General features: G+C 43.6%; 1 protein-coding gene and 1 long non-coding RNA gene across 2 annotated transcripts; both read left to right on the top strand.

The window, feature by feature from the left end:
• The first annotated feature begins 27,656 nt into the window (after window positions 1-27,656).
• On the top strand, window positions 27,657-42,747 carry LOC121284495. Its single transcript, XR_005944483.1, has 3 exons — window positions 27,657-27,827; window positions 31,225-31,311; window positions 42,609-42,747. It is a non-coding gene; the product is annotated as an uncharacterized LOC121284495 (long non-coding RNA).
• Window positions 42,748-43,054: 307 nt separating this feature from the next.
• On the top strand, window positions 43,055-211,994 carry LOC121283925 (zinc finger protein DZIP1-like). The gene is made up of 11 exons (XM_041198727.1): window positions 43,055-43,594; window positions 59,953-60,037; window positions 72,215-72,339; window positions 90,473-90,634; window positions 99,085-99,228; window positions 128,902-128,964; window positions 154,898-155,038; window positions 164,390-164,438; window positions 167,188-167,229; window positions 206,935-206,994; window positions 211,728-211,994. Exons 1-11 carry the CDS (start codon window positions 43,055-43,057, stop codon window positions 211,763-211,765), a joined length of 1,449 nt encoding a protein of 482 aa, XP_041054661.1. The 3' UTR covers window positions 211,766-211,994.
• Window positions 211,995-288,358: the final 76,364 nt, after the last annotated feature.

Raw genomic sequence — 288,358 nt, forward strand, 5'->3', positions numbered from 1 at the left:
GACAAATAAGATTAGGGAAATTAATGCATGGCTCAAAGACTGGTGTGGGAGAAGTGGGTTCCGGATCGTGGGGCACCGGCACCAGAATTGCGGAAAGTGAGTTCTGTACCATTGGGCCCGTCTACACCTGAACCATGCTGGGGCTGTTGTGCCCCACGAATTGCATAACTAGGGAAGTAGAGAGGGTTTTAACCTGAATCGTAGGGGCAAGGGATCAAATTTTGGAAGGTGTGGTAAACCAAAGGGTAGAGACAATGTGAGGGAGAAAGGCATTAATATGGGAAATAATAAACAGATTGTGACAGGAAGGGACGGAGAGTACAAATCTAACATTAAATCAGCAGATAATGCCAAATGACACAATACAATAAACGGACAAAATTAAAAGCCATGTATCTAAACGCATGTATCATTTGAAACAAAACAGATGAACAGATAGTGCAAATAGAAATAACTAAGTACTATCTGATGGCTGTTACAGACATATGACGACAAGATAACATCAATTGGGACCTGAATATTGAAGGGTATGTGACATTTAGGAAGGACAGGAAATTAGGAAAAGATGGAGGAGTGGCTCTGCTAATTAATAATGGTATTGGCACATAAGAGAGGGATGACCTAAACTCAGGAAACCACGATGTAGAAGCAGGGTGGGCCCAACAAATCCAGGGAACCCTCGATGTCGAGGGATATACAGGATTGGATAAAGAGAAAAAGGGAGGCTTATGGCAGATACTGAGAGCTCAAAACAGTGGAAGCCCTAGAGGAGTATAGAATGTATAGGGGGGAACTTAAAAAGGAAATTAGGAGAGCAAAAAGGGGGCATGAGAAAACATTGGCAGGTAAAATAAAGGAAAATCCAAAGTTATTTTACAAGTACATTAAGAGTAAAAGGATAACTAGGGAAAGAGTAGGGCCTATTAAGGACCATAGTGGTAATTTGTGTGTGGAGCTGGAAGGCGTAGGTAAGGTTTTAAATTAATACTTTGTGTTGGTGTTCGTAAGTGACAGGGATGATGTGGGTACGGAAATGAGGCAGGAGGACTTTGATATAATTAAAGAAATTAGCATAGAAAGGGAGGAGGTTCCAAGTGATCTGGCAGGCTTAAAGGTAGATAAATCTCCAGGCCTGGATGAAATGTATCCTAGGCTGTTGAATGAGGCAGGGGAGGAGATAGCAGGGGCGCTGACAATAATTTTCAATACCTCTCTGGCCACAGGAAAGCTGCCAGAGGACTGGAGGACAGCCAATGTGGTACCGTTATTCAATAAGGGAGCAAAGGATAAACCAAGGAACTACAGGCCAGTCATTCTAACCGCAGAAGTGGGGAAATTATTGGAAGCAATGCTGAGGGACAGAATTAATCTACACTTGGAGAGGCAGAGGTTAATCAAGGACAGTCAGCATGGTTTTGTTAAGCGGAGGTCATGTCTGACCAATTTGATAGAATTTTTCAAAGAGGTGACCAGGTGTGTAGATGAGGGTAATGCATTTGACGTAGTCTGCATGGACTTCAGCAAGGCTTTTGATAAGGTCCCGCATGGGAGACTGCTAACGAAACTGAGCACATGGGATCCAAGGCAATTTGGCAGATTGGATCCAGAATTGGCTGAGTGGCAGGAAGCAGAGTGGCCGAGGGGCATTTTTGTGACTGGATGCCTGTTTCCAGTGGGGTTCCACAGAGATCGGTGTTGGGTCCCTTGCTGTTTGTGGTATATATAAACGATTTAGACTTGAATGTAGGAGGGTTGATCAGTAAGTTCGCAGATGACACGCAAATTGGCGGGGTGGTAAATAGTGAAGAGGATAGCCCTAGATTTCAGGAGGATAAACGTGGGCTGTTCAGATGGGCTGATCAGTGGCAAATGGAATTTAATCCAGATAAGTGTGAGGTGATGCACTTGGGCAGGACAAACAAGGCACGATGAATGGAAGGACCCTGGGAAGTACCGAGGATCAGAGGGTCCTTGGTGTATATGTCCACTGGTCCCTTAAGGTAGCGGAACAGGCAGATAAAGTGGTTAAGAAGGAATATGGGATACTTGCCTTTATTAGCCGAGGCATAGAATTTAAAAGCAGGGAGGTTATGCTGGAATTGTATAAAACACTGTTTAGGCCACAGCTAGAGTATTGCTAGCAGTTCTGGAATCCGCATTATTGGAAGGATGTGATTGCACTGGAGAGTGTTCAGAGGAGATTTACCAGGATGTTGCCTGGGCTGGAGAGTTTTAGTTATGATGAGAGATTGGATAGACTGGGGTTATTTTCCCTGGAGCAGAGGAGATTGAGGGGGGACATGATTGAGGTGTATAAAATTATGAGGGGCATAGATAGGGTAGACAGGAAGGAACTTTTCCCTTTGATGGAGGGATCAATAACCAGGGGGCATAGATTTAAGGTAAGGGGCAGAAGACTTAGAGAGGAGGTAAGGAAGAATTTTTTCACCCAGAGGGTGGTGGGAATCTGGAACTCACTACCTGAAAGGGTGGTAGAGGCAGAAACCCTCGTAACATTTAAGAAGTATTTGAATGTGCACTTGTGGTGCCATGGCATACAAGGCTATGGGTCTAGTGCTGGAAAATGGGATTAGAATAGTTAGATACTTGTTTGACTGGCGCAGACTCAATGGGCCGAAGGGCCTTTTTATGTGCTGTATGACAGTATGACTCTATGACAGTTTGGGTTGAGATGAGGAATGATAAAGGTAAAAGTCACTTGTGGGAATGGTGTACAGGCCCCCTAATTGTAACTACACAGTAGGACAGAGCATAAAAGAAGAGATAATGGGAGCTTGCCAGAAAGGTACGGCAATAATCATGGGGCACTTTTATCTACATATAGACTGGAAAAAAATCAGATGGGCCAAGGTAATATAGGTGAGGAGTTCAAAGAATGCTTTTGAGATAGTTTCTTGGAACAGCACAGAGCAGGCTATACTAGACATAGTATTGGGCAATGAGCTGGGGTTAATTGATAGTCTTATAGTGAAGGTACCCCTAGATAACAATGGTCATAGTATGATTGAATTTTACATTCATTTTGAGGGCGAGATGAGTGTGCCCAAGACTAGTATTTTAAACTTAAATAAGGGCAATTATGAGGGCATGAAAATAGAGCTAGCTAAAGTGAACATGCATATGAGGTTAAGGAGTAGGTCAATAGAGGTTTATTGGCAGACATTTAGAGGGATATTTCAGATTATATAGATACATTCCAATGAGAAAGAAAAATTCCAATGAGAAGGCCCACCATCCATGGTTAACTTAAAAAGTTAAAGACAGTATCAAACTTAAAAAAGGCATATAATTGAGCAAAGGTCAGAAGATTGGAAAGAATAGAAAGAACAGCAAAAAAATGACAAAAAGATTAATAAGGAGGGGAAAATTACAGTATGAGAGGAAGCTAGCTAGTAATATAATGATGAATAGTAAGAGTTTCTATTGTTATTTAAATAAGAAAATAGTTAACAAAGTGAGTGTGGGGAATTGATAATGGAAAGTAGGAAGATGGCAGATGAATTAAAAAGGTATTTTGCTTCAGTCTTCACTATAGAGGACACAAGTAAATAGCAGTAAATCAGGAAATGGAAGGGAGGGAGGAACTCAGGAAAATTACAATCACCCGGAAGCGGTATTGAGCAAATTATTGGGGCTGGAGGCTGACAAATCCTCAGGTCCAGATGGATTTCACCCTAAGGTCTTGAAAGAAGTGGCAAGTGAGATTGTTGATGCATTTGTTTGAATTTTCCAAATTCCCTAGATTCAGGGAAGATTCCATCAGAGTGGAAAATAGCCAATATAACTCCTTTCTTCAAAAAGGGAGGAAGACAGAAAAAAGGAAACTAACTGCATGCTAGTTAGTATAACATCTGTCATAGGGAAAATGTTAGAAGCTATTATTAAAGATGTTATAGCAGGGTACTTAGAAAAATTCAAGGCAATCAGGCAAAGTCAATATAGTTTTGTGAAAGGGAAATCATATTTAACTAACTTATTGGAATTCTTTGAAGAAATCATGTGCTGTGGATAAAGGAGAACCAGTGGATGAACTGTACTTAGATTTCCAGAAGGCATTTGATAAAGCGCCACATTAAAGGTTATTGTAGAAAATAAAACCTTGTGGCGTAAGGGATAACATATTGGCAAGGATAGAAGCTAACAGGAAGCAGAGAGTTGGCATAAATGGGTCTTTTTCTGGATGGCAGGATGTGACAAGTGGTGTGAAGCAGGGATCAGTGCTGGGGCCTCAACCTTTTACAATTTATATAAATGACTTGCATGAATGGACCAAAGGTATGGTTGCTAAATTTGCTGACAACACAAAGATAGGTAGGAAAGTAAATTGTTAAGAGGACATAAGGAGGCTACAAAGAGACATAGATAGGTTAAGTGAATGGGTAAAGATCTGGCAAATGGAGTATAACATGGGCAAATGTGAAATTGTCCATTTTGGCAGGAGGAATAAAAATTAAGTATATTTTCTAAATAGTGAGAGATTGCAGAGCTCTGAGGTTCAGAGGGATTTGGGTGACCTAGTGCATGAATCACAAAAGGCTAGTATCCAAGTACAGCAAGTAATTAGGAAAGCTAATAGAATGTTATCATTTATTGTGAAGGGAATTGATTACAAAAATAGGGAGGTTATGCCTAAGTTGTATAGAGTGAGACCACATTTGGAGTGCTGTTTAGAAAACTGGTCTCCTTATTTAAAGAAAGAGGTAAATGTGTTAGAAGCAGTTCAGAGAAGGTTTACCATACTAATACCTGGAATGGGCATGTTGTTTTATGAGGAAAGGTTGAACAGATTAGGCTTATATCGACTGGAGTTTAGAAGAGTAAGGGGTGACTTAATTGAAACCTTTAAGATCCTGAGGGTTCTTGACAGGGTGGATGTGGAGATAATCTTGTGGGAGAATCTAGAACTAGGTGTCACTGTTTAAAAATAAGGGGTCGCTCATTTTGGACAGAGATGAGGAGATTTTCTCCGTCAGAGGGTCATGAGTCTTTGGAACTCTTCTTCTAAAGGTGATGGAGGCAGAGTCTTTGAATATTTTTAAGGCAGTGCTAGATTGATTCTTGATTAACAAGGGGGCAAAAGGTTATCGGGGATAGGTAGGAATACAGGGTTGAGGTTACCATCGTATCAACCATGATCTTATTGAATGGTGGAGCAGTCTCAAGGGGCTGAGTGGCCTACTCCTGCTCCAAATTCAAATTCTATCTGCCATGTTTTTGCCCATTCAATTAGCCTGTCCAAATCCCCTTCAGGCCTCCTTGCATCCTTCTCACAACTTACACTCCCATCTAGTTTTGTGTCAGCAGCAAATTTGGATGTAGTACATTTGGTCTCCACATACAAATCGTTCATATAGATCCTGAACATCTGTGGCCCCAGCACTTGTGGTACTACACTAATAACAACCTGCCACCCTGAGGATGACCTGTTTATTCCTACTCTGTTTTCTATCTGTTAACGAATTCTCAATCCATACCAGTATGTTACCCCCAATCTCATATGTTCTAATTTTGTTTAAAATCTTTTAATGTATTTTCCCAATTCATCATAACCAACGTGGCCTCCATACCTTCATAGTTTCCTTTGTTCAGATTTAAGACCCTAGTTTCCAAATGAACTATAAAACTTTCAAACTTAAATGTAAAATTCTTTCATGTTATGGTCACTATTTCCTAAAGACTCCTTCACAGCGAGGCTATTAATTAGCCCTTCTTCATCACATAATTCTAATTCCAAAATAGCCCGCTACCTAGTTGCTTCTTCAATGTACTGCTCTAGAAACCCATCTTGTTCACAGTCAAGGAATTCATCCTCCACGACATTAGTGCTAGTTAGATTTACCCAATATATGGGAAAAAATTTCCACCCATTGGGGGGGTTGTGCGGGGACGGGCGGAGGCGGGCTCGAACAAGATCAGGGATGCACCGCCATTATACGTTGACCCGCCCATCGTGACATGCACCCAGAAGCACTGAGCACTCCCTGTGCGGGTGTGGGGGGGGGGATTCCCTAAGTCGGGGCTTGCGCTCTTTCGTGCACGCGCATGATCCGTTTGATGTGCGTAAATTTAAATAAAGGAAGGAAAAACCTTTTGAAACATGTCACTTGAGCTGGGACATGTCAAAGAATTAATGTAAACATTTTTATTACATTTTAAAACGCTTCATGAAACCTCATCCCGCCTGTGGATGAGGTTTCATGAAAAATGCAAAGGTTGTCTGGACTCTTCGCCTGCCCGTCAACCTTAAGGTTGGACTGGCAGCTCATTTAATTGTGTTAATGACTATTTAAATTGCCTTAATAGGCCTTTGACAGGTCGGTGGGTGCACAGCCAACCCGGCTGCACGCCCGTCGCACTGACAATCTAAATGACGTGCAATGACGTTAGGACGCATATGCCTGATGTCACTATGTGTCATTTTACGCATCGGCGAGCAGGCCTTGCCCCAGCTTGCCGACCGGAGAGTTCTGCCCTATATGTAAATTTAAGGTCTCCATTATTATTGTATTGCCTATGTTACATGCAGTTCCATTTTCCTGATTTATACCATGTCCATAATTGCCTGTAAGTTTGGTGGTCTAAAAACAACTCCCACCAATGTTTGCTTCTCCTTGCTGTTTATTAGCTCCACCCAACTGATTCTGCATCTCGATCTATCAACCTAAGATCCTTTCTCACGAATGTATTGACCTTGTTCCTTATAATGGCATGACCTCATCTCCTTTTTCTTTTTTTTAAAATTCATTCATGGGATGTGGGCATTGCTGGCTAGGCCAGCATTTATTGCCCATCCCTAATTTCCCTTGAGAAGGTGGTGGTGAGCTGCCTTCTTGAACCACTGTAGTCCATGTGGTGTTGGTGCACCCATAGAGGAAACATACTTTCAACATCTACCTTGTCAATGCCATTCACTATCTTGTATACTTCAATCAAATCACCCCTCACACTTCTAAACTCCAGTGGAAATAAGTCCAGTCTGTCTAACCTTTCCTCCTAAGACAACCCACTCAATCCAAGTATCAATCTAGTAAACCCCTTTTGAACTGCCTCCAACATCCTTTCTTAAATAAGGAGGCCAAAACTGCGCACAGTATTTGAGGTGCAGTCTCACCAATGCCCTGTATAACTGAAGCATAACATCCTTATATTTATGTTCAGTCCCTCTTGTTTTGACCCAGCAACAGTGAAGGAACAGCGATATATTTCCCAGTCAGGATGATGTGTGTCTTGGGGGGGAACTTCCAGGTGGTGGTGTTCTCATGTGTCTGTTGCCTTGTCCTTCTAGATGGCAGCGGTTGTGGGTTTGGAAGCTGCTGTCAAAGGAGCTTAGTGAGTTTCTGCAGTGTATCTTGTAGGTGATACATACTGCAGCCATTATGGGTCTGTAGATAGGATGTTTGTGGATGGGGTGCCAATCAAGCAGGCTGCTTTGTCCTGGATGATGTTGAGCTTCTTGAGTGTTTTTGGAGCTGCTGCATTCATCCAGGCAAGTGGAGAGTATTCCATCACACTCCTGACTTGTGTCTTCCGGATGGTGGAGAGGTTTGGGAGTCAGGAAGTAAGTTACTCACCGCAGGATTCCTAGCCTCTGACCTGCTCTTGTAGCCACAGTATTTATATGGTTAGTCTAGTTCAGTTTCTGGTCAATGGTAAGCCCCAGGATGTTGATAATGTCATGATTCACTGGAGAGAGTGCACTGTTATATCTAGCTCCACTGTTCCCCAAGCCATGGCAAATGTGAAAAGTGTGTCCAAACCACCAGACTGTCCCAATTCTACCGAACTGTTTAATTTAGGATAACAGAAAACAAGCACCAGGTTTGTAAATTTAATAAGTAAATAGCTGTTTATTGAACAAACTGTCATTAGCCAGCGGCAAAAGAAAGAAATATGAACTGCTAATTTGTAATTCTATAACCTAAACTCCACCCCTTCTTAATCCTTGTACACACATATACAAGAAACATGCGACACACAAAAACATGGATTTTAAGGGTGGGATAAAACAGCTCAATAGCACCAATTCCGGAGTACAGGATTCGAGGGGTTGACTTTGATCGATGTCTTCCAAATTCCGTTCAGTTCTTGTTGATGACATGAGGTGGTCTTCTAGCACTTTCAGTATTTAGTTCACTGGTTGAGCACGTGCCTTTCAATATATCTAACAGTGATTTTCCCCTTTTGCTTCTTAACAGGGATTTTCAGAGAGAGAGCAGGTTATAGAGATATGAAGAAAAAAAGCCAGCTAGCTATTATTATGGAATTACTGGAATCTTCACACACAAGAGCAAATGGTTTTAGGTCTTTTTCCTTTCAAAAGGAAAGGAAAAGCTATTCTGCTGCACTGCTCTCAACAAAACCTGGTCACCTGATCAGGAGCCAATTAAAAGGTTGTTGCCAGGCAGTTCCCCATTAGACCAGACTCCTCCTCAGCACCATCCTGTCTTTCACTGTTCCAGGACAGCAATATTATATACATCCCTCACACTGTTCCAGTGGACATGTCCTTCAAACTGTAGCCATTGTAATTTTAATCAACAGAAAATAAAAAGATATGTTTTTTTAAACAGTCCAATAGAAATAAAAAGATGTGTTCCTCACAATAGTAGGGGATTCAGTAATGGTAATGCCATTGAATGTCAAGTGGTGATGGCTAGATTCTTTCTTGATGGAGATGATCATTGACTAGCACTTGTATGGCACGAATGTTACTTGCCGCTTGTCAGCCCTGGATATTGCTGCATTTGGACATGGACTGCTTCAGTATCTGAGGAGTCGCGAATGGTGCTGAATATTGTGCAATCGTCAGTGAACGTCCCCACTTCTGACCTTACGATGGAAGGAAGGTAATTTATATAGCAACTGAAGATGGTTGGGCCTCAGACATTACCCTGAGGAACTCCTGCAGTTATGTGTTGGAACTGAGATGATCATCCTCCAACAATCACAATCATCCTCCTTTGTGCTCGGTATGACTCCAACCAGCTGACAGTTTTCCCCCTGATTCCCATTGACTCCAGTTTTGCTTGGGCTCCTTGATGCCATTCTTGGTCAAATGCTGCCTTGGTGTCAAGGGTAGTTCACTCTGACCTGACCTCTGGAGTTCAGCCCTTTTGTCCATGTTTGAACCAAGGCTGTAATGAGGTCAGGAGTCAAGTAAACCTGGTGGAACCCAGACTGGGTGTCAGCAAGCAGGTTATTGTTAAGTAAATGCTGCTTGATAGCACTGTTGATGACATCTTCTATCACTTTACTGATGATTGAGAGTAGACTGATGGGTTGGTAATTGGTGGTTGGATTTGTTCTGATTTTGTGTACAGAACATACCTGGGCAATTTTCCACATTGTCAGGTAGATGCCAGTGTTATAGCTGTACTAGAACGGCTTGGCTAGGAGCACAGCAAGTTCCAGAGCACAAGTCTTCAGTACTATTGTCAGGGCCCGTAGCCTTTGTAGTATCCAGTGCCTTTAGCTATTTCTTGATATCACGTGGAGTGAATTGAATTGGCTGAAGACTGGCATGATGCTGGGGACCTCTGGAGGAGGCCAAGATGGATCATCCACTTGGCACTTCTGGCTGAAGATTGTTACAAATGCTTCAGCCTTATCTTTTGTACTGATGTGCTGGGCTTCCACATCATTGACAATGGGGATATTTGTGGAGCCTCCCTCTTGAGGGAACTTGTTTAATTGTCCACCACCATTCACGACTGGATGTGGCAGGACTGCAGAGCTTAGATCTGATCTGTGGGTTGTGGGATCACTTAAGTCTATTCCATGCTGTTTATATTGTTTGGCATGCAAGTAGTCCTCTGTTGTAGCTTCATCAGGTTTACATCTCATTTTTATGTTTGCCTGGTGCTGCTCTTGGCATGCCCTCCTACACTTCATTGAACCAGGGTTGATCCCCTGGCTTGGTGGTAATGATAGAGTGCAGGATATGCCAGGCCATGAGGTTACAGATTGTGGTTGAATACAATCCTGCCGCTGCTGATGGCCCACAGCGCCTCATGAATGCCCAGTCTTGAGTTGCTAGATCTGTTTGAAATCTCTCCCATTTAGCACAGTGGTAGTGCCACACAACACGATGGAGGATATCCTCAATGTGAAGATGGGACTTTGTCTCCACAAGGACTGTGCAGTGGTCACTCCTACCGACACTGTCATGGATATGCATTTGGGGCAGGCAGATTGGGGAAGATGATGTCAAACATGTTTTTCCCTCTTGTTGGTTCCCTCACCAACTGCCACAGACCCCAGTCTAGCAGCTATGTTCTTTAGGACTTGACCATCTCAGTCTGTAGTGGTGCTATTGAGCTACTTATGGTGATGGACATTGAAGTTCCTCATCCAGAGTGTCTTCTGCTCCCTTGCCAATCCTCGTTGCTTCCTCCAAGTGATGTTCAACATGGAGGAGTACGGATTCATCAGCTGAGAGGGGGCAGTACCTGGTAATCAGCAAGAAGTTTCCTTGCCCATATTTCACCTGATGCCATGAGATTTCATGGGGTCCAGAGTCGACAGTGAGGAGTTCCGGGGCAACTCTCTCCCAACTGTATACTACTGTGCCGTCACCTCTGCTGGGTTTGTCCTGCCTGTGGGACAGGGCATATCCAGGAATGGTGATGATGGTGTCTGGGACATATATCTGTAAGTTATGATTCTGTGAATATGACTATGTCAGGCTGTTGCTATTTTGCATGTTTGCCTATCCTTCATAAATGTTGAATATCCTTGCATATTTAGTTCCCAGTCTTGGTCACCCTATAAGCATATCTCCATAATGGCAATTAAATCATCCCCATTTACCTCTATTTTTGCCATCAAATTATCTACCTTGTTTTGAATACTGTGTGCATTCAGATAGAGTGCCTTTAACTTCGTTTTTTTAAAAACATTGTTCAGCATTCTGATCTAATTTAGTGCTTGCCCTTTGCTTCATCTGCCTTCTAATTTCTTTTCAACTTCCTGTTTTTAGTTTTGCTTCCCTCCAATCTGAGCTCCCTTTCAGGTTCCCATCCTGCTACCATTCTAGTTTAAACCCTCCTAAAACAGCATTAGTAAATCTCTCTGGGAGGAGGTTAGTCCCGATCCTGCTCCATTGCAACCTTTTCATCTTGTACAGGTCTGAACTGCCCCAGAACCAGTCTCAATGCCTCAGAAATCTGAAGCCATCCCTCCTACACCAATTCTCCAGCCATGTGTTCAAATCGGTCAATGCTCCTCTTCCTATGCTCACTAGCACCTGGCACTGGGAGTAATCCTGAGATTACTGCTTTTCATGTCCTGATTTTCATTACTACTTTCATTACTTTTCATTGCTTTTCTTTACTGTTTTTCATGTCCTTCTTTCCTAACTCCCCAAAATCTGCTTCCAGGACCTCAGCCCTCTTCCTACTAATGTTGTTGATACCAATGTGAACCATGACTTCTGGCTGTTTACCCTCTCCCAGAAAAATGTCCTGCAGCCACTCTGTGACTTCCTTGACTCTGGCACCTGAGAGACAACATACCATCCTGGAGTCACATCTATGGTCACAGAAATGCCTATCTGTTCCCCTAAATAAGAAATCCCCTATGACTATTGCTTTTCCACTCTTCTTTCTCCCCTGCAATGCAGCTGAGCCACCCATGGTGCCACGAACTTGGCTTTTGTCGTACTCCTCTGAGGAACCATCACCCTCACCAGTATCCAAAATGGAAAACCGGTAGCGAGTGAGATTGGTTCAGGGGTCTCCTGCATTACCTCCCTGGTTCTCTTAGACTGCCTGGTGGTCAGCCATTCCCTCACTGCCTGCATGCTCCTAACCTGCAGTGTGACCACCTCCCTATCCACATAGTTCACTGCCTGCGGATGTACCACAGTGACTCCAGCCGCCGCTAGAGTTCCAAAATCCAAAGCTCAAGCTTCTGCAGCCAGTGAACCTTCATGCAGATGGTGCATTCATGACTTCCAACATTCCACAGTCAGTCAAGTTGCCCTGCCATACCTTTACTTTTATAAACTAATTTATTATAAACTATTTATTATAAGTAGAATAACTTACTGATTACTCACCAATCAGCTGCTCTCCCTGTGCTGAAGTTAGAACCAAATAATAGAGGCTGAAAAAGGTAGAAAAAGTAGCACCTCCTTCCCCTCTTCACTGAACTCCCTCACTCACCAAGCTCTCAGCTTCTCACTCTGTCAAGCCACTCTCCATGCTAGTAAAGTTATGTTAATAATGTTTACCAGGACTACAAAAAACTTACAATACTAATAAATTACCTGAGTTTTGCAAGATAAATGAGCAGAATCTTAGAATGCTTGTGGGAGATTCCAAAGAAGTTTAGAATGTTTAGCAACCCTATTATCTGTATCAGCCTCGGCACTGCCTAGCTCTGGAGAGTTAATAATCATATCATTTTACTTTGTAAGATATTTTCAGATTACAACAAAATGCCCCAACTATCCAGCCAATTTGTCCCATTTATAGCAGGACGGGTTCCCATGTTCTTGTTATTTTCCTTATTTAATCTGCAAAACCATTAGGTTGTTCCTAGAGGTTATGCAAATAAGGCTCCTTCAATAGATATGGAAAAAATTATACTTTGTTTGATCTACAGACAATAGTTGCAACTCTCCTGGATGGATTCTCCATTATTTTAGTAGCATACAACATAGGCAGAGAAACCACCAAAAATGTGGTGGCTATGAGCACAGAGGTGAGGGTTTAGGTCCTGTCAATTGAATTTTTTTTCTAAATCCCTGGCCAAAAGTACAATTCTTATAATATTATATCCAGGGTATTTTTCTACCACTTTTTCTCCACTTTGTCCTCACTGGTCTTACCTTGAATTACATTCGGGCAGGGAAAGACAGACCTGCAGGTGATACACAGCCAGGAGTGGATAAGTAAAGACTGGAGGTGTGAGACCTACATTTAGCTACATGGGCAGAGGTCCAGGAATGCCCAGAGTTTGAAAAAAAAAAGTGAACATTGGCTTTTATTTTTGGAAAAATATACTTTATTCATAAAATATCTGAAAGAACATTACGAAGCATTTCTAAATGGCCATCACAAAAAGTGCAGTCATATTCAACTTTTCCACATAGATCATGAGGTGCTTCAATACAATCAATGAACATTTTAGACATTTCAATATGGTCGTTACAGTCAGACAGTGCAATGGTATTGCATTGACATCACAGGAAAGTCAAAAGATGATTGACTGGTCAGTATTGCTGCTTAGGGACTGATTCTAAACATCTAGAGGCTTAAAACACATTAAAAATATTAACAATTAATAACAAGTAGCATGTGAGTAGCTGATGAGTCCTGAGTAAGGTTTATTACCACTACTAAGGTGTGTTAAGTATTAATAAGGCTTATCAGTTTATTAATCATAGTAGGGTTTATTAATATCGGTAAAGCTTTATTCGTATTGGTAAGGTTTTCTATCAGTAGATGTGAGGTGAGAATGTCTGCCCTTGCGTCCAGGCCACATTTGACCGAGTGAGGCATCAAGAAGCCCTAGCAAAACTGAAGTCAATGGGTATCAGTGGGGGATCAGGCTATTTTGGATCTGTAAATGTACAATAAGGCAGATTTAATAAATGATCTCAGAGTAAAAGATCCCTTAGCAAACAATGACTATAACATGGTAGAACTTAGCATTCAGTTTGAGAGTGAGAAACTTAGTTCGGAAACAGCTGTGCAAAATTTAAATAAGCCTAATTACAAAGTATTGAGGGCAGAGTTGGCTGGAGTGGACTGGGAAAGGAGTTTAGCAGAAAAGACGGTTGATGAACAATGGCAGACATTTAATAGTTCATGGCTCGCAACAAAGATATATCCCAGTGAAGAAGGAGGATTGTAGAAAAGGGATTAACCACTGTTGGTAAAGATAATATTAAATTGAAAGAAAAAACATATAATGTAGCAAAAATTAGTGGTAGGCCAGAGGATTAGTAAAGTTTTAAAAACCAACAGATGATCACCAAATAAATAATAAAGAGGGAGAAAATAAGCTTCGAGGGTAAACTAGCAAGTAATATAAAACTGGACAATAAGAGCTTCTTTAAATATATAAAAAGGAAGAGAGAGGCCAAAGTTAATACAGGCCCCTGAGAGAATGAGGCTGGGGAAACAATAATGGGGAACCAGGAAATGGCAGAGGAGTTGAATAAATACTTTGCATCAGTCTTCACAATAGAAGACATTAATTGCATACCAAGAATACTAAATAATCATAGGGCAAAAGTGGGGGAGGAAATAAATACAATAACTATCACTAGAGAAAAGGCACTAGGGAAACTAATGGGGCTAAAGGCTGATAAGTCCCCTGGACCTGATGGGTTGTATCCTAAGATATTAAAGGAAAAAGCTGCAGAGATAGTAGATGCATTGGCAGTAGTCTTCCAAGAATCCTTAGATTCTGGAAAAGTCCCAGAGGATTGGAAAACTGCCAATGTAATACCCTTATTCAAAAAGGGAGGGAGAGAAAAAACAGGTAACTATAGGCCAGTTAGCTTAACTTCTTTCATTGGGAAAATGTTAGTCTATTATAAAGAATGTAATAGCAGAGTATTTAGAAATGCATAATATAATCGAGCAGAATCAGCATGGCTTCATGAAGAGGAAATCATGCCTGACAAATGTGTTAGAATTCTTTGAGGAGGTAACAAGCAGGATCGATAAAGGGCGACCAGTAGATGTAATATATTTGGATTTCCAAAAGGCATTCGATAAGGTACCACACATAAGGGCTAATAAGATACGAGCCCATGGTGTTGGGGTAGTATATTAGCATGGTTAGAGGACTGGCTAACTAATAGAAGACAGAGAGTTGGGAGTTGGCAACCTGTAACAAATGGAGTGCCACAGGGGTCAGTGCTGGGGCCACAATTATTTACAATATATGTTAATGACTTGGATGTGGGAAATGAATGTACTATTGCTAAGTTTGCAGATGACACAAAAAATAAATGGGAAGGCAAGTGGTGAGGATGACACAAAGAGCCTACAGAGGGAAATAGACAGGTTAAGTGAGTGGGCAAAAATGTGGCAGATGGGAAAATATGAGGTTATGCACTTTGGCAGGAAGAATAGAGAAGCTGAATATTACTTAAATGGAGGAAGACTGAAGAAAGCTGCAGCACAGGGGCATTTGGGGATCCGCGTGAAGGAATCACAAAAAACTAGCATACAAGTTCAGCAGGTAATACATAAGACAAATGGAATGTTGGCCTTTATTTCAAAGGGAATGGAGTATAATAATAGGGAAGTCTTGCTAAAAGTATACAACGCACTAGTTAGACCACACCTAGAATACTGTGAACAGCTTTGGTCCCCTTATCTAAGGAAAGATATACTGGCACTGGAGACAGTCCAGAGAAGGCTCACTAAGTTGATCATGGGGATGGAGGGATTTTATGAGGAGAGGTTGAGTAGGTTGGGCCAATACTCATTGGAGTTTAGAAGAATGGGAGGCGGCCTTATTGAAACATATAAGATTCTGAGGGGGCTTAACAGGGTAGATGCTGAGAGGTTGTTTCCCCTTGTGGGAGAGTCTAGGACCAGAAGGCATAATCTCAGAGTAAGAGGATGCTCATTTAAAACAGAGATGAGGAGGAATTTCTTCTCCCAGAGGGTAGTCAATCTGTAGAATTCTTTACTGCAGAGGGTTGTAGAGGCTGGGTCATTAAGTATATTCAAGGCTGAGATAGACAGATTTCTAATCAGTAAGAGAATCAAGGGTTATGGGAAAAAGGCAGGAAAGTGGAGTTGAGGATTATCAGATCAGCCGCCAGACAGTCAAAAAGGAACAGGTAGGTAGTACAGGAATCTCCTGCGTGTATCACACTCTCCAACCAGAATGAATACTGATCAGTGAAATGGTTCACCTGGGGTGCATAGCAAATCCATAGCACCAGAGGTGGCTCAGCTGTATGCGGGGCGGGGGTGGGGGGAGTTGCATACAAGGGACACTGGAAGAGCAATGGTGGTAGGTGATTTGACAGTTAGGGGCAGGCATTTCTACAGCCACAGACACGAATCCTGGACGGTGTCTTTCCTTCCTGGTGCTATGGTCAAGGGTGTCACTGAGCAGCTGCAGAGCATCCTGAAGGGGGAGGGTGAACAGCCAACAGCCATGGTCCACATTGGCACAAATGACATAGGCAGGAAGGGGGGATATGATACTGCAGTCAGATTTAGGGAGCTAAGTAAGAAATTAGCGAGCAGGATCTCAAAAGTAGTAATCTCCAGATTACTCCCAGTACCATGTGATAGTGAATATAGAAATAGGAGGATAAAGCAGATGAATGCATAGCTGGAAAGATGGTGCAGGAAGGAGGTCTTTATATTCTTAGGACATTGGGACCAGCTCTGGGGGAGATGGGACCTTTACAGGCTGGACAGGTTACATCTAAATGGGGCCAGGATGGTGTTCCTTGCTGGTGCTATTGAGGAAGCTTTAAATTAACTTAGCAGGGGTGTGGGAACCAGAAATAATCAGAGTGGAATAAGATAGCACTAGAAAAGTGAATAGTAAGTTAATAGATGGGGTCAGAGTAAGGTAGAAAATAATAAAGTCTAAATTAAGATTACAGTGCATGCACGGATTGTGGTTAATAAGATTAGTGAGTTACAGGTATAGATTGACATGTGGAAATGTGATGTTGTGGCTACAACAGAGACCTGGCCCAAAGAAGGGTAGGACTGGGTATTAAATATTCCTGGATACAAGGTGTTCAGGAAAGATGGGAAAGAAAGAAATGGTAGAGGGGTGATGGAATTGATTAAGAAGAGTATTACAGTGCTGGAGGAAAAGGATGGTTTAGATGGTTGTGGTTGTTGGAGGTTAGTCATCTCAGCTCCAGGACATCACTGCAGGAGCTCCTCAAGGTAGTGTCCTCGGCCCAACCATCTTCAGCTGCTTCATCAATGACCTTCCTTCCATCATAAGGTCAGAAGTGTGGTCGTTTGCACAATGTTCAGCACCATTCGTGACTCCATGTTCAAATGCAGCAAGACCTGGACAATATTCAGGCTTGGGTTGACAAGTGGCAAATAACATTCACAGCACACAAGTGTCAGGCAATGACCATCACCAACAAAAGAGAATCCAGCCATTGCTCTTGATGTTCAATGGCACTACCATCACTATCAACATCCTGGGGGGTTACCATTGACCAGAAACTGAACTGCACTAGCCATATAAATACTGTGGCTACAAGAGCAGGTCAGAGCTAGGAATCCTGTGATGAGTAACTCACCTCCTGAGTTCCCAAAACCTGCCCATCATCTGCAAAGCACAAGTCAAGAATGTGATGGAATGCTCCCCACTTGCTTGGATGAGCGCAGCTCCCACAACACTCAAGAAGCTTGATACCATCCAGGACAAATCAGCCGCTTGATTGGCATATCCACAAACATTTACTCCCTCCACCACTGATGCACAGTAGCAGCAGTGTGTACTGTCTACAAGATGCACTGCAGGAATTCATCAAGGCTCCTTCAACAGCACCTTCCAAACCCTTGACCACTAGTATCTAGAAGGACAAGGGCAGCAGATAGATGGGTACACCACCACCTGTAAGTTCCCCTCCGAGTCACTCACCATCCTGACTTGGAAGTATATTGCCATTCTTTCATTGTCGCTGGGTCAAAATCCTGGAACTGTCTTCCTAATAGCATTGTGGGTGTACCTACACCACAGGGCCTGCAGCAGTTCAAGAAGGCCTCTCACCACCACCTTCTCAAGGGCAACTAGGGATGGGTAATAAATGCTGGCCCAGTCTGCAAAGCTCATATCCCATGAATTAAAAAAAAATGTCCTAGAGGAGTCAAGGACAGAATCTATTTCACTACAGCTAAGGAGCAAAATAAGTGTGATTACATTTCTCAGTGTAGTCTATAGGCCACCAACTGGTGGGAAGGAATCAGAGGAACAAAGAGATAAAAACAAAAAAACTGCGGATGCTGGAAATCCAAAACAAAAACAGAATTACCTGGAAAAACTCAGCAGGTCTGGCAGCATCGGCGGAGAAGAAAAGAGTTGACGTTTCGAGTCCTCATGACCCTTCGACAGAACTTGAGTGAATCCAAGAAAGGGGTGAAATATAAGCTGGTTTAAGGTGCGTGTGTGTGTGTGTGTGTGGGGGGGGGGGGGGGGGGGGGGGTTTGGGTGGGGGGAGAGAAGTGGAGGGGGTTGGTGTGGTTGTAGGGACAAACAAGCAGTGATAGTTAGAAGCAGATCATCAAAAGATGTCACAAACAACAGAACAAAAGAACACATAGGTGTTAAAGTTGGTGATATTATCTAAACGAATGTGCTAATTAAGAATGGATGGTAGGGCACTCAAGGTATAGCTCTAGTGGGGGTGGGGGGAGCATAAAAGATTTAAAAATATTTCAATGAAGGTGAGCAAGGCAAAAGAGAGATACGGAAATCTTGTCGCAGAGACGAACAGAACTTCTTCAAGGAGGTAGGCATTTCTTGAAGAGCAGTGGCAGTCATAAACAATCGCAATTAAGATTTGATGTCCAGTTTGCATGAGTTTTCAGAGTCATAACTCTCTTGCAAATGAAAGTTTACTTTAATACTGGCAGCTTCAATCTCCATCACTCATCGCAGAAAATCTCCTTTCTCATTTTGCATAGACTTTATAGCTCTATTTTGGACTGTTGCCTTGGAGGAGATGTGTAGCTGGAGTCAGGTTAATTAGGAATTTTGGGATTTGTTTTAGTATTAAGTAACTGTAATCTTATGTATGTGCTTGAAATCTTTTCTTTTGTTAATAACTGTTTTAATTTAGTTTTAAAAAATCTCTAAAGGCATTATGGACTCATTTCTTCTGAATTCAGTGCACAAATCTTGTCATAATAAATACAAATTACAAAACCATTGTGATAGCATTGCTAAGTTGCCCTTGTGGATTTGGTCCACCTGGCACACATTACCTGCCATGTCATAACACTAATCTAATTGAATTTGATGAAGGGAATACAGTGGATGGTGTCTACATAAGAAATAGGAGCAGGAGTAGAACATAAGTCCCATTCAATACAATCATGGCAGATCTTCGGTCTCAACTCCACTTCTCTGCCCACTCCCCATATCCCTTCTTTCCTTGAGACCAAAAATCTGTCTCTCTCAGCCTTAAGTACATCACTGTAACTCCTTCTGTTGACCAGAAAGCATTCAGGAATGGTTACACATGTGCACTCAGACTGCACTGTGACCGCCAGTGCATGTGCAACTGATCCCGATGTCTTTCCATTCAGTCACAGGAGGAGGCTTTTGTGCAGCTATAGAGCATCAAATCCCACTTCAGATTTTTGCTTTATTTTCAGGAGAAACTTGTTGAATTTGCAATGTATCACAGATATACAAAATGGAAATAGTGATTGCAGGCTTAAGTAATAGTCTTCTGAGCAAGCTGGAAAGACTTTGTGGAAACAATGCCTGACTTGCTCAGTTGGTAGTTAATGGGGCCAAAGTCATGATCTCAGACTCCTCATAGGCTGATGATTTTTTTACTTAACATTGTTTATTGTTTATTTACCAAAGAATACCGTAATTTGTACAAAATAGAATAAATATTTTTGATAGCATCTGCAAAAGATCCTATTAAAAATGCAATATCCTGATGTATTTCTGACGAGAATTTTAATAACAATGACTGACAAATGAATAGAACATTTTGGGGAACAGTCAATTTTAACTTATTCCCTAATACCAGGTTTCATTTTGCATCTCAAAACTTAATTAAGGCTGTTGTCTCATTGCAAATGAAAAGGTCACATTTGTTGTGCCTGACACTGTATCTGCGCATGTGCAGGAAGTGCTTCCCCTAGTGTTGCGGCACAAATAAATGCAGCCTAAATATATTCAATAGCGGAGCAGTAGATAATTTCAAAGATTCACAACCCTTTTTGAGTGAACACATTTCTCCTCATCTCAGTCCTAAACGATTGTCTCCTTATCTTGAGACTGTGCCCCCATGTTCTAGATTCCTAGCTAGGGGCAACAACCTCTCAGTCAAGCCCCTTCACAACATTGTATTTTACAATGAGATCACCTCTCATTCTTCTAAACTCCAGAGAGCATAGAGCCAGTTTACCCAGACTCTTCATCATAGGACAGCCCTCTCATCCCGGAGACCGATTGAGTGAACCTTTGTTGCTGAAATGCCTCCCGTGCAAATATATCCATGCTTAAAGTTGGAGACCAAAACTGCATTCAGTATTCCAGGTGTGGTCTCTCCAAAGCACTGAACAATTGAAACAAATCTTCTTTATTCCTGTATCCAACTCTTTTTTTGGCCAGCATGCCAATTGCTTTCCTAATTGTTTGCTGTGCCTGCAAGCTAACTTTCTGTGCTCATTGCATGAGTACCCCCAAGTCCCTGTGAACATTTGCAAGATTCACACCTTTTAAAAATATTCTGCTTTTCTATCTTTATGACCAGTATGAATAACCTTACACTTCCCCATGTTATGCTCCATCTGTCAACTTGTTGCCCATTTAACCTGCCTATATCTCTTTGCAGCATTCCCACCTAGCTTTGTATCATCAGCAAACTTACATACATTACTCGCTGCCTTTGTCAAAGTCACTAATATAGGTTGTCACTAGCTGGGGCCCAGCACTGATCTATCTGGCAATCCACTTGTCATAGACTGCCAACTTAAAAATGTCCAATTTATCTCTACTCTTTGCTTCTTACCTATTAACCAATCCTCTATCCATGCAAATGTATTACCCCCAACTTCAGGAGCTCTTAGCTCACATACTAACCTTTTGTGTGGCATTTTATCGAACTTTCTTTGGAATTTCAAAAATACTATATCTCCTTTATCTAGCCGATTAGTTATATCCTCAAAAAACTTTAATAAATTTGTCAAACACTATTTCCCTTCTATAAAACCATGGTGACTTTGTATGATTTCCTAAGTGCATTTTTAAGACATTCTTAATAACAGATCCCAGCACTTTCCCAATGACTGATGTCAAGCTCACTGACTTGTGGTTCCCTGGTTTCTCTCTCTCCTTTCTTGAATAGCGCTTTTACACTTGCTAACTTCCAATCTGCTGGAACTATTCCAAAATCTAGGGAATTTTTGAAAAATCACAATCAGCACATCCACTGCCCAGGATTTTCCAGTCCCAACTGTTGTGGGACAGGCAATTCCTGCCTGAAGTAAATGGACTCTTGGTTGGTCCATCAAATTTTCTGTCCCGCCCACGATGATTCCCACAGCAGGCGGGACCGGAAAATCCCGGCCACTATCTCTGTAGCTGTCTCTTTTAGAACCCTAGGAAGAAGGCCATCAAGTCCTAGGCTTTTGTTGGATTTTAGTCCCTTAACTTTCTCCAGTGCTCTTTCTCTACTGATAACATTTACCTTAATTCCTCATTGGACGAGTACCTGGATGAATGCATTCCTGCTCGGATGAGTGCAGCTCCCACAGCACTCAAGAAGCTTGACACTGTCCAGGACAAAGCAGTCCACTTGATTGGCACCACATCCTCAAACATTCACTTCCTCCAACACTGACGCACAGTAGCAGCAGTGTGTACCATCTACAAGATGCACTGCAGGAATTCACCAAGGCTCCTTCAACAGCACCTTCCAAACCCACGACCACTACCATCTAGAAGGACAAGGGCAGTAGATAGATGGGAACACCACCACCTGTAAGTTCCCCTCCAAGTCATTCACCATCCTAACTTGGAAATATATCGCAGTTCCTTCACTGTCACTGGGTCAAAATCCTGGAACTCCCTTCCTAACAGCACTGTGGGTGTATCTACACCACAAGGAACGCAGCCGTTCAAGAAGGCATCTCACCACCACCTTCTCAAGGGATGGGCAATAAATGCTGGCCCAGCCACTGAAGCCTATATCCCCTAAATGAATTAAAAAAAACTTTTATTTGCCCTTAGTTTAATCTCTATTACTGGCATGTGCTATGTGTCTTCTACTGTGAACAAAGACAAAATATTTGTTCAATGTCTCTGCTATTTCCTCATTCCCATGATAATTTCTCTTGTATCTGCTTCCAAGGGATCATTATTTAAATTAGCTACTCTGTTTCTTTTTATATACTTTTGAAAGCTCTTACAATTTGCTTTTATATTCATGGCTAGATTTTAAGAAATAATTTGACGAAGCACCACATAAAAGGCTGGTTAACCAAACTGAGGCTTAGAGTAGGAGGCTCAGTATCAGCTTCAATTTAAAAAACGAATTAATGTCAGAAAACAGTAAATAGTGGAAAATGTTTGTTTTTCAGAATGCAGGATGGTAGAGAATGTTGTTCTCCATGTCTCAGTGCTAGGAACACTGCTTTTTTGAAAGGAAAGAAAAAAAAGTTGCATTTATATAGCTCTTTTCATAACTACTAGACATCTCAAAGCACTTTACAGCCATTAAGTACTTTGTTTACGTGTAGTCATTATTGTATAGTAGGAAACATGGCAGTCAGTATGCACTCAACAAATTCCCACAAACAGCAATATGATAATGACCAGATAATCTTTGTTTTGTGATGTTGTTTGAGGGATAAATATTGGCCAGGACATGTGCTATTCTTCAAAAAGTTGCAAGAAGGCAGATGTGGCCTCAGCTTAACATCTCATTCAAAAGGCAGCATCTCTGATTGTGCAGTGCTCCCTCAGTATGGCATGGAACTGTCAGTCTTGATTTGTATGCTCAAGTGCTGGAGTAAGATCTGAACCTGAAATCTTACAATTGAGAGGCTAAAATGCTACCAACTGACTTGGTCATTGAAATATAGAGTAAAATTTCAAAAGTTGCCAGTGATAAAAACAGGGAGTTGTGGCAATATGACATTGCTTCATGACGAAGCTATTAATGTATATAATATTATTGGAAAATATTTTTCTTTTAAAATATTAAAACCAGCTGGTCTGGGTGCTTTGATGTGTACTAGTTTTGAGATGTAAGAGAGTTAGAGTACATTTACATTTTTTGAATAGAGCATTCAAAAAGTGCAGAGAAATCTGGCACCTACTGAGCGGAGACCAAGCAATAAGTTTATATTACTCATAAAATTGGTACTATGAAAAGGGTTTTATTGTTAGAAGAGGTGGAGTTCAAAGGGGCTGGTGATACAATGAGAATTTACATTCAATGAGCTGTGCTAGGTATAACAGATAGCCGTTTTATGTGTGCAGTGCAGAGGCATGTGACATCAAAGCCTGTGAGCCTACCACTGTGTCCGCAAGGAACCAAAGTGAACGGAACCTTATTTTGAGTTTGTAACGTGAAAATGCTTTGCCTGGTATCTGCTTAAAAATCAATGGGTTGCTGTTGCCTTAGTGGAGATTAGTCTGGGAATTTGTTAAAAGTTATGACAGTAGTAATTTGTAGCCTTGCTTTTGTGTTTAATGTATTGTAACTTAATAAAATGTTTCATTTAGTTCAATATAAAAAGCACTCGAGAACTGGTGTTCTGATTCCTGATTTTAGAGTTGCATCTCAAACATACCATTTAAAACTAAACGTTATGACAGTTTTGTTTTAAGTTTCCTTCTGGGATTTTTAAATAACTCAACTTTACCAACAGCTGAGTCATAACAGGCATGCAGTGAGAATGATACCAATCGACTTCAACAGGACATAGCTAGGCTGGCAGAGTGGGCAGACAAGTGGCAGACAGAATTTAATACATAGAAGTATGAGGTGATGTATTTTGGCAGACGGGATAGGGAGAGGCAATACTGATCTGATGACATAGTTCTAAAGTGTTTGCAGGGTCATAGGGATCAGGGGTGCATGTGTATAGATCTTTTAAGGTGGTGAGACATATTGAGAGAGTAGTTAGCAAAGCAAGGCCTTGGTTTCACAAGTTGTGGTATAAAGGCAGGGTAACTATGCTAAGACCTTTATAAAGCTCTGGTTAGGCCACAACTAGAGTATTGTGTATAGTCTGGTCATCACACTTCAGAAAAGATGTCAAGATCCTCGAGAGGCTGCAGAGTTTTACCAGAATTGTTTTGGGGGGGGTGAGGGATTTCAGCAATAAGGTTAAGTTGGAGAAGCTCTGGTTTTTCTCCATGAAGCAAAGGAGATCAAGGAGAGATTTTTGAGAGGTGTACAAGGTTATGACAGGTTTAGATAAGGCAGGCAAAGAGAAGCTGTTTCCATTAGCTGATGGTACAAGGACCAGGGACACAGATTTAAAGTTTTGGGCAAGAGTTGCAGTGGAGATGCAAGGAAGGGCATTTTTACACAGCGAGTGGTAATGACATGTAACCTGCTACCTATGAGGGTGTTGGGACTGAATAGCTTGTTCTATAGACAGCTACACAGACACAATGAGTCGAATAGCTTCCTTCTGTGTTGCAATAAATCTGATATGTATAAGTCTGTATACAGGGATTATCAATGTATCTACAAGTTCTAGTTTGAAGATGGGCCTCATCTCAGTTGAGCATTTTTCAGTAAGGAGATAACACACAAATTGTTATTTTCAGTAGCTGGTGTATGGAGCAAGGATTCTGATCCAGGCCCCAGGTCATGCTACCATTTAACTATTCGGCAACAGGACTTGCACTGCTGAATATAAGGTTGATTTATGGAAGTGACTGATAACATTGAGCCTGAATGAAAATCTGTTGCAAAAATCCCAAACTTTTGTCAACCAAATAGTAATTAAATTAGAATAACACTTAAATTCAGGTCTTTTATGTAGAACATGTCCCTTCAAACTTGAATAATGATACAGTCCTGCCAGAATTCCTTGCATTAATATTAATATTTTCACTTTTGTTTTTTCCACAAATATCTGGATCAAACACAAAGGATATATTTCAAATTAAACATTAAACAATTGAAAAATTTGAAGTTCATAGTTTCACATGCTTTACATAGTTTAGTTAAACCACTCCTAGTATCACTCCCATATGTTCGAGATCTTGCCTATCTCAATTTATTTTATTTATTTACCTCCATGGTAAAATAATTATTCAGCCAATAATAATCCACCAAGAAAAGTCTAATCTCACCCGACTCATGTCATGCTTACTTATTAGGCCAATAAGGAAAATGTTTCTCAACATTATAAGATAGTTCCATGAAAAATGTATATGTTATTCACATTTAATTATTTTGGTACTCAATTCTCAATATTTTCCTCATTAAAGGTACACATTTAACCTCAAAGCTCCCTCCATTACTTTGCTAACAGATTTCAGTTTGCCTGGCACAGAACATCCACTGTTTCATTGACCTAAATTTCAAAATTGTAAGATTTATTGGCATTTATTTCCTTTGGTAAGGCCATCTGCTATTTATTGGTATTGCCTTACCTCTGGTGGGATGGAGAAGCAGTACTTGTAGTTGTTCTTGTGGCACTGGCTCTGTGCAAAACAGGATCTATAATCCTCCTTCCACCTCGCCTTCAGGTTTGTCTCTTATCTGATGCACTTGAAGATTTCTGTTTCTCATATAATTTAATTCATTTGAATCTTTCCAGATTTCATTCCAATTATTGCAAGGCATAGAATGTTATGCTTCTGACGAGAGATCACAGACCTGAAACATTAACTCTGTTTTCTCTCTCCACAGATGCTGCCTGACCTGCTGAGTATTTCCAACATTTTCTGTTTTTATTTAGATGTTCAGCAATATTTTTCTTTTGTATAGAATGTTATGGCACTGAAATAGGTCATTAAGTCCATCAAGTCTGTGCCAAAGTTTTTTTTTCCATAACAACAACCTAGTAAGTTCTTGGTAATTTGCTTGATTAATATTTATTTTTAAAATAAGTTATGGAAATCAACCACAACATAACATTGCATTTATGTTGCACCTTTAATGTAGTAAAACTTCCCAAGGTGTTTTACAAGAGTGTTACAAAACAAAATTTGACTCTGAGCTACACAAGGATATTTTAGGGCGGAGGACCAAAAGCTCAAAGTTGGTTTTGGGGTGTGGTTTGAAGGAGGAAAGTGAAGTAGAGGAACAGAGAGGTGTAGAGAAGGAAATCTCAGAGCTTCAGATCTTAGCAGCAAAAGAAATGCATGTCAATGATAGGATGGTTAAAATCAGGGATGTCCAAGAGGTCAGAATTGGAACTGCACAGATATCTCAGAGGATTTTAGGGTTGGAGGAGGTTACAGAGATGGGGAAGGGTGAGGCCATGAGGACCTGAAAACAAAGATAATTTTAAAATTAAGGCATTGCTTAACTAGGACACAAAGTACATCAGCAAGCACAGGGGTGATGAGTGAAAGGGACTTGCTGCAAGTTGGGGTATGAGCAACAGAGTTTTGGATGACCTAAAATTTATCCAGGGTAGAGGATGGGAGGCCAGCTAGAAGTGTGTTGGGAAAATGAAGTTTAGAGGTAATAACGGCATCTAGATCCTTGGGGGACATCAGAGGTAACACTGTATAAGTAGGAAGAGACTGATATAGAGAACTGCACACTCTGTCTACTCTCCCTCACCTCTGCCTTAATTCTTCTTGTTATTAAATTGTACTCTTATTATCGTCTCCCTGATCAGAGGAAACTACCTATCACGACTAACCTTATCGTAATCCTTCATGTTTACAAATTCTTAGACTCTTAAGTGAAAAAGTCGCTAATGTCCAAAGTCTCTCGTCATAACTCTAAATCTTCTATCCCTAATAACATTCCAGTGAATTAACCTTTTTCATTGTTTTATATCGTTCCTGTATCAGGGCATCTGAAATTGAATATAATTGTTCAACAGCAGCCTAAGGTTTTGTACAAATTCAACATTACTTCCTGTTTTTTGTGTTCTAAAATTCAGACCAAAAGATCAAGGATTCTGCTGGCCTTTTTATGGCATTATCTATTTGTTCTGCTAACTTCTTTGCTCTACGTGTACCAGCACAATAAATTCGACCACTTATGATGTACTTCCCTCCGGTACTATAACCTCTTAAACATTATTTTCTCATTTCTTTTCGTTTTCTACATATCTGCCAAGCTCGCGCTTTTATCTCTGTCCCGTGACAGTCCTGCTTCCAATGTGCCCAAGCCTCACAAACTGATTGCAAATTCTGATTCTGTCCTGTTACCATATACCAATGCACCCGGAGAGGACAGAACACTACATCATTCGTTTTGTCCAGTCGCCAAGGCCAAACTTCAATTTCAATTATAAGCTTGTTTATGCTTGCGAAGAAAACATTGTTTTAGCTGTAATAGTAAATGATCAATGCAAACATAGGCGGAATATCTAATACTTATTCCCTGTCCCATTTCGCGAAATATTACCGAAGACCTAAGAGGCATATGATGAGAATGGAAAGACCTTTACTGTATGAGTCCCTGTGCAGGGCCTGAACTCACTTCCTCGCCCACAGTGAATGGGTGGCCGCTTTCTCCCTGGCCGGTGAAAGCCTGGACATTATGATTCAATTCGATAAATGTGCTTTGCTTTCATTTTTATCCGCTGGATATTGTTTAACAAGGGGCACGAAAGCAAGTCTGATCCTGACTGGCGGAAGCGGGGTCGCTACAATCGGACAACCAGAGAAGAGAATCAGCTCCGTTGCTAAGCAATGGAATAAATCCGGAAGTGACGTGAGTCAAAGGGCGGTTGGTGAACAGAAAGAGTTAACTGGTTAGAGTAGGGGAGGGAGAGAGAGAGAATTAACTAGGTTGACTGAGTTAACCAGTTAGAATGGGGGAGAGGAGAGAGAGAGAGCGATTAACGGGTTTAATCAGTTTTGACTGAGTTAACCAGTTAGAGTGGGGGACATAGCTGGAATTGACTGATTTAATCAGCCACAATGTGAAGTTGTGGAGCTATACAGTAAGTTCCATTCTAGCTGTGTTTACATATTGCCATGTACGCTAAATGTTGAAGGAGTGGATTCTGGAAATCTGAAATAAAAACAGAAAATGCCGGGAATACTAAACATGATGTAAGGTCACAACCAGAAACGTTAACTCTGTTTCTCTTTTCTCAGATGCCGCCAGACCCGCTGAGTGTTTCCACTCAGCATTTTCTGCTTTTATTGCATTAAGTGGTAGCTGGTTTCAGGATTCAACTTTTTTTTATGATTTCTATGGCAGCTGCAGCTCCTGGAGTGATGAGAATCTGCTGAATACGGCGGATCGGCTTTTGCAAGAGGATAAAAGATGGGGCAGATAGTAAACATGGTGTAATAAACACTGTTTCTTTCAGTGGACAGATTATCAATTGCTCTTCTATTTGAGTTGTTAACACCTGTCCCAATGTAAAAGTAAATTTTAACCAAAAAATGTCTTCCAGCATATTTTTTGTAAGCTCCATTAAAAGTATAAAATCAGAATATCACCTGAATTCAGGGCATTTTCCATTGCCTAATAATATTTGTCATACTGTGTGGAATTGCCTTCAAGATATAATTTCAATTTTGGCTGAACTTAATTTGTAATAAATATATGGTGTTGCTGTTCACTTGTAATCAGCGATTATATTTGTTTTTGACAGTCAATAATTAATAAAATCCTTGCTATGCAAGTAATGTAAATTATCGGCTGTCCTTTCAAACCAAAATTGATGGAGTGGCACAAGGAGCATTAAAATCCAGAGGGGAAAAATCATTATTCTATCAAAACATGCAGAGTCTGTGTCGTCATCTTCGGCAGTCCCTTGGGTTCGAGGCTGACTTGCTTCCACTCTGGTTCTATGGCTTCTGAGATGGCTGATAAATCCAATACATGATCTGCAGGTTCTTCCACATGCTGGGCAGATGGTTCTTGTAGGATCTGATAGATGAGGAGTAGTTTGGAGGTTTGTGTGCTCTCCCTGATGCCTTGACTTTGCCTCTGAAGTTTCTTGATGTGCTCAGTGCCTTCCCGAATGAACTTTCGCTATTTTGGTCAGTCACAAGGCAGGGACTCCCATCTGTTGGTGGGGATGTTTGACCTCTTCTTTGAAGACATCACTAAAGTGTTTTTGCTGACCTCCTGCGACTATTTTGCCGTGACCGAGTTCCGTGTAGAGCCGTTGCTTCCAGGAGTCTGGTGTCAGGCATATGAATGACATGTTCCACCTAGTGAAGCTGATTTTGAGAATGAGTTGGATGCTAGATGTATTGGCTTGGGAGAGGCTGCTGCTGTTGGACTGCTTTACTGTTTACAGATTTGGAGGATCTTGTGAAGGCAGTGCTGGTGGTACTTCTCCAGTGCTTTGAGATGCCTGCTGTTGGTTGTCCAAGTCTCCAAAGCACATAGGAATGCAGGGATCACTGCTGCCCAGTAAACTATGATCGCAGCCATAGTTTACTGGGTATCAGTGGGGTTTGAGATCCTGTTCCTCAATATTTGTTTCCTCAATCGGCTGTGGGGACAATCATGTTTTGTCATCTATGTTTACCTTTGTTGAGAGGAGTCTTCCATCATATGAAAAATCGTTCACGTTTTCCAGGACCTTACTGTTGATCTGAATCGATGTGGGGAGGTGTTGTGGTGTGGGAGCTGGTTGGAAGAGGATCTTAGTTTTCAGGGTGTTTAGGGAAAGGCCTATTTTTTCATATGCTTTGGAGACTGAGTTGACTATCATCTGGAGCTAAGTTTTTGAGTGAGCGCACACACAAGTGTTATCTGCACCCCGGAGCCCAATGACTGAAGTTGGAGTGATTTTGGTTTTGGATTGAAGGAGATGAGGGTTCAACAGTTTCCTGTCTGTTCTGTAAATTATCTCTCCACACCTGTGGGTAATATTTTGGAGATGACGTGCAGTATAGTGGCAAGGAAGGAGATTGGTGCAATGACATAGCCATGTTTGACTCCAGTCTTTGAGGCAGGGTCTGTGGTGGTTCTGTTGTGAGGATCACAGTTTGCATGTTAACGTGGAGGAGGAGGAGGATGGTGACAAATTTACAGTTTGTACAGATCATAATTGAAAATTATATTTATCCTGATTATATCCTAACACTGCTAGTGATATAAAAGGATTTTAATGTTTTCAGGGTTGAGTTATTAGTGCCAGCCCATTTTTTGTACCTGCTGGTTTGGAGGGGTGGTGGATGGCGCTGGAGAAAGGTGGGAACAGCCACCCACTCTCAAGTGTTGTGTTGTCAATTAGGCATACTTAAGGATATATTAGGGCCACTGTCCTGATGCCAACTCGAGTTTTCCATTTGGCTTGCAGGACCCCCATGAAGGTGAAACCAAGCTGAGGATCTCCAGGTGGCAGATCAGGAAACCAGTGTTCCACTTTAAAAATAAGACCTCCATCTGCACCACCCCCCCCACCCCCTCCCAACAGCCTCAATAACCACAGGCTCATGGCTGGGGTCACAGGCCACCCTGTCATTATAGAGTTATGGGTCCTCCATCTACAAGGTCAGCCTGGCAGCCAAGGCCCTTTTTGTTTTTAAATTTTATAAAAGTTTTTAGAAGGCATATCCATCTTAAGATGCCTTCTTTCACCTACCTACATCTGCAACTCCCACCTCTGATGGTGGGCCTTCTTTCAGTGCTAGTGGCCCTCCAGCCTTGGGATCCTACCCACCAATTGGTTTTCTCCTTGAAAAACACATCCAGGGTTCCACAGTTGGCAGTTCTAGTTCCCAGCACTGAATGGGGGCCCTGGAACAAAAATTCAACCCTATGTATTTGAAGCAAATTCAATTGTTTATTTCTCTTTTTCAGTTTTTTTTAACTTAATGTTCCACAGCTGTTACAATTGAGATCAACTAGGCAGGTCAATTTAATAATGGTTATTGAGTTTCTGCAATTATCTGCCCTTGGAACGTTTTATCCTGTAGGTCATATCATCATTTCTGTAGTAAGAGCATGATTTATATTATACCATTTAAAAAAAATGCTTTCAAATGCATCATTTGAAGTTTAGTAGTTAAGTATTATAAAATTTTACCCCATTGATTTTACTGCTATAAGTGTCTGTAAAAGTTTACGACTTTAAGTATCTATAATGGAAAAATATGACACACAGTGTTTTATAAATTTAGTATAATGTAATACTGCAGAATACAAGTGTTATTTTTTTCTTTTTTTTGTCTTACAAGAAAAGCTGTGGGGTCTTAAACCTGAACTCAATGGTTTAAATTGTGACTGAAAGGCAGAGCTTGGACTCAGTATAAATCAACAGATTTGAAAGTTGGTTAATTTGCCCTAATAATTGACTAGATTGATAGATTTTCATCATATGTCATCCAAGCAAACATGACAATACATATATTAATATTTCCTTGCAGGAAAACATCCCAAAGTACTTCATAGGATTTACATTGACACCGAACCAAATAAACCAGTTATTAGGAACAGTGATGAAAAGCTTCGAGGTAAGTTTTAAGCAAGTCTTGGAAGGAGAGAGATGAAGAAGTTTAGAGTGAAATTCAGAACTTAGGTGTCAGTGGCAAAAGAGTGGAATTTATGACCTGGAAGGATGGTAATGCTTTTGATCTTTTCAATATTTAGTTGGGGGAAAAACGTTTCATCCAAAACTGAAGAATGTCAGACAAGTATTCTGACAATTTAGAGACAGTGTAGGAGTCTAGAGAGGTGGTAAAGTAGATCATGTGAAAACTGACGGTATTTTCGGATGGTGTTGCCCAGGAGCAGTACGTAAATAGGAAATAGGAGGGGGGGTAAATTTAGATCCTTGGGAGATACCTGAGATATCTGAGCAAGGAACAGGATCAGTAACCCATTGCATGTGATTCTCTGGTTACAATTAGGTAAGTAAGTAAGAATGGACACGTTCCTTGCCCGAAAAGCTGGATGAATGAGGAAAAATGTTGGTGAAGAATGGTGGGGTCAATTGTGCCAAAGGCTTTAAGCAGGTAGAGAAGGATGAGGGATAGTTTATGTTTGTTGATCACATGGATGTGATTTATGATTTTGGTAAGATCCATTTTAGTATGGTGGCAGGAGCCAAAACCTGATTTTGATACTAGGTGTAAAAGGTTGTGGAACAAATAGTTCTTTAATCCTTATCCCGTGCTCACTGGTCACCCTGTACAAAAAATCATTCTCAATTATATAGTAAGGCTTAACCCTGACTTTACCTTCTACAAGGTGTTCATTAACCATGCCACTTCAGATTTCACGTTCAGAAAGGTTGTTAACCTTTCATCAACCTTCTTCCTCAGTATTTGACAGAGGAGCTCTACTAGTGGAACAGTGGGGATCTTTTCTCTTGCTCCTCAAGTCTCATCCTGCTTCAGCTCTCCTGTAGATTTTTTCTGCCTTCCCAACCTCTTCAGTCCACAAAGGAAAGATTTGAGCAAACTCCTCATTTGTCCAAAACAAAAACAGAATTACCTGGAAAAACTCAGCAGGTCTGGCAGCATTGGCGGAGAAGAAAAGAGTTGACGTTTCGAGTCCTCATGACCCTTCAACAGACCCTTCAGAACTCTTTTATTCTCTGCCGATGCTGCCAGACCTGCTGAGTTTTTCCAGATAATTCTGTTTTTGTTTTGGATTTCCAGCATCCGCAGTTTTTTGTTTTTATCCTCATTTGTCCATTTCTGACATGTGCCTATTTTGGTAATTGATAGGATGATATAGTAGGGATTAAATAATAGCTTCAGTAATTGCCTGACTTTTCCCACCATGCTGTTTGAAGTCACTGGAGATGTGGAGTAATACCTTACATTCTGCTGCATACCCTGTGTACCGCCTTGGACCGCTGAAGTAACTGGACTGTCAGACTAGATTGGCAGCTACAAAGGTCACAGTTTCACCACAGCAGTCAGCACAGTGGCCTCCTTACTAATTAACTTCATGGGTTTCAAAAGAAAATAATGGATGGCTCCACATAGCTCATGGTTTTTACAAGGTCAATCAAATAAAAGGTAAGGACCTAGAGGCTGGGTTCTGGTTTCTCAGTCTAGAGTCCATACAAAGAACAAAGAAAAGTACAGCAGGAACAGGCCCTTCGGCCCTCCAAGCCTGCGCCGATCATATTGCCCGTCAACTAAAACATTTTGCACTTCCGGGGTCCGTATCCTCTATTCCCATCCTTTTCATGTATTTGTCAAGCTGCCTCTTAAACACCACTATCGTACCTGCTTCCACCACCTCCTCTGGCAGTGAATTCCAGACACTCACTACCCTCTGCGTAAAAAAACTTGCCCCCGCATATCTCCTCTATAGTTTTCTCCTCTCACCTTAAATCTATGTCTCCTAGTAATTGACACTTCCATTCTGGGAAAAAGCTTCTGACTATCTACTCTGTCCATGCCACTCATAATTTTGTAAACTTCTATCAAGTTGCCCCTCAATCTCCGTCGCTCTAGTGAGAACAATCTGAGTTTCTCCAACCTCTCCTCATAGCTAATAATCTCCAGACCAGGTAGCATCCTGTAAACCTCCTCTGCACCCTCTCCAATGCCTCCATATCCTTCTGGTAACGTGGTGACCAGAATTGCACGCAATATTCCAAGTGTGCCCTAACCAAGGTTCTAAATAGCTGCATCATGACTTCTAAGCTTTTATACTCAATACCCCTGCCAATGAAGGCAAGCATGCCATATGCCTTCCTGACTACCTTATCCACCTGCGTTGCCACTTTCAGTAACCTGTAGACCTGTTCACCCAGATCCCTCTGCCCGTCAATGCACTTAAGGGTTCTGCCATTTACTGTATAATTCCTGCCTGTATTAGACCTTCCAAAATGCATTACCTCGCATTTGTCTGGATGAAACGCCATCTGCCATTTCTCCGCCCAAGTCTCCAACCAATCTATATCCCGTTGTATCTTTTGACGATCCTCTTCACTATCTGCAACTCCTCCAACCTTAGTGTCATCTGCAAACTTACTAATTAGCCCAGTTACATTTTCCTCCAAATCATTTATGTATACTACAAATAGCAAAGGTCCCAGCACTGATCCCTGCGGAACTCCACTAGTCACAGCTCTCCATTCAGAAAAGCAACCTTCCACTGTTACCCTTTGTCTTCCATGACCAAGCTAATTCTGTATCCATCTGAGATAAAAACAAAAAACTGCGGATGCTGGAAATCCAAAACAAAAACAGAATTACCTGGAAAAACTCAGCAGGTCTGGCGGCATCGGCAGAGAAGAAAAGAGTTGACGTTTCGAGTCCTCATGACCCTTCACCAGAACTGATCTTTCTTTACAAGGAGAGGGAAGTATAAGCTGGTTTGGGGGGGTGGGGTGGAGAAGAAGTGGAGGGGGTGGTGTTAGGATAGGAGCAGATCATCAAAAGATGTCACAGACTAAAGAACAAAAGAACACAGAGGTGTTGAAGTTGGTGATATTATCTAAACGAATGTGCTAATTAAGAATGGATGGTAGGGCACTCAAGGTATACCTCTAGTGGGGGTGGGGGAGCATAAAAGATTTAAAAATAATGGAAATAGGTGGGAAAAGAAAAATCTATATAAATTATTGGAAAAAAAAACAAAAGGAAGGGGGAAGAAACAGAAAGGGGGTGGGGATGCAGGAGGGAGCTCAAGACCTAAAGTTGTTGAATTCAATATTCAGTCCAGAAGGCTATAAAGTGCCTAGTCGGAAGATGAGGTGCTGTTCCTCCAGTTTGCGTTGGGCTCCACTGGAACAATACAGCAGGCCAAGGATAGACATGTGGGCAAGAGAGCAGGGTGGAGTGTTAAAATGGCAAGCGACAGGGAGGTTTGAGTCGTTCTTGCGGACAGACCGCAGGTGTTCTGCAAAGCGGTCGCCCAGTTTACGTTTGTTCTCTCCAATGTAGAGGAGACCACATTGGGAGCAACGAATATAGTAGACTAAGTTGGGGGAAATGCAAGTGAAATGCTGCTTCACTTGAAAGGAGTGTTTGGGGCCTTGGACGGTAAGGAGAGAGGAAGTGAAGGGGCAGGTGTTACATCTTTTGTGTGGGCATGGGGAGGTGCCATAGGTGGGGGTTGAGGAGTAGGGGGTGATGGAGGAGTGGACCAGGGTGGTCTCCTCTATATTGGAGAGACCAAACGTAAACTGGGCGACCGCTTTGCAGAACACCTGCGGTCTGTCCGCAAGAATGACCCAAACCTCCCTGGCGCTTGCCATTTTAACACTCCACCCTGCTCTCTTGCCCACATGTCTGTCCTTGGCCTGCTGCATTGTTCCAGTGAAGCCCAACGCAAACTGGAGGAACAGCACCTCATCTTCCGACTAGGCACTTTACAGCCTTCCGGTCTGAATATTGAATTCAACAATTTTAGGTCTTGAGCTCCCTCCTCCATCCCCACCCCCTTTCTGTTTCTTCCCCCTTCCTTTTGTTTTTTTTTCCAATAATTTATATAGATTTTTCTTTTCCCACCTATTTCCATTATTTTTAAATCTTTTATGCTCCCCCACCCCCACTAGAGGTATACCTTGAGTGCCCTACCATCCATTCTTAATTAGCACATTCGTTTAGATAATATCACCAACTTCAACACCTCTGTGTTCTTTTTTTCTTTAGTCTGTGACATCTTTTGATGATCTGCTCCTATCCTAACACCCCCCCCCCTCCACTTCTCCCCCCCCTCCCCTTAAACCAGCTTATATTTCCCTCTCCTTGTAAAGAAAGATCAGTTCTGTTGAAGGGTCATGAGGACTCGAAATGTCAACTCTTTTCTTCTCTGCCGATGCTGCCAGACCTGCTGAGTTTTTCCAGGTAATTCTGTTTTTGTTCTGTATCCATCTTGCCAGCTCACCTCTGATCCCGTGCGACTTTACCTTCTTTACCAGTCTGCCATGAGGGAGCTTGTCAAAGGCCTTACTGAAATCCATGTATATAACATCCACTGCCCTTCCATCATTGATCATACATTATACAATGTTTCCTAACATCAGGCAATCTCCTAACAATCAGCAGTAGATGTAGTACACTTGGATCTCCAAAAGGCATTCAATAAGGTGCCACACAAAAGATTAGTATGCAAGATAAGGGCTCATTCATTTGGGGTGATACATTAGCATGGATGGAGGAGTGGTAACAGAGGCATGGATAAGAGCTTCAGTCACCAAAGAACTGAAGCAGAGGCAGTGTCGGACAATACTCCAGAGGAGGAAATGGGCGATCTTAGTTAAGGTGCAAATTTTTCATTGAAAATTCAATCTTGAGTTCAAATACAACATCAGGTTGTGAACAGTCTGATTTCAGGCACAAGTATAAAAAAGCAACAAATAGGAGTAGGCCATGTGGCCTCTCAAGCCTGCTCTGCCATTACAATAGTATTATGGCTGATAATCTATCTCAACTCCGTTTTCTTGCACAATCGCAATATTGCTCTAATTCTTTTGGGCCAGGATTTTACGGCCCTTCTTGCCCGGTGCCATATTACAGTCCTATCAATCTGAATGGAGAGTCAAATGGCTCGCCAAGTCCACTGCGGGGGGAGACACACTGCGGCGGGGCTATAAAATCCTGGCCTTGAAGTCCAAAAATCTGTTGTTCAACCTTGAAGATATTCAACAATTGAGCATCCACAGCCCCCTGGAGTAGTGAATTCCAAAGACTCACATTCCTCTGAGTGAAGAAATTTCTCCTCATGTTAGTTCAAAATGACCGAGCATTTATCCTGAGACTATACCCCCTTGTCCTAGACTCTTCAGCCAGAGGAAGTAGTCTTTCAGCATCTACTCTGTCATACTCTCTCAGAATCTTATATTTTAATGAGATCACCTCCCATTCTTACTCCAAGAGTATGGGCACGTTCTACTTGATTTCTCCTCGTAGGGCAGCCCTCGTCTCAGGAATCAGTCTACTGAATCTTTGCACCCCCTCAAGGTAAGTCGACCCTTCCTTAGGCACAGACCTCAAAACTGTACATACTACTTGAGGTGTGACCTGGCTCTCGTCCTTCCCAATGGTAGCAAGATTTCCTTACTCACAAACTGAAACCATTGGACTTTATAAATAGGTTGGTACAACAAGTAATTGTGTTTCATCTACGACGAAATGCAAATTCCCTTGAACCACTGGCATTTAAAAAATAGTGGCTCAGATCTCCCGATCCAGGGGCTTGTACGTGGGAGGTACTCTAGAAGATATGCTAGCAAACTGCGCCACCCCCCCACCACCCTCCCCACTGACCCGTGCAAGGACAATTGCCAATGGCAATTACCCTGCACAAGGAACCATCCAGTACTCTGATTTAAATCACAGATTCAGATGATTCTCTTATCAGGATGGTTGTCCAGTAAAGGTCAGAAGAATTAAAACCACTTCTAACTCCTGAGCAACTATAGTACTGACCGTCCCCCAACCACCACAGGATTCCATGGCCAACACCTACCCCCTACCCGAAACCCCCCCGAGACTAATCTCAACTGCCCCCTATCCCCACTGGATCCCTCTGACCCCTAGACTACTCCTCCCACACCACGCACACCCCCCCCACCACCCTGACTGACCACCTGACCCCTCCCACCCCATTGACCACCCAACCCTCCCCGATGCATCCTGCCTCCCGCCCTCAGTGACCACCCAATCCCCCAACCCAGTAGCCTTGCACACTTAGCTTTTCCTTGGCTTCTCAAAGTGTCTAGTACCTTTAAACTTAATTGCTTTGTAACACAAAGTGCTTCCTTTCTTACTGTTCTGCTGCCCTGCACTGAGGGCCTCTGGAACCTGCTGAACTGCACTTTTCTCACCCAGCATGAGTCAGAAGGTCAGGTGAGGAAGGTGCAGCTCCCGACTTATGTAGGAAAAAAGGAGTGGAGTGACTATCCGGCTGTGATTACCACTCCTCAGAAGTTTTGGCCCATTATGTATTTATATTCTTTCTACCAAAGTGATTAACCTTACATTTCCCAAAATTATACTCCCAACCATCTTCATCTGCTTCATCAATGACCTTCCATCATAAGGTCAAAAGTGGAGATGTTCACTGATGATTGCACAATGTTCAGCACCATTTGCTCAGATACTGAAGCAGTCCATGTCCAAATGCAGCTGGACAATATCCAGGCTTGGGCTGACAAGTGGCAAGTAACATTCGCAGCACACAAGTGCCAGGCAATGACCATCTTCAAGATAGAATCTAGTCATCGCCCTTTGACACTCAATGGCATTACCATCACTGAAACCCCTACTGTCAACAATCTGGAGGTTACCATTGACCAGAAACCGAACTGGACTAGCCATATTAATACTGTGGCTACAAGACCAGGTCAGAGGCTAGGAATCCTGTGGCGAGTAACACACCTCCTGACTCTTCAAAGCCTGTCCACCATCTACAAAGCTCAAGTCAGGAATGTGATGGAATGGATGAGTGCAGCTCCAAGAAAACTCAAGAAGCTTGACATCATGCAGGACCAAGCCGCCCAATTGAATGGCACCCCATCCACAAACATTCACTCCCTCCACCGCCGACACACAATGGCAGCGGTGTGCAGCATCTACAAGATGCACTGCAAGAAACTTGCCAAGCCTCTTTAGATAGCACCTTCCAAACCCACAGCTGCTACCATCTAGAAGGATAAGGGCAGCACACACATGGGAACACCACTACCTGGAAATTCCACTCCAAGCCACTCACCATCCTGCCTTGGAAGTATATTGCCGTTACTTCACTGTCGCTGGGTCAAAATCCTGGACCGCCCTCTCTAACAGCTCTGTGGGTGTACCTATACCACATGGTCTGCAGCAGTTCAAGAAGGTAGCTCACCACCATCTTCTCAAGGATAATTAGTGGTGGGCAAAAAATGCTGGCCTAGCCAGCAACTCCGCACCCCATGAACCAATAAAAAACACTTCATGTGACCCCTCCCTGTCCACTCATTTTTATCTATACATCGCCCCTTTGCAGACTCTGTCTTCTTTACAGCTTGCTTTCCACCGAGCTATATATTAGCCAGCTTGAATACATTATAGTTGGTCCCTTCATCTAAGTCATTTATATAGATTGTCAATAGCTGAAACTTGAGCAGGGATCCTTGTCTCACCCCACTATTAACAGGTTGCCAATTTAAAAATGTCCTGTTTCTTCCTACTCTCTATCCTTTAACCAAGCCTCCATCCATGCTAATCCCATGAGCCCTTATCTTGTGTAAAAGCCTTTTGTATGTCATTTTTTGAAATACTTTTTGAAAGCCAAGTTATACGACATCTACTGGTTCCCCTTTATCTACCTTTTAGTCACATCCTTAAAAAACTTGATACAGTTGCTAACCCAATTTCCCTTTCATAAAACTGTGTTGATTGACTATACCTCATCATACTATGGGCAGGATTTTTACCTTGCCAATTAATGGCCAGCCAGCGTGAAACGTGCGCTGGGAGCCTCACCGTTGCTGCGGTGGGGGTGGGAGGAGCACGAGCACTGAAATGTATGCATGGCAGGGGTGCACGCAGTGAAAGTTCCCTGAAGGCAGAGTTGCCTCAGGGAGCTGAAGATTTTTAACATCAAAAATAAAGAATTAAAAAATAAGGAAAACATGTCCCCTCATGTGACTCTGTCACAGGAGCAGGGACATATTAAAAATGAGTTTTAAAAGTTTTTTTTTAAATCACTGGTTGAAACCTCATCCCACCCATTGGTGAGGTTTCACAAAAAATGCAAGGGCCGCTTGGTCTATTCACACGCCCGCCAACTGAACGGCTGGATGGGCAGCGAAAAATTCGATTTAATTAATTGAGCACATTAATAGACCTCTTAATTGTTGAAGGGCACACTGCTGCCTCTCGCGCTCACCTGCTGAGTGAAATATCGCAATGATGTTGGGATGCTTGCCTGACGTCATCATGCACTATTTTACTCTCATTTAGGTTGGGCACGCACCCGCCCGATGAGGGAAAAATTCTGCCCTATGATTTGCTCGATTATCATGTTGTCACTTCCTTTAACATGGGTTCCAGCATTTTCCCTGTGACCATAAGAAGGGGATTGGAACTCGAGCTGTTTACAATGTCTAGGAATTACTTGGAAGTGGGGACAGAAGCAAAATTAAATTTGAGGATGACAAAAAATTGGGAATTGGAGCAATTGGAAACAGTCTGATCAAATACAGAAGGAACTAAATAGATTGGGAAGCTGGGCTCATGTGTATCTGTTAATGTGGACAAATGTAAATTAACGAGAAAGGTGGGGGGAAAAAAAGCAATCATACAAGGCATGATAGAGGAAAGGGATTTGGGGATTCTGTTGGATAGATTGATAAAGTCAGCAGCACAATGGGGAGAGAGAGAGCAAGTGTGATCTTTGGCTGTATGGAACTTGAATGGAGCTCAAATCTTAGGAAGCGATTGTGAATTTGTACATAATGCTTGTCTGACCCCACCTGGAATACTGTGTTGTAGACATTAAGCTTTGAAAGTTGTTTTAAAACTTTTCAAAGTGAAATCAGTAGCCAGATTCACATTAAATAGTTAATAACTGTGGATTCATGTAAGAGAACTTATGTAAGATTTTTCAGTGAGCCAAATCCAGATATCATTCACTCATTCCTAGGCATAGTCTGGATGTTAAACCTCAGGGAGTTCCTTAACAAGAAGTTGAAATATGCCTTGATAAACAATTGTCAGGTACCTATCCTAGTGTTCTGAGGGGGCATGGTTATGGTCCTCCATATTATGCAAAAGACATAGAGGGAAGATGCAGGGATGGACGGCAAAATTAACAGCTCTGGTAGGCATCTGATCAATGAAGGGAGGCTGCAAAATCTGGAAACCTTTACACCAAAGAGAAATTTCTCTGATCATCTTATTCAAATATTCAAGATCCTAAAGAGTTCAGACACAATAATTGTCAATAGAATCACATCTCTGCTGCCTTATTGCCTCCAAGTTTGTGGAGCCTACCCAAGGAATTGAGTTGGACCTGGGCTTGTATTTGGAGCTGGGCCAGCTTTTGTAATAGATGCAGGCATGCTACTCTGCTACAAAAGGAAACAGAGATTGTTGCTTGTCTTACTGTACAATTTCATGTTCCTATTCCCATGTGGCACCCAGATGCAGTGCTTCCACCAAGTTGACATTAAGGCTTGTCCTGATATCCTCCTCAGTGCTAAGCTGATATTAACAATGTGTATTTATTCAACTCCAGGACTGTTTCCACCTTTGCATTGAATATACAGCACAGATAGAGGCCATTTGAATGAACCAGCCAATGCCAGCTGGCATTAATACTCCACTCGAACCACCTCCCACCTCATCTAAATCCATCATCTTAACCCTCTTTTCCTTTCTCCCTCTTTTGCTTGTCTAGCTTCCCCATATATGCATCTATACTATTTATTTCAGCCACTCCTTATAGTAATGAGTTTCACATTCTCACCAGTGTTTGGATAAATAAGTTTCTTCTGAATTCCCTATTGGATTTCTTGGTGACTACCGCACATTGATGGCCTCTAGTTATGATTTCCTCCACAAGAGGAAACATTCTCTCTGTATCCACTCTATCAAAACCATTCATAATTTAAATTTTTAGGTCACCCCTCAGCCCTAGTTGTAAAGTTTAGGGAAAGAGTCAAATTAGTCAAGTTTGCAACATAGATCTAAGGTATAAGAAATATCAATCAAATCTTCTCTCCAAGTTTATCCCATTATAATCAGGAATGATTGATCATGCAAGAAGCAGAAAACATTGCAAGGAGAGAGAAGGCTGAATTAACATAGGAGAAGATCAATTTTGAGCCACTGGTCTAACCGTTCCTTGAAGACAGAAATTATATGCCATAGTCTTAAATGAAGTGCACGTATTTTTCTATCAGTTGTTTGGTTATTTTTAAGGACCTTTAAGGTCTATTTCTATTGCTTTTTCAGAAACCCAAGCTTTTCCAACTTTGAATCTTTCAGTTTTTGATACTAAATTTACTGAAAAATTAGAGCTCAAAAAACAGGCTAAACTGAACAAAGTCTGTTTTCTATTTTGAGCGTTACTAGAATGCAGTAAAAGAGTAAAAATATTGCCATATAATGTCACTTTCCACAACTATTTTAGCAGCAAAGTACATTTAAAGTACATGATTGAAATGTGCATACTAAAATGTATGTTTAAATAGCACATATCATTATAAGTATTGTGAAGCACAAATATTTTAAAAGCCTGACTGAAGTATGAAAGTTGATCCAAAAAATTTATTTCGCAGTATGTGCAATGAACACTGCATAATGATCACTATATGTGATGTATCCATTTTGTTAAGCAAGCTTTTCTCAAAAGGTCAAGGCTCAGCAGATATACTTTTTACACATTTCGCTTTACAGTACAAAAAACTCTTACACCCCTATATACTCTATTATTTCTTAATTGAGTTTCTTATAAGTTAGCAGCCTCCATTGTGTTTTGAATCCAAATTATATTGGATCCCATGCATATTTTGTAAGTGACCAAAATATAACATTATATTGCAGACTATGCTATTCCTTGCAGAAATTTTACAATTATTACAGGGCTGTTATTACTTTAGCAGGATCCTGATTTCATTTTGTGCTATTCGATGGTTCTGCCTTTGTTGAGCTCATTTTGATTCCACCTGTATTGGGATCATAGCGCACAAATTCTAATGTAGTTGAATTTAGTGTTCCTTCTTCATAGGGGTGATTAATATTGGATGCTTATTTTCTTCCTTGCAGTGCTTAGTTGTTTAAATTTCTGTTGCTCTGTTCTGTGTCGGACTGTAATTTTGTTGTATTTAATTGGTCCTGTTCCTTTACTGTTGTAGTGGTTTGTCGCTGATCGTGTCCTTCTTGGTTACCATGACAATAGGAGGGACATCCTGTCAGATTGACGAACAGCACAAAGGAGGAGAGGGATGTCAGATTGAGATACCTGCTGCAGCAAAAGATATTTGTACCCTTGGCAGTCTCATCAGGTAATCGCTACGAAAGAGGATTTTCATAACAACATGGGAAGGAAATTCAGATATGTAAAACACCAGGAAGTGTGCCGTTAACCCGGTTGCATATAAATGAGTGATGATTAGCATATTTCAGCTGCAAATTATGCCTGTAATGTTTTGGGTTTTATTTTTAGCAATACTTGAATGAATTTATATTTATTGCAAGGTCAAAATGTAAAGGCCCAAAGCAATGCTTTTAAAAAACAATGAATCGAACAATAACTTAACCATTCATTTTCTCTGATCCTTTTCTTATTTCAAGCTCTAGGATGTGGTTGAATGGGATATCGGCAGTACATTTTTCTCATAATCCGCTTGCAGACAGCACCCCGTTGCCGTCAGCATTAACAGCAGGTGTGCGCGGAGGTCAACTTCCTCTCTTCAAATTCAAAAATCGTCATGAAACTGTCAACTGGAGACGAATTAATGCCATTGATGTGGACAGAGTGGCCAACGAATTGGATTTTGTCACTTTGCAGGAAAATATAATGAATATCACCTTTTGCAACATGGATGCTGAAAAATGCCCTTATTGCCAAAACCAGCTAGATCCCACCCTACTGAAAATATTCAGATTAGCACAGTTTACCATCGAGTATCTTCTTCATTCTCAGGACTACCTTACATCTAATTTGCAGATGTTTGAAGAAAAATTGCAAGCATCAGAATTTGGAAAAGAGCAAATTAAAAAGGAGCTTAGCAAATTGGCTGATGAGATGAAGTCTCAGAAAGACGAATGTAAACGCAGGAAGCAGATAATTTCTACTCAACAGATGATGATCCAGTCCGGTGCTAATAATTATTATAAGGTATGAAGTGTGTAAGAAACTGAATTCAGTTAATTTAAAATCATAAAGGTTTTCATTGTTAGAAGCTAGAAACACAAACTTCTGTTAATGAGGTTTTGAAATTTTAGCGGTGATACACAAAAATAACGTAAATGCAAAGGTTAAGCCTTAAATTTGAAACATAATCATCTTTTAATATAGCACAGCATTATTATACTAGCACCATTTGTGCGAGGAGAGGTTGACCAGATGGTTTCTGGATAATTCCTTTCCCCTTTTAAATGATAAAAGCAATGACCAGCATTTAGTCTGTAATCCTTTCTGTCTGTTTTCTTTATATACTAATAATTAAGCTATCTTGTTCTTCTTGCTTGTAGATATACTCAGACTTTAGCATTTTTATATTGGTATATATGTATTTGATTACTGAAATTGGCTATATTACATTGTATGCACACACACATTCTTTTCGCTTAAAAGATGATTTTGCTTTACCATTCACAAAAAGAAATATGTGAGTTGAGGGGCGGACACTTCTATTACCTATCGGATTCAGACAAAGCTAAAGAAATGTCCAATCTTCTAAATGGTGCAGGTCCACAAAAGATAACCTTTCAAAAATGATCCCTTACTCACAGGCACAATAAGTTTGCTGATATAGAATTAGAAATGCCAAAAAGGTATCTTCTGGTATTGGCATTATGGCACATAATGGCACATAGGACACAAACAGTCAGAGAGAAATAGAAGAGCAGATATGTAGGCAAATTTCAGAGAAGTGTAAAAATAATAGGATAGTAATAGTGTGGGATTTCAACTTGCCCAACATTAACTGGGTCAAAGCAAAAAGATAAAATCAAAATACTGCGGATGCTGGAAATCTGAAACAAAAACAAAAAAGCTGGAAAAACTCAGCAGGTCTGACAGCATCTGCGGAGAGGAATGCAGTTTAATGTTTCTGGGTTAACTGGGTTAGTCATAGTCTGATGGGTTTAGAGGGAGTGGATTTCTTAAAATACATCGAGGAGAGCTTTTTAACCCAGTATGTAGAAGGCCCTACAAGACAGGGGGCAGTCCTGGATTTAATTTTAGGGAATGAAGCCGGGCAAATGGTAGGCGTATCAGTGGGTTGTTATGGAAAAGGACAAGGATGGGCCAGAAATCAGAGTTCTAAATTGGGGGAAGGCTGATTTTAATAAGATTAGATATGATTTGGCCAGGGTGAACTGGGAGCAGCTATTAGGTAAATCTGCAACAGAGCAGTGGGACTCGTTCAAGAAGGAAATAGGGAGAGCACAAGGCCAACATATTCCAGGAAAGACAAAGGGTGGGACCAACAAATCCAGGGAACCCTGGGTATCGAGGGATATGCAGGATTGGATGAAGAGAAAAAGGGAGGCTTATGGCAGATACCGAGGGCTTAAAACAACGGAAGCCCTAGAGGAGTATAAAAATGTGTAGGGTGGAACTTAAAAAGGAAATTAGGAGAGCAAAAAGAGGGCATGAAAAAACATTGGCAGGTACAATAAAGGAAAATCCAAAGTTATTTTACAAGTACAATAAGAGTAAGAGGATAACTAAGGAAAGAGTGGGCCTATTAAGGATCATAGTGGTAATTTGTGTGTGGAGTCAGAAGACATAGGTAGGGTTCTAAATGAATACTTTGTGTCAGTGTTCATAAGTGAGAGAGATGATGTGGGTATGGAAATCAGGCAGAAGGACTGTGACATAATTAAAGAAATTACCATAGAAAGGGAGGAGGTTCTAAGTGGTCTGGCAGGCTTAAAATTAGATAAATCTGCAGGCCTGGATGAAATGGTACCACAAGCTGTTGAGTGAGGCAGGGGAGGAGATAGCAGGAGTGCTGCTAATAATTTTCAATACCTCTCTGGCCACAGGAAAGCTGCCAGAGGACTGGAGGACAGCCAATGTGGTACCGTTATTCAAGAAGGGATAAACCAGGGAACTACAGGCCAGTCAGTCTAACCTCAGTGGTGGAGAAACTATTGGAAGCAATTCTGAGGGACACAATTAATCTACACTTGGAGAGGCGGGGATTAATCAAGGACAGTCAGCATGGTTTTGTTAAAGGGAGGTCATATCTGACCAATTTGATTGAATTTTTTGAAGAGATGACCGGGTGTTTAGATGAGGTCAATGCATTTGACATAGTGTACTTGGACTTCAGCAAAGCTTTTGATAAGTTCCCACGTAGGAGACTGATAACAAAGGTAAGAGCCCAAGGGATCCAAGGCAATTTGTCAGATTGGATCCAGAATTGGCTGAGTGGCAGGAAGCAGAGGGTGATGTCAAGGGGTGTTTTTTTGACTGGATGCCTGTGTCCAGTGGGGTTCCACAGGGATTGGTGTTGGATCCCTTGCTGTTTATGGTATATATAAACAATTTAGACTAGAATGTAAGAGGGTTGATCAGTAAATTGGCGGATGACACGAAAATTGGTGGTGTGGTAAATGGTGAGGAGGATAGTCTTAGATTACAGGAGGATATAGGTGGGCTGGTCAGATGGGCTGATCAGTGACAAATGGAATTTAATCTGGATAAGTGTGAGGTGATGCACTGGGGCAGGACAAACAAGGCAGGGAAATACACGATGAATTGTAGGACCCTGGGAAGTACTGAGGATCAGAGGGACCCTGATGTGTAAGACCACCGGTCCTTAAGGTAGCAGAACAGGTAGATAAGGTGGTTAAGAAGGCATATGGGATACTTGCCTTTATTAGCCGAGGCATAGAACATAAGAGCAGGAAGGTTATGCTTGAACTGTATAAACTGCTGGTTAGGCTGCAGCTAGACTATTGCGTGCAGTTCTGGAATCTGCATTTTTGGAAGGATGTGATTGCACTAGAGAGAGTGCAGAGGAGATTTACCAGGATGTTGCCTGTGCTGGAAAGTTTTCATTATGAGTAGAGATTGGGTTATTTTCCCTGGAGCAGAGGAGATTGAGGGGGGACATGATTGAGGTGTATAAAATTAAGAGGGGAATAGATAGGGTAGACAGGAAGGAACTTTTCCCCTTGTTGGAGGGATCAATAACCAGAGGGCATAGATTTAAGGTAAGGGGCAGAAGGCTTAGGGAGGATGTGAGGAATAATATTTTCACCCGGAGGCTGGTGGGAATCTGGAACTCTCTGCCTGAAAGGGCAGTAGAGGCAGAAACTCTCATAACATTTAAGAAATATATGGATGTGCACTTGCGATGCCATGGCATACAAGGCTATGGGCCTAATGCTGGAAAATGGGATTAGAATAGTTAGATACTTGTTTGACTGGCGCAGACTTGATGAGCGAAGGGCCTTTTTCTGTGGTGTAGACCTCTATGACTCTGTTACACATTGGTAGTGCCGAATTGAAGAAGCTTGCATCATCTACGATAACCTGCAATGTGCGGGTAATTCTCGAATCAGGATTGAAAGCCAGGATTTAATTGATCAGCCTCAATTTCCAATGGAAGAGTGAACAGCAGACCTGAGAAAAGAATTATCAGAAGGACTCCAGGACTATTTTATCTAAAATGAATTCATCCCACATCCTGATTGGATGAGACTTTGCTATTTAGGTAGAGCTGATCCTGAAAAACAACTTGTACTTACATTTGCCTTTAACAGAATGGAACATTTCAGGGCACTTCAGTGTATGAAATAAAAAAAAAATCCCCATAGACCTTTGTTAATCTCCCCAAGTATAGCAATACAACAAAGAATATGCTAAAGAATTGGTACTTTGAAATCTGAATTGAACAATTGGTAGCAGATGAGGGTTCTTGAGTAATTCATTAATTCTCGCAAACCTCTCATCAAGGAAAATGAATCAAAAAATATTGCATGCTAAAAGAACTGTTACAGATTCAGAGTTTCTATTGTTTTAAAAAGCTATATTAGTCTAAGTGAAATGAAATACTGTAACCTAACAAAAATTTATAGGGTTTTATCTTGCTTCTGTTGACCTTAATTAATTTGATTCGTGGCTTTAGTCTGAGATATCTGATAGTCCAGGAAGATAATGAGGGTATGAGATCCATACAGTTTGCAAAAGTGAAAAGTATTCACTGTTTGCTCTCCAGTCTGCTATTGTGGATTACTTTATGTATAAAGTCACAGTTTTGTGGGCTTGCATATGAATTGAAGAATGCCTCTGCAATAGCCAAAGACTGTCAATGCAAATCAGATTCACAGATTTACAATTGGAAGCCAAGAATTATCGAGACAGCAATTAAACCACTTTTCAGGATGTACCCAAAGAACCTTCGGGACAATTGCAAAAGCTGTGAAAAATGTACACACAGTTCATAACATATGATTAAACATTAAGTACTTCTAATTTATAGTTATTTGGTAATACAAAACTTGAGTATTGCTGAAAAAAGAGACCGATTATCAAAGCTTTTCATTTTGCACTCATCAGGACAGCTACGCAAGATAAACCAACAGTCAAGGGAAACAACAATTTATACTACATGAGAAGAGATTGCTGATTGGTTGACAAGTGGAATCTGATTGGCAGAGGCATTGCATTGAGAATGCAGCAGAGAGCAGTTAACTGTTAACTGCCATGCTTTTGTTTCAAATTCAAACCAAACAGATCAACTCAAACTGGTCAAGGCATTGCCATAGGGAATGAACCAGGGAATGTTTTTGAACCAGCTTTTGTTTAATTGGAAAAGGCATAATTCATGGACATGCTTCTGTCCTCATGGATAGGACAGTGAGTGTGAGCTAGGATAAAAAATGGCTTCTCCCCATAATCTTGCACATTCTTCCTTTTTAGAAAACTGTTTAATTCCCTTTTGAATGCTTCAGTTGAACCTGCCTCCACCACACTCTCAGGCAGTGCATTCCAGTTTAACCAATTGTTGCATGAAAAAATTGTTTCTTATATCGCTGTTGCTTCTTTTACTAATTACTTGTTATGATTTGGCAGATGATTTATGACAAGTGGACCAAATGCATGAGGGAAACTTGGTCGCGCTATCACAACGGTTTTACAATTTGTATTTATGAGATGTGTGCACCGAATTCAGAAGTAATAAGCCCACCAAGACCTTTAGTGATTTAAAAAATTAAATTAAAACATTTATTAACAAAATATAAAAGATTTCAAGCACCTACGTAAGACTATAAATTACTTACTACTATAGTAACTCCTAAAATTCCTAATTAACTGGACACTCAGTTACACTCCCTCTAAGGCAATGATCCAAAAATAGATTTTAGATTTAAAACAAGCTTGGCAAGTTAACACAATACCTTGGACAGTGGAGTCCCAAATGGCTTTTCCCCAACTTCAGTTTTGTTGCATAGCAGACTCATGAACAAATGCTGGAGGCTTCTTTAAATGATTTCATACACTCCTGTTAGATCTTACATGGCCTTCTGACACACATTTTCATTCTCATTTATATATGTTTCTCTCTTTTTAATATGTAAATTCTACTGTTGCATATGTCTTTGAAAAATTGTCTTCCTCATAAAAGAAAAATGTTCATTTTGCCACTATAGATTGTCAGTAATCTTTGGGAAAAATAAACACATTCCTTTGCCCTGCTTATCTGGCTAGTTGTAAACAGACTAAGATCCCTTTGAAATCCAAATATCCCTCCACTTATCTAAAAATGCAAATTCCCTTCACACCTTACATGCTAAGCCAGCATCCATGGAATACAGGGTAATTTGATAAGCTGGATTCAAAATTGACTTAGTTGTAGGAGACAGAGCGTGATGACAGAAGGATGCTTTAGTGACTGGAAGCCAGTGTCCGGTGGCGTACCCCATAGGGATCTGTGCTGGGTCCCCTATTATTCGTCATTTATATAAACGGCATAGATGACTATGTGGGGTTAGGATTAGTAAGCCTGCGGATGACACAAAGATTGGCCGGGTGGTTAACAGTGAGGTTGAGTGTCTTGGGCTACAGGAAGATATAGATGGGATGGTCAAATGGGCAGATAAATGGCAGATGGAATTTAACCCTGAAAAGTGTGAGGTGATGCACTTTGGAAGGAGTAATTTGACAAGGAAATATTCAATGAACGACATGACACTGGGAAGTTCTGAGGAACAAAGGGACCTTGGTGTGTGTGTCCATAGATATCTCAAGGCAGAGGGGCACGTTAGTGGGGTGTTGAAAAAGGCATATGGGACACTTGCCTTTATCAATCAAGGCATAGATTACAAAAGCAGGGAGATCATGTTGGAGTTTTATAGAACCTTGGTGAGGCCACAGCTGGAGTACTGTGTGCAGTTCTGGTCGCCTCATTATAGGAAGGATGTGATTGCACTGGAGTGGGTGCAGAGGAGATTCACCAGGATGTTGCCTTGGATGAAACATTTAAGTTATGAAGAAAGATTGGATAGACTTGGGTTGTTTTCGTTGGAGCAGAGAAGACTGAAGGGCGACCTGATCGAGGTGTTCAAGATGATGAGGGGCATGGACAGGGTGGATAGGGAGCAGCTGTTCCCCTTAGTTGAAGGGTCAGTCACGAGAGGACACAAGTTCAAGGTGAGAGGCAGGAGGTTTAGGGGGGATGTGAGGAAAAACCTTTTTGCCCAGAGGGTGGTGACGGTCTGGAATGCTCTGCTTGGGAGGGTGGTGGAGGCGGGTTGCCTCGCATCCTTGAAAAAGTACCTGGATGAGCACTTGGCACGTTATAATGTTCAAGGCTATAGGCCAAGTGCTGGTAAATGGGATTAGGTAGGTAGGCCAGGTGTTTCTCACGTGTCGGTGCACACTCGATGGGCCGAAGGGCCTCTTCTGCACTGTGAATCTGTGATTCTGTCTGTGTGTGTGTGTAAGAAAGAGAATGTGTGTGTGAAAGAGAGAGAATGTGTGTGTGTGTGTGAAAGAAAGAGAATGTGTGTGAAAGAGAGAGAATGTGTGTGTGTGTGCGTGAAAGAAAGAGAATGTGTGTGAAAGAGAGAGAATGTGTGTGAGTGTGTGCGTGTAGAAGAGACAGTATGTGTGTGTCTGTGAGAGAGTGAGTGAATGTGAGCGGGTGTGAGAAAGAGTGAGTGAGTGGGTGTGAGAAAAAGTGAGTGAGTGTGAGTGAGTGGGTGTGAGTGTGTGTGAGAAAGAGTGTGTGTGTGTAGGGGAGAGAGAGTGTGTGTGTATGTCTGTGAGTGTGTGTGGAGGAGAGAGATTGTGGGTGTGCGTGTGTGAGGGCGAGAGAGAGTGTGTGTGTGTATGTCTGTGAGTGTGTGACAGAGAGAGGGAGAGAGATGGTGTGTGGGTGTGTTTGTGTGCGAGGGAGAGAGAGAGTGGGTGTGCATGTGCAAGGGAGAGAGAGAGTGGGTGTGCGTGTGCAAGGGAGAGAGAGAGAGTGGGTGTATGTATGCGACAGAGAGAAAGAGAGTGGGTGTGCGTGTGCGAGCTTGACTATGGGAGAGAGAGTCGGTGTGCGTGTGCCAGAGGGAGAGTGAGTGTACGAGAGAGAGTGGGTGTGTGTGTACGAGTTTGACTATGAGAGAGAATGGGTGTGTGTGTGTGTGTGAGGAAGAGAGAAAGTGTGCCTGTGTGTATGCGGGTTTGACTGTGAGAGAGAGTGAGGGTGTGTGTGCTCGAGGGAGAGAGAGAGAGTGGGTATGTGTGTGCGAGGGAGAGAGAGAGAGTGGGTGTGTGTGTAAGAGTTTGACTATGAGAGAGAGAGTGAGGGTGAGTGTGCGCGAGGGGGAGAGAGAGGGTGTGTGTGAGGGAAAGAGAGTGGGCATGTGTGTGCGAGGGAGAGAGTGTGTGGGTGTTTTTGCACGTGGGTCAGAGTGAGGGTGTGTGTGTGCGAGGGAGAGAGTGTGAGGGTGTGTGTGTGCGAGGGAGAGAGTGAGGGTGTGTGTGTGCAAGGGAGAGAGTGAGGGTTTGTGTGTGCGAGGGAGAGAGAGTGAGGCTGTGTGTGTGCGAGGGAGAGAGTGAGGGTGTGTGTGTGCAAGGGAGAGAGTGAGGATGTGTATGTGCGAGGGAGAGAGTGAGGGTATGTGTGTGCAAGGGAGAGAGTGAGGGTGTGTGTGTGTGCGAGGGAGAGAGATTGAGGGTGTGTGTGTGCGAGGGAGAGAGTGAGGGTGTGCGAGGGAGAGAGAGTGAGGGTGTGCATGTGCGAGGGAGAGAGAGTGAAGGTGTACGTGTGCAAGAGAGAGTGTGAGGGTGTGCGTGTGCGAGGGAGAGAGTGAGGGTGTGCATGTGCGAGGGAGAGCGAGTGAGGGTGTGCGTGTGTGAGGGAGAGAGAGTGAGGGTGTGCATGTGCAAGGGAGAGAGAGTGAGGGTGTGCATGTGCGAGGGAGAGTGAGGATGTGTTTGTGCGAGGGAGAGAGAGTGAGGGTGTGTGTGCGAGGGAGAGAGATTGAGGGTGTGTGTGCGAGGGAGAGAGAGTGAGGGTGTGCATGTGTGAGGGAGAGTGAGGGTGTGCGAGGGAGAGAGAGTGAGGGTGTGCTTGTGCGAGGGAGAGAGAGTGAGGGTGTGTGTATGTCTGTGAGTGTGTGACAGAGAGAGGGAGAGAGATGGTGTGTGGGTGTGTGTGTGCGAGGGAGAGAGTGAAGGTGTGCGTGTGCAAGGGAGAGAGAATGGGTGTGCGTGTGCGAGGGAGAGGGAGTGGGTATGCATCTGCAAGAGAGAGAGTGGGAGTACGAGAGAGAGAGTGGGTGTGTGTGTGCGAGTTTGACTATGAGAGAGAGTGGGTGTATGTGTGTGAGGGAGAGAGAGGGTGTGCCTGTTTGTGTGCGGGTTTGACTATGAGAGAGAATGAGGGTGTGTGTGCGCAAGGAAGAGAGAGAGAGAGAGAGAGTGAGGGTGTGTGTGTGTGAGGGAGAGAGAGAGAGAGTGGGTGTGTGTGTGCGAGGGAGAGAGAGAGGGGGTGGGATTGCGAGGGAGAGAGAGAGTGGGTGTGCATGGGAGAGAAAGAGAGTGGGTGTGCGTGTGCGAGAGAGAGAGTGGGTGTGTTTGTGCGAGTTTGACAGAGAGAGAGAGTGGGTGTGTGTGTGTGAGTTTGACAGAGAGAGAGAGGGTGTGTGTGCGAGTTTGACTGAGAGACAGAGAGTGGGTGTGTGTGCGAGTTTGACTATGAGAGAGAGCGAGTGGGTGTGTGTGTGCGAGTTTTACTATGAGAGAGAGAGTGGGTGTGTGTGTGAGTTTGACTATGAGAGAGAGAGGGGGGTGTGTATGTACGAGTTTGATTAAGAGAGAGAGAGTGGGTGTGTGTGCGAGTTTTACTAAGAGAGAGAATGGGTGTGTGCATATGAGTTTGATTATGAGAGAGAGTGTGTCTGTGTGTGCGAGTTTGACTAAGAGAGAGAGAGGGTGTCTGTGAGTTTGACTATGAGAGAGTGTGCCTGTGTGTGTGCGAGATTGACTATGAGAGAGAGTGTGCCTGTGTGAGAGACAGAGTTTTTTTGTGTGTGTGAGTGAGACTGTGTGAGAGTTAGAGAGTGTGATATGGAGGAAGCTCTTAAGTATATAACATTTTGGAAAATATTTTTCTTTTAAAATAGTGGTTTAGTCTGCGGGTGTTTCTTATATGCATTAAAATCAGCTAGTCTGGGTGCTTTGATATGTACCAGTTTGAGATGTAAACAGAGAGGTACAGTGTATTTGCATTTTTTGACTCGAGCATTCAGGAAGTGGTGTAAAAACCTGACACCTTTTTAGTAGCTACCAAGCAATATATTTATATTACTAATAAAATTAGTGCTGTGAAATGGGTTTCATTCTTAAAAGGTGAGGTTCAAATAGACAATGAGAATTTGAATTCAATGGTGCTGGTAGGTATAACTTCAGCGGTTTTTGGGTCTGTAGAGCAGAGGCAATGTAAGATAAAATGGATAATGAGGGGGTGCTTGAAAATTTAAATGAAATATAGAGTTACCTTCCAAGCAAGAAAAACCAATATAAATTATTGGAAAAAAAGGGGGGGAATCGGAAAGGGAGTGGGGATGGAAAAGAGAGTTCATGATCTAAAATTGGTGAACTCAATATTCAGTCCGGAGTTCAACAATTTTAGATCATGAACTCTCTCCTCCACCCCCATTCCCTTTCCGATCTCCCCCCCCCTACTTTTCTTTCCAATAATTTATATAGGTTTTTCTTTTCCCACCTACTTCCATTATTTTTAAATGTACTTCTATCCATTATTTTATCTCTCCCTTTTAGCCTTTTTCGATTCCTTCACCCCACCCCCACTAGGGCTATCTGTACCTTGCTTGTCCTGTTTTCTACCCTTAATTAGCACATTCTTTAGATAATATCACCACCTTCAACACCTCTTTGTCCTTTTGTCTGTGACATCTTTTGGTTATCTCCACCTATCATTGGCTCTCTATCCAGCTCTACTTGTCCCACGCTGCCCTTAAATCAGCTTATATTTCACTACTCTTCTATTTTTACTTAGTACTGTTGAAGGGTCATTTGGACTTGAAACGTTAACTGTGTTCCTCTCCGCAGATGCTGCCAGACCTGCTGAGTTTTTCCAGGTATTTTTGTTTTTGTTTTGGATTTCCAGCATCCACAGTTTTTTGCTTTTATCTTAGTGGAACTCCAATTAGCTGGCACTGTATTTGATAACATCTTTCAGGAGGAAAGAATGCAGGGCAATTCACCTGAAGTGTTTAACTCAATGAGGTTAGTGGAGTTACAGAAAAATGATTTGTAATTAAAACAGTTATATCAGTAGGACCCCTCCCTAAGACTAAAAGTGGAAATCAGTATTTATTAACAATAATGGCTGTGTCTATTGGTTTCCTGAAGCGATACCTTTAAGAAATATTACAACTAAGAAACTGTTATATAACAGAAACCAAAGCAAAATGTATTCCAGTCTGTTATTATCTTCAAGGGAATATATTAGTAAGAAAGTGGCGGCCAGATCACATCTTGGCAGATGGAAGCTGGAGGGAGGTGCATCAGATTGTTATCCCATTAGGTTATAGAAATGAGATTCTGAGCATTGCTCATGAAATTCCAATGGGGGGACATTTAGGAATTAGGAAAACACAGGAAAAGATACAGAGGTATTTTTTTGGCCAAGATTGCATAGGAGCGTAGTCAAATGTTGTCATTTATGTCAAGTAACAGGAAAATCACAAGCAGTGATTAAGGCAGTGCCTTTAATCCCAACACCAGCATTTGAAGAACCTTTTTACCAGGGTCATGATTGATTGTGGAGGACCCCTCCCTAAGACTAAAAGTGGAAATCAGTATTTATTAGCAATAATGGCTGTGTCTACTGGTTTCCTGAAGCAATACCTTTAAGAAATATTACAATTAAGAAGATAGTGGAGGAGCCAATTAAATTTCTCACACGATATGGCTTCCCTGAAGAAATACAATCAGATCAGGGGTCAAATTTCATGTCACAACTGTTGAAGGAAGTAATGAACAGTTTGGGGATAAAACAGTTTAAGTCAACAGCTTATCATCTGGAGCCACAAGGAACCTTGGAAAGTTGGCATCAAACTTTAAAAACTGTGATAAAATCATACTGTCAGAATTACGCACAGGATTGGGATACAGGAATTCCATTTTTGTTACTTGTTGTTAGAGATGCTGCTAATGCATTAACTGGTTTTAGCCCTTTTTAACTAGTTTATGGTCATGAGGTAAGGGGACCAATGAAATTGATTCATGAGAAATTGGTGTGTAAAAATTCAGAAATGAATGTCGTGGATTACATATCAAATTTAAGGGAAAGATTGAACAGAGCATGTGAGTTGTCTAGGGAAGATTTAAAGATCTCACAGCAAGTAATGAAAGCAGGTAAGAAGGCTAAAATTCACAGTTTTCTTTCTGGAGAGGAAGTACTAGCTTTTGTTACCAGTACTAAGTGATTCATTAACTACAAGATTTAATGGCTCTTACAGGATTGAAAAGAAATTGAGTGAAGTAAATTATTTAATAAATACTCCAAATAGAAGAGGGTGTGTCATGTAAATATGTTTAAAAACTACTTTGACAAGGAAGAGGAACAAAAAGAGGTTTTAGTGATGGAGGATGATGAGAAGAGCTAGAAGTGCAGGACTCTAAAATTGATTTTCCTCTAATCTAATTGAATAATGAGGGGGTGCTTGAAAATTTATATGAAATATTGAGTTACCTTTTAAGCAAGTATTAAAGTGATTTGGAAAAGCTATTGCAGTCACACAAACCTAATTGTGGAAATAAGTTGGGGAAGACACATTTAGCTTTACATGATGTAGGAATAGAAATAACATCTTCAACGAGGCAACAATCTTATAGATTAAATCTGGCAAAGTTATCACAAGTACAATATGAAATTGATTTTATGCTTCAAAATGATATTGTTAAGTCTAGTTGCAGGAACTGGAGTTCGTCTGTTGTACTGGTACCGAAACTGGATGGAACACCAAGACTGTTCGTGGACTATTGAAAGGTGAATGCGGTGACAAAAGTAGATCCATATCTCATACCACGATTGGAGGATTGCATTGAGAAAGTAGGACAGTTGAAAGTTATCACAAAGATTGACTTACTAAAAGGATATTGGCAGGTAGCATTGTCAGAGAGAGCTTTCGTTACGCCAAGTGGACTATATCAGTTTAAAGTTATGCCATTTGGGATAAAGAATACACCTGCGACATTTCAAAGGCTGACAAACAAAGTAATTGCAGGCCTAAGCAGTTATGCAGTTTATATTGATGATCTAATTGTTTTCAGTCAGGCATAGGAGGAGCATTTACAGCATCTGGAAGGATTATTTACTTGACTACAAGAAGCTAACTTGGTGATGAACTTAGCTAAAAGTGAATTTTCAGAAGCGCAAGTTACATATCTAGGCCATACCATTGGACATGGTAAGGTGGCTCCGAGAGATGCGAAAGTCAAGGCTATTGTCGATTTCCCAACGCCCACAACAAAACGAGAGGTTTTGAGATCCCTGGGCATGAGTGGGTTTTACTGGAAATTTGTACCAAATTTTGGCCAAGTGGTTGCTCCACTGACTGAACTATTAAAAAAGAACAAGAAGTTTCAATGGACATTGGAGTGTCAGAAGGCATTTGATAGTTTGAAGCTTATATTAACCACGACACCAACATTGTCAGTATCCAATTATGCCAAGCAATTCAAGTTGGCTGTTGATGCAAGTGATATAGGCATTGGGGCTGTACTGTTCCAAGAAGATGACACTAGAATTGAAAAACCAATAGGACGTGGAAGCTGAATGAACAACAGAGAAGATATTCAACCATTGAAAAAGAGACTGAGTTTGTTGTTAGCATTGCAGCATTTTGAAATTTATGTTGTAAACAATCCATCAGAAACAATTGTTTACACTGACCATAATCCTTTGAAGTTTTTGGTCAAATTTCCTGACGAATGTGCAAGGCTTTTCAGATGGAGTCTATTATTACAATAATTTAATCCACATATTATACATATTGCTGGAAGAGAAAATCTGTTCGCAGATGCACTATCAAGCGTTTGAAGCTTGAAGGAAATTGGGACATTTAAAAAAACCTGGACAGTGAACTGGAGTGATTTCTGTTGATACCAAGGACTTGTGTGTATATATTGTTATATTAATGCATGCATCTGGTAATGTAATATTGTAGTGAGTATAGGAGACAATGTGAGATGCGTTATTAATAAGAAGCTGTCCTTTAGAATTATGAGGGTTCATTTTCTCTTAAGGAGGGGGCTGTTATGAAGCTATTAATGTATATAATATTTTGGAAAATATTTTTCTTTTAAAAATAGAAGTTTAGTCTGTGGGTGTGTCTTATTTGGATTAAAGTCAGCTAGCCTGGGTGCGTTGATATGTACTAATTTGAAATGTAAACAGAGAGGTAGAGTATATTTGCATTTTTTTGAATGGAGCATTCAAGAAGTGGGGTGAATGTGTGTTTGTACCTATGTGTGTATGAGAGACAGTGTGTGTTGTCATGAAGCTATTAATGTACATAATATTTTGGAAATATTTTTCTTTTAAAATAGAGTTTTAGTCTGTAGTTGTGTATTGATTGGATTAAAGTCAGCTAGTCTGGGTGCTTTGATGTGTACTAGTTTTGATATGTAAAAGAGAGAGGATGCATTTGCATTTTTTAAATAGAGCATTCAAGAAGTAGAGTAAAAACTGACGCCTATCTAGCAGCTACCAAGCAATATGTTTATATTACTAATAACATTGGTACTATGTAAGGGGTTTCATTGTTAAAATGTGAAGTTCAAAGAGGCTGTTGAGACAATGAGAATTTGAATTCAATCAGTGCTGGTAGGTATAACTTCAGCAGTTTTTGGGTGTGCAGAGAAGAGGCAATATGAGATCAAAAGGCAGATATAAGCTTCCAATTGTCTCCACAGCAACCAAAGTGAAAAAAACCTCATTTTGAATTCATAAGGTGAAAATGCTTTGCCTGGTGTTTTGGTTAAGTCTATGATTTGCTGTTGCTTTAACAGAGATTAGTTTGGGAATTTATTATAAGTCATGATAGCAGTAGTTTGTAGCCATGTGTTTTTAACCTGTGTAAATTAATAAAATGTTTCATTTAGTTTAATGTGAAACTTCGAGAACTGATGGTCCCATTCCTGAATTTAGAGTCACATAACACTTAAAATGATAGGTTATGACAGTTGTTTAAAGTTTCCCTAACTCCGCTTTACCAACTGCATCGGTCATAACTGTGTGTGTGAGAGAGAGAGGGCGAGAGATTGTGTGTGAGAGAGAGAGAGTATGTTTTTGTGTGTGTCAATGAGAGACAGTATGTATGTGTGAGTGCGTGAGAGAGAATGAGTTTGTGTGTGTATGTGCCTGTGTTAGTGTATGTGTGTTTGTCTGTGTTAGTGTGTGTATATGTGAGAGAGAAAGTGTGTGCGCGAAAGTGAGAGAGAGTGTGTGTGCGAGAGAGACAGAGAGAGAGAGCATGTGTGTGAAAGAGAGTGGTATCTGCAAATCTGTGTTTGCATGTGTGAGCGAGAGAATCTGGGTCTTTGTTTCCCAGAACCCATATCCGATGAGACTCAGCAACTTACAGTCCCCAAATGCATACACAAAAATGCATAGAAATTATAACGTCGAAACATGCCAGTTAACCCTGATGCCTCTATTACCCTCTTCAGATGCTGGGATGAATGTGTCAAAATATACACACACTTTTTTTCGAGTGAAGGTCTTTATTCCTTTGGAGTTCAGAATTGATCTGACATATGTGGAGGCCAGGCATCTCACACAAACACAATCAACTATTTTAATCTTTACTGTGTATCTGAACCTGTTAAATCCAGTAACCAATTACTAATTTAGAATCAAAAGCCTATAGGTACCAAGTACACAGTGCTCAAATTGCTTAGTATGGCTTTTGCATCATTTGGTTTTGGTCACTGGGCCTCCCTTATCAGCACAGCTCTGTCTTTCTAGTTCCTGAGAGGTGTCACAATCCTGTCTCCCAGGATTAATCCAGACCTTACTTCATGTATTTGCCATATTCCGAACAAGGGGTTTAACCTTGGCTAGGTACAACTAATGCTCTCCTGCTTCTGCCTTCATATGCATCTAGTATTCATCCTTAGGTTGCTGTCAGGTTAATCCTTTCCTAGCTTAAATGTCAAATACTACCTATTTACCCTTACAGCCCTAGCTTATTCATCTACATATTCCAACAAATTCAGTCTGCGTAAGGATTTTACAAACTCCATTTTCCACCCTGTTCCCGTATCAGTTTATCCAATTTTCCTTCATCTACCTTTGCAATCTTATCTTGAATGTTGATTAGCCACCACTAACTGCAGGCGAATTCCGCAGCCTCATAAGTGCGACAGTTAAAACTTGCAATTTATAGCTTTCCATTATTTAATCTTTATATTTTAAAATGCATTCTCATATTGGCTGCAGCTTTTCTGTGTTTATGTTTGACTTGCTTGGTGAATTCTCACAATCAAGAAAACAGTTTAACATAAGCAGCAGAAATTCTAGGCAGATTGTGCCATTAATCAAATTTGTAAGGTGTTTCATAATAAGAGTGCCTTATTTAAATGGATTTATTTAAGCAGGCCCATTTAGTGGCACAACAACATGAGTTATTCCAGAGATATTTGGTTGTTAATTTACATTTCTTTGATAAGTTTTTATTTTTCTTTGTCCTCACCATAAAGAATTTGTACTATAAATAGATTGACTGTAAAGGCAGTGCTGATCTCCATGTTACATGCAGAGGTGTAGTTATGAGAGGGATACTAATTTATTAATCTACCTACAATGGATAAGAAAAACACTTATTTATTTATCCATCTATCCCAGGAAGCAATAAGAAAACTACTTACTGCACTAAGTCTGAGGATATACTCACAAAATTCTTTGCAAATTTTATAGCTGATAATTCACTTCATTTTGACCTCTTTGTTATTGGATGTAAATTTATCTTTTCTTTTATTTCCAGTGCCAATATTGTGACAAAAGTTTTATGAACAGTTTTTTTATGCAAAGTCACATTCAGCGTCGGCACCCAAACCATACTAATGTTGGTGAGTAATGATTATCTTCAGTAATATAATCCAGTTTAACTAATTTTCCATCTTCAAATTTCATATGTCCATATCAGAAGCATATGTCCAGAGGTTAGCATCACACTCAAGGCTAGAGTTTATGGGGCTCGTAAAATGCACCCCCACCCTCTCCACTGCCAGTGTGCTTGAAGGCAGGGGAGGGGGGGTGGTGGGAGGGGTGCTTGTAAAATGCAGTGCATCACCTTTCTGCCTGCTCTGACCTGTCTCCCATTTTATGGTGGTGGGGGGAGGCTTCAGGCAGCCTCTCTGCCACTGGGACTATTGAGGTCCTTAAGTAGCCAATGAATGGCCACTTAAGTGCCTCATTCTGCCTCTGCTGCGATTTTACCCATTGGCAGGGGGAGGCCCACACCAGGTGGGTAGCCCAGCATCTTTTATTGCGAGCGCTGGTGTGGGGCAAGAGGGGTGAGGAACCTCCCCTGGGGATCCACTGTGCCCATTGGAGGCACCCTTCCTAGGTTATACAACCTCCCATTTTTGAACCCTTCCCCTCCTCCTCCCCAGCCTCTCAAACCCAGCCCCCCACCCTTCTTGCTGGGGTCTGCCAGCCAGGCCCTGCCAATACTCCGGACTTAATTTGAAGTCCTATTGTTTGGTGACTGCCTGTATTCCCAGCAGTGACCACAGCTCCAACGTAGTGCTACGGGGACTACAAAGCTGTCAGCTGATCATATTGGCTGGCAGCTCTCTAAAGCAGGGCCTCCTCCCCAGATGGGGGTAGAATTCTTGTCCATAGGCAATTAATGCTGTTTCCAGCATAAAATGGCTGGTGGGCTCTCTATCGACTTTTTAGTTGGAGAATACAGCGCACTGAAAAATGCACTCCTAAAAGTTTGAACTGTCTGCTAAGTGTCTAAGATAGAGATTTGGATAGACACATTTATACACCACTTTCAATCAAATTCAAAACAAGTAATAAAATTTATGTTTATGATGGCCTCCATTGGTAGATTGAGTTCTCAGTGACTCATTGGTTAAAGTGGATTTTGTTAAGGTGCTTCATAGTTTCAACCTCTTGCAGTCAACCTTTGATTCTATTGTAATCACTTTGTACAAATGTGATCCTTTTATTTCTGTTGTTCGTAGATTTTTCAATCTATTTTATAACTACATTAGAAACTAAAATATTTACTTCATATGGTTTAATAATTAGTATACAAGTGATTGTAAATAGTACCAATGGCACGGATTCATAGTGCAGTACTTAATGCATCTGATAAACTGTGGACAGTTTTGGGCTCCTTACCTCAGGAAATATATACTGTACTTGCCTTGGAGGTTGTGCAGTAAATGTTCGCTGGATTGATACTTGGGATAAGAGCATTGTGCTATGATAAGAGGTTGAATGGCCTATTGTTTCCGTCCATAGAGAACAATAACTTTTAAAAGTAAATTTGAACCAGTTAATGACTGAAAGGATCACAGAAGATTTCAAGTTTTAAGACTGTTCTGTAACAAACAAACCAAAATCAACATGACTGATCACTATTTCAGTAGGCAATTGATACTCGAAGCTACAGAAAAGATACCCTATTTAACTTTTACAACAACCAAAAATCCCCCTGCCATGGTCATATGTGGTCACACCTCTCTCTTAAGTGGATACTTCATTCTCTAGGAACCGATCCAAAGCTACTTTCAGCTCCTTTTTCCTTTCCAGCTCGATAACTTCTAGTCCCCAAACTGACTTTCATGGTAAAGGATGAATTGGAGATTTCTCCTTTTGCCAAAGCTAGGCTAATTTTCCAGCTTTCTTTGAACTCTCATGAATCCATCTCTTCAATCCAAGCATGAGCTCCTATCCGCATCATATGTGATGAACAATAGACTTACTATCTTCATCTGTCTGATCACTCTCTCTGTCTCTATGTTTTACTTGCAGACTGACCCTGTCTGTGAGATTCAAGTGATATTTAGGAATACCTATAATCTGATCCTACAGTGGCTTCACATGGACTGTTCCCATCTCAAAGCCCATCTCCAGGACAGCGTGAATCACAATAGGCCTTGTCCCTGGGTAGAAAGCTAAGTAGCTATTCTCTAGACCCCCAACTACATTCTATCTTGGGATTAAATAGTTTAAAATATAACCATTTATAAAACCTGATATTCCTAATACCTGTGAGGGAAGTGGAGAGTAGGGGCCGGATTTTTGCTACCAAAGCAGGTAGCTTAGGTCGGGAAATTTCTTGAATCAGCAGAACCGCCTCGGTAGCCAGATCTGATTTTTACTCTGGGGGTGGGTGGGTCTAGGGGTGGGATGGAGTCGATTCCACCACCCCTGTGGCAGATCAGAGGTGGATTAGCAGTTTGTAAAGGCTGAGAGAAACGTTAAACAACTGTCATAACCTATATTTTCAATTGGTATGTTTTGAGTTGCAACTCTAAATTTAGGAATAAGACCACCGGTTCTCGAGTGGTTTTTATATCAAATTAAATGAAACATTTATTAAGATACAACAAATTAAACACATACACATGGCTACAAATTACTACTATCATAACTTTTAACAAATTCCCAAATTAATCTCCACTAAAGCTACTTTAACCAACAGACTTAGACACCAGGCAAAGTATTTTACACCTTACAAATTCATAATAAGATTCCTTTCAATTTGGTTCCTTACAGCTGCTTAGATATTACATGCCTCTGACCTGCACACGTAGACTCCTTTCTGTTATACCCAGCCTTCCCCTTTGAATGTAAATTTTGATTACATCACCAGGCCTCCTTCACAGTACCAATTTTATTGGTAATATAAACATTGTTTGGTGTCTCCAAGCTAGGTGCAAGATTTCACTCCCACTCTTAAATGCTCTTTTCAACAAAGTGCAAACATCAAAGCACCCACACTAGCTGGCTCTAATCCAATGAACATACACAGACTAAACCTCTATTTAAAACAAATAATTTCCAATAACATTATTTACATTAATATCTCTTCCTGACATCCCCCTTCCTATCAAAAAATGAACTGTCATAATTCTAAAAGACGGCTTCATTTTTTAATAACCCATCTCACACTATCTCCTATAATTATTATGCTACTACATTTCCAGATGCTCACATTATATCAGTTCAGCATTCAGGTTTTTTAAAAAATGGCCAATTTTCCATTAAGCTTCAAACTCTTGATAACGCATCAGCTAACAGATTCTCTCTATCAGAAACATGTATAATCTGTAGATTAAATGATAGTAATAATAGATCCATCTGAACATAAATTTTAAAATGCTGCAATGCTAACACAAAACCCAAGGTCTCTTTTTCGATCATTGAATATCTTCTTTGTTAGACATTCAGCTTCCGTGAAAAATACCGTTTCGGTTTTTCAATTCCTATGTCATCTTCTTGTAACAGTACAGCCTCAATGCCTATATCGCTTGCATCAACAGCCAACTTGAATTGCTTGGCATAATTGGGTATTGCCAAAACTGGTGTTGTAGTTAATACAGTTTTCAAATTATTGAATGACTTCTGACACTCCAGTGTCCATTGAAACTTCTTGTTCCTTTTTAATAGTTCAATCAATGGAGCAATCACTTGGCTAAAATTTGGTACAAATTTCCGGTAAAACCCACTCATGCCTAGAAATCTCAAAACTTCTCGTTTTGTTGTAGGCATTGGGAAATCGACGATAGCCTTGACTTTCACATCTCTCAGAGCCACCTTACCATATCCAGTGGAATGGCTTAGATACATAACTTGCGCTTTTGCAAATTCACTTTTAGCCAAGTTTATCACCAAGTTAGCTTCTTGTAGTCAAGTAAATTATCCTTCCAGATGTTGTAAATGCTCCTCTCTCATTTGACTGAAAGCAATTAGATCATCAATATAAACAGCACAATTGCTTAGACCCTTATTTACTTTGTTTGTCAGCCTTTGAAATGTTGCATATGCATTCTTCATACCAAATGGCATAACTTTAAACTGATATAGTCTCCTTGGTGTTACAAAAGCTGATATCTTCTTTCTCTCTCCGACAAGGATACCTGCCAATATTCTTTTGGCAAGTCAATCTTTGTGATAAACTTCGATTATCCCACTTTCTCAATGCAATCTTCCAAACATGGTATAGGATAAGAATCCGCTTTTGTCACCGCATTCACTTTTTGATAGTCCACACACAGTCTTTGTGTTCCATCTGGTTTCAGTACCAGTACAATTCCAGTTACTGCAGCTAGACTCAATGACATCATTTTGAAGCAAAACATCAGTTTCTTTTTGTGCTTGTGATAACTTTGCTGGATTTAATCTATAAGGATGTTGCCTTGTGGAAGATAAAATTTGTACAGGGACATCATGTATAGCTAAATCTGTCTTCCCCAGCTTATTTCCGCAAATAGGTTTGTGTGACTGTAATAGCTTTTCCAAATCACTTTGACACTTATTTGGAAGGAAACTCAATATTTCATTTAAATTTTCAAGCACCCTCTCATTATCCAATTTGAAGAGAGGAAAATCAATTTCAGAGTCCTGCACTTCTAGCTCTTTCTCATTATCCACCATCACTAAAACCTTTTATTGTTCCTCTTTCCTGTCAAGGTAGTTTTTAAGCATTTTTACATGACACTCCCTCTGCTTCTTTCTTCTAACTTGAGTATTTATTAAATAATTTACTTCACTCAATTTCTTTTCAATCCTGTAAGGCCCACTAAATCTTGCAGTTAATGAATGTCCTAGTACTGGTAACAAAACTAGTACTTTCTCTCCAGAAACAAAACTGTAAGTTTTAGCTTTCTTATATGCCTTCACTTTCATCACTTGCTGTGATGTCTTTAAATGTTACCTAACCAGCTCACGTGCTCTGTTCAATCTTTTCCTTAAATTTGATACATAATCCAGAAGAATAGTTTCTGAATTTTTACATACCAATTTCTCATGAATCAATTTCTCATGAATCAATTTCATTACCTTACCTCATCACCATAAACTTGTTCAAAAGGGCTAAAACCAATAAGTGCATTAGAAACATCTCTAATAGCAAATAACAAAAATTGAACTCCTATATCCCAATCATGTGGATAATCCTGATCATGGTTTTTAAGTTTGATGCCATCTTTCCAAAGCTCCTTGTGACTCCAAATGATAAGCTGTTGACTTAAACTGTTTTATCCCCAAACTGTTCATTACTTCCTGAAACAGCTGTGACATGAAATTTCACCCCTGATCTGATTGTATTTCCTTAGGTAAACCATATCTTTTAAAACATTTAGTTAGCTCCTCCACAATCCTCTCAGTTATAATATTTCTTAAAGTTACTGCTTCAGCAAATCTGGTAGACACATCTATTATTGTCAGTAAATACTGATATCCACTTTAAATCTTGGGGAAGGATCCTACACAATCAATCATGACCCTGGTAAAAGGTTCTTCAAATGCTGGTATTGGGCTTAATCACTGCTTGTGGTTTTCTTGTTACTTGACATGTATGACAGGTTCTACAGAATTTGACTACGCTTCTATGCAATTCTGGCTGAAAAAGTACCTCTGTATCTTTTCCTGTGTTTCCCCTATTCCTAAATGTCCCCCCATTGGAATTTCATGAGCAATCCTCAGAATTTCCATACCCTAATGGGATAACAATCTGATGCACCTCCCTCCAGCTTTCATTTGCTGAGATGTGATCTGGCCGCCACTTTCTCATTAATATATTTCCCTGAAGATAATAACATACTGGAATGCATTTTGCTTCTGTCTCTGAATAAGCTTTTTGATGTTTTAATTGTAAATCATTTTTCTGTAACCCCACAACCTCCTTGACTTAAACACTTTAGCTGAATTGTCCTATATTCATTCCTCCTGAACAATGCTATCAAACACAGTGCCAGCTAATTGGATTTCGACACCGTCTTCTTGCCTTTGAACTGCCTGCCCTTCTTGTTTTTCTTGTTCTTCCCTATGAGCCATTGATCTCCTTACAACGCAATCAGGAAACAATCCAGGATGTTGCTTCTGCAGGCTGCTCACCTACCATAGGTATCACCCACATTTGCAATCCAGTTATATCATTACCCAGAATAAATTGAACCCCTGCAGTTTTTCCACCACTCCAATTGTAACTTCACCCATCCTCCATTTGCTCTTTAAATTTACCTTCCACAATGGAATAGATTTAGCATCTTCATGAACTCGGCTTATTGCTCTTGCAATACTCCCTTTGAACAACAAATATCACTATCCCACAGCATTAAGGATTGACTAGCCCCTGTGCCTCTTGAAGTTTTAACACCTTTACCTACTCCACCCTGTACACATGGAAAGACTTTCCTTTCATACACAAAATCTTTAAACATTTCTGCAACCTGCTTCTCAAAATTCCCTTAAATAAACTCTGAACATATTCCCACAGATTTACCTATCATTGATTCTTCCTGTTTCTCCTGTACACAAACCACTAGTTTCTCCTGTGTCTGAAACTCGAAACCCACAGTACTCTTATTTCCAGAGCTTTTCAGACCTCAACAATCCAACAGATTGTTTCCTGCAACCTCCAATACACTGACTTCATGTGCCCCGCTTTCTTACAATGAAAACACCTGAATTTTCAAATGTCGCCCTCTATCTTCAGCACCTTCCTTTTTATTCTGAGAAAAAACTCCCTGGGAACTTCCAGCTACTCTTTCTCTTCCCTGACTACCTACCTTCCTTTCACCTTCCCACTTTTTATCTTTTTCCAATTTGAAAGGGTGACAAAAAAAGGCTTAGCTCTATGAACTAACTCATAATCATCAGCTATCTCTGCTGCTTGTCTTATAGAATCAACCCTCTGTTCCTCCACATGAGTTCTCACCACTGAAGGGATTGAATCCTTAAATTCTTCCAAAAGAATTACTTCCCGAAGAGCTGCATTGGTTGTATCTATTTTTAACTCCTGTATCCACCGGTCAAAATTACTTAATTTTACTTTTTTCAAACTCAATATAAATTTGCCCTGACTGTTTTCTCATATTCCTAAATTTCTGCCTACATGCTTCAGGAACCAACTCATATACATTCAAATAGCCTTTTTCACCACATCATAATTCACCGACATTTCTACTGATAGCGAAGCATATACCTCATGCACTCTACCCAGCAACTTAGACTGTAATAATAAAGTCCAGGTTTCCTGTGGCCTTTTCATCTGTTTAGCCAGCTTCTCAAATGAAATAACGAACACTTCAATAGCTTTTTCATCAACTTTGGAAGAGCTTGTACAAATTTAAACATCTCCCCACTGGGTTTTGCTCTAGAGATAAATCCTTCCTCACCTACTTGTGTCTCTTTTTTTAACTGCCAACATTTCAGTTGGAATTCCCTCTCTCTCTTTTTCTCTTTCCTCCTTCTCCATCTTCATAATTTCTAATTCCATTTCCTGTTTTCTTTCCCTCTCCTGCCTTCCTACCTGTTCCCTTTTAAAAGCCTGTCCTTTGCTTCTAATTCAAGTTTTGTCAGTCCCTTTGCTTGTTCAAATTCAAGCATCTTCATTTGTAACTGAAGTCTGACTACCTCCAGCTTTGTGACTCACTATTGTCAGGTTTCACTTCCAACTACAGATGATGTGCTATACTTCTAATTATATCTGATTTCCTGGCCTCGCAGGTAACACCAATTTTAACTTATCTGCCAATTCTGTTAACTTACTCTTGGCTATTTTTCCCAACCCAATCAGAGTTATATATTCTATCCCAGATAAGTCTGAGCAATTACCAAAGCCATCTTGCAGTCTCACCACTTCTTAAAAAAAAACCTCACCAACTCCAAATTTAAAGTGTTGCTCATACTCATAATCTTAAGATTCACCATTTCCAAACCAATCAAGGAGTCATAAATACTATCCTGGATGAGCCCCAATTGTTATGACACGGCAGTTTGTAAAGGCTGAGTTATTTAAAACCCCAGAGGGAAATTTTAAACAACTGTCATAACCTATATTTTCATTTGGTATGTTTTGAGTTGCAGCTCTAAATTCAGGAATAAGACCACCAGTTCTTGATTGGTTTTTATATCAAACTAAGTGAAGCATTTATTAAGTTACAACAAATTAAATACATACACATGGCTACAAATTACTACTATTATAACTTTTAACAAATTCCCAAATTAATCTCCACTAAAGCCACTTTAACCAACAGACTTAGACACCAGGCAAAGTATTTTACACCTTACAAATTCAAAATAAGATTCCTTTCAATTTGGTTACTTTGCAGACAGTTGTAGGCTTACAGCTGCTTAGATATTACATGCCTTTGACCTGCACACACAAACTTCTTTCTATTATACCCAGCCTTCCCCTTTGAATGTAAATTTTGATTGTATCACCAGGCCCTTTGAATCCCCTTCATAGCACCAATTTTATTGGTAATATAAACATTGTTTGGTGTCTCCTAGCTAGGTGCAAGATTTCATCCCCATTCTTGGAATGCTCTATTCAACAAAATGCAAATGCACCCTTTACCTTATTATTTACATCTTAAAACAACTATACATCAAAGCACCCAGGCTAGCTGGCTTTAATTCAATTAACACACACACAAACTAAACCTCTATTTAAAAAAGAAAAATTAAAAACATTATACACATTAATATCTCTTCTGACAGGTGGCCAAGGGCAACTGAATGTACAGGCTGGCTGGACCCACCTTGGTTTTCTGGGAATTTGTCCCAGTTGCAATGTCAAATACATGGGCCTAATATCTGGCCTTCACCCTTCACCCCATCCACTCTCCATAACCCCAAACCAGCCCATTGCCAACTCATGCCCCCCACAATCCCATGGCACTTTATAGCTCCCATGCCAACTCAGTGCTACTTCATATTCCTCACACACTCTCATAGCCCTTTATAGAGCCCATGCCATCTCAGTGCCAATGTATGCCAGCCTACCCACCACCACGGTCCCTTATAGCCCCCGTGACAACTGGGCCGACCAATAGCAACCCCCCCACCTTTACACCTCTCTTGCCAACTCACCCACTTTATACCATGGGCAGACCTCAGGAGCCATGTTGAGATTAAATAAAATAAAGTTCTAAAAATGTAATTCAGCTTTCACAATGATTTACAGAAAGCTCCCATTCATGAAAGCCCATTAAATCTTTTTGCATCTCCCCAAGTGGTTAATCTCTTATAAAAACAAACGTCTATTGATAACCCCACATCAAAAATAGGAGGATAGGTAATCCTTTAATAGCCTCTTTGAGCTATCAATCAAACTTTGAACTTAAACCACCCCCTACTGATATAATTGTAGCTTTTGGAAATCAGCCAAACATTCATGATAGCCCTTAGGTCATTGTCAACAAACAGCTGTTGTAACTGCTAGAACAGAGTTTTCTTTTACCTCTCACTGACACCAGCAGCCTGTTTGTTTAAAATTTAAAGGGCTGGCGATTTAAATAACAATACCATGTCTCTTAACCAGCCTTCTAGAGCCTTTAGGTGTACTCCATAAATTTGTGACTCCTATGTTGCAGTTTAAGGCATTTGCAACAGCTAAAATTTGGTCTTTCCCCTTACCGGCAAATGTAGAGTCTGTTGGAACTGAGAGCAGGCCCTCCTATCTGGGTCCCACTCACGTTTTGGAAGCTTTGTGGAGTCTCCGCAGTTCCACGAAAATTGTCCCTAACAAACTACCTACAGACAACACAGCTGCTCTGGTCATTTTTTGTAGGTGTGAATATCTTGCACCATTTTCCCTGTAAAGCAACCTGACCACACCATCCACCCCCCTTTAACCTTTAATAACCAAGCCACTCAGGCTTCTTGTCAGCAGAATTCAGAGCAGGTCACAGGACCCTTTTCATTCCTCCATCTTAGTCTAAATTAAAGACGCAGTCCCAACACATAACATTGAAATATAGAAATTATAAGCAGGAGTAGGCCATTCGGCCCTTCAAGCCTGCTCCGCAATTCAGTTTGATCATGGCTGATCCTCTATATCTACGCCATATTCCCGCTTTCCATACCCTTTGATGCCCCTAATGTACAAAAAATTATCAGTTTCTTTCTTGAATATAATCAGTGACCTGGCCTCCACAGTCTTCGGTTGAGAATTCCACAGGTTGACCACCCTCTGAGTGAAGAAAGTTTTCCTCATCTCAGTCCAAAATGGCCTGCCCCATACCCTGAGACTGTGGCCCTTGGTTCTAGATTCCCCAACCAGGGGAAACACCCTCCTTACATCTAGTCTGCCTAGCCCTGTTAGAAATTTATACGTTTCAATTAGATCCCCTTTCATTCTTCTAAACTCTAGTGAATACAGGCCCAGTCGAACCAATCTTTCCTCATACAACAGCCATCCCCAGTATAAGCCTAGTGAACCTTCGCTGCACTCCCTCTATGGCAAGTATATCCTTTCTTGCGTAGGGAGACCAAAACTGCATGCAGTACTCCAGGTGTGGTCTCACCAAAGTCTTGTATAACTGCAGACATCCCTACTTCTGAACTCAACTCCTCTCAGAATGAAGGCAACATACCATTTGCCTTCCAATTGCTTGCTGCACCTGCCTGTTTACTTTCATTGACTGGTGTATAAGGACACCCAGAACCCTTTATGCATCCACATTTCCCAATATATCACCATTTAAATATTACTGTGCCTTTCTGTTTTTCACACCGAAGCATTAAACTTCACATTTATCCACATTATACTGCATCTGCCATGTGTTTGCCCACACACATAACTTGTCTAAATTGCCCTGAAGCCTCCTTGCATCCTCCTCACAACCCCGCCCAGTTTTGTGCCATCAGCAAAATATAGTGAATAGCTGGGGCCTAAGCACTGATCCTTGCGGTGCACCAGTAGTCACCACCTGCCACCCAGAAAAAGACCCATTTGTTCCCACTCGCTGCTTCCGGTCTGTCAACCAATTCTCAACCCATGCCAGTATATTACCCGCAATCCCATGAGCTTTAATTTTGCCCACTAGCATCTTATGTGGGACCTTATCAAAAGCCTTCTTGAAATCCAAATACACCACATCCACTGGTTCTCCCTTATCTATTCTAGTCCTCAAAAAAACTCCAATAGGTTAGTTAAGCATGATTTCCCTTTCATAAATCTATACTAACTTTGTCTAATCCCTTTAATGCTTTCTAAGTGTCCTGTTACCATGTTTTTTATAATAGACTTTAGTATTTTCCCCAATACTGGTGTTAGGCTAACTGGTCTGTAATACTCTATTTTTTCTCTCCCTCCTTTTTTAAATAGTGGTGCTACATTTGCCACCCTCCAATCTGTCGGAACTGCTCCAGAGTCTATAGAATTTTGGAAGATGACCACTAATGCCTCCAATATTTCTAGGGCCACTTTGATTAGTACTCTGGGATGTAAATTATTAGGCCCTGGGGATTTTTCAGCTTTTAACTCCATTAATTTCTCTAGCACCATTTTTTTTAACTCTAGCATTAACAATCTTAGAAACTTGATATTTCTAACTATACTCTCTGTAGTTTAGAAGAATGAGAGGAGATCTCATTCAAACATATCGGATTCTGAGGGGGCTTGAGAGAGTAGATGTTGAGAAGTTATTTCTCCTGATTTGAGAATATAACTGTAAGTTCAAGATGAGGCATTGATCATTTAAGACTAAGAGTGGTTAATCTTTGGAATTTTCTACCCCAGTGTTCGGTTGTTAAGTATATTCAAGGCTGAGATTGATTTTTGAACACCTAGGGAACTGAGGGATATGAGGATCAGATGGGAAAGTAGAGTTGAGGTCAAAGATCGGCCATAATCTTATTGAATGAAGAGTATGTTCACATTGCTGTATGACCTATTCCTGCTTTTATTTCTTTTATTCTTATGTTTTTAAACATGGTATGATTGATATAAGAATATATTCTTTGACCACAAAACTTTTAAATATATTGAAAACATTATTACATTTTCAAAGATGTATTCGTGGGATTGCAAAGAAAATAATATTTAGCTTCCACATTTGATAGAATTGTTTATAACCAATTTAATTGTACTTTGTCCTTTTCTACTGAACATATTCTTTTTATCTATCTATTTTTATATCTATTGCTCTTGTTGTTTTCTGATGCTTTCAGTTTTTTTCAGATATTCTTCAGATATTAAGATTCAGTACATATTCAAAAATCTTAAATTCTTTGTGGCTTAATTTATGTAATTGTTATGTTAATAGAAAAGCAGAAGAGGAATCAATCTGACAAAATCCAAGAAGAAATAGATCAACTGAAAAAACAATTGCAACATACTCAGTCCCAGCTGGAAGCTGAGAAACAGCTATACTTTAAAACACATTCTCAGGTATGGTTAATAAAATTGTACAAATCTGACTCATTTCTATTAAAAGTGAACATTTAGCTATTACAAAGCAAAAATATTTTGTTTATAATTACACACGTGGGGTGCAAATGTGATTTCCATAGCCTCATAGAAGGCTGCACCATATAGGCCGTGCACCTGGGGATGCGCATTGTGCCACCATCTGTTTTTGGCATGGCCTGTGTGGCGTGCCCTCTTGAGAGGGCTACCTGTGCAGGAACCCCCTGTTTGAGCCAGAACCAACTGATTTGGTGCTCTTCTCATGCCACACAGCCCTAGCAGCTGACATGATGTCAAACCTCTTAAGTTGGACCACACAAGTTCATTGAATGAATACACGTGCTACTCTACAAAGATCATGTATTGAATTGCAAAATGGGTCTTCCAGCAGAGTCATTTAAAGGACCAGGCATCCAACTTGCAAGAAAACTGATTTTGAGGAACTTGTACTATTGCAAAATGTCTGGACGTACTCTGGAGTGTTTCGGGGCATATTGTGGTGAGTACTTATATTGGCAAAGAGTGTTGCAGCATCCTCACAGGGATGGCAGAGGAGTAGGAGACCTTTCCACACAATTGATGCAACATATATGGCGGCTGCAGATGCAATGCCTCTGGACCTGCTGGATGTCAGGGATGTGGAATAATGTCTGCAAAGAGGGGAAGCTCTGCGTGATGTCACTTACTAACTTAGAACCAGGCTCCTCCATAACAAAAACAGAATTACCTGGAAAAACTCAGCAGGTTTGGCAGCATCGGCGGAGAAGAAAAGAGTTGACGTTTCAAGTCCTCATGACCCTTCAGCAGAACTGGGTGAATCCAAGGAGAAGGGTGAAATATAAGCTGGTTTAAGGTGGCGGGGGGGGGTGGTGGTTGGGTGGGGGGAAGAGAAGTGGAGGGGGTGGTGTCGTTGTAGGGACAAGTAAGCAGTGATAGGAGCAGATAATCAAAAGATGTCACAGATAAAAGAACTCAGAGGTGTTGAAGTTGGTGATATTATCTAAACAAATGTGCTAATTAAGTATGGATGGTAGGGCACTCAAGGTATAGCTCTAGTGGGGGTGGGGGAGCATAAAAGATTTAAAAAATAATGGAAATAGGTGGGAAAAGAAAAATCTATATAAATTATTGGATAAAACAAAAGGAAGGGGGAAGAAACGGAAAGGGGGTGGGGATGGAGAAGGGAGGTCAAGATCTAAAATTGTTGAATTCAGTATTCAGTCCGGAAGGCTGTAAAGTGCCTGGTCGGAAGATGAGGTGCTGTTCCTCCAGTTTGCGTTGGGCTTCACTGGAACAATGCAGCAAGCCAAGGACAGACATGTGGGCATGAGAGCAGGGTGGAGTGTTAAAATGGCAAGCGACAGGGAGGTTTGGGTCAGTCTTGCGGACAGACCGCAGGTGTCCTCCATGTTCATTGACAGTTCCAGAAAGCAGTTTGGTAGGCCAGCCAAAGCATCCAGTAACTTAATTAAAAACAGAAAACGCTGGAAAAATTCAGCAGGAGAGAGAAACAGAGTTAATGTTTTGAGTCCCTATGACTCTTCTTCAGAACTACTTCTTCACCCAGTAACTTGATGTGCATGCAGCATTTAAGCTACAAGAAGTGGTGTATCTGAGCTGGTGACCACAAGAGTCTGATCAAGGACAGTACTTCTGCAGTACTGTGGTATTGTTCTCTCTCCTCCTCTTTGGGCTACTTGGCTGGACATATGGTAGTTCTTGTGTGTCTAAAAGCAGAAAATCACAAGGGGGAAGACTTAGAGTAGGGAAGTAGGTTGGGTGGAAAGCAGGAGTTCACAGCAACTGCAGCTTGCTTATCATGCCAAATAGCAGGATGAGGATGAGCTCAGAGTTGAGGTTGGGAATAAGACAGGGAGACTGTCATCCTCAATGCTATCAGGAGGAATCTTTCCACTGTCAGTCTGATGTCGTATCGACATGCCAGAGCACCAAGGTCAACACTGGCAGGATGGTGACTGCCATTGAGACCTTGGTCCAGGACTTTGCGCCTGATCTGTGCCAGGCCTGCACTATTCCTCTAAGCATCGGTGGGATCCATCAGTTGCTAGGCGAGAGGGGATGGGGCACCTCGACCTCACTCCAGGTGCCCCTTCTCTTCAACAAGCCAGGCAGGGGCTGTAGGGTATCCACAGAGAGGAGGAACATCAACTGGATACCCCAGTGTCATCCAACCAGGTGACTCCAAGAGTGTCCAACCACTTCCAGTCCCCTCTCCCTAGGTACCCATCAGATCCATCTCCACTGGCCAAGGAGGGTGCATCTGCCCCACAGGAGGAGAGCCAATGCAGGCTGGGGCTCTCCAGGCCTTGGCTGTCCAGAGAGCCAAGAGAACGCCAGAGGCTCTGGGCAGAATTTTCTGCTCTGGAGACTAAGTGTGGTGGCGGATGAGAAAGGCGAAAGGTTGCCGTGCTGAATCGTCTGCTTTTTAGCTCGTTATGTATGCATAAACATGCAGTATGCTGTACCTCGTGGGCAGGGATTCATCCACTCTGCCATTACTTCATCAGCTCATATTTCCAGGCACCATATTTAAATGGCACCCGTGCACACATTCTTCACTCTCTGCAGCCCAGGACTTGTCCTGGCAAGCACCGGAATGACCTCGAGAAGAGAGAAGCACTGTGCACCCGAGTTTGGTGACAATGCGCTGGCGGCATTTCTCCAGGCAGTCAAGGACCAACAGGAGATCTTTTACCCCCGTGATGGAAGCCGGAGGTCCACCACGGCTTGGGAGTAGGTTACCAGGGCGCTCAGCACCAAAACGCCCCAGGAGAAGAAACCCATCCATTGCAGGAAGAGGATGAATGATCTAATTTGCTACACCAGGGTATGTCAACCTTCTTCTCACTCTCAACTCTCTCTCTCACAAGCCCATCAGTCATTTACAGGGTTACAGTCCACAGGGACCTCACACTACCACAACAAGGATCATCACCACTGAATCTCTCTCAGACTTTGACATCTTCATCCCTTCTCACATCCTGTACAAATTGCATCCTCACCTCTTACACAGGCCAACTCAACACACACACAAGGCTTATCATCAGCTTTGCCATCCGGCCTGCACACAGTCTGTCTATATGTCTTTATCCGGGACCAGATCACCCACAACACTAGGAAAAGATGCCAGACCGGAGGGGGGATGCCTGAGCTCAGACCCCTCACTCAATATGAAGAGCAGGCGGGAGAGTTGGCCGGTGAGGACCAAAGGGACTGTGCATGCACTGAGGGTGAAATCGGCATCTCCAAAGCCATTAAGGACCCATTACCAGCTCACCTGAAACTGTGAATGCTTTGCTATGTTGATGACTATGTAGCCACTCACTAATTATATCTTCTCTCTTTAACAGGCACCAGCAGCAAAAGGAAGAGGGCCACCGGTAGCCCGGCCATCAGCCCTAGCCCCAGAACACCTCAGATAAGGATCCTGAGGACCCACTGTATGTGGATCCATCACAGCATTCACCTGCACCCTCCACCAGATCAAAGAAATACACCTCGGTGACACCTAGTTCTAGAGCAGGCTTGGGATCACAATCTGGTGAGCATAGCACAGAATCGGGTCCACAGCAGAAGAGGCAGGGACATCTAAAGTCAATGGCACATGGACGACTGCTGAAGGCCAGACTCCTGCTGAGTCCGAGTCCAATGATGAGCTTCTGGATTCAGCCCTAACAGAGATTTTGGAGCTACAAAGACAGTCATGGGAATATCAGGAGGGTTGTTAGATGCCATCATCAGATTACAACAGACAATGGAGGAGTCCTTCCGTGTTCAGTCTGATGTAGTTGCGCAGACTTGCCAGCGCACCAAGGTCAACACTGGCAAGATGGCGACCTCCATTGAGACCTTGGCCAAGGACTTTGCACCTGATCTGTGCCAGGCCAGTACTCTGTTCCTTTAAGCATAGGTGGGATCCATCAGTTGCTAGGCAAGAAGGGAATGGGGCACCTCAACCTCACTCCAGGTGCCCTTCTCTTCAAGAGCCAGGCTGGGGCTGTTGGGTATCCACAGGGAGGAGGAACCTCAGCTGGACACCCCAGGATCATCCACCCAGGTGACTCCAAGAGTGTCCAGCCACTTCCAATCCCCCCTACCTATGACCCCATCAGCTCCAGCTCTACAGGCTGAATAGGGTGCACCTGCCCCACAGCAGGAGAACCAAAGCAAGCTGGGCCCTCTAGGCCTTGCTCCTCCGGAGGATGCCCCCCAAGGATATCTCAGACAACATGATGTTGTAGTCAGCAGCCAGCCGCCACCTCTCCTGTGGATGTCGGCGATGCACCAGGACGTAGCGGTAGGGTTAGAAGTATTAAGAAATACTAAGAACACGAAGGTAGCACGGGTGTTTGCAATCAGTATGTAAATAGCACAAACGTAAGTACAATTTGTTTCAGTCTCTTCATCTAGTGTCTGCCTCTTGTATCTGATGATATGCTCCGTGGTCAGTCAAGTGTCACAGGTGCAAGCCCCCCATCCCACCCCACCCACCCCGCTCCTCCCAGATTGTCTGCCACAGGTGTCTCGAAACGTCTCATTACAGTGCCTGACCATTCACTGCACAGTATCAACATGAGTAAAGCCTCTGGCTCGGTGGATGAGCAAGGTATCTCTGAGACCTGCTTCAGAGGTTAATATAATGTTGCTTCATGAGTTTAGAAGTTGGAGGTTGCTTTAGTCTCCTGATGCTTCTCCATTTAAGGGTGCTCAGTGTGGATCTTGGATGATTGAATGTCATTGTACATGGCACTGAATCTCAGTCAGTGCATCTTTCATTGGCCTCCATGTAATTGCCATCAGCCTTGAGTGTGCTTTACTTATGAACCAAAACTTGGGGCTCTTATGTGCTCCGGGCAGCATGCAGCGTTATCTCCTGAACATCTAAAGATCACCCCACTATTAGTCCACACCTCTATAGTGTAGAGCTATGGACCTCGCTGACAACATAAATCATACTAGCTGCTTAAAACTATGCAAAATAGGAGGTGTGTGTAAACACCCCAGGTGCGGTACTTTGAGATTAGAGGATGCTGCACTGGGCCAGAAGGTCTGGCTAGCATCTCATGACATTAACCATGTGCCAGCTGTCAAATGGTCAGTTGACATCGTTTTGTGCTAGTTACAATGGCATTGGTGTGACTGGTTTCCTTGTAGACACAGAAACACAGAAAATAGGAGCAAGAGTAGGTCATTTGGCCATTTGAGCCTGCTCCACCATTCAGTATGATCATGGCTGATCCTCTATCTTAACGCCATACTTCTCCTCTCTCCCCATACCTGTTGTCGCCTTTAGAGTCTAGAAATCTATCTATTTCCTTCTTAAATATATGCAGTGACTTGGCCTCCACAGCCTTCTGTGGTGGAGAATTCCACTGGCTTACTACTTCCTTCTCTTCATCTCAGTCTTAAATGGCATCCGTCTTAGGCATTGAAGATGACTTGCTTCCAAACTAAAAACGAGTTCTCATGTGACTGAAGAGTCCAATGCGCAACCTACAGTCTCTGTCACAGGCGGGGCAGACATTGGTAGGGGGAATGGGTGGGTGGGGTGCCTGGGTTGCCATGCGCTCCTTTTGCTGTCGACACTTGGCTTCAGCTAGCCCTTGGCGACGAGAATCGAGGTATTCAGCTCCTTCCTGGATGCTTTCCCTCTACTTTGGGTGGTCTTGTGCTAGGGATTCCCAGATGTTGGTGGGGATGTTGCATTTTTTCAAGGAGCCTTTGAGGGTGTCCTTGAAGTGTTTCCTCTGCCCTCCTGGAACTCACTTGCTGTGTTGAAGCTCTGAGCAGAGCACTTGTTTCGGGAGTCACATGTCAGTGTCAATGTGGCTTGCCCAGCGGAGCTGATCGAGCGTGGTCATTGCTTCGATGCTGGGGATGGTGGCCTGAGCAAGTACACTGACATTGGTGTGCCTATCCTGCCAACAGGTTTGCAGGATCTTGCGGAGGCAGCACTAGTGGACTTCTCCAGAGTTTTGAGGTGCCTGCTGTATATGTCTCTGAGCCATATAAGAGGGCGGGTATCACCACTGCTCTGTAGACCATGAGCTTGATGCCAAGTTTGAGATGCTGGTCTTCAAACACTCTCTTCCTCAGGCAGCCAAAGGCTGTGCTGGCACATTGAAGGCGTTGTTGAACCATGTTGTCTATTGTTGCCCTTGTTGACAGTAGGCTTCCAAGGTATGGAAAGTGGTCCACGTTGTCCAAGGCCTTGTTGTGGATTTTAATAATTGGTGGGGGGGAGGGTGGGGTGCAGGTTTGTCTTACGGATGTTTATTGTAAGGCCCATGCTCTTGTATGCCTTGGTGAAGGTGTTGACGATGGCTTGGAGCTCGGCCTCTGAGTGTGTGCAGACACAAGCATCGTCTGTGTACTGTAGTTCAGTGATGGAGGATGGGACAACGATGGGACAACCTTGGATCTGACCTGCAGGTGGTGGAGGTTGTTGGCAGGTTCCCGTTTGTTTTGTAGGCTTTTGAGAGGTCAAGGAAGGCCGTGTACAAGGGTTGATGCAGTTCCCTGCATTTTTCTTGCAGTTGTCGTGTGGTGAAGCTCATGTATGTTGCGTCCCTTTGTGGGCGGAATCCACACTGCGACTCTGGGAGTCATGGGGAGAAGGCGATTGAGGATTCTTGTGATACCTTGTGATGGCCAACAGCAGGGAGATTCCTCTGTAGCTACTGCTGTCAGACTTGTCACTTTCTTGACAATGGTCATGATTACAAATCTCTGAGATCTCCTGGCATGCTCTCCTCCTTCCAAATAAGGGAGATGAGGCCATGTATTTGCGACAATAGTGTCTCTCTGCCATGCTTTATTGCATCGGCGGAGATTCCATCTACTCCTGAGGCCTTGTTGCTCTTTAGCTGTTGAATGGCCTTTTCTACCCCGTGCCGGATTGGGGTTGTCTGAGATGATGGTAGATGGAGGGTTGAAGACAAGAGTCTCTGTTTAGAAGACCTTCCAGGTGCTCCTTCCAGTGGGCACTGACTGTGTCTCTGCCCATGATGAACACCTCTCCATTCTTGGCCAGCAGTGGAGCAGTCATAAATGGCCAGTATCTTGTGACTGTGACCCCTTGTCCTAGACTCCCCAGCCAGAGGAAACACCATCCCTGCATCCAGTCTGTCCAGCCTGTCAGAATTTTATACATTTCAATGAAATCCCTTCTCATTCTTCTAAACTCCAGTGAATATGGGCCTAGTTGACCCAGTCTCTCCTCATACGACAATCCTACCAGGAATCAGCCTGGTGGACCATCGTTGCACTCACTCTATGGCAAGTATATCCTTTCTTAGGTAAGGAGACCAAAACTGCACACTCTGTTCCAGGTGTGGTCTCATCAAGGCCCTGTTCAGCTGCAATATGACATCCTTGCTCCTGTCCTCAAATCCTCTTACAATGAAGGCCATGTCAGTCCAGTGGAATGAAAATGTGAAGGCTCAAATGGGATCAGACAAAGCTCCAATACATATGATGTGTGCTTTTTATTATCAGATATTAGAGTATTTAAAGCCTAGATGGAGTGTCAGCATTTTTGGAGTCACAGGTGCCAGGGTTCGGCTGTATGGTAACTTGAGAGATTCCAAGCGGAGCCATGGACATGAGTGCTTGACAGAGAGCAGACCATACTGCTGTAGCTGAAGCATGCACAGTCCACGGAAATCTAAGCTGAAGTGCAGGCTCACATCCATTACTGAGAGCTGCAGTTGACTGCTTCCTGAAGATCAGTTTCATGCAGGATATTCAGGGTGATGATGAAGCCTGAATCGTTGTCTTGCATGAACAATTGCCTGTGTGGGAATACCGCAATGCGGATTCAGATTAGACTTCAGCCATCAAGGCAAGAACCGTTGACTGAGCATTTTCCTCCTTGTGGCACCTTGCTACACTGCAGGCATGCTGCCACAAGTACACTGAAGATTGCTGTGCTGCTCCTGCCTCTTGAAGGCTGCAGCAGGCAATTATATGTTGGCGAGATGCTTGAAGAGGCTGCACCATCTCAACTCTGCTTGCTGTTGCATTAATCACCCCATAACAGAAAGACCACATGCTCCAGAGGCTGCCTTACCTTCCAAGGATGAGGATATTGTGATGCAAGAGTGTTCATTCAGAGATTGATGAGTGTTATGGCACAGCCGATGGTAAATGCTGAGTTTTTCAAATCCCAGAAGGGAAACTTGAGACAATTGTCACAACTATTTTTTGCAATTTGTATGTTTTCAGATGTAGGCTTTGAATTCAGTAGTAATAAGGCCCCAGAGCCTTATAGGTGTTACAAAACTAGACTAAACATTTATTAATAAGAGAAATGGTTGTGCATATGTCTACAACTTACTACTATAATAACCTCTAAATCCCCTAATTAATCTGACTCCCAGTTATACCTCTGTTAAGGCAATAGTAAGAGACACAAATTTTAAAAGACCCGGGCAAAGAAACATGATACCCTGAACAATCCAATAACAGTGAGTTCCCTTAACTTCAGTCCTTTGTAGACAGCAGCTTAAGGCGTAGATGCTGAAGGCCTTTCACACTTTTTAGATCTTTAAATGCCTGCCTTTACACACAGCCTTTATACATATTTTCCCCTTTGAATACAAATTCCCATTGTTTTACTATGTCTTTGGACTTTACCTCCTTGATCATAAAAATCTATCATAGTACCAATTTTATCAGTAATCTTTGGGAAAAATAAACGCTTTTTTTTAAACTTCTGCTGGTTAGGTATAATATTTCACTCCCTCTTTTGAATTCAAGCTAGTCTAGTTTATTTAAAAATGCCAATGTCCTTTTACACCTTGCATTCTAAACTTCCCCAATGTTTACCTACTTAACATTTCAAACCTAGCTCATCTTTTAATACATCAAAGCCTTCAGACCAGCTGCTTTAATTCAATTAAGACACACACACACACACACGCATACATAGACACAGATACCACTATTTTACAATAACATTATTATATCTTCCTGACATGTGTTTCATTGAGATGATGAGGATCGCAACAAAGGTGTTAAGTTGGACACAGCATGGAGTGCATTGGTCAAAGATGCTTGCATAAGCTATTCACCATCATCCTCCTGGAACCGGGTGGCTATAAGCATGTCATGTACACACCTGTCTCGTCTGGCCCATGCCATGGCCTCTTTCTCTGGAGCTTCAGCTTCCTCGCCCTCATCAAGCTCAGCTCTCTCAATGTCCTCTTAATGTGCAGCTCCTCTGTCCCTTGTCATTCCCCCCTTTGGAGCAGCAGGTTGTGTAGAGCTTAGCAAGCCGTAATGATGCAGGAGATCCTCTGGAGAGTTCCGTCTGACCTGTCCAGACATTGAAAATTCAACTTCAAAATGCTACTGGTCTGCTCAACCAATGAGCATGTTGCAAAATGAGCAGCTTTATACCTCTCCTCTGAGGCACTTTGAAGCCGTCGAACCATGTCATTTGTGGGTAGCCTTTGTCACTGATGAACCAACCCTGGATGCACTGATGGCCCTCGAAGATCTGTGGCACCTGCGAGTGACTCAAGATGTACGAGTCGTGGGAACTTCTGAGGTATCCTGCACGTACTGCATTATCTACTTCTAGGCATATTTTGAGATTGGAACCCTTTTGGTGAATTGTCATGGCTGCTACCAGGGAGATTAAAGCCAAATGAGTGCAGTCGATGGCACCCTGCACCTGTGGGAATCCGGAGATTGCTGCAAATCCCACTGCTCTCGCAGCCTGGCTGGCTTCATCTAGGGAGAATTGGATGTAATTGTGCACCTCATTAATAAGGGTGCCTGTAATCTCTCGAATGCATTTGTGAGCGGATGCTTGAGGAATCCCACAGCGGTCCCTAGTGGAGCTTTGGAAGAAGTTCAGAGCAACAGTCACTTTTACAGCCACTGGCAGTAGATGGCCTCCCAGCCCCTGTGGCGTCAAATCCTCCTGGAGATAGTGCTAGATGTGAGCCAACACATCCCTGGACGTGTGAAGACGTCTACAGCACTGTCTCTCGCACATCTCGAGGTATGAGTGGCGTCTTCTGTACTTTTGTGGTCTTGCCTGACGCCTCCGTTCAGTGGCTCCGTCAGCCTCAGCCTCTGGGTCTTGAGAGTACCTTGTTGGCCCTTGTTCTCAGGGTGAGGCTCTTCCCTTCGCCTAACCTAGCAGCAATGAATCCTTCTTCTCCTTAGCTGTCTGATTGCCAGCATGAACGCAATGTTGCCTGCTCCATCCATTAGGCTCTCGTGCTCATGTCTGCAGAAACATTGATTGGGAACATGAAACACCCCTCCAACCACCACTTCCCCCAAACGACACAGGTATGACAGGGCTTTGACACGGCATGGATCTGACTTGAGTTCTGCCAGGTGAGAGAAGCCTCAGTTAGGGCACTGTCAGACTTTGTCCTTTGGATTACACGACAGTCCCAAATTGCACTCCTGTTCTGAGAGTATTGTGAGTGGGGGGTGAGGGGGGCCTTCAAAACCTTAAACTGCCAGCTGCAAGGTTTGGAGGTCTTATGCCCATTGGCATTATGCGTTTTGACCCGTGGCCCTTTTTCAGTTGGTTCCTTCTGACACTCAGGCTTTTCCATGAGACGGACAAAGGGTCTTTGGAAGCCAAGCCTACAAAGGCCCCAAATCAGGTTTATAGTCTCGCAGGATTGCACAACATGAGTTAAGGTGCCATGTTCTCTAAATTGGCATTTGACAGTTCCGAACATGTCTCAGCTGTGCCTTTATCTCCATTTGGAAAAGTGGAAATGAGTAAGGTGTCCCTTCAATTGGCCCATAAGTGCAGTAGTTGACTCCTCCCACAAGCCCTGAGTGGCCTCCCCTGCAATTTTTTTCACAGCTTGTTCTTCAACTGCATTATTGGATCAGCTCCAAAAATGGTGGTGCTGAGATTTTACTACCAGACCAACTTCAAGTCCTCATGACTATTGAAGCCCCTCTCATCATGCTGGAGGAGCATCATCTGCAGGTTTTCCTCCCTCCAATCACTGTCCATCCTCCCCCTTTAATCCTTGACCCCATCGTCCTGTCGCTGATATCCCTGACCTCCCCCCTGAACTGTTTGGTGTTGATGTCCTGAGGCTCCATGTAGACCTGACCCCTCCCCATCTGGAGGCCCATTGTTCTGTGACTTACATAAAGCCCCTCATTACTCCCTGTCCTCCACCAATCAAGCCTTTGCCCTTCAGTATCTTCCAACCACAACCACCGCCCCCCCGTTCAAACCTTCTCGCTGGCCTCACATGGTAAGCCTTGGCTCTGACCCCTCCCTTGAGTTTCTGCTGGTCTTGCCTGTACATCCTTGGCACAGAATCAGAGCAGCCACAAGCACAGCGCAATGAAAAGTAGGCGTACGTACCTCAAGATCACGAGTGAAGTGGTGTTCACAAAGTGCATGTCACATATCTGGTCGTGAATGATGCCGGTCTAATTTGCTGCTGGCGTGGCCTTTTGATCTGGAGTGGGGGTGTGATTCTGGCGAGCTGCCTTTTTAATGAGTATTCATGCTATTCAAATCAATGCAATTGTGGTTCCTGACATGGCATGGCGGGCTACCTGACCCACCATGAAAGTCGGGAGCGTAAAATTGCAAACAATTTTCACGCCAGTGGGAGACCTACTTTCATCTCATTCTCTAAATTTTCCTGTCCCGCCCACCATGATGCCTGCTGCTGATGGGGCCAGAAAATCCCTCCCCCTATTGTGGGAAGCCATCTCCACCATAGGGTTCAGGAGATGCAGATGTCCTTTTCCTCTGTTTTCTGCTGCTCCTGTTGTACTTGCTTTTACTGTGTGTGATCTCTTCCTGGAAGAGAGAGCGAAGAGTACAGCCTGGCAGCATTGTTAGGTGTGAGGGCGAGCTAGAGTATCTGGATATTAGGCATGTTTCCTAAGTGCCAGGGAATACTGATAAATGAGTGATGGGGGTGTGGTGCATTGAAGGTGAGAGGGTGGAGTGCAGATGCCTTGACCTCGATCAGTCCAAAGCTGTGGTGGGCAAAATTGTTAAGGCTATTTTATAGGGATCCTGATCTAACCAGCAGAAGCTATGAAAAGTCAAGCCATACAGATCTCAAAATCTTTGAAAAATGAATTAAATATTGCTGAACAGAGAGACATGTTGCTGAAGATTTTTGTATTGCACTTATAAGGACAAATGCAAGAATGCCAAATTCAAGTAATCACAACAATTTATACTACAGGAGAAAAGGGTGATGATTGGTTGGCGAGTTGATTCTGATTGGCCGAGGTGTTGCCAGGGAGAAAGCAATGGGAAACTATTGGCTCCCTATGCTTCCGAGTAATTCAAAAAAGACTTGGACATTTTCCTTTTGTTTGCAGAGAATGGTCCCTGCAAATGAATGTATGTCATTCCGAGCAAGTATATACAAGCCATGTTATAAGCCTGATTGATTATCTTAAATTGGTTGTTAGTGTAGCAATAATTAAATCAGCAGTTGAATTCTATCAGGAGATTACTTAGATTTTCAGAACACAAGTTGAAGTTCCACCAGAGAGACTTTTAAAATATAAATGAGGATTTACTGGGAATAACTTTAACTTTTGGCGATTGTGCAAAACCGGTGTTGTCTGTTCTGTCGCTCATTATACACCTCTCTCAATGTTCATTTCTGTTGAAGTCAATCAAAATGAAAATCTGGAACAATGTATAATGGGTGGCTGATCCAATATTGCCCATTCAATGGTATTGTTCAAAGTTAACATTTTCCTTATTAACAGCCAATTGTTAGACAATGATCATCTCCAATAAGAAAGGTTAGAACCATCTCCCCTTTTAACATAAATATCATTGCTAGGTATCTAAGCATCAACATCCTCAGTGTCACCATTGACTAAAAACTGAACTGGACCATACGTGTAGTGCCAAGGCTAGTAGAGCAAGTCCGTGGCTGGGTATTCAGTGTTGTGCATTACTCTTCACAATCATGGATGAACAGAATTTCCCTAACTAAATATTGGGGAGACCAAGGCCATTGTCTTCAGTCTTTCCTAGCCACTGACTCTCCCTGGCAACTATCTGAGATTAAACCAGATTGTTCAGAACCTTGGAGTCGTATTTCACACTGAGATGAGCTTCCGACCTCAGATCCACTCCTCCATCAACACGATCAACTTCCATCTCCGTAAAATTGCATGCCTCTGCCTCTGCTTTAGCTTGTTTGCTGCTGAATTCCTCATCCATACCTTTTTGATATCTGGACTTGACTATTCCAGTGCCTTCTAAGCTGGCTTCCCATCATCCACGGTCTGTTAACTTGTGCTTATTTAGAATTCTGCTGCCTGTATCCTAACTCACACCAAGCCCCATTTGCCCATCAAAAAAATTAAGCACACCTATAAGTAAGGAGAACAATGTTTGTTCCTGAATAAATAGGCATGAGGCACAAAAAATATTGGGTTCTGTGCCTAATTATTATTGAGCCAGTGAAGTGCATACCCCTAATGGGAATTCCACAGTTCACTGAAGGAGAGGACTTGATGATTGGGATATTGTGACAATATTAGCGTCCCTCAGGGAAGTCCTTTAAAGAGAACTGGGAATGAAAATGACTGGAATGGGGGACAATCAGGAGAGGGAGAGATCAGGAGAGCCGCCAACTTAGAAGGGGGCTGCGATTAGTTGGAAAGTAGCAGTAATTAGGAAGGAGGGTAGTGGTGATGTTTGGGAATGTAGTTGTGGCTTGGATCAAGAAGAGTGGGTAGAGGTCAGTTGGGATTGGGATGGTAGCAGCTGGGAGGTGCAGTGGGTGCACTGGGCTGGGTCATGGTGCATTTGTGAACTGGACACGGGGATGATGCCTGCGCACGGGATCAGCTTGAAGTGCACCTGATATTGGGTCTTGGCCCTCAGGCAAGTTGCACACCCTTTCTTGGCATCTCCAGGCAGCCAACTGGCAAAGAGAATTTCAACTTCAGGTTGCTGCATCACCGACAAGACCCTCAAATAAGTTCTGGGAGGGTGGGTAAGAGGTCAGGAGATGGTGGGCAGGGGCAAGCAAGAGCTGGCAATGGCCTTCGGAGCTCCAGTTCCTCCCATCTCCACACCAAAATGTACATCATGTTTTCTGAATACAGTCATCCTGTATTTTCATATGCAAGGATTCTAGCATCTGTTTCAGGCGCAGTCCCGAGCTGCCTGTTTTGATACTTATACCAAGATGTCAGGCAATGCACTTCTGGTGCTGAATTTACACATACGTGCAGGTGGTATATTGGACCCTTTTGCTTTTATGCCCATTTTACACCTGCAAAATGGGTGTGGTGTCATTACAATTTCTAGGCCACTGTGACCAATGCCTCCTATAATTGGAAATAAAATTTAAAAATGCTGGAACTACTCAGATGGTCAGGCAGCATCTATGGAGAGAAACAATTAACGTTTCAGCTTGAGATGACCTTTCAGCAGTTCACCACCTTTACTTTATTTGAGATCTTATGGGAATTACCAAGAGAAACGGAATGCTTGGTCCTTTGTATCTTGTTAGGGGTCCCCTTTGGTCTAGAGGAGGACATGAGGCCTGACAGAGCAGGACCCACTGCTTCAGGAGAGCGAGAAAGGAAAGCAAGGTTGGCTTCTTTTCCCTACAACCCCCTCCACCCTGCCCATCCCCACTCTGGATTCAGGATCCCCTCCTCTTGACCCCCTCTTCTGGACCTTCAGTGTCCCCTCCAAGAACTGGTGCGCCCTTTCCCTTAGTCCCTAAGCTAGCCTGAAACATGCCATTGAGTGTCAGCTAACACACTTACCAGTTTACATGGAAGTAGGTATGTGGATACTCAGTTTAGCACTCCATGAAAATTGCTTCTAAATCAGTGCTTGAGTGCAAAACATGTAGGTGTTTTTTTCAGTGCCTCCACGAAAGTTCAAATCTGATAATCAGCAATTAGGTCATGCTAAAATCAAACTTTCAAACCGGCATATCTTATTAACAAAACACTATTTAGTGTATATTTCACCCTTTCAACAAAATAACTCCCACTGTGTCTCAGACATCAGGTTACACTTAACTTTTCAATAATAGAAAACTTACCAGAGGCATGAATTTGAAATTATAGTTCTTTAATAACTTCAGATCTACTGTGGAAATATTGTGGCTTTGTTATTAAAAGTTTAATTTAGTATCATTTAGCTAATATGCAGGAAGTTTTCCTGGGAGATGGAATGCAACAATAGGATTAAATAACCCAATTTCGAATTAAGCCTTTGGTTGTTATTAAAATTGTAAGTGTCATATGTTTTGCTTTTACTGTAATTCACCCTGTCAAGTTTGCTGCAGAGTGCTAGATATTTTGCTATAAAAAAGGATTTCACATATTTTAAAAATTTTCTCAATTTGGGGAGATTGTCCTTTAGTAAAATGTTGCATTAATTGCTTGATAATCAGAAACAAATGCAAAAACAATGAGTGTATTTTGTTCCCCTTTTTTAACTGGACCTGATGTATGCTGATCATATATCACAAAATACAGAAGCTAGGACATGAGGCTATTAATCTCTGTACTTGCTCCATACAATTGGATTCAGATAAATATTTAATTGTCTCATTGGTTATATCATAGAGTCATAGAAGTCTACAGTGCAGAAAAAAGCCCTTCGGCTCATCGAGTCTGAGCCGGTCAAACAAGTACCTAACTATTCTAATCCCATTTTCCAGTACTAGGCCCATGGCCTTGTATGCCATGGCATCGCAAGTGCACATCCAAATACTTCTTAAATGTTATGAAGGTTTATGCCTCTACCACCCTTTCAGGCAATGAATTCCAGATTCCCACTGCCCTGTGGGTGAAAAAGTTCTTCCTCACATCCCCTCTAAACCTCCTGCTCCTTACCTTGGATCTATGCCCCCTGGTTATTGATCCCTCCACCAAGGGGAAAAGTTCCTTCCTACCTACCCTATCTATGCCCCTCATATTTTATACATCTCAATCATGTCCCCCCTCAATCTCTTCTGCTCCAGGGAAAATGACCCCAGTCTATCCAATCTCTCCTCATCACTAGAACTCTCCAGCCCAGGCAACCTCCTGGTAAATCTCCTCTGCACTCTCTCTCGTGCAATCACATCTTTCCTATAATGCAGATTCCAGAACTGCACGCAATACTCTAGCTGTGGCCTAACCAGCATTTTATACAGTTCCAGCATAACCTCCCTGCTCTTATATTCTATGCCTCGGCTAATAAAGGAAAGTATCCCATATGCCTTCTTAACCACCTTATCTACCCGTCCCGCTACTTTAAGGGACTGGTGGACATGCACACCAAGGTCCCTCTGATCCTTGGTACTTCCCAAGGTCCTACCATTAATCGTGTATTTCCATGCCTTGTTTGTCCTGCCCAAATGCACCACCTCGCACATATCCGGATTAAATTCCATTTGCCACTGATCAGCCCATCTGACCAGCCTGTCTATATCCTCCTGTAATGTAAGGCTATCCTACTCACTATTTACCACCCCACCAATTTTCGTGTCATCCGCAAAGTTACTGATCAACCCTCCCAAATTCAAGTCTAAATCTTTATATATACCACAAACAGCAAGGGACCCAACACCGATCCCTGTGCAACCCCACCGGACACAGGCATCCCACTGGACACAAAACACTCCACGACCATCTCTCTCTGCTTCCTGCCTCTCAGCCAATTCTGGATGCAATTTGCCAAATTGCCTTGGGTCCCATGGGCTCTTACCTTCGTTATCAGTCTCCCATGTGGGACCTTATCAAAAGCCTTGCTGAACGTCAAGTAGACATATCACAGTGGTTAATATTGTCAAAATTCTTAATTTAAATGAACCTACTTGCGAAACTAGAAAAGCAGTAAAAGCTGATCAGCAACATAAATAAAATGACAAACTTAAATGAACTGTTAACTCAAATACTGCATAGAGGCTAACCTGTGAAAATATATATATATATATGTTTTACACATTCAAAACAATTCGGTACATTGCTGCCTTAGCACTACCTCCATAGCTGTTACACTTTTTATTTCTCTCCAGTGAGAGAGAATTTTGCTGTCCAGTTGTAGTAAGTACATGAAACAGCCCAGGTACTGTCCAGAGCCGGTATGAATTATTGATTCTCTTTGGGATGATTGACCTGATTTATTCCCTAGGTAATGGAGGGCTCTTTCTTTTGCTGTCATTTATTGACCTCTTTTCTGCTATTTCTCTCTCTCTACTGTTGCTCTAGCAGAATTTACTGAATTAGAAACATTAGATCAAGAGTAGGTCTTTCAGCCATGGAGCTTATTCCACGATTCAGTTGGCTGATAATTACCTCAATTTCATTTTTCTAATTTTGATCCATATCCTTAATGAAATCTGTTGATCTTAGTCTTGAAAATTTCAACTAACCCAGTATCCACAGCCCTATTGAACCAAAACTGTATTAAATAATGTAATCAATGAAGCAAAAAGTGAATTTTAGTGCCACAAAGGTGAGGAGGAGCATGTAACTACCACTCCAAATTTGAATTCTAGCCTCACTTTTCCCTTGCATATAGGCACAGACATTCAGTTATGTGCATTTTTCCTAATATCTTAACATGTCACAACAGGATTAAGCTCTTAATAAATAAATTTACTGTTTAAATAATTCTAGGCACAAATTTAGGCTGATATCAAGACTCAGTAGAAGAGGTAATCATGCACAAAAATTGTTAAATTTTCTATTGGTTTTTTGTGCTATTAACTCATATCTACACTTAGCATCAAGAAAAATATATCCCTGTAATGTTAAGGAGTATATACTTTTAAAACCTTAAATCAGCACCAAAGTATATGGGTAACAAAACACTAGGAAGGATGATTTTGAAATATTGCAGATGTTCAGATGCTTTTATTTTATTTCACTTCTGATATCTGATTTTACATTGATGTTTATTTGGACATGGCTAGAACAGAAGAATGCACATGCAAAGGTTCTGTAAATGCAGTGATCCTGTAATGTATTTGTTCCGAGAATTGTGCTTTTCCATGGGGAGTGGGGTTCTGCTATCTTTGAAGTAAAAAAAAACTTTGATACATTTATTTTGCACTTTACAAACATATCATCACCTGGTATATTTTAGGAAATTGAAAATAGAATAATGAAAGAAGAAGAAACAACAAAAAGCTTTGAAAGATGGAAGGAGGAAGAAAAAAAGAAGCTGAACTATGAGATGGAGAAAATGAAAGAAATGTTTGTTGAAGAGTTTAAAGAAATGACTGAAAAGAATGCTGCATTGGAAACAGTTAAGTACATTTGTCGGCCCCAAGGTACGATATATTTTGTGTGGGTACAGAGCACTCTTTTCCCAAGCGCAATTGCTCAGAGCTTTTTCTTTTCTCTCCTAAATGGATTGAGATACCAAACTGCAGTGTGATTCAAATTTGTTGGCTTCATTCTCCTTTAAGCAGTTATTGTTTTCATCCAGAGCTGCATGTTGACAGGAGAATCATTTTTGAGGGATTAGGTTTAATTTTTTTATACTGAAATAAAACCAGTAAACTTATAGATCTGAAATATTCCTGGATATTGGTAGAGTATGGTTGTTGGAGGTCACTCACCTCAGTTCTGAGACATCGCTGCAGGAGTTCCTCAGGGTGATGTCCTAGGCCCAAATATCTTCAGCTGCTTCATCAATGATTTTCCTTTTATCAGGAGTTAAGAAGTGGGCATGTTAACGAATGCACAGTGTTCAGTATCCGATTCCTCAGATAATGAAGCAGTCCATGCCTACGTGCATAAGGACCTGAACAACATTCAGGTTTAAGCTGATATTAAGCAATATTTGCCACAGACGATGGCCATCTCCAAAAAGAGAGAATCTCCCTTTCACATTCAATGGCATTGCCATTGCTGAATCCTCCACCATTATCATCCTCAGGAACCTACACCAGAAATTTAACTGGATCATCTATAAAGTGGCAATGAAGGTTGGGCATTCTGTGGCAGGTAACTCATCTATTGACTCCCAAAGCTTGTCCACTAGCTTGCGATGTGGGCATCACCAGCTCGGCCAGCATTTATCGCCCATCCCCTAATTGCCCTTAAGAACTGAATGGCTTGCGAGGCTATTTCAGAGGGCATTTAAGAGTCAACCACATTATTGTGGGTCTGAAGTCACATGTAGGCCAGACCAGGTAAGGATGGCTTCCTTCCCTAAAGGGACTTTAGTGAACCAGATGGGTTTTACTGTCGTCATTAGACTTTTAATTCCAGATTTTTTATTGAATTCAAATTTCATCTTCTGCCATGGTGGGTTTTGAATCCTGGTCCCCAGAGAATTACTCTGGGTATCTGGAGTACTAGTCCAGTAATAATACCACTATGCCACCGCCTCCCCTAAAGACACAAATCATGAGTGTGGAATGCTTTTCATTTGCTTGGATGAGTGACTCCAAAAGCACTGAAAGAGCAGACACCATTTAAGAGAAAGCATCCTGCATGATCAGCACCCTAACAACATTTTAAACACTCACCCTTTTTATCACTGCTGTGGCAGCAGTGTGTAGAATCTACAAGATGCACTGCAGCAACTTGTCAAGGCCCCTTCAACAGCATCTTCCAAAGACCCAAACTCTAATGTCTAGAAGAACAAGTGTAGCAGACACATGGGAACACCACCACCTGCAAGTTCCCCTCCAAGTCACACAACATCCTGACTTGGAACATTTTCACCATTGCTGGGTCAAAACACTGGAACTCCCCTTCCTAGAAGTACTGCAGGTGTACTGTAGCAGTTCAAGAAAGTGGCTCACCATCACCCTCTCAAGGGCAGTTAGGGGTGGGTAACAAATGCTGGCCTTGCCAACGATATTTACATCTCTTGAATGAATATAAAATAAAAGTATGATTCCTGTTCTTAATTTGCTTTATTTGCTTAATAACAAATTAATTAAGTTTGGCTATTATTTCTCCCTCCACTAACACTATCAAAAGCAGTTTAACTTATCATTAATCTCTTTCCTGCTCGGGGAATCTTAACTTGTGCCGAATGACTATCACACTTCCCTACGGAACAACCACTGCATTTCAAAATAAATTATTGGCTTTGAAGGTCGGTCCTTGCTGGCCTATTGGTCTGAACTTAGGGCAAGGAATGATATTTGCAGAAGAACAAATAAGCTTGCGCCACTTCCAATGATACACTTCAAACCTCATTTAAACGAATTAATAACAGAAAATGCTGGAAATATCAAGCAGGTCTGGAAGCATACGTGGAGAGAGAAACAGAGTTAATATTTCAGGTCGATGACTTTTCATAAAGCAAGGCAAGGATGGCACCAACTCTTTTTCTTTCATCAAATGAAGCAACTCTGATAACTTGCAATTGATGATGTTATTGAAAAGTAATGCCACTTGTTTGTTTTAAAGTATGTCAAGAAATACTTTCTCTTTCTTTCTCTACCTTCCCACCAACTGAGTTAGCCAGATCAACCCAGGGACGTTAGGAGCAATACTGAGGTATTGACCCAGAAGTCTAGGATAGGTAACAGGAATTGAATGAGACAGATTTCCTGCTTGTAGTTGTTATTCATTGACCCTTACTTGAAAATAAATAGAGGGTAGGATTTTCCTCAGTTGTGAGTGCCCCACCAATCAAATAAGCAGCAGCTGCTATCCAGGCTCATACAAGAAAAATGGTTACTTGGGAGAAGCACTGAGGTCATTTTGTGGTCAAGCATGCATAACCGAGCATTAGTCAGCAACATCGGTAGAGGAGGGTAGAAGCTTGGAAGGGACCAAGAAAAATATTATAAGCTCACTAAGTATATCTTCCAATTTTCCAAAGTAATTCCTTTAAAAATGAGCATACTAGGAAATATGGGGAATAGGTATGTATATAAACATTTTATTTTTGACAACTTTAAAGAGGATTTTAATTGTTTTCATACTCACATACTGAAAATGTTTTTATTTCTACAAGTATAAAATAATGGCAAGCAGGAAAAGACCACTGGTCCATCAAACATTCCCCATTCACCTAATGCCTGGAACATTAGGACTAGACATTTCCTCTCTTTCAACAGCCATCTGGGAGAGACAAAATAAATACAATAATTCTCAGGCATGTGTTAACTGTTGAACCAGTTATATTTTATACAGTGTGATGCACAAGACAGCATCAAATTCCAGAAGTTCTAAGAAGTGCTTAACATGCTCCTATTCTTGCAAAGTTTAAAATTGTGACCACTTTCCTCCTCAATCTTTCAAACTGAAATAATCATTATCTTGTGAAATTCCATTAGGTATCCTCAAAGTATACGTTGCTCTAAAGTAATTAGTAATGAGCAACCAAGGTTCTTTAAATTGGGAATCATCTTCTCAACCTTTTCAAAGGCCACTATTTCATCCAGCATGTGAGGGAACCAAATCTGGATGCAGTCTAACCGGGAGCCTTTATGAGGCCAAAATGGTGTCCTTTGATTATTATTGAATTGATTTTTTTAAATTAATTCTCTCATGAGATGTGGGTATTGCTGGCTAGGCCAGCATTAATTGTCCATCCCTAACTGCCCTTGTTCAGAGGGCATTTAAGAGTCAACCACATTGCTGAGGGCCTGGAGTCACATGTAGGCCAGACCAGGTAAGGGCAGCAGATTTCCTAAGGACATTAGTGAATCATCAACAATGGTTTCATGGGCAGATTTTTATTGGATTCAAATTTCACCATCTGCCATGATAGGATTTGAACCCAGGTCCCCTGGGTCTCTGGAATAGCAGGCCTGTAACTATGCCACTTCCTCCCCTTGGATTGCTTTAGTTACAATATCTTTGCATTGGCATGAACCTTAAGTGATCTGTGCACAAAAACAACTAGATCTCAACTGCTTTCAGTTTTGTTTCAGGTATATTGTTTTGATTTTATCTCTATGCAGCATATTCTTTCATCATACCGTGCCAACCGTTACAGCTAATTTTACAACTTACATAACATTTTATGTGCATTTCTATTTTAAATAAGTTAGAATCACCAAATCATACAGCACAGAAAGAGGCAAAATGGACCAAATAGCCTCTATCAATTCTTTGAAAGAGCTATCCGATTAGTCCCATTCCCCAAGTCTTTCTAAATAGCCCTGCAATTTTTTTCTGTTCAGTTATTTTCCAATTTTCTTTTGAAAGTCACTATTAAATCTCCTTTCACCACCCTTTCAGGCAGTGAATTCTAGATTGTTACAACTCTTTGCGTAAAAAGGAATTCTTCCCATTTCCTCTATGATCCTTTTACAAATTGCCATATATCTATGTCCTCTGGTTACTGACACTGCTGCCTATAGAATCAGATTCGCCTTATGTATTTTTATCAAAATCCCTCAAATTTTGAATACCTGTATTAAATTGCCACTTAAGCTTCTGTGCTCTAAGCAGCACAATCCCAGCTTCTCTAATTGTTCTAATGTAGCTGAAGTCCCTCATACCTGCTACCATTTTATTAACTCCCTTTTGCATCCTCTCCAAGGCCTTGATATCCATAAGTGTGCTGCCTGGAATGAGACATAATATGTGGAAATGCTTAAAAAAAATCCATACATGATTTTCTTAAAAACCTGCTGCTGCACCAACGCTATAAAGTATGAACCAGATGTTTAAAATATGAACAACAGAATCTATAAGCACTGGACAGCTCCTCAGGCAGAATTTTCCATGCCTGCTGGCGTCAGGCGTGTTTGGCGGCGTGAGAAGGCCAAAAATCGGTTTCACGATGTCGTGAAACCAATATGCAATTGTCCACTCCGCCGTTCAATGGCAGATCACGTTTCCCGCCATCGGATGTCAGGAATCTCATTGTAATACATCTGCAAATCTTTATAAGCCCAGCCCACCAAAATCATATCCCATACTGGTTCATCCGAGATTGCGTGCCTACATGTTTCACAACAGCATATATAAGGCGTGCACTTGGCGGGCTGCACTTTGAGGGGAACTTGGAGGTGAGTGCACAGTAAGGTTGCGCAGCAGTCGCCAAGATGGAGGTGAGTTGTAGTGGGGATGGGGTCAAGGCGTACACTGCAGTTGAGGCGAGTTTTGGGGGGGCAGCAAGGGCTGCACTGCGGTAGAGGTGAGTTTGGGGGTGTGGGTGCAAAGGCTGCACAGTGGTTGAGAAGAGTTGGGGAGTTCAATGGCTGCACTGCAGTTGAGGCTAGTTTCGGGGGGGGAGGTGGGGCAAGGGCTACACTGCGATTGAGGCTAGTTTGGGGGGGGGACAAGGGTTGCACTGTGGCCAAGGTGAGCCTGGGGGAGCAAGGGCTGCACTGCGGTTGAAGGTAGCGCACAAGCATCTGCGGGGTGTGGGGGAGGGAGGCGGCCACACGTTAGGGAAATCTTGTATAAAGTGACCATTCCTCCACAGCTGAGACAGCTCAGATGCAGCCACATTGACATGCTTGGAGTCAGGCCTCTAGCTTATTTGCCCACTCAAACAATGCAGAGGCATGAAAGAACCAACCCTGCAGCCTCTCTGGACCCTGGAAGATGTCAGGGATCTGAGACCTGCTAAGGATGTAGGAGTCATGGACACTCCCTGGGATCCGAGTGCACACCTGCAGGATGCGTTTGTGCTGGTCGCACAGCAGCTGAACATTCAGCGAGTGGAAGTCTTTGTGGTTGACATAGTCAACCACTTATTGCCATGGAGATCTGAGCATTATGTGAGTGCAGTTGATGGGACCCCGCACCTGTGGGAAACCCAAGGTTTGGGCAAATTCCAGCACTCTCGCATCCTGGCTTTCCTGGTCTCGGGCGAAATGCACAAAGTTGTGTTCCTTCCGGAAGATGGCATCCATGACCTCATGAATACATTTGTGGGTGGAGGCTTGCATTATCCCACACAGGTTACCAGTGGAGCCCTGAAAGGATCCACTGGCATAAAAATTGAGCGTTGCGGTCACTTTCACGGCCACTGACAGTGGGTGCCCTCCATGTTCCCATGGTGCCAAATTCTGCAGTGGCCGACAGATGTGACCAACCAGTTCCCTGGATATGCACAGTCTTTGGCGATACTGGTTCTTGGTTACCTGCAGGGATGAAAGGTGACGTCTATAGACCCTGGGCCTAGCTAGGTGCCTACCAATGACGACTCACTGTGGCTCTTCAGCGGCATGCCAAGCCTTCTTTCTGAGGGTGCTGCTCCTCCCTCTGCCCAGCCAGGTGCCTCCGTTGCTGTCTTCTCCTTCATCTCTACTCTGTACGCCACAAGGCATACAGCTCCATGCTGCTGTTGTACTCCTCTTGCAGGATAAAACAGAGGGTCATGGGTTATCTTGGGTGTACAAAGAACCTCTCTTGGAAGCTCCTTAACGCATGTCAGAAAGTGCTGGCCACCACTTGGATGGCCAGAGTTTAGTGTGCTGCATGGCTGCCCGACACCCCACTAACCTCTGCCCCACTCCACCTGACCGATTGGCGGCAGCTTCGCCCACTGGACTGCATGCTGTGCTCTCAGCTCAGGCATTCTCCTAACCCGTACTGCAAGGTTGCCTGCTAGCTTGAACCATGAGGGGAGACTGATCCAACCTGAATGATAACATTGCAAAGGGTTGTGGGTGCCCCCAACAGTGACTGCTTCATGGCCAGCTTTAGTGAGGAGAATGTACAATATGACGGTAGCTTAGAGCCCCGCTCCCCCTCAGGCACCGGGTCGCCTGGCGAGTCCAGAAAAAGCTCCGGACCTAGGGTATCGTCCTTGACCCACCTTGTACCCCGAGGTGCCATCTGGTCCACCGGGGGACTGTAGCAGTCCCTTCATGTCCTCGACAACTGGGTCATCGGGCCGCCTCCGTGCTAGATCCGGAGCTTTTTCTTGACTTGCTGGGCAACTCGGTGCCTGAGGGGGAGCGGGGATCTGAGCCGCTGCCACCCTTTGGCCCATGTCTCTAAGAAGAGACCAGAGAGGACCCCTCTGCCCTTGATCCTAGGGATGGGATCGAGGTGTAGGTGGAGCTGACTGGCAGCTTCGAACCAGCCCCCTTACTCAATACAGGGGGAGGGTTTGGAAGCTGGAGACAACGACCTGGAGGAGGATGGGGTGAGCACCGCGGATGGCTTAGAATCGTTGTCGGGCGAGGTGGTGGATCCCCCGGTGCCCCCTATCGATTCTCTCCTCATCCCTTTACGGGATGCCGAGACAGGGTCCAGTTGGCCCTGGACCGGTGGCGTTTTTTTCCCCTTGTCTTCTGGTCCACCCGTGAGGCTCTAAAACCCCTTGGGCTGGACTGGAATGCCAAGAGGAGGGTCCACACCTTTCTCGCTGGGCTCATGAAGAAGATTAAAATTGTCCTCTCATTCTTGCACTTTGCATTAGGTGATGGTAGCACATACTTCTGACAATGAAGATTATCATAGCAAGCCTCAACATCCACGGCAGCAGGGACACACAGTGCAGGTTCCAGAACTTCCCGGTCCTCAGGGACAGGAAGTATGCGGTGTACTTGCTCAGTTGGAGGCAAATTATGGCGTCAGTGATGGAGTTCGTCCCACGCAGCAGTGCAAGGGTGATGTCCTGGACCAAGGTCTCCATGGCAGTCGCCACCCTGCCAGTGTTGACCTCAGTGCATGCTGCAGCTATCACCTCAGCCTGAAGGCCAATGGACACCTCCATTATGCCTTGCAATCTGAGCAGTGCAACGCACATCCCTTCCTAATGTTACTGAGCTTGCCTTTGCAGATCTAGTAACAGGTATAACTCAGTCAAGAGGCTCATCATCTGACTCCGACTCAGTAGATTCCTGGCCTCCAGCAGTTCTCCAAGTGCCGGAAACCTGGGAAGTCCCTGCCGTTGCCTGCTGTGGATTAGACAGTGAGATGTGCTCACCAGATTGTGATCCCCAGGCTACTCTCAAATTTGGTCCCACCGAGGTGTGTATCTCTGCGCTGGTGGAGGGTGTGGGTAAGCGCTGTGACGGGGCTTCAATGAAGGTGCCTTCATATTCCTCTTCAGAGGCTTCTTTGGGGCTTGATTGGAAGCCCTGGGTCACAGACTCCATCAGCTATCTCCCAGATGTGCCTGTGAAAGCAAGGAGAGATGATTAGTATATGGCAGAGGACTGCAGAACAGGGGAAGTGACTCACAGCATCGTTGTCTGATGGATGTGGCACTGCTGGATCCTCACATGGTAGTGGCACCGCTGACCTCACTGTCAGCACAGGAACGGTCCAGATCTTTGCTGGCCAGCTGGATGGCTCTGTTTTCAAAGTCTGTGAGGACCTTGATTTCAGGCATTCCTCCACCAGTCTGCGACCTCTCCCTCTTGTGTGCCAGCTTGTCCTGCATGAATACAGATGGGGAGAGTGTAAGCAGGATGCCTGCTAGGCCAGATGATAAGTATTCCTGGTATGTGTGAGTGGTGAGTGGTCCCATGGACGGGATGAGGACAATAAAGGTGTGTGTGAAAGATTGAATGGTGATGTCCCTTCAATAGCTGTGAGTGAGATCCCCTGTGGATGTGTAATGGGTTTGTGAATGTGTGAGTTGGAAGTGATGAGTGACTTACCCTGGCAGAATGGAGGAGTTGATTTAGCCTCTTGCGGCACTGGATGGCTGTCCACTTTTGCAGGCCATTGCCACTGCTTTCCAAGCCGGATTGGTGATGTTGCTGCCCCTCCTGTGGCCAGAGCAGGGGTCGAGGACATCCAGGAAGTTAAGTATATTTATTGTTACTAAATGTTAATTTTATGTTTGTTATCTATCCTGTTAAGGAGCTTCTGCAGATAAAGAGTACAAGTTTGCAGCTTCAATCTAGCCTTGGAACTTTGAAAGATGAACATGAATATGGCATTCAGGAAGAAAGCCGGCGATACCAACAGGAAGTGAAGGATCTTAAGGCTATTTTAGAAAAACAGGTATAGTTATCTAATCTTGTGGATTGCATTATAATGAAAGCATTATAATATAAAATGCTTGCATAAATTAAGAAATTATTGTATCAAGGGCAGAATTTTTAGGTCAGTGGGCGCGATCGGCAGGTCCAGGATCGCCCGGGGAATGGACCACCGACTGCGATCAGCCCCTGACTGTGATTTCACACTGGCTGGCCAATTAACGGCCAGCCAGCATGAAGCACGTGCTGAAATGTGCAGCGCTGCTGGGGTGGGGGCAGGAGGAGGGTGGGCACTGACGTAAGTGTGGGCTTGGGCGAGTGTTGAATGAAAGCTCCCTGAAGGCAGAGAGCTACCTCAGGACCTGAAGGCTTCAAATCAATTATATAAAGGTTTTAAAATCACGAAAAAATGTCCAAGCATCACAATCAGTTAGCTTAACATACACAAGTTAAAAATTCCGTCCATAGATTTTTTTTTCCATTTAATAACGGAAATCTCATCCCGTCCTTGGATGAGGTTTCATCAGAAATGCAAAGTCCGCCTGGCAGATATGCCCATCCGCCAACCGTAACATTTGATGGACCACGAAAAGCTGGGGACAGTTGGAACTTTAACAATTTTAATTGTCTTCTTAATTATATATCGTGCGAGCACGGGATGATGTTGGGATGCCTGCCTGATGTCATCTCACGCAATTTCACAACTGAGGCCGCACGCCAACCTAAAAATTCTGTCACATGTTTCAGATTTTTTTTGGCCGATTTTCCACAAGAAGATTTTTTATTATTGTGTTTCAAAGCATAATGTATTCATACAAGTTTTAATAAAGGAGCACTGCCACAATGGTTGCTAATATACTATTAGAAGTTATTTTCCCCATGAACTGTAAACTAGAAAAATCTCATTAGTTTGTCTCAGTAATTGATTGAAACGCCTGACTCTGTAGTGTTGAGATGTCTCTAACGTTCAGCAGGGATTGTCTGGCAGACTATTTTTGGTCGTGAATAGAAGAGATAACAAGAAAGATACAAGCTCAAGCAGTAGAGGAGAGTTTTTGGTTGGCTGAGAAGGAGATTGCAGGAGTGTAGTTGGAAATTAGTTTGTTTACATCAAGTAATGCAACGCCACTGATGTGAGGAAAAATAGTGGCCAGGATATAGATGAAAATGTGTCTGTTTTTAGGTGCTATCTAGGTGGCTGAGCATCCAATATTGTGGGCAGAAAGCTATATATGAGCTGGAATTGTAACAATCACCATATTGATCAGGTAAGTTGCTGGATAGTAGTTTAAGGCTGCTGTGTATTTCTTTTGGTGGTTTTGAATACGTTTTGGCAATTTTTTGGAGACAAGAGGCAGTGGAGAGCTGACTTTTGACTGCAGCTGCATTGTCTTTCTTTTAATTCATGGGATGTGGGCTTCGCTGGCTGGGCCAGCATTTATTGCCCATTGCTAGTTGCCCTTGAGAAGGTGGAGGTGAGCTGCCTTCTTGAACTGCTGCAATCCATGTGGTGTAGGTACACCCACAGTGCTTTTGGGAAGGGTATTCCAGGATTTTGACCTAGTGACAGTGAAGGATTGGCGATATATTACCAAGTCAGGATGGTGAGTGGCTTGGAGGGGAACTTCGAGGTGGTGGTATTCCCATCTGTCTGCCGCCCTCGTCCTTCTAGGTGGTAGTGGTTGTCGGTTTGGAAAATGCTAAGGAGCCTTGGTGAATTCCTGCAGTGCATCTTGTAGACGGTACACACTGCTGCTACTGTGCATCTGTGGTGGAGGGAGTGAACATTTGTGGATCAAACGGACTGCTTTGTCCTGGATGGTGTCAAGCTTCTTGAGTGTTATGGAAGCTGCATTCATCCAGGCAAGTGGGGAGCATTCCGTCACACCCCCGACTTGTGCCTTGTACATAGTGGACAGGCTTTGAGGAGTCAGGTGGTGAGTTACTCGTCGCAGGATTCCTAACCTCTGACTCGCTCTTGTAGCCGTAATATTTATTTGGCTAGTCCAGTTCAATTTCTGGTCAGTGGTAAGCCCCAGAGTCTTGGTAGTGATGGTAATGCCATTGAACATCAAGGGGCGATGGTTAGATTGCCTGTTGTTGGAGATGGCCATTGGCCTAGGACACTACCCTGAGGAATTCCTCCAGAACGGAGCTGAGATGACAGACTTCCAACAATCACAAGCATCTTCCTTTTTTGCTAGGTATGACTCCAACCAGTGGAGAGTTTTCCCCCTGATTCCCATTGACTCCAGTTTTGCTAGGGCTCCTTGGTGGCACACTCAGTCAAATGGCCTTGATGTCAAGGGCAGCCTTGGGAATTCAGCTGTTTTGTCCATGTTTGAACCAAGGCTGTAATGATGTCAGAAACTGAGTGGCCCTGGTGCCAAAACTGGGTGTCAGTGTGCAGGTCATTGCTAAGTAAGTACTGCTTGATAGCACTGTTGATGACCCCCTTCGATTACTTTACTGATGAACGAGAGTAGACTGATGGGGTAGTAATCAGCCCGGTTGGATTTGTTCTGCCTTTTGTGTAAAGGGCATACCTGGGCAATTTTCCACATAGCCGGTGTTGTAGCTGTACTGGAACAGCATGGCTAGGGGCGTGGCAAGTTCTGGAGCACAATTAGCGTACTATTGCTGGAATAATGGCCTTCAGCCATTTCTTGATATCACGTGGAGTGAACCAAATTGGCTGGAGACTGGCATCTGTGATGCTGGGGACCTCCGGAGGAGGCCGAGAAGGATCATCCACTTGGCACTTCTGGCTCAAGATTGTAGCAAATGCTTCAGCCTTATCTTTTGCACTGATGTGCTGGGCTTTCCCGTCATTGAGGATGGGGATATTTGTGGAGCCTCCTCCGCCTGTGAGTTGTTTAATTGTCCACCACCATTCATGACTGGATGCAGCAGGACTGCAGGGCTCAGATCTGATCCTTTGGTTGTGGGATCACTTGGCTCTGTCTATCACTTGCTTCTTATGCTGTTTGGCATGCATGTGGTCCTGTGTTATAGCTTCACCAGGTTGACCCCTCATTTTTAGATATGCCTGGTGCTGTTCCTGGCATGCTCTCCTGCACTCTTCATTTAGCCAGGGTTGATCCCCTGGCTTGATGTTAAATGGTAGTGTGAGGAATATGTCGGGCCATGAAGTTATAGATTGTGTTCGAGTACAATTCTGCTGCTGCTGATGGCCCACAGCGCCTCATGGATGCCCAGTCTTGAGTTGTTAGATCTGTTTGAAATCTATCCATTTAGCGAGGTGGTAGTGCCACGTAACACGATGGAGGGCATCTTCAATGTGTAGGTGGGACCTTGTCTCCAGAATGACTGTGTGGTGGTCACTCCTACCGATACTGTCATGGACAGATGCATCTATGGCAGGCAGGTTGGTGAGGATGAGGTCAACTATGTTTTTCCCTCTTGTTGGTTCCCTCATCACTTGCCGCAAATCTAGTCCAGCAGCTATGTCCTTGAGGATTCGGCCAGCCCGGTCAGTAGTGGTGCTACTGTACCACTCTTGGCGATGGAGATTGAAGATCCCCACCCAGAGCACATTCTGTGCCCTTGCCACCCTCAGTGCTTCCTCCGTAGAAACATGGAAAACAGGAGCAGGAGTAGGCCATTTGCCTTTCGAGCCTGCTCTGCCATTCATTATGATTGTGGCTGATATAGACTCAATAGTCTACTCCCGCTTTCTCCCCATATCCTTTGATTTCTTTCACCCCAAGAGCTATATCTAACTCCCTCTTAAAACATACAATGTTTTGGCCTCTACTACTTTCTGTGGTAGCGAATTCCACAGGCTCACCACTCTCTGAGTGAAGAAATTTCTCCTCATCTCAGTCCTTAATGATCTATCCCGTATCCTCAGACTGTGACTCCTGGTTCTGGACTCCCCCACCATCGGGAACATCCTTCCTGCATCAACCCTGTCTAGTCCTGTTAGAATTTTATGGGTTTCTATGAGATCCCCCCTCATTCTTCTGAACTCCAGCAAATATAATCATAACTGACTCAATCTCTCCTCATATGTCAGTCCCGCCATCCCAAGAATCAGTTTGGTAAGCCTTCGTTGCACTCCCTCAATAGCAAGAACATCCTTCCTCAGTTAAGGAGACCAAAACAGGACACAATATTCCATTGTCTCACCAAGGCCCTGTATAATTGCAGCAACGCATCCCTGCTCCTGTACTCGAATCCTCTGGCTATGAAGGCCAACATACCATTTGCTATTTTTACCACTTGCTGCACTGCACCTGCATGCTTACCTTCAGTGAGTGGTGTACGGGGACACCCAGGTCTCGTTGAACATTCCCCTCTCTCAATTTATAGCCATTCACTCAGATAATAATCTGCCTTCCTGTTTTTGCTACCGAAGTGATAACCTCACATTTATCCACATTATATGGCATCTGCCATGCATTTGCCCACTCACTCAGCTTGTCCAAGTCATACTGAAGCATCTCTGCATCCTGCTCACAGCTCACCTTCCCACCCAGCATTGTCTGATCTGCAAATTTGGAGATATTACAATTAGTTCCCTCATCTAAATCAATAATATATATTGTGAATAGCTGGGGTCCCAGCACCGATCCCTGCGGTACCCCATTCATCACTGCTTGCCATTCGGAAAAAGACCCGTTTATTCCTACTCTTTGTTTCCTGTCTGCCAACCAGTTTTCTATCCATCTCAATACATTACCCCCAATCCCATGTGCCTTACGTTTACACGCTAATCTCTTTTGTGGGACTTTGTCGAAAGCCTTCTGAAAGTCCAAATAAACCACATCCACTGTCTCCCCCTCATCAAGTCCACTAGTTACATTCTCAAAAAATTCTAGTAGATTTCCCTTTCATAAATCCATGCTGACTCTGTCCAATTCTGCCACTGTTTTTCAAGTGCTCAGCTATTAAATCTTTTCTAATGGACTGTAGAATTTTTCCCCACTACCGACGTCAGGCTGACTGGTCTATAATTCCCTGTTTTCTCTCTACCTCCCTTTTAAAATAGTGGGGTTACATTAGCTACCCTCCAATCTGTAGAATCTGTTCCAGAGTCTATAGAATCTCGGAAGATGACCACAATGCATCCACCATTTCTAGGGCCACTTACTTAAGTACTCTGGGATGTAGATTATCAGGCCCTGGGGATTTATAGGTCTTCAATCCCATCAATTTCTCCAACACCATTTCCCTACCAATACTGATTTCTTTCAGTTCCTCCCTCTCACTAAACCCTGTGTTCCCCAACATTTCTGGTATGTTATTTGTGTCCCCCTTTGTAAAGATAGAACCGAAATATGTATTTAGTTGGTCAGCCATTTCCTTGTTCCCCATTATAAATTCCCGTTTTCCTGACTGTAAGGGACCTATATTTGTCTTCACCAATTTTTTCCTGTTCATATACCTATAGAAACTTCTACAGTCAGTTTTTATGTTCCCTGCAAGCTTACTCTCATGCTCTATTTTCCCCTTAATCAATCCCTTGGTCCTCCTTTGCTGAATTCTAAAGTGTTCCCAATCCTCAGGTCTGTTTTTTTTCTGGCCAATTTGTATGCCTCTTCCTTGGATCTAATACTATCTCTAATTTTCCTTGTAAGTCATGATTTGGCCACCTTTTCCATTTTACTTTTGTGCCAGATAGGAATAAACAATTGTTGCAGTTCACTCGTGCGCTCTTTGAACATTTGATCATTGCCTATCCACCTGCTGAAGTTCCCTCTTTGCCTGTCCTGCTGATGCTGCAAAGCAAGTGGCGTTACTGCCTCCATACTTATCAAAGGCTATGTAACTCTCTTAGCCCCCCTGTGGCCAGCAGAAACCTTCATGCATCTCCAGCAACTCAGTATAGTGCTTCCACCAACTTGGATTGAGTACAAGTCAAAAGTACCTCAGCAACAACTTGATGAATGGCCCTTTAAATTACCCCAGAACAGGGCCCATCATCTTGCTAAAGCTTGTTGGTTCAGGAATGAATAAGGAAGGAGTTAGCTGCACATTTGTTGGCCAATTTTTATATTTGTGTATTGCATCAACCTGAAAAAAATCTCACCATTTCAAGCTCTTCAGGCACATGCAGGGGACATCTCTGCTAGTTGCCTGATGTTGCACAGCCTGCAAGGCTCCACCTGTGTGCATCCACCACACCACCAACATGTCTACACAATGCTACGTAACTGATTTTTTCTTCCTGTATATCTGTTGGTCCTGGAAAATAATCTGTCACCTGCCTGATGTAGTTGTGAGTTTCCAACTGCAACATTCAAAATGAATTCTGTTGCAGCCTCAAATGTAACAGAAGTGAGGAAATTTAGGCCAGTGGTTATTTTCACTGTCACTGGGCATGGTATTGCCCTGGGTCCAGCTGGCAGAAGGACATCCTCTGGAAAGCTGCAGAGGTTGGCAACCAATTGTTGTGGCATCCATAGCTTCCTCAAGCAGCCCTCCTTGAAAAGACAAGGAAATTGAGCTTCTGCTTGTAGACCTTATAAGATATGACCTTCTGCAAGTACAGGCCTTATATTGCTGCCTTCTCTGCTGCATTGTAGCTCCCCACTTAGGTTACTTTTGCTGCTGACAGTTCACTTCCACCAACTTTACATCAGTTGAGATCATTGCAGCAGTGGCAGCACACATAATGGACTTCCCCCTTGCCAACTATTCAGTCTCAATATCATATCTGAAGCCAAGTACCATAGCTAAACAGTAGATTATAAAGAACTGAGGAGCACCTGCAAATGCAGAAGTTTTCACATGAGAACTCACATTTAACCACCTAAATAAGATGCCTGTCCCACCTTTGTTTCTCTGGTAACTTCACCAACATGTGGGAACCCTTTGATCTAGTAGTTAAATTAAATTGTGACCCATATTGCACCAAAGGATCCTATTTTAAATATGGTTCTCGAATAACAATTTATTACCTGTCGGAATGAGACTCAATAGTTTAAACTATTTTGTTTCTGGGTTGGGGAGGTTGGCATTGCAGGACATAAATCTCCTGATTAAAATGATACGTATCCTGTTAAAAACCACCCCTAACTTTCAATGGTGAGTTTCGTTGTCAATTAACATGGAAAAGCAGCAACTTTCTAAAACTTGCAGGAAGATTGAGGACGAGCTGCTTCTTTCAGAGGCTAATCATCCAGCAAATTAGTGTTTTGCAATTCATGGGGTATCTCTTCCATAGCATAATTTACATTAATAATGCCAAGCACTGTTAAACTCTCCATTATTTTAGCAGCAAATGCTAGGCTAATAAACATGCCAGATTTCACTCACTTTCCTAGCAAATTGTGTGCTGAATTCTATTTGAACATGATCTGTATATCCAATGATCGGTTTTCCAGTTCTAAATCTGAAGATTTAGTTACAGAAAAATGGGAACATATTAAATTGTCAAGTTAATTCCATAGCTTATCCATTTTTCTTGCTATATTTTGCTAGACTTAATGTCTAAAAACATTTTATCTTTAAGCTGGATTGAAGCATTTAACTAAAATTAAAGTACCATTAAAAAACAGTATTTACATGGTGCACATTTCCCTTTTCTATAGGGGATCATTTTGTATATTCATATTTCTAAGCAGGCAAATTAAAAACCTGAAAACATGTGTAATGACCAAACAAACATCAAATGGGTCACAATAACCTTTGATACCGAAGGAGAGACAGCAAGTTATAAATGTAACTTTCTCTGAAGCACTGAAGTAGTTTTCATTTAGTGGAAGCACCGTTCCAAGTAGGTAGCCACTTAAGTTCTTTCATTCAGATTTTTGGGACTCAGCTATTAGAAACCCACATAAATTGTATTATAACCTTGTAAATATATGTCTGGCCACATGCTGTAACTATTGTGGTTGATTTCCATGTTTATATGATTATTTTAACTACCTTTTTATTACATTCAGAAAGTAATTTCATTAGATTTGGTGACAGCTTGATAGAGTGCAACATTAACTCTGGTATTTTGAAAGACAAAAGTCAAAAAGAATTCTACCTGCAATTGAAAGATTTGTTTATGAAGCTGTTTCAGATTTTGCTAGATTAACTTCCATTGTAACAAGCCAAAATGTTTTTTTGCCCAATCCCTTGAGATCATATGATACAGATCAGCAACAGAGGCCTTCATTTTTTTTATTTTCTCATGGATTATGTGATGGAGAAATGGAAATTATAAATTGTCTGGATCTAAATGGTTATTTCCTCCACCACAATGTTACCAGTAGAGTGTGTACATTGCACTTAAACATATGGCCTGTCAATTGCAATTAATATAATTTACATTTAATATTGAACGACTACTTCCCTGAATATTTTTCTATTCTCTCGGTGCAAGCAGCACCATTGGCTGCTATCTTTGCAGTCTGCATGGATTTCTCTATTGAAAGTTTTGAAGAGCCCCACAAGGGCAGTGGCCCACTGCGAGGACTGCCCCTGGGAAACAAAGTAGTTTGCATGGCTAGAAATGGCACTACACAAATGAATTTCTCCCCCATAGATCTTAAAACTAGTGATTCGATTTCCCTCTTCCCTACAACTATGCCATTTTTAATATTAATTTGAGACATTTTTGGGGGCAGATAGAAAGGAAAGTTACGAATATTTGTATTGCTGTGTTATCTATGATAACTGCTGATAAAACTATTTTTAATTTTGCTAATATTAAATTATAGGATATTAACATTGAGTCAATGATTACAATAAGTCCAACAACTTGATTTAGAAAGTGGTATTTTCCTGATGGTAATCTCCACATGATAGTTGTTCCTACTGTCTATAAACTATTAAAGTAAATTTTCATACTTAAAATGTTTACAACTGTATTTTAAAAATCTGCGGACAAAGCTCAATAATGACTTGGAAGGCATTGTTTTTAACATAAAAACAGATAATGTGGAATACTCGGCAGGTCAGACAACACCTGTGGAGAGAAACAGAGTTAACATTTCAGGTTGTAATAACCCTTCATCAGAGCTAAGTAAAGATAGAAATATAATAGGTTTTGAACAATTGGAAGGGATTAGGTTGTGGAAGAATGAAAGGGATGATCCATCCTAGGGTGGAGGGGAGGAGAGATTAAATCACAAAAGATTTCATGGTACAAAATCCAAAGGGAGTGTAATGGGTAAATTAAAGAAACAAAAGATGTGTCCAGATGAGGTGTGAACGACAGCCATCCAAATGCCACGTGAAGGAATAAAGAAAGAAACACAACAAAACTGAATCAATAAAAAGAAACTAAATGGAAACAGAGGTTATCATCTAAAATTGTTGGACATAATGTTGAGTTCAGAGGCTATGGTGTGCTGAGTTGAAAGATGAAAATGAGGTTCCTGAAGCTTGTGCTGAGCTTTATTAGGAGACTTATAACATGCAAAGAACAGAAAGTTCAGAGTGGGAGCAAGTTACAGAATTGAACTGGCAGGTGACAGGGAGCTCAGGGTCATGTTTGTGGACTGAACAGAAGTGTTCCGCAAGGTGGTCACTCAGTCTGCATTTAGTTTCCCCAGTGCAGAGGAGGCCACATTGTGAGCAGTGAATACAGTATATTTAATTGAAGGACGTACAAATAAATCACTGTTTCACTTGGAAGGAGTGTTTGGGGCCTTGGATGGTGAGAAGGGAGGAGATAAAAAGACAGTGTTGCATTTCCTGCACTTGCATGGAAAGGTACCATTGGAAATGGAGATTATTGGTTGGGGAGGACTAACAAGCAGACCAGTCGCTTCAGAACACTGAAGGGGGAGGGCAGCGGAAATTGTGTTTGGTGGTGAGATCACGCTGGAGTTGGTGGAAATGGCGGAGGATGATCCTTTGAATGCGGAGGCTAGTGGGGTGGTAGGTAAGAACAAGACAATTTTATTGTGATTCTGTGAGGGAGGGGAAGGATTGAGAGCAGAAGTGAGTGAAATAGATTGTGCACAGTGGAGGGCCTGAACCATGCTGGGAGGGGTAACCCCGGTTGAGGAAGGAGGAAGGCATATCGGAACTGTTAGTATTGATGGTCACCTTGTTTGAACAGATGCGACAGAGATGGAGAAACTGGGAGAGTGGAATAGAGTCCTTGCAGCAACTGGATGTAAGGAAGTGTAGTCAAAATAGCTGTGTGTCTCCATGGGCTTGTAATGAATATTAGTTGCTAGCCTATTCCCAAAAATAGAGATAGGGAAGTCAAGGAAGGGAAGTGAAAAGTCTGAGATAAACGATGTGAAGGTGAGAGAAAGGTGGAAATTGGAAACAAAGTCAAACAAAATTTTCCAGTTCATGGTGAGAGCAGGAAATGGCGATACAGCCATCAATGTATAGGAAAAAGAGATGAGGGAGAGAGCCTGAGTAGAACTGGAACAAGGAATGTTCTCCATACCCCACAAAAAGATAGGCATAGTTAGACCCCATGTAGTTACCCATGCCAACACCCTTTAACTGGAGGAAGTGAATGGAGTTGAATGGGAAGTTGTTCAATTCAAAATAAGTTCAGCCAGGCAATGGAGGTGGTGGAGGATAGGGACTGGTTGGGCCTTTGTTCAGGGAAGAAGCGGAGAACTCCTAGATTCTCCTGTGGGAAATAGAGATATAGAGGAATTGGATGCCTGTGGTGAAGAGTTAGGGCCAGGAAAATGGAAACTGTTAAAATGATGTAGGTCATCAAAAGAGCCACAGATGTAGGTAGGAAGGTACTAGTTAAGTGAAGAAAAATAGTTGAGTTGGAAGAAATACAGTCAGTAGAGCAAGAACAGGCTGAAATGAGGGGTCGACCAGGTTTATGGATTCTGGGAAGAAGGTAGAAGTTGGCAGCTCAGGGTTGGGGACTATGAGTTTGGAGGCTGGAGAGAAGATCTCCAGAGGCGATAAGGTCCTGAAGTGACTGCCCTGGATGTAATGGCTTGATGTTCAGTAGTGCGCTCATGGTCCAAGTGGAGGTAGGAGGAAGTGTCAGAAAATTGACCTGAAGCCTTTGAAAGCTAAAGGATCAGATTTTCACCTGAGCAGACAACAAAGTCATATATTTTATCATATTTTTAACCTGGTCACATAGTGATACAGTCAAGACCTGAATACAATCTATACTAGATAGGTTGAACAGAAGGCAACAGTGAATTTTCCACTTGGGCCAACCAGTCATCCAGCTTCTCTCCAGCCTGTTCACATAACTGAAGTTCCTTATCCCTGTCACCATTTTCATATCTCTCTTCTGCATTCCCTCCAAAGTCTTGATACCCTTTCTTAAGTGTCTTTCCCAGAATTGAATTCAATACCCCCAACTGAAACCTAGCCTAGCTTAGCATAACTCTTTGCGTTTGTACTCTATTTCTCTATTACTGAAGCAAAGGATTCAATTATACTTTAGTAACAGCTTTCTCAATTTGCCTTGGGAGTCAATGTTGAGTACTTCCAAGCTAATTCCCTCCCAACTGTATACCACTTCACAGCTGCTTCTGGTGGGTCCGTTCTGCTGGTGGGACAGGGCATATCCAGGGATGGCGATGGAAGTGTATGGGATATTGGATGTAAGCTATGATTCAGTGAGTAGACCATGTCAGGCTGCTGCTTGACTAGTTTTGGAATAGCTCCCAATTTTGGTACCCGCCCCCAAATGTTGGTAAGGAATATTTTGCAGGATTGACTGAGCACGGGTACCATTGTCATTTCCGGTGCCTAGGTCAATGCCAGGTGGTCCATCCAGTTTTATTCTTTCGGATCTTAGATTTTAATGCAATCGCATCTCATTCTTTGAATCCCTAGACAGTGTCTTACAAATATACTCAACTTCTTACCAGAGGACATCTCAAAAATCAATTTAGTAAACTGTTGTTGCACTACCTCCAAGTCAGATAAGGAAATAGAATGTGCCGTACTCCGAGTGTGGTCTTATCAAAGCCCTGTATGAGTGTAGCAAGACTTCCTTACTCTTGTAATCCAGTCACCTTACAATAAATGGCAAACTGCTATTAACCTTCCTAATTGTTTCCTGTACCTGCATTCTAACGTTCTGTCTTCCTTAGATGAGGACATCCAAATTTCTCTGAACGTCAACATTTAAAAGTTTCTCACCGTTTAAAATAAAAATCTTCTGTTCTACTCTTTTTACTGAAATAAATAAGCTCACATTTACCCACATTATACTTCATCTGTGGCCTTAAGTGACATCTTATGTCCTGTGAAAGATTTCAGAGCGCAGAACCATTTCTGGGTCCCTCACTGGTCAGAGGTACCCCACTGTTCAAATTTTCTGGGAGATGGCCAATTGACAGATTATGCCTGTGTAATCAGATGGTGGATGGGTTCCCAAGGTGGGAGATCCAATCGGCAGCACTGGATAGTTGGCAGCCATACCAGGAGAGATGGGTGTTCCTGAAGTAGGAGGGGACCACGAGGATACCTCAAAATGTGGGCACTCTCTGAAGCGTAATGAAAATTTAAAAATAAAGAATGCTCACATTTGTAAAAGCCATCAGTGTGGATTGCTTGTGGCTGTGGCCTTCACTTTTCAGTGGCTTCATGATTGGGTGATTGAAGGAGAATTTGATAGCCCCAGCTGGCCATCTTTTTAAAATTCATTTACGGGATTTGGGCTTCACTGCCGAGGCCAGCTTTTATTGCCCATCCCTAATTGCCCTTGAGAAGGTGGTGGTGAGTTGCATTCTTGAACCGCTGCAGTCCCTGTGGTGTGGGTACTCACACAGTGCTGTTAGAGAGGGAGTTCCAGGATTTTGACCCAGTGACAGCGAAGGAACAGCGAAGGAACAGCGATATATTTCCAAGTCAGGATGATGAGTGGCTTGGAGGGGAACTTCCAGGTGGCGGTGTTTCCACGTATCTGCTGCCCTTGCTCTTCTGGATGGTAACGGTCGTGGGTTTGCTGCCTAAGGAGCCTTGGTGAATTCCTGCAGTACATCTTGTAGATGACACACACTGCTTCATTGGTGGTGGAGGGAGTGATTGTTTGTGGAAGGGGTGCCAATCAAGCGGGCTGTTTGTCCTGAATGGTGTCAAGCTTCTTGAGTATTGTTGGAGTTGCACTCATCCAGGCAAGTGAAGAGTATTCCATCACACTCCTGACTTGTACCTTGTAGATGGTGGACAGGTTTTGGGGAGTCAGGAGGTGCGTTACTTGCCACAGGATTCTTAGCCTCTGAGCTGCTCTTGTAGCCACAGTATTTATATGGCTAGTCCAGTTCATTTTCTATTCAATGGTAACCCCCCCTGTTAATAGTGGGGGATTCAGTGATGTTAATGCAATTGAATGCCAAAGGGCAATGGTTAGATTTTCTTTTATTGGAGTTGGCCATTGCCTGGCACTTGTGTGGCATGAATGTTATTTGCCACTTGTCAGCTCAAGCCTGGATATTGTCCAGGTCTTGCTGCATTTGGACATGGACTGCTTCAGTATCTGAGTCGCGAATGGTGGTGAACATTGTGCAATCATTTGCGAACATCCCCAGTTCTGACCTCATGATGGAAGGAAGTTCATTGATGAAGCAGCTGAAGATGGTTGGGCTGAGGTCACTACTCTGAGGAATTCCTGCAGTGATGCCCTGGAACTGACATGATGTGCTCCAACAACCACAACCATCTTCCTTTGTGCTAGATATGACTCCAGCCAGCAGAGAGATTTCCCCGATACTCATTGACTCCAGTTTTGCCAGGGCTCCTTGATGCCACACCCAGTCAAGCGCTGATTTGATGTCCAGGGCAGTCGCCCTCATCTCACCTGTGGTAGCTCCTGGGCTCCAGGATGTCATGAAATGCCAACAAGCTCTGGAACAGGTATCTAAGTGGGGCCTTAATTACTCTAATTGGCTGCTCGCCTCTGTGGAGCCGGGTGCCAGTTCCCACGGCAACCCACCTCCAGCAGGATTGAATTGAGACGAGAATGCGTTGGGTTGCCAACCTGTCGTGGACCATTCAAAAACTCTCCGTCACCCGTCACTAACCTCCAAAGTTGCTTTTGCTGGACTGATAAGATTCTGCCCCTTGGTGCCCACTCACTTTACCCGTTTATAGCTCTCTGTAGCTATTTTGTGTCCTCCCCACAACTATCCTGCCTAGTTTTGTATCATCTGTAAATTTGGATATGTTACTCTTGGTACTTTCAAATAAGTGATTAATAGATTGTAAATAGCTGCACTTTGCAGCACCTCACACCATTTATCCCTGCTCTTTGCTGTCTGTCCATTAACTAACCCACTAACCGTGCTAATTTGTTACTCCCAATCCCTTGAGCCTTTATCATGTGTAATAATGTTGTATGTGGCATCTAATCAAATGCCTTTTTGGAAATCCATGTACTCTGTCCCCTTCATCTAACCCTGTTAGTTACCTCCTCAAAAAGCTCTAATAAATGTCAAATTTGATTTTCCTTTCAAAAAAACCATGTTGACTCTGCCTAATAATATTATGAGCTTCTATGTGCCTTGTTAAGACCTCCTCAATAATAAATTCCAGCATTTTCCTGACTGGATGAATAGCGTCTTTCAATGCTGTAACCATTCATAATGTGGCACACTGAATTTTGCTGACCCTGTGGAGACGGGTTTAGAGGCAGACCTGCTGGTAAAATGCATTGTGATTGCTCCCTAATACCTTTCTGTCTCCGGGTGAATTTTCAAAGGGCAGGCTGGGAATCAAGTTGACTGTCTGCTCCATGGAGAAGTTAAAGCACTACTTTGGGACCCTTTTACAAACCCTCCATTCTAGAATCTAGGGAAATTTGGAAGATCACAAACACTATACATTATCTCTGTAGTCACCTCTTTTAGAACCCTAGAATGTAAGCCATCAAGCAAAGGGGATTTGTTGACTTTTAGTGCCTTTAGTTTCTCTGATACTTTTCCTCTGCTGATATTAATTCTCACTTCCTCACTCATTAGCTGCTTAGTTAACATCTGTCATTTCCTTATACCCTATTATACATTCTCCCATCTCAGCCTCTAATGGCTGAATGTTTACCTTTGCTACCCTTGTCATTTATGCATACTTGTTAGGAGTTCCAACAATCTATTTTCTTGGGTTGTCGGTACCCATGGTGTATACTGCTTAGACACCATTACGCAGCCTTGTAGAAGTCCCAAAGAATCTATTATTCACATTACTTAAATATGTACATTTTTACAGTAGAGGGTACAGGTATGGAGGAGACTCCATGGCATGTCCTTACATGTTGCTGACCTAAGCTGTAGGTAAGATGCCTTCGTCTATCATCAGAAGGCACTACTGTGCTCAGTCCCAGTTTAGCCCTTAACATACCGGATCCTTCTATTTCACCTCTCCTCCTGACAATAGTTACTTAGTTTGATTCAAGTCTTGTATTGTCATAAGGCTTGTGTACTTAACTTCAGTGTTGCAACTATAATCACTAGCTCTAAACTACCTCATGATTAACATTACAACATTAACTGCATGTATTAACAGAATTCATACTACCCCATTTCCCCCTTTTTTGAAATCAGGGTTTGAGGCAGGCTGGAGATCTTGTACCCCTACCACGTCTTATTTGCTGTCCAGTCGGGAGAATGATAGGACCAAGGGGCTCTTGATCTTGCTGGTGGATCACTGCCAGGAGCCGGGTTGGAGCAGGCATGGCTTCATGCACTTTTTCCATTGGTTGTGTTCGTTCTTCTTCTGCCTTTCCCGGCATCTGGAAGCCTTCTGAAGTTGAAGGATCCGTCCTTTGGATGGAAGAAGAGTGTAGCAGTGGCTCACCTTTGTTGAGTAGTGTTTGTGTCAGGATGCTACCTGGTTCCAGTGGACTCTGTAGTTTCATCACTCTGGCTGGTAGTTGCTGGGCTTGTGTGTAGGTTGTCATCTTAATGGACTGCATTGTGGTCGCTTGTGGAGGCAGAGGCTCTTCTGGAACTCATTCTGGCTCTGGCATCACCTCCACTGGTAGTGCTATGGTAACCTCCTGCGCTTTGAGTTGGTCTAGCCCTCAAAGAACCTTGGTTTGGTTCGGGGCCTGAAAAGGAGAACAGACCTGACCTGTGAACAGGGAAAAGAGTTCATAAAGAAAGTCAACAATGGGTTGTTACTTTGTAATTGAACTTGAGTGGGGAGGTTTCCAGCTGCTTGGTTATCTTCACATCTTCTGCCAGTTGAAAGCTATGCAGGCATCTCTACTGAGGAGTGAAAAGGGCTTATTTTGCACGATGTACATAACTTCTGTGATCTGTTTGTACCTTAATGGCTCTTGAATCATTCCAATAACCAGGAGTTGGACTCCCCCTGCACCGGAAAGTGGGGCACCCGTGGTTAGGCCCCAGCGGCCTTGGAACCATGGTTCTTCATCCGATAAGATGTTCACTCTGGCGCCGGAATCCAGCTTGAAATTGGTTAGATGGCTGTTTACTGTGGTGTCTGCATTCCAGAAAGAGGAGCCACATTGTCTGATGTCACCCAGGAAGAAGGACCGCGTGCCTTCTAGATCAGTGGCCTCAACTTTGTGAACGGCTTTCAGATTGTCTGCGTGGTGTGGAGGGCATGACTGGCATAGCTTCCTGAAGTGCCCTTGTTTGTGACAGTGGAAGTGTTTAGCAGTACTGGTTGGACATTGGTCCTTCCTGTGGGTGCACCTCATCCCGCAGCCCTGGCACAGTCGCTTGGCATGGTGGCTGGCTTACCCAGGCTTGAATGGTCTCTGCATTTGTGGCTGGATGTGGTGGACTTCTGCCCCATGAAGTACTCTCAGCTCTAAGTATGGTTCGATGTTGGTCTCACAGCTCGGACAGCCTGACTAGCTGGACAGCCTTGTCGAGTGAGGCCTTCCTTGACTTGGAAGAGGTCGGAGAGTGAATCATCCATGACACCTACCACAGTTCTTTCTCAGATGAGTTCTGATTTCAGATGCCTGTATTTGCATCCTTCTGCCATGCAATATAGGTCAATGATAAGGAATTGATAGGCTGCTGGACTTTCCTGTTCCAAGATTCTGTTAGATCACAGGTTGAAAAAGAGGTCAAAAGATTTTAAAATATCTTCAAACTTAGCAAGTGATTCATCTATGTTTGCCAGCCGATGATATAGTTTGCAACCAGCCCAATTGAATAAAGTAATGTGCTAACCTGTTCTGCCTCCAATTTTTTCTTTAATCCTGTAGCTGTGCTATATCTGAGGAACCTTTTTCCTCCAAGAACTACAATTGTGAGATTTGTCCAGGCCCTAGTAAGGCACATTGGGTATGGCAATGAAGAATTGTGATCCATGGTTGAAAAATTTTAAAGTTTGGATGCCCCTTTAAGAGATTGAATGATTTTAAAATAGCGCCGCTGGTATTGTGGAGGAGAAGATTTTCACGTGCTTTGGAATCTTGGCACGACTTAAAATAGCAGCAACAGGCCACGTGGAGGAAGGAGCTACAAAATGGCTGTGGGTTGGGTCAATCGAAAGGCGTCAGCCTGCTGCAGGTCAAGTCCGGGTGGGGAGGGCAGAAGTCTCGCTGGCTGGGAGGCTGAAAATTTTGAGGCGCTCAGGCCTACATTTAAACAGGCGTTTTGTTGCACTCTGGACTCAGTGGTCATTTTGAGAGGAAGCCAAATTGGAGGTTGGGCTAGTGACAAATGTTCCACTGAGTTTTCTGACTGACAGGACTGGCTTCCCTGGAACTTGAAAAGATTCTACTCACCCTGCAGGCTGTTGACTGCCAGCTGTTTTGTTGAAGCTGCTTCCACCCTTTAGCTTGAGCTTAACTTTTACCTTTTCAGGTGAGTCTTTTTTAGAGATGATGTAGATTTTGATCTCCCCTTGTCATCATGTTTTGTTGGGTAGCCACTATCCATGATGTATACTGCTTAAGCAGCCTTGTAGAAGTTAGTCTTTATTAGCATTACTGATGTACATATTTACAGTAGAGGGTACAGGTATGGAGGGGAGTCCATGGCATGTCCTTACATAGTGTTACCTAGCTGTATATTGCTGACCTAAGTTCTAGGTCAGGTGCCTTTCTATATCATCAATAGGTGGTACTGTACTCAGTACCAGGTTGACTCTTAATGTTAAGGATCCTTCTACTGTTTACTCTCATGGTCCAGTTTTTTCCAACCAGATACCGGGGCAGGAATTTTCCAGCCCCATCATGGCAGGTCCCCTCCGTGCCAGGGCTGGTGAGCCATTGAAATCTCCATGCACATTGGCAGGACCAGAAGATCCCACCGGCGTGAGGGGCTGAAAAATTCCAACCCAGCTTCTTCAACCTCTCCATGTAACTACAGTCCCTCATCTCTGGAACCATTCTCATAAATCTTTTCTGTAGTCTCTCTCAGGTCTTCGCATCCATTCTGAAGTGTGGTGCTTAGAATTGAACACATTACTCCAGTTGCAGCCAGAGCAGCATTTTATAAAGATTCATTGCAACTTCCTTGTTTTTGTACTTTATGCCTCCATTTTGAAGCGCTACTAATGTATATAATATTTTGGAAAATATTTTTCTTTTAAAATAGAGGTTTACTCTGCGGTTGTGTCTTTATTGGATTAAAGCCAGCTAGTCTGGGTGCTTTGATGGGCACTAGTTTTGATATGGAAGAGACACAACATGCATTTGCATTTTTTTTTGAATAGAGCATTCAAGAAGTGGGGTGAAAATTTGACACCTATCTAGCAGAAACCAAGCTATATTTTTATATTACTAATACATGTGTTACTATGAAAGGGATTTCATTGTAACAAGGTGAAGTTCAAAGAGGTTGTTGATACAATGAGAATTTGAATTCAATCAGTGGTGAGGTATGACTTCAGTAATTTTCAGGTGTGCAGGCAGAGGCAATAAAATATCAAAAGGCAGCTGCAAGCCTCCACATGGCTCCACAGTGAAAATAACCCAATTTTGAATTCATAAGGTGAAAATGCTTTGCCTGCTGTTGCCCTAATGGAGATTAGTTTGGGAATTTGTTAAAAATTATGATAGTAGTAATTTGTAGCCAGGTATATATATTTTAACCTGTGTAAATTAATAAAATGTTTCAATTAGTTTAATGTAAAGCCTCGAGAACTGATGGTCTGATTCCTGAATTTAAGATTGTATCTCAAACATCACATTTAAAATTATAAGTCATGACAGTAAAAGTTTCCCTCTGGGATTTTTAAATAATTCCGCTCTACCAACTGCATCAGTCATAACACCAGTATCCTGTATGCCTTTTGAACCACTTTTTCAATTTGCCCTTCCACCTTCAATGCTTTATGCACTTTTACCCCCGAAGAACAGTACCTTTTAGTTTATATTGCTTTTCTTCATTCTTTCACCTAAATGTATTGCTTTGCACTTCTTCTGCCATGTGTATGCCCATTCCACTAGCCTGTCCATGTCTCTTGAAGTCTATCAATATTCACTTCACAATTCTGTGTTTCCAACTTTTATATAATCTCCAAAGTTTGAAATTGTTCACTAAACACCCAAGTCTAGATCATTAACTTATATCAAGGAAAGTATTAATTCCAGTACTGACTTCTGGGTAATATTATTCTATACCTACTTCCAGTCTCCTGTTTCCTGTGTTACAATCCAGTTAGGGATGAGTAATTTTTTGTTCAAAGTAGACAAAGTTTGAAATCCCAAGCACTTACAATAAGAATAAAGGTACAAGATTCAATGATTTTAAACAAACAAAATAAACTTTACAAAACAAAATCTGAAAAGTAAAACAATTTACAATATCTAGCTTATACCCTAATATTCAGAATTAACAGGCAAACTGTGTCCGAGCACACCGCACTGCACAATAAATGGTAGATGCGACCAAGAGAGATCCTTTCCTGGTGTATAGCTGGGGTGTTACTTGTATCCTCTAATGAAAACGGATGCAAAATACCTGTTCAATTCATCTGCCATCTCCTTCTTTTCTATTATCAATTCTCCAGACTCACTTTCTGTAGGACCAATGCTCACTTTGTTAACTCTTTTCTTTTTAAAATATTTATAAAAACTCTTAGTATCTGTTTTTGTATTTCTGTCTAGCTTTCTCTCATACTCCATTTTTTTTCCTCCTCATTAGTCTTTTAGCCATTTTCTTCTGTTCTGTACATTCTGTTCAATCTTCTGACGTTGCACCTACCTTTGGACAGTCATATTATTTTTCTTTAAGTTTGATACTACCTTTAACCTTTCTAGTCAACCACGGATGGTCTGTCCACCCCTTGGATTTTTACCGACTTGATGGAATATATCTATTCTGTGCATTCTGAAATATCCCCTTAAATATTAGCCATTGACCTACCCCTTAACCTAATTTGCCAGTTCACCTTCACCAGCTCAGCTTTCATGCCCTCATAATTGCCCTCATTTAAGTTTAAAAACTTAGTCTCAGACCTACTCCTCTCACCCTCAAATTGAATGTAAAATTCAATCATATTATGGTTGCTGCTACCTAGGGGGGCCTTCACTATGTGATTATTAATTACTCCCACCTCATTGCAATATACCAGGTCGAATATAATCTGCTCTCTTGTTGGCTCCAAAACATGCTGTTCTAAGAAACTATCCCGAAAACATTCAACGTACACCTCATCTAGGCTATCTATGCGCATCTGACTTTTCCAGTCTATATGTAAATTAAAATCTCCCTAGATTAGTGCCGTGCCTTTCTGACAAGCTGCAATTATTTCTTCCTTTATCCTCAACCCTACCAAGTGGTTACTGTTAGGTGGTATGTACTCAACTCCCACAAGTGACTTCTTTCCTTTACCATTTCTCATCTCTACTCAAACGCTTCTACATCCTGGTTTCCTAAACTTAGGTCATCCCTCTCTATTGTGCTAATGCCATCATTAACTAACAGAGCCATCTCTCCACCTTTTCCTCACTTCCTGTCCTTCCGAAATATCCTGTACCCTTCAATATTCAGGTCCCAATCCATGTCCTTCTGTAGCCATGTCTCTGTAATGGCTATCAAATCGTAACTATTTATTTCTGTGTGTGCTCTTAGTTCATCTGTTTTGTTTTGAACGCTATGTGCGTTCAGATACAGAGCTTTTAGTTTTATCCTTTTTATACCCCTCTAGTTTCATCTGTTGATTTATACTGTCTATCCCATTGTACTCGGTACTCTTTACACTCTGATTTGTAATCTATATCCCTTCTTGTCAGTCTGTTTTTCATTTCCTGTGATAATACTTTTTTCTTTTGTCTAGTCTCTGCTCTTTGATTTACCACATCTTCCCAAGTTTGATCCCTTGCCCCAACTATTTAGTTTAAAAACCCTCTCTACTTACCTGGTTTTGCAAGAACACGGGTCCCAATGGTACAAAATCACACTCTCCCCAGTACTGGTGCCAGTGGCCCACAAACTGGAACCCACTTTTCTCTCACACCAGCTACACATTCATCTGCCTAATCTGATTTGTCCTATGCCAATTTGCACGTGAATCAGTTAATAATCCCGAAATTATTACTTTTTGCGGTTCTTCCTCTTAGTTTGGTGCCTAGGTCCTCATACTGACTATGCAGAACCTCCTCCTTTTGTTTTGCCTATGTAATTGGATCCTACATGGACCACAACGACTAGGTCATCCTCCTCCCACTGCAAGTTCCTCTCCAGCCCCAAGCATATGTTCTGCACCCTGTTACCGGGCAGGCAACACGCTCTTTGAACAGTGCCAATCCCTCTGACTATGACTATCCCTCCCACTACATTTCTTTTCATTCCCTCACTTGAATGGCTCACTTGAATGGTGCCATGGCCAGTCAGCTCGTCTGACCCTGCAGCCCCCACTCTCATCCAAACAAGCTGAAAAATCCTCAAACATGTTGGAAGTTGTAAAGGCTTACGCTCCTGCCTTCTGAGTCCCTTTAACTGATTACTCGCAGTCACACTCTCCTGTTCCTGACCTGTCTTCTGACCAAATCAGAAGATCCTGTCCTAAGAGGTGGGACTGCCTCCTGGTACAAACAATCCAGGTAACTTTCCCCTTCCCTGATGCGTCGCAGTGCCTGTTGTTCCCCTCCAGCTCAATCTCTTGAGCTGAAGCTGTTTAAACTTCAAACACTTACTGCAGATGTATTTGCCCTGGATCAAATTAGCATCCCTGTAACCTTGCACATTCTCTCTTTTCAGATAGCCAACCAATTCCTTTTTGAATACCTTGATCAGACCTGCCTCCACCACCCTCTCAGGGTGTTTGTTCCAGACTTCAACCACCCTCTGGGTGGAAATATTTTTCCTCATTAATTTTACTCCTTTTGTCAATTATTTTCAACCTATTTTCATCTTGTTCTTGATGCTCCCTTGAGTGGGAACAGTTTCACTATTTACCTCATGCATAAATCTCAGGATCTTGAATACCTCTATCAAGCTGCCTCTCAGCCTTCTTTTCTCCAAGGAAAACAGTCCCAACTTCTGAAAGCTATCCTCATAGCTACAGTTCTACATCCCTGCACTCATTCTTGTGAATCTCCTCTGTTCTCTGTCCAATGCCTTCACATCCTTCCTCAAGTATGGGGCCCAGAACTGGATACAATACTCCAGATGAGGCCTAACTAGTGTCTTATAAATGTTCAACATGGCCTCCTTTTGTTCTCAATGCCCCTATTAATACAGCCTAAGATCTATAATCTTTATTAAACTGCTCTCTCTACTTGCCCTTGTGTACATATACACCGAGGTTGCTCTGTTCCTGCACCTCCTTTAGAATTTTTCCCTTTATTTTACACTGTCTCTCCAAATTCTTCCTGCCAAAGTGAATCACCTCACACTTCTCGGCATTGAATTTCATCTGCCACTTGTCTGCCCATTCTACCGACATGGCTATGATCTTTTGAAGTTCAAGACTATCCTCATCACAGTTGACAACGTTTCCAATCTTCATAGCTTCTGCAAATTTTGGAATCATGCCCTGAACACTACAGTCTAGGTCATCACTATTTATCAGGAAGAACAAGGGTCCCAACACTGACCCCTGGGGAACTCCACTACAAGCCTTCCTCCAAGCTGAAAAACATCCATTAACCACTACTCTTTCTTTCCTGTCACTCAACCAATTTCTTATCAAAGTGTCTGCTCTCCCTTTTATTCCCTGAGCTAGAATTTTGATCACAAGTCTGTTGTGTGGCACTACATTTTTGAAAATACATATACACCACATCAACAGTGTTGCCCTTATCAACCTTCTCTGTTACCTCCTCAAAAGACTCCATCAAGTTAGTTAAACCTGATTTTCCCTTAATGAATCCATGCTACCTTTCCTTAATTATCCTGCACTTGTCTAAGTGACTATTGATTTTGTCCCGAACTACAGTTTCAGGAAGTTTCCCTACCACTGAAGTCAAACTGACTGGACTGTATTTTCTGGCATTATCCTTGCACCCGTTTTTTGAACAAAGTGTAACATTGGCAATTCTCCAGTCCTCTGGCACCACCCTTGTGTCTAAAAAAGACTGGAAGATTATCACTAGTGCCTCTGCAATTTCCATTCTCAGTTCCCTCAATCCATGGATGCATCTCATCCAGTCCTGGTACTTTATCTATTTTAAGTAAAGATAGCCTAACACCTCCACCTCATCAATTGTAAATTCTTCCAGTTATCTTATCTCTCTCTCTCATTCTCATTTAATACCTCCGCTATTTCTCCTGTCCCCATGAGCAAGTACCATTTTTTAAAAATCCCTAATCGGCCCTAGTCTTTCCTTGACCACCCTTTTATTATTTAGATGCTCATGCAAGACCTTAGGATTCCCTTTTGCATTAGCTACCTGTCTCTTTTCATGCTCCCTCCTTGCTTTTATTAGAATGAAACTGAATGGACCACTTGCCATTAACCTAGGCACTGGAGACAACAATGATAAACCCAGCCCTGTTGACCCTGCAAAGCCCTCCTTACTAACACCTGGGGCTTGTGCCTAAATTGGGTGAGTTGTCTCATAGACTAGTCCAGCAACAGCCTGGCATAGTCATACTCACAGAATCATACCCTACAGATTATGTCCCAGACACCACCATCACCATGCCTGGCTATGTTGTCCACCGGCAGGACAGACACAGCAGAGGTGGCGGCACAGTGGTATATAGTCGGGAGGGAGTTGCCCTGGAAATCCACAACATTGACTCTGGCCCCCATGAAGCCTCATGGCATCTGGTCAAACATGGGTAATCCTGCTGATTACCACATAGTGATACCCCCAGCTGAACTCATGTTGAACATCATTTGGAGGAAGCACTGAGGGTGGCAAAGGTGCAGAATGTCCTCTGGTTGGGGGACTTCAATGTCCATCACCAAGAGTGGCTCGATAGCACCACCACAGACTGAGCTGGCTGAGTCCTAAAGGACATATCTGCTAGACTGGGTCTGTGGCAGGTGGTGAGGAAACCAACAAGAGCGAAAAATATCCTTGACCTCATCCTAACCAACCTGTCTGCTGCAATGCATCTATCCATGACAGTATTTGTCGAGACAAAGTCCCATCTTCATACCGAGGATACCCTCCAGCATGTTGTGTGGCACTACCACCATGCTAAATGGGATAGACTTCAAACAGATCGAGCAACTCAAGACTCATGAGGTACTGTGGGCCATCAGCAGCAGCAGAATTGTACTCAACCACAATCTGGCCTGGCATATCTCCCACCCTCCCTTTACCACCAAGCCAGGGGATCAACCCTGGTTCAAAGAAGAGTGAAGGAGGGCATGCCAGGAGCAGCACCAGGCATACGTGACAATGAGGTGTCAACCTGGTGAAGCTGTAACACAACACCTCTTGCATGCCAAGCAGCAAGTGATGGGTGGAGCCAAGCAATTCCACAACCAACGTATCAGACCTAAGCTCTGCAGTCCTGCCACATACAGTTGTGAATGGTGGTGGACAATTAAACGACTCACTGAAGGAGGAGGCTTCATAAATATCCCCAACCTCAATGATCGAGGAGCCCAACACATCAGTGTGAAAGATAAGTCTTCAGCATTTGGCTCAATCTTCAGCCAGAAGTACTGAGTGGATGTTCCATCTCTGCTTCCTCCAGAGGTCCCCAGCATCACATATGCCAGTCTTCAGCCAATTTGACTCACTGCATGTGATATCAAGAAATGGCTGAAGGCACTGGATACTGCAAAGGCTATGAGGCCTGATAATATTCCGGCAATAGTACTGAAGACTTGTGCTCCAGAACTTGGTATGCCACTAACCAAGCTGTTCAAGTACAGCTACAACACTGGCATATACCTGGCAATGTGAAAAATTGTGCAGGTATGTCCTGAAACAAAAAGCAGGACAAATCTAGCCCAGCTAATAAGTCTACTCTCGATCATCAGTAAAGTGATGGAAGTGGTCATCAACAGTGCTATCAAGCAGCTCACTGATGCTCAGTTTAGGTTCTGCTAGGGTCACTCCGCTTCTGACCTCGTTACATCCTTGGTTCAAACATAGATAAAAAAGAGTGAAATTGAGTTCTGGTGAGAGTGACTGCCCTTGATATCAAGGCAGCATTTGACCAAGTACGGCATGAAGGAGCCGTAGCAAAACTGGCATCAATGGGAATCAGGAGGACAGCTCTACACTGGTTGGAGTCATACCTAGCACAAAGAAAGATGGATGCAATTGTTGGAGGTTAGTCATCTCAGTTCCAGGACATCACTGCAGGAGTTCCCCTGGGTAGGGTCCTAGGCCCAATGATCTTCAGCTGTTTTATCAATGACCTTTGTTCCATCATAAGGTCAGAAGTGGGAATGTTTGCTGATGATTGCATAATGTTCAGCATCATTCGTCACTCCTCAGATACTGAAGCAGTCCCTGTCCAATTGCAGCAAGACCTGGACAATGTCCAGGCTTCGGCTGACAAGTGGAAAGTAACATTTGTGCCACGCAAGTGATAGGCAATGATCAATTCCAACAAGAGAGAATCTAACCATTGCCTTTTGATATTCAATGGCATTACCATCACTGCATCCCCCACTATCAACATCCTTTGTGACGTATGGCCCAAATATCTAACACTGGTACTGAAATTCATATTCATTGCACCTGTTTCAGCAAAACAAAATAAGTGGTAGCCATTCACTGGTTCATTCCTCAGGGCAATGCCTTGACCAATCAGCCAAGCTGCCTGTTTAAATTTCAAACAATGCTTGGCAGTTAACTGTCAGTCACCATTCACTCCATGGTAGTGCCTCTATCAATCAGAGTCCACTTGTTAACTAATCAGCACTGTCTTCTCATACAGAATAAAGTTGTTGCTTCCTGACATTGGTATTCTTACCATTGTCCTGATGAGTGCAAGACAAAGCTTCAACAAAATGTCTTTTTACAGTGGTAATAAATTGTTTACTACAGTATGGTATAACATAAGAACTCATCAATCGTCTCCTCTGTGCTGAGTCCAAAAAGGCCTATACTTACAACCAATCAACTTATGGGATTCCTGTGACATCACATAGAGATTTTATCTGTAAACTCACAGTTCTCTCTGTTTTATGGGCTTTTTCTCTCTCCTAAACCCTGCTGTTTTATGGGCTCTCTAATGTTGTTTAACTTATTTTGATTACTTTCTTAATTAATCTAGAATAATTCCTATGTATACCACACCTCTTTCCCTTGTGCACAAAATTCCCATGTGAACCTTCACTATTCACTTGGCCTCCATCTCACGCCGGTGTAGTCTGTCTTCTCACATGCCCCTTACTGATCATGCATTTTGAAAAGCCTGTCTGTTTTATAGACCCTCTGATGATTCACTAGCTAGTTTAGCTTCCTGCTACAGTAATTAACACCAATTGAACCAACTGCTTTCAGTTGATTGACAGTTAACTGTCACAACCAGGAAGCTCTCTGTTTAACTAGCTAGTCTAATTTACTTGCAGGTTGTCAGTTCTGTCAGTGCTTGATTCTTAATCTATATTTAAACCTGAAAAAGGTGAACCTAATTAGTTACTCACTCTGTCCCCATCTCACTCCGGCATAGTCGCCTGTCTCATCGTGTGCCCCTACTGATCATCAGATCAGACTTGAGAGGTCAGATGAAAAACATCATCTTTGATATAACAGTACTTCATCAGTGTTGCTCTGATAGCCAAGGTTATGGGCTCAACTTCGTGAGTGGGCCCTAAACCCGTGACTAGGTGACTCAGAAGCAAAAGTCCTATCACTGAGCCAAAGCTGTTTTACTAACCTGTGTATTCTTAGATGATAGTTATTTTTTCTCACTATCCACAGCTGCCTCGTAAATAGGTCCCAAGCCATTTGCTCACTGTGCAAGCTTGATGCCGAAATAGGGCACATCAAAGCAATCCTGCGGGATAATGACTACCCTGATCAAATCATTGCTCACTGTATTTTACACAAACTCATGAACAGGGCTAAGGCCATCACTTTTGGTCCTAATGAGTGCCCAGTCTACTTTAAATTACACTGGAAGGGCAGGGTGCCTCAAAAATTTGAACAACAGGCAAAGCTAGCCGTTTCATGCTGTTACTATGCAGTAGCAACACAAGTGCAATTCTCCTCAAGCAGGATGCTGGCGTCAAGCCAAAAGACATTTTGCCTATCAGACAAATGAGTAATGTGGTGTATGAATTTCAGTGCTGATGTGATGCCAGTTATGTAGGCTGCATGTCCCAATGACTGGCAGATCATATAAAACAGCAGGTACCTTTGGCTGTTCGTGACAAGCAAAGCATTGATGGTACCCAACCAGCCCATACTTGCAAAACTCAAAACACAGTGTCCAGTATTGGATGTGATTCCGCGATTGGCCAACACTTGCTAAACAATACTGATTGTGCTAAGAATTAGACTGAAAACCAATTTAAGATTATCAGTTGGGCTCACAGTGTTGCTCACTTACCCGTGCTAGAAGTCACATATATCCACACACACAGCCCTGTTCTTGCAGACAGAAGGACTATATCCATACATTGTGTCTTGTTCAACTAAATAAAAGCTTGGCAGACAGCCATTCCCTGGTTCATTCCCCATGGCAATGCCTTGACCAATCAGAGTTGACCTGCCTGATTTGAATTTGAACAAAACCTTGCCAATGAACTGTTCCCTGCTGCAAGCTCCCTGGCATCGCCTCTACCAATCAGAGTCCATTTGTCAACCAGTCAGCACTCTCTTCTCATGTAGTATAAATTGTTGTTCTCTTTACTGTTTGTAATCTTGCAATCTATCCTGATGAATGCAAGATGAAAAGCTTAGACAGCATGTCTCTTTTTTCAGTGTCAGGAAGATATAATAATTCTCATAATGTTATTGGAATTCATTATTAAATAGAGTAATAATGGGGTTTGTGTCTATGGGTCCATGTCTGTGTGTGACTTAATTGAATTAAAGACAGCTGGTCTGAAGGCTTTGATGTGTCAGAAGATAAGGTAAGTTTGAAATGTTAAGTAGATAAACATGAGGCAAGTTTTAGAATGTAAGGTGTAAAGGGAATATTTGCATTTTAATTAAACTAGATTCAAAGAGAGGGACTGAAATATTATACCAAGCAAGGGGAAGTTAAGAAACAATGTGTTTATTTTTCCCAAATATTACTGGTGGACTTGATACTATGAGAGGTTTTTATTATTAGAAAGGTAAAATCCAAAGACAGAGTGAAACAATGGGAATTTGCATTCAAAGGGGAAAATATGTATAAAGGAGTGAAGGCTGTGTGTAAGGGGAGACATTCTAAGATCTAAACAAGTGTGAAAAGCTTTCAGCATCTAAGCCTAAAGCTACTGTCTGCAAAGAACTGAAGTTAAGCAAATTCACTTTGAATTGGATTGTTCAGCGTATCTTATTTCTTTGCCTGGGCCTTTTAAAATCTATGTGTCTTACTGTTGCCTTAATGAAAGTGTAACTGGGAGTTAGATTAACTAAGGGATTTAGAAGTTACATTGTAGTAATTTATAGATCTATATATGCATTTAAAATCATTGCTTCTGTTAATAAAGGTTAGATTTAGTTTTGTAGGAAACCTATAAGACTTGGTGGTCTTATTACTACTGAATTCAAAGCACACATCTCAAAATTAATACAAATTGCAAATTCATACAAGTTGTGGCAGTTGTTTCAAGTCCCCTCTGGGATTTGAGCAACTCAGCATTTACCATTGGCTGTGCCATAACATCAGCAATACTCAAGTTATGTACTACCAAAGTACTATAGTTATTTATTATTAAAATTCTTTCCTACTTGACTACTTTGTGTACAACTTCCTATTGTTTGGTGAGTTTAGGTGTTTTTATGTTGATATTGGTCATTGACCTTGCCTATGCAAATATTCATAATAGAGATTTCCAATATAATCTGTTCATTACAGTTATGCTGTACCTAAACAAATTGAACCTCACATACTCCTCATCTACAAGGTGATTATTATTTTACAAATAATTCCAGAAACTATTATGCATCCATATCATTGTGCAAGCCGCAGTCTTCCCTTTTTATATTAAGCTAAGTGAGGGTGTAGTGCTGGATGAAGTATTGGAGAACTTCCTGCAACATTTTGAATTGTATAATTCAATTTCAATATCGATTTGAAAAGGCAGGTATGACAGGGTTAGCATTTTGGATGGTAATGCGTTGTTCCCCTAGGACTGCAACGAATGTCAGATTAAATTATGCCCCAATGCTGGGCTCTGACCCAGAGGAGAAAATACTGCTAAATGAGCCAAACTAATGCACTGCATATTTTTTGTGATAATGTGCTTGCTGATAAAGAACAGTCAGAATATATCCATGCCACATAAATAACAGATATTTAACATGATTTATTTATACTTTCATTTAAAGGAACATAAGTGGACTTCAGAACTAAATAGTCTTTTCGAAAGACATGACCATGAGAAACATAAGGTAATTTTTATCATAATTTTTGGAGAATATTCATCTGAACACTGACGTATAAAAATTTATTTTTACAAGTATTAAAAGGGACAGATAGCCAGTCTGCATGCCATTATTAATATATAAATCATCCAGCAATTTGTGACAAGGAAGAGATACCCCATGCATTATAAATCATTGCACCTTGCTGGACAATTTGTGCTGCTCCACCATTAGCTTCACAAAAACGGGACAGCTCACCCTCGACCTCACTGTTAGTTTCACAAACTTGCTGCATTTGCATTTTAATTAGAAATTAAATTCCCTGCAGAAAGTTAAGTATGGTACTGAACAGCGTAACTATCTTTCCACTTGGAAGATACAAACTGTTGCTGAAAAAAGACATTTTGTCGAAGCTTTTCGTCTTTTACTCAACAGAACAATTGCAAAAATGTCAGGGGAAGCAGTAGCTTTATAGCATATGAGAAGAGAGTACTGATTGTTGACAAGTGGACTCTGATTGGTAGAGGCATTGCCATGGAGAATGCACCAGTTAATGATGACTGACAGTTAACTTCCAAGCATTGTTTGAAATTTAAACCAGACAGCTTGACTCTGGTCAAGGCATTGCCCTGAGGAATAAACCAGCGAATGGCTGTCACTTAATTTGTTTAACTGAAACAGGCACAATGTGTGTACATGTTTTTTCTGTCTGCAGAGAACAGGGCCTTGTGTATTAATATATGTAGCCTCCAATGCATACAAAAGTGCCTCACTGACGATTTTAAATTTGTTGTCAATGTAATGTTTAGCACATAGGATTATTTAGCAAATGTTGTCCAATTGTGAAATTACATCTAATGTTGGACCCTGTGTTTTGAGTTTTGCAAGCACTGGCTGGTTAAGTACAGTCTGTACCTTGCCCATTGTCAGTAGCAGAAGGGACATGCTCTTTGACACGATCCCCAGTCTTTGGGACATACATATTTGGCATCACACTGGCACTGAAATTCAAATACCACATTACTCATTCGCAAGTTAGGCAGAATGTCTTTGGCTTGAGGGCAGCATCTTGTTAGTGTGAATACCACTATTGGTGCTAATGCATAGTGGCAAAATGGTTTTGCTACTACTAGTAACAAAAAGGGTCAGGTATCTGAGATACCTTGCCCTTCCGGGGCAAACTGAGGTAGACTGGGCACTTTTCAGGGCTGAAAGTGATGGCCTCTGGCCTGTTCATGAGTTTGTGCAATATATAGCGCAAAATGATCTGATTAGGGTAGCCATTACCCTGCAAAATGTCATTGATGCGCCCTATTTTAGCATCAAGCTTACATGGTGAACAAATGCCTTGGGCCTCATTTATGTGGTTGCTGATAAGGCCAATCTTATAGCATGTGGAACTGTAAGAATCCCAACGCGTATATTGACCAGTGAAGGTAGGTTTGCAGTAGACTGTGGAAGAGGTATAGACCTGGCAGATTTGTCAACTAGTATGTCAAGGAAGGGGAGTTCATTTGATTGCTCCGTTTCACAGGTGAATTTGAGCGCAGGATAGAGCCCATTAAGACATGTAAGGAAATTATTACATGCAGCTGTGGATTTAAATATAGCAAATGTATCATCCACATATCGTAAATATTAAGTGGTAGGAGGTTAGTTGTCATTCTATGAAAGACACGTTTCTCATGGAACCCAACAAAGATGTTTGTGAGAGCTGGGCCTAGAGGGGTCCCATGGCAACACCTATTTGAGCATACGTGGTATCGTTAAAGCTGAAATCAACTGCGCAGGTTGCCGAGTTCAAAAGCTCATTGAATACTGATTCATGCAATGGTGGTGGGTCTAGATTGCCATGATGTAGTGCTGCAGCACAAATATCTATGGCTTCCTTAAGTGGCACATTGGTGAATAGGCTAGCAATGTCAAATTAGCACATGGACACAGCATTGCTATCAATATGCAAGCCCTGTTTGGTCTTCGCAAATCGTGAATCCTTCACCGTGTATCTGTAAAACTTGCTCAAAACTGTTTGTAACATTTCATCCAACCATTTGGCCAATTCATGCTATGCCGAACCAGTCATAGCTAAGATTAGGTGTAAAGGTTCATCAGTATTGCGTGTCTTGAGCAGCCCATATATACGCAGATGCAGCAAGCCGTGAGGACGAACCCTGTTATATGTATCATGCGGCAGCTCATCACTCTCTCAGAGGTTGAGCAAGCATTTTTTAGCTTACTTTCGAGCAAGGCTGTCTGGTCATGCTGAGCGGCAGGTCCAATGGATATTAATTTGGACCCGTCATTAAGAATAGTGTGGATATTGTTGATATAGTCATGGTAGTTAAGGATATCTATTCCTGTCCTTTTGTCAAGTTTACTGATGTCTATGTCTGGGTTCATCTTAAAGCCTCGCAACGCTGTAAGACATTCGTGTTGCATGTGAAAATCAGACAGGTCGTTTAGAGTACTGCAATTTGTGTGCGCTAGATCAGCTAGGCACACTTTCAAGGATTCAGTGGGTGCTGGTTTGTGGTGGCATAGTTGGGAGTAAAGGAGTTCGAACTCAGCTAATACCTCTTACCGTTTGATTTGGGATGAAGGCACACCAAAATTGAAACCAAAATTGAACAAACTCCTCAAACATGGTCAGAGATTTGTTACATGTTCAGTGGCATCGTTAATTGCATTGCCAAACCGCATTCGCTAAAGTGAGTTTGTAGTGCGGGCACGTTTCAAATGGGTACTGTTCTCCGGTACATCGATGATTATTTCGGTGCTGCTTCATGCTCTCGTCAGGACTTGGAAAAATTTATTAATTTTGCTTCCAATCTCCACCCCTCCATCATTTTCACGTGGTCCATCTCTGACACTTCCCTTCCCTTCCTTGACCTCTCTGTCTCAATCTCTGGTGATAGACTGTCCACCAATATCCATTACAAACCCACCGACACCCACAGCTATCTCGACTACAGCTCCTCACACCCCACTTCCTGTAAGGACTCCATCCCATTCTCTCAGTTCCTTCGCCTCCGTCGCATCTGTTCCGATGATGCTACATTCAAAAACAGTTCCTCTGACATGTCCTCCTTCTTCCTTAACCGAGGTTTTCCACCCACGGTCGTTGACAGGGCCCTCAACCGTGTCCGGCCCATCTCCCGCGCATCCGCCCTCACTCCTTCTCCTCCCTCCCAGAAACATGATAGGGTCCCCCTTGTCCTCACTTATCACCCCACCAGCCTCCGCATTCAAAGGATCATCCTCCGCCATTTCCGCCAACTCCAGCATGATGCCACTACCAAACACATCTTCCCTTCACCCCCCTTATCGGCATTCCGTAGGGATCGCTCCCTCCGGGACACCCTGGTCCACTCCTCCATCACCCCCTACTCCTCAACCCCCTCCTATGGCACAACCCCTTGCCCACGCAAAAGATGCAACACCTGCCCCTTCACTTCCTCTCTCCTCACCGTCCAAGGACCCAAACACTCCTTTCAAGTGAAGCAGCATTTCACTTGCATTTCCCCCAACTTAGTCTACTGCATTCGTTGCTCCCAATGTGGTCTCCTCTACATTGGAGAGACCAAACGTAAACTGGGCGACCGCTTTGCAGAACACCTGCGGTCTGTCCGCAAGAATGACCCAAACCTCCCTGTCGCTTGCCATTTTAACACTCCACCCTGCTCTCTTGCCCACATGTCTGTCCTTGGCTTGCTGCATTGTTCCAGTGAAGCCCAACGCAAACTGGAGGAACAACACCTCATCTTCCGACTAGGGACTTTACAGCCTTCCGGACTGAATATTGAATTCAACAACTTTAGGTCGTGAGTCCCCTCCCCCATCCTCACCCCCTTTCTGTTTCCCCCCTTCTCTTTTTTTTTTCCCAATAAATTATAAAGATTTTCCTTTTCCCACCTATTTCCATTATATAAAATAAAAAAAAAAACCCACTAGAGCTATACCTTGAGTGCCCTACCATCCATTCTTAATTAGCACATTCGTTTAGATAATATCACCAACTTTATCTTTAACACCTATGTGTTCTATTGTACTATTGTTGTTGACATCTTTTGATATTCTGCTTCTATCACTGCTTGTTTGTCGCTACAACCACACCAACCCCCTCCACCTCTCTGTCTCTCTATCTCTCCGCCCCCCACACACACACCTTAAACCAGCTTATATTTCAGCTCTTTCCTGGACTCGAACTCAAGTTCTGTCGAAGGGTCATGAGGACTCGAAACGTCAACTCTTTTCTTCTCCGCCGATGCTGCCAGACCTGCTGAGTTTTTCCAGGTAATTCTGTTTTTGTTTTGGATTTCCAGCATCCGCAGTTTTTTTGTTTTTATCACTGTTTATGGTGTGGTCTTCTATTGAAGCAATATCATGGCATAAACAGATCAAATCAAAAAATGAAATAAATTTTAGTACCTCAGACCAAAGAGCAGTGTCGGGCATGGCGTAAATGAGTAACTCTATTACTAATCTGTTCAATCTCATCTCGCATTAATGCTCACTCAATTGTGTGTCTTCCGATTGTCCTGATGAGTGCACTGTGTCTCACTTTAACATTATCAATACGATTGGAAGTGAAAACTGGCACAACCTTGGGTATAATACACTCTTGGAGAAATGTAGTGTATTTGGATTTCCAGAAGACATTCGCTAAGCTGCCACACAAAAGGTGATTGCACAAGATAAGAGCTCACGGCATTGGGATTAATGTATTAGCATGAATTAAGGATTGGTTAACACACAGAAGACAGAGAGTTGGGATTAATTTTTTTTTCAGGTTGGAAAGACATAACTAGTGGAATGTCACAAAGATCAGCCCTAGGGGCTCAATTATTTACTATCTATATTAATGATTTGAAGGAGGGGGCAGAGTGTAATGTAGCCAAATTTGCTGATGATACAAAAATAGGTGGGAAGTTGTGATGAGGATGTAAGGAATCTGCAAGGGAATAAAGACAGGCTGAGTGAGTGGGCAAAAACTTGGCAGATGGAGTTTAGTGTAGGAAAGTGTGAAGTCATGCACTTTGGTAGGAAGAATCATTTATTACTTAAATGGAGAGAGACTCAAAAAGGCCAGCACAGAAGGATCTGGATATTCTTGCGCATGAAACATAAAAAGTTAGCATGCAGGTGTAGCAAGTAATTAAGAAGGTTAATCAAATTTTGGCCTGTATTGCTAGGGGATTGGAGTTTAAAAATAGGGAAGTCTTATTACAACTGTACAGGGTGTTGGTGAGGCCACACCTGGAGTACTGTGTACAGTTTTGGTCCCCGTATTTAAGAAAGGATATACTGGCATTGGAGGCTGTTCAAAAGAGATTTACTAGGCTGATTCCTAGGATGAAGGTGTTGACTTATCAAGAACAGCTAAATAGATTAGGCCTTTAATCATTAGAGTTTAGAAGAATGAGGGGTGATCTTATTGAAACGTATAAGATTCTGAAGGTGCTTGACAGGGTAGATGTTGAGAAGATGTTTCCACCTGTGGGGGAATCTCGAACTAGGGGACATAGTTACAGAATAAGGGGATGCTTATTTAAAACTGAGATGCAAAGGAATTTTTTCTCTCAGAGTGTAGTGGATGTCTGGAATTCTCTACCCCAGAGAGTTGTGGAGGCTAGATCACTGAAAGTATTAAAGAAGAGGTAGATAGATTTTTGAAATATCAAGAAGTTGAGGGCTATGAGGAGCTGGCATGAAAGAGAAGTTGAGGCCTGGGGCAGATTAGCCATGATCTTATTGAATGACGGGGCAGGTTTGAGGGGCCAGTTGGCCTACTCCTGTTCCTATTTCTTATGTTCTTATGATAGATAGCTTACCTGCTTGTTGAACGATGCTGTCGATAGTCCAAATTTGTCCCTCGTTATACCTCTGTCTCAGGTATACAGATAGTCATTTGGAGTACAGAACTTGAGTATTGCTGAAAAAAGACATTTTGTCAAAGCTTTTTGTCTTGCACTCATCAGAACAATCAGAAGACACACAAAGTGATGTCCCTTTACCCCCGATCTTATCTATGACCAGTTCTACACAGCATGAATTGGCCAAATGGTTGAGCGAATTGCTACAACCAACTTTATCGAAAGCAGTGCTGTGTCCATGTGCTCATTTGACATTGCTAGCCTATTTACCAACACACCACTTAAGGAAGCCATTGATATTTGCACTGCAGCAGTATATCATGGTGATCTAGACCCATCACCATTGTGTGAATCAGTATTGATTGTACTTATGAGCTCAGCAGCTTGCGCAGCTGAGCTCAGCTATAACAACACCATGTATGCCCAAATAGATGGTGTTGTCATGGGATCCCCTCTGGTCCCAGCTCTTGCAAACATCTTCGTTGAGTTTCATGAGAAACATGTCTTCAATGGAATGACACCTAAACCCTTACCCCTTGCACATTTTCGATATGTGGATGATACATTTGCTATATTTAAATCTGTAGCAGCATGTAATAATTTCCTTGCATGTCTTAGTGGGCTCCATCCTGCACTCAAATTCACCTTTGAAATGGAGCAGTCAAATGAACTCCCCTTCCTTGATGTAGTTGAGATATCTGCCAGGACATTCTCTATCACGGCCTAACGCATGACCAGCCTTCACTGGTCAGTGCATGCATTTGGGATTCTTACAGTTCCATGTGCTATAAGATTGTCCTCATCGGTAACCTCATAAATAGGGCCCAAGCCTTTTGCTCACTATGCAAGCTTGATGCTGAAATCGGGCGCACCAAAGACATCCTGCAGGTTAATGGCAACCCTGATCAGATCATTTCATGCTGCATTTTTTAAATTATTAATTCACGGGGTGTGGGCTTCGCTGGCTGGGCCAGCATTTATAGTCCATCCCTAGTTGCCCTTGAGAAGGTGGTGGTGAGCTGCCTTCTTGAACCGCTGCAGTCCATATCATGTAGGTACACCCACAATGCTGTTAGAAAGGGAGTTCCAGGATTTTGACCCAGTGACAATGAAGGAACAGCGATATATTTCCAAGTCAGGATAGTGAGTGACTTGGAGGGGATCTTCCAGGTGATGGTGTTCCCATCTATCTGCTGCCCTTGTCCTTCTAGATGATAGTAGTCATGGGTTTGGAAGGTGCTGTCTAAGGAGTCTTGGTCAATTCCTGCAGTGCACCTTGTAGATGGTACACACTGCTGCTACTGTGCGTCAGTGGTGGATGTGGTGCCAATCAAGCGGGTCCCTTTCTCCTGGATGGCTTCAAGCTTCTTGTGTGTTGTGGGAGCTGCACTCATCCAGGCAAGTGGGGTATATTTTATCATACCCCTGACTTGTGCCTTGTAGGTGGTGGATAGTTTTGGGGAGTCAGGAGGTGAGTTACTCACTGCAGGATTCCTAGCCTCTGACCCGCTCTTGTGGCCACAGTATTTATATGGCTAGGCCAGTTCAGTCTCTGGTCAATGGTAACCCCCAGGATGTTAATAGTGGGGGATTCAGTGATTGCAATGCCATTGAAGGTCAAGGGGCGATGGTTAGATTCTCTCTTGTTGGAAATAGTCATTGCCTGGCACTTGTGTAGCGTGAGTGTTATTTGCTACTTGTCAGCCCAGGCCTGGATATTGTCCAGGTCTTGCTGCATTTGGACACAGACTGCTTCAGAATCTGAGGAGTCTTGAGTGTTGCTGAACATTGTGCAATCATCAGCGAACATCCCCACTTCTGACCTGATGATAGAAGGAACATCATTGATGAAGCAACTGAAGATGGCTGGGCCAAGGGCACCGCCCTGAGGAACTCCTGCAAAGATGTCCTGGAGTTGAGATGACTGACCTCCAACAACCACAACCATCTTTCTTTGTGCTAGGTATGAATGCAACCAGCGGAGTTTCCCCTAGATTCCCATTGACTCCAGTTTTGCTAGGGCTCCTTGACGGCACACTTGGTGAAATGCCACCTTGATGTCAAGGGCAGTCACTCTCACCTCACCTTGGGAGTTCATTTCTTTTGTTCATGTTTGAACCAAGGCTGTAATGATGCCAGGAGCTGAGTGGCCCTTGCGGAACCCATCTGGACGTCAGTGAGCAGGTTATTGCTAAGCAAGTGCTGCTTGATTAGCACTGTTGTTGACCCCTTTCCATTATTTTACTGATGATCTAGAGTCATAGAGGTCTGCAGCACAGAAAAAGGCCTTTCGGCCCATTGGGTCTGCGCCGGTCAAACAAGTACCTGATTATCCTAATCCAATTTTCCAGCCCTAGGCCCATAGCCTTGTATGCCATGGCATCGCAAGAGCACATCCAAATACTTCTTAAATGTTATGAGGGTTTCTGCCTCTACCACCCTTTCAGGCAGTGAGTTCCAGATTCCCACCACTCTCTGGGTGAAAAAAGTTTTCCTCACATCCCCTCTAAACCTCCTGACCCTTACCTTAAATCTATGTCCCCTGGTTATTGATCCCTCCACCAAGGGGAAAAGTTGCTTATTGTCTACCCTATCTATGCTCTTCATAATTGTATACACCTCAATCACGTCCCCCCTCAATCTCCTCTGCTCCAGGGAAAATGACCCCTGTCTATCCAATCTCCCCTCATAACTTAAACTCTCCAGCCCAGGCAACTTCCTGGTAAATTTCCTCTGCACTCTCTCTGGAGCAATCACATCCTTCCTATAACGTGGATTCCAGAACTGCACGCAATACTTAAGCTGTGGTCTAACCAGTGTTTTACACAGTTCCAGTCTAACCTCCCTGATCTTATATTCTGTGCCTCGGCTAATAAAGGCAAGTATACCGTATGCCTTCTTAACCACCTCATCTACCTGTCCTGCTACCTTAAGGGACCGGTGGACATACACACCAAGATGCCTCTGATCCTCGGTACTTCCCAGGGTCCTATCATTCATTGTGTATTCCCGTTCCTTGTTTGTCCTGCTCAAGTGCATCACCTCATACTTATCCAGATTAAATTGCATTTGCCACTGATCTGACCATCTGACCAGCCCATCTATATCCTCCTGTAATCTCAGGCTATCTTCCTCACTGTTTAACACCCCACCAGTTTTCATATCATCTGCGATCTTATTGATCAACCTTCCTACTTTCAAGTATAGATCGTTTATATATACCACAAACAGCAAGGAACCCAACACTGATCCTGTGGAACCCCACTGGACACAGGCATCCAATCACAAAAATACACCTCGACCATCACACTCTGCTTCCTGCCACTCAGCCAATTCTAGACCCAATTTGCCAAATTGCCTTGGATCCCATCTGCTCTTCCCATTGTTATCAGTCTCCCATGCGGGACCTTATCAAAAGCCATGCTGAAGTCCAAGTAGACTACGTCAAATGCATTGCCCTCACCTGGTCAACTCTTCGAAAAATTCAATCAAATTGATCAGACATGACCTCCCCTTAACAAAACCACGCTGACTGTCCTTGATTAACCCCTGCCTCTCCAAGCGTAGATTAATTCTGTCCCTCAGAATTGTTTCCAATAGTTTTTCCACCACTGAGTTAGACTGACTGGCCTGTAGTTCCCTGGTTATCCCATCCTCCCTTCTTGAATAACGGTCCCACATTAGCTGTCCTCCAGTTCTCTGGTGTCTCTCCTGTGGCCAGAGAGGTATTGAAAATTATTACCAGTGCCACTGCTATCTCCTCCCTTGCCTCACTCAACAGCCTGGGATGCATTTCATTCAGGCCTGGAGATTTATCTACTTTTAAGCCTGCCAGACTACTTAGAACTTCCTCCCTTTCTATGCTAATTTCTTTAATGATATCACAGTCCTTCTGCCTGATTTCCATGCTCACGTCATCCCCCTCACTTGTGAACACCAACACAAAGTATTCATTAAGAACCCTATCTACGTCTTCTGGATCCACACGCAAATTACCAGTATGGTCCTTAATGGGCCCTACTCTGTCCCTAGTTATCCTCTTACTCTTAAGGTACTTGTAAAGTAACTTTGGATTTTCCTTTATTTTACCTGCCAATGTTCTGTCATGCCCCCTTTTTGCCCTCCTAATTTCTTTTTTAAATTCCCACCTAACCATTCTATACTCATATAGGGCTTCCACATTTTCTGTTTTTATTTGAAACTCCCCAACAGGTTGGATCAGTTGCAAGTGACCAATAGTGTGAAAGAAATTATTCAGTGACCGCAGCTGATATTTAGTCATGTGGACAAAAGCAGCACAAATCAGCAGGAGCCAGTTCTCCACGGAGAAGGGGGAACAGAGAGGAAAGTCAATATATTCAGAACGTAAAACAAAAATATTACATATGGTAGAAATTTGATACAAAACAGAAAAGCTTGGGGAGACCCAAAAAATCAAACAGCATCTATCAAGTGAATATAAGTCAGTTGATGTTTTAGCTGTAAACCACTGTTTTGAGCCTTCAGTCTCTGCCATAAGCCTCCCTTTTTCTCTTTATCCAATCTTGTATATCCCTCGACATGTAGGGTTCCCTGGATTTGCTGGTTCTACCCTTTGTCTTTCCTGGAATATGTCGGCCTTGTACTCTCCCTATTTCCTTCTTGAATGAGTCCCACTGCTCTGAAAGCTATTTTTTACCTAAAAATAGCTGCTCCCAGTCCACTCTGGCAAAATCATACCTGGTCTTATTAAAATCGGCCTTCCCCCAATTTAGAACCCTAATTTCTGATGCACCTTTGTCCTTTTCCATAACAACCTTGAATCTAACGGTGTTATGATCACTATCAGCAAAATGCTCCCCCACTGATACCTCACTTGGCTGCCTTCATTCCCTAAAATTAAGTCCAGGACCACCCCTTCTCTTGTAGGGCCTTCTACATACTGGCTTAAAAAGCTCTCCTGGATGCTTTTTAGCAATCCCGCTCCCTCTAAACCTATCACACCTTGACTAACCCAGTTAATGTGGGGAAGTTGAAATCCCACACTATTACTACCCTATTATTTTTACCCTTCTCTGAAATTTGCCTACATAGCTGCTCTTCTATTTCTCTCTGACTGTTTGGGGGCCTATAGCACACTCCCAGCAATGTGATTGCTCCTTTTTTGTTTTTCAGTTCTACCTATATGGCTTCATTTAAGGAGCCTTCTAAGATGTCATCCCTCCTTACTGCTGTAATTGATTCCTTGATCAATATTGCGATACCCCCTCCTCTTTTACCTTCTTCCCCCTCTCATCTGAAGACACTATATCCTCTAATATTGAGTTGCCAGTCTTGCCCCTCTCTCAACCATGTCTCTGTGACAGCAATGACATCATACTTCCATGTGGTAATTGTGCCCTCAACTCATCTGCCTTATTCGTCAGACTCCTTGCATTAAAATAAATATCATCCAACCTTGCCAAATTCTCTTGTGCCTTAACTGGCCTATAATTTCTATGCTTTCCAGACTCACTTGCTCTCTCTTCTAATTTTAGTTGTGCCTCTTCCCCTGCTGAACCTCCTGTCAGGATCCCATCCCCTTGCCAAGTTAGTTTAAACCCTCTGCAACATCACTAGCAAACCGCCCTGCAAGGATGTTGATCCCATTCCGGTTCAGGTGCAACCTGTCTGTCTTGTACAAGTCCCACCACCCCCAGAAATGGTCCAATGTCCCAGAAACCTAAAGCCCTCCCTCCTGCACCATCTCTCCAGCCATGCACTCATCTTATTTCTATACTCACTAGCGCGTGGCACCGGAAGTAATCCAGAGATTACTATCTTTTGATCCTGTTTTTTAATCTGTTTCCTAGCTCCCTAAATTCTGCATGCAGGACCTCATCTCTCTTTCTACCTATGTCATTGGTACCAATATGTACCACAATCTCTGTCTCTTTGCCCTCCCCTTTAAAATGCCCTGTAACCATTCAGTGACATCCTTGACCCTGGCACCAGGGAGGCAACATACCATCCTGGAGTCACATCTGTGGCTGCAGAAACGCCTACCTGTTCCCGTACTATCGAGTCTCCTACCACTATTGTTCTTCCCCTCTTTTTCCTGCACCCCTGTGCAGCTGAGCCATTTACAGTGCCATGAGTTCTCTAGAGGAACCATCACTGTCACCATTTTCCAACACAGAAAAATGGTTCTCAAGCTAGATGCACCCTGGGGATTTCCTGACTACCTGCTTGACACCTTTCTTCTGACTGATGGCCATCCATTCCCTCTCTGTCTGCACTTCCGTAAGCTGTGGTGCGATCACGTCTAAAAACATGCTATCCATGAAACTCTCGTGGATGCACCTCAGTGCCTCCAGCTGCCGCTCAAGCTCCGAAACCTGGAGTTCAAGTAGCTGCAGCTGGTGGCACTTCCTGCACACATGGTCGGTCAGAGCGCAAAGAGCATCTAGGACTTCCCACATGTTGCAGGCGGTACATAACACAGGACTGAGCTGCCCTGCCATGCCTCTACCCTTACTTTAAGTTAAATAAAGTAAAAAAAAAAGTTAAATTATTTATGTACAGCATTTGCTAAATAATCCTTAGTGTGCTAAAAATTATGCTGACAACCAATTTAAGACTGTCAGTTGGGCTCACAGTGTGGTGCATTTGAGCGTACTGAAAGCTGCATATATTAATACACAGGGCCTGTCCTTTGCAGACAGAACGTGTACACACATTGCGTCTGTTTTAGCTAAACAAAATAAGTGATAGCTATTTGTTGGTTCATTCCTCAGAGCAATTCCTTGACCAATCAGCGTCAAGCTGCCTGGTTTAAATTTCAAACAATGCTTGGCAGTTAACTATCAGTCACAATTAACTGGTGCATTCTCCTCTACCAAACAGAGTCCACAGGCCAACGGATCAGTACTCTCTTCTCATACAATTTGAAGTTCTTGCCTCCCCTGATATTGGTATTCTTGTGATTGTCCTGCTGATTGCAAAACGAAAAGCTTCGACAAAATGTCTTTTTTCAGCAATATTCAAGTTCTGTACTACCAAACGACTATTTGTATGCAGATTGTTATTGTTGTTATTTCTCCTTCTGTACCTGATTTGACTCTATTCCCTTCCACATGTTTCTTTCTGAATCTTAAATCTTATTGACTGCCAAGATAGACTGTTGGCCCCATCATTCACTAAGGCCCCTTATGCTCCATTGCCCTCAATTTGCTGCCATCAGCTCACATACTTCTAGCACCTTGCAGTCCAATATTTTTTTAATGGTAAGTTGAGGTAAAATGTCTCATTAATGCACACAATGCACCGTGCCTTGCTCCAGCAAACTTTGGGCCATATTGCAATCCTTTACAAAAGTTGAGCTGTTAATAGTTACCACATTGTGCTCTTTACTTGTAAACATACATGGTGATTATTTTTAATTCACGATTGTTACTATTCTGAGGCAGCCAATTAGATAAGAGTTGAACATCCAGCAGCACAAAGTTTAAGTAGCATTGAGTTATTAAGTCATAAAGCTAAAAAGAAATCGCTAGCCTCACAATGTACTTGTGGTTAAAGGCTCACCCTGAGGGAATAAATCACCCAGACTGCAAGATCCCATTCTGAAATTCCAGAACCAAAGTCAGCAAGAACCTTTAGACTGCTGTAATACAATCTTTGGCTGGAGTATGGCCACTTAAGGGACATGCTTACAGAAGAAAAAAACAAAAAAACTGCGGATGCTGGAAATCCAAAACAAAAACAGAATTACCTGGAAAAACTCAGCAGGTCTGGCAGCATCGGCGGAGAAGAAAAGAGTTGACGTTTCGAGTCCTCATGACCCTTCGACCGAACAGTTCGGTCGAAGGGTCATGAGGGCTCGAAACGTCAACTCTTTTCTTCTCCGCCGATGCTGCCAGACCTGCTGAGTTTTTCCAGGTAATTCTGTTTTTGTTTTTTATGCTTACAGAAGAGTTGCTCAAACTAGGACATAAATTGGGGTTACAGTGCTGAATATCATTTTTTTCACAGGGATTTATTGGTGAGTAGAGTATTACAGGGATTGGGAGAAGGGGTAACTTGGAACAGATATTTAATGTTGGTACCTTCTTTTCAGATGGCTCTTGTCAGTAGATCTCTTCCTACCTCTTTCAGGCAGGGCTAAACTCTCCCAAAGCAACAGATGAGTTACATCATTAAGCTTTTTATGATTGAGAAGCATCTCAGATCCCAAAACCTGACACTCCTCCTGTCCTGTTCCTCCCTTAAAGCAAGCATTTGGTTGAGGCACAAGACTATTTAGCCATGCACGAAAGGCATCTACTGTTAGAAAAGGCAAGCCGCATGGTGGAAAAGATTAGGCTATAAATAACCATTTCAATATCAGTATAAATGTGTTGGCTGCAGATTAAGCTATGTCCTCTGTGGCAGCCTTCCATCTCATAAGATGATAGTTTGCATCTGGTGGTCAACTCTATTAAGCATCGTCTGGTGTGGCTCAGGATCCCCTCTCCGATGTAGCAGCATCTGCTGCTTTTGCTACAGAGGAAGACAATGGGGTGAGAAGGTGCACAATTTGCTGGCCTCTGTTTTCTTTGGGCCCTCTTTGCAGCCAGCTGGAGCCTCTCATTTCTGCTTGCCCCTTCCAATGCCCTTTCAGTCAACTTCCAGAGGTCATTGCCATCAGCAATTGACTCCCAGTTGTCAGTGTCAATGTCTGCCATCTTCATATCTCGCTTGCAGGTTTCCATGTAGTGGAGGTATGGATGCCCCAGAGGTCGTGACCCGGTGGGCATTCACTGACGGAAAGTCTTTGAGTTTACAAACGTCATCCATCTGATGAATGTGGCTGAGCCAGTGAGACATTGTTGGCTTAACAATGAGTGTATGCTGTTGGAATTAGCATGCTCCAGGTCCTCTGAGTTGGTGAACTTGTCCTGTCAAGAGATGCCAAGGATATGTCTGAGACAGCGAAGGTGGAAACTGCTCAGCTTTTTCTCCTGCTTAGCATATGTTATCAGGTCTCACCATTGTGGAGGAGTGCACTGAGGATGCAGGCTTGTAGACTCATAGTTTGGTGTTCCAGTCAGGTTGCTGTTGTTCCACACTCTCTTATTCAGCTTGGATATAACAGCTGCAATATTTGTAATACATGTGCTGATTTCAGCATCAAGTGACAAATTGCAGGGGATTATGGAGCCTAGTTATGTGAAGCTATCAACAACCTCCAGCATCACATTATCAGCGTTAATAGATGTCAGTATGGCAACATCCTGGACTGTGACATTTGTCTTCCTGATCAAACCAAACTCTTCACAGGCGTGAGAGAGTCTGTCCATTTGTTTTCCTCAGTTTGGAATGTTAATGCGACATCATCAATGTAGAGCAACTCTCTGAAGAGGCCTTGGCCCACCTTTGTCTTGGACTTTAGGTGAGCTAGGTTGAACAGCTTTCTGCCAGTTCTAGTATGTAAGTAAACACACTCTGTAGATGACCTAAGGCATATGACAGGAGCAAAAAAAAAATGCTGATGAGTGTTGGTGCCAGAACAGGACCCTGATGTTGCGCCATCATATGTGACCTTACCCATCATGTTGTCATTGAAAGAGCAGCTTCAGTGGGCAGCCAATTTTCTCCAGCAGCTTAACTAGACTGCCTCTGCTCACATGCCTTGGTGAAATCGATGAAGACAATATATAGTAGTCTCCTTTGTTCGTGGCATTTCTCTCACAACTGCTGGACTGAACTGAGAAGATCATGTCAAGTGTGGAACTTCCAGTTCTGAACCCACACTGGGATTTGGGATGGATGCGTTCAGTCAGGATCTGCAGTCTGACAAGGGCTACACAGGCAAATACATTTCCTATGATGCCCAGCAGGGAGATTCCACGATAATTGTTGCAATCGCTGCGGTCTCCCTTATTCTTGTACACAGTGACAATCTTTGCATCATGCAGATCCTGTGGCACTGCCCACTCCTTCCAGCAGAGACAGAGAAGTTTGTGTAGATGCTGCAGGAGTGTTGAGTTCCCGTGCTTGATGAGTTCAGGCAGTATTGCATCAACACCCGGAGCTTTGCTCTTGGTAAGCAAGTCAATATCTTTGCTAAGTTGCTTCACTGTGGGTTTAATATTGAGCTCTTGCCATGATAGGCAGGCTTTCTATGGAGTCTACAGCTTCATTGGTGACAGTTTTCTCCCTAGCATACAACCCTCCAACTGTTTATTACAGTCAGTGATGACCTCCACTTCCTTTGTTTTCAATGGAACAGTTTTCTTTCTTGATGAACTTGTTGCCTTTTTGATCCCTTCATACATACCTCTGACATTCCCTGTGTCGGAGGACATCTGGATAGCCTCGCAGAGTTGTAACCTGTAGTCATTGGTGCATCGCCTGGCAGTCTTTTGGACTTATTTTGAGTGGCTGTTAGTGCATTCAGAGTTTTCTCACTCAGATCTCTCCTGTAATTAATGAGAGTGGCCCTCTTGGCTTCCAGAATAGGTTCCATCACAGTGATATTAATCTCAAACCTGTCTGCATTTTTCTGTTCTTCTTTACCATATGTTCTGAGAGTGGTACTGTGGATTGTGTCTCGAGGTATGTTCGATTATGTTTCTGCACTCTTGTGTGGGAATGCCAGGGAGTGTCTGTTAATCGAGTCATAGAACTGTTGGTTTCTATCTTGGTAGGTAGTATGGCTGATGTTGATACAAGAACGACATTTCAGCTTTGAATGAGGAAGCTTCAAGGGTTGCGTCCTCACTTTAGCGCACATCAAAGGGTAATCTATCACAGTCAATGCTGTTGTAGCTGCGTGTGTTGAGAGTGCTGTTCAGAGATTCACGTCTGGTGATGATCAGATCCAGCTGGTGCCAATGCCCTGAACTTGGATGTCTCCAGGTCACCTTGTGGCATAGGATTTGTTTTGAAAGAAAGTTTTAGTTACAAAAAGCTCATGGTAGCAGCAAAGCTCAAGTGGTCTCTCCTTCCTCATTTATCTTTCCCAGGCCATGATGTCTGAGGCAGGAGAACCATGCCTCATGGTCTGCATGCACACTAGCATTGAAATTCCCAAGTAGATGAAGATGTTCTCACTTAGGGATTCTGTGTTAGCAGTGTCAAGCTACTCAGTCGCCTCTGTAGTGGAGCGTAGAATTGCAGCATAATTGGTCCTGTTTGAGCTGAGAGGCAGATGGAGAGACCATGTCCTGAATTTTTTGGTCGTCAGGTGCACACAGTTGACAGGCCCAGGAGTGGAAGGGAAATGGGCCACCGGCTGCAACCGGCTCCTGACTATGATTTCACGCAGACTGGCCAATTAATGATCAGCCAGCATGAAAGGCACGCTAAAATGCTCAGCGCTGCTGCGGTGAGGACAGGAAGAGGGCAGGTGCTGACGTAACCAAGGGTGCAGGTGAGCACTTCGAGAGAGCTCCCTGAAGGCAGACAGCTGCCCCAGGGATCTGCAGACCTCCACAAACTAAAGGACATGACAAAAATGCTACAAAATATGTCCGTGCAGCAGAATCAAGCACCTGAAAGCATACCTCATTTAAAAAAAACAGTCCTCAGATATCTCTTTTTATTTTATTGCCCCAGGGAGATTTCATCCCACCCTGGATCGAGGTTTGAGCAAAAATGGGAATGTCGCCTGGGAGAATGGCCCGTCTGCCAACCGTAAATGTGGACGGGCCACGTAAATCGCTGTTGATTGCATTGTTAATGGGCTTAATTGCCCATCTAATTGCTTCCGACTGACTTGTGTGCTTGCTGAGTGAGATATCATGCAAGTGTGGGATGAGGTCAGGAAACTTGCCTGACATCATCTCGCGCTACTTCACATCCATTCGTGTTGGGCACGCAGCCACCCGCGGGACACAAACTGCTGGCCCATGTTCTCAATCATTTGTGCAGCGTTGTATCATTGAGAGTGGCATGTTCATTACAGCGAAGCCTACAACTTATTCTTGTGCATCATCTGAACTCTTCCCCTGCCAAACAAACATGTAATGTTTTTCTTTTCATGATCTGCTCTTGGTGAGCCTGGTCTTTTGTAGGGATGCTATGTTAATGTTCAGCCTATCAAGTTTCATGTCAATCACAGCTATCTTGTGCATGTTTTTGAGCAGCTACAAGTCGTCTGAAATTCCAGTTTGCCAATCAAAGAGTTGGCATCTTCTTTCTTTTTATTTTTTTTTTGTCTGCCTCATGCAATAGATCTGTCCACTTGTTGAGCAGAGACTCTGAGTTCCAGACACCCAATGAAGCAGATGGACCATGACCTTACTAGTCAGGAGTTGTCCAACTTGTGGTCGGTGGTGGCTGACCAGTAGGACATAATTGACCCTCCTACCATTAGAGACAGTCCATAACATCCTTTCCCTGCACAAAGCAAGTTGGGCTTATCACTTGTAACTGCTATCTTTCGTGTTGTGTTGATGTTCTGCAGCAAAACTGGAGTGTTCTTTCCAGGGTGCAAGCCTGGGCAAAATTTATGGAGACCCTGGGCTGCCCAAACATCAGGATCTGCCTCTCCACCTCCCTGGTTGAGTTCAAAGGAATACAAAGCACTATGGTTTGGCACCGGCTTGGTTGCAGCAGTTGCTGGAAAGATGGCATATTTAGATATCAGATGGTCTTTGGGCTCCATTAGAGATTTTTGTTACTCCATTTGCCTTCAGCGCTCTCACAGTATCTGCAAGGCAGTGGAGCTATTTGCCAAATGCTGGGAGTTTGGTTATTGAATACCAGGGTGTGTCCACATGGTAGTGGATCTGCAGACTGCATATCTGGGGCCAAACCTCCTCTGAGTTCCTCTGAAACTTTGGCCTAGCGCCACAATGGATCCAGTTTTTGTTTGTTGCCACAAGGAGACACAGCTGAGGGTTGCTGATGGAGAGGCTGTGTACTTAGAGAAGGAGACTTACACAATTGGCTCTTTTATCTCATTGCTGCTAACCAGTGGTATGGACTTGTGATGAAGTGAAGTACCCTATCCCTTTAAGAGAATGAAAGTGTACTGATCATGTGACAGCGCTGACGAATCACTGTACAGCGTGGGCAACTGGGAACTGTAAGTCTAGTTCTGGAGGTTTCTGAGTGAGCACTATGATCTGGTGCTCTGCCCTATGTCTCAATAAACCATCACTGTTTATTCTTACATCAGTCTCTCCCCATTATTGGTTGCAAGCAGCAATTGATGAGAACATAGGAAGGTGTGCAGTTAGAGCGCGGTTGGCCAACGAACTCGTTTACCCAAGACATAAAAGTGGTGATGAGGATAAAGAACAAAAGAAAATAAATTTCAAGACGGGTAAGCAAAGCATTGGAAAGAGCATCTGTACTTACATTATAAATTAGGCAACAGCCGGTAATTGGATCAGAAAGCAGTGCTGCAGTTTAAAAAAAACCCTGCAGAATCATGATTGCGGGGATCCCACCAAAACATGAAAAGAGTCCGAAACCCAGCAGAGAAAAGCTGAGACAGCTGCAGAGACGGAGTTTTTTAAAAAAAGTGACTGCTCTTAAAGTGGCAATACATTTAAAAGGGTAAATGCATGAAAAATGGCTTTGGACAGAAAATTATAAGAGACCCCAGAGAGAGGGTAACTCTGCAGTAAACCAAGCGTCTAAACTCATCATTACCTGGAAAGCCTATCGGTAGTGCAGTCCCCTTGTAGTCGTTCATGATACCGCAGTTTGGGCTTGTCGATCCATTCAACCCCATTTCGATTGACTGTTCTCAGTATGTCGAACGCCTAGGGTTCTTTTTCACTCTAACGATATCACAGGGGAGGAAAAGAGGAGGGCGATTCTTTTGCCCTTGTATGGGAGTAAAACATACAGGCTGATCTGCAGCCTTACGTCACCTAGTGCACCAAGCTCACACACTTTTGACCAGTTAATAAAAATTGTACAGAGCCACCTGAGACCAAAGCCCTCAGTTCCTATCCAGCGCTTCAAGTTCAATTCAAGGAACAGGCTTCCGGAGGAGACAATAACTGACTATGTGGCCATTTTAAAGGCATTGTGAATTTGGAACGTCCATATGTTGAGAGATTGGCTGATATGCAGGATTGGAGATGATACTATCCAAAGGCTTTTGCTAGCCGAACCTAGCCTAGACTTCAAGAAGGCATTAGAATTAGCTACCACAATGGAGAGTGCTGTTGTAAATTCCAAAGTTATAAAAGATACACAAATTGGTGCCGTCCATTTGGTCGAGCAGGACAACCTGGCAACAAAAGGCGTGAAAACTTCGGACTCCATGGCAAGGTGGGAAATGCTCTCTAGCTCCAGACTATTGAGAAACAATGATACTGCAGTGAAAACCCGCAAAATGTATGAGAGAAATACATCCAGGCCTCCAGTGACCGAATGACAACTCAAACAAGTCAAGTGCTTTTTCTGTCACTGCTATAAGGTGGCACTGCAGAGAAAGGCTAAAACAGCACTATAAAAGCAGAAGGAAAAATCATGAAATATGCCTCATTGAAGAGCCAGAAGAAATAGAATCAGACATCCATCTGTTATGTAACCTCAAAGTGGGTCGAATGGAGCCAACCCAAATACTCATTACAGTTAACAGACAACCCATTAAGATGGAACTTGATACAGGAGCGTCGATGTCCATGCTTATTGGAGAGCATGCATTTAGACACCTGAGTAAAGGAACCCATCCTTTGAAGTTAGAAGTTTCGGACATAAAGCTGAGGACAGACACGGGTGAAGAAATAAATGTGAAAGGGGTATGTCAAGTCAAAGTACAGTATGAGGAACAATCTGCAAAATTACCCCCATTTGTCATGTCAGGCAGGGGACAGAGTGTCATCTGAAGGAACTGGTTGGGCGACATAAATCTTAAGGGCCCGCTAAGTTCCCAATTTGAAACCAGGAGTGTTGCTGCAAAAAAAAAAGTATGCAAAGATCTAATGGGAGGAGCCCGAGGAAGTGTTACACTGGGACAGAGTTCAAGCTGAAGCCAGTATCCTTTGAAAGGAAATGGAAAATCTATTAAAGGACTTTAGTGCGCTACAAAATTCAATCAACTCCCAATTTGTAACACAAAAAAGTTACGAAGAAGAAAAGTAAGAGTTATGCCTGTCTCTGGCCGAGTTAAGGAACAAATTAGTGAGAAGGGGCAATGATATGTGATTTTCCAGGAAACTATTAATGATAATAGGAAAGATTTGGAACAGCTGAGGCAGCAACTGAGCTAGAAGGCCCTAAATTCTCAGTAGAGCTGTTGGAAAACCCAACAACTGAGCTCATTCATGTTCAGCTCATGCCTGAGTTAGTCCAGCCAACAGTGAAATTAAAGAGGAGACAGAGATATGAGTCAGTGCTACCAAGAAAAGCACATGCAGGAGGAAAAAGAGAAATCATTGACAGCCCTTGGAAAGAAAAACAAAATTCTTTTTGTTTTTCCTTTTCCTCTTTCTCCTCACACATCATGTAGTTCATTGTTGTATTGCTTTTTGCATGTTGCCCTTTAACTGTTTCGGCTTGGAGGGGAGAGGCAGCAGGAGTGAACATGACTGCACCCAGAAGATGGTGAAATCATCCACCGAGAGCCATAGTGGGCAACTGCCCCTGAAAAGGAGGTCTCAGAAGCACCAACCGAAGTTGTTGGGCTACGATGCTTAACCTGTCAAAGAAGGCCTCCTGAGAGACTTAACCTCCAGGTTACAGTTAACAATAGTTATAGTGTAAATAGTTAATGTGTTTTAAGCTTATTGGCTGTACTTTTAAGCAAAGGGGAAGGGATGCCCCTTTAAGAGAATACAAGTATATTGATTGTGTGACAACATTGACGAATCACTGTACAGCGCAGGGCAACTGGGAACAATAAGCCTAATTCTGAAGGTTTCTGAGTGAGCATGTATGATCTGGTGCTCTACCCTATGTCTCAATAAACCATCACTGTTTATTCTTACATCAGTCTCTTTCCGCTATTGATTGCGAGCAACAACTGAGGAGAACATAGGAAGGCATGCAGTTAGAGTTTGGTTGACCGACAAACTCATTTACCCAAGACATAAAAGGGATGAAAATGAGAAGCAAACTATCTCTCAAAAGCAGAAAGCATGCTAACTCTCTTCACCGATACACTAGATGCATCACATCGACCTATTGGACACACAAATGCTATGCTATGTTATTTCATATGTTACGTGCTGTGCTATGCCATGTACAACGTTCTATATGATATTGTTGGGAGTTGTCATAGGAGGATTGCTGATGACTGGACCTATAGTCAGATTCTGTGTGTTTTTCAGGGATGATTTTATTGTGCAGGAAGGTCAAGCAACAACAACAACTTATATTTGTGTAGCACCTTTAACATAATGAAACGTCCCGAGCTGCTTCACAGGAGCATTATAAAGCAAAGTGTGATTTTGAGCCACATAAGGGACTATTATGTCTGGTTACCTAAAGCTAGGTTAGAAAGATAGGTTTTAAGAATTGCCTTAAAAGAGGAAGGTGAGGTAAAGTGGTTGAGAGGTATAAGGTGGGAATTCTAGAACTTGGGGCCGAGTCAACAGAAGGCATGGCCACCATTGGTGGAGCAATTATGATTGAGAATGCACAAGAGGCCAGAATTAGAGGAATGCATATATTTCAGAGTGTTGTGGGTTTGCAGGAGTTTACAGAGATAGGGAGGGGCAAGGCCATGGAGGGATGAGCAAACATGGGTGAGAATTTTAAGATCAAGACGTTGCTTGACCGGGAGCTAATCTAGGTCAGTGAGTAATCTAGGTCAGGGTGATAGGGGAATGGGACTTGCTGTAAGTTAAGGCATGGGTAGCAGAGTTTTGGGTGACCTCAAGTTTATGGAAGCCATTGGAATATTCGACACTAGAGGTAGCAAAGGCATGAATGAGAGTTACGGGGTTAGTGTGAGAAGATGGCGTTGAGGTAGAAGATCAGCCATGACCTAGTTAAATGGCAGAGCAAGTTCAAGGGGCCGAATGGCCTACTCCTTCCCCTGCTGCTATGTGTCTATGTTACTAACCATTTAAGCAATCTTTATTCCTTATATTGGTCTGGCCTTTACTCTTATCTCCTATTTCCTTTACCTTTATTTCTGCTGGATTCTTCCTCCCACCTTACGAGCTGGAAACCTTATCCACAGCCTTATTTATTGTTATGGACAGGCTGAGAGAGAACTGCTGAAATCTCCCTGTACCCTTCCCAGCTGTCCATAATCAGTGAATTTTTGAGAGGGAAATGTGTGTGTGGTTTTCAGCGCCTGAGTATGTGGACGATTTGAATTACCATCAGCAGGCTTTTTGTGGGTTTAAATAAAGGAAGATAATTATTTATTTAAGCAATTAACCCCAAAATTGAACACTATGGCACTTGCCCATACAATCATACATGCAAACACACTCAAGGAAAGGACAGTTAGAGAGAATAGTGCACTTTTACAGGTTACAAATAAAAATGATAATTCATAATTCATGTGGTTACCTTTTTTTTGGAAGGAACATGTTGCAGCCCTGTTGGAAAGTTTCCTTCACACCCAAAGTGCAGTTTGGATGAGTTCAAAGTAGAAGTCATATGCAGAAGTTGTTTGCATGATTTTCTCGAAGGGATGGACTTTCTGTAGGTTACAGTTTCTGTGGTCAAGTCCTAGGTTGCAGTGGAGGGTGGGGGTGCGGTGTGGTGAGGGTTAGCCAGTGAACTGACTTTTTTTAAAATGGACTGTGTGCTCTGACAGCATGACTGCTGGAGGCCAGAAGACCCGGTTTGTGTGTTCAAAGATTCCACATTGAATACAGCTTGTATTTTAAAAGTTATGAATATGTCATGCCTTTACTGGGCAAAAGACAATCCTTTCACTAGTAAATAAAAACAGAAAATGCTGGAAAATTCAGCAAGACTGACAGCATCTGTGGAGAGAGAAACAAAGTTAATGTTTCGGGTCAGTACGACTCTATTCCAAGATCCAAGTCTAGCAAAAAGAGCAGTGATCCTTGGGGAACACCCTTGTCTACCATTCTTCAGTCTGAAAATAACCATTTACCAAGATTCGCTGTTTTCTGTCCTTCAGCCAATTTTTAAAATCAATTGAATACTGACCCTTCTATAAGCCTCAATTTTGTTAACCAGCCTTCAATGTGGCACCTTGTCAAATACTTTAAGTCCATATAGACAACATCCACTGCATTCCCTTCGTCAGCCCTCTCTGTTATTTCATCAAAAAATTCAATTAGATTAGTTAAGCACAATCTCCCTTTAACAAATCCATGCTGTCTATCCTTAATTAATTCAAACCTCTCCAAGTGCCTGTTGTTTTTTTTCCTGATAAACTAACTGGCCTCTAGTTACTAGGACTATTTGTACATCATTTCTTGATTAAGTGTCATATTTGCCACTCTCCAATCTTCTGGCACATCCTCCATACTCAAGGAAGATTGGAAAATTTGTCAAGGCATTCCGCTATCTCCATCTTAGCCTGGGATGCAAGCCATCTGGACCAGGTGACTTAACTATTTAAGCATAGCCGCTTTTCCAGTACCATCTCCCCCTCAATTTTCACTCTACCATTGACTCTACTATTTTCACTTCTACCTATATTTTGTCAGATTCTTCTTCCTTAGTAAACACCAAATGAAGTACTCATTAAGTATTTTAGTCTTATCCTGCACATCTAAGCAAAAGCCACCCTTAATAGGACCCACTCCACCCCCTTATTACCCAACTTATTATTTACATACTGGTAGAAGATTTTTGGGCATTTTAATGATCCGTGTACCTGAACTCAGAAGTATGTTTGGACCACCACTGTTTCTGGATTTTCATCATTCAAAGAGGATATTGTACTTTTTAGGTCCAAAATGATGACCTCAGCTTTGTCTACATTGAAAGCCATTTGCTACAGTTTTGTCTATTCATTTAACCTATCATTTTTTTCATAAATTTATGCTTCTAACTACAATGCTTATAATGGTACCTATCTTTCTGGCATTGGCAAATTTGATTTTTTTTATTTGTTCTTGGAATTTGAGCATTGCTCACAAGGTGAGCATTTATTGCCCATCCCTAATTAGCCCTTGAGTTGGAGATGGTGAACTGTCTTCTTCACCACTGCAGTCCATGTGGTGTCGATACACCCACAGTGCTATTAGAAAGGTCGTTCCAGAATTTTGATCCAGCAACAGTGAAGGAATGGCGATATAATTCCAAATCATGATGTGTGACCTGGATGGGGATTTGCATGCAGGTAATGGTTTTCCCTGCATCTGCTTCCCTTGGTCTTCTTGGTGGTAGTGGTTATAGGTTTGGATGGCGCTTTGGAGGTGCCTTGGTGAGTTGCTGCATCTTGTAGATAAGTGCCTCCCAAACCTTTTCCAATGTGACCCCATTTTAACACTTGAAAATTAATATGACCCCAGATGCCAGCAAGAACAAAGCAGCAATACAGCAGCATAATAACATTCACTATATAATATTTATAGTTCACATATTATTGATCAACATGTAAATATGGAAATCTGTGTTTTGAAGTAACTTGTGAAAAAAATGTTATCCTTTCAAGTACTTATTTAGGTCCTGTAGGCCCCAAACTATGAATGAGAAACTACTGGTCCATTGTTTGCAACAAACTAAGCACCTGCTGCAGGGCTTCTCCAGAATACAGGCCCAGGTGAACAGCCACCGTCTTTATAGGGGCAATGTGCATCAGGGTGCATGCATAGGTGCCATCTTTATATGGGGCAATCTGCGGCTGGGCACATGCATGCCCACCATCTTTATAGGGGGCAGTGTGTAGCAGGGATCATGTGTGGCCATCCTGGGCCAGGAGGTGGATGAGTGGGGCATCCGGAGAAGAGGATAGCTCCAAAATAATTTGTTATCCTTTCTCCATAAAGTTAGTTAATAGATTTTATTTTACCTTTCAAGGTATACTTTTAATAACTAGACAACAATGGAAATTGGTGAATTGATTTCTAAATGATCTTCTAAAAATTGCAAAGGCAGAGTAGATTTAATATGGAAAAGCATTCTTAATCTAGCATTTTTTAATTAAAAAAAGTAATGATTGATAAATTATTTGTACTATTCAAGCAAGTTAAAGCATTTTATTAAAATAAATCTTCATCAACTTTTGTGCCTTATAGCTCCAGCTCGAAATAGAAAGTTTGATGTCATCGGTTACAAAAAATCAGAATGCAAGCTCCTGCTACTACAAGAAAAAAATTAAAGAACTAGGTCGAAAACTACACAATCAGCATCAACTGATAATTCAACAGAAGGAAGAGGTTAGATCAATTCAACTAAATCTTACATGTACTGTTACATAAATGTGATAATTAGCTGGCGATTTTGTCCAATTTGTCTGAGTTGGGTCCCAGAACATATTTCTAAGTTGGGTGCAAACAATCTTAGTTGTATAGTGGAGATGATGCTAATTACTTGGCTTTGATGACCCAACACAACGTAATGATTTTCTTTGGCTGAGAAAAGTGGGCTTGATGATGACCATTCATAGACGCTTCAAAAGATTTATATTTGTAAATAATAATTAGCACAGTAAAGAGAGTTCCTTCTTCCTCACTTGTTAAACTGTGCTCAGAAGCAGAGAACTCTGTCAATGGAGTGGTTTACAATTAATTTTCTTCCTGGACTAATGTTCATTAATATCCCATTTAGTACAATATGGATTGCTCTGCTGTTTGATGAATATTTTTGTTGTTGGAAGTTCTAGTTTTCAGCTTTTTCTTACCTTTTTAACTTGAAATGATGCTGTAACTTTACTAAGTGCTCTAGTGCACCTCCACCAAAGTCACAGAGGCAGTAATCAGAGAGCTTCTTTTGCAGATGACTGTGCCCACAACAATGAAGATATCCAGACTAACTTTCAGCAGAATAAGTGTTTTAAGTTAAAGGTATTAAAATTCAAATCTACAATCTAGTAAAAGTGCCTATCCATAGATTTTGATCAAGAGCTCCCAACACTTTCCTTATATTTTGAATAAAAACTTTTGAAACTGTGACCCTTTTCCATTCTCATCTCATTACTTTTAAATTTCTGCAACCCTTCCTTGGATTTTTACTGAGAACATTCAGATTCATTCCTCTTTCTTTGCCTTGCTCATGAATTTTATCATGTCTAGGATAGTCAACAGATCTGGCAGCATCTGTGGAGAGGGAAAAACAGAATCAATGCTTCAAGTCAGTGAACCTTCATCAGAACAGCAGGTCTGGCAGCATCTATGGAGAGAGAAACGGTTCACATTTCAAGTGACCATCCATCAGAGCTTCTGCATTACTTTACTGTTATACTAGCCTTCTTCTGTAGCCTGGCCCATCGAAATCCTTAGTTAAGTTTTCTGCAGCAAAACTAGTGTGTGACTTCACCAGGCTGGCACCTGGGCTATCCTTTCCTTCTGTCCTAACCCCTGTACACTTTTGTCCAGTGTCACAACATATTTAGATCCTTCCTCTATCCTAGGGTGGAATCATCCCAAATTTGCACTAAGTGCAATAATGGTTGTGATAAAAGATGTTTTACCCTCTGGCTGCAATGGTGGGATTTCTGGCCCTTTCCATCTCATTAATAATGCATTCTTGGGAAACACTGGATTGCTGACGGGCCGGCTCGGATTTGCCCACCAGGCTGTGATTACGGCATTGCCTCACTCTGGGTGCCATTTTTAAAGCGCACCAGAGCGCAGTCTATTTCATGTCTACAGACCAGGACTGCTCCAAGTGACAGATGACCCCCGAAGGCAGAAAAAATGGTAGCCCCAAATTTAGTGACACCTCTCTAGGGCGCCTGGTGGACGCAGTGGAGGGCTGCCGCGATATCCCTACCACCGCTCTGGCGGCAGAAGGTCCACCAGAGTCACCATTCTGGCCTGGGAGGCGATAGCAGCGGCGGTCAGTGCCAACAGAGCACAGAGGATCCTCAACAGAGTAACACGTGAGTTGGAGGAGTGCATCGCCTGCTCTCTGATGAAGTGGTGCCAACATGAGCGCGCATGGAGGTCTCCATGGGAAGGATGGTGGATGTCATGGAGATCCTGGCCCAGCAGAATGTGGAGATGCACGCACATCTGCACTCCATCGCAGTAGCCATGGATGAGTTCCTGCAGTAGAAGCGTGAGAGGGAAATGGGGCTCCTCGACGTCCCTCCAGGTGCTCCTTCCCCTCAAGAAGTCAGGCTGGTGCCCTCGGGCAACCGAAGGGAGGAGGAACAACAGTCGGATGCCCCTGAGTCATCCACTCAGGAATCTCACAGGAGGACAGCCTAAGCAAATTGGAGCCCTCAGGCCTCGGCTCCCCAGAGGACACATGCCAAAGTCATCAGAGGCAACAGGGCCAATCATTGCAGAGGCCATCTCCATTCCTGCTGTGCATGTCAAGACAGTACCTAGAAGAAGTGATAGGCCCAGAAAAGATAAGAAATTCTGATTGCAAATGGTTGCACGGGTGAACACATTTTTTCACTTAATAATCTGAAAATATATTCACTTTCACTGAATGCGTAATGTTGTCTTTCAGCTTCATTTACAGGCTTCTCGAGTCCTCCCCCTGCATCCACCTCAGAATCATAGATTTTAACAGCACAGTAGGAGGCCATTCAACCTATTGTGTTTGCACTGGCCCTCCAAATGAGCATTGTGATTTAGTGTCATTGCCTTGCCTTTTCCCCATACCCCTGCACCTTATTTCCATTCAAATAATCAACTAATGTCCTCTTGGATGCCTCAATCGAACCTGCCTCCACCACACATCCAGGGTGTGCAGGGTCTCCCCCTCAACTAGCAGTTCAGCTGCATTGCAGCTGGACCATGTGTGATCCTGGAGGGGGAAGTGTGTGCGTTGCAGGGCCTTTTGGAGCCTCGTGCAAGCACTGTCCCACGTAAGCGGAGCCTTCTTCCATCACACGCATCTCATGTCCCGAGTGTTTTCAATGCTGCCTGCTGGGATTCCTTTTCAGTTGCCCGTCTGAGCTGACCTGCATCTCCGCCTGCCCACTAATTGCTCTCCCATGCAGCACCTACGCCCATTCAACACGAAGCTCCATTCACTTTCAATTTCTGAGAAATGGTAATTGTCAAGTTTATCGCAAGCTCCCCCATCCTTTCTCCTCCCCCAGTCACCCATGTCCTTTCCCCCATCACTGTGGACTGCCCTGGTATCACCTTTCACCTCCCCACCATCACCTACCAACCTGGACCCTTATCATTCCAGGTGAATGATGTTCCCTACCTTCCTGAAAATCCCACCACCATCCACAATGACCTCCCCAACCTCCTCCTTCCCATCCCCAGGGTCTGTGTCTGCCTCCAAGTCCCCACCAACCACCCTTCTACAGTTACTGATGCACCCTCACCCTCCCACCCTACTGGCTCCCCCGCCTCCTCTCTCACACCATTCCCTCCTACTTTGCCCATTCTCAGTTTGTTCCCCAAGAGGCAGTCATTGACTCCATAGGATCAAAATCCTAGAAATCCCTCCCTAATAGCACTGTGGGTGTACCTACACCTTGTGGACTGCAGCGGCTCAACAAGGCAGCTCACCACCACCTTCTCAAGGGCAATTAGGGATGGGCAATAAATGCTGGCCTAACCAGCGATGCCCATATACTGTAAATGAATGAAAAATTTTGACCCCTCCCTTGCATGTTCGCCTGGACATCCCCCACCCCTTACTCCCTCGTCTACCCTTTTTTCTCTCCTCCTCCCCCCAGACAACTTCCTCCCTCCGACCTCCCTCCATCCCCTGGACACCTTCCCCCCTCTGAACTCCCTTCTCCCTGGATGCCTTCCCCACCTTATCACTCCCTCCTCCCCCTTTACTCCCTGGACACTCCTCCCAATCTCAGCCTCACCCCTGACACCTTCATTTCCCTCCCACAAACTCCTCCTCTTTCACACACATCTAGACCTTCCTCTTCCTCCCACTTCATCAATTATCTGTCCATGACCAAGACCGTAATGTTCCGAAGCATACCCGAAGCATCAATAGAGACCTCCCACCTTCTGAGAGCTGCTCCATGGTGGAGCCATGTGCGTGAGGATCCAGCCAGCGTACAATGTACATGTTCCTCCAGGGTCCAGTAGCTGTGGGGCTCCAGCATCATCTTCTCCTCGGAAGTCCACGATCTGAACAAGACCCTCATGGTAAGTCCCAACTTCTGCATGTCAGACTTCTCCAGACGTGTTCTGGGCCGGCGTGCTTTCTTTCCAGCTTAACAGTAAATCGGGCATGGGGAGACAATTCCAGTTGAGCCTTACTATGCCATCCATAATCGGGATGCAAATCAGGTTCACGCCGGCCTCCAGTGGGATTCGTGTTCTGCCATGACGAACATCATCGGATGATCCCACTGTGATTTCATGCAGACGTGAAATCGATTTTTGGTCTTCTCGCCATATTTGATCACTTGCGCCCACCTTGACGCCCGTTGCCAATGGGACTGGATGATTCCTCCCCTGGCCTCTAAGCTACATGCAGTGTCTATATCTGGTTGCAACTGTAAGACTGATGATGCCTGTTCATCTTCACTTTTTTCTTCCTCTTACTTCACTGACTAGGCAGGTTCTAGTTCTTGGATATTTGAAATGAAAAAAGGACAAGGGTTAGGCTGTGGTAAGGGGAGATAGACCAGAAGCCTGCTCAAAATGAGATTCTAATGCCTTGACTTCTCTGGCGGAGTGCTACAGTACTCGCCTGCCACAGCCTTCTGGATGGCCATCGTGTACTGTGTACTGCACAACATAATGCAGCAGAGGGGTTTGGTGCTCAAAGAGGCAGAGGGAGGCCCCATATCTTTGGAGGAAGATGATGATGATGGTGGAGAAGAAGGGCAGAAGAGGCTGAGCCACAGGGTGGAGGATGAAGACATAGTGAGGAGTCTCTGCAGGATGCGATTATCACAAAGGAGTTACTGATCCAACAGCAATTCAGCTGAGGGATCTCGGAGTAGATGGTGATGGAACACATGGTTGGCACTGGACAAACTACACGGGGACGGCAACCAAGCCACATCCTTCCCAATACAATTGTCAAGTTTTGAAGGTCTACAGGTTGCAGTCTCCGCAGTCTCCACAGCCTCGATGAGAACTTGCTGACCTCTAAGTATATAGGAAATAATTGTTAATGGAAATGATGTCAAAAGCAGGCAAACGGTTGCATAAACCAGTTATTTTATCATAGAATAGTGTCAGTTTAAATATCTACATAAATGGACTAAACACCAGGATAATCCACTCAGTGTTCAACGTGACACTGTGTCCTGTGAACGCAGATACTCATGCGCAATGCTCCCTTTGTTGCCCTGGAGGAAGTGGAGGCAACCTGTTCCCACGTCTGGCTATGTGGTTGTGAGGAATATGATGGTTGATCACGTCAAACAGACACCCTGTGGAGGCCCTTCCTGTGACTGCATTGCCTGCAGGAGCAGCCATGTTGAATGGTCCTGACTTACAGATGCTTCCCAGATAGAGGTGCCAAGGAAGTGGAGAGTGGTGAGATTCCCTCCAGGAGCACGGAGGGAATCATCCTCCTCTGGATCACCCTTAGCCCTTGGTGTTTTCTGGGGCGCAGCTAGCAGCCTCTCCAGTCACCAGTGGGCTACCTGTGACAGTCTGTTCATGATCCAAAGCTCCCCACTATTCCATGAACATCAGTGAACTGACTGTTGCAGGCTACAGAGAAAGCTGCACACCGGTGCAGAACATAACGCTACTCCTGCAAGCATTCTAGGTTCTGCCACATGCAGTTGACCCGCGAGGTTGACAATGTTCTCATGAATAGAGTTCATACATTCAAAGCCTGGAGGCATGGTCAAGCTGTTCTCCTCTATTGAATGGATTCCTCCATTCACAACGCACAAACTCTCAATACCTCAGAAAACTCTGCCAGATTGCCACGCATCTGGTGCTGTAGTTCCAAATATAGAGTCCCAAACTGTGACTCCTGAGGCTCTTGCTCACTGCCCCACGGAGCATTTCTGCAACTTTCCTCTGCCCTAGGAAGGGGGACTGTCCAGAGGCCGCTGTCTCAGACACCTCCCCCTGCACACTGGTGCTGTGCTTCTCACCAAGTGCTCCCAAATTTAAAATCACACATGGCCCCACAGAGGTGAATGTATCTGCGCTGGTTCTTGGTGAGCTTTTTTGGTGTGCTGCTACTTCTGAGGACAATGTTTATTCCTTGTGGCGTCTGAGGCACTGCATGGATCCTGGAGCTGTAACCACACTGATGTGACCTTTGGGAGAAACCAGAGAAGCATATGAGAGAAAGGCATGGAGACCCTCATCACTGGCCATTGAAGTCTGCAAACTGCACTCATTGCTTGGGATGCTAGGCTCTCCTGGAGGATTGACTGCTATCCTTGCACCATCAAACACTCCCTGCCACCCCAACAGCATGATATTCCCAAAGATCCATCATCATGACAACCACTATCATACCATTCTCAAGGATGGCACCTACACAGCACCTCAAACAGAGGATTTTCAATTACTCATATGTTCCCTAGACGGGACCCTTGCACTTTATTTCCCACTCCTCCATAGCTCGTATGGCCCTCAGCAGCTCGCTCTATCTCATGAACTTTATGCCTCCGTTTTTCTTGCAAAGGGAAGTTCCTCCATCTGGATTGAAACAGAATCACCTCTTTGACAGCCTTACACATTAGTACTGAGTGCTGCGTTAGTGACCTTTGCATACAATCTTCCTCTAAAGTTGAGGAACATCATGCAGCCTGTCCCCAGATGCTTTGCATGTTGGACCTGGGCATACTTGAGGGAGGCAGGGACACCCGGGAGGCTTTAATCCAATGAACCTTCAGCTAGCACACCACAAATGGACCTCCAGGACAAGCCTGGGCTGCAGGCTCCATACTCAATACCTGAGTGCAAAATCTGCCTGGATAAGAACATTAACTAAGGGCCTTGTTAATAAAGCTGTATGTCCCACAAATCACTCAACATTATTGGTAACCATTCACCTGCAGAAGAAAAGAGGCACCCTCAGCCATGGTGACGTGTCTGAATTTAATATTATAACAAAAGGAACTTAAGAATACAAAATGATAAAGGTGTTAAACATCACACCAACTCATAAAGACCTCACTGCGGGCCAACATAAAAGCACCAGTGATAAACCCGTGGTGTGCCTAAGGTGCCTTATGTTTACATTTTCGGTGCTACGTCTTGGTACTGCCCCCTCTTTGGGAGTGGCATCTGAGACAGCCTGCTCACTCTGTTATCCTGTTGGCCTTGATGACCTTGGTGGTTGTCCTTTGGCCTGTGGAGCCTGTGCTGGCCCCGCCTGGGAGGGAACTACCAGTTCTACAGCTGGCATCTCCCCAGTTGTGGCAGTTTCATCGGATGCAACAGTCACTGATGGAGGGGCAGAGGAGCTTCCGCCCTCATCTGGAGCTCCCTGAAAGGAGCCCACAGAGATGACAGGCAGCTGCTGCATTGACATGAGGTCACTTCGGACCTCCCTGCTTACCGTGAATGGATGGGCACCAAGCTGGGAAACTTGGTGCCTAGACCATCTCCCACACTGGCACTGACCAGCTGAGGTCAATGCTGATGTGAGGGCTTGCTGGTCCGAGCGCATCCCCAAGAAGTCCTGATTGGACTCTTGGAGGAGCTTCTCCACGAAAGCCACCACTCTTTCCATGGAGGATGCTTGGTGCTCGGCCATGAGGCTCATTGCTTCGGCGATGGTCCGTGTAGACTCCTCCACCACAGATACCAAGCCAAGCATAGCCTCATGTATCTCCACCAGATGCTGCCACACACCCTGCCGCATTTCCTGCATTTTCTGTGTCGTGGACGACTCCAGCTGCACATCAGCTACCAACTGAGCATGTGCCTGGTCCCCTGCAGCCCTTCGACTGCTGATGCCATGGGCACTCTCTGTCTCTGCCAGCTCCTCCAGCGACTGTGAAGTGCCCTCACTGCTGTGCCCCAGGACACTAGCCAAAATTTTAATTCCCACCGAGGTGCTAGTATCTATGCTGGTGCCTGCCTGGCAGAGATGGTGTGAAGCTACTGAGCCCGAAACTTCAGGGCTCTCAGATGTGAGAGGGAGCCCCTGCTGCTCTTCCTCCCGGCCCTGCTCCACTGATGCTGAAAGGAAGAACAAGGACATTGGTCAGTTAACATGGAGACGATGTCAATGTGCATCCCTATCCCCCTGATCATTATACGCTCATCCTTCCATAAGCAATGGTCAAGCCATGTTGCAAACTTCAATCGCTGAAAATCAGCACTGCCATGGCTGCTGGGAGAACAATGGTCACCTCACTGCTGGGCAAACATACCTACCCATGGCACCCCAGCCTCACCAACACCGATGGACCTGGGCGCATGGCGCTTCTCCAGATCCAGGGCCTCCTGCTCGAAGTGGCCGAGAATCGCCAATTGGGCCAGCCCTCCACCAGTCCTCACCTGCTCGGCGGCATTATGTGCATTCTTCCCCTGAAAAGGAGAGAAGAGCATTGATTAGTGCTGCTTGTACCTAGATTCTCTTTGCGGACAGCCCACCCCAACCAGAGTGGTATATTACAGGGCTCCAGTGCCTCTTCGTCCTGCTGCTGCCGAACACTCGCACAAAGATGCTAGGCCTGTCCTCCACCCCTCCTCCCCCTTGGCCAAATGCTGCCTACATCACATTAGGCACCACACGGTCTAACCTTCCAAAGCAGGGAGGTGCAAGCACATAGAGGGCAGCAGATCGATTGGTGCAACGCCACCTTGAAGCTCCCCTCCCAGCATGTCATCACCCTGACTTTGACACGTCCTGGAGTTCCAGCACTGTGCCTAGGCGCAGCTCCTCCAGGTTGCCCCCAAAACAGTAATGTGGGTCTCAGTGTACCACATGCTGTGGGTGCAGAACCCATTTCTTCACCACTCTCTCGGGGTGACCTCGGCATGGGCAATATCTGCTGGCCCACCCAGCGAAGGACACATGCCGCAACAGGTTGTTGAAGCGCTTGCAATACTGGATCCAGGTGCGTTGCCTCATGTCGTGGGAGCTCACAACCTCTGCCACTTCCTCCCAGGCACATTTGGTCGTGTGGTGGGGTCTCCTCCTTCCGTCCTGGGGTATGAGGACCTCCTGCCGTGTTGCCACCTCCTCAAAGCGGGCAGCAAGGCAATCATCAAAAAAATGAGGGGCACAGTGCCCCCCCACCCCCCGCCTGGCCTGCTCACCAGCAGCGCTCTGGGAAGCCCTTCCACTAGCCATGTTTCACAGCCTTTGAAAGGCTGCAGGAGCTTTTTAAACAGGCCAGTGGGTCGCCATTGGACCCGGCGGTCATTGCAATCCCGCCACCACCCGCCCATTCCCGCTGTCCTTGGGAGCCATGATTCATGCTGGGCAAGCCTTAATTGGCCCACCCACTTAAAATGGCAGTGCCCGCTCCCGCTCTGCCTGCCCGACAGGCAGAAAATTTTGCTCTAGAACTTATTTTCCGGATGTATATATTTATATGACAACCCTAAGAGAGCACACATCCAAGATACAGTTGTTGAGTCACTTACAGCATGGAGGGAGGCCATTCAACTCATCGAGCCCATGTCAGAATAAGCCCATATAATAAATCCGATTTTTAAATAAGCTGTGCTTTTGTTTTCCAGCTGAAAGCATGTCCTATCAAATCACCAAAGAAGATATTGGAGCCTTCATGTAAGATGTTAATTTCATGATCTTGAAATGATTTGTTCTTTTTGTGCCAATATTTGTATTCTGTGTGAAGTACCGTCGTAGATTACCATCATGGTGCAGCTGGAGCAAAGTGAAAAGACTCAGAATTCTTAGGTTTCCTCAACCCTGGCAAATTTTGTTACTTTATATCCAAAACTTTGTAATGTCAAATTGGAGCCCTTTCCTTGTAGTTTTTGACTGCCTGTTAGCCTTACAGATAGTACACATACCTAACCCTTACTAAGCTGTCTCCAAGATACTGTCCTGTTAATTTTTCAGCCAGTAAAATTTATCGAGGTTTTTCAGAAAGAAAAATATAAATGACTAATTAATTCCTATGGAGATAAATTGAGATTGAACCAAAAACAAGACTTTGATATGCAGATTGCATTCTGAGAAGGCACTTCATGCCCTAACAGCAAGCAAATCATGAACATTCAATACGGACACAATAAAAGACTGTGCATTACCCCTCTGAACTAACTACTCATTCTGCAATTTTCATTAAAGCTGCACATATACCATATCAACCTTATCAAATTGTTGTCTTTGTATCTGGCCATACTTCAAGTTGCATATTTCACACAAACAGTAATTTTCATAGGTTAAAAGCAGTTACTGCTAATCCTAAATGAAAACTATTTAGTCCCTAGAATCCACTCAAATGCCTTGAATAAAACAGTTTCAAATTAAAACTGCAGCAATAGGAGCTTCTGAAATGGATTTGAAGAAAGAAAGAGTAGAATAATTACTGTAGCTGGAGTCTGTCTGCCTTTTTGATTAAAGATTAGTCTCGGCACATAATTGGAAATTCCTTCCATCTTGGTGGAAAATCACAGTTCAATTAAAAAAAAATCTACAACGACCACGATTTACAGTGAAAGCACTTAAATGTATAAAAATGTTAAAAGTTTTTTTTAACAGTGAGACATTGATAATAAATTGATACATATTCAACCTGCTTCAGATCAAAAATAAATCATTGTATTGGCATAGGGCATTTTATACATAAAGATTGTCAATTAAAGAATGACAAGGTTGGTGGTATTTATTCTAACATCCTTATTATTTTAATCTCCACGACTAGGTAGACTATACTGATATAAAACATTTATTACTCTAACTTGTAAAAAAAAAATGAGAAGAACTAGCTCCAGCATGAACCCTAAGGGCTTTTATAATTCTACATGAGTGAGCAACTTGTGGTGATGCTCCTTAAACTGATGGAAAGAAAGAATTTGCATTTATTTTGTTCTCTGAATGTCCCAGAGCATTTAACAACCAATTAATTATTTGTGAAGTGCAACCACTTTATTTTGTAAGCAAGTATGAGGAGCAATATATACCCAGTTAGGTACCACAACAGCAATTGAAATAGTTAGAGTTGCATTTTTGGGTTATTTTACTTTAGATACATTTGGCTTCTGGATTATATTTTGAGCTGTAATGTCTGAGCTCCCCAGTGTCGGATTAGGGGGTGGGGTGGTGGGGGGTAGTCAAAGATACGTTGGGGAACCTCTGTCAGAACTTCATAGGTAAGAGTTCACATGGCAATTACTCAGAAGCATAAACTTTCACTGGACGATTGCCTTGGGCTGGGAATCATCCGAAAATGTGATTTCAGTCACAAACTTCAGATGGTTCTGAAAAGGTTGCACCAATAGTTACTCAGAAAAAGTTAAAAGAATTAAAACCTCTACTAACTTCTGGATAACTTTGTAAAGACCCACACCATTACCCCCCCCCCCCCCCCCCCCCCCCACCCCACCAACTCCCCACCCCACACAGGACTCCTCCCACACCCCCGAGACCCCACAAGACTCCCCAAACAGCCCCAACGCACAACGAGACTCCCCCCCGACACCCCCTCCCCCCCTTCCAGGGGATCCTCACCCCCCCACTGATTAACCCCCCTCCATGGTGTTCCCCATCCCACCAATCCCTCATGGAACCCCCACACCTGTATAGGAGTCCTACCCCCTCACACGGGCCTGACTCTCACCCCCACACCCATCTGAGGCCTGACTCCCCCACCACAACGATCCAACCCAACTGTCCGACGCGACCCCACCCACAGGCCCAATCCAATCCAAGGCACCCACCACCACCGCAGGCCTGAACTGACCCTCCCACCCACCCCCACCGAGGCCTGACACATCCCTTTCCACCCACCAAGGACTAATATCCTTACCGCTCCTTGTCGAGGTCCGAGGTTCCCCCCTGCCCCACCCCTCACCTCCAGAGGTCCAGCTGCCTCCCCTTCCACCCGGGGTCCAACCCCCGCCCCCGCCCCGAGGTTTGACCCCGCCCCCCCAACCAAATGACAACGTGAAACTGATTTTTGGCCTTCCCTTCATATTGTGTGCTGACGCCGCCATGACCCCCGCCTACAGCAGGTACATTCTGCCCATAGTGTAAAATTGAGGTCCAATTATGGATCTGTTGAGCTTAACTTGAGATTGGAACCTATTCTATCGAGCTGCTGCTGTGAAGGCTATGGTTAGTATTTAGAGATTGCAGACTAAGAATAATTACAGTGGATTTAAAAAAATCTCTTTGCTTATTTATTTAGAATTAATTGAATATTTTAGTAGTAAAGTTATTAATAGAATATCACTTAAAAATTAGTTTTTTGAAAAGCATGATTCTTTTTGTTCCTGTGAAACCACTTACTGAATTTTTGAAAATGACTGATGAATGAAAAACTAATTATTTTTTTCTTTTTGTATAGCAGTTTCATCAACACTTCCACGACGAAAGTCATTACATATAGGTAAATTCTGCTTTAAACTTTATTTCAGTTAACATTTTGATTATTTTATAATGAATAAGTTTAGCGTAAACTAATTTTGGGAAAAATTATATTTGATGAACTACAGTGAAAAACAAATGTCACTGCAGAATAAAGTCATAGCTTAGTGTTCAGTTTTCATATGGAAGCTCTCAGCTACAAATTTCACATCCTGAATTGGGATGGAAGAGAGGCAGAATGGCAAACAAAATGGCCCCAAACAGCAGGGCCATGAATCCCACCTTCATTTCAGCTAGGAAATGATGCAGGTTGCAAACCAGACCCCCACCATTAAAGCAGCAATCAACCTCATTTCGGGCACAGTAAAAGACCCAACTATAAATGCAACATCATTTTCTAGGAAGTGGGAGGGAATTGGGAGCCATCAGCAATCACGCCCAGTGAGTGGAGGCTTGAACGGTGTCACAACTGAGGCTTATGTGATTATGTTTTAGGACTGTGCCTTTAAATTTAAGATAAAATGGAGGGGGTCATGTAACCTGTGTTGAAGTCTGCCTGACAGTAAGCCTGGATGGTTTGATCACTAGAGATCAGAGGAAAGTTTATATTGTTTTACTTGGGAAATAGGTACAAGGTATTTACACTTGAAGTCAATGGCAGCAGCCCATGTGTTAACAGTGGAGACTGTAAGTGTTGAGAATATCGGGTTGTAAACAGTTGTGCTTTAAACTGTCCATTTAGTTCTAAAATGAAAGAGAGTTAGGCTCTTAAGGATAGCTAATTTGCAATTCAACCTAGATACAAGTCCAATGTGTTTCATTTTGCCATGGGAAAGGATGCAGAGGAAACCATCATAAAAATCAGGTTACAGGTTTTTCATAAAATATAAGTGACAGTGTTTTAAGCCTGCCTTGATTGGAAAGAGTGGGAGCAGCTAGAGGTCAAAAAAATCTCTGTGGTTCACTGCACAGAAATGGGAGTGGAAGCTTGTGCTTGGATAGAAAAGACCAAATTCGTGGGGAGTTAAAACAAGGCTGGAAAAGTTGCTTAGCTTGGGCTAGAGGAACAATATCAGGACAAGAAAACCTCACTGTGAAAGACAGTTCTGTGATTGCAATTTACCAGGCTGAGAAAAGAAAGGAACAGGAATTAAATCCTCGAGAGCTAAGTATCACTTTGGATCAATTCTGAGAAAATTAAATGTAAAGGACAGTGTAAAGTATACCTGTGAAGTATGTATTTTTCAGTTGGGCTGAGAATAAGAAAGGGGGTTTCCATTCAGTTTAAAGTATAAGTTGCCTACAAAGATAGTGTTTAGTTATTTTCATGTTTTAAAACATGAAATCTTGATATCTTATTCTTTCAGCTTTTAACTGAAAGTTTGAATTTCTTTTCAAATGTTATCAGTCTCTTTGGGGATTGTAAAAATATTGGGGGCTGTCTGCGGAATCTTGAATTCACAGGCTGAGACAAGTGCACTGGTTTTGGCCAGAGTTTAAATGAACAAGATTTCAAGTGACTTTTTCTGTATTCATTGAAAAGTTAAAACTGGCTATATGTCTATTGCAGAAGCTTTTCTTGAAAGAGAGGATTAATCTTTGAGTGCTTTGCAAAGGTTAATTAACAAAGGTTAATTTAAAAACAGCAGCAAAAAATGTTGGGAATGGAATTAAAGGTAGGTGCTACAGAAGCAGAAGTACTGAGTTATTAGCTCAATACTTGGACCTTGGGGATGAGAAAAGATAATCCAGGTTGATTTAGCTAGAATTCAGCTACAACTGAAGCATCTGGAATGAGAATTGCAAATGGAAGAAAAAGAAAAATAAAGGGAAAGAGAAATGGAAATAAAAAACTTGAATTCCAAAGAGAAGATAAAGAAAAAGGGAAATGCAAAAACTTGAATTCGAATTTCAAAGAGTAAGAGCAAGGGAAAGCCTTCAATTACAAAGAGGGGAGGCAGGAAATTTGAACTGGATAGGGAAAGGCTGTGATTATGTGAACAGGGAGTAACAGGCAGACTTGACACTGGGTCAGATTTAACTCATGGTTTTGATTTGGCAAGGAATACTCGCCTAGTGCATAAATTCAGTGAGGCAGGTCTCAATGGGGATTGTAACAACAGCAAGGGAGGCGAATCAGCAAGCAAGGAAAATCTCTGAAGCTTTATTTGAATTGTTTGAGCTGATAGAAAGGTCTTACTGCATGCACACACTGAATTCAGGATCTCAGGGAGGGTAGAGAGGCAGGAGTGAGGTCTCTGCCACCTCAGGGGCTGTGAAAACAACTGGCATTGCCCTGTCATAGGGGCATTGAACCAGGATGCCCAGCATCACCTGGGCAACAGGAAGGTGAACTTGGAAATGGCACTGGCTCCATGACACATAGAGGCCATCAAGGCACTGCAACAGAAGCATGGTGAGCAAGGAGGGGTCCACAGGCATTAGGATTGCACAGCCACGGAGCCAGGGCCGGGCCATGGAGGAGAAAGAAACTCAGAGCACAGGGTGTACCAGAATAGGTGAAGCTATCTTGGCATGTCAGAAAGGCAGTATTAGCGGAGACTGCAGCTCTCCAAGAAGATAGTTGCAGACAGATAGTCAAAGATTGTGCCCTCGTCAATGAAAAGTTCATACCTCAATCCATTCGTAACCAGGCCCTACCAATAGCAGTCAACTGTTGCCTTGAATTTCTTCGCCATTGGGTCATTTCAGGGCTCAGCTGCAGGTCCCTGCAACATTTCATAGTTGGCTGCGCACGGCTGCATCATGATGTCCTCTTTGCCAAGGCTGGAGTCTACATCAGTTCCTCACTGATGGGGCCTGCCAAACTCAGAGGGCACTTAGATTTTCCAAAATCATCGATTTTACACAGTACAGTAAGGAAAATTTGTAATTTCTTTCAAAATCTGTATAATCTGTAATTGTTTTTAAGAATGTTTGAAAAGGACTTTTAAGAGTTTGCATCAGTTACAAAAGGATCAGTTGTCCCTTTCTTGGATGATACTTGCCTTAGAGGGAGTACAGTGGAGGTTCACCAGACTGATTCCTGGGATGGCAGGATTGTCGTATGAGGAGAGATTGGGCCAACTAGGCCGGTAATCACTGGAGTTTAGAAGAATGAGAGGGGATCTCATTGAAACATATAAAATTTTGACAGGGATAGACAGACTGGATGCAGGGATTATATTTCCTCTGGCTGGGGGGCTGAAAACAAGGTCAACAGTCTCAGGATATGGGGTAGACCATTTAGGACTGAGATGAGGAGAAACTTCTTCACTCAAAGGGAGGTGAACCTATGGAATCCTCTACCACAGGAGGGTGTGGAGGCCAAGTCACTGAATATATTTAAGAAGGGAATAGATAGTTTTCTGGACTCTAAAGGTATCAAGGAGTATGGGGGAGTGCGAGAGTACAGCATTGAGATAGAGGATCAACTATGATCATATTGAACGGCGGAGCACGCTCAAAGGGTTGTATGACCTACTCCTGCTCCTATTTTCTATGTTTCCATGTTTCTATAAGAAATACTGGTCCATGTGATATGGCGATCCTTGACCTGGAAGCAGTACCAATAGGATGGAAGACCAGTGTGTGTGCGTGTGTGCGCGTGTGTGCGGTTTGTTTGTTTGTGTTTGGACTATTTTAATCCTGCTAAGTTTTTGCCAGAGCTGACCCTGCTTTTTAACAGTATTAAAGAAGCCTTTGGGGAATCTGTGGCATTAAGATTGTCATGAATCTAGCTAAGGAGGTTCCGCAGGAATATGCCGCTCAGCTGATGATCATCTCCAGGGAACTCAGATGGAAAATAGCTGCCTTGAACGCGATTTCAAGGGCAAAATCAATCAACTGGGAAAATGAGAGATCCTACGTACCAGAGGATGGGATAGAGAACTTTGGAACTGCACATGGTACCACATGTCTGCAGGGAGTGATGAAGATGTGTAAGATGGACCTTTGTTGTATCGACTATTTTAAGAGAAATTTACCTTCTTATTTGAAGTAACATTTGCCTTTTTATTCGTGTGTAATTTGTTTTGTTTCTGATTCATGCTAAAATAAAAGCTACAAGAAAGTGGAATCCTGTTGGTAATTTCTTCATTTGGGGTCATTCAGTAAATTTGGTTATTTTGGTTTACAGCTTCTCATAACAAAATTGGGGGTTCAAGTTTGGGATTGAACATAGAGAATGTAAAATGGGTTCACTGGAACTTTCCAGCATTTAAACAAATAAGACTTCATATTTGCTTTTGCGATATTGTATTGGGAACCTACTGAGTACCTTTTGATGCTCAAGCCTTTGTTGAAAGAGAGGATCTGACATTCAGAGACTTGAAACAGTTTAGCAAAGATGATTTACAAGCTGTAGCAGAACACAAGGGGATTGGGATCCTTGAAGAATTGGCTAGGCACCTGGAGCATGAGGAAGGAAGGACCAGTTCCGTTAGCAGTCGAATACAATTGGCCAGAATTGAAAAAGAAATAGAACCAAGAAAGATTGACTGAGAAAGAGAGAAATTAGCAAGAGGGGAAAGAGTTAAGGAAAGAAGTGGGGAAAGAGAGGAAAGAGATAAAGAGAGATAAATGAAAAACTTGAAATGCAGCATGAGTTCCGATAAAGGGAACTTAAGTTAATGAGGAGAACTTGAGTTAATGAGACTGACTCCAAGAGAACTCCTCTTAATTTCAATTTGGCAAAGGATTTTTGCTTATTTAGTAGGTGTATAGAGGTGTACTTCGTATTCCTTAACAAAATTGCCACAAATCTGAATTGGCCTAAAGAATAGTTTCCTACAAAGTATCTTCACAGGGAAGGATTTGCAGGTGTACTCATCTCTTTCAGAAGAGCATTCATGTGATTATGAGAAAGTAAAGACTGCTATACTCAACATTTATGAGTCGGTGTCAGAAGTCGACAGGCAGAAATTCAGAAATTTGAGAAAGAGAACAGGCTAGACCTATGTGGAATTTGCCAAGGAAAAGCGTTATGATTCCTGTGGGAAACCATAAACCAAATTAACCCAAATTTACTGAATGACCCCCAAATGAAGAAATTACCAACAAGATTCCACTTTTTGTAATTGTTACTTTAACATGACTTGGAACTAATGCAAATGAAACATGAATTAATAGACAAATGCTACTTCAAATCAAAATGCAAACTTCACTTTAAATAGTCGACACCATAAAGATACATCTTACAGGACCAGAAGTACCTGCTTCAGTCCCCATATAAACTCCACAATATGCTATTCTTTGTTCATGCAGGGTAGGTCTATCTAACACCAGCTTTCACCTCCGAGTTTCACAGGTACAATTAACATCAGGAAGGCACACTTCTACAAACCTTTTCTCTCTCAGACCATGACAGTCCTAATGGTGAAGTCTTCCAGAGTTCCTTTTCAACTGACCCTTTTCATTTTCAAATGGCCTCCTTCTGCACTGTAAAGATACTGTGACCAAGCAATAACACTCAGGTTTATGTTTTGGCCACTTTTGGGATAACACCCAGCTCTTTAGCATCTTCGAGCTATTCACATGGCTTTTGAGGTTTTAGATCTTTTATTAGCCAAATTATACATTACCTCCAAGAGCTCCTGTTTCAGTTTCTGCCAAACAGAAAAATTGACCTCTTCCTCTGAGTGATTTGCTTCTCCTCACAAGAATTTGGTGTGTTTCTCTTCCTGTCTCTGTCTGCTTTCTCTTTGTGTCTACACCTGGACCCTCACCCTCTAGCTCCTCTGTTTGTAACTCTCCTTTGCATCTGCAGTTTTCCTTTGTGAAACATGGCTTCTTTCTTAACTTCCTTCCTGTTGGTACTGCTTCCACATCAAGGGTTGCCTGGTCACATGAACCAGTACTTCTTATTATCCAAGAAAATTATAATTGATCCCTTTATAATTGATGCAAACTCTTAAAAGTCCCTTGCAAGCATTCTTAAAAACGATTACAGATTCTCAGACCTTTTAAAGAAATTGCAAGTTTTCCCAACTGTACTGTCATCAAAAAAGGAAATGGTGTTTGATAGGTGGTGTAGGTAAATTAAGGTGGCACAGAACTTCGATAGCCTTAGGGAGATGATGTTGGAGCAATTCAAAATAGTGTCCTTTTGGATTAATGTCTCACCTGGAAGACCACAAAGTTTGCAAAATAAGAGAATCCTTGGTAATAGCAGAGTTAACTCATAAGATGATTAATAACAAGGCCCACTTTGGATCCTTCCAGAGAAACTGGAATGAGAGGACAAATGATGATGAGGATAGGTCAGTCCCTGTTAAGACTTTCTCAGATTAGTAGAAGTGAAGGTTCGGAAGGCAGATTTAGTTCAAAGGGAACTACTTTTATCATAAGAGCATGTGAATACTGGAAGTTAGAAAACAAGTCTTTCACATTTGCCCAGTCAAGGGATGATAATATCCTGAGTGGTAAAATTCACGACTGGCAGGGAGTCTCCCCCACATTCACTGAGAGGGTGAATCAGGTGATGGAAAGCTATAGAGATATTTTTCTTGAGAGTAAAGTGTCCCCATGTTCATCTGGTGAGGCAAGCAAATCAATTATTACCCTTAGAAATACAGTCAATGACGTTGGCAGGTGACATAAGCTGTCTCCAAAATGTTCGCTGAATAAAAAGGTATTAATTTGTGGTATAGCTGAAAATTGTTTACCCGTACCTTTGTATAAGGTTAATTTAAAATGTGGCCTAATCACTGGTCCTGGTTGCTCAGTAGATTCTGAGTGAAGAAGCAACTCTCCAACTCACTCACAAAATCCATTGCCATGATGTGGGTATTGTTCCTACTTTATCTGTTGGTGTTGATTTCTTGTTAGGAAGTGACTTGGCTGGGTATAAGGTATTGCTGACTCCAGTGGGTTCGTGAAAGCCCTATGAGGCTGTTGAAACTGAAGTTGCACAGGAAAAGCCAAGTCGCTTAAAAGAATCAATGACTTTCAGTAAACTGGCTGCAAAAAAATAAGTTTTTGACCAAAGGTGTGTCCAAAGAGTCAGAAACTCAGTCTGTTAATTTAAAAAGGACATTGGAGCATCTAGCTGAAAATAAAGATTTAATGGCAATTGGAGATGAGTTAAAATAGCTTGAATTGAAAATGCAAAAAAGTTTGAACAAGATGAGGCAGAGCAGATGGCAACAGTACTTAAAGCTAGTAATGAAACAGAGGGAAAATGTGCTTTGAAGGAGAATGGAAAAGCTGAGTCCAGTGCTTATACTGTAGAGCTGCAAGGAAGGATACATGTTCATGAACTTAAGTTAAAACTTTAAAACAAAGAGGCAGCAGTTCTTGCGAGAAATGAATTCGACAAAGCTCAAACATAATAGGAGGATGAAAAGCAAAAAGAAATTAAGAAAATTTGTGAACTAAGGCTTTCTTAGATGAACATTGACTTAACTGGAATAAAGCTCTTAAAGTAGCTAAAGAGCATTCGACACTACGGAAGGCAAATGGATGCCGAGTTAAATCTGCATCTCCTGGAAAAGGTAACCAAAAGGTTAAATCTTAGAGAACATAAAGTTGAAAATAATCCTCAGTTTAAGCAGGATGAAGTGAACTTAATTGTTATGAAGAAGAATTCAGATATTTGGTTGGTTGAATTTTTTTTCAAGACTTCAACATTAAAATACATGGAGACATGGAAGAAAATGGAGATCAGGAGTTAAAACCTGAACAGAGTGGTTCAGAGTCTGTTTAAAAAATGGAAACCTTAATGACAATTTAATGTCTGGCTTTAAAGAAGAACAAAGCAAATTGCTGAATCCAGAGCGTAATAAGCAATATGACAGGGGATTCCTTTTCCATGGATTCCTTTTATAGTTGCCTGTACCCAGAAGCCAGATGGCTTGCTAGCGATTAGCAGTGTTATTCTTGTCAAAATTAAGCTGACCAATCAGTTTGTGCAAGCTTTGGGCCCATTACAAATTCTAATCCAGGGTCCAGACTGCTCAAAGTCCAATGTAGATTTTTAAAAACATGAAAAGGTCAAAACCAAGAACCAAAGGCTGTTTTAGTGGAGTTTGCTGCAGCTATTTTCACAGCAAAATTTTGCCTGATGCTGGCTGAAACAATGTGATTGCAGATATCCTGTTGAGAGTTTAAAGAACAAGGGATAGTAACAATGCCTTAAAGTCAGTTGAACATACTGTGTTTTAAGATAATGAAGCTTGCTTTGTGAAATACAAGGTATCGTTGTGTGTTACCTGTGTAATATGTCATATGCTATTTGTTAAAATGTGAAGAACTTGTGAAGAAATGGTAAAGCCCTCTATTTCCCAAAGTGACAGGGGTGGCTGGCATGTGTGGTGAGGGTGGGAGAGAGAGGAGGGGGTGGGGGGGGGCGGGGGGGGGGGGATAGTGGAGTGTGATGTTTTTTGACCAATAGCAGTAGAGTAAGGCGAATTTGTAATTTCTTTGAAATGCGTGTGGAATCTTGAATTAGTTTTAATAATATTTCAAAAGGGCTTTTTATCGTACCAATTGATTGATCAATTGTACCATTCTTGGATTATAAGTAATACTGGTCCATGTGACCTGGTGACCCTTGGCTTGCAAGCAGTACCAACAGGAAGGAAGCTAAGACCAGGAGCCCTGTGACTGGCAGATACAAAGAAGAGCTGCAGACAAAGCTAAGCTGCAGCAGAGGGGAGAACAGAGAAGGCACCTTCACAAAGAGGTGTATGTGTGTGGATGTGTGTGTGTTTGTACATTTGCAATACTGTTTAACTACAGGACAGAAATCCATAGACAGAGTTAGAGCAGGGATTTTGGACTGGGCAATTTTGCTGCTGCTGAGTTTTTTCAGAACCAACTAGAGCATTTAACAGGATTATTAATAGGATTAGATAAAGGAGTGTCTGGGGAATCTGTGCCATCATGAACCTAGCTGAGGAGGCTCTGCAGGAATATGCCACTCTGATGACCATCTCTGGGGACCAAGTTATGTTGAATATTTAAAGCGAAATTTACCTTTTTGTTTGAAGTATCAGTCCTGTGTAATTTGCATTAGCTCTGATTCATGTTGAAGCAAAAGCTGCAAAAAGTGGAATCTTGTTAATAATTTCTTCATTTAGGAGTCTTCAGTAAATTTGATAATTTTGGTTTATGGCTTCCCTACTTGGATCATAACTCACAAGCATGGTCTGCTGCATGCTTCACCACAGAGCCCAGCAAAGGGGACTGACCCTTGAAGAGGCAGAGAGAGAGACAAAGGTGTAATGGCCCAGTGAAAGAAGATAAGGACAATGTGGGAGGAGATGCAGAGGAAGAGTCTTCTGCCATATGAGGTGGTGCGAGTGACTATGGAGGCATTCAGGCCCAGGGTGTCACTACAAGGTCTATCTAGGAATCCATTGTTTTGAGGGACATTCTGATCCAGCAGATGCATGTCTGTTGGACTAACCACATGGCTGTGAATACCATAAGCATGTGCTAGCATAGGAAAGACAATTGTGCATCCAGCCTATGCAATCCTACTGTCATAGAGAGTTGGACTACTACCTGCAGTCTTCACTTTCACTGGTGAGAAGCTATTGTTTTGTTTACATGCTGTTACTACTATTTAGTACAAAATTATAAAGGTAAGTCATCTCATTTAATGAATTGTGAAAATATTTAACATAGTGACTCAAACATAATGCACGCAAGCAACATTTACAACACACCACAGTGTCCCATTTAGTGATCTACCCAATGGGGTGCCATCTGACTTCAGACACGCCTACATTTGCTCTTCTTGTTGCCTTAGAGGAGGTGCACACAGCCTGCTCACATCTCTGGCTTTGCAGCTGTGAAGCTCGTGGCAACTGTCCTCATGTTGGACAAACCCTTGGGGCCTCTCCTGGGACCGCCCTTCTGAAACTCTGCAGGGGCAGCCGCCATCATCGGAACCTGGTACATAGATGCGCCCTCTGTCACCTGGTTTGAGAAAATTGAGGATGAAAAGGTTGCACAATATGTGTGACACGTTTGTCCTCCTCCAGCACATCCTCAGCCTTTGGATTGCCCACGTGGAGTCTGCTGCCAGGGCGCAGCTGCTATTTCCCCCAGTCAGCATTAGACCTTTAGTGCATCTATCCAAGATGCTCAATGCTTTATTCCATTGACATCATGTGTGTGAGACACAAGAGAAATTGGTGAGAGTTAACCTTGGAGATCCTGATGACTCTGTGGTGCTGAGACCTTCCACACCACCTGGTGCTCGGCATGTTTTCAAATGAGGCATTGTGCATTTGCAACACACTCCACGCACCACATGCTCATGGGCCGCTTCAACAGCTGTGTGCACCTGACATGACGGTCTCACCATCCAGCTTGCTCCTGCTACAGGACTCTGGTTACCTTGTGTTGTCACTTGTCCCCAAAAGCACTATGCTGCCAAGTTTCATCATAGGCTGTGTGAACATTCTGGGCACACGTTCCTCCAAGGGTGAGCAGCAGCATGTATCCTGTGTTCCCTCAGCGGCTGGACATGTTGCAGCCTATATGGCCAAGGCCTAGGTGACTTGGAGGTTGGACCCACTTTACCACACTGCAAAAGGTCACTGAACTGTTCGCAGCACTGGAGCTAAGTGTGGGGCTGCTCCCCTGTGGCACTGATGGAATCAGGAATGTAGTTCCATGTCCTCATCATGAACATGGGTGACAGTTTTTGGCCCTCTGGAAAAATGATATCCCTCCAGTGCTTCTGCTGTCTCAACTCATCAAAGAAAATCTGGAAAGTCTGCATCTGTGAACCTTGGGGTGTGCATGCCTGGCTGCTAGATGGCTGTGACATTCTCCTATTGGGGTGCAGGAAGAACAGAAGTCAGTGTGTGAATTTATTTTATGGTGAATGTAGCATCAGCTGGGCAAGAGTACATGAATATGAGGAGCTAATGAGTTCTGGATTCCTTATAAGTGATGAGTGGTTTCTGTGATGGCTTAGTTACTTCACTGTTCATGTGTGCAGGCCATAATGGAATGGGCTGCTGCTTTATGACAAACTTGTTGGGAGATGGATCCCGCTGAGGTGTTTACTTCCATTTTTGGTTGATGTAAAGTTCGGAGTGCCTAGGGCATGGCACAGCCGGTGTGCTCACAGGAGTCTGCTGAACTTTTAACACAAAAAATAAAACATTTATTAAACAAGAAAAATGAACAAAATTACTCCAGACAAAAAAGTTGGAAAGTTCTCAATACAAACACAAGAAAGTGATTAAACATTCATTATCCCTTCACCCCTGCTATATCTCACCTCGGAGATCTGAAGGGTGGTCAGATAGGGGACCGAAGAGACACATGTACCACATGCTTACCTTGAATATCCGAATATAAGATAAATATGGTAAATCGTTTTATCTTTTTCAAATTTGTATGTGTCTCTACAGATATAGCTGGGGTGAAGGAATAATGAATGTTTAATCACGTTCTTGTGTTTGTATTGAGAACTTTCCAATGTTTTTGTCTGGAGTAATTTTCTTCATTTTTCTTGTTTAATAAATGTTTTATTTTTTGTGTTAAAAATTCAGCAGACTCCTATGAATTTGTTCAGTAACCTTCCTCCACAGTTTCAAAACAAAAGTTAGAATCTATCAAGCCAGGTTTCACTTTGGGATCTGACTTGTCCAGTATAACATCAGCTGAGATTGTAACACTGTTCACACCCATGGCAACCTCAGGTCACACGGCATTTCTTGGAACCAAATGATGTTATTATCAGGAAACCAATTAACCCTCCTTCACAATACTACCCAGCTTACTTTGATCTTAAAGGGGCATTGCACAGAAGAAAATAGAGGTTTTTCACAGCACATGGGTTATCACAGTCTAATGAACTCTTTAATGCGTTTCTTTGTGCTGCGATGAGGTGCACCATGGCATTTGCAGCTGAGGTGGAGGCAGGCTCCTGATCTCCGTGTCCTGTAGCCTGTGATGACTGTGGCAGCTGTCCTTTGAGTGCTTGAGGCTTAGAGGACGGTGGCAATCACCAGAGAAGAAGCCTTCTCTCTGGCCACTTCCACTGGAGGTGTTTGGAGGGGCTGGGGAGCTCCTGTCCATCCTTGGAGCACCTTGAAAGGAGCTCCCAGATATGGCATGCTGCAGCTTTTGTGGCCGCTCAGTGCGAGATGGCAACTCCCTGCTCTCTCTAGCTCGAGGTTCACCTGGAGAGGGTGTCCCAGGTGCACCTCTTGCTTGGCCAATGCTGCAGTGAGCTCATGACCACATTGATGGTCTACAGGTTTGTGCTCATGCCAGGCATCCACTGAGTGGCTTGCTGGATCTGGCTGTTCATGACGGTCGCCATCCTCTCCATGAAGGAAGCCATGAGTTCACATGACTGATCAATGACAGAACTCGTGGCCTGAATGGACCCCTCCATTGACGGTGAACGTTTGCTCAATGCTTCAGGCAGCTCCTTCGGACTTTTCACTTTTCGTCACTGCAACTCCAACAGATTGTGTGTGGCTGACATCAGAGTCCCATCATCAACTTGGGTTTCAGCGTGGGCTTGGCCTCCATCAGTTCTCCAACTGTCAGGGCCTTCAGCTGTCACAGTCTCCGCCACCTGCTCTTGCATTTCAGTGAAGCATTCACCAGATTGTGACCTTGAGTCAATTCACAAGTGTATCTCCATCGAGGTGACTTTATCTTCACTGCTGGATGGTGCGGGGGAAAGATGTGACATCACCTCTGGGCATATGCACTCTTTTCCTCAGAGGAGATCTGAAGAGTTTGAGTAGCAGCTTGTCCAGGGCTCTCTGGTGTGTGTGCACTACTATAAGCGATAACATAACAATTAGCTCCTCTGCCCTCCAAACATCTGCACTATCCATGTGTGCATCATTCTTCCTTTCTGCTCAGATGTTTAGACAAAGCTGTAATCCTCACTGTCAATGCCCTGCATTCCAATCCCTGCATCAGATATGGAATGTTCTCTGGCCAAGTGCCTCTATCTCAGTGGGGGTCAGGATTTGAATATTTGGCACTCCAACCGTCTTTGCCCTTTTCTGGTTATTGTGGCCCCTTTTATTCTGCAGGTAGAAAGGGAGGGTGAGTTTCTAGAGCATGATGAGGTGGGCCACTTATTGCTGGCCCTACCTCAGACTCGTCATGGGCCCTAGCATTTGTCTCCCTCACTTGTCCATTATCAATCCTGCTGAGTTTTTCCTCGAAACATCAACTCTTTTCTTCTCTGCCGATGCTGCCAGACATGCTGAGTTTTTCCAGGTAATTCTGTTTTTGTTTTGGATTTCCAGCATCCACAGTTTTTTGTTTTTATGTCCATTATCATGTGACTTGGAGGACAATGGCACTGCGATCCAGGTGCTTGTCATCCACATGCAGCCATTGCTCCTGAGGCATTTGCTACAGGAAGCAAGTGTGTATGTGACTGCACTTAGGATCCCTTCGAAGTAAGTGACCCTTCACTTCTGACCAAACCTGCAACACAGTAAGCACATCATTCATTCAAACTCACCCATGTGGTGTGAAGCAGGTCATATACCCTCACCCTGCATTGGACCTAGTTTCTTTGTTGCACCTTTTGGCTGCTTACCTTCGCCGCAACCTATGCCCAGACTTCCTTGGTTAGGCTGGAGGGACTCTTCCTTCCATCATTTGGGAATAAGACCTCCTGCTGTTCCTGGACCATCTGGAGGATTACATGCAAGAAGGCGGTGTGTGTGTGCTCAGCAACACCCTTGTCTTTAATGCTTTGGTCTTGCTTTCAAAATACTTACTGAGGCCTGTTTTGAATTTGGAATGTTCGATCCACACTCCTTTGGGTTAAGGTGTACTGCTATGAAATTCTGCTGTCCTTCACTATAATACTGCCAGAAAACAGTAAAAAGGTATTTAAAGAATATCATAAGGTCTTAAATGGTGATATTCACTGATGATTGCATAATGTTCAGCACCATTCGCAACACCTCACAAATTGAAACAGTCCATTTCTATATGCAGCAAGACCTGGACAACATACAGGCTTGGGTTGTGGCAAGTAATATTTGCACCATACAAGTGCCAAGCTTCTCCAACAAGAGAGAATCTAACCATTTCACTGTCATGAAGCTATTAATGTATATTAGAATTTTTTTTTTAATAGAGGGTTAGCCTGTGGGTATGTCTTAATTGGATTAAAGCCAGCTAGTTTGGGTGTTTTGATTTATACTAGTTTTGAGATATAAGAGAGGTAGAGTGTATTTGCATTTTGTTGAATAGAGCATTCATAAAGGGGAGTGAAATCTGGCATCTAGCTTGCAGAGACCAAGCAATGTTTATATTACTAATAAAATTGGTACTTTGAAAGGGGTTTTATCGTTAGAAGCGATGGAGTTCAAAGGGGCTGGTGATACAATGAGAATTTGCATTCACAGAGATGTGCTGGGTATAACAGATAACAGTTTCATGTGTGCGGAGCAGAGGCAATGTAAGCCTATCACTATGTCTGCAAAGCAATCAAAGTGAAAGGAACCTTATTTTGAATTTGTAAGGTGAAAATGCTTTGCTTGGTGTCTGCTTAAAGTCTATAGATTGTTGTTGCCTTAATGGAGATTAGTTTGGGAATTTGTTAAAAGTTATGATAGTAGTAATTTGTAACCATGTTTATATATTTAACTTGTGTAAATTAATAAATATCTCATGTAATTTGATCTAAAAAGCTCTCGAGAACTGATGGTCTGATTCCTGAAGTTGGAGCTGCATCTCAAGCATACCACTTAAAAATATAGGCCATGAGAATTGTTTAAAGTTTCCCTCTGGGATTGTTAAATAACTCAGCTTTACCAGCTGTTGTGTCATAACAATTTGGGGCTCCAGCAGGATAAAAATATTTCTAATTCCTTGATTGGTTTGGAATTGGTGAATCTTAAGGTAATGAGTACAAGAATCACTTTGAATTCAGGAGTTCGTGAGGTAGTTTAGAAGTGGTGAGACTGCGAGATGGCTTTGGCAATTGCTAAGGCGAGTACAGGAGTAGAAGGGATAACTCTGATTGTGTTGGAAAAATAACCAAAAGTAAGTTAACAGAGCTGGCGGATAAAGTAAAATTGAGGTTACCTGAGGGTGCTAGGAAATCAGATATAATTAAGAGTATAGCACAACATCTACAGGTGGAAGTGAAACCTGACACTGGCGAGTCACAACTGAAGGTAGTGAGACTTCAGTTACAAATGAAGACACTTGAATTTGAACAAGCAAAGGAACTGGTAAAACTCGAATTTGAAGCAAAGGACAGAGAAATGGCTTCTAAAAGGGAATTAGAAATTGTGAAGATAAAGAAGGAGGAAAGAGAAAAAAGAGAAAGAGAATTCCAACTGAAAATGTTGGCAGTTAAAAAAGACACGTCAGTGAGTGAGAAAGGTCTTATGGCCAGAGTAGAACCCAGTGGGGAGGTGTTTAAATTTGTACAAGCTCTTCCAAAGTTTGAGGAAAAAGATCTTGAAGCATTCTTTATTTAATTTGAGAAGATAACTAAACAGATGGAATGGCCACAGGAAAATTGGATGTTGCGAGGTAGGGCGCTATCAGAAGAAAAGTAATTGAATTATGATGTGGTGAAAAAGGCTGTTTTTAGTGTATATGAGTTGGTTCTTAAAGCATACAGACAGAAATTTAGGAATATGAGAAAACAGCCTGGACAAACTTATATTGAGTTTGAAAGAGTGAAACAAAGTCATTTTGAATGGTGGATACAGGCATAAAATATAGAGACAACCTATGCAACTCTTAGGGGAGTAATTCTTTTGGAAGAATTTAAAGATTCAATCCCTTCGGTGGTGAGAACTCATGTGGAGCAACAGAGGTTTGATCCTTTAAGATGAGCAGCAAAGATTGCTGATGATTATGAGTTAGTTCATAGAGCTAAACATTTTTTTCACCCTTTCAAATTGAAAAAAGATATAAAGTTGGAAGGTAGATAGTCAGGGAAGAGAAGGAGTAGTGAAAGTTCCCAGGAAGTTTCTTTCTCAGAATAAAAATGAAGGTGCTGAAGGTAGAAGTGACTTTTGAAAATTGAGATGTTTTCATTGTCATAAAATGGGGCACAAGTGTGTTGGAGATTGCAGGAAAAATCTGTAGGAATTGCTAGGTTACAGAAAAGCTTGGAAGTAAAAGTACTGTGGGTTCTGAGGTTCAGGCACAGAAGAAATCAGTGTTTTGTGTACAGGTGAAACAAGGAGAATCAGCGATAGGTGAAGAAGTGGGAAGTGTGTTCACAGTTTACTCAAGAGAATTCTGAGGAGCAGGTTACAGAAATGTTTAAAGATGTTTTATGTGAAGGGAAAGTCTTTCCATGTGTACAGGGTGGAGTAGATAAAGATGTTAAAATTTTAAGAGACATAGGGGCTAGTCAATCCTTAATGTTAGGCGATAATAATATTTGTTGTTCAAAGGGAGTATTGCAGGAGCAGGTAATAATAAGTGGGGTTCATGGAGATAGTTAATCTATTCCATTGTGGAAGGTAAATTTAAAGAGCAAGTGGAAGACTGGTGAAGTTATAGTTGGAGCGGTGGAAAAATTGTCCATTGCAGGGATTCAATTTATTCTGGGTAATGATATAGCAGGATCACAAATGTGGGTGATGCCTATGGTAGTTAAGCAGCCTGTAGAAGTATTTTCAACAGAGGTATTATAGAAGGAATATCCTGGATTGTTTCCTGATTGTTTTGTAATGAGATCAAAGCCTCATAGGGAAGAATAAGAAAAACAAGAAGGGCAGGCAGTTCAAAGGTGTCAAAATCCAATAAGTTGGCACTGTGTTTGCTAACATTGTTCAGGAGGAAGGAATACGGGACAATTCAGCTGAAATGTTTAACTCAAAGAGGTTAGAGGAGTTATGAAAAATGATTTGCAGTTACAACAGTTATATCAGAAAGCTTATTCAGAAATCGAAGCAAAATGTATTCCAGTCTGTTATTATCTTCGAGGGGATATTTTAATGAGAAAGCGGCGGTTGGATCTTGTCTCAGCAAATGAAAGCTGGAGAGAGGTGCATCAGATTGTTATCCCATTAAGGTATAGAAATGAGATTCTGAGGATTGCTCATGAAATTCCAATGGGGGAAATTTAGGAAATAGGGAAACACAGAAAAAGATAGAGGTTTTTTTTGGCCAGGATTGCATAAAGCTGTAGTCAAATTCTATACAATCTGTTATAAACGTCAAATAACAGGAAAACCGCAGGCAGTAATTAAGTCGGTGCCTTTAATCCCAATAACAGCATTTGAAGAACCTTTTACCAGGGTCATGATTGATTGTGCAGGACCCCTCCCTAAGACTAGAAATCAGCATTACTGACAATAATGGCTGGGGACACTGTGGAGCATCCGCAAGGCGGAGAGTATTGTGGATAGCACGTATAGAGAGGTGGTCACACCGTAGGCTAAGAGTCCACAGGCAGGAAGGGAATGGGTGACCACCAGGCAGAGCAAGAGGACTAGGCAGGCAGTGCAGGAATCTCCTGTGGCTATTCCCCTGCAAAACAGATATACCACTTTGGATACTATTGGGGAGAATGGCCTCTCAGGGGAAAGCAGCAACAGCCAAATTTGTTACACCACGGTTGGCTCTGCTGCGCAGGGGAGGAGTACAAAACGTGGGAATGCAATGGTTATAGGGGATTTAATTGCAAGGGGAATAGATAGGTGTTTCTTTGGCTGCAAATGAGACTCCAGGATGGTATATTGCCTCCCTGGTGCTAGAGTCAAGGATGTTTCAGAGCGACTACAGGATATTCTGAAGGGGGAGGGTGGACAGCTAGTGGTTGTGGTATACATTGGTACAACCGACATAGGTAAAAAAAGGGATGAAGTCCTAAAAGCAGAATAGAGGGAGTTAGGAAGTAAGTTGAAAAGTAGGACCTCAAAGGTAGTGATCTCAGGATTACTACCAGTGCCATGTGCTAGTCATAGTAGAAATAGCTGGATATATCAGATGAATACGTGGCTGAAGAGATGGTGTGAGGGGGAGGGTTTCAGATTCCTGGGACATTGGGACCGGTTCTGGGGGAGGTGAAACCAGTACAAACTGGATTGGTTACACCTGGGCAGGACCGGGACTGATGTCCTAGTGGGATTATTTGCGAGAATGGTTGGGGAGAGTTTAAACTAAAATGGCAGGTGGATGGGAACCTATGCAAGGAGTCAGAGGAGGGGGAATCAAGAACAAAAACAAAAGACAGAAAGGGGAATAAGAATAGGGATTGGCAGAGAAATGAAGGGCAAGAAGCAAACAGAGTCTCAGTGAAAAATAGTGGGAACAGGACAAGTAATGTTAAAAAGACAAGCCTCAAGGCTTTGTGCCTTAACACGAAGAGCATTTGAAATAAAGTGGATGAATTAACCACCCAAACAGATGTAAACAGGTATGATATAGTCGGGATTACGGAGACATGGCTGCAGGGTGACCAGGAATGGGAACTGAACATCTAGGGGTATTTAGTATTTGGGAAGGACAGACCAAAAAGAAAAGGCAGTTGCATTGCTGGTTAAAGAGGAAATTAACGCAATAGTGAGGAAAGATATTAGCTCCAATGATGTGGAATCTGGGTAGAGCTGAGAAACACTAAGGGGCAAAAAATGTTAGTGCAAGTTATATATAGACCCCCAAACTGTAGTGGTGATATTGGGGATGGCATTAAACTGCATATAGATTGGGCAAATCAAATTAGTAACAATACCGCAAAGGAGGAATTCCTGGAGTGTATACGGGATGGTTTTCTGGACCAATACATTGAGGAACCAACTAGAGAACAGGCCATCCTAGACTGGGTATTGTGTAATGAGAAAGGAATAATTGGCAATCTCGTTGTGTGAGGCCCCTTGGGAATGAGCGACCATAATATGATAGAATTCTTCATCAAGATGGAGAGTGACGTATTTGATTCTGAGACTAGGGTTCTGAATCTTAATAAAGGATATTACGATAGTATGAGGCATGAGTTGGCTATGATGGATTGGGAGATGTTACTTAAAGGGATGACGGTGGATTGGCAATGGCAAACATTCAAAGAGCGCATGTGTGAACTGCAACAATTGTTTGTTCCTGACTGGCGCAAAGGTAAAATAGGAAAGGTGGCCAAACCATGGCTGACAACGGAAACAAGAGATAGTATTAGATGCAAGGAAAAGGCATACAAATTAGCCAGAAAAAACAACAGACTTGAGGATTGGGAGCAGTTTAGAATTCAGCAAAGAAGGACCTAGAGATTGATTAAGAAGGGTAAAATAGAGTATGAGAGTAAGCTTGCGGGGAACATAAAATCTGTCTAAAATTTTCTGTAGGTATGTGAAGACAAATGTAGAGGCATATGTCCCCTTACAGTCAGAAACAGGGGAATTTATAATGGGGAACAAAGACATGGCTGACCAACTAAATACATACTTTGTTCAGTCTTCACAAAGGAGGACACAAATAACATACCAGAAATATTGGGGAACACAGGGTTTAGTGAGAGGGAGGAGCTGAAAGAAATCAGTATTAGTAGGGAAATGGTGTTGGAGAAATTGATGGGATTGAAGGCCGATAAATCCTCAGAGCCTGGTGATCTACATCCCAGAGTACTTAAGGAAGTGGCCCTAGAAACAGTGGATGCATTGGTGGTCATCTTCCGAGATTCTATAGACTCTGGAACAGTTCCTGCAGATTGGAGGTAGGTAATGAAACCCCACTATTTATTCGCTGGAGTTCAGAAGAATGACGGGGGATCTAATAGAAAACTATAAAATTCTAACAGAACTAGACAGGGTAGATGCAGGAAGGATGTCCAGAACCAGGGGTCACAGTCTGAGGATACGGGGTAGACTATTTAGGATTGAGTTGAGGAGAAATTTCTTCACTTAGAGAGTGGTGAGCCTGTGGAGTTCGCTGGCACAGAAAGTAGTTGAAGCCAAAACATTGTATGTTTTCAAGAAGGAGTTAGATATAGCTCTGGGGGGGGGGGGCGAAAGGAATGAAAGGATATGGGGAGAAAGCGGGAGTAGGCTATTGAATTGGATGAGCAGCTATGATTATAATGAATGACGGAGCAGGCTCGAAGGGCCAAATGGCCAACTTCTGCTCATATTTTCTACATCTATGTCTATGTCAAATTTCATGTCACATGTTTTTAAGGAAGTAATGAACAGTTAGGGAATAAAACTGTTTAAGTCAACAGCTTATCGTCCCGAGTCACCAGGTGCTTTGTGAAGATTGCATCAAACTTTAAAAACTATGATAAGAGCATACTGTCAGGATTATGCACAGGATTGGGATTCAGGAATTACATTTTTGTTATTTGCTATTAGAGATGCTCCTAATGAATTAACTGGTTTTAGCCCTTTTGATCTAATTTATGGTCATGAGGTAAGGGGACCAATGAAATTGATTCATGAGAAATTGTTGGGTCAAAATTCAGAAACTATTCTCCTGGATTTCATATCAAATTTCAGGGAAAGTTTGAACAGACCATGTGACCTGGCTAGGGAACTTTTAAAGACATCACAGCAAGTGATGAAAGTGAAGGCAGATCAGAAAGCTAAAACTCACAGGCCAGAATTTTCCCGTCGGCGTGGAGGGAGTTGGGGGGGGGGGGGGGTGGCGGGCCCTGTGCACCAACGCGTAAATTAATGCATGGTGACATCAGGTGAGCGTCCCGACGTCACCACGTGCCATTGCGATATTTAGGCAGGTGGGCACGGTGTGTTCTCGGATGCACACTCACCATTAATGATTCATGTAGTTAAGGCCCTTGAGGCAGCAATTGACATAGGAGACATTTCTATAAATGTCATCCATGGGCGGGATAAGAGGGGTGAGTTTGGTCGCGAATGTTATCTGTCAGCTGTTTAAGTTTGAAAGTTACTGATACTTGCCTGTGGGAATACTTCAAAACTCATACCAGCTGCTTGTGCAGGAGTGAAATCCTTCAGGTCAGGTTTCTACAGTAAAGATCATTTTTGGGGCCTGCAGCTTTCAGGAAGCCTTCCCTTAGCCTGGGAGTGGGAGTTGTGCTCTTCACTGGAGGCACCTCCTCTGAGGAGGAAGGGAGGCCAGAAGGGGGAGGAGGCCAGGAGTCCACATTCAGCCTCCAGGGGAGCCACCTTTGGGAGGAGAGGCACAGGTAGAAGGGGCGCTGGACCAACAGGAAGTTCAAGGTGGAAGAGGCCACAGAAGACGACACTATTCTGCTGCCAGGATATGCAGATGGCGAAGCAGCTATTTCAATATGTCTGAGCTGCAGTGCCGAAGGAGGCTGCGTCTCTCAAGGGAGATAGTGACCTCCATCTATCAGATGATAGGCCCTGAGATGTGCAAACTGTGTGGATGGGCACCCCATGCCAGTGGCGCTAAAGGTCACAGCTGCCCTCAACCTCTAGGCCTCTGGCTCTTTCCAGAGGTCAGGGGTGATCTTTGCAGTGTTTCCCAATCACTTGTCCACACTTGTCCACACTCCGCCATCCAAGAACAGAGGCTGAGCAGCGGTACAATAGGAGTTATGTCTCCACAAGGGCTGTGGTGGAGAGAACCATCAGTCTTCTCAAGATGCATTTCCGATGCCTGGATCACTCAGGAGGCGCACTCCAATACACCCCAGATCGTGTTTCGCTGATAGTGATTGCATGCTACACTCTCCACAATCTGGCACTGGAAAGGTGCGATGCAGTAGATGAGGAAAATGTTGACCCAGTTGCTCCGGCCGCGCACAATGAATCCAGCAGTGACTCTGAAGATGAGCACACACAGGGGAATGCTGAGGGGGTAGACACTGACCCGAGCATACTGCAGGGAGGCAGGGACACCTGGGAGGCTTTAACCAAAGAACCTTCAGCTAGCACACCACAGATGGACTTTCAACACATGCCAGGGCTGCAGGCTCCATACTCGATACCTGAGTGTTAAATCTGCCTGGATAGTAACATTAACTAATGTCCTTGTCAATAAAGCTCAGTGTCAAACAATTCAGTCATTACATCATGGGTTCCTGTCCACCAGCAGACATAAGGAATCACCCTGAGGCATGGCAACATATCAAAATTTTTTGAGATAACAAATATAACTTCATAATCCAAAACGAAAATGTTGCACATCATACCAGGTCTTCAATAAACTACTATGGGCCAACATAAAAGCACCAGTGAGAAACCCGTGGTCTGCCTAAGGTGCCTTAGATTTACGCTTATGGGTGCTATGTCAGGTGCTGCCCCCTCACTGGCACTGGCATCTGAGACAGCCTGTTCACTGTGCTGTCCTGATGGCCTCGATTACCTTGGTGGCCATCTTCTGGCCCATAGAGCCTTTGATGGCCCCTCCAGTTCCACAGCTGGCTTCTCCCCAGTCGCCGCAACCTCATCGGATGCCATGGTCACCGGCAGAGGGGTGAAAGAGCTGCTGCCCTCATCTGGAGTGCCTTGAGAGGAGCCCGCAGAGATGACGGGCAGCTGCTGTGCCAATGTGAGGTCGCTTTGGATTCCGAGCTGGGATACTTGGTGCCCAAACTATCTTCTACATGGGCAATGACCAACTGAGGTCGATGTCGCTGTGAGGGCTTGCAGGTCCGAGTGCAACCCCAGGAAGCCCTTACTCTTCTCCTGGAGGAGCCTCTCCATGAGACTGGCCACTTTCTCCATGGAGAAAGCATGGCGCTTGGCCTTGAGGCTCATTGCATCGGTGATGCTCTGCGTGGAATCCTCAAACACGGGCACCATGCCACGCCAGATCCTCTCACATACCCTGCTGCACTTCCAGTGTTTGCTGCCTCCAGGACTCCAGAGGCACACCATCAGCCACCGACCAAGCATGTGCCTGGACCCCTGCAGTCTTCCGACTGCTGGCGCCCTGGGCACTCTCTGTCTCTGCCAGCTCCTCCAGCAAATGTGAAGTGCCCTCTCCATTGTGCCTTGGGACACTAGCCGATGTTCCAATGCCCACCGAGGTGCTGGTATCTGTGCTGGTGCCTGCCTTGCAGAAATGGTGTGACGCAGGTGATACTTGAGGACCCCCAGGTGTGAGATGGGGCAACTGCAACTGCCGGCCATGCTCTGATGATGCTGAAATGAATGACAAGGACAGTGGATCAGTTAGTGTGCACACAGTGACAAACTTCATCCCTGTCCCCTGGCTCATTATGTGCTCAACCTTCCAGAACCAATGGACACGAACATTGATGGGGTGGTAACTAGTGAGGAAAATAGCCTTACATTACAGGAGGATATAGACGGGTTGATCAGATAGGCTGATGAATACCAAATGGAATTTAATGTGGATAAGTGTGAGGCGATGCACTTGGGCAGGACAAACAAGGTGCGGGAAAACACGATGAATGGTAGGACCATGGGAAGTAACAAGGATCAGAGGGACCTTGGTGCTTATGTCGACTGGCCCCTTAAGGTAGTGGGACAGGTACATAAGGTGTTTAAGAAGGCATATGCCATACTTGTCTTCATTAGTCGAGGCATTTAATATAAGAGCAGGGAGGTCATGTTCTAACTGCAGAAAAGGCAGCTTGGGCCACAGCTATATTCTGCATGCAGTTCTGAAATGCACTTTATGGGAGGGACGATTGCAGTGGAGAGAGTGCAGAGGACATTTCCCAGGATGTTGCCTGGCCTGGAGAGTTTGACTTATGAGGAGAGATTATATAGACTGGAGTTATTTCCCGTGAAGCAGAGGAGATTGAGGGGGGGACATGATTGAGATGTATAAACTTATGGGGGGCATAGACAGGGTTGACAGAAAGGAAATTTTCCCCTTGGCAGAGGGATCAGTAACCAGGTGGCATAGATTTAAGATAAGGGGCAGGAGGTTTACAGGGGATGTGATGAGCAACTTTTGCACACAGAGAGTGGTGAGAATGTGGACCGCATTGCCTTGGGAATGTGGAACGCACTGCCTGAAAGGGTGGTAGTCACAGAAACCCTCATAACATGTAATAAGTATTTGGATGTGCACTTGCGATGCCATGACATACTGGAAAATGCGATTAGAATATTTAGGTGTGTGTTTGACCCACGCATCCTCGAAGGGCCAAAGGGCCTTTCTCTGGACTCCACACCTCTGACTCTATCACTCTATGACCGAGCAATGTTGCAACAATAACAAGTTTAACAATCATCAGTGCTACGGATGTTGGGAGGACATTGTGGATCTCACTGTTGGTCTCAAATACCTGGCCATTCCACCCCAGCCTCACTGACACCAGTTGACCTGGGTGCATGGTGCCTCTCCAGCTCAAGGGCCTCCTGCTTGAAACGGCTTAACATGAGGATGTGTGTCTGGCTGCCTCCAGTGCTCGCATGCTCCGAAGCATTATGAGCATTCTTCTCCTGAGAGAGAGAGAACACCATTCATTACGGCAAATTGCACATGGATGCACGCAGCACCCCAACCACAGTGGGCCTCCAGTGCCTCCTCTTCCCGCTACCACTGATCACTCACACAAAGATAATACACCTGCTCCCAACGCCCCCCAACGGCCACCTTGGACACATGCTGTGTACATCACTTTAGGAACCCATAGCAAGGATGCACAACTACGTGCAGCGTCGAGAGCAGCAGATGGCTCTTTGCCACGACACCTTGAGGTTCCCCTTCCACCATTTCATCACCCCGAATAGGACATGTGCTGGAGTTCTGAGTGTGCGCCTAGCTGCATCTCCTGCAGGTTGCCCCAGACTAGTCATGTGTGACTAAGAACAACACATGGTGTGGAGGAGAACTCATCTCCTTATGAACCACTCAGGCTGATCTAAGCATGGGCACTATCTGCAAAGGAAAAATGCCCTACATGATGCAATGCAGTCACGACAGTAAGACTTTGGGGGGGACCTCAAAGGCTAAGGCTACCCACTGGGTTAAATGCCCAACGCCAACATGGTACTCACCCTGCCAGAGCGCAACAAATCGTTGAAACGCTTACAGCACTGGATCCAGGTGTGCTGCACCACGTCGCGGGAGCTCACCACCTCCGCCACCCAAACGCACGTTTGGTCAAGTGGGGGGTCCTCTTCCTCTCATCCTGGGGGACCAACACTCCCGCGGCGCTGCCACCTCCTTGAGGAGGGTAGTAAAGCATTCATCTGAAAAACAAGGGGTGCATTGGGCCCCCCCAATGGCCTACCCTGCTCCTGTAGCAGACCCTGCAGCCTGCTCTGCTCCTGTAACAGACCCTGCAGCCTACCCTCCTCCTGTAACAGACCCTGCAGCCTACCCTGCTCCTGTGGCAGACCCTGCAGCCTATCCTGCTCCTGTGGCAGACCCTGCAGCCTATCCTGCTCCTGTAACAGACCCTGCAGCCTACCCTCCTCCTGTAACAGACCCTGCAGCCTGCCCTGCTCCTGTAACAGACCCTGCAGCCTGTCCTCCTCCTGTAACAGACCCTGCAGCCTGCCCTCCTCCTGTAGCAGACCCTGCAGCCTGTCCTCCTCCTGTAACAGACCCTGCAGCCTGTCCTCCTCCTGTAACAGACCCTGCAGCCTACCCTGCTCCTGTAACAGACCCTGTAGCCTGCCCTGCTTCTGTGGCAGACAGTGCAGCCTACCCTCCTCCTGTAACAGACCCTGCAGCCTGCCCTGCTCCTGTAACAGAACCTGCAGCCTGCCCTCCTCCTGTAACAGACCCTGCAGCCTGCCCTGCTCCTGTGGCAGACCCTGCAGCCTGTCCTCCTCCTGTGGCAGACCCTGCAGCCTACCTTGCTCCTCTGCCCTTCCCACCAGCCTAGCCTGCTCAGCTGACCTCCTGTGGTGCACCCTCGAACAGGCCATTGTCACCAGCCTAAAGGAGGCTGCCAGGCTGTCGTTTAAACAGGCTGCTGCGTCGCCATTGGATTCAGCGGTCTGTGCATGCCCACCACTGCCCGCGCACTCCTGCTATCCACAGAGTCAGACAATACGCTGGGCAGGCCTTTATTGGCCCGCCCGCGTAAAATGGCGGCGCGGACCCGATCACAGGCTCTGGGTCCACGCTGGCCTGTACCTGCCCCCTCCAAACCACCCCCCCCCCCCCAACGGAAAATTCTGCACCATGTCTAGTTTTTGACTTCTTTGGCTGCTAGCAGCCTTAATGACCACCTTTGAGAATGGAGAGACACAGATGTACTTTCTAGAAGGTCACCGCTGTTGGATGAATGTGGTATTTGAACAAAGTATTCCATCATCAGATTTTCATCCTCCACTTTCGAAGCAGAATGACGAGTGATCATTCTCATTCTCCTGTTTCTTCTGATCTAATTGGTTCACAATGCATTCTGTGTGAGCAAAGCCACTTACCCCCTTCTGGGTATCCTCAGAATCACAGAATCTTAACGGCACAGAAGGAGGCCAGTCAGCCCATCATGTCTGCACCAGCTCTCCAAATGAGCATTATGACCTAGTGCCATTGTCCTGCCTTTTTCCCTGTACCCCTGCACATTGTTTCTATTCAAATAATCATCTAATGCCCTCTTGAATGCCTCGATTGAACCTGCCTCCACCACACTTCCAGGCAGTGCATTCCAGCCTGAACCACTCGTTGTGTGAAAAAGTTTTTGCTCACATCACACTTGCTTCTTTTACAAGTTACTTTAAATCTGAGGCCTCTTGCTTTTGATCCTTTTACGAGTGGCAACAGCTTTTCCCTATCTACTCTGTCTAGCCCCCTCGTGCTTTTGAACATCTCTATCAAATCTTCTTTCAGTCGCTTTCTCTCCAGAGGGAAACGTCCCAACCTCTCCAATCTATCCTCATAGCTGAAGTTTCTCATCCCTGGAACCATTCTTGTAAACTTCTTCTGCACTCCAATGTGTTCACATCCTTCCTATAATATGGTGCCCAGAACTGTACACAATATTCCAACTGAGGTCTAACGAGTGTCTTATATAAATTCAGCATAACCTCCCTGCTCTTGTGCTCTATGCCCCTATTAATAAAGCCCAGAATACTATATGCTTTAACTGCTCTCTCCACCTGTCCTGTGTCAATGATCTATGCACAAATACATCCAAGCCTTTCTGCTCCTGCACCGCCTTCAAAATTTCACCCCTTATTTTATATTAATATTTTATATTATTTTACATGGACATGTTCTTCCTACCAAAATGCACCACCTCACACCTGGAGGAGGTGGTGACGTAGTGGTATTGTCACTGGATTGGTAATCCAGAGACCCAGGGTAATGATCTGGGGACTCGGGTACGAATCCCACCATGGTAGATGGTGGAATTTAAATTCAATGAAAAAATGCTGGAATTAAAAGTCTAATGATGACCATGGAACCATTGCCAATTGTCATAAAAACCCATCTGGTTCACTAAAGTCCTTTAGGGAAGGAAATCTGCCGTCCTTACCTGGTCTGACCTACATGTGAATCCAGACCCACTGCAATGTGGTTGACTCTTAAGTGCCATCGAAACAAGGGCAAGTAGAGATGGACAATAATAGCAACGACGCCCACGTCCCAAGAAGGAATAAAAAAAAAGAACTTCTCTTCATTGAACTTCATCTGCCACCTATCTGCCCACTCCATCAACTTGTCTATGTCCTCTTGAAGTTCCACACCATCCTCCATGCAGTTCATAACACTCCCAAGCTTCAAATCATCTGCAAACTTTTAAATTATCATTAATATATATCAGGAAAAGCAAGAGTTCCAATGCCGACCCCTGGAGAACTCTTCGACAAACCTTCTTCAGCCCGAAAAATACCCATTGACCATTACCCTCTGCTTCCTATTTTTCAGCCAAATTTGTATCCACGTTGCTGCTGCCCCTTTTATTCCTTGAATAATAACTTTTCTCACAAGTTGATTCTGCGGCACTGTCAAACGCCTTTTGAAATTCCATGTACACAACATAAACAGCATTACCCTCATCAACCTTTTCTGTTACCTCTTCAAAAAACTTGAGCAAGTTGTTTAAACACGATTCCCCCTTTAGAAATCCATGCTGGCTCTTCCTTATCAACCCATATTTTTCCATGTGACTTCTAATTCTATCCCGAATAGTTGTTTCTAGAATCTTGCCCACCACTGAAGTTAAACTGACTGGTCTGTAATTGCTGGGCTTAACCTTACGACCTTTTTTGAGCATAATGTTTGCAATTCTCCAGTCTTCTGGCACCTCCTCTGAGTCTAGGGAAGAATCTTGCAAAACTGCTGGCCTATCAATCTCTGTGAAGAGTATTAAAAGTCAGCACTGAAGTTGCAATCTAGATATTCATTGCAGTTGGATAGTTTTGAGGATTCATTTCTGAAGTCACCCTTGGATTTGAGCTGATCGACTTCTTCCACTTTCCTGACAAGGTTGAGATCTGTACAAGTTCTTCTACTTAAAAGAAAGAATTCTTGATTCTGCGGAACGTACGATGTTTCCAATATCTGCTTTCCCTTGTACTGGAGTGTTGCCTGTGACTTTTCCTTGACTTGTAGTTCGATCCCCCCCTCGACCAACTAGCTGGGTGGCTGCAGGCAGTGCATTGGTAACCACAGTTCATTATTTGATACAACTGTTTCACCCGCCCCAGTACCTAGTTTAAACTCGATGATACATCCATTGACATATATATCTGTGTTCCAGATTACACGATTGAGCTCATTGATTGCACCCAGGAAACATTTTTGTTCCTTTTCTGGTGGAAATTCTTCAACTTCATTAATAGTCTTAAGTATGAGGATTATTTCTTTGACGTCTGCAAAGTTAGAGGTTTTTCTTCAGCACATTTTCCTGAAATGGCCAATTTTTCTGCATTCTACAATGTTTGTCACTGTGCCTGTGGGTCTTTTTGGCAACATTGCTGGCAACATTTTTTGGCGTTTTGTACTTTCGCTCCAGATTGTATCTTCTTTTCTGATGCTTCTTTTATAAACCCAGGCTTAAGGAACTGCATGGTCACTAAAGTCCTGAGTCAAGGTTTTTCTTCACCTATCAGAGTTATGCTGTTCTGTTTATGGACCTCTGTTAGTCCCACCTGCTGTATTGCATTTTTTTAAGGTTACGTCTTCCTTAAATTGCAATAAGTCTGATGGGGACTCCTCGGTAACATAGCCTTTGCACTATCCAGTGCCTTCAGCCATTTCTGGATATCATGTAGAGTGAATCAAGTTGGCTGAAGACTGGTATCTGTGACACTGGGGACCTCCGGAAGAGGCCGAGTTGGATCATCCACTTGGCACTTCAGGCTGAAACTTGTAGTAAATGTTTCAGCCTTATCTTTTGCACCGATGTGCTGGGCTCTCCCCTCATTGAGGATGGGGATATTTGTGGAGCCTCCTCCTGCAGCAAGTTGTTTAATTGTCCACCCCCATTCATGACTGGATGTGGCAGGACTACAGAGCTTAGATCTGATCCATTGGTTGTGGGATCGCCTAGCTCTGTCTATCACTGGCTGCTTATGCTGTTTGGCAAGCAAGTACTCCTGCGTTATAGCTTCACCAGGTTGACGCCTCATTTTTAGGCATGCCTGGTGCTGCTCCTGGCATGCCCTCCTGCACTCTTCATTGAACCAGGGTTGATCCCCTGGCCTGACAGTAATGGTAGAGTGGGGAATATGCTGTTCCATGAGGTTACAGATTGTGTTTGAGTATAGTTCTGCTGCTGCTGATGGCCCACAGTGCCTCATGAATGTCCAGTCTTGGGTTGCTAGATCTGTTCGAAATCTATCCCATTTAACATGATGGAAGGTTTCCTCAATGTGAAGGCAGGACTTCTTCTCCACAACAACTGTACAATGGTCACTCCTACCGATACTGTCATGGACAGATGCATCTGCGGCAGGCAGGTTGGTGAGGATGAGGTCAAGTATGTTTTTCCCTTTTGTTGGTTCCCTCACCACCTACCAGAGACCCAGCCTAGCAGCTATGTCCTTTAGGACTTGGCCAGCTCAGTCAGCAGTGGTGCTACTGAGCCACTCTTGGTGATGGACATTGAAGTCCCTCACCCAGAGTACATTCTGCACCCTTGCCCCCTCAGTGCTTCCTCCAAATGGTGTTCAGCTGAGGGAGAGCAGAACATGGTGATTAGCAGGAGGTTTCCTTGCCCTTATTTGACCTGATGATACTGTGTTGATGTTGAAGACTCCCAGGCAATTCCCTCCCAACTGTGTACCACTGTGCCTCCACCTCTATTGGGTCTGTTCTGCCGGTGGGACAGGACATACCCTGGGATGGTGATGGTAGTGTCTGGGACATTATCTGGGTCATTCCGTGAGGATGACTATATCAGACGGTTGCTTGACTGGTCTGTGAGACAGCTCTCCCGATTTTGGCACTAGCCCCCAGATGTTAGTAAGGAGGACTTTGCGGGGTTGACAGGGCTGAGTTTGCCATTATTGCTTCCGGTGCCTAGGTTGATCCATTCCATTTTTGAGACTTTGTAGCAGTTTGATACAACTGATTGGCTTGCTAACCCATTTTAGAGGGAATTTAACCACATTATTGTGGGTCAGGAGCCACATGTAGGCCACAGGTAAAGACAGCATATTTCTTTTAGTGAACCAGATGGGTTTTTACAACAGTCGACAATGGTTTCATGGTCATTATTAGACTTTTAGTTCCAGATTTTTATTGAATTCAACCTGGACCCCAGATTATTACCCTGGGCCTCTGTCTTACTAGTCCAGTGACAATACCATTATGCCATCGCCTCCCCCTTCCAGTTGTTGAAACTTTTGCACTGTTCAACCTCTCACCCAGACCCGCTGTGGTTAAGGTCTCTCCCTGGGGAATTTCACAGCAAGACCTGGTATTTAAATAGTCGTCTGGCACAGCGCTTGAGTATTGCTGAAAAAGAGACATGTCTAAGCTCTTCGTCTTGCACTCATCAGGAGACTCGCAAGAATACCAATATAAGGGGGAAACAACAATTTATACTGTATGTGAAGAAAGTGTTGATTGGTTGGCAAGTGGTGTTGCCATGGAGAATGGATGGTGATTGACACTTAACTGCCAAGCATTTTTTGAAATTTAAACCAGGCAGCTTGATTCTGATTGGTCAAGACATTGCCCTGAAGAATGAGTCAGCAAAAGGCTGTCACTTATTTAGTTTAGTTGAAACAGGCACAATGTATGTACATGTTCCTCCTCTCTGTAAAGAACAGGGCCCTGTATATTATTATATGTAACTTCCGGTACACACAAATGCGGCACATTGCGAACTGGACTGCCAATCTTAAATTGGTTGTCAGCATAATTCTGAACACACTGAGGATTATTTAGCAAATGTTGTCCAATTATGGAATCACATCTATGTTGTACCCTGTGTTTTGAATTTTGCAAGCACAGGCTGATTGGGTATGATCTGTACCCTGCCCATTGTGAACAGCAGTTGGGACATGCTGTTTGACATGGTCTGCCAGTCTTTGGGATGTAAGGCCTACATACCTGGCATCACACTGGCACTGAAATTCATATACCACATTAATCATTTGTGTGATAAGCAGAACGTCTTTTTGGCTTGATGGCATCATCCTGTTAGTGGCGAATACCACTTGTGTTGCTAGTGCATAGTAGCAGTGTGAAATAGTGAGTTTCACCTGTTGCTCAAAGTTTTGAGATACCTTGCCTTTCTAGGGTAATCTGAGGTAGACTGGGCACTTTTCAGGGCCAAAAGTGACGGCCTTAGGCCCATTCATGAGTTTGCGTGATATAGAGCATGAAATAATCTGATCAGGGTACCCTGATCAGGATGCCTTTGATGTGCCCTAATTCAGCACCAAGCTTGCATGGTGAGCGAATGACTTGGGCCCTATTTACAAGGTTGCGATAAAACCAATCTTATAGTGTGTGGAAATGTAAGAATCCCAACGCATATATTGACCAGTGAAAATAGGTTTGCAGTAGACCGTGGAAGAGGTATAGACCTGGTAGATTTGTCAACTAGTATGCCAAGGAACGGGAGTTTCATAGGTGAATTTGAGCGTAGGATAGAGCCCATTAAGACATGTAAGAAAATCATTACGTGCAGCTGCGGACTTAAATATAGCAGCCGTAATATCCACATATTGGAAATATACAAGGGGTAGGAGGTTCGGTGTAATTCCATCGAAGAGTGTCCCGATGAGTGCAAGGCATAAAGCTTAGACGTATCTCTTTTTTTCAGCAATACTTGGTATTTATCTCTTAATTACTGCAAAGGTGTTAAAAACTGCTTTGCTTAATTATTTCAATAACCTCTTCACCCCTTTCCCCTGGAGCAGCGAGTATTTGCAGCTGTTTTTTTTCACTTTTGTGCTGCCTCACAGTGACCATGTGTAATGGCATTAAACTCAGACACAGACTGCAAGGTTTTGCGTAACCTTCCCTTCCTAGGGATCTAGTTTTCCCAGTGCTGCCTGCCTAGTGTGCCTTTAAAAACAAATCTTTCACCCTTTTTAAAGTGTTGTTCACCAGTTGCATGATCTTTGCTTTGTTCCCCGTATTGAAGCCTCAGATCGGTGGATCGGCATTTCCTTCACAAACACCATATACTGTGGTGCAGCCCTGAATGACTTCAAAAGATAATTTTCTGACTCTTCTTGTCTCCACTATATCTATGGAACAACTTTGGAGTTCTTCAACTGTATCTTACGGAGTTGTGCAGTTTTGGCACCGCTTTTACAGGTCTGACAACTAAGCTTTTTTAAAATTGAATTTTCAATGTTTTGGGGTCCAAAACTGCTGCAACCATCACTGCGACCATGTTGTATGCTGGTTAGTCTAACTGAGAAATTATTGCTGAGACATTGGTATGTCTAAACAGTAACTGGTTTATTAGATACAACTGAACTATGTACAGCTATACATGACTAGGTGTTACACTGCTGAAGCCATGAACATTCTTCCCCATTACTCCTTGTCATGTGTTCTCTTACATCATCATTATGGGAGGTGCTAATTACACAGTCCCAGACATTAACCCTTATAAATCCTAATACTATCTCTCGCGATGACTGTTGATTACAACCAAGATTGACCTTCCTCTGAGCTTCTGCTTCCTTGTTGCAAAATGGAAAAGAGCTGGTAAAATTCAGATTAGGTACCTTTTTATCAGACTTAATTACCTTCCCACCAGCCTGGCTGCCTCTGTGAATATTCCCTTGAATTGTCAACAAGTCAGGTTTCCCTCCTGATGCCATTTACTGCTATTTTCCTACTCCTGCCTGCTCCCGGCCCATACACTGACAAAATCCTGGCTGGAGAGTCTATGGTCAAAAACAGGCCTTCTAACCCAACTGATCGATATCAACATTTATGCTGCAGCCAAGCCTGCTTCATCTAATCCTATTAGTATTGCTTCTATTTCTTTCTTTCTCATATACTTATCTATCATTCCTCAAATGCATCTATGCTACTCACCTTAAGTGATCTTTGTGTTAGTGAGCTCCACATTTATACCACTCCCTGCATGAAGAAATTTTTCCTGAATTCTGTCTTCATTTTTTAGAGACTGTCTTATATTTATGACTTCTAGCTTTGGACTCACCTGCTGTTGGTATCTGCTCTATAAAACCCCTTCATAATGTCACCACAAAGCCTTGTTTTTTCCAGAGAAATGAATCCAGCCTCTCATTGTATCCTGATAAGCATAGCTTCTCAATTCTGGTATCAACTTGTAAATCATTTTTACACTGCCTCAATATCCTTTTATAATATAGAGACAAAACTGTTCATGTTACTCTGAGTGTAGTCTAATCAAAGTTCTATACAAGTTCAACATAACTTCTCTGCTTTTCTATTCTGTCTCTCTAAAAATGAACCCAGTGCTTAATTTTCTTTTCTTCAGTCTTGTTGACCTGCATTGCTACTTGATGTAATTTGTGCCTCTGTACCATAGATCTATTTGTTCCTTCACACCATTCCACTCACTTCTTATCTTCCTGAAATCTCTGTTATTCCAATCTGGTTCATTTCTTTGTACTAACATTTTCCATTTCTATTTAAACCTTAAGTTTTACCATCTTAGACTCACAAATTTCTCATCTGCCTGATCTACTTTATTATGTACAATGCCTCTGCCATGTAGGCATTTAAACATATTGTTTGAAGAATGAATTCTGCACACCTTTTCAGAATATCATTCTCTTTTCTGGTTAATTAATGTCTTCACAAATGATAGAAATCTTCCAAACTGCTAGTTTTATTATTCCTACTCAACTCTCTCATCTGTCTTCGGATTTCCTTCTCCATTTCTCCATGTGAAATTTTGGAGTCTAGTGTCATAGAGTCATAGAATTATACAGCACAGAAATAGGCCCTTTGGCCCATCATGTCTGTGCTGGCCATCAAGCATCTATCTATTCTAACCCCATTTTCCAGCATTTGGTCCATAGCCCTTTATGCTATGGCATTTCAAGTCATACTTCTTAAATATTATGAGAGTTCCTGCCTCTACCACCTCCTCAAGCAGTGTATTCCAGATTCCAACCACACTTTGGGTGAAAATGTTTTTCCTTAAATTCTTTTTAAACCTCCTGCCCCTTACCGTAAATCTATGCCCCTTCAAAAATACCTCCGCTAAGGGGAAAAGTTTCTTCCTATCTACCCAATCTATGCCCCTCATAGTTTTGTATACCTCTATCAGATTCCCCCCTTAGCCTTCTCTGCTGTAAGGAAAACAACCCTAGCCGATCCTGTCTCTCTTCATAGCTCCAACCCAGGCAACAACCTTGTGAATCTAAATAAAAGCAAAATACTGCGGATGCTAGAAATCTAGAACAAAAACAAAAATACCTGGAAAAACTCAGCAGGTCTGACAGCATCTGCGGAGAGGGATACATTTGACATTTCGAGTCCGTATGACCCTTCATCAGAACTAAGACTTATAGAAATGAGATGAAATATAAGCTGGTAGAAGGGGGTGGGACAGGAGAGCTTGATAGGGGGCCAGTGATAGGTGGAGATCAAAAAGAGACTGCCAAAGATGTCATAGACAAAAGGACAAAGGGGTGTTAACGGTGGTGATATTATCTAAAAGATGTGCTAATGGGGACATTAAGGGAAGCAAGCTAGTGGCAGATGGCCCTAGTGTGGGTGGGGTGGGGGGAAGGGATCGAAATGGGCTAAAAGGTGGAGATGCAACAATAGATCGAAATAAATTTAAAAATAGGAGGGAAGAGAAAAAAATAGATGTATAAAATTATAAATTATTGGAAAAAGGGGGATCAGAATGGGGGTGGTGATAGATGAGAGAGCTCATGATCTGAAATTGTTGAACTCAATAGTAAGTCCGGAAGGCCTGTAGAGTGCCCAGTCGGAAGATGAGGTGCTGTTCCTCCAGTTTGTGTTGAGTTTCACTGGGATATTTCAGCAGGCCAAGGATGGACATGTGAGCAAGAGAGCAGGGTGGTGTGTTGAAATGGCAAGCAACAGGGAGGTCTGGATCATGCTTGCAGACAGACCAAAGGTGTTCCACAAAGCGATCACCCAGTCTGCGTTTGGTCTCTCCAATGTAGACGAGACCGTATTGTGAGCAGCGAATGCAGTAGACTAAATTGAGGGAAGTGCAAGTGAAATGCTGCTTCACTTGAAAGGAGTGTTTGGGCCCTTGGACGGTGAGGAGAGAGGAAGTGAAGGGGCAGGTGTTGCATCTTTTGCGTGGGCATGGGGTGGTGCCATAGGAGGGGGTTGAGGAGTAGGGGGTGATGGAGGAGTGGACCAGGGTGTCCCGGAGGGAGCGATCCCTGCGGAAAGCCGCCAGGGGAGGTGAAGGGAAGATGTGTTTGGTGGTGGCATCATGTTGGAGTTGTCGGAAATGGCGGAGGATGATCCTTTGAATGCAGAGGCTGGTGGGGTGATAAGTGAGGACAAGGGGGACCCTATCATGGTTCTGGGAGGGAAAGAAAGGTGTGAGGGCGGATGCGTGGGAGATGGGCTGGACACAGTTGATGGCCCTGTCAACCACCATGGGTGGAAAACCTCGGTTAAGGAAGAAGGAATACATGTCACAGGAACTGTTTTTGAAAGTGGCATCATCAGAACAGATGCAACGGAGGCGAAGGAACTCAGAGAATGGGATGGAGTCCTTACAGGAAGCGGGGTGTGAGGAGCTGTATTTGAGGTAGCTGTGGGAGTTGGTAGGCTTGTAATGGATATTGGTGGACAGTCTATCACCAGAAATTGAGATTGAGAGGTCATGGCAGGGAAGGGAAGTGTCAGTGATGGACCACGTGAAAATGATGGAGGGGTGGAAATTGGAAGCAAAATTAATAAATTTTTCCAGATCCAGACAAGAGCATGAAGCGGCACCGAAGCAGTCATTGATGTACCAGAAAAAGAGTTGTGGGAGGGGGCCTGAGTAGGACTGGAACAAGGCATGTTCTACATACCCCATAAAGAGACAGGCATAACTGGGGCTCATGTGGATACCCATAGCCACACCTTTTATTTGTGAATATCCTCTGCACCCTCTCCAGTGTAATAACATTCTTCCTATAGTGTGGTGACCAGAACTGCACTCAGTACTCCAGCTGTGGTCTCGCTAACATTTTATACAGCTCCAACATAACCTCCCTACTCTTATATTCTATGTTTTGGCTAATGAAGACAAGTATCCCATATGCCTTCTTAACCACTTTATCTATCTGTGCTGCTGCCTCAGGGATCTATATACATGTACACCAAGGTCCCTCTAATCTTCTGTACTTCTAGGGCCCTACCATTCATTGTGTACCCCTTGCCGTATTAGTCCTCCCAAAACGCATCACCTCACACTTCTCAGGATTAAATTTCATTTGCCACTACTCTGCCCATCTTACCAGCCCATCTATATAGCCTTGTAACCTAAGGCTTTCCTCGTCACTATTTACGACATCACCAATTTTTGTGTCATCTGCAAACTTACTGATCATATCTCCTATATTCACATCTAAATTATTAATGTACACTACAAACAGCAAGGGTCCAGCACCAATCCCTGCAGTACCCCGCTCGTCACAGGCTTCCAATCGCAAAATCAACCCTCGACAATTACCCTCTGCCTTCTGCCACTGAGCCAATTTTGGATCCAATTTGCCAAATCCATGGGCTCTTACCTTCTTGACCATTCTCCCATGTGGGACCTTGTCAAAAGCCTTACTGAAGTCCACGTAGACTACATCGACTGCACTACCCTCATCTACACAGCTAGTTACGTCCTTGAAAAATTCCATCAAATTTGTTAGACATGATCTCCCCCTGAAAAAGCCATGCTGACTATCCCTGATTAACCCCTACCTCTCCAAGTGGAGATTAATCCTGTCCCTCAGAATTTTTCCAATAGTTTCTCTACACTGATGTTAGACTCACTGGCCTGTAATTAGCTGGTTTATCCCTACTACCCTTCTCGAATAAGGGTACCACATTCGCTGTCCTCCAGTCCCCTGGCACCTCTCCTGTGGCCAGAGAGGATTTGAAAATTAGTGCCAGAGGCCCTGCAATCTCCTTCCTTGCCTCACAGAGCAACCTGGTATACATCTCATCTAAGTTTGGGTACATCTAAGTCTTATCTAGTACAACCCCATTAATTTAACACCGCTTTTTATCTTTGATCCCTAACCACATTGACTCTGCATGAACCTCTATCTTTGTGTACAAACAATCTGCTGGACAGCATGCATTCCCTTCTTCATCACTATTGTAACCTGTTGGTGCTTGATAGATTTTTGTGATATAAAGATCCAGAGCTTCCAAGGAGTGACAATCACAGATGGATTGCTACTGTGCTCTTTTTTACTTACATTAAAGTGCAGCTGCACCTTTCTCGCCCAGCTTCCAACTCAGGCCAGCTGAGAAATGCGCAGTGCAGCAAATTCCTGAGGCCTTCAGTCTAGGGCAGCAGATTCAGAGGAAAGGAAGCCATGCCCCATTTTTACAGCAATTGCTGCATAAAACAGGTAAAACAGTTAAAGGTCCAACAGAGAAGGCAAGGTAAGTGTATAGGATGGGTTGTGGGGGAGTGAGGGATAGGATGAGGGGGGTGGGTAGAATGGGGGTGCCAGGTGGTCAGTGGGTGGAGTTGGGTAGTCAGTCGGTGGGGTTGGAGGGTAACGGGGTTCAGAAGGGGAGTTGAAGGTGAGGTTAGTCAGGGGGTTGTGAACGTAGTTGGGGCGAGGAGGTAGTCGGATGAGGAGGGTAGTCAGGGGGTGGGGAGGGTAGTCGGGGGGAGGGTTTTTGGAGGGTAGCTATTCTGGTAACACAGTCGGAACTATCCAAAGTCTCCCATTTAAATTAGAGTTTCAGATGGTTCCCAATGCGGGATAATTACCCATTGGAAGTTTGAATTTCCCAGGCAATTCCCATGCAGACCTTGCGAGGAGACTTCGTGGCGGGTGGGGTCAGCGCATCCCTTGGGGTACCTTCTGGGTATGATCCTCTAGAGTCCAGAAGCTGTGGATGAAAATTTGTGACCAGTGGTGATCATCACTGTCACAGGTAGTGTGTGCAGACTAATGACTTTTCCTGTATATTGTCATGGAACAGATGGTAGACCTCTATCGTAATCTCTCTTGTCAACCTAAGCCTATTCCTGTATTGTTCCTCTGCCATGCCCATGTAGCTGACCCTGTTTTGGTAAACATGGGCTGAATTTACTCAGGAGTAAACAGTAACGTATACCCATAGATTAGGGCACTGAACCATCAGCAGTGTGCTGCTGCCATTCCACTTGTCCCCGCCATGATTTTACAGGCAGTGGGGGATACATGGGTGGATCAACTGCCCATGGCCCAATTGAGGCCCTTAAGTGGGCAATTAATGCCCAATTAAGGGCCTCATCCACCCACTACTCCAATTTAGTGGGCGGCGGGAGAGGCCTGCGATTGAAGCTGGAAGTCCTGGAGAAAAATTAAAGCTGGCTCGGCAGAGGCAGGTTCGTCCCTGAAATTTATACAAGGGTTCGGGAATTCCACCCTCAGCGTATAATCAAGCCCCATAGTGTTACTACTAGTTATGCACTCATGATGTCCTCTACATTCCCAATTATCTTGCCCTGGTTCTCCTCTGCTCCTCTATGGCATTCCTGTTAATGTCCTCCACACCCATGCTATCAGGTCAAAAACTCCTCTATGTGTACTTTTCCATTTAAATGATATAATTTGAAATCTGCCTTTTTTTTTAAACTGATCAACTACAGGTCAGAACTACAGTGTTCAGTTTGATTCACAGCTAGAAAATGCTGTCAAAACTCAAAAATTTTGAAGGGCAACATTGTTTGTTTTCCTGTGCCATCCACTTCCTTTTTGCATTTTTACTCCGTAAGGAAATTTTCAGAACTAAGCTAAATGTGACTGATTAATCCGTTAGTGCTTTCAGGGGACATTGATTCTCCTGACAATGATGTTTCCACAATGACCTAAAATGATGTAGGAACAAAAATATTTGTCCAAATCAGGATGGTGAGTGACTTGCAGAAGAATTTAGACATTATAGCATTTACATGACATTGGTGCTCTTGTCCTTCTTAATGGCCAAAGTTTCATAGGAAGGAAATTATTTTGTTAGAGCTTGTTGAGCTACTGTTGTGCATCCTGTAGATTGCATACATTTGCAGCCAGAGTATACTGGTAGTGGATATTGAGCCCAGTGCCATGGTGCAGATCAAGCAAACTGGATATGAGCTATCAAGAAGACATCATTTCTCCCACTGAGTAACTGGGCCTAACACTGTTATGTGTGGAGGTTAGTTTCAACTATAGTATATTTTGCTGCTCACCTCTTATATTACTCTAATACTGAGTCCATCGATACAGTACATAGATTAATCATGTTTTTTATTGCCTTTGCTTTCTTTCTTGTCTGCGGTTACCACCTGCCTCTGTATATCCTGTGTTTGGCTGAATATTAGAACAACCAGTGGCAACATGTAAACTGGAACCTATAAAGGAACTTTGTGAGGAAAATGAAGGTAAAAATCCATTAAAAGAAATGAGAATAAACAATTCTGGTTTGCATCTAACATCACATCTTAGTCCAGTGGTTGTATGTGAATGTACTGGGACCATCCCCATTATAAATAAGAAAAATAATTTGCCAGTAAATTCTAGCCTCCTAAAATTGCAAAGAGATAGACACCATTTAGATGAATTAGCATCCTAGGAAGATATTCAAACTCATTAATATAAATAAGCATAACATAAGGAATAGGAGCAGTGGAAGACCATATAACCATCAAGCCTACTCCACCCTTCAATATGATCATAGTTAATCTTAGGTTTCAAATCCAGTTTCCCACCCACTTTCCATATTCCTTGATTTTCTGAGAGACCAAAAATCCCTCAGCCTTAAATATATTCAATGGTGGCACATCCACAACTCTCAGGAGTAGAGAATTCCAAAGATTCACAATCCTTGAGTGAAGAAATTTCTCATCACAGTCCTTAATTATCAGCCCCTTACCCTGAAACTGTGCCCATTTGTTCTAGATTCCCCAGCTTGGAGAAGCAACATTTTAGTATCTACCTTCACAATCTTGAACGTTTCAATGAGATCACCTCTCAATTTTCTAAACTCCAGAGAATGTAGACCCAATTTACTCAGCTCCTCATCATAGGACAACTTTCGCATCCCAGGGACTAATCTAGTGAACATTTACTGTACTGCCTCCAATACAAATATATCCTTCCTTAAATATGAAGAACTAAATTGCACATGGTATTCAGTGTACTTGGATTTCCAAAAGGCATTTGATAAGGTGTCACATCAAAGGTTACTACATAAAATAAGAGCTCAAGGCGTAGGGGTTAGCATATTAGCATGGATAGAGGATTGGTTAGCTAATAGGGAAGAGAGAATCAGGAATCAATGAGGCTTTTTTGGGTTGGCAAACTATAACTAGTGAAGTGCTAAGGCCTCTATTTAAAATCTATATCAATGACTTGGATGAAGGGACCAAATTTATGATAGCTTAATTTGCTGATGACACAAAGGCAAGTTAGAAAGTAAATCCTCAAGAGGATAAAGAGCGTACAAAGGGATTTAAGAAGGTTAGGTGAGTGGAAGGTTAACTCAACTGATTCCTTGGTTAAAAGGCTTATATTGTGAGGAAAGGTTGAACAGGCTGGGCCTGTCCATTGGAGTTTAGAAGAATGTGAGGTGATCTTACTGAAACATATACCCTGAGGGGAACTTGACAGGCTGGATGTTGAGAGGATGTTTCTCCATGTAGGTGAGTCTAGAACTTGGGGACACAATTAAAAAATTAGGAGTCTTCCTTTTAAGACTAAGATGAGGGGAATTTTTTTCTGAGAGGGTTGTTCGTCCGTGAAATTCTCTTCCCCAGAGAACAGTGGATTCTAGACCTTTGAATATATTCATGGCTGAGTTCAATAGATTTTTGATCGACAAGGGAATCAAGGGTAATGGATGCAAAAAGGAAAGTGGGATTGAGGCCACAATCAGATCAGTCATGACCTTATAGAATGGTGAAGCAGGTTCAAGGGGCCAAATGGCCCACTCTTGTTTTTGTGTTCTATCACATTCCTAATTAGCCCTGCCTCATTGTGCAATACTAGATCCCAAATAGCGTTTTATCTCTAGGTTAGCTCCACAATGTACTGTCCCAGGAAACTGTCATGAAGGCATTGTACAGGCTCATCTTCTGAACCACCTTTGCCAATTTGATTGGTCCAATCTTTATGAAGATTGAAGCCCCACACAACTACAGGTCCCATTCCCCTTTATTGTCCCAAAATCTGGAAGGTCCTGAAAACCGGGTCCTGCTCTAGAAGCTACAATCCCCATCAGGCATTGCTGTCTGGTTCACAACGTGCTGATGCCCTGCTCTTTGGGTATGGAATTAACGGTGGAAGCCAGCCTGGTCCGCCCCTCAACCCTTTCTTTCCCACTCCTGGCTAGTTCCAGCTCGGCGGAGAAATCAGCTCAGCTTTAAGTTATCTCATTCCCTCCAACCCAGGACCCAAAATCCGGAAAATCCCAATGTCTGGTACACTTCTGGTCCCGAGTTTCCTGGATACGTAGGTTGGTACCTGTATTATATGGCCTTTGTTATAAGCTCCAGAAATTTCCTGTTCAATGCTCTGTCCAAGAATGATACAAACTATTCTCACCAGCTTGTTCTGACCTTTGCTGTTCCTAATCCCCACTCATACCAATTCTATTTCCTTATTTTCTGAGTCAAGATCCTTTCTCACTAATGTCCTTATGTCAACCTTTATTTATCAGGAATACCCATCCTCTTTTCCCATTCAGCCTGTCTTTTCAAAATGTTTTGGACCCTGAACTACTTATTTCCCAACGTTGGTCACCTTGTAATGGGGATTAGATCTAAGCCATTTATCCCTGTTTGTGCCACTAGTTTATCTACCCCATTTCAGATAAAGTGATTACTTTCTGATGCACTATTACTGTTGAACTCTGTATCCCTTCCTGTCCCACTCAGCTTTTCTTCACCCACACCAAATACTTTTACCTTTGGGTTTCTAAATCTCCCTTTACCCAAAACCTGTAACCTGTTAGCTTAAAGCCATTTTTCCCTGCCAAGGCCATATTTGCTGGTGCACTCTTATATTTGATGCTCTGTTTCTTCCTGTCATGCTCTGGTTATCATTACCCATATCACTACCCTACACTATTGTCTTTCTCTTTCCTTTCTCTTAAACTTTCCAAATCTCCCCTGACGTGAACCCTTCACTGCCCCTCGCCCCTCCCCCCACTATATAATTTAAAATCCTGTGCACTTCACTAATTATAGGACTTACTAAAACACTAGACCCAGCACGGTTCAAGTAAAGACTGTCCCAATGATATAACTCCCTCTTTGCCCAGTACTAGTGCCAGTGCCCCAGGAATCAAAACCCATTTCTCCCACACCAGTCTTTGAGCCATACATTCAACTCTGTGACCTTGTTTAATCTTTGCCAATTTGTTTGTGGTTCAGGTAGTAATCCAAAGATTATTATCTTTATGGTTCTGCTTTTTAATTTAGCCCCGGCTGCTCATATTCCTTCAGCAGAACCTCGTTCTCAGTCTTACTTGTGTCATTGGTACCCATGTGCACCACAACAACTGGATCCTTCCTCACCCACTCTAAGTTCTTCTCCTTGACCGTGGCACCAGGCAACACAGCTTTCAGGACACGTGCTTTCGGCTGCAAAGAACAGTATCTATTTTCCTAACTATACGTACTCTACTACAACTACATTCCTTTTTACTTGAATGGCTCCCTGTACCATAGCTAATGATTTTACTATATAATTAACTCCTTGGTAGATTGCAGAGTTGACAACCCCTGTGAGATCACCCCACAACCAGAAGTGGTCTCCTCTATCTTTCCTGCTATATTGGACTGTATTTTGCAGGCACCAGCACAGCTACTAGCACATCGAGTAGCCATGTTAATCAGATAGATGGTCCTGCACCTGATGATTCTCCCAACACAAACTAGCAGGAACAGATAGTGGTAGCCAGGACGACCTGGGAGAGCACATGTCAGTGGATGCCGTTCTTTCCAAGCTCTAATATATTAATATTGGTCAGTAAGATTGGCCAGCAGCTGCCTGAAGCAGGACTTTCTCCCAAGTGAGGAGCAGAAGTTCAGCATCCAGCCAATTAACGCTCTATAGGCATTAAATGGCTGTGGAAGTTGCCCCTATCTGAAAAATGCTGTGGCTTAAGGTGGACAGTTGCAGTTCCCACCCAATTAGAAGGAATTTTGTACTAAAGTTAAAATGAACAAAAGTAATGTCATTCAGACCAGGTCCTGGGGATGGGAAAGCAAGATGTGAACGTTAGCAGATGAAGAACCCGCAGCATTACGCAAGATATAAGGCTGACTGATTTAGCCAGCTGTCATTGAAATAAGTCTCCCAGGATCCTCAGAAGAATGCATGCTGCAGTTTCTCATGATGTATTTAAATACTCAGTTCACCTCTAATGGCAGTGTGAAGGACAGGACTGTGGAAATTCAAACATTGTCAGTTGGACTCAGGTTCAGCCATGCATAATAGAGGTAATGCTGGGTGCACTGAGGACAAGGAGGGTTGTGTTGTTCCTCACGAGTGTGAAGAAGAAACCTGCTGCAACAAACAAGAGGACCTGAACTGAGGTGGCTGAGAGAGTCAGCAGCATGCTCAGGACCCAGATTCAGTGCAGGAAAAGTTTTAGTGATCTAACAGGTCAGGACCTGTCTCTTGCAATGCATTTCCTTTTGTTTCCTCTTGTCTGTCCAACACCATTTATTCCACTTCCCACCACTGAATTAATTCTTTCACCACCATTTACAATGATACATTGTACCACTTCTGTCCCTCACTCTGTACACATCCTCAACTGCCACTTCTTCCTTTCACTGTTGCCAGTAAGTTCACCCCCATCAAATCTCCTCAATGCACACTGCAGCCAATCTCTGCAAGTGTATGATATTAGCAGAGATTGTGGGAGTTATCCTGACGGAGGAGGAGGTACTGGAGATAAGCAGCACCTCCAGTACCTTTAGCATTGTTCATGACGAGGTTGGCAGACCAGTAGAGTGGGATGACTGCATTAATCTTTCAACTCCTCATCCCCAGAAACCAAATTCAGCTTCTGCAGCATATCAACCAGTGTGGTCACATGTTTCATAAGCACATTGAAATCTTCCAAGACCATTATTAAATCTTCATTGTTTCTTCTTTCCTGCAGGACCTTTGCAGAGTAAACAGCTTCCCCTTCCCACATAGGGACGAACAGTCCTTTGAGAACCTCATCAATCCCAAGGATGCACCATCAGATGTGACATATTTTGCAGAGACCAGCTTAGCTACCAGCACATTGAGTAGGCATGTTAATCAGGTAGATGGACCTGCACCTGATGATTCTCCCAACACAAACGATCAAGAACTGATAGTGGTAGCTAGGACGACTTGGGAGAGTACATGTCAGTGGATGTCATTCTCTACAAGCTCTAATCAGTAGTACAGAGATGCAAAGCCTTGGGGCCCTGCAATGAAAAGGAGAATGTTGGAGGCACATGAATAATTGTGTGCAAGGTGTTGGAGTTTTGCCAGACATACAGTCCACTATAACAAAGAAAATGGAGGAGAACACTTATTCTGGATATGGGGTGATCTCAGATGGGTGTTCAATTCTGCAATCTATCTTGAAGTTACCTCCATGGAAATTTCTTCTGAGTATTCAACAGCAGAAGTTACAGCTACCAGCCATTGTAGCTTGCCTCCTGGCTCATAAGGCCACTATATGCTTGAGCTCTTGGCTCCAACATCCCCTCCGCCCAAAACAAGTTGATGGAAAGAGCAGATCAGGGCTTCCAAGGCATATTGCACCTCCTTCAGTATGTTTTCCACAAGCTTGTAGGACTGATATGCCATTCTCCAAGGAAGGAGATGTTGGCACAACAGGTGAAGTAAGTACAGAGCTTTCACAGGATTTCAATGTCTCATCACAGCCACGTCCTCAGCCAATATGCTGCCTGAACTCCAGCTGGCCTAGCCTGCCAGTGCAGGGTGCAAGTGGAGCAGTCAGTCAGAAGTCATAGGTGTGAGCATCTCAGACGACTGTGGGAAATACCCGGCAGCCTGCCACCATCAATGTTCAAGCCACTGGAGTAGCACCTTGAAGAAGTTGTGGAGTTAGACAGCACGCGGCTAAATAGATTATTGAGGCTTTTGATAATGGCTTTTTTATGATTTGAATTGTGGATCGTATTCATTTTTGCCATCCTTAAGTGATCCATGATTCAGAGGCAATTTCAGATCTGATTTTTATGCCTTAGATGTGAATCTTGGACCAATATTTTCCTGGTCACAACTTGGTAGATGTTCAGTGTTGCAGAACTGTTTGTGAAAGGGCACCTTGCCACATAAAAGTAGTAAAAGTTTCATATGGTTAAATGAAGTGATGAGCTTAAATGAAGTGAGGTGCATCTTGAGTCGCAAGATAATTCGCATGGCATATATGTTGCCCTCCATCTTCCTCATTCTCTTTCTCTTCAGATGATAATTGCATGAGCTTTCTTCATACTCCAGTTCTCTTTGTTGAATGATGTTATACAAGACTTTCCACTGGAAATTCTGGCTGGTGAATATTGCTTGGATCTTGCATACTTGTACAGGTGACAGGTGCCTTGAATTATCCCCTATCCCCTCCTATCATGGCTTATTACACCTTTTGGAACTTGTACTCCACAGCAGAGCAGCTACAACACCACAAGGTGCATCATGAACATACGAATTACAACCAGGGCCATTAAGCTCCTCGAGTCTCCCGGGCTGCACGTTCTTCTTTTTTTATTCATTCAGCCTATCCCTAACTGCCATTGTTCAGAGGGCATTTCAGAGTCAACCATATTGCTGTGAAGTCTGGAGTCACATGTAGGCTAGACCAGACCAGATAAGGAAGATTTCCTTCCTAAACAACATTAGTGAATCAGATGGGGAGGTGGGGGGGGGTGGTGTTTACAACAATTGGTGTTATTGGACTTTTAATACCAGATGTTTTTATTGAATTCAAATTTCACCATCTGTTGTGGTGAGATTTGAACCCAGGTCCCTGGAATACTAGTCAGTGACAATACCACTATGCTACCACCTCCCCTTTTCTACTGCAAACGTTTGTTGTTTTCAAACAATAAGCGAAGAATCAAAAACAGCAGAAATCATAGAGTCACAGAGTTATTTATTGTACAGCGGAAGCCATTTGTCCCATCAAGTGGATGCTGGCTTTCCATGAAGCAATCCAGTCAGTCCCATTCCCCCGCACCAACCCATAGTTGTGCAAGTTTATTTCCTTCAAGTGCCATGCAATTTCCTTTTGAAATCATTGAAGGTCTCTGCTTCTGCCACTGGTATGGGCAGCAAGTTCCAGATCATTACCACTCGTTGTGTGATAAAAAGCTATTCTTCGCATTTCCCCATGTCCCTCTTTCCCAAAACCTTAAATCCGTGACTGCTGGTCCTTGTACCATCAGCTAATGGGAGCAACTTCCCTTTATGTACCTTATCTAAACCTTTCATAATCTTGTACACCTCTATCAGATCTCCCCTCAATCTACTTTGCTCCAAGGAGGACAATCCAGCTTCTCCAAATTAACTTTAGAGCCAAATTCTCCCACCATTCTGGTAAATTTGCTCTGTGCCCTCTCAATTTGGTGACCGGAACTGGGCGTAATACTCTAATTGTGGCTTAAGTAGAGATTTAGAAACGTTCAGCGTAACTTCACTCCTTTCATACTCGATATCTCTATCTATGATGCCCGAGATCCCATATGCTTTGTGAACTACTCTACCAATATGTTTTATTCCGATCCTTTACGTCACCATACTGATGAAGTCGCAAGCAGCCCCACCAGTGTTACCCATGTGACCTTGTCAATCCACTGGATACCCATGTTGCACCAGTTCAAATAACATTAGAGCCCTAATTACATCACAGGACCCTGGTTTACCTAAATTCACGAGCCTCCTGTGTCTCTACAGTGGAAGATTCATCAACCTTAATACTCATCGCCATTAATATTGTGATGCCCAGGAAAACAGTAGTTTGGGGCTGGGTCACCATTTGCTGCACTTTAACCCCTCACCTGGCCCTTTCTTGCTTATTGGAACTGGGTTATAATCGAGCCCCATGGTTTTGTGGTGCTTATGACATGATTATACCAGTTCCTCATCATGCCCTATAACTTGGGTACCCACAGATCCTAGGCATTAGAGCGCAAAGCCTTTACAAAACAAGCTATTATTAACTGATGTGTTTTGAACTTATTTGTGTTTTTCATTGTTATTCTCCATTCTGTGTATGAAGGAGTTTTATAGGTAGGGATTTGGCAAACTTTCAAGTCCCTTTGTTCATAGGTATCCCTGTGGGCTTTCCCGTTTATTTGGTTTAATAAGAGGAGGAGGAATTCTAAGGATACTGGGAGAGTATAAGATCAGGTAGTAGTATGGACACATGTGGAGACTATACTTCATTAGGAAGACACTGTTGAGTTGTTTTGCAGATTGCAAGATGACCTGCAACCAACGACAAGCACAAGCATGACAATGCCCTGTACATTATAGACCAGTGCATTCCTGGTTGATTTTTGTTCTGTGTTTCTTTCAGGTTACCACAGGGACCTTAAGTGACATCAGATAACTTGCAGTCCTTACAAGCATAAAATAGTCTACTAATGCATTGTTTGCCAGAACAAACATATGATCACTTTATCAATGAAAACAAATTTTTGCTTAGATTGTAAGATTACCCAAAGTCTAGGGTGTTCTAGATTGCCACAAGTAGACCTGAGTGTTCCACTCAGCCTGTGGAGCCTCCATGAATTGCAATAGCTGCTATTCTTGATCAATATGCAACTATTTTTTGACCATTTGTACAGAATCCTGCAGGCCCACTTTTCCAAAGGAGCCATGTTGCTCCATTGTTTGAATGTGGAGACAAACTGTAGGGTTCTTTTACCTGGATACCAAAGGTACCAACTGCAGCTCTGGTTTATGAAATGCTTGTGGTGTCTACTGCTACTGAGCATAGATATAATGTGATTCATGCATCAATGATGGCTACCATCGAGCACCCTTTAAGGGTGGTGAAGCTAAAACTCAGATGCCTTGATATTTTTGTAATACAGCCACTGTCATGCATCAACATGGTTTGCCATTTGCTGTACAAATTTACTGTGCCACGCAAAGTAAACATGGAGCTTTTGGGAAGTAGAACCTTCATCCTTCGGAGTGTGGGAACATACACAAGCTCGAAGAGGCTACTTCTGACCCAGAGCTGCCAGAGTTATTCATCAGAATTCGATTCAGGAGTCTTTCTCATAATTACACCTTAGACCGACACTTAAACAGCCCTTTACACCAGCTTCACCAGGATCATCATATTGAAATTTGACCATATTCCCCATTGTCATGCAAATCATTTATTTTGACTTACATACGCAATACTACTGCAAACTGGTAAACTGGTCATATTCAGACTGCAAATATGCTTTACAGGCATCTTGGGTTTTAGCTAATAAGATCATTTAAAACTTGTTAAACAAAGTAGTGTTTAGGGCCTAAAGATTATTGGTCCAATAGCCAGTTCAAAAAAAAACCTGAGGGAAAAATAGTGGCCTTCAAAATTATGAGATTTTAATAAGAGTAGGTGGGGAGAAATTGTTTCCACTGGTAGAAGAGCCATTAACCAGGAGGACACATATTTAAGGTAATTGATTAAAAAATTTCCCAGAGGAAATGAGAATTGTTTTATAGAGCAAATTGTTATGATCGAGAATGCATTGGTGGCAAGAGTGGTGGAAACGGACTCAGTAGTAGCTTCTAAAAGGAAATTGGACACATCCTTAAAAATTTAAGAATTTGCCTGGCTATGGAGAAAGAGCTGGAAAGTGGGACTAACTGGACACTCCTTCAATTGCTGGCTTGGGCATGATGGGACAAATGGCCACCTTTTATGCCACCAAATTTTGTTTCCTTACATCTGATCTGTGCTCCTTGTTATTATATTATACCTCGGTGTTTTGCCTTGGATATCTGATGCGCCATACTACCAAATCCATTGCTGCTTCAATGTGCAGCCTCGTTTGCTGGAGGAATGGAGGTAACTGATATAATTTTGTTAAAGGTTCCTTAGATTATTGTGGTTGTTGTCCTCTGTGAGCATGGGCCTGAGATGACCTAGCTGCAGAACTTCAGCTGCCTTCTCCTCTACATTTCTGGAACGTGCAGTTATTGGATGAGGGCAATGAAAGAGTACTATGTGTTGTCATTCAGAGAGATTAACAAGCTCATTCAGATCCATTACATGCCTAATCCTACTGGACTCTGTCTTAGCACATCCGCTGACTTAAGTTAGAGCAGACTCAATTAAAGTACAGTGCAAGCCATATAGATTTGAAACTGTATTAATGTAGGTTTAATTGGTATTTCATACTTTGTTCACCTCATTCAGACATCTTGATCAATATACTATGAGAAATTGTAACCATCCACAGGGAAGGGAACTTTTCTCCTCTACTATATTTAGTGCAATAAGAATTTCTACTACCTATCCAAAAGGCAAAAAACCATGCCTTGTAGACAGTTCTGATGTTTGATTATTATGTTTCACATATAGATGGATTTGTGAACATATGAATGAACATACAAACATGTCAAAAAGGGAAAAGACCAAGTGGGACAGTTGAAAATAGTGGTTGAAGTAGCCACTGAATTCCTACTTGGCTACAATGAAGCATAAGTTTTCAGGTATATGAGGTGCTAGCCTGAGTCAGAGAGTAGCTTCATGCTCTTGTGCAAATCAGTTGACACAATCTCTACTTTGCAGCAGCAACTGTGACTGCTGAAACTTGGTCAATTCAATTAATCATATAGTCAAAGAGACACACAGTCTCTCTATGTGTCCAGTTAGTCCCACTTTCTCCATAGCCAGGCACAGAAGAAGGCTATTTTGCCCATTGTTTTTCTGTAGAGCAATCTAGTCAGTCCCATTCCCCTGCTTGACTAGCTTGGCCCTGCAAGTTTATTTCCCTCGAGTACCCATCTAATTTCCTTCGAAATCATTGATGGACTCTGCATCCACCACTTTTGTAGGCGGTGTGTTCCAGATTATTGCCATTAGCATTCTTTGACAACCCCTTCCCTGCCATCTCCCCACCGCATTTCTTGCCCAAAACCTTAAAGCTATTTCCTCCAGTCCAACTTAACCTTGTAGCTAAATCACTCATCCCTGGATTAATTTTGGCAAATCTCATCTGCCCCACTCAGCGACCTTCACATCTTTTCCTAACATGTAGTGACTCAGAACTGGATGCAATACCCTAGGTTTGGCCTAACTTTATAGAGGCTCAGCATAACCTCCCTGCTTTTATATTCAGTACCTCTACTTAGGAAGCCCAAAATCCCATGTGCTTTGTTAATTACTTTAATATATCCTGCCACCTTCAAATTTCTATGCATATATGGCCCTCTATCCCTGCAAACTGTTTAGAACTGTGCTATTAAGTGTACATTGTCTCACCCTATTCCTTCTGCCAAAATGCATCACCTCACATTTCTGTGTATTAAAATTTGCCCTTGTCTGTCCATTCTGCTAACCTATCTATGTACGGCGCAGTCAATTTGTATCATCATCGTTTGGCACATCTTCAAGTTTAGTATCATAGGCAAATTTTGAAAATTTATTCTGTACTTCAATATCCAACTCATTTATATATATCAAAAAAATAGCGTTCCTAGTACTGATCCTTGAGAATACCATCTTCTAGTCTATTTACCATGACTTGCTGTTTTCTGTCCTTAAGCTAATTTTTTGTCCAAGCTGACACTGATTCTCCTATTCGATGAGCCTCAATTTTGTTAACAAGCCTTTTATGTGGTGCTTTGTCAAATGCCTTCTTAAAATCCATATAGAAAACATTCATTGCATTTCCTTTTATCACACTTCTCTGTTATTTCATCAAAAAGTTCAATTAGATTAGTCAAGTGCACTCTGCATTTTACAAACCTGTGCTGGATCTCCGTAATTAACTCAAACCTCTCAAAGTGTCTGTTAATCTTTTCTCTGATCATTTTTTCTAAAAAAACAGGTATCACATTTGACACTTTCCAATCTTTTGGCACCTCTCCCTGTATCTAGAGAAGTTTGTAAGGTTATAGCAAGCCCTTGCACTATCTCAGTCCCTGCTGCTTTTCAACAAGGGATTCAAGCCATCCAGACCAGGCAGCAGATCCATTCTAAATCCACTCTTAAGCATTGCCATTCTTTGCAGTACATCCTGCCTGTCAAGTTTCACTCCATTTATTACCTCTACCATTCACTTCTACCGATATTTTGTCAGCTTCATCTTTCTTAGTAATAAAAGTACTAGTACAATAAAAAATACTAGTTAAGTTTTACAGACTTCCCTCATGCTTCTAAGTGTATATCACCCTTTTTGTCCCTAAAAGGACCCACTCCACCTCTTATTATCCCCTTATTATTTTTATGTCGGTGGAAGATTTTGTGTCATTTTTTCTCTTTGCAACTTATTTTATTTGGCCCAGTTTGTGCTTAAAGATTTGGCTTGCCATGCATCATGCACCATCTTCATCATCTTTTCTTTGATTCATCATATTCTCTATCTCTCTCATCATTCAAGGATCCCTGGTACGTCTCCCCTATCTTTTGCCTGTGTTGGAATGTACCTAGCCTGTACCTGAAGCTTCTCCTCCTCAATCACTCATTATTTTGTTTCAGGTTTTCCTGCCAATCTTTCCATTTTACCTTGGCTACAGCCCATCTTATCTAATATAGTATTCTACTTTAGATTGTTCCTTGCTCTTCTCCATTACTAATCTAAACCTTGTGATACAACTATCACACTTACCCAAGTATCACTGCACGGACACTTGGTCCATAGGACCATAAGACATAGGAGCAGAAATTAGGCCATTGAGTCTGCTCTGCCATTCAATCTTGGCTGATAAGTTTCTCAACCCCATTATCCTGCCTTCTCCCCATAACCTTTGATCCCCTTACCAATCAAGAACCTATCTATCTCAGTCTTAAATACACTCAATGACCTGGCCTCCACAGCCTTCTGTGGCAATGAATTCCATAGATTCACCACTCTGGTTAAAGAAGTTTCTCCTCATCTCTGTTCTAAAAGGTCTTCCCTTTACCCAGAGGCTGTGCCCTCAGGTCCTAGTCTCTCCTACTAATGGAAACATCTTCCCCATGTCCACTCTATCCAGGCCTTTCAGTATTCTGTAAGTTTCAATCAGATCCCCTCTCATCCTTCTAAATGCCATCGAGTATAGACCCAGAGTCCTCAAACGTTCCTCATATGTTAAGCCTTTCATTCCCGGGATCATTCTTGTGAACCTCCTCTGGACCCTCTCCAGGGCCAGCACATCCTTCCTGAGATACGGGGCGCAAAATTGCTCACAATATTCTAAATGTGGTCTGACCAGAGCCTTATAAAGCCTCAGCAGCACATCTCTGCTTTTATATTCTAGTCCTCTCGAAATAAATGACAAACATTGCATTTGCCTTCCTAACTACTGACTCAACCTGCAAGTTAACCTTAAGAGAATCCTGGACAAGGACTCCCAAGTCCCTTTGGACTCCAGATTTCTGAATTCTCTCCCCATTTAGAAAATAGTCCTTGCCTCCTGTGCAGCATCTTATCAAAGGCCTTCTGGAAGTCCAAGTAGATAACATCTGTTGGCTCTCCTTTGTCTAAGCTACTCGTTACCTCCTCAAAAAATTCTAACAGATTTGTCAGGCATTACCTCCCCTTGATAAAACCATGCTGACTTTGCCTGATTTTACCTTGCACTTCCAAGTATTCTGAAATCTCATCTTTAATTATGGACTCTAAAATCTTACCAACGACTGAGGTCAGGCTAATCGGCCTGTAATTTCCTGTCTTTTGCCTCACTCCCTTCTTAAACGGGTTACAATAGCGATTTTCCAGGCCTCTGGAACCCTTCCTGACTCCAGTGATTCCTGAAAGATTGCCACTAACGCCTCCACTATCACTTCAGCTATCTCCTTCAGAACTCTGGGGTGTAATCCATCTGGTCCAGGTGATTTATCCACCTTCAGACATTTCAGTTGTCCTAGCACCTTCTTGGTAATGGCCACCATACTCACCTCTACCCCTCGACTCTCTTGAACTTTGGGGATGTCACTCGTGTCTTCCACTGTGAAGACTGACTCAAAGTACCTATTCAATTCCTCCACCATTTCTTTGTTCCCCACTACTACTTCTCCAGCATCATTTTCCAGCGGCCCAATTTCTACTTTTGCCCCTCTCTTACCCTTTATATATCTAAAAAAACTCCTGCAATCTTCTTTTATATTACTGGCTAGTTTACCCTCATATTTAATCTTCTCCCTCCTTATTTCTTTTTTAGTTGTCCTCTGTTGGTCTTTGTAGGCTTCCCAATCCCCTGGTTTCTCACTGCTCTTCGCCACATTGTATGCTTTCTGTTTAGCTTTTATGCTGTCCCTGACTTCCCTTGTCACCCATGGTTGCCTTGTCCTACCTTTAATATACTTCTTCCTAGGGATGAATTTTTGCTGTGTCTCCCAAATTACTCCCAGAAACTCCTGCCATTGCTGTTCCACTGTCTTTCCTGCTAGGCTCATCTCCCAGTCAATTCTGGCCAGCTCCTCCCTCATGCCTCTGTAGTTGCTTTGATTCAACTGTAATACCATTACATCTGATTCCAGCTTTTTCCTCTCAAATTGCAGGGTAAATTCTATCATATTATGGTCACTTCCTCCTAAGGGTTCCTTCACCTTGGGCTCCCTTATCAAATCTGCCTCATGACACATCACTAAATCTAGAATTGCCTGTTCCCTCATGGGCTCCACCACAAGCTGCTCCAAAAAGCCATCTCGTAGACATTCCACAAATTCCTTTTCTTGGGATCCACTACTAACCTGATTTTTCCAGTCTACCTGCATATTGAAATCCCCCATGATCGCTGTAACTTTGCCTTTCTTACACACCTTTTCTATCTCCTGGTGTATCTTGTGCCCCACATCCTGACTACTGTTCGGAGGCCTGTACATAACTCCCATTATGGTTTTTTACCTTTGCGATTCCTCAACTCTACCCACTCAACTCTACATCCTCTGACCCTACGCTGTTTCTTGCTATCGATTTAATTTCATTTCTTACTAACAAAGCAACCCCACCCCCTCTGCCAACCTGCCTATCTTTTCGATAGGATGCATATCCTTGGATATTTAGCTCCCAGTCCTGATCCCCTTGCAGCCATGTCTCCGTAATGCCCACCACATCATACCTGCCAATTTCAATCTGTGCCACAAGGTCATTTACCTTATTTCGTATACTACGTGCATTCAGATACAACATCTTCAGTCCTGTATTTCCCGTCTCCTTTCTCATTGTCATCCCTTATCTGATGTGCTTGAAGTTAGATTCCTAGCCCTTTCCAAACACTCTGTCCTATTTTGTGTTCTGGTGACTTTTAATAGCCTCTCCTGGGCTGTCCTTTTCAGTTTTTTTCATAATTTTCCATGAAGTTGAATCCCCCCCCCACCCCACACACACTAACCTGCTGCTTTGTTTCCCATTAGTCATACTTCTTGGAGTTTTACCCTTCCCTCCCCCCCCCCACTTTCTAGTTTGAAGTCCTGTTGACCACCCTATTTACCCTTTTCGTTAGAACATCGGTCCCAGATTGGTTCAGGTGGAGACCGTCCCAACGGTACAGATCCTTCCTGTTCCAATACTGATGCCAGTGCCCCACGAAATGGAACTCCTCTTTCCCGCACCATTCCTTTAGCCATGTGTTTACTTCCCTTATTCTCGTGTCCCTATGCCAATTTGCATGTGGCTCGGGTAGTAATCCAGAGATTATAACCCTTGAGGACCTGTTCTTTAATTTAGTTCCTAGTTCCTGATAATCCCCAAACAGGTCCTCTTTCCTGGTCTTACCTATGTTATTTGTCCCAACGTGGACCACAACAACTGGATCCTCCCCCTCCCCCTCCAATATCCTTTCAAGCCGGTCAGAGATGTCTCCCACCCTGACACCGGGCAGGCAACATACCATGTGGGACTCTCAATCCTGTTTAGAAAGGAAGCTATCAATTCCCCTAATTATAGAATCCCCTACAACTACCACTTGTCTTTTTGCTCCCCCCCTCTTGAATGGCCTCCTGTGCCACGGTGCCGTGGTCAGCTGGCTCATCCTCCCTACAGCCCTCTTCCTCATCCACACAGGGAGCAAGTACCTCGTATCTGTTGGATAAGGTCAAGAGCTGAGGCTCCTCTGTTCCTGAACACAGGATACCTGCCTCTCTTGCAGTCACACCCTCCTGACCCTGACCACTGACAGGACTTGAGGTACTTAATCTACTGGGTGTGACCGCCTCCTGATACAAAGTGTCCAGGTAATTCTCCCCCTCCTGGATGGGCCGTAGCATCCGGAGCTCAGACTCCAGCTCATCAATTCTGAGCCGGAGTTCCTCCAGCAACCAACACTTGCTGCAGATGTGGTTACTGCTGCTCGCAATGGGATCTGCCAGCTCCCACATCATACAACGACAGCACATCACCTGCCCAGCCATCTCTACTTAGATAATTAATTTATTAATTAGCTTTGCAGTGTTTATTTTTCAAATTTGGGGCAGATTTCCTACCAACCAATCAGGTCACAGTTTTCCTGTGACATCACTTTTTCAGTTTTGGCTTCAGTTACTCTGTGCCCCGAGGTCACCACTCCGGTGCTCCTCCCTCCGAGTCTGCTCCCAGGATTTACTCACCAATCAGCTGTTTTTTCTTTAAAATCCACTTTCAGAAGAGTGTCCCTCGCAGGTCTGGTGCACTCCTGAAGGCACTGCCTCTTCCTCTTTTTTTTAGGTTTGAGGAGGGGGAAGGGATCGAAGCACTACAGCAATGCAATGTTTGGGGCTATTTCAGCTGGTCCACTTCATTCTCCAGCATCAGATCGAGCACTGCCTCTTTCCTAGTTGGACTGAGAACATACTGGTGAAGCAAATTCTCCTGACCCGCAAGAACTTCCTCCACTTCCTTTCTCTTTGCTCTAACACTATCTGAATCATATCCCCCACTCTGTACTTCTTGTATATCTCTCTGATTTCTCTGCAGATTTGCTCCTCTATCTCTTTCTCACTATTTGGAACTCCATAAAATACTCCCAATAGCTGATCGTGCCTTTCTTATTTCTCAGTTCAAACAAACTTGATTCTGTCCTTTCGTTCTCAGGGACATCCTCTCTTTCCAAAATTTTAATGTCTTCCATAATCAGTACTGGCACCAATCTCCCTTTTTTCCTTCCCTATATTTTCCAAACACATTGTATCCTTGAAGCTTAAGCACCTGACTCACCATTTTTAAGCCATGTTTCTGTTATTGCCACTACATCAATTTTCTGCTTGGCTATTTGTGCTTGTAGCTCACCATCCTCATTCACCACACTTTGTGCTTTTACATACATGCATTCTAAACCTGAAATAAAAGCAGAACATGCTGGATAAACTCAGCACGCCTGACAGCATCTGTGGAAAGAAACAGAGGGTGGTATCATCCTAGATTTGCACTAATTGCAGTAGTGGGCAGGTAAAATGACATTATACCCGACGGCCATGATAGTGGGTTTTCATGCTGTATCATTCCAAACATTATTTATGCATTCCCGGGAAACATGTTTCCATGGCGGGTGGGCTCTCTGCCCGTCAGCCATCACCTCGCCGCTTCATCACACTGGGTGCCATATTGAAAGTCCAGCCACGCGCAGAAATCTCAGAGCTTCCATGCCACGACTACTGCAGGGAAGATGTTCATAAAAGACAAGACGATTTCAGCCCACATGTTTAGCGACGCGACACTAGAATGCCTTTTGGATACTGTGGAGGCCTACCATGATGTCCTGTACCCTAGCTCAGGCCACAGGATGGGCAGTGGCATTACCAACCTGGCTTGGGAGGTGGTGGCAGTAGTGGTCAACGCCAATGCCCTGCAAAAGAGGACAGCCACCCAGTGCCACTACAGGGTGAATGTTCCGCCAGGGTATCTCAATTTTCTCATCACTCTCAACTCACACACTCACAAATCCATCACACCTCAAGGGACAACATCACTAACTCTCATACACACCCTCACATCTCCATCAGGCTCATATCCTCTTGAGCTCACATCCTCATTTCTGTCCTTGGCGCTGCTCACCACACAAATATTCCACAGAGTGCCATGTGTCCTGCTCACATTCCATCTGTTTTCATGCAGGAGAAGCCTGCTCACATCAGCAGGGAGAGGTCCCAGACTGGGGAGGTTGGGGGTGGGGGCGGGGGTGGGGGGTGTGGCCCACATTAGGCCCCTCACTCACTTTGAGGGGTATGCCATTGTGCTGACTGGTGAAGATGTGGACCCTGCCTGAAGGTGAGTGGTGACGGTAAGGTCAGCGGTGAACACCCACTTGAGGATCCTACAACATGTCATCCCTCCCTCAATGCAACTGTGAGTGCTCCTTCTGTCCTGCTTTCGACTCTGCTGACATGCACTACTTATCTCTACTTTGGTTCACAGTGATTTCTGCCAAGGGACCAACACCCTCAGCCAGCCAGTCCCTCAGCTCCATCCACATCCTCGTCTGCAGCCAAGAGGACTCCTCCTCCAGTGAAATGGTGGAAACAAGCAGCCCAGAAGACCCGTCACCGGAGAGGGAGCAGCCGACCCACAAGTGACTCTGGAGGGAAACGTGTGTGTGCCTGCTGGGGTTTGCTTTCAGTTGTCCATCTGAGCTGAACTGCATCTCCACCCACCCTCAGATCACATTCCCATGCAGCACATGATCTCGCCTACCATGACTCATTTCACTTTCAATTTGGACAGCATGGTGCTAATTCGGTTTTAATTACGCTCCACTGTCCTTTAACCTCCCTCAGTCACCCATTTCCTTTCCCCCATCACAGCTGTCAACCGCCCCCCCCTCCGTTACCTACCAGTCGCAACCGTTTTTCTTTTGGTCCAGGTGAAGGTGCACATTTCCTTCTTTCCTGAAAATCCCACCCCCATTGATATTCACCTCCTCGACCACCTCCTTCCCACCCCCAGGGTCAGTGTCTGTCTTCGGGTCCCCACCAACAACTCTCACCATCCCTTCTATCACTACCCTTGAACCCTCAGTCTGCCACCCTACCACATCACCCTGCCCTCAGTCATTCTTACCCTTCCTCCATACCACGCCCTCCCTCAGTTTGCTCCCCAAGAGGCAGACATGGACCTATCCAACCCCTCCTGTTCACATTCACCTACACATTCCCCCCCGACACCCCTTCCCCCCCCACACCCCTTCCCCCCTTTGTACCCCTTTACCCCTTCGTACCCCTTCCCCCCACCCCCTTCGTACCTCTTCCTCCCTTCACACCTCTTTCCCCCGGACACCTTCCCCTCTCTGCACCCTTTCGTCCCCATGGACACCCTCCCCTCTCTGCACTCCTTCCCTTGCACCTTCTACAACCCCCCAAACACCTCCTCCCTAGTTGCAGTCTTCTCCCTTGTTACCCATCCTCCCCATTCTCTCTCGCCCTCCCAACCTCTCCCCCCGAAGCCTTTATCCCCACTCCAACCTCACCCCATCTTGCCACCTTCATTTCCCCACTTCCCAATCTCACCCCATCCTGACAGCTTTGTTCCCCCCTCCCAACCTCACCCCTCTTCCTGTCCCAGCCAGTCCTAGACCTTCCTCTCCCATCCCCTTGACCATCATCCACTGTGAGCATCAATGGTGACTTTCCAACTTCCATGCGCTGCTTTGCAGCAGAGCCATGTCCGTGAGAATCCACCCAGCATGCCATGGACGTTCTTCCAGTGTGCCGTTGCTGTCCGGCTCCAGTACCTTCTGCTCCTCAGTTGTCTACGAAGTGAGCAAAGCCCTGGCAGGTAAATCCTGACTTCTGCACATCAAACCTGTGAAGACGTATTCTACGCTGTCCTGTTTTCCCACCGATGTGGGCTGTTGATCCAACGGGGTCGGGGGGGAGGGTCGATTCCGGCGGGCTGACCTTATAATGATGTGCTGATGTACTACAATGACATCTGATGGCGGAAAATCAATCTTGAACTAGTTTCACAATATCGTAAAACCAATCGCGCGATATTGTTTGCTCACACCGTCAAACATGTCTGACGCCGATGGGCATGGAAACTCCCAGCCAGAGTTAACATTTCGAGTTCGTAAGACTCTTCTAAACCTCCCTTTGTATTGCTCGTAGTCCTTCTTTGACTGCTCCTATCTAATATGGTGCTACTTCCTTTTCGAGTAATATCCAACACTTGCATTATGCACCTTATAACCCTTTTCTACTTCTATATGCTGGTGTCCATCCCCCTGCCAATTTAGTTTAAACTCTCTCCAACCACACTAGTGAACTACCCTGTGAGCACATTGGTCCCAGCCCTGTTGAGGTGAAGCCCATCCTTTTTGGATAGGTGTCTCCTCCTCCAGAACTGGTCCCAAAGCCCCAAGAATCTGAAATTCTGCCTCCCGCACCAGACCTCAAGCCGCATATTGCTCCTTCCTATCTTCTATTTCTACTCTGGCTAGCACGTGGCAATGGGAATAATCCTGAAATTATTACCTTTGACATCCTGCTTTTTAACTTCCTCCTTAACTCCTGAAAATTTTCCTGTAACCCCTGTCTATGTCATTGGTACCAACAGGTATCACAACTTCTGGCTCACTCCCTTCCCCCTGTCCAGGGAGGCAACATATGTAGGATTCACAATGACGGTTACAGATGCCTTTCTGTCCCCCTTACTATGGAATCTCTTGTAACAACTGCATTTATACTCTTAGCTGTCCCCACCATACAGTCCCTTCCCTTTAGATGCTATAGTCTGGACTGCAATCCTTCAAGGTATTGTCACTCACAGGAAAATGTTGTCACGACTCTCAGGTCTGCTCTGCTGCCACTGCTCCAACTCTGTGTACCTGTTTGAGAGTGGAACACACCCTAAATACTCTTGTACTTCCTGCCTCTTCCTATTCTCCCGGATCGCTACCCATTTGCTACTCTGAACTGTTACTGCCTGTGGGGTGACCTTCTCTTGCAATGTAAGATCCAGGAAACTGTCATCCTCCCTTACATTTCACAGCGGCTCCAGCTAACCCTTAAGCTCGGAAATTTGGAGCCTGGGCTCAAGTGGCTGGAGACATGCGTGGTCCTCTAATACCCATGACATTTCCTGAAATTCCCATAGGACATAGGAATTGCAAGCTATAAGCATCAACTGTCCATCCATGATCTAAAACAAATCCCCATTTTCTCTTTTACAGTCTAATTTGTACCTTGTTCAAATTATTAATTTGAATTCACACCTTTAGTTCTGCTCTTTGTTAATACTCCTACTATTAATTCACTTACTGTTATACTTAACTGGGTTGAAATTTTTAATTGCCTGGCTCCTAGTTTAAATTAATGTCTTAGTTCAGGGAGAGAAAAAGAGAACTACTCACCAACCAACCACTTAACTACTTTCCTATGACATAGACTTTGATTATTTTTTCACTTTTTTCTCAAGCATGGTCAGTCAACTCCGAATCCCCTTACTTTTTATACCTTCATACTACTCTCGGGCCTGCTCTGCCGTAACTCTTTACACCCTACTGCCAATCTCGCTCTGCTCTCGCTCTCGCTGATGCTCCCAGGTGAACTGGCCTCATACAAGGCCACTTACCCACCTGAGATTAAATTTCCCAATTGTCCAATATTCATTTGAGTGAAATAATAGGTTGAGAATAAAACCAACATGTTTTGCAATGTAATGTAAAGAGAAAATATAGGGAATACATTTTAAAATACTATACAAAATATTTTCTTGATTATATTGGTGAAGGTCAATGGAATTTACTGTAGGGCTTTCTGATGTATATTTATGGAAAAAAATGTTCTCATGATCGTATTCTTTAGCTATGTGTAATTATTGGAGCAACATTCAAATTATAATTTGCAGAGAGAAAGATCTGTAGCTTTGAATGTTTAAATATAATTTGCTATGATGCTATTAGGTAGGAAGACCCCAATATTATCTCAGAGATACATTGGGATCAGGATGAGGGGTTCCATTAGCATCCACGAAACCCAGAGGTACATAAGTTCATTCTGTCTGTCAGTAGCCTCTTAGCTCAATCAACTCATTAGCGTTTTTGTAACGGATTCAGCGTGCAAATGAGCTTGATGCCTGACATGGTCTCAACTCCAGTATTTAAAGAGCTAAACCACCAATGAAATTTGGAGATATTTGGAATTGACAAGAAGAGAATATGAACTTTACAGTTCATATCTGGATTCCAGATGCTCAGTGGTTCAATGATGCCTCACTTCATCTGCTGCTGGGGGTCAGTGAGGAACCAGGAAGAGATACTGTTCCCCAGAAATGGGAGGAAGAAACCTGCTGCTGGTACCAAGAAGGCTCGATGGTAGGTGGCTTGTTGGATGTCAGCAATGGGAGCATTGTGTCATGTTTCTGCCTTTGGCACAGGAAGCGCTTTAATGACCTATCCAGCTCAGGAAATGTGAGTGCAGTTGTTCATTTATCTGAATCCCACTGTGTCTATCAGCCTAGACCCTCATTGTGCTTTGTCAAGACTATTCCATTGTACCATTCCTCATATACACCTATTTTGCCAGCTTTCTCTTTCTATGCATTTCCTCACTTCCCCTGTATCCATTTACTGCTACCATTTATTCTCATCCTCATGCAATTTCATGCCCCTCCCTGACAGTCGTCCTCATAAAATGTACTGCAATCCATTGTGTGAACACTGCCATAATAATTATTCATAAGTTCAATCTTCCATTTGTTAAATGAGAAGGGAGCACAGAACAAGGGAGGGGGGAAGAGAGAACTAGAGGTGGTCCTCCACAGATTTCCCAGCCTACATGTGCAGAGGGGAAAGCACAGAAGATCATTGTTGTTTTGGCACCCACGCCATTGGACATGGAGATAGAGACCTCCAATCTACCTGGTGACAAATAAATAACAGTGATCCACATGTCATACAAGATGATAATCTTTGTAAAGATACCTTGCGATGTTCCTGCCTTTTTGGTACTAATTCATATCTGTTACCATTGACAGGGGTTTCATGCATGCATCAACATTTAGTATGACAATTCCCCAGAGGAACTAATTCTTTCTGAGGATGCATGTTCACATGCATCAGCTCAGATGCTCACAGTCGCAGTGGTACCAGCTGCCACTGAATTCCAACATGTCCACCATCTCAAATAGGATGCCTTGCCTGACAGTGTCTTTTGATTTTCACCAAAGTGATCTCCAACAGAGTAGCGGTAGTGAATTGTGGCTGGGTCATAAAATGGATAATGGCAAAAGAGGACTTGGAAGTGGGAACCATGCAAAACGCTTCCACTTCTCAGTGTTAGCTCCTGTATCTCCCTCAGTCAGTTCCTGCATGCTGCCTCATGTCATTTGGGGAAAGAAATCTACCATCCTTATCCAGTCTGGCTTATATTTGACTTCAGGCTCACAGCAATGCGGTTGACTCTTCACTGTCCGAGCAAACCATTCAGTTTCAAGGTCAATTAGGGAAGGACAACAAATGCTGCCCTTACCAGGGCAACCCACATCCCATGAATGAATAAAGAAGAAAACAATGGCCAAGCCTGCCCCTGCAGAGGTGCAAATGGAACAATCTTTGGTGGGGCTCTCATGAATATTAAAACCCAGACGACATTGGCCAAGAACATCTGAGCACTCAGTGCAGGGATCTGAGCAGTTTGCCTCTACCTCTGCTGAAGCCACAGGGGTTGCATTCATGTAGGAGTGCTAGCAAAAGAAGAAGTAAAGCTTTGTAGTTGCACAGTGGATATGAGCATCAGCGTATGGGAACGTTATGAATGTTCTATTTAGTTCACATACTTTTTATTCATTTGCACCATTTTCCGGCCTTGCCCATTCTTAGTTGCTAGGTGGTAAGGAACCTTTGAACTTGCTTGATGATGAATGGGAATAAATTGACAGGGATCAATGGGAAGATGGACAAGGGTTGCTTAACAAAAACAGAATTACCTGGAAAAACTCAGCAGGTCTGGCAGCATCGGCGGAGAAGAAAAGAGTTGACGTTTCGAGTCCTCATGACCCTTCAACAGAACTGAGTGAATATTAGGAGAGGGGTGAAATATAAGCTGGTTTAAGGTGGGGGGAGAGAAGTTGGGGGAGGGGTGTTGTGGTTGTAGGGACAAGCAAGCAGTGATAGGAGCAGATAATCAAAAGATGTCACAGACAAAGGAACAAAGAGGTGTTGAATGTGTTGATGTTATCTAAACGAATGTGCTAATTAAGAATGGATGGCAGGGCATTCAAGGTACAGCTGTAGTGGGGGTGAGGTGGAAAGACTAGCAGGGCATACAAGATTTAAAAATAATGGAAATAGGTGGGAAAAGAAAAATCTATATAAATTATTGGAAAAAACAAAAGGAAGGGGGAAGAAACGGAAAGGGGGTGGAGATGGAGGAGGGAGTTCAAGATCTAAAGTTGTTGAATTCAATATTAGTTGTTTTGTGAGAAAGTTCTGTTCGTGGAATTGATGAGAATGGAAAATGTGAGCATTATATGTGTTTCTGACATCAGTCCACTGGTGCAAACTAAGTGAACGCTATTAGGGGCATCCCCTATTTGGAGTACTCTGCTGACCCTGCAGCTGCATTCCCTTCAACACTGTCCCCCTCCTTGGAATCATCTGAAGAAAATCTGTGCTCTGTGCTTTGTTCCTCCTACAGGTTCAAATCTGTTGCTCTGCACAACATTGCACAACGCAGCACACACAACCATTCTAGAGATCGTGGCTAATGTATCCTGAAGGATTCTTCCAAATCTGTCTATACATTTGAGGCACAATTTTCAACATGCTGATGGCATGTTCAACGCCATATTTAGTGGTCATATGGCATTCATTGTATCCTGTTAAGAGCCATTGGTTGAGTTTCTGACATTAGCAAATCCTAGAGTGTATCCCTTGTCTCCTAGTAGCTATCCCTTAAGTCTGTTTGTATGTCCATCAGGGAACTTGGACTTCTGCAGGACAAAATTATCATGGCAGACCCTGGGAAATCTCGCATATACCTGCAGAAATAACTTATTGTGGTTGCAAACAGGTGCACATTGATAGAGTGGAGGCTCTTGTGGTTCTTTTGCAAATACTCTTGGTTAATTTAGGTTTGCATATATTGCCACATGAGTGCAGTTGATGATGCCTGCACTTGTGGAAAGCAAGCCAGAGAGCCAAACCTGAGCATCTGTCCATTCTGACTGATGACGTTGCAAACGAGCTCATATAATTCCCAGCCCTGACAAACATACCAATCAGTCACCTGTGTTTTGCAATTATTGGCTGCCAACTGGATGAGTCCTGGAAGAATCAGAGGCTAAAAAGTTGAGGGTGGTAGTGAATGATTGGTAACGATTAGCCACCAAGCCCAGTGGCAGCAAGTCTTGCTGCAGATGTCTGTCACCACCTGACCCAACTACCTGGGCCTCTAGAAGCAATGTTGTTCTGACAAGTCAAGGAAATTTAGCCTCAGCCTGTAGACCTATGTCACAGAAGAACCTCCTGCAAGTTGCACCCCTCAACTGCTTTCCTCTCTGAACAGCATGCTATTGCTGCTCCCTCTCAATTGTCCAAGTGCAGAGAGCAACAGCAAACTGCTGCTGGTATTGATGCTGGTCATAGTGCTCCTCATCTGACTCGACCAACCCTGATCTGAATCACAAAGCATCCAAAATGTAAAAAGTAAACTCTCAGCAAAAGTAATGTGAACAAATCTTTTCCCACTAGTAGGTAAGAATTCAGCTGTGAGTTCTGAGTGTTTATTGCAGTATTTCCTTGAGTTTGAACCAATACTCTCCATTGCCATTGTGCTCTTACCTTGGTTTCAATGCCAACTTTCAGGAAACCCTGGAAACCCCTGGATGCACCAGTAAATTTGAAAGTCAGTTTAAATATTGCTACAGTTGAGCAATTCCCATATGTTACTAGTCAACCAATTTCTCCCAAGGGGGTAATTAGCACACAAGTAACCTAGCTCGCTCATTAAATGCAGAAGTCAGTGGGTTGGAGGCGGCTTCCTCACATGCTCATATTTTTGCTAGTTTTAAGCCGCAGCAAAACCACATAGTTCTCCAGAATAAACTTGCCCCCAAATGTGTTTATCTGGCAAATGGTGATCAACTTGAGAAACAATTATAAATGTTTCTTTTTAGATATGAAACATCTACCCGAAGTATCAACATGCAATGAAGACCTTAGAAAGGTTTTGAAGAAAAATCCAACTATAGTGAAGGAATTGCACAAAATAGTGGAGCAAAGCTTGGCAGAAAAATTAGAAACTCTGGGGATAAAACCAGTAAGTATTGATATATGCAAAATAAAAATTATTATCTTGACTAGAATGTTTTGCAAAATTATTAGTGCAGCATGTTAAAATTTCAGCATGAACATTGCATCCTTCCTCTCTGCCTCCAGCAGATTTATGACTGGGAATGTCTGTACTTGTGAAAAAGGCCTGTTACATGGATATTGGATTTTATTTGTTGGCTCATTGTTCTTAGTAAACCACAATGGCACAGTCTGTAAAATTGGCTAAAATTTTCAGGAAATAATAGGCTCCAGAGACAGTCGTAAAATAAAAAATGAAAAATCCAAATTCTGGAAGGAAAAAAAATTACAGATGATGCAAATAATAAAGCTGTGCTCTAAAGTCAATTCACACGAGAGTACACCTTGAGAGGAAATTTTCTAACAATTGTATTGCATTGGGTAGGAAATCATGTTTCAAAATAGGGAGCTTCTGATGTACACTAAAAAATTGTTAAGCAGCTTGAGGAAAATACCCTTCCCAGATAATATTTAACCAGGGGAAGAACTAAATACTCTACCTCTGCTTTCTGTATGATTGTTGAAAAAGTCACACACAGTTTATTTCAGCTTAGCCACCTGACCTCTGTACCAAGAATCTAACACCCAGAGAAGTGAATCAGTGAAATCATTTATATCTGTCCGCTTTAAGCCCTTTCAATATCAGCAGCCCGATGGGCATGCTTAAAATGGCGAGCAAAATATAACAAAATAACAGAATCATAAAGCCCAGATGGAGGTCATTCAGCCCATTGTGTGTGCTGGCTCTTTGAACATTTCTCCTTTTTCAAGTATATTCCACCCCCCCGCCCCCCCCGCCCACCTTAAACCAGCTTATATTTCACCCCTCTCCTTATATTCGCTCAGTTCTGTGGAAGGGTCATGAGGACTCGAAATGTCAACTCTTTTCTTCTCCGCCGATGCTGCCAGACCTGCTGAGTTTGTCCAGGTAATTCTGTTTTTGTTTTGGATTTCCAGCATCCGCAGTTTTTTGTTTTTATCCTTATTGAAAGTTACTTTGAATCTGCTTCCACCATGCTTTCAGATTCCAGATCATAACAACTCACTTTAGAATATGAAAAAAAATCCTTTTCTTTGCTAATTATCGTAAAGATGTCCTTATAATGCTAGGCAGAAAAAGCCTATGGAAGTAACAAAAATCAATATTACTAGATTAAAGACCACTTGTTGAATGTTTTAATAAAAGCGTGGGCCTGGATTTTACATGGAGACACTGGCCCCTCCCACCAGCAGGAAAGCCATGGGCAAGTCCTTCTCCACCAGCCTTGGAAGCCAAGACACAATTTTACATTGTTCAGGCAATTAATTACCTGAAGTAACAGCTTGCACCTCCTGAGGCAGGATCACCCTCCTTGAGGAGCTGCCAGCCATTCAGAGGACTGACAGCTCTTCAGTCCCAGCAGCACCACTAAGAGCACTGGCCATTGCCGGGAATGCAGCACGCCAAGACCAGTCATCATCGAGGCCCCAGCAAGGTGGGTGGGGGTGTCAATCATGAGGACAGGGTGAGGTCTTCCATTCAGGGTGGCTAGCCCTTGCTGTTGATTAAGCTCTTCATGGGCCTAAGGGTACCCAAGGCGACAGTGCCCATCCACCACTTAAGAGCCTAAACTAGTGAGTGGGCCATTCAACACCTGCTTTGCTGCTGGTGAAATACCTGTGGAGGCAGGAAGGTGATGGGAATGCACCCCCCCCCCAATCCCTGCCATCCCAGCCTACTCCCTGTCAGTGGGGGAGGGCATAAAATTCCCAAGGAGCTGAACCCCCTTACCATAATCCCATTGAGAGTGTGGCAGAAGAACTGGTATATACCTAGGAAATAGGATAGAAAAACCATAGAAAGAAAAGCTGCAGCACAGAAAGAAGCCATTCAGCCCATCCTGTCATATGCCAGGCCTTGGCCTTTTTTCTGAATCATCAGCTGTGGCTTAGTTGTTAGCATGCTCAGCTCCGAATTTGAAGACTGTGGGTTTAAGTGTCTCTCTAGGATTTGAGTTCAACAGTTTATGAGACATTAAACTGAGGCTCTATCTGCTCTTTCAGATGGACATAAAAGATTCCATGGCATTATTTTGAAGAAGAGCATGGGAGTTATCCCTGCTCAACATCACAACAAATAGATTATCTGGTCATTATAACATTCTGTTTATGGGAGTTTGCTGTTTGTAAATTAGCTGTGGTGTTTCCTACAGTACAACACTTCAAACATTTTAAAAATTCATTCTCGGTATGTGGGCTTCTCTGGTTGGGCCAGCATTTATTGCCCATCCCTAGTTGCCCTTGAGAAGGTGGTGGTGAGCTGCCTTCTTGAACTGCTACAGTCCATTTGGTGTAGGTACATCCACAGGGCTGTTTGGAAGGGAGTTCCAGGATTTTGACCCAGTGACAGAGAAGGAACAGCGATATATTTCCAAGTCAACATGGTGAGTGATTTGGAGAGGAGCTAACAGGTGATGGTGTTCCCGTCTATCTGCTGCCCTTGTCCTTCTAGATGGTAGTGGTCGTGGATTTGGAAGGTGCTATTGAAGGAGCCTTGGTGAATTCCTGTGGTGCAACTTGTAGATGGTACACACTACTGTTACTATTGGTTAATGATGGAGGGAGCGAATGTTTGTGGATGTGGTGCCAATCAAGTGGGCTGCTTTGTCCTGGACGGTGTCAAACTTCTTGAGTGTTGAGGGAGCTGCACTCATCAGGCAAGTGGGGAGTATTCCATCACACTCCTGACTTGTGCCTTGAAGATGGTGGACAGGCTTTGGGGAGTCAGGAGGTGAGTTACTCATCGCACGATTCCTAGCCTCTGACCTGCTCTTGTAGCCACAGTATTTATATGGCTAGTCCAGTTCAGTTTCTGGTCAATGGTAACCCCCAGGATGTTGATAGTGGGGGATTCAGTGATGGTAATGCCATTGAATATCAAGGGACAATGGTTGGATTCTCTCATTGATGGTCATTGCCTGACACTTGTGTGGTGCGAATGTTACTTGCCACTTGTCAGCCCAAGCCTGATATTGTCCAGGTCTCGCTGCATTTGGACATGGACTGCTTCCGTATGTGAGGAGTTGCGAATGATGCTGAACATTGTGCAATCATCAGCAAACATCCCCACTTTTAAACTTATGATAGAAGGAAGGTCATTGATGAAGCAGCTGAAGATGGCTTTGCCGAGGACACTACCCTGAGGAACTCCTGTGGTGATGTCCTGGAGCTGAGATGACTGACCTCCAACAACCACAACCATTTTCCTTTGTGCTAGGTGTGACCCCAACCAGCAGAGAGTTTTCACCCGATTCCCATTGACTCCGGTTTTGCTAGGGGTCCTTGATGCCACACTTGGTCAAATGCTGCCTTGATGATAAGGAGCCTCATCTCATGAGTTCCGCTCTTTGGTCCATGTTTGAACCAAGGCTGTCATTGAAGTCAGGAGCTGAATGGCCCTGGCGGAACCCAAACTGGGCACCAGTGAGCAGGTTATTACTAAGCAAGTGCCACTTGATAGCACTGTTGATGACCCCTGCTATTACTTTACTGATGATTGAGAGTAGATTGATGGGGCGGTAATTGGCCGGGTTGGATTTGTCCTGCTTTTTGTGCACAGGACATGCCTGGGCAATTTTCCACGTAGCCAGTGCCAGTGTTGTAGCTGTACTGGAACAGCTTGGCTAGGGGTGCGGCAAGTCCCGGAGCACAAGTTTTGAGTATTATTTCTAGAATATTGTCAGGGCCCATAGCCTCTGCAGTATCCAGTGTCTTCAGCCGTTTCTTGATATCACAAGGAGTGAATCGAATTGGCTGAAGACTGGCGTCTGTGATGCTGGGGACCTATGGAGGAGAATGAGATGAATCATCCACTCCACTTCTGGCTGAAGATTGTTGTGAATGCTTCAGCCTTATCTTTTACACCAATCTGTTGGGCTCTTCCATCATGAGGATGGGGATATTTGTGAAGCCTCCTCCTCCAGTGAGTGGTTTAATTGTCCACCACCATTCACAACTGGATGTGGCAGGACTGCAGAGCTTAGATCTCATCTGTTGGTTGTGGGATCGCTTAGTTCTGTGTATCACTTGCTGCTTATGCTGTTTGGCATGCAAGTTGTCCTGTGTTATAGCTTCACCAGGTTGACACCTCATTTTTAGCTACGCCTGGTGCTGCTCCTGGCATGCCCTCCTGCACTTTTCATCGAACCAAGGTTGATCCCCTGGCTTGATGGTAATGGTAGAGTTGAGTATTTGCCTGGCCATGAGGTTATGGATTGTGCTTGAGTACAATTCTGCTGCTGCTGATGGCCTACAGTGCCTCATGGATGCCCTGTCTTGAGTTGCTAGATCTGTTTGAAACCTATCCCATTTATAATGGTGATTGTGCCATACAACACGATGGAGGGTGTCCTCATTGTGAAGGCGGAACTCTGTCCGCACAACAACTGTGCGGTGGTCACTCCTACCAATACTGTTATGGACAGATGCATCTGTGGCAGGCAGGTTGATGAGGATGAGGCCAAGTGTGTTTTTCCCTCTTGTTGGTTCCCTCACCGCCTGCTGCAGATCCAGTCTAGCAGCTATGTCATTTAAACTGCACTTCAAAAGTAAACAGCTTTGATACAAGACTTTCTTTTCTTGGTTTTGTAAGGCTCAGAGTTTCCTCCTGTCTCAAACAAAACCAGCAATGTGTGGGAGCAGGACTACCAGGCCAGGGATTTCATATCCCTAAACTGGTGGGAAGCCAGTAAACCAAGGAAAGCCAGGCCAGAGGGAGAAAGTGTGGCCCATCAGGAATCCAGGTTGGAGTCATAACCGGAATAGTTTGAAGTGGTAACTTTTATGGCCTCTTTACAAATGAATTTAACATTTTCTGTTTCCTTTGATGGGGTGTGCAAGAGACGGGCCTCAATCGGGCCTATCATGCCTGGCTCCTTAGTGAGCATCTAAAGGCTGGCACTTGGAGCAATTTTTACATCTTCATGAAAAGCTTTTTTTAATTAGCAAAGGAATACACAGTAATCCATGTTCATGTAAACATTACATTGTTGCAGGTTCCTGAATTCCTTTCATGGTTTTCTGGATCTTGACCCCTAGCACATAGAAACTGATCATTATTGAGATTTTAAACTTACTATGAGTATTCCACAGAGATGCTCTAAAGACAGCCTCTTGCTTTTTGGTAGAGTTGAGATATGCAGTAAAACTGATGCCAGTCATACTAAATGTGGCTTAAACCCAAACCGTCAAATAATCTGCTTCTCTATCAAGATAGTTTGCAGCTAATTAGAACCCACTGTTCCAGTTACAAGGTTTTATAAGATAGTTATGTTTCGGAACTGCGTTTTTAATTTAGAGTAAAATGAAGGGTGTCATGTGACCTGTTCTGCATTCTGCCAACAATAAGTCTGTGTAATGTGGCTGTTAAAGGTTAAGGGGATGCCCAACTTGTTTTGCTGGAAAGAAGGTGTAAGCTGTTCGCACTTGGAGATAGCAGCAGCATCTGTGCTCACAGTTGTTAGACTGGTAGTCTCCTAAGTCCCAGGAAGGTGTCAAAATGTCAGGTTCTAAACAGTTATGCTTTATACTGTCTATTTAGTTCCAAGGGAGTTTGGCTCTAAAGTATAGTTATTCAACATTTCTAGCTGGATGCAAGGCCCATGTGATTCATGTTGCCATGGAGTTGGACTTTGAGAGGGGAGGGTTTCTCAGATGTTCCTGAAACCCTCAACAGTCACAGTCCACCGGGCATGCAGGTGGGAGCTCACACTGGGATTGAAAAGATCAAAATCGTGAGGATTGAAGCAAGTGTCATCTAGCTTTAGCTAATGGGAGGAATCACCTGGAAAATGCCTCATCATTATACATTACCAGACCAGGAAAAGAAAAGATTGGAAATAAACCCTCTGGAATCACTATGATTCTTAGGTGTCAATTAACATTTACACCACACAAGTGCCAGGCAATGACCATTTCCAACAAGAGAGAATCTAACCATCTCCCCTTGACATTCTTAAAATTACCATCGCTAAATCCCCCACTATCAACATCCTAGGGGTTACCATTGGCCAGAAACTGAACTGGACCACTGGAGTGCTGCTTTGGGCTGCAGTAGAATGCTTAAGTTGGAGTTCGGTGACTGACAGAATTTAAGGGTTAATTTCAAACTAAAGTCCAGTCTTTCTTTAATTTAGTAATTAACTAAAAGTTGCAGTTTGGGGTGGAAGAAGGTGAGCTTTAGGCCAGCTTTAAAACAGGGTTTATGCAGGCTCTGTAGCTACAACTAGTTGATTAGATAACTGGCTTAAACAGGTTTTCAGAGGCTATATTCAGAGAGTATAAAAACAGGCTATCTGACAGTGCTAACTTTGTCTGCACTGGAGTGCTGCTTTGTGCTGCAGTAGAGTGCTTAAGTTGGAGTTTGGTGACTGAGGGAATTTAAGGGTTAAGCTCTATCTAAAGTCTAGTCTTTTTTTAATTTAGTAATTAACTAAAGGTTGCTATTTGGGGTAGAAGAAGGTGAGTTTTAGTCCAGCTTTAAAACAGGGTTTATACAGGCTCTGCTTTCAGCTACACCTAGTTAGTTAGATAACTAACTTAAACACGTTCTCAGAGGCTGGATTCAGAGAGTATAAAAACAGGCCATCTTTGTCTGCACTGGCGTGCTGCTTTGGGTTGCAGTAGAGTGCTTAGGTTGGAGTTTGGTGACTGAGGGAGTTCGGTGAGGAAGTAATGAGGTGATCCTTTATTATTTTTATCGCTTATAGTTTTTAAGGTCTTATTTTGTGGTTCATCGTTTGTAAAGGCTATATTCTGTAACAACGAGGAGCAGGGAAGAAGGGCCCTTGAGTAATTGATGTTATTTGATATTAAATATCTTCCAGAAGGTTTAATTTAATTTAAAGGCGTAAGTCATGGCAGGAGAGCTCAAAATCATGGTGTGCGCCTCCTGCTCCATGTGGGAAGCCGGGAACATTTCCAGTGACCGGGGCCAGCATGTGTACGGGAAGTGTCTCCAGCTACAGCTCCTGGAAGCCCGGGTTTCAGAGCTGGAGCGGTGGCTGGGGATGCTGTGGATCACTGTAAGGTGGAGAGTATCGTGGATAGCACGTATAGAGAAGTAGTCACACTGGAGACTAAGAGTCCATAGGCAGGAACGGAATGGGTGACCACCAGGCAGGCAAGAGGACTAGGCAAGCAACGTGGGAATCTCCTGTGGCTATTCCCCTGCAAAACAGATATACCACTTTGGATACTTTTGAGGGGAATGGCCTCTCAGGAAAGCAGCAACAACCAAATTCGTTGCACCACAGTTGGCTCTGCTGCACAACGGAGAGTAAAAAGTGTGGGAATGCAATAGTTATAGGGGATTCAATTGTAAGGGGAATAAATAGGCTTTTCTGTGGCTGCAAACGAGACTCCAGGATTGTATGTTGCCTCCCTGGTAGTAGGGTCAGGGATGTCTCAGAGCGGCTACAGGACATTCTGAAGGGGGAGAGTGAACAGCCAGTGGATGTGGTACACATTGGTACAAACGACATAGGTGAGTTAAGGGATGAGGTCCTAAAAGCAGAATATAGCGAGTTAGGAAGTAAGTTGAAAAGTAGGACCTCAAAGCTAGTGATCTTAGGATTACTACCAGTGCCACGTGCTAGTCAGAGTAGAAATAGCAGGATAGATCGGGTGAATATGTGGCTGAAGTGATGGTGTGAAGGAGAGGGTTTCAGATTCCTGGGATATTGGGACTGGTTCTGGGGGAGGTGGGACCAGTACAATCTGGATGGGTTACACCTGGGCAGGACCGGATTGTAGGGGGAATATTTGCAAGAGTGGTTGGGGAGGGTTGAAACTAAAATGGCAGGGGGATGGGAACTTATGCAAGGAGTCAGAGGAGGGGGAATTCAGGATAAAAACAAAAGACAGAAAGGGGAATAAGAGAAGTGATAGGCAGAGAAATCAAAGGCAAGAATCAAACAGGGCCTCAGTGAAAAATAGTGGGAATGGGACAAGTAATGTTAAAAAGACAAGACTTAAGGCTTTGTGCCTGAACGTGAGGAGATTTGCAATAAAGTTGATGAATTAACCGCGTAAATAGATGTTAACCGGTATGATATAGTTGGGATTACAGAGACATGGCTGCAGGGTGACTAGGGATGGGAACTGAACATCCAGGGGTATTCAGTATTTAGGAAGAAGAGGCAAAAAGGGAAAGGCATGGAGTTGCTGTTTAAAGAGTAAATTAACGCAATAGTGAGGAAAGATATTAGTTCTGACGATATGGAATCTTTATGAGTAGAGCTGAGAAACACTAAGGGGCAAAAAATGTTAGTGGGGGATTGTATATAGATCCCAAACTGTAGTGGTGATGTTGGGAATGGCATTAAACAGGAAATTAGAGAAGCATGCAATAAAGGAACATATGTAATTATGGGTGACTTTAATCTACATACAGATTGGGCAAATCAAATTAGTAACAATACCGTAGAGGAGGAATTCCTGGAGTGTATACTGGATGGTTTTCTAGACCAATACATTGAGGAACCAACTAGAGAACAGGCCATCCTAGACTGGGTATTGTGTAATGAGAAAGGAATAATTGGCAATCTAGTTGCGCAAGGCCTTTTGGGAATGAGCGACCATAATATGATAGGATTCTTCACCAAAATGGAGAGTGACGTAGTTGATTCTGAGACTAGGGTCCTGAATCTTAATAAAGGAAACTAGGATAGTATGATGCGCGAGTTGGCTATGATGATAAGCTGAGTGAGTGGGCAAATGCATGGTAGATGCAGTATAATGTGGATAAATGTAAGGTTATCCACTTTGGTAGCAAAAACAGGAAGGCAGATTATTATCTGAATGGCTATAACTTGAGAGAGGGGAATGTGCAACGAGGCCTGGATGCCCTTGTACATCAATTGCTGAAGGTAAGCATGCAGGTGGTAAAGAAGGCAAATGGTTTGTTGGCCTTCATAGTGAGAGGATTCAAGTACAGGAGCAGAGATGTCTTACTGCAATTGTTGAGACCACACCTGGAATATTGTGTGCAGTTTTGGTCTCCTTATCTGAGGAAGGATGTTCTTGCTACAGGGGGAATGCACGGAAGGTTTACCAGACTGATTCCTGAGATGGCGGGACTGACATATGAGATGAGATTGAGTCGGTTAGGATTATATTCGCTGGAGTTCAGAAGAATGAGGGGGGATCTCATAGAAACCTATAAAATTCTAACAGGACTGGACGGGGTAGATGCAGGAAAGATGTTCCCCAAGGTGGGGGAGTCCAGATCCAGGGGTCACAGTCTGAGGATATGGGATCGACCAATTAGTACTGAGATGAGGAGAAATTTCTTCACCCAGAGTGGTGAGCCTGTGGAATTCGCTACCACAGAAATAGTAGAGGCCAAAACATTGTATGTTTTCAAGAAGGAGTTAGATGTAGCTTTTGGGGCGAAAGGGATCAAAGGATATGGGGAGAAAGTGGGAGCAGGTTATGGAGTTGGATGAGCAGCCATGATCGTAATGAATGGTGGAGCAGGCTCAAAGGGCCGAATGGCCTACTCCTGCTCCTATTTTCTATGTTTTTATGTTTCTATATAAACATTATGGCAGGTCAGTAACTCACCTCCTGACTCTCCTGCCCATCATTTACAAGGCACATGTCAGAAGGGTGATGGAATAGTGTCCGCTTGCCTGGATGAGTGCAGCTCCAGCAACACTCAAGAAGTTCAACACCATCCTGGACAAAGCAGCCTGCTTAATTGGCACCCCATCCACCTTGAACGTTCACTTCCTTTACCACTAACACAGATGTAGCAGTGTGTACAATCTACAAGCTGCACTGCAGCAACTCACCAAGGGTCCTTCAACAGCACTTTCCAAACTTGCAACTTCTACTACCTAGAAAGACAAGGGCAGTCAATGCATGGTAATTCCCCCTCCAAGCTACACACCATCCTGACTAGAACTATATTGCCATTCCTTCATTGCCATTGGGTCAAAACCCTGGAACTCCCTCCACAATAGCACTGTGGGTCTGTCTACAGCACATGGACTGCCACAGTAAAAAAGATGGCTCACCACCATCTTCTCAAGAGCAATTACGAATGGGCAACAAAAGCTGGCCTAGCCAGCAATGCCTGTGAAATAATAAAAAAAATCAAGAAAATTGAATGTCTACTTAAAAATAAGTGTGAAGTGTATTCCTGAAGGTTTTGTTTCGGTTTTGTTAAAAGTGAAAAGGAGAGACCTGGTCCTGTAGTTTAAAACATAAGTTGCCTACAAAAGTAGTGTCGAGTCATAGTACTTTTGGTTACAGTTAAAGCCCTAAAATGTAAAATCTTGTCATGTCACCTTTTCCGCTATTTACTGAAGTTTGAATTTCTGTTTTCTAAAGTTAATGGTCTCTAAGGAGATCGTAACACTACGTTTGCAGAAAACCAAGGCCTGAATTTCACGCTTGGAATGCGCGCCAAGTTGGCAGGAATGCGCGCCAAGTTGGCAGGAGCAGAATTGGATGTGTAATCTGCTCTTGGCTGCGGTCACGATGTAAATATAATTTCATGCTGGATGGCCAATTAAGATCCATCCAGTATGAAATGCGTCTTCTCAATGGTCAGGGAGGGCCAGGTGGGGGTGGGAGCCTTTCGGGCACCGGGTCCAATGGCGACTCAGTGGGCGCTTTAAAACTGGTAGAGGCAGCTCCCTGAAGACTGTCAGGGAGAATCTTTGGAGCCTGTCCAGGAAGCCATTTAATTTGAACAATGGCCTCATCTGCAGCTGGAGATGTCAGGTGGGAGGGCAAGTTGGGTGGGCACTCGGCTCCCTGTTACATGAATGAGTGCCTCACAGTCCTTGTGGAGGAGGTTGGTGTCAGGCAGAACACTCTAGTACCCAGGGATGGCAGGAGGAGGCCACCACATCTGACCAAAAAAGTCTGGGAGAAAGTGGCAACCGAGGTCAGCGACCACGACAATGTGCGGCGCACATGGGTGCAATGCTGCAAAAGGTTCAACATCTGCTGTGCTCGATAAGGGCATGTACCAAGTTGGCATGGATCAGTGTGGAGAAGTGTTAAGGACTGACCGCCACCTCCCCCCACGCCACGATGGAGCTAAGGGGTGTTAGAGTCTGAGTGCCAACTGTCACTGGCACCAGAGCTGGCCAAGGCGGTGACCCCTGTCTGCTTGGCCTGAGTGCCTTGCGGGTCGAAAGCCACAACTTGGACGTGCCCTGCAAGTGTCCCGGAAGAGGGGGCTGGAGCGGGTGGAGGAGGCAGTGCGATTGCCAGGCTGCAATGGCGCTACAGGCAGAGAATGGACAAATCAATGCTACTCTATCATTTCAGGAGAAGAGAAGCCATAACATCAATGAAAGAGCTCAGACAGGTAGAGGCCCCCCCAAACCTCCTCATTCTGACGCGGTATGAGATGGATGCCTTGGAACTGGAGAGGTGCATCCACTTCAGTCAGCCGGACGTGGGGAGGCAGGGGTCTCTGATGAAGGTAAGTGCAGTGCACAGAGGTGAGAGTGTCGGATTGTGTAAATATTGTTGTGTACTCTCATCATTAATGGATGTCTCAAACCTGGAGTCCCCATGGATCATTGAAAGACGATGGCATCATGATACAGATCCTCCATTGTCTCACCAGGTCACCTGGCATGCACAGTGACAGTGTGATGACTTAAATTAATAACATTTCATTGTTCTCCCCAGAATCACCAGCTTGCCCACGAATGAAGGACCCAGAAGAGTCACCCTTGACGCCAGAGGACCACTGAGCTTTAGATGCACCTGCATCACACCTCTTTTCTGAGCCAAGCACCAGTGCAGATACTAGCACCTCGGTGGGCATTAGATCGACGGCTAGAATGCTAGCGCATAGTGAGGGCACTTCACACTTGCTTGAGGAGCAGGCGGAGGAAGAGAATGCCCAGGCCGCTGGCAGTCAGAGGGCTGCTAGAGACTAGGACAATGCCGTATTGAAGGCAGATCATTAGCCTCAGAGTCATCCATTAGGGAACAGATGCTGGATGTCCAATCAGGATGTGCGGGAAGATCTGGCGGAGATCCATGAGGGTATGCGTGCCATGGTCTCCCTTGTGGAGAGGTTCACGATAAGTGGGCACTGCATTGACCCTCATCGCTGAGCACATTGCCTCCTCCATTGAGAGAATGGCAACTCTCATGGAGAGGCAACTCCAGGGACAGAATCAGGGTTTCCTTGGGTTGCGCTTGAACCTGCAAGCCCTCACACAAGCAATGACCTGGCATGTGGAATGATGTCGGGATGCTCACCTGACATCATCTCGCGCTATTTCACATCTGTTCTGGTCGGGCGCGCACCCGCCCGTGAGATGGTGAAGCAGGAGTGCCCACCCAAGAGAGTGAGTAAACGAGCGAGAGTTAAGAAGTGCACCTAGCTGCACTTAGGATTCACAGGTGAATAGAATATATGGATGTTAAGCCTCACATTTTGCGGTGCCATTTAATAAAGGGTTCACGCACTGTTGTTGATTGTCCTTCCAATTATTGCTGCATTTTGAGATCTCATCCATAACCTTACTCCCTCAATGGGCTGGAAGCTGTGGTTGGTCAGTTCCTCAGCCTTCCCACTGTGTGCTGTGTTTATCTGGCACTGGGTAATGGAGTGCATAGTGAAGGAGGCAACAGCTGGGGTGATTACTGGAATGTTTCTAAAAGAGTATAATGGTTACAAGAAATGCCTGTATATAGGCAAGTCCTGAGCCTCCCTTGCATGTATCTCATTGCACCTTTCCTGTGCTTCCTGAGGTCCCTTATCTTGCATTACCTGGTCAGCAACCTCCTCCACATCCTCATTATTGCAGGAGGCATTGCGATCCACGAGGTCCCCATTGTCCAATGCCTCCTTCCCTCTGCAGCGCCAGGTTGTGCAGAGCACAGCAGACCACCATGATCTGTGAGACACTTGCTGCGGTATACTGAAGGGTGCCAATGGATCGATATAGCACCTGAATTGCATTTTCAGAAATGCAATGGCCTGCTTAATTGTCACACGTGCTGACCCATAGCAGATGTTGTATGTTAACTCCAAAGCCAGTTGGTGAAGTAGGACCCCAGATGCCAATCTTTTCATTGATATCAGATTTATTTACAGAATGCAGCATTACATTTGTCTCCCTCCTCCCTAACCAGCATCCCATCAGTCTTTATTTATATGTCCCCTTGGTACTTAAGAAAACAATGCCCTTCACCAGTGTGTCCTTAACCTTTGATAATATTATTTAACAGGTTCCCTTCTTTTCTTTAAATTGAAACTTTGTAACGCACACAAACATTTTAAAAACAAATCGAGAAAAAGAAAAAAAAAGATTTTCCGTATTTCATGTAACACATCATATTACAAGATGTCCCTCTTCTAGGACCTCCAATAATTTCTTTGAGCAAAGATTCTTTTCATAAAGCAGTCCAATACTCACAGTTTTTGTTGAATGCACATTGTCCTATAGGGAATGCTACATAGCATTCAATGGGCAACTCTCCTCAGAATGACTCTTTTAGTATTTACCTTAAAATATTTGGTGAGTAAAACCCCACAACGATTGTTTGGACTAGAGCCACTGTTTCCACAGCTAATGCACTTTAACTACACTTTTTATTTTCTTGGCTTCCCAGGACAAGGGACATCATTTCCCATTTTCACCCACCAAGAATTCTATAAACCCAACTGTACTTGAATACCCATCCAGAAGATTGGCATGGGAAGCATTACTGTAAGAGAACTGTCCTTGGGTCACTAAAGGCTAGAGCTTGAGTATACGTTTCTCTGTATTTAATTTCTTTACTATTTTATTTTTCCTCAATTGTAGCATGTTTCATCATAGTACTTATTTCGATTACATCATAACAGGCATCAGGTTCTGCATAGAGAGTATGAAGAGCTAGGCACTAAATTGAAATGTAGAACTAAAAAGGTTATAATCTCTGGATTATTACCTGAGCTGTGTGCAAATTGGCATAGGATACATAAAATTAGAGAGATGAATATGTGGCTTAAAGACTGATGTGGGAGAAGTGGGTTTTGGTTTGTGGGGCACTGGTACCAGTACTGGGGAAAGTGGAGGCTGTACCATTGGGACGGTCTACACCTGAACTGTGCTGGGATCAGTGTTCTTGGGAACCATATAACAAGGGAATTAGTGCAAATCTGGGACAATTCTGCCTTAGATGTTACAGAGATAACAAAAAGACTAAACCAAGGGCTCTGTATCTGAATGCGAGTAGCAATCATAATAAAGTAAACAAATTGAGAGTGCACGTTGAAGTAAATAAATATGATCTGATAGCCATTATGGAGACGTGGCTACAGGATGACAAGGATTGAAACCAGAATGTTGAGGGGTATATGACATTGAAGAAGAACAGCAAGCTTGGTAAAGGTGGAGGGGTAGCACTGTTAATCAAGGATAGCATTTGTGCAAAGGTTACAGATGACCTTGGTTCAGGAGATCAGGATGTAGAATCGGTTTGGGTAGAGTTAAGGAATAGGGGAAAGAAGTCACTAGTGGGAGTGGTCTACTGGCCCCCTAACAGTAATTACAGTGTAGGACAAAGTTTACAAGAAGAAATATTGGGTGCTTGTGATAAAGGGACGGCAGTAATCATGGGTGATTTTAATCTACATATAAACGGAAAAAACTGGATGAGGAGTTCATAGAATGTTTTCGAGATAGTTTCTTGGAGCAGCATATTCTGGAACCAACCAAACAGCAGGTTATATTAGACTAGGCATTGTATAATGTGACATGATTAATTAATGACCTTAGAGTGAAGGCACCCCTAGGTAGCAGCAACCACAATATGATTGAATTTTACACCCAGTTTGAAAGGGAGAAGAGTGGGTCTAAGACTAATATTTTATACTAAAATGAGGGCAACTATGTGGACCTGAAAGCTGAGCTAGTGAAGTGAACTGGGATGCTGGGCTATGGGATAGGTCAATAGAGAAGCAGTGGGAGACATTTAAGGGCATTTTCAGAATACTCAGAATAAACATATTCCTGCCATAAAGAAAAATTCTAAAGGAAGGACCCACCATCAATGGTTAACTAAAGAAGTTAGGGAAAGCATCAAACTTAAGGAAAAAGCATATAACTGTGCAAAGATGAATGACAGGTCAGATGATTGATCAGAGTATAAAGAACAGCAGAGAATTACCAAAAGGTTAATGAAGAGAAAGAGTATGAGAGGAAGACTAACTAGAATTGTAAAAATGGATAGCAAGAGTTTCTACAGTAAAAGAGTAAGTAAAGTGAATGTTGGTCCTTTAGAGAGTGACAATGGGGTGTCAATAAATAATAAGGAAATGATGGATGAAATGAACAAATATTTTGCGTCTCCCTTCACTATACAGGATACAAAAAAAATTCCAGTAATAGCTGTGAATTAGGAGGTGGAGGGGAGAGAGGAACTTGGTGAAATTACAATTACTAGAGAAGCAGAACTGAGCAAACTGATGGAATTGCAGCCTGACAAGTCTCCAGGTCCAGATGGACTTCATCATAGGGTCTTAAAAGAGGTGGCTAATGAGTAATAGATGTATGGTGTTAATTTTCCAAACTTCCCTTGATTCTGGCAAGGTTCTATTAGACTGGAAAGTAGCAAATATAACCCCTCTATTCAAGAAGGGAGGCAGAAAACAAAAAACTATAGGCCAGTTAGCTTGGCATTTGTTGTGGGGAAGGTGTTAGAATCGATCATTAAAGAGGTTATAGCTGGGCACTTAGAAAAACTCAGAATTGGGCGGGATGAGGTTTCATGAAGGCTTTATAAATGAAGTAAAAATTTTTATTGAAATACATGAACGTGTCCCAGCTCATGTGACACTGTCACACGAGGGGACATGTCTGAGTAATTTCTTTGACTTTATCGCAATGTTTTATTCTTAAATTAATCTCCCTGAGGCAGCTCTGTGCCTCAGGGAGATTTCTGCGCTCTTTCGCGTGTATGCAGCGAGGCGGTGATTGACTGCGCGCCTACTCCCTCCCAGCCCGCCCAACGGGGAGAATATTCTCCCCTAGAGGTATTTTCACACTTCTTTTAGATCTTAGACTGCCTACCCTTCCACACAGCCTTTACTCCTTTATACATATTTTCCCCTTTGAATGCAAAGTCCCATTGTTTCACTATGTTTTTAGACTTTTACCTCTCTAATAATAAAATCTATTATAGTTCTGATTTTACCAGTAATCTTTGGGAAAAATAAACACTTTCTTAACTTCTCCTGGCTAGGTGTAATATTTCACTCCTTCTTTTGAATTCATTGTAGTCTGGTTTATTTAAAAATGCAAATGTTCCCTTTACTATGTTTACCTCTTAACATTTCAAACCTAGATTATCTTCTGTTACACCAAAGCCTTCGGACCAACTTGCCTTTAGTTCAGTTAAGTCACACACATTGACGTAGACACAGACCCCACTATTATTCCACTTTACAATAAATTCCAATAACATTATAAAAATTAATATATCTTCCTGACATCTGCCCCTTGTTAAAAACTGAACCGTCATAATTTCAAAAAGGTGGCTTCATTTTTTGAACCCATCTCACATTACCTCTTATACTTGTTACACTACTATACTACCAGATGCATGCATTAACATAACAATATATACACAAATCCTTGGTATCAACAGAAATCATTCCAGCCCAGTGTCCAGGTTTTAAATGTCCAATTATCCCTTTAAGCTTCAACTCTTAACATTGCATCTGCAATCAGATTTTCTCGTCCTGCATGTATAATCTGTAAAATAGATGGTTGCAGTGATAAACTCCATCTGAATAGCCTTGCACTTCTGTCTTGAAATTTGTCCAGAAACTTTAAAGGATTGTGGTCTGTGTAAACAATTGTTTCTGATGAATTGTTTGCAATATAAATTTCAAAATGCTGCAACGTTAACACCAATCCTAAAATCTCCTTTTCGATTGTTGAATATCTTCTCTATTGTACATTCAACTTCCGTGAAAACTACCCTATCAGTTGTTCAATTCCAGCGTCATCTTTTGTAACAGTGCTTGCATCAACAGCCAGTGGTCGTAGCTATGACCGACACTTGGCTAAAAGAAGGACAGGATTGGTAGCTCAACATTCCTGGTTATAGGGTATTCAGATGAGATAAAGAGGGGGATAGAAGAGGAGAGGGGTTTGCAATATAGATCAAGGAATCAATTCTAGCCGTGAGGAAGGATGATGTCCTGGAAGGATCATCAAATGAGGCCATATAGGTAGAAGTAAAAAACACAAAAGGAGAAAACATGCTATTGGGTGTGTATTATAGGCCCCCAAACAATCAGGGAAAGATAGAGGGTCAAATGTGTAATCAAATTTCAGAGAAGTGTGAGACTAATAAGGCAGTAATAGTAGGGAATTTTAACAACCCAAATATTAACTGGGATAGTTTTAATGTGCAAGGTAGGGAGGGAGCAAAATTCTTAAGTTGAACCTAGGAGAACTTTTTTAACCAGTATGTAGAAAGCCCAACAAGGGAGGGGGCAGTTCTGGACCTAATATTCGGAAATGAGCCTGGGCAGGTGAAAGTCGTATCAGTAGGGGAGTGTTTTGGGTATAGTGACCATAACTCAGAATTAGGATAGTTATGGAAGGATTAAGTTGGGCCAGGAATAAAAATTCTAAACAAGGGAAAGGCTAATTTTACTAAGATCAGATATGATTTGGCCCAAGTGGACTGGGAGCAGCTACTTGCAGATAAAAATGGGTCAGAGCAGTGGGAGGCATTCAAGGAGGAAATAGTGAGAGTGCAGAACAAATATGTTCCCATAAAGACAAAGTGGGGAACAAGTCCGGAGAACTCTGGATGTAAAGAGACATATAGGTTAGGACTAAGGAAAAAAGAGAAGCTAATGGCACATACCAAGGGCTCAATACAGCAGAGTCCCTAGAGGAGTATAAAAAGTGCAGGGGGAAATTAAAAAGGAAACTAGGAAAGCTAAGAGAGTGCATGAGAAAGCATTGGTGGGTAGAATAAAGGAAAATTCAAAGGGTTTTTTTAAATATATAAAGAGCAAGAGAATAACTAGGGAAAGAGCGGGGCCAATTAGGGACCATAGAGGTAATCTGTGTGGATCCGGAAGATGTGGGTACAGTGCTCAATGAGCACTTTGTTTCAGTCTTCACAATAGAAAAGGACAATGCAGGTATAGACATCAAGGTGGTAGACTGTGAAATATTAGAGGAAATTAACATAGATAGAGAGGAGGTACTAGTGGTTTTAGCGGCCTGAAAAGTGGATAAATCGAAAGGCCCGGCTGAGATGTCTCCCAGGCTGCTGAGGGAGGCAAGGGAAGAGATATCAGGGACCCTGGCAGTAAGTTTCAAATCATCTCTGGCTACAGGTGAGGTGCCAGTGGACTAGAGGACTATTAACGTTGTCCCATTATTAAAGAAGGGAAAAAGGGATAGACCAGGAAATTACAAGCCAGTCCGTCTAACCTCGGTGGTGAGGAAATTACTAGAAAGAATTCTCAGGGACAGAATATATCTGCACTTGGAGAGACACGGATTGGTCAGGGATAGTCAGCATGGATTTGTTAAGGGAAGGTCGTGTTTCACAAATTTGAGCGAATTTTTTGAGGAGATAACCAGGAACGTTGACAAGGGTAATGCATTTAGAACACAAGGAATAGGAGCCATTTGGCCCCTCAAGCCTGCCCTGCCATAAGACCATGGCTGATCTGCCTCAGCCCCCAACTCCTCTTTCATGCCAGCTCCTCATAGCCCTCAACTCCCCAATATTTCAAAACTCTATATACCTCCTCTTTAAATACTTTATGATCTAGCCTTCACAACTCTCTGGGGTAGAGAATTCCAGACACTCAGAACCCTCTGAGAGAAGAAATTCCTTTGCATCTCAGTTTTAAATGAGCGTCCCCTTATTCTGTAATTATTTCCCCTAATTCGAGATTCCCCCATGAGTGGAAACATCTTCTCAATATCCACCCTGTCAAGCCCCCTCAGAATCTTGTACATTTCAGTAAGATTACCCCTCATTCTTCTAAACTCTAATAAATAAAGACCTAATCTGTTTAGCTGTTCTTGATTAATCAACCCCTTCATCCCAGGAATCAGCCTAGTGAATCTCTTTTGAACTGCCTCCGATGCCAGTATATCCTTTCTTAAATATGGGGACCAAAACTGTACACAGTACTCCAGGTGCAGCCTCACCAACACCCTGTGCAGTTGTGATAAGACTTCCCTATTTTTAAACTCCAACCCCCTAGCAATACAGGCCAAAATTCCATTTGCCTTCTTAATTACTTGCTGCACCTGCGTGCTAACTTTTTGTGTTTCATGCAGAACAACACCAAGATCCCTCTGTGCTGCACTTTTTAGAGTCTCTCTCCATTTAAATAATAGTCTTCCTTTTGATTTTTCCTACCAAAGTGCATGAACTCACGCTTTATTACATTAAACTCCATCTGCCAAGTTTTTGCCCACTCACTCAAGCTGTGCATATTCCCTTGCAGATTCCTTATGTCCTAATCACGACATGCCCTCCCATCTATTTGATGTGGCCTACGTGGAGTATAGCAAGGCTTTTGATAAGGTTCCTCATGGCAGTCTGGTCAAGAAAGTAAGAGCCAATGGGATCCAAGGCAAACTGGCACGTTGGATCCAAAATTGGCTGAGAGGCAGGAAGCAGAAGGTTATGGTAGAGGGATGTTGCGGTGACTGGAAGTCTGTTTCCATTGGGGTTCCACAGGGCTTGATGCTGGGGCCCTTGCAGTTTGTGGTATACATAAATGGTTTTGACTTAAATGTAGGGGTGTGATCAAGAAGTTCAGATGACCCGAAAATTGGTAGGGTGGTAAATAGTGAGGACAATAGCCATAAACTGCAGGAGAATATCAATGGATTGTCAGGTGGGTAGAGCAGGGCAAATGGAATTCAATCTGGAAAAGTGTGAGGTAACCCACTTAGGGAGCGCTAAAATGCAAGGGGTTACACTATGAATGATAGTACTGAAGATCAGGTTCTTGGTGTGCATATCCACAGATCCCTGAAGGGAGCAGGGCAGTTGGACAAAGTGGCTAAGAAAGCAAATGGGATACTTGCCTTTATTAGCCGAGGCATAGAATATGAGAGCAGGGAGGTTATGCTGGAACTGTATAAAACAGTGGTTAGGCCACAACTGGAGTACTGCGTGCAGTTCTGGACACCACATTATAGGAAGGATGTAATTTTACTGGAGTGGGTGCAGAGGAGATGTACCAGGATGCTGCCTGAGCTATGAGGAAAGATTGGATTGGCTGGGGTTGTTTTCCTTGGAGCAGCGAAGGTTGAGAGGGGACCTGATAGACTAAATATCAGATTATGAGAGACATAGATAGGGTGGATAGAAAGGAACTTTTTCTATTAGTAGAGGCGTCAGTAAAATGGGGGCATAGATTTAAGGTAAGAGGTAGAAGGTTAAGTGGCAAGTTGAGAAGAATTTTTTCACCCAGAGGGTGGTGGGATCTGGAACTTACTTCCTGAAAGGGTGTTTGAGTCGGAAACTCTCGTAACATTTAAGTAGATATTCAATTCCGTTGCCATAGCCTCCAGGGCTACGGGCCAAGTGCTGGAAAATGGGATTAGTGTAGTCAGATCTTTGTTGACTGGCGTGGTAATGATGGGCCAAATGGCCTACTTCTGTGCTGTAAACCTCTATGAGCCTATGAGTCTGAGTTAAATTGCTTGGCATAATTGGGTACTGCCAAAACTGGTGTTGTACTTAAAACAGTTTTTAAACTATCAAATGCCTTCTGACATTCTTGTGTCCATTGAAACATCTTGTTCTTTTTTAATAGCTCAGTCAGTGGAGCAACCACACTGCTAAAATTTGGAACAAATTTCCGATAAAACCTACTCGTACCCAGAAACCTGAAAACTTCTCGTTTTGTTGTGCGCGTTGGGAAATCCACGATAGCCTTGACTTTCACATCTCTCAGAGCCACCTTACCATTACCAATGGTATGGCCTCGATACGTAACTTGACGCTTTTGCAAATTCACTTTTAGCTAAGTTCATCACCAAATTAGCTTCTTGTAATTGAGTAAATATTTCTTCCAGATGCTGTAAATGCTCTTCCACGTCAGACTGAAAACTATCAAGTCGTCAATATAAACTGCACAATTGCTCAGACCTGCAATTACTTTGTTAGTCTTTAAAATGTTGCAGGTGCTCTTTTCATACCAAATGGCATGACTTTAAACTGATATAGTCCATCTGGCATCATAAGACGCAATATCTCAATATCCTCTTAGCAAGTCAATCTTTGTGATAAGTTTTGATTATCCCACTTTCTCAATACAATCTCAATACTGTGGTGTAGGATATGATTCTGCTTTTGTCACCGCATTCACCTTTCGATAGTCCACACACACGGCAGGATTTTCCAGTTGGCATGCAAGGGTGGGCCCCACACGCATGCATGTAAACTGACACACAGTAATGTCGGGCAAGTGTCCCGACATCACCGCGCGCCATCGCGGTATTTCGTTGGGTGGGCACGTGATGCTGTCCGATGCACGCCCACCATTAATTAACGGGCCACTTAAGGCCCTTAATGCGCAAATCAACCGTGATTTTTCGGTGCCTGTGCAATCTTCGGGTCGGCGCACGGGCACAATGGGCAGGCAGGTAGGACATATTTGTATAAACCTCATCCATGGGCAGGATAAGAGGGCTCATTGGGTCACGAGTGTGCTTTGTCAAATATTGATGTTTCAAAACTTCTGATACATGCCTGTGTGATCTGCAATACTTCAAAACACATACCAGCTGCATGGTCTAGACTCACAGCCTTCAAGCCAGCACTCTGCAGTGAGGAATCTTTTTTGGGCCTGCATATTTCAGGAAGCCTTCCCTTAGCCTGGGAATGGGAGCTGAACTCGCCACTGGAGGCACCTTTTCTGAGGAGGAAGGAAGGGCTAGAAGGGGGAGGAGGCCAGGACTGCACATGCAGCCTCCAGGGGAGCTACCTTTCAGAGGTCAGGAGCAGGCAGAAGGTAGCCCAAAGTGGAAGGGGCCACAGAAGACGCCACTATCCTGCTGCCAGGCTATACAGGTGGCGAAGCAGCTACCTCAATATGTCTGAGGTGCAATGCCGAAGGAGGCTCCGTCTCTCAAGGGAGACAGTCAACTGTATCTGTCAGATGATTGGGCCTGAGATCTTCGCTAACTGTGTGGATGGACACCACATGCCAGTGGCTCTGAACGTCACAGCTGCCCTCAACATCTATGTCTCTGGCTCCTTTCAGGGCTCGGTGGATGACCTTTGCGGTGTTTCCCAATCAGCTGTCCACACTTGTGTCAAGCAGGTTACAGACGTTCTGTTCAGGCGTGCATTGAACTTCATCCTCTATCGTTGGGACCAGTCAAGCCAAACACAGCGAGCCAGAGGCTTCGCGGCCATTGCTGACTTCCCCCGTGTCCAGGGTGCAATAGGCTGCACACGTGGCTATCAAGACACCAGCAGGTGAGCCTGGTGCCTTCATCAACAGGAAGGGCTTCCACTCCATGAACGTGCAGATAATGTGTGATCACAGGATGCTGATTCTACAAGTCTGTGCAAGGTACCCAGGCAGCTCCCACGACGCCTACATCCTCAGACGCTCCCAGATGCCAGGTCTCTTAAGTGCTCCAGCCCAGCTGGATGAATGTCTGGTGGGTGATAAGGGCTATCCCCTCAGAAGGTGGCTCATGATGCCTCTCTGCCATCCAAGAACAGAAGCTGAGCAGCGGTATAATAGAAGTCACGCCTCCACAAGGGCTGTGATGGAGAGAGCCATTCGTCTTCTCAAGATGTGCTTCCGATGCCTGGACTGCTCAGGGGGCACACTCCATTACCCCTCAGATCATGTGTCGCTGATAGTGGTAGCATGCTGCGCACTCCACAATCTTGCACTGGAAAGGGGGAAACGCTGTGGACGTTGAAGACGTAGACGCAGTGACAGTGGCTGCACATGATGAGTCCAACAGTGAGTCCGAGGATGAGCATGCACAGGGAAATGCTGAGGGAGTAGACGCTGACTGGGGCATGCTCCAGGGAGGCAGGGACACCCAGGAGGCTTTAATCCAATGAACCTTCAGCTAGCTCACCACAGATGGACCTCCAGGACCAGCCTGGGCTGTATGCTCCATATTCGAGACCTAAGTGCAAAATCTGCCTGGATAGGAACATTAACTAAGGGCCTTGTTAATAAAGCTGAATGCCCCACAATGCATACATTACATTATTGTAAACCATCCACCTGCAGAACAAAAGAGGCAACCTCAGCCATGGTGACATGTCTGCATTTATTTTTGCAACCAAAGAAACTTAATGACACAAAATGAAAATGGTGTTAGAAATCACACCAACTCATGAAAACCTCATTGCGGGTCAACACAAAAGCACCACTGATAAACCTGTGGTGTGCCTAAATTGCTTTATGTTTATGTTTACGGGTGCTGCATCTTGGTGCTGACCCCTCGCTGGGAGCGGCATCTGAGACAGCCTGCTGACTCTGCTGTCCTGTTGACCTCGATGACCTTGACGGTTGTCCTCTGGCCCGTGGAGCCAGTGCTGGCCCCGCCTGGGAGGGAGCAGCCAGTTCCACAGCTGGCACCTCCCCAATCGTTGCAGCCTCACCGGATGCAACAGTCACTGGCAGATGGGCAGAGGAGCTGCCACCCTCATCTGGAGTGCCGTGATGGGAGCTTGCAGAGACGACAGGCAGCTGCTGCAGCGATGTGAGGTCGCTTCGGACCTCCCTCTCACTGTGGATGGATGGCCACCGAGCTAGGAAACTTAATGCTCACACCATCTCCCACACTGGCACTGACCAACTGAGGTCAATGCCGATGTGAGGGCTTGCTGGTCAGAGCGCATCCCCAGGAAGCCCTGATGGGTCTCCTGAAGGAGCCTCTCCATGAGAGTTGCCACACTCTCCATGGAGGACGCATGGTGCTCAGACAGGAGGCTCATTGCTTCAGCGATAATCCGGGTAGACTCATCCACCATGGATACCAAGCCAAGCATAGCCTCATATATCTCCACCAGATGCTCCCGCACACCTGGCCGCATTTCCTGTGCTTGCTGCATCGCGGACGACTCCAGACGTACATCATCAAGCACTGACTTAGCATATGCCTGGTCCCCTGCAGTCCTCCGACTGCTAGCGCCATGGGCACTCTCTATCTCTGCCAGCTCCTCCAGCGACTGTGAAGTGCCCTCAACACTGTGCCCTGCGACACTAGCTGATGTTCTAATTCCCACTGAGGTGCTAGTACCTGCCTGACAGAGATGGTGTGACGCTGGTGAGACTTCTGGGCCCTCAGGTGTGAGGGGGGCCTCTGCTGCTCCTCCTCCTGGCTGTGCTCCGCTGATGCTGAAAGGAAGAACAAGGACCGTTAACGTGGAGACAATATCAATGGGTATCCCTTTCCCCTGGATTATAATGCACTCATCCTTCAAAAAGCAATGTTCAAGCCATGTTGCAAACTTCTTTCGCTGAACATTCAGCACTACCTGGCTGCTGGGAGAACAATGGTAACCTCACTGCTGGGCAAACATACCTGCCCGTGGCACCCCAGCCGCACCAACACCGATGGACCTGGGCGCATGGCGCCTCTCCAAATCTAGGGCCACCTGCTCGAAACAGCTGAGAATCACTAGCTGTGATGGCCCGACACTAGTCCTCACCCGCTAGGTGGCATTATGTGCATTCTTCTGCTGAAAAGGAGAGAAGAGCATTGATTAGTGCTACTTGTACCTGGATTCTCTTCATGGACAGCCCACCCCAACCAGAGTGGTACATTACAGGACTCCAGTATCTTCTCACCCCACTGCTGTCGAACAGTCACACAATAATGCTAGGCCTGTTACCCGCCACCCCCCCCCAACCCTCCTTGCCAAATACTGCCGACATCACATCAGTCTAACCTTCCATAGCAAGGAGGCGCAAGCATGTGGAGTGCAGAGGGGAGCAGATCGATCGGTGCCATGCCACCTTGAAGCTCCCCTCCCAGCATGTCTTTGCCCTGACTTTGAAATGCCCTGGAGTTCCAGCACTGCGCCTAGATGCAGCTCCTCCAGGTTGCCCCCAAAACAGTAATGTGGGTCACAGTGTACCACAATGCATGGGTGCAGAACCCATCTCTTCACCATCCTCTCAGGGTGACCTCAGCCTGGGCAATATCTGCTGGCCCTCCCCAGCGAAGGACACATGCCGTCAATGATTTAATGCAGTCACTACACTCAGACTTGGGTGGAGGGGAGCACCAGGAGGGAAAGCCTACCTGCTGGGTAAATGACATAGATGAATATGTGAGGGGTAGGATTAATAAGTTTGCAATGACAAGAAGATTGACCGGGTGGTTAACAGTGAGGTTGAGTGTCTTGGACTACAGGATGTTCAAATGGGCAGATAAGTGGCAGATGGAATTTAACCCTGAAAAGTGTGAGGTGATACACTTTGGAAGGAGTAATTTAACAAGAAAGCATTCAATGAATGGCATGACACTAGGAAGTTCTGAGGAACAGAGGGACCTTGGCGTGTCCATAGATCTTTGAAATTGGAGGGGCATGTTAGTGGGATGGTGAAAAAGGCATATGTGACACTTGCCTTTATCAATCGAGGCATAGATTACAAAAGTAGGGAGATCATGTTGGAGTTGTATAGAACCTTGGTGAGGCCATAGCTGGAGTACTGTGTGCAGTTCTGGTCGGCACATTATAGGAAGGATGTGATTGCACTGGAGGAGATTCACCAGGATATTGTCTGGAATGAAACATTTAAGTTATGAAGAGAGGTTGGATAGACTTGGGTTGTTTTGGGTTGGAGCAGAGAAGACTGTGGGGCAACCTGATCGAGGTGTACAAGAGTATAAGGGGCATGTACAGGGTAGATAGGGAGCAGCTGTTCCCCTTAGTTCAAGGGTCAGTCATGAGGGGACACAAGTTCAAGGTGAGGGGCAGGAGGTTTAGGGGGTATGTGAGGAAAACCTTTTTTACCCAGAGGGTGGTGATGGTCTGCAATGCACTGCCTGGGAGGGTGGTGGAGGTGGATGCCTCACATCCTTTAAAAAGTACCTGGATGAGCACTTGGCACATCCTAACATTCAAGGCTATGGGCCAAGTGCTGGTAAATGGGATTAGTAGGTAGGTCAGCTGTTTCTCATGTCAGTGCAGACTCGATGGGCTGAAGGGCCTCTTCTGCACTGTGAGATTCTGTGATTCTGGGTTAAGTGACCAATGCCAACATGGTGCTCACCCTTCCTGAGCGCAACAGGTCATTGAAGTGCTTGCAACACTGGACCCAGGTGTGCTGCACCATGTCACAGGAGCTCACCACCTCCGCCACCTCCTCCCAAACACTTTTGTTAATGCGGGGTGGGGGGGTCCTCCTCGTCCCGTTCTGGGATACCAGGACCTCCCGCCATGCTGCCACCTCCTCAAGGGGGGCAGCAAGGCAATGATCGGAAAAACGAGGGGCACAGTGTCCCCCCGCCCTACCCTCCTGTCTGGCCTGCTCACCAGCAGGGCTCTGGGAAGCCCTTCCACTGGCCATAATTCGCAGCCTTTGACAGGCTGCAGCAACTTTTTAAAGCAAGCCGCCGAGTCACCATTGGACCCGGTGGTCATTGTACATTCGCCACCGCCCGCCCACTCCCGTTGTCCTCGGGAGCCCCGATTCACACTGGAGGGGCCTTAATTGGGCAAATTGTGAACACATTCCCACTTCTTTACCTATCACTGATTCTTCCTGTTTTATCTGTACAGAAACCAATGGTTTTTCCTGTGCCTGAACCTCAGGACCCACTATACTTTTACTTCCAGAACTTTTCTGCACCCTAATAATTCCAACAGATTTTCCCTGCAATTTCCAACATGCTGACTTCATGTGTCCAACTTTATTGCAATGAAAACACCTCAATTTTCGAATGTCACTTCTACCCTCAGCACCTTCCTTTTTTATTCTGATAAAAACTTCCTGCAAATTTCCTTCTTCTTCCCTGACTACCCACCTTCCTTTCACCTTCCCACTTTCTATCCTTCTCTGATTTAAAAAGGTGATGAGAAAAGGTTTAGGTCTATGAACTAACTCATAATCATCAGCCATCTCTGCTGCTTATCTTACCGTTTCAGCCCTCTGTTCCTCCATATGAATTCTCGCTACCGAAGGAATTGAATCTTTAACTTCTTCCAAAAGAATTACCTCTCTAACAGCTGCATATGTTGTCTCTATCTTTAATGCCCGTATCCACCAGTCAAAATTACTTTGTTTTGCTCTCAATATAAGTTTGCCCAGGCTGTTTTCTCTCTCAGCTTCCTATCCCCCTGCCAATCTAGCTTAAACCCTCCCTAACAGCAGTGGCAAATCTCCCTGCGAGGATGTTAGTCCCAGTCCTGCTAAGGTGCCACCCGTCTATCTTGTACAGGTCCCACCTGCCCCAGAACAGGTCCCAATGCCTCAGAAATCTGATGTCCTCCTACACCAATTCTCCAACCACGTGTTCAATTTCTCACTCCTCCTATTCCTATGATTATTAGCATGTGGCACTGGGAGTAACCCTGAGATTATTGCTTTTGCGATCCTGCTTTTTAATTTCATTCCTAACTTCCTAAAATCTGCTTTCAGGATCTCATCCCTCTATGTCGTTGGTATCAATATGACCTCTGACTGTTCATCCTCCCCCAGAATAATGTCCTGCAGCTGCTGCATGATGTCCTTGACCCTGGCACCAAGGAAGCAACACACCATCCTGGAGTCACTTCTACAGCTGCAGAAACGCCTGTCTGTTCTCCTAACTAATGAATCCGCTTTCACTATTGCTCTCCCACTCTTCTTTCTCACTTCCTGTACAGCTTAGCCACCCATGGTGCCACAGAATTGGCTCTTGCTGCACTCCTCTGAGGAACCATAGTTCTCACTGGTATCCAAAATGGAAAACTAGTTAGCAAGTGAGATGGACTCAAGTCTCCTGTATTACCTGCCTCGTTCTCTTAGACTGCCTGGTGGTCACCCATTCCCATTCTGCCTGCAGGCTCTTAATTTACGTTGTGACCACCTCCCCGAATATGCTATCCATATAGTTCTCTGCCTCGTGGATGCACCATAGTGACTCCAGTCACCACTCAAGTTCTGAAACCCGGAGTTTAAGTATCTGCAACTGGTGATACTTCATGCAGATGTGTTTGTCTAGGACACATGGTACATCCATGACTTCTCACATTCCACAGGATGCACATTCCACTCAGCTGAGCTGCCCTGCCAAACCTTAACCTTACAAACTACATAACTTGTCAATTGCTCACCAATCAACTTCTTCCTCTGTACCAAAGTAAGACTCTGGAAAAGGTAGAAAAAGAAAAAATGAACTGCTGCTTCCCCTCTTCACCGAACTCTCTCACTCACCAACTCTCAGCTGCTCACTCTGTCCAAGCCTCACTTTGTTTGTAAGCTGCACTGAGAGCCCTGCATTTATGCTAGCTGAGACTCAGATGAGTCTGCTCTGCTAAAAACCAGAGTAAGCTAGCTACAAATCCATTTTCAGTTGTCACATATATTGAACATTCTGTGAGTGAAAACCTTTCCTCTTGATGAATGCCACTGGTTGATTCATGAGAGCATTGATGGCCAGACTCATGCATTCAATGACACCCTGGACCTGGTGGAATTCAGTAATGGCCCTGAACCAATGGACCTCTCCATCTGATTGTCTGGATCGGTGTGGTATCAGACACTGGCACCCACCCTCTTGAACATGTCATTGGTCACCTTCATGATGTACCAAAGAGCTACACACTGGCAGATCCCACACGTCTTGAGCAGATCCCTGGAAAGAGCTGGAGGTGTAGATGATGAGAACCCTAGTGGTGTTCAGTGCCAGTAGCATTGAGTGCCCATAAACTCTCATGGATCTCATTTTGTCCTGCAACATAGCCCAGAGATCAGTGTTGGCCTCACTCAAGTGTCATAGTTTTTGCTCCCATCGATACCCAAACATGTGGAGATAGTTCAGTTTTGCATGGTAGACTCCTGGAGATAGCTTCTCCTGTGCTCAACAGGCTGTTGATCAGTCTCTTTGTTTCCTTTCCCTACATGCGCACCCCAAGGCTGGCACTCTTGCTGGTCCTGTAGATATTGATGTGCCCCAGCCAGTACCTGGACCTCCCTCGCTCTCAGTCTCTTCCTCAACGTGAGCTTCAAAGCTTATGTGGATGAGGTCCATAACAGGTGGCCTCTTTCTTACTCCAAGGCCTCCTACCCACACGATGCTTCACCATTTCCTGAATCATCCCTTGGGAGCAAGTGCTATGGCTCCTTTGTTACCCTGGCAGCCGCACCCCTCTGTGCTGCCACCTTTTACATCCTTCTGCTGTGGTTTGGCCCTTCCCTCCGTGCATCACCTTCCCTGGCATGCAATGGCTGGTTCAGAGAGCCAGCACTAAGCTCCTTCAATGAGGTGAGGGTCTAAATCCCCGTGGCCCCTGTATGACATGAGTAAAATCCGGAAAGAAGCATAACATTCCAGCTAGTTGACTTTTTAAGAACCTTAATTGCTGCCCTACTGCTTGCTTGCTACTGTCGGGAAAATCCAGAAGCAATGTAAAGTTTGGTGGACTTGTGATCCAATGTGTTTGGATGTGTTCCAATGATGGAACTGTATAAAATGCTGGCTAGGCCATAGCTGGAATTTTGTGTGCAGTTCTGGTCACCGCATTACAGGAAGGACATAATTGCTCTGGAGAGAGTGCAGAGGAGATTTAAAAGAATGTTGCCAGACCTTGAAAATTACAGCTATGAGGAAAGATTGGGTAGGCTCAGGTTGTTTTCCTTATAGCAACTAAGGGTTGACCTAATTGAGGTGTACAAAATTATGAGGGGCCTAGATAAGGTAGACAGGAAAGACTTGTTTCCCCTAGGTGAAGGGTCAATTACCAGGAGGTGATTGGTAGAAGGATTAGAGGGGACATGAGGAAAAACCTTTCCACCCAGAGGGTGGTGGGCATCTGGAATTCACTGCCTAAGTTGGTGGTTGAGACTGAAATGCTCAACTCATTTAATAAGTACCTGGATCTGCATCTGAAGTGCTGTAACCTGCAAAGCTATGGACCAGGTGGTGGAAAGTGAGATTAAAATAAAAGGCTAGTTTCTTTTTTCTCTTTTTGGTTGGTGCAGACACGATGAGCTGAATGGCCTCTTTCTGCACTGTAACTTTCCTGTGGTCCTATGGTTCTAGGTTAGGCTGACAGACCTCTAATTACTCAGGCTTTTAATTAAGGGTTCCAATGTTAACAGTCCACAGTTGCCTGTAGCCAGACTATATTTGAAAATAAAACCAAACAATGCGGATGCTGGAAATCTGAAACAAAAACAAAAATAGCTGGAAAAGCTCAGCAGGTCTGATAGCATCTGCAGAGAGGAATGCAGTTAACATTTCAAGTCCGTATGACTCTTCATCAAAACTAAGGAAATATAGAAGCTGGTTGAGGGGGGTGGGACAGGTAGAGCTGGGTAGAGGGCCGGTGATAGGTGGAGGCAGAGAAGAGATTGCCAAAGATGTCATAAACAAAAGGACAAAGGGGTGTTGACAAAATGATATTAGCTAAGGAATGTGTTATTGGTGATATTAAGGTTAGAAAGCAGGATGAGCAAGTGACAGATAGCCCTCATGTGGGTGGGGTGGGGGGAAGGGATCGAATTAGGCTAAAAGGTGGAGATGAAACAATTCCATCCATTGTTTTACATTCCTAAGCTAATATCACCACCGTCAACACCCCTTTTTCCTTTTGTCTATGGCATCTTTGGCAATCTCTTCTTTGCCTCCGCCTATCACTGGCCCTCTATCCAGCTCTACCTGTCCCACCCCCCTCAACCAGCTTATATTTCACCTCATTTCTATATTTCCTTAGTTTTGATGAAGAGCCATACGGACTTGAAACGTTAATTGTATTGCTCTCCACAGATGCTGTCAGACCTGCTGAGTTTTTCCAGTCATTTTTGTAACAAGGAGCTATAGGCAGGGAGATATTCTTGTGAATTTATTAACAAAGTGAAAATGAAGTACAAGTGATTAACACCTGTGCCCAGATTGTGTAACTACAGCTTCTAGCTCAATCATTAGAGCATGAGACTCTCAATCTCAGCATCATGAGTTCGAGCCCCATGTTGGGTGCTGTAATACTTACTTCTTCTTAAGCTTCCTAACCCCATCGCTATATCTTGGTGCTCCCCCGACATCCACAGCAGAGGTGGAGGCAGCCTGCTGACTGCTACACCCTGTCTGTGATGACCTTGATGGGCATCCTCTGGAGGGCGGAGACCTGGGGGGCCCTGGCCTGCTTTTGGGGTCATGCAGTATGGCAGTGGCACCCTCCTCGATCTGTGGAGCTGGAGCTGCTAGGGTCTCATGAAGAGGGGATTTGGATGGGCTGGATACTCCAGGAGTCACTTGGTTGGATGGCCCCAGGGTGTACACCTACTGATCCTCCTCTTCTCTATGGGTGTCCAAGGGCCCCTGGCTGACTCCTTGAGGAGAAGTGGAAGCTGGAGTGAGATCGAGCTGCACTACACCCCTCTCCCGTTGACACTGCTGGAGGCTAACTATGGTGTCAGCAATGGAGATCAGCCCACACAGCAGCGCAGGACCGATGTCCTGGACCAAGGACTCGCGGTAGCCATGGGTGAGTTCCTGCAGTGGCAACACAAGAGGGAAACGAGCACCTTGACATCCCTCCAGGTGCTCCTTCCCCTCAAGGAGTCAGGTTGAGGCCCTCGGGCACCCGAAGGGAAGAGGAGCGGTAGCTGGACACACCTGGGTCATCCATTCAGGAATCTGAAGCTGTCCTCTCCCTCCGAGTTCCTTTTGCCTCTGACCCCCTCAACCTCATCCTCTGTCATTGCAGAGGGAGCAGATGACTACTGGAGGACAGCCAAAGCGAGCCGGGCCCTCAAAGCCTTGGCTGTCCAGAGGATGCAAGCCAAAGTCATCTGAAGCAACAGGGCGAATCATTGCACAGTCTCCACCCCTGCTGCAGATGTCAGGGCAGCATTTATAAGTGTTAGGCCTAAAAAAGTTAAGAATTTCTGATCACAAGTGGTTGCACAGGTAAACACATTTTATCATTTTATAATCTGAAAATATATTCACTTTCACTGAATAATGTGTAATGGAGTCTTCCCCCTGCATCCCCCACTCCACTAGCAGTTCAAATGCATGTTGTCGGCCACGGGTGATTCTGGAGGGAGAAGTCTGTGTGGGAGGGCCTTTTTCAGAGCCTCAAGCACTTTCCCACGCATGTGAATCCCTTGTCCATCACACTCATCTCAATGTCCTGAGCATTTTCAATGCTGCCTGCTGGGGTTCTCTTTCAGTTGCCCATCTGAGCTGACCTGCATCTCCGCCCATCCATTGATCGCACTCCTGTGCAACACCTGTTCCCACCCAACACAAGGCTCCTTTCACTATCAATTTTAGAAGCATGGTCCTGTTAAGGTTTGTCTTCAGCTTCCCAGTCCTTTCCTTCCCCCCAGTTACCCATGGCCTTTCTCCCATCACTGTCGACCCCCCTTGCATCACCTTCTACCTCCCCATCACCTACCAGCCAGAAGTCTTTCCAGGATGTGCACGTTCTCTACCTTCCCGAGAATCCCACCCCCATCTACGTTGACCTCCCCGAACTGCTTCCCACCTCCAGGGTCTGTGTCTGCCTCCGAGTCCCCACCAACCACCCTTGCCGTCCCTTCTATTATTACCGTTACGCCCTCACCCTCCCACCCTACCAGCTCACTGCCCTCTCTCATTTTCACCATTCCCTCCCACCACACCCACCCTCATTTCACTTCCCAGGAGGTAGTCATTGACTCCACAGACCCTCCTCCCTTGCACATTCAGCTGGACATCCCTCTCCTTACTCCTTCCTCCACCCTTACTCCATCCTCCCCCTGGACTTCTTCCCCACTGCAAACTCCTTCCTCCCCCCAGCCCCCTTCTCCCCTACGAACTCCTTCCTCCCCCTGGACTCTTTCCCCTCTCCAGGCTCCTTCATCCCCCTAGACTCCTTCACCCCTCTGAACTCCTTCCTCCCAGTGATATCCTGCTCCAATCTGAACTCCTTCCCCCACCCAAAGTCCTCCCCCACTCTGAACTTCCTTTACACCTTCCTCCCCCTTTACACCTCCCTCTCCAGTTGCCATGTTCTCCGCCATTGCACCCTCATCCCCCCATATTTCCTCCCCAACAACCTCACTACCCCCGACACCATCTTTTCTCCCCCCCTTCCCAACCTCACACCCACCAACACCATTGTTCCCCCCTCCCAACCTCATGCCCCCTGGTACACCTTCCTCTCCCAATCAAACCTAGACCTTCCTCTCCCACTGCCTGGTACACCTTCCTCTCCACCCCCTCAATGATCATCTGTAGCAGACCATGGCCAAGACACCGAAGTCCCAAAGCAGACCCTCAACGGTGACCTTCCAACTTCCGTGAACTGCTTCGCGATGGAGCCATGCCAATGAGAATCCACCCAGCACGCAATGCACGTTCCTCCAGGGCCCAGTTGCTGTCGGGCTCTAGCATTATCTGCTCTTCAGATGTCCACATGTGAACAAGGCCTTGACAGTAAGTCCCAACTTTTGCATGTCTCACTTATCATGACGTTCTGCACCAGCATGTTTTCCCATCACCATGGGCAGTAAATTTGACGTGGGGGGATGATTCTAGAGAGCAGGACTCATAATGATATGCATATGTATTAGAGTGAAGTTTCCGACGTCCGGTGGTGGGAAATGTGGCCCGCCATTGATGGGCGGAGTGGACGATTGTGAAACCAATTTTGGCCTCCCCTCCATAATGTCTGCTCATGTCCATCATGCTAATGGGTACAGAAAATTCCACCCATGGGTGGTAGTATCTGAGCTATTGGTTGCAGTTCTCTAAAAAGTGTGCATAAATTATTACTTTCCCATCTAGCCAATGCAATGGATTGCCCTGTAATTGATTGTATTGGTCTTTAGTCACTTGAAATTTTAAATTCTCTGCCCTGCTGCTATTGACAACACTGGACAGCAGGGATGAATGGACATCCTTTGTATCTAGCAAGGCTCACTGTAAGGCAGGATAAACTTATTAATGCTTGTTTCTCGCTTTCGCATTTTACTTCGATTCTGACAGCTTTGGAATACCTTTTCAGCATCTCTAATGTAATCCCCGTGTGATAGCCTTCCACAGACAGTTGAAGTTTTTTTGCCACATTGCTGGCATATTCATGGATTCAGTAAAATATTTCCTCCTGTCAGCTATCATCATCTGAAGGTCTTTTGTGCTGTCTTCTCCTTTCTCATATGATTTGTCCACCTCACTGCTTGATCCAGTAAAGTTTAGCAATTGAACAGCATTCTTCCTGGTACTTTTGATTGGGCATTCAGTCTGCATTATTTTTTTACCAATCTTAATGTACCAACACTTGCAGGCAGATTAGAGTTGAAAGTTCATGTATATTCATTTCAAAACTGGGCAAACAGTTTAGCTCCTATTTCGGCTAAATGCATTTTAGTTCAATCTCTGTAGTAAGAATAGTTTCACCTTGATAGTGTATTACCCATGAGATTACCAGTTTGTAATACCCTTCATTTAGGAGTGGGGTAATGAGTAATTTTATTCAGAAAGTATTCACAGTTCTCAGATTTTTGTCATTAATAACATGGAACACATTAATTCCTAGGGTGTTCAAGGCATCTCTGAAGGACAGCTTACAAGAATTTTGGATATTGTTGATTCTGACAGAGAAGAAAAATCTAAAGCATTTCCACACTTTTTTCTCTTTCGTGAAAGCTTGTCACGCAAGGTTGAGGATAAGATTAACGGAAAAGACAGCCTTTGTCATTTAAAAAGTAAGACTTGTACCTTTACATCACTAGATTGTATACTTTAATATTTTTTTCTACCAATATGTGTGAAAAAATGTTGGCTTTGTTATAATGCAAAGAATATTATAGTTATGCTATAGTACCTACTTATTATCAACCTGAATGTTTATCTACTAATTTGATTTAACTGCTTTCAAAGATACATAATTTTCTTGGATTTTTTAATTGTCAGTTTATTCAGATAGGTTCTGAAAAAAGAGGATATACGACTCATGTCAGATGCAAAAACAAGGTCAAATACAATAGGCTGAGTGGGGAAGAGAGAAAATGAGAATACAGTGGTAGCCAACATAAAAAGTAACCCAAAAACCTTCTTCCAGCATGTAAATAGTAAGAAGGTAAGGTTGTAAGGTGTTGGGCGTAGTTCAATAGGTCTTATTAAGGTATTCTTAGTCTTAGGAAGTTCAACATTATTAACTACCAGAAACGATGTATATAAGTACAGTAAAGGTCCAGGCACGGAGCTATCTCCATGCATGCTTCTCCACATGGCTCTGTCCAATACTACACTGACCCTACGTGCAGGTTATGTATTCTCTTGCATCAATGTGTGGATGATACTGTTCTCCGTCCCAGATTAACCCTTTATATGGCAGATCTTTATACTGCACCTCCCCCAAGTCATTATTCAATGTATTTACAAGTTATCCCAGGTTACCCCATGCATTCACATTGTTACTACTACCCCATCTCCCTCCCTAAATTCTCTGAGTCCATAGGTTCAGGCAGTCTGTGGGCCTTTTAACCCTTTCATATCTTGTTATCACTACTGGTGGAGGAGCGGTAGGCTCTATTGCTGCAGGTAAGCTTTGTTGAATCAAAGGTTATTATGGCATATGGTTGCCCTTTCATCCTCTTTTTCTGTTCTTTGGCATTGAATTGTTTTTTGCTGATTCCCCAAATGTAGTGATTGGTTTATCAGGGAGATGAACTCTGGGCTTGTCTCTACAGCTTTTTTTTTCTCTTTGCCTTCGTGCAGCTCACCATGACACGCACTGGGTCAGAAGATGGCCCTTCCTGTTGTGAGGGTGTGACTTGGTAGTAAGCTCACCTTTGCGTTTGGCTGAGTGGTGTGCTGTCGTTAATGGATGGCTGCTACTCAGTTCCAGCATCATTTATGGCACTGTCATGCTGGCTGGGGATTGCATATCTGCCCTGTGGTCTTAGGGTTTATCTCTCCAACTGGCATCAGAGCCAGAGGTTGAGGCTCTTCTCATTGCTGGTTCCTCTCTTGACTGTCACCTACTTGAGGTGTTGTGGTAACCATCTGAATGGTTGGCTGGTTTGACTAATGAGGGGCTTCTGGCATCTGTAACAAAAGTGGCCAAACTTGCTCTGCAAAGAGAGAAGACAATTCAGAGCTAAAATCCCTGTGGAGAGAATCTTTCTTGTTGGAGCTCTCAGGAACTTGCAATTCTGTATAATTTACGACAGTGGTTGTCTTGACATTTTCTGTTGTTTTCAGGAGATTCAAGGCTACATAGGCATCTCTGCTCAAGAGAGAAAAAGACTGGTTACAGATGACTTACATCAGCTTGAAGATTTGTTTGCCACCTTACCTTAATAGCTCCAGAACTATGCCTGTGGCCAGACGTCAGATTTCTCTGGGCCCATAAAGTGGTATGTCTGTTGTTCATAGCTAGAGGTCTCTCAGCCATGGTTCCTTGTCCAATAGGACCATAACACTAGCTCCTGTGTCCAACTTAAAGTTTGTGAGATGGCCATTAACTGAGAAATCCACATCCCTGAACGAAAATTCAGGATCACCCAAGAAGCATGGCTGTGTGTCCTCTGGTGTGCAATGTCAACCCTGTGAATCCTTTTGGGATCTTCTGTACGTTTTGATCTTTTGGCTTTGCACATCTTCCAGAAGTGTCCTATTCAGTTACATTGGAGCATTGGGCTGCAATTGTCAGACATTAATCACGCATGTGGAGACGCTTTGCCCCACAATACTGGCATAGTTGCTCAACTGGTCAGCCAGGGTATTGCTTTCCTTGGCCTGAAGTGTCCCTGTTTCTGTGCTGTTTCACTAATTGGACAGTGGGGTTTACTTTGTACCACGGCTTGCTTTCGCCCGTTAATATGGACCTGTGCTGCAAACAGATTTCCGATTGCCTGACAATCTGGATGGCTTTCTCAAGAGTTAGATCTTCCTTCGCTTGAGGCATGTCTGAGAGCGCTTTGTCCGCCATTCCGACAGCTATTCTGTCCTTGATTAGCTCACATTTCAGATCACCGTAATCAGTTTTCCACCATTCAGTACAGCTTATCAATGAAGGAGTCAACAGGTTCTCCTGGCTGCTGGACATGTTCATTAAATTTAGCCCTTTCAAAGATTTTGTTACTTCTGAGGTTAAAATAAGTATTGAATAATTTTAAAACTTATCAAATTTTGCAAATGATTCGTTGATTCCTTGTCTAGCTATTATATTGGCAGTTATCAAGCCTGCTGAATAAAGCAGTGTGTTAACTTGTTCGGTTTCTGTCTTTATATCCAGACCTGGAAGAACCACGTATAGGAATCTCTTTCCCCAAAGTTGTGAATGATCTGAACATTGGATAAGTCCAAATTGGTCTGGAAAAGTGGATTTCTGATCCGTGGTTAAATTTTTTAAATTATAGGTTCAGCTTTAAGTGGTTTCTGAAAACCCAAGATGATACCGTTGGACGCTTCTTTATAAAGGGTTTTCCCACGTTTGCTGGTGTTGGTGGACTCCCACAGTAAGGGCGCTCGTGATCCCAACGTTTACATTTTTTCAATACTGGCTACCTGTTATCAACTGGTCAGAGTCTTCTCAGCTTTAGTGCAATGTTATCGGGGCTTGGAAGCATCAAATCCCAACTTTTGCTGGGTTTTTTAAGCTGTCTACTCAGTCGTGGTTAATTTTTAATTAATTATTTTTTTCTTTGTTCAGAGCGAACTTGGCTGCCATGTGTTCAGGCACTGACTCGGGAATCAAGTCTCTTGGACTGCGATTTAAATGGCAATTTCTGATCACTGCAGTATTTAGATTTTTTCAGGTCTTGTATTGTCCAGGAATTTTAATTTTTTAGCTAACCCCTGCTATATCTGCTGACTCTGCACACTCTGAGTATTTAAGCTGGACCTCCACGGGATTCAGTGGTGTCTTCAGCTGTAGTGAGGAATTTAATTTCTGCCTTCAGCTCCAAGCTTTTCGTTGGAGTTTTTCTCTGGCAATTTCCTTCTGTGCCTTCGCTTCTTGAACTTTTCTTCAGTCTTCCAAGATTTTAATTTTCTTCTGTGAGGTTTTGAGCTGTTCCATTCATTACCACCATGTTATAAGAATTTGTTCAGGAGGTCTCACTAGGAGGTTCAGAGGCTTGTAAGGTTGAAAAGTAGTGTTTATTGGTAACACATAACTATTAGCATGTGTACAGTATTGCCCAGACTAGGGGCTGTCTCTATGCTTGCTTCCACACATAGCTCTGTCCAATGCTACACTGACCCCTAGGCATGAGGCCACAGCTGAAGTACTGTGTACAATTTTGGTCGCCACATTATAGGAAGGATGTGATTGCACTGGAGGGGGTGCAGAGGAGATTCACCAGGATGTTGCCTGGGATGAAACATTTAAGCTATGATGAGAGGTTGGATAGACTTGGGTGGTTTTCGTTGGAACAGAGAAGACTGAGGGGCGACCTGATCGAGCTGTACAAGATTATGAGGGGCATGGACAGGGTGGATAGGGAGCAGTTGTTACCCTTAGTTGAAGGGTCAGTCACGAGGGAAAACAAGTCCAAGGTGAGGGGCAGGAGGTTTAGGGAGGATGTGAGGAAAATCTTTTTTACCCAGAGGGTGGTGACAGTCTGCAATGCACTGCCTGCGAGGGTAGTGGAGGCGGATTGCCTCACATCCTTTAAAAAGTACCTAGATGAGCACTTGGCACGTCATAATATTCAAGGCTATGGGCCAAGTGCTGGTAAATGGGATTAGGTAGGTAGGTCAGGTGTTTCTCATGTGTCGATGCAGACTCAGTGGGCCGAAGGGCCTCTTCTGCACTGTGTGATTCTGTGATTCTGTGTGGGTCATGTGTTCTCTCACATCACTTTGTGAGCAGGACTGTACTCAGTCCCATATTAACCCTTCATGTGCCAGACTCTTACACTACAGTTAATAAAAGGTGGAGCGGTCCTATTTGGGAACATAGAGGGTGATATATGCTTACAGGCTCAGGGCAAGGCTTGAATACTTAATGAGTGTTTGTATGGGTGTTTACTAAAGAAGAATCTGACAAACCATCAATAGAAATGGTGATAAGAGAAATAATGGATAGAATGAAAATCAAATCAAATTCGCAAAAATAATAAGTGTGATATCAGAGGGAAGCAGGTTAGTGATTAGTTTGTGAGTATGTTTCCCTTTTTCTCTCTCTAAACTGAGCCATTTGTTCAATTAGGAAATTAATTGGGTAAGTATAACAGTAAGTGAATTAATAAGAGTATTAGCTTGGAGCAAGTCTAGGGGTATTAATTAAAATTAATAGTTTAAGCAAGGTGCAAACTAGTCTGTCAAAGAGAGAATAGAGGTGTTGTTTTTAGATCATGGATGGGTATCTGTGGCCTGTTGCTTGCAATTCCTGCATCTTTTGGGAAATTCAGGACATTTCATTGTCTTGGGGCACCATGTGTGTAGGAAGTGGCTCCAGCTGTTTCAGTTCGAACTCAGCATTTCTGAACTTGAGAGGCAACTAAAATCCTGCGATGTATCAGGAAGAATGAGTGTTTCTTGGATCTAATGTTACAGGAGATGACCACCCCACATGCAGTATGAGTTCAGCACATTAGATGAGTGGTTATCAGGAACAGTAGGAAGAGGCAGGAAGCAAAGGAGTCTTTGGGTTGTGTGCCACTTTCAAAAAAGTACTCAACATTGTGGGTGACGACATCTTGAAGGAGTGCAGATCAAACCATGGCAAGAGATTGTGCAGGAGGAAGCAGCAAAGTGTAGAAATGCAGTTGTTTGGAGATTTCATAGTTAGGAGGATATACAGCTATTTCTGTAACTGTCATTGTGAGTCCCAAACAGTGTGGTGCAAGGAGAAAGGGCATCACAGAGAGGGTGCAGAATATTCTGCAGGGGGAAAGGATTGAGCCAAAGGTTCTGGTGCACATCGGTTAAAACAACATGGCTGGGAAAGGGGACGATGTTGAGGTTCTCCAATCAGATTTCCAGGTGCTAGTGAGGAAGTTAAAAAGTAGGACCACAAAGGTTAATAATCTCTGGATTACTCCCTGAGCCACATGCTGGTGAGAGTAGAAATAGGGAATTAGGAGGTTCAGTGTATGGCTTTGAGACATGGTACAGGAGAGACGGCTTCAGATTCTAAATCTGAGGCAGAAGACTGGGACCCAATTTGCTTGCAGGAAAGTTCACTTGTGTGGCAGTAGAGGGTTTAAAATAAAGTGGCAGGAGGCTGTGCTCAGTAGGTAGGAGTAGAAAAGAGGAATAAGGTGCATAAAGTGAGAGTGTTAGACAGTACTAGAGAAGGGAGTAGTTCTATGTTAGATAGAAGCAGATTAAGAAGGAATACAAAGACAGGATTGCAATGCATAAATGTAAATGCACAAAGTCTGGTGAACAAGTTTGGTGAGTTACAAGCACAAATAACTGCGTTGGAATGTAATATAGTGGCTATGACAAAGTGGTTTAAAAATGGTGAGGACTGGGTGCTTTATATTCAAGCATATGAATTGTTCAAAACAGATAGGGAAGGAGAAAAGGGTGCTAAGTGTGGCAGTATTGATTAGGGAAGACATTGCAGTGTTGAAAATAAAGAATGTCCTTGAGGGGGTAACTGTAATAGGAAGTAAAAAGGGTATGGGCATATTGCTGGGCGTATTCTCCAAATAGTGAAATAGGGCAAATCTGCTGGGAAATGCAAGAATTATAAAGCAATGATATTGGGGGACTTTAGTTACCCAAATACTGATTGATTATAGTGTCAGATTAAAGAGTGAAGATGGGGGTGGGGAGGGGTGGGTGTGGAATTCCTGAAATGTGTTCAGGAGAATTTGCTTGATCAATATATTCTTGGCTTGACAAGAAAGGACATATCGCTGGATCTGGTGCTGGGGAATCAGGTTAACCAAGTGGACAAAGTATCTGTGGGGAGATACTTGGGTAAGAGTGATCATCATATCATAAGGTTTAGATTAGTAAAGGAGATGAGCAAGGAACAATCTAAAGTAGACTGTCTGAATTGGAAGAGTGTTAATTTCAATGGGAGGAGAAGGGATCTAACCACGGTACAATGGAACCAAAGATTGAAAGGGAAAACTGCAATAGAACAATGGGTGGTCTTAAAGGAGATGCTTCAAGTACATTCCAACAAGAGCAAAAGACAGGGGGACCAAAACCAAGGCTTCGTAGATGACAAAGGAGATAGAAAATATGACAAAACAAAAAAAGATGTATAATGAATGTCAGGTGAATTTTCCAAGCAAGACCAGGTCAAAAGCAGTAGATTGAGAGGGGATGTGAAGAGGAAAATGAGACTGGTATCAGAATGTTTCCAGGGATAGAGGATTTTAGTGACAATGTTGGTTTGATGGGCTGGTGTTGTTCTCCTTGGAGCAAAAGAGATTGAGGGGATATTTAACAAAGGTGTACAAGATTATGACAGGTTTGGATAAGGTAGACAAGGAAAATCTGTTCCCATTAAGCTGATGGCACAAGGACTAGGGGACACAGATTTAAGATTTTGGACAAGGGATCGAAGAATGTGAGGGGAAACCTTTTATGCATCAAGTGGTAATGACTTGGATCTCACTGTCCTTGAATGTGTTGGAAGCTGAAGCGATGAATGGTTTCAAAAGGAAATTGGATGGGTACTTGAAGGAAATAAACCTGCAGGACTACAAGGGCAGAGAGGGGAATGGAAGTGACTGGATTGCTTCATGGAGAGCCGGCATAGACTCCATGGCCTGTGCCATAAATTGCTCTGTTCTGCAAAGAAAGTTGTAGTAATGACTGCACATTTACTTGCACATTTACCACTGAAATAGTTGTATTAACTACAAAAAAAAATCATGCATCCAATTATTTTGGATCAAACTAATTTGAAGGATTTTTAAAATATAATTTTGAGTAGTCAAACTGTTTTCCCCTGAACCTTTAATTGATTGTGAGTGATTTTACTCTTTCACTCCTTGCTGTTGGAAAGCATTTTTCCAGTATCTTATATTACTTCCTATAAAATTTCAGGAGATAATTGAATAAACAAGTTGGATAGACAGATGGCCTTATCCTGGGCCAAAATATATTGCTCTATTTTTTAACACATAACCAAATCTAATTCATAACCAAACTCAATAGGAATTTTTTTAAATTCATCCATGGGATGTGGGCATCATTAGTTAGGCCAGCATTTATTGTCCATCTGTAATTGCCTTTGAGAACTGAGTGGCTTGCTAAGTCATTTCAGAATCAACCACGTGTAGGCCAGCAGATTTCCTTCCCTAAAGAACATTAATGAACCAGATGATTGTTTTTCATGACAATGGTTTCATGGTCATCATTAGACTTCTAATTCCAGTTTTTTTTTTTAAATATTGAATTCAAATTCCACCATCTGCCCCAGTGGGATTTGAACCCAGATCCTCAGAGCATTACCCTGGTGACCATACCACTATACCACCGCCTTCCCTGTGTTCTACAGCATTTGTAAAGCAAAACACAGGTATACATAAAGACAACAATAAAAATTACTATCTGTAGCTACTATTCACTTGATCTATTTGCGTCAGTCCCGGATCACCAGTGATCCAAACAAAAATGACCTCTTCATTGTCCTGTCTGCCTTGGAATTACAGGTGAGTCAGATCCTCACATATAATTTGAAAATAGACTACCTGTATATTTTTATTCATTCATGGTATGTGGGTGTTACTGTTTAGGCTAGCATTTATTGCCTAATCACAGAATTTTAACGGCACGAAGGAGGCCATTCGACCTATTGTGACTGCACCGGCTCTCCAAGTGAGCATTATGGCCTAGTGGTATTGCCCTGTCTTTTCCCCGTACCTTGCACATTGTTTATATTCAAATAATCATCTAATGCCCTCTTGAAAGCCTCAGTTGAACCTGCCTCCACCACACTTCCAGGAAGTGCACTCTAGACCCGAAACATTCATTGTGTGAAAAAATTCATTTTCACATCACATTTGCTTCTTTTGCACATCACTTTAAGTCTGTGCCCTCTTGTTCTTGATCCTTTCACGAGTGGGAACAGCTTCTCCCTATCTACTCTGTCCAGCCCCCTCATGATTTTGGATATCTCTATCAAATCTCCTCTCAGCATTCTTCTCACCAAGGAGAACAGTCCCAACCTCTCCAATCTATCCTCAAAGCTGAAGTTTCTCAACCCTGGAAACATTCTTGTAAACCTCATCTGCACTCTCTCCAATGTGTTCACATCCTTCCTATAATGTGGCACCCAAAACTGTACACAATACTCCAGCTGAGGTCCAACGAGTGTCTGATATAAATTCAGCATAACTTCCTTGCCCTTGTACTCTATGCCCCTATTAATAAAGGCTAGGATACTATATGCTTTATTAATTGCCCTCTTCACCTGTCCTGCCACCTTCAATGATCTATGCACATATCCACCCAGGTCTTTCTGCTCCTGTCCCTCTTCAAAATTTCACCCCTCATTTTCTATTGTCTGTCCATGTTCTTCTGACCAAAATGCATCACTTCACACTTCTCTGCATTGAACTTCATCTGCCACCTATCTGCCCACTCCACCAACTTGCATATGTCCTTTTGAAGTTTTACACTATCCTCCTTGCAGTTTACAACACACCCAATCTTCATGTCATGCACAAATTTTGAAATTGTCCCCTGCACACCAAGATCTAGATCTTTAATGTATATCAGGAAAAGCAAGGGTGCCAATACCGACCCCTGGGGAGCTCCACTACAAACCTTCCTCCAGCCCGAAAAATATCATTTACTATTACTCTCTGCTTCTTAATTTTCAGCCAATTTTGTATCCACATTGCTCCTGTCCCCTTTATTCCATGAACAATTACTTTTCTCACAAGTCTGTTGTGTGGCACTGCATCAAATGCCTTTTGAAAGTCCATGTCCACCACATCAACAACATTACCCTCTGTTATCTCTTCAAAAAACTCCAGCAAGTTAGTTAAACATAATTTCCCCTTTAGAAATCCAATATGGTTCTTCCTTATCAACCCATATTTTTCCACGTGACCACTAATTCTATCCCGAATAACTGGGTGGAATTTTCCCAGATTTGCACTAAGTGCAGTAGCGGACGGGCAAAATGGCATCCTACCCGCCGACAGCAATAGCAGGTTTTTGCGCCATATTGTCCCAAACCCAACTTGTTATTTATGCATTTCCGGGAAACATGCCGTTTCCATAGGGGAAGGGCTTGCATTTGTCCTCACGCCATCATCCTAACATTGCATCATGCCGGCCACCATATTTAAAAGGCAGCCACCAGCACAGGACTCATCACTACCAAATCACCACCGCTGCCTGAGAGAAATGGCCAGCACAGCAAAAAAGACTGCAACCTCCCGCTTCAATGGCATGTCTCTTAAGTGACTGCTGAATGCCGTGGCGGCCTCCTGGGATGTCCTGTACCCCTGCTCCGGCTGTAGGATGGGCAGCAACGTCACCAACTCAGCTTGGGAGGTGGTGGTAGCGATGGTCAGGGAAAATGCCCTTCAGAAGAGGACAGCCACCCAGTGCCGCGAGAGGATGAATGATCTCTGCTCCACCAGGGCAAGGCACTCTTTTCATCACTCTCAACACACACACTCACAAACCCATCTCTCATCCATAGGGCCCTCACTCACTGCCAGTTCAAGGGACATCACCATTCACTCTCTCACACACACCTGCGTTGTCCTCAGCCCATTGATGGGACCACTCATCACCCGCATAGGTCAGGCACATTTATCATCTGGCCCGGCAAGCGTCCTGATACACACTCCGCAACTCTATCCATGCAGGACAAACTGGCTCACAACAGGAGGGAAAGGCCGCAGACTGGTGGAGGAATGCTGGAGTTCAAGGTCCTTACAGAATTTGAGAACGGAGCCATCCAGCTGGTCGGCGATGATTGGGACCGGTCCTGCTTCTGAGGTCGATGCCGCTCTACCAAGTGAGGATCTAGCAGTGCAACATCCATCAGACAACCATGCTGTGAGCAATGTGTTCTGTGCCACAGGCCACTGCCATGCATTAATTATCTCCCCTTGCTTCTGCAGGCCCATCACTCCAAGAGCCAATGGAGTCCATGACCCAGGGCCTTCAAGCTAGTTTGGAAGGGGCATCCAAATGGGAACTGGAATGCACCCCCCTACAAGTTTCATCACAGTGCTCACCCACACCCTCCACCAGTGCAGAGACACACACTTCAGTGGGACCTAGCTCTAGAATAGGCATGGAACTACAGACTGGTGAGCACAGTGCACAGTTTGATCCACAGCAGGCAGCAGCAGGGACCTTCCAGGTCCCCAGCATTCAGAGGGCTGCTGGAGGCCAGGAACCTGATGAATCTGAGTCAGATGATGAGCCTCTGGACTTGGTCATGTCACAGTTGCTGGAACTGCAGAGGCAAGCTGGCGCACATCAGGAAGGGATGTCCGCTGACTCCTCAGATTGCAAGGCACGATGGAGGAGTCTGCCCTTCTTCTGGCTGAGGTGATAGCGCCGGCATTGCAACGCACTGAGGTCAACACTAGCAGGATGGCAGCCGCCATGGAGACCTTGGTCCAGACTGTCGCTCCTGCATTGCTGTGCGGGTTTAACTCCATGACTGATGCCATAGTTGACCTCCAACAGTGTGTACACAAGAGGGATGCTGGGCAGTTCAATCCCACTCCAGCTACCCCTTCTCCTCATGGAGTCAGACGGGGGCCCTCGGGCACCCGTAGGGAGGAAGATCAGCATGTGAACACCCCAGGGTCATTCGCCCAGGTGACTCGGCCCACCCAAATCACCTCTTCCTGTGACCTCCGCAGCTCTAGCTTCACAGGCCGAGGAGGGTGCTACTGCCACACAGCAGGACCCTGAAAGCAGGCCAGGGCCCTCTAAGCCTTGGCCCTCCAGAGGACGCCAGCCAGTCATCACAGGCAGGGTGTCGCAGTCAACAGGCTGCCTCCACCTCTGCTGTGGATGTCCGGGGAGCTGCAAGACATAGCAGTTAAGGGAAAGTAGTTGCACAGCCTGGGCAGGGGTGTTGGTCACTTGTACTGTTCACATTGCCGATAAACTCCTAAGAATGTCTCCCTACCTATGACTCCTCGTTCAGATGTGAAACTTTTCTGCACAAGGGAAAAGGCAGGTGTCTGAGTCCAGGTCCTCTTCCCTGTGCTCTGTGCAGCCTTCAGACCATAGTGATGGCCCAGCCTCACACTCCCTGGAAACATTACTGATGTCTGCTCCTTAGTGGTGCTGGCCGTTGCTGCTAGAATGTAGTGGCAGGTGTTACATAGTTCTTGCATTCTCTCTGTGCGCTCTCAGGACATTTAAGGTGGGGCTGGCCCCCATCGCACCAGCATGTGTGATCATTGATGCTGTGCATCAGCTCCTGAAGGGCTCAGGTGGTGAGGGCGGACACAGCATCAGATGCATCTAAAGTTTAATGGCTGCCTCTCTATGAGATGGCCCTGATCATGGAGTGCAAGCGAGCTGCCCTCGGCCAGACAGGAGTCAGACATTCTCAGAGGCTATGTGAAGATTCATGGAGTGTCCTCACTGCATGTGGCCATCATCCTTCTGCAATTGAGCGACTATTAGGGCCTCCACTGTATCTCCATGACAGGAGCATTCTTACAGAGGCTTTTGGCGCTGCTATAAGCCAGACTGGAGTCAAACATTCACAAATGTGATGTGAGGATCAATGGGGACACCTCATTACGTGTTGTCATCATCATCCTCAAATCTGGCAGTTATGAGGGCCTTCCAAGCGCGTCTGCCTCACCTAGCCAGTACAAGAGCCTCATCCCCATCAGCCATTCGTCTCTCCATTGGAGCGCCAGGTTGTAAAGGGGGCAGCAGACGACGATGATGCGTGACACCCTCTGTGGACTATATTGCAGGACACCGCCCAACCAATCCAAGCACCGGAACCGCATCTTCAGCATCCCATTGGTCGGCTCCATCAAGTTGTGAGCTGCAGCATGAGATTCATTATACCATCGCTCTGCAGTAGTCTGAGGTCGCCTCATGGGTGTCATCAGCCATGGCCTCTGCGGGTCACCCTTGTCCCAGAGGAGCTATCCCTGCAGCTTCTGTGGACCCTGGAAGACTGCAGGGATCTGTGAGCGACTGAGGATGTAGACATTGTGCACACTCCCTGGAAACTGTGCGCTCACCTACAGGGTGCATATAGGGTGGTCGCATACCAGCTGCGCAGTCAGTGAGTGGAATCCCTTGTGGTTGATGTAGTCCACTGTGTGTAGCGATGGAGACCTGAACGCCACATGGGTGCAATTGATCACACCTTGCGCCTGTGGGAATCCTGAGTTCTAGGTGAATCCAATAGCCCTTGCATCCTGGATGTTCTGGTCCCAGGCAAAATGCACAAAGCTGTGTGCCCTCAAGAAGATGGCATCCGTGAACCCATGGATACATTTGTGGGTGGCAGCTTGTGAGATCCCACAGAGGTCACCTGTGGAGCACTAAAAGGAGACACTTGTATCAAAGTTGAGCGCTGCAGTCATTTTCACAGCCACTGGCAGTGGATGCCCTCCATGCCCCTTTGGCACCAAGTGCTGCAGTAAGTGGCACATATGAGCAACCAGGCCACTAGACATGTGCAGTCATTGGTGACACTGGTTTTCGGTCATCTGTAGGAATGACAGGCCGCATCTATGGACTCTGGGTGTCGCTAGACGCCAACCAGCCACAGCTCACTGTCACTCCTGGGCAGTGTGCGCAGGAGCGCCTCCTGCTGCTTCTCCCTGAGGTTTCTGCTCCTGCCTTTGTGTGGCCAGGAGCCTCAGTTCCTGTCTCCTCCTTCCTCCTTGCTCTCTGTAGGCCATCTCTGTGGGTGTACTTAGCATCCTTTCCTGGCCCTGAGTGACTGTCCCTTAATGCTTCCCAGGAAGTGCTGGCTACCTCTCGGATGGCCACAGATGAGTGCACTGCATGGCTGCCCTGTCAATCTGTGACATGGGGGACACTGGTCCAAACTAGGAAGCTGAGATTGCAAGGGGCTGTGAGCACCTCCAGCAGTGCCTGCTACATGGCCAGCGTTGGCGAGGAGATTGTGCAACTTGTGCAGTCCAACTGCTGTGTGGTCCAGTAAAGTGGTCGCAGACTCACAGTCTATGCCGGGGTGGTGGGGGGTAAGTTCTGGAGGGCTCAATGGCACCTTGGTGTCTCCGTATTGCTTGTGTGGGCGGGCAGGCTAGGAGCTGGACCCCAATTATATCAGTGTGTCTGCGCCTGAACTGTCTCAGTTGCAGAGGGATGGTCAATTTATACAGGTATCCCTAATGCATGGCCAGTTCCCTCGCCTACCCTGCCCCCCCACCTCGATTGCTTGTGCGCGGGATCCAATGCCAGGGCCGCAGTTGTTCCCGGACGCCCCCACCCCGAGTACTGTCGCCTCTGGGGCCAGGAGGCAGTTGCCTTCAGACACCAACTGCAACCCCCCCACCCCCCCCACCCCCCACCCCACCCCGAGTACAGTCACCTCTGGGGCCAAGCAGCAGTTGCCCCGGACACCACTCAGCCTCCCACTCCACGTACAGTTGCCTCCGGGGCCAGGCAGCAGTTGCCCCGGGACAACCCCACCTCCAACTACAGTCATCTCTGGGCCCGGGTGGCACTCCATACCAGCCCTCCGGTGCCCCTGAAGCCTGCAGAGCAACAGGTGACCCTGGCGAGCTGTGGAAAACGATGTTGCTAACTCATCTCAATTTCCCCCAAAGTGAAGGCTGCAAAGTACACGTGACATGCGTGCTGTTGTGAAACACGTCGACGTGCTTTCATGCCAACGTGGACAGATGATCCAGCGGGGTCCCAGAGCCTGGCAGGATGGCCTTTTAATGAGATGCTGATGTATTACAATGAGTTCCCTGCTGACAGTTGGCAGGAAACGTGGCCCACCGTTGGCAGGCTAAACGGATGATCACGACCTGTCTTCCCGCAGTCGTGAACCAGATTGTGCCATATTGTCCACCTATCGCGCCCGCTGACAGCAGGCACAGAAAATTCTGCCCATTGTTTCTAGGATCTTGCCCACCATTGAAGTTAAACTGACTGGCCTGTAATTGCTGGGCTTATCCTTAGAACCTTTTTTGAACAAGGGCGTAATGTTTGCAATTCTCCAGTCCACTGGCACCACCCCTGAGTCTAGGGAAGACTGAAAAATGATGGCCAGTGCCCCTGCAATTTCTAATCTCACTTCCTTCAATATCCTTGGATGCATCTCGTCCTGTCCCAATGCCTTGTCAACTTTAAGTAACGGCAATCTATTCAACACTTCCTCCTTATCAATTTTGACTCCTTCTCGTGACAGAGTTTCCTGTCTGTCACCATGGCTTGGATAGCATCTATCTCCTTGGTAAAGAAGGATGCAAAGTATTCATTTAATACCCCAGCTATGGCCCCTTCATCCATGTGTAAATTCCCTTTTAGTTCCCTTATTGGCCCTACACCTCCTTTTACCACCCTCTTACTATTTATATGCCTATAGGAGACTTTGAGATTCACATTTATGTTGGCTGCCAGTCTTTTCCCATAATCCCTCTTCCTTCTCTAATATGTTTTTTCACCTCCCCTCTGAACCTTCTGTATTCCTGTTGGTTCTCAATTGAATTTTCTATCCGACACCTATCATAAGTACACTTTTTTTTCTTTATCTTAATCTCAATCTCCTTTTTTAGCCGGGGACCTCTGGATTTGTTTGCCCTGCCTTTCCCTTTCGATAGAATATACCTTGACTATGCCCAAACCAATTCTTTTTTGAAGGTAGCCCATTGTTCAGCTACAGTTTCTCCCGCCAATCTTTCATTCCAGTCTATCTGGCCCAGCTCTGTTCTTGCCCCATTGAAGTCAGCTCTCGTCCAGTTAATTATTCTTACTCTGGATTGCCTATCATCCTTTTCTATCATCATCCTAAAACATACAATACAATGATCACTGTCTCCTAAATGTTGCCCTACTGGCACTTGATCTACTTGGCCCACCTCATTTCCAAGAACCAGGTCTTGTTGGATTGGGCACATATAGCTGTAGAAAATTTTCCTGAACACACGCTAGGAACTTTTGCTCTTCTCCACCCTTTATACTACCACTGTCCCAGTCTAGATTCTGGTAATTAAAGTCCCCCATTATAACTACTCCAATATGCTTGCATTTCTTTCTGCAATTCCTCTGCATATTTGTCCTTCCACGTCCTTCTCACTGGTTGGCATTCTATAGATTACATCAAGCAATCTAATTGCACCCTTTTTGTTCCTTAGCTCTAGCCAAGCTGATTCTGTCCTTGAACCCTCTGGGACATCCTCTTTCTTCAACACTGCAATACTCTCCTTAACCAATACAGCCACCCCTCCTCCTTTCATTTCCTATCTTTTCTGAACACCTTGTAGCCGGGAATTTTTAACACCCAGTTTTGCCCTTCCTTAAGCCAGGTCTATGTTATCGCCACAACATCATATTTCCACATGACAATTTGCACCTGTAACTCTGCAATCTTATTTACCACACTCTATGGATTTGCATACATGAATAGTAACCCTGATTTAGATTTTGTTACTTTCTCCCTCACCCCAATGTCACCTATTAACTTTCTATTCTCTATCCTAGTGCTATCTGTCCCACCCAATAATTGTGCATCCTGGTATTCCTTTCTAATATTTCTTCTTGGTTCCCACACCCCTGCCAAGTTAGTTTAAAATCCTCCCTTGAGAAGGTGGCAGTGAGCTGTCTTCTTGAACCACTGCAGTCCCTATGGTTTGGTACACCCACAGTGCTATTGGGGATGGAGTTCCAGGATTTTGATCCAGCAACAGTGAAGGAACGGCAATATATTTCCAAGTCAGGATGGTGAGTGGCTTGGAGGGGAGCTTCCAGGTGATAGTGTTCCCATTTGTCTGCTGCCCTTGTCCTTCGAGATGCTAATGGTCATGGGTTTGGAAGGTGCTGTCTAAGGAGCCTTGGTGAGTTCCTGCCGTGCATCTTGTAGATGGTACACACTGCTGCTGCTGTGCTGGAGGGAGTGAATGTTTCTGGATGGGGTGCTAATCGAGCAGGCTGTTTTGTCCTGGGTGGTGTCAAGCTCCTTGAGTGTATATCAGTTGTAAATCAGTGACATGACTCTCACCGCTAAGTATGGAGGTGAACCCACTGTGAGTGAACCCTTACTCACAGGGACTTGAGTAACATTGTTTCACTTATGCTATGTTACTATATGTTTATTTCTTTTTGTTATTATATTCACAGATAAACTCATAAGAAACACAAGTGGAAAATCAGACAAGAACTTGAGTAAAACTTCGCAGCCTTCCTGTTCCAAGACCTGTAAAAAAAATAAGGCTCCTCCTGCAAAGCTATCATCAACAACATTGAGGTATTCTTCAAAGTTTTTTATATTAAATATTATTACAGTATTATAGTATACATTTCAATCAACCTGCAGAAAGGATTAGGAATTCCTTCCAATGCAGGAGGAGGAAATGAGCAAGGAACATTATGTGGACTGGCAATTCTGGCTGAAATGGTGCTGGAAATATAAATTCACAGAATCACAGTTACAGCATAGAAGGAGGTCATTTGGCCTGTCAAGTCTGTGCTGGATCTCCGAAGGAGCAATTCAGCTAGTGTCACCCCCCACCTTCTCCCCTTAGCCCTGAATTGCTGGAGAATTCACATATTACGTAAATTAGCTGACTAAACCTTTTCAAATATTGAAGTGTCTGAGCTATCATCGCTCTTTTAATATCCCTCTTTCATGGAGGCTCTGTGAGAATCCACATGTTTCAAAGTATTACCACATCTAATTAACTGCCATAACTAATTTATTTTTACAGAAAATACTTGCCACACTCTTATCATGGTGTCCTTGGAGGAGTCTGGACCAAAGAAAGCATGTAGCTGAATGCTTATCAGCTAAAGTCTCTTTCTAGTAACTGTTAAATCTCCATAAACATATTGCTATTAACAAAATTAACATTTTCAGTTTCCTAATAGAAACTCATTTAAAGCTGAGGATAATTTAAGGAATTTAACTATTTCCTTACAGCACAACCCCCAACCTGTAATCGTCTATATGAACACCCATTAAAAGTGATTTCATCAGCATCAAGTATTTATCTCAAACTATTTTGTCATGCTAATTTCTTTCAATTTGTTTTACATATAATTAGTACCCTAATATACTGAATGATAAACAAAACCTTAAAACCTATTGCTACTCAAGTACTCTCATATATGAAAAAGATTAAAAGATTTTTCACTCGCCTAAACACCATATCATGTAATGGTGTTGGAAATGTGACTGTGCCTATCTGGGCCCATTCTTCAGTGCATCTTCACTTTGCATTGTGCATGGTCTTTGTCTCATGCTCATCATACCCCAGTATCCCAAGATTACACTACACGTGACATTAGATACAGGAAGGTCTAATTCAGGTTTACAGTATTGCATGTATGTCAGTGCGCAAAGCATGGTAAATAGGTTGCTGAGTTGCAGACGCAAATAGCAACATGGGGATATGATACTGTGGTGATAATAGAAACCTGGCTCAAAAAGGGCAGTATTGAGTACTAAATATTCCTGGATACAAAATGTTCAGGAAAGAAAGGAAGAGGGATGGCAAAATTGATTAAGGAAAATATTACAGTACTAGAGAGAGAGAGATGATATCCTGGAGGGGGCGAAGGACAGAATCTATTTGGTTAGAGTTAAGAAATAGATACCCAGTGCACCACTAGTTTTATTTCATAGGCCATCAACTTTTGAGAGAGAAATGAGCTAGGAAAAATTATCAAATTAGAAATGACAAAGTATGGCCACAAATGTAGTAATCTCTAGATTACTCCCAGTGCCATGTGTTAGTGAGTACAAAAATAGAAGGATGGAAGAGATAAATTACTAGGAGTCATAGATTTAAATAAACGGGTAGAAGAATTAAGGGAAAGTTGAGGAGTAACCTTTTTCACCCAGAGGGTGATGGGGGTCTGGAACTCACTGCATGAAAAATGGTAAATGCAGAAACTCTCCGCGCATTTTGAAGCTACTTGGATTTTTACTTGAAATGCAGGACTGTGAACTAGGCTTAAGGTGGATAATTTATTCTTTGCCTGCTGGGACAAGATGGATTGCTGCAAATATTTGTATGTTTCTATGTTTCAAGATAGTGCAGCAAATCACAGAATTGTTAAGTGCAAAAGGAGGCATTCAGCCCATTGTGTCTGCACTGGCTCTCCAAATGACTCAGTAGCATTCTCCTGCATTTTGCTGTAACCCTACACATTGTTTCTATTTAAATAATCATCTAATGCCCTCTTGAATGCCTCAATTGAGCCTGCCTCCACCACATTTCCAGGCAGTGTATTCCAGACCCAAACCACTCACTGTGTTAAAAAGTTTTCCTCACATTGCATCAGCTTCTTTTGCAAAATATGTTAAAGCTGTGCCTTCTCATTCTGCACTCTTTTATGAGTGGGAACAGTTTCTCCCTATCTACTCTGTCCATTACACTCATGATTTTGAACAACTATATCAAATCTCCTCTTAGCTTTCTCCTCGTCAAGGAGAACAGTTCCAATTTCTTCAATCTATCTTTGTGACTGAAGTTTCTCATCACTGGAATCATCTTTATGAACCTTTTCTGCACTCTCTCCAATGCGTTCACATCCTTCCCAAAGTGTGGTGCCCAGAACAATACAATATTCTAGCTGAGGTCTAACTAGTATCCTATACAAGTTCAGCATAATCTCCTTGCCCTCATACTCTATGCCCCTATTAATAAAGCCTAGGATACTGTATGCTTTGTTAACTGCTCTCTCCACCTGTCTTTTTATGCACATATACACCCAGTGCTTTAGAATTGTACCCCTTATTTTATATAGTCTCTCCATGTTCTTCCTACCAAACTGAATTGAACTTCATCTTCCACATATCTGCCCACCCCACCAATTTGTCTATGTCCTTTTAAAGTTCTATACTGTCTGCCTCACAATTTCCAATGTCTCCAAATTTTGTATCATTTACAAACGTTGAAATTGTCCCCTGCACACCAAGATCATTAATATATATCAGGAAAAGCAGGGGTCCCAATACCGACCCCTGGGGAACTCCACTACAAACCTTCCTCCAGACCGAAAAATATCCATTGACCTTTACCCTCTGTTTCCTATTACTCAGCCAATTTTGCATCCACGTTGCCACTGTCTCTTTTATTACAAGAGCTATAACTTTTCTCACAAGTCTGTTGTGCGGCACTGTATCGAATGCCTTGTGGGAGTTCATTTACACCACATCAATATCATTACCTTCATCAACCCTTTCTGTTACCTCTTCAAAAAACTCTAGCAAGTTAGTTAAACACAATATTCCCTTAGGAAATCCATGCTGGCTCTTCCTAATTAACCCACATTTTTCATGTGACTATTAATTCTATCCCAAATAATTGTTTTTAGAAGCTTCCCCACCACCAAAGTTAAAATGACTGGTCAGTAATTGCTGAGCTTATCCTTACAACCTTTCTTGAACAATGACGTGATGTCTGCAACTCTCCAGTCCTCTGCCACCTCTCCTGAGTCTAGGGAAGACTGAAAAATTATGGCCGATGCCCCTGCAATTTCCACTCTCACTTCCTTCAATATCCTTGGATGCGTCTCATCCGGTCCCGGCGCCTTGTCAACCTTAAGTACCTACAGTTTATCCAATTTGGGAGGAGGCGGGGGCATAGTAGTATTGTTACTGAATTGTTATTCCAGAGACCTAGGGTAATGCTCTGGGGACCCAGGTTCAAATCCCACCATGGCAGATGATGAAATTTGAATTTAATAAAACTCTGGAATTAAAAGTTTGATGACTATGAAACCATTGTCGATTGTTTAAAAAAAAACTCCATCTGGTTCACTAATGTCCTTTAGGGAAGGAAATCTGCTGTCCTTACCTGGCCTAACTCCAGACCCACAGCAATGGGTCAACCAACAATGTGGTTGACTCTTAAAATGCCCTCTGAACAAGGGCAATTAGAAATAAATGCTGGCCAAGCCAGCGATGCCCACCTTGGATGAACCAAAAGAAATCCTTGTCCTTATCAATTTTGAACCCATCTGGTGAAAGTGTTTCCTCCTCTGTCACCATGGCCTGCGTAACATCTGCTTCCTTAGTAAAGGCAGATGCAAAGTATTCACTTAATACCTCAGCCATGCCGCTTGCCTCCATGTGTAAATCGTCTTTTTG

The sequence above is a fragment of the Carcharodon carcharias genome, chromosome 11, assembly GCF_017639515.1.
Source record: "Carcharodon carcharias isolate sCarCar2 chromosome 11, sCarCar2.pri, whole genome shotgun sequence".
In the NCBI taxonomy this organism is placed as follows: Eukaryota; Metazoa; Chordata; class Chondrichthyes; order Lamniformes; family Lamnidae; genus Carcharodon; species Carcharodon carcharias.

Excerpts from the sequence above, each read along its gene's own strand:
- LOC121283925 (XM_041198727.1), top strand. The coding sequence starts at position 43,055 with ATGTGGTTGAATGGGATATCGGCAGTACATTTTTCTCATAATCCGCTT. Across the intron at positions 99,229-128,901 it reads AGGCTATTTTAGAAAAACAG|GAACATAAGTGGACTTCAGA; the intron begins GTATAGTTATCT and ends TTTCATTTAAAG. Across the intron at positions 128,965-154,897 it reads ATGACCATGAGAAACATAAG|CTCCAGCTCGAAATAGAAAG; the intron begins GTAATTTTTATC and ends TGTGCCTTATAG.